General features: G+C 33.6%; 19 protein-coding genes, 1 long non-coding RNA gene and 1 pseudogene across 27 annotated transcripts in view; 12 read left to right on the top strand and 9 right to left on the bottom strand.

The window, feature by feature from the left end:
• LOC128165057 (uncharacterized) overlaps positions 1-7,663 on the top strand; it is a 109,632-nt gene extending 101,969 nt beyond the window's left edge. The window contains exons 60-64 of the mRNA XM_052829261.1: positions 1,325-1,412; positions 1,526-1,693; positions 4,571-4,690; positions 5,417-5,522; positions 6,172-7,663. Coding sequence (XP_052685221.1) covers positions 1,325-1,412; positions 1,526-1,693; positions 4,571-4,690; positions 5,417-5,522; positions 6,172-6,424 — 735 coding nt within the window. The 3' untranslated portion in view covers positions 6,425-7,663. The remainder of the gene's footprint in view (positions 1-1,324; positions 1,413-1,525; positions 1,694-4,570; positions 4,691-5,416; positions 5,523-6,171) is intronic.
• Positions 7,664-9,934: 2,271 nt separating this feature from the next.
• Positions 9,935-39,913, bottom strand: LOC128164935 (uncharacterized). Its single transcript, XM_052829047.1, has 45 exons — positions 39,750-39,913; positions 38,940-39,021; positions 37,483-37,559; positions 35,893-35,942; positions 33,760-33,814; positions 33,456-33,512; positions 33,187-33,252; positions 32,942-33,017; positions 32,721-32,824; positions 32,359-32,438; positions 31,976-32,042; positions 31,796-31,861; positions 30,623-30,741; positions 30,345-30,435; positions 29,707-29,790; positions 29,460-29,532; positions 28,977-29,026; positions 28,676-28,864; positions 28,511-28,558; positions 28,171-28,207; positions 27,753-28,041; positions 27,391-27,422; positions 27,174-27,283; positions 26,866-26,938; positions 26,696-26,763; positions 26,449-26,529; positions 26,327-26,367; positions 26,072-26,209; positions 25,609-25,696; positions 25,349-25,466; positions 24,956-25,071; positions 24,730-24,836; positions 19,277-19,407; positions 18,699-18,874; positions 17,866-18,190; positions 16,917-17,370; positions 16,579-16,744; positions 16,322-16,410; positions 15,880-15,981; positions 15,510-15,681; positions 15,010-15,117; positions 14,716-14,865; positions 12,400-12,689; positions 10,705-10,829; positions 9,935-10,352 (listed from the first exon to the last, which is right to left on the bottom strand). The coding sequence occupies exons 1-45, from the start codon at positions 39,846-39,848 to the stop codon at positions 10,186-10,188; spliced, it is 5,286 nt and encodes a 1,761-aa protein (XP_052685007.1). The 5' UTR covers positions 39,849-39,913; the 3' UTR covers positions 9,935-10,185.
• On the top strand, positions 20,766-24,385 carry LOC128164931 (pre-mRNA-splicing factor 38A-like). The gene is made up of 9 exons (XM_052829042.1): positions 20,766-21,086; positions 21,838-21,997; positions 22,342-22,463; positions 22,611-22,696; positions 23,048-23,146; positions 23,313-23,398; positions 23,480-23,544; positions 23,692-23,713; positions 23,869-24,385. Exons 1-9 carry the CDS (start codon positions 20,957-20,959, stop codon positions 24,092-24,094), a joined length of 996 nt encoding a protein of 331 aa, XP_052685002.1. The 5' UTR covers positions 20,766-20,956; the 3' UTR covers positions 24,095-24,385.
• Positions 39,914-43,794: 3,881 nt separating the features above from the next.
• LOC128164929 (tetratricopeptide repeat protein 39B-like) lies at positions 43,795-55,876 on the top strand. Its single transcript, XM_052829041.1, has 18 exons — positions 43,795-43,870; positions 44,841-44,872; positions 47,155-47,259; positions 47,758-47,833; positions 48,802-48,934; positions 49,159-49,291; positions 49,379-49,478; positions 49,624-49,689; positions 49,879-49,990; positions 50,177-50,244; positions 50,462-50,521; positions 50,618-50,709; positions 50,803-50,961; positions 51,454-51,571; positions 51,687-51,798; positions 52,070-52,187; positions 52,852-52,968; positions 53,110-55,876. The coding sequence occupies exons 1-18, from the start codon at positions 43,817-43,819 to the stop codon at positions 53,312-53,314; spliced, it is 1,860 nt and encodes a 619-aa protein (XP_052685001.1). The 5' UTR covers positions 43,795-43,816; the 3' UTR covers positions 53,315-55,876.
• Positions 55,877-78,589: 22,713 nt separating this feature from the next.
• On the top strand, positions 78,590-81,933 carry LOC128164930 (uncharacterized; annotated as a pseudogene).
• Positions 81,934-95,727: 13,794 nt separating this feature from the next.
• LOC128164933 (uncharacterized) lies at positions 95,728-97,188 on the top strand. The gene has a single exon (XM_052829046.1). The coding sequence runs from the start codon at positions 95,826-95,828 to the stop codon at positions 96,759-96,761; it is 936 nt and encodes a 311-aa protein (XP_052685006.1). The 5' UTR covers positions 95,728-95,825; the 3' UTR covers positions 96,762-97,188.
• Positions 97,189-110,779: 13,591 nt separating this feature from the next.
• Positions 110,780-115,365, bottom strand: LOC128165876 (adenosine 3'-phospho 5'-phosphosulfate transporter 2-like). 3 transcript variants are annotated; one of them, XM_052830788.1, is made up of 9 exons: positions 115,014-115,365; positions 113,952-114,073; positions 113,594-113,748; positions 113,041-113,148; positions 112,566-112,663; positions 112,371-112,463; positions 112,053-112,164; positions 111,859-111,928; positions 110,780-111,447 (listed from the first exon to the last, which is right to left on the bottom strand). In XM_052830788.1, the coding sequence occupies exons 1-9, from the start codon at positions 115,236-115,238 to the stop codon at positions 111,285-111,287; spliced, it is 1,146 nt and encodes a 381-aa protein (XP_052686748.1). In that variant the 5' UTR covers positions 115,239-115,365; the 3' UTR covers positions 110,780-111,284. The 3 variants fall into 3 exon arrangements, with proteins under 3 accessions (XP_052686748.1, XP_052686749.1, XP_052686750.1); XM_052830789.1 differs by having other exon boundaries at positions 113,979-114,073; XM_052830790.1 differs by having other exon boundaries at positions 115,108-115,247.
• Positions 115,366-115,466: 101 nt separating this feature from the next.
• LOC128165874 (THO complex subunit 1-like) lies at positions 115,467-124,916 on the top strand. Its single transcript, XM_052830785.1, has 19 exons — positions 115,467-115,609; positions 118,193-118,257; positions 118,380-118,440; positions 119,045-119,111; positions 119,373-119,491; positions 119,842-119,890; positions 119,999-120,094; positions 120,203-120,282; positions 120,369-120,427; positions 120,548-120,656; positions 120,851-120,982; positions 121,146-121,246; positions 121,388-121,505; positions 122,036-122,136; positions 122,674-122,805; positions 123,055-123,138; positions 123,382-123,665; positions 124,355-124,539; positions 124,652-124,916. The coding sequence occupies exons 1-19, from the start codon at positions 115,559-115,561 to the stop codon at positions 124,748-124,750; spliced, it is 1,992 nt and encodes a 663-aa protein (XP_052686745.1). The 5' UTR covers positions 115,467-115,558; the 3' UTR covers positions 124,751-124,916.
• Positions 124,917-125,006: 90 nt separating this feature from the next.
• LOC128165875 (E3 ubiquitin-protein ligase RNF14-like) lies at positions 125,007-134,928 on the top strand. The gene is made up of 11 exons (XM_052830787.1): positions 125,007-125,349; positions 126,574-126,684; positions 126,790-126,901; positions 127,197-127,431; positions 127,818-127,928; positions 128,100-128,282; positions 129,130-129,229; positions 129,952-130,098; positions 131,839-132,026; positions 132,607-132,817; positions 134,462-134,928. The coding sequence occupies exons 1-11, from the start codon at positions 125,260-125,262 to the stop codon at positions 134,687-134,689; spliced, it is 1,716 nt and encodes a 571-aa protein (XP_052686747.1). The 5' UTR covers positions 125,007-125,259; the 3' UTR covers positions 134,690-134,928.
• Positions 134,929-144,697: 9,769 nt separating this feature from the next.
• LOC128168114 (histone acetyltransferase KAT6B-like) lies at positions 144,698-148,750 on the top strand. The gene is made up of 8 exons (XM_052834220.1): positions 144,698-145,370; positions 146,686-146,842; positions 147,004-147,116; positions 147,246-147,327; positions 147,459-147,551; positions 147,660-147,729; positions 147,812-147,962; positions 148,089-148,750. Exons 1-8 carry the CDS (start codon positions 144,813-144,815, stop codon positions 148,224-148,226), a joined length of 1,362 nt encoding a protein of 453 aa, XP_052690180.1. The 5' UTR covers positions 144,698-144,812; the 3' UTR covers positions 148,227-148,750.
• Positions 148,751-150,617: 1,867 nt separating this feature from the next.
• On the bottom strand, positions 150,618-153,381 carry LOC128167439 (uncharacterized). Its single transcript, XR_008241237.1, has 4 exons — positions 153,256-153,381; positions 151,777-151,931; positions 151,278-151,343; positions 150,618-150,744 (listed from the first exon to the last, which is right to left on the bottom strand). It is a non-coding gene; the product is annotated as an uncharacterized LOC128167439 (long non-coding RNA).
• Positions 150,665-163,500, top strand: LOC128167437 (receptor-type tyrosine-protein phosphatase kappa-like). Of its 2 annotated transcripts, none has more exons than XM_052833160.1 (31): positions 150,665-150,882; positions 151,802-151,942; positions 152,639-152,842; positions 153,015-153,112; positions 153,202-153,370; positions 153,491-153,622; positions 153,772-153,912; positions 154,027-154,164; positions 154,366-154,503; positions 154,865-155,002; positions 155,107-155,244; positions 155,493-155,630; positions 155,841-155,969; positions 156,126-156,237; positions 156,368-156,435; positions 156,610-156,776; positions 157,116-157,203; positions 157,314-157,390; positions 157,841-157,877; positions 158,388-158,485; positions 158,614-158,739; positions 158,852-158,994; positions 159,093-159,228; positions 159,475-159,612; positions 160,351-160,450; positions 160,549-160,622; positions 160,972-161,106; positions 161,451-161,576; positions 162,390-162,541; positions 163,046-163,181; positions 163,275-163,500. In XM_052833160.1, exons 1-31 carry the CDS (start codon positions 150,810-150,812, stop codon positions 163,341-163,343), a joined length of 3,759 nt encoding a protein of 1,252 aa, XP_052689120.1. In that variant the 5' UTR covers positions 150,665-150,809; the 3' UTR covers positions 163,344-163,500. The 2 variants fall into 2 exon arrangements, with proteins under 2 accessions (XP_052689120.1, XP_052689119.1); XM_052833159.1 differs by having other exon boundaries at positions 156,607-156,776.
• A 150-nt stretch (positions 163,501-163,650) lies between these two features.
• Positions 163,651-167,403, bottom strand: LOC128167438 (prostaglandin E2 receptor EP4 subtype-like). Its single transcript, XM_052833162.1, has 3 exons — positions 167,161-167,403; positions 164,996-165,776; positions 163,651-164,238 (listed from the first exon to the last, which is right to left on the bottom strand). Exons 2-3 carry the CDS (start codon positions 165,719-165,721, stop codon positions 163,918-163,920), a joined length of 1,047 nt encoding a protein of 348 aa, XP_052689122.1. The 5' UTR covers positions 165,722-165,776; positions 167,161-167,403; the 3' UTR covers positions 163,651-163,917.
• A 5,207-nt stretch (positions 167,404-172,610) lies between these two features.
• On the bottom strand, positions 172,611-180,036 carry LOC128167367 (transmembrane protein 65-like). Of its 2 annotated transcripts, XM_052833051.1 has the most exons (7): positions 179,696-180,036; positions 179,532-179,567; positions 177,567-177,634; positions 177,392-177,446; positions 176,885-176,927; positions 176,336-176,441; positions 172,611-176,103 (listed from the first exon to the last, which is right to left on the bottom strand). In XM_052833051.1, exons 1-7 carry the CDS (start codon positions 179,946-179,948, stop codon positions 176,041-176,043), a joined length of 624 nt encoding a protein of 207 aa, XP_052689011.1. In that variant the 5' UTR covers positions 179,949-180,036; the 3' UTR covers positions 172,611-176,040. The 2 variants fall into 2 exon arrangements, with proteins under 2 accessions (XP_052689011.1, XP_052689012.1); XM_052833052.1 differs by lacking the exon at positions 179,532-179,567.
• Positions 180,037-184,265: 4,229 nt separating this feature from the next.
• Positions 184,266-196,013, top strand: LOC128165301 (palmitoyl-protein thioesterase 1-like). Its single transcript, XM_052829701.1, has 10 exons — positions 184,266-184,388; positions 186,376-186,485; positions 188,317-188,444; positions 189,704-189,774; positions 190,008-190,095; positions 190,656-190,670; positions 193,103-193,193; positions 193,355-193,453; positions 193,969-194,040; positions 195,227-196,013. Exons 1-10 carry the CDS (start codon positions 184,298-184,300, stop codon positions 195,353-195,355), a joined length of 894 nt encoding a protein of 297 aa, XP_052685661.1. The 5' UTR covers positions 184,266-184,297; the 3' UTR covers positions 195,356-196,013.
• A 46-nt stretch (positions 196,014-196,059) lies between these two features.
• On the bottom strand, positions 196,060-209,192 carry LOC128165300 (voltage-dependent calcium channel subunit alpha-2/delta-2-like). 2 transcript variants are annotated; one of them, XM_052829699.1, is made up of 22 exons: positions 208,905-209,192; positions 207,766-207,967; positions 207,430-207,579; positions 205,942-206,087; positions 205,458-205,610; positions 204,811-204,975; positions 204,576-204,704; positions 203,066-203,194; positions 202,723-202,844; positions 201,687-201,790; positions 201,090-201,337; positions 200,848-200,992; positions 200,380-200,511; positions 200,187-200,255; positions 199,742-200,079; positions 199,315-199,470; positions 198,538-198,746; positions 197,852-198,056; positions 197,184-197,394; positions 196,911-197,049; positions 196,637-196,799; positions 196,060-196,520 (listed from the first exon to the last, which is right to left on the bottom strand). In XM_052829699.1, exons 2-22 carry the CDS (start codon positions 207,907-207,909, stop codon positions 196,316-196,318), a joined length of 3,462 nt encoding a protein of 1,153 aa, XP_052685659.1. In that variant the 5' UTR covers positions 207,910-207,967; positions 208,905-209,192; the 3' UTR covers positions 196,060-196,315. The 2 variants fall into 2 exon arrangements, with proteins under 2 accessions (XP_052685659.1, XP_052685658.1); XM_052829698.1 differs by having other exon boundaries at positions 207,766-207,964; positions 208,905-209,191.
• Positions 209,193-209,413: 221 nt separating this feature from the next.
• Positions 209,414-221,768, top strand: LOC128165302 (serine/threonine-protein kinase RIO1-like). Its single transcript, XM_052829702.1, has 25 exons — positions 209,414-209,540; positions 209,788-209,992; positions 210,119-210,215; positions 210,326-210,404; positions 210,514-210,700; positions 210,923-211,065; positions 211,193-211,279; positions 211,557-211,694; positions 211,981-212,084; positions 212,362-212,534; positions 212,662-212,754; positions 213,079-213,132; positions 213,439-213,624; positions 216,212-216,237; positions 216,647-216,693; positions 217,578-217,659; positions 218,488-218,531; positions 218,762-218,889; positions 219,360-219,456; positions 219,582-219,636; positions 219,777-219,924; positions 220,149-220,213; positions 220,359-220,472; positions 220,773-220,881; positions 221,018-221,768. The coding sequence occupies exons 1-25, from the start codon at positions 209,485-209,487 to the stop codon at positions 221,090-221,092; spliced, it is 2,592 nt and encodes an 863-aa protein (XP_052685662.1). The 5' UTR covers positions 209,414-209,484; the 3' UTR covers positions 221,093-221,768.
• Positions 221,769-222,575: 807 nt separating this feature from the next.
• LOC128167004 (WD repeat-containing protein 90-like) lies at positions 222,576-238,637 on the bottom strand. The gene is made up of 45 exons (XM_052832490.1): positions 238,497-238,637; positions 237,791-237,882; positions 237,187-237,499; positions 236,811-236,981; positions 236,570-236,693; positions 236,299-236,369; positions 236,044-236,153; positions 235,650-235,799; positions 235,354-235,416; positions 235,172-235,240; positions 234,944-235,054; positions 234,640-234,785; positions 234,448-234,505; positions 234,235-234,353; positions 233,949-234,110; positions 233,539-233,654; positions 233,318-233,434; positions 233,156-233,226; positions 232,876-233,040; positions 232,370-232,509; positions 231,877-232,138; positions 231,488-231,658; positions 231,246-231,374; positions 230,795-230,925; positions 230,538-230,584; positions 230,254-230,442; positions 229,960-230,039; positions 229,593-229,814; positions 229,252-229,354; positions 228,836-228,910; positions 228,521-228,567; positions 228,120-228,276; positions 227,654-227,892; positions 227,247-227,391; positions 226,845-227,041; positions 226,637-226,726; positions 226,420-226,539; positions 226,113-226,314; positions 225,575-225,705; positions 225,226-225,399; positions 225,020-225,142; positions 224,804-224,888; positions 223,357-224,532; positions 222,973-223,113; positions 222,576-222,844 (listed from the first exon to the last, which is right to left on the bottom strand). Exons 1-43 carry the CDS (start codon positions 238,504-238,506, stop codon positions 224,378-224,380), a joined length of 5,652 nt encoding a protein of 1,883 aa, XP_052688450.1. The 5' UTR covers positions 238,507-238,637; the 3' UTR covers positions 222,576-222,844; positions 222,973-223,113; positions 223,357-224,377.
• Positions 238,638-246,710: 8,073 nt separating this feature from the next.
• On the top strand, positions 246,711-248,043 carry LOC128166450 (receptor-interacting serine/threonine-protein kinase 4-like). The gene has a single exon (XM_052831623.1). The coding sequence runs from the start codon at positions 246,836-246,838 to the stop codon at positions 247,958-247,960; it is 1,125 nt and encodes a 374-aa protein (XP_052687583.1). The 5' UTR covers positions 246,711-246,835; the 3' UTR covers positions 247,961-248,043.
• Positions 248,044-249,622: 1,579 nt separating this feature from the next.
• Positions 249,623-252,231, bottom strand: LOC128166217 (uncharacterized). The gene is made up of 6 exons (XM_052831228.1): positions 251,814-252,231; positions 251,478-251,548; positions 251,055-251,112; positions 250,482-250,858; positions 250,333-250,377; positions 249,623-250,056 (listed from the first exon to the last, which is right to left on the bottom strand). Exons 1-6 carry the CDS (start codon positions 252,141-252,143, stop codon positions 249,999-250,001), a joined length of 939 nt encoding a protein of 312 aa, XP_052687188.1. The 5' UTR covers positions 252,144-252,231; the 3' UTR covers positions 249,623-249,998.
• Positions 252,232-256,173: 3,942 nt separating this feature from the next.
• On the bottom strand, positions 256,174-278,953 carry LOC128165505 (PH and SEC7 domain-containing protein-like). Of its 3 annotated transcripts, XM_052830115.1 has the most exons (14): positions 278,818-278,953; positions 273,726-274,896; positions 268,939-269,132; positions 268,485-268,543; positions 268,184-268,317; positions 267,683-267,773; positions 267,493-267,574; positions 266,840-267,062; positions 266,269-266,413; positions 265,020-265,163; positions 264,673-264,845; positions 262,927-262,955; positions 259,797-259,837; positions 256,174-256,550 (listed from the first exon to the last, which is right to left on the bottom strand). In XM_052830115.1, exons 2-12 carry the CDS (start codon positions 274,844-274,846, stop codon positions 262,928-262,930), a joined length of 2,394 nt encoding a protein of 797 aa, XP_052686075.1. In that variant the 5' UTR covers positions 274,847-274,896; positions 278,818-278,953; the 3' UTR covers positions 256,174-256,550; positions 259,797-259,837; position 262,927. The 3 variants fall into 3 exon arrangements, with proteins under 3 accessions (XP_052686075.1, XP_052686073.1, XP_052686074.1); XM_052830113.1 differs by lacking the exon at positions 262,927-262,955; XM_052830114.1 differs by lacking the exon at positions 256,174-256,550 and having other exon boundaries at positions 256,557-259,837.
• Positions 278,954-288,358: the final 9,405 nt, after the last annotated feature.

The following is a 288,358-nucleotide window of genomic DNA, read 5'->3' as shown; positions in this document are numbered from 1 at the left end:
GGAGGTACCTCCATGAGTATCCAGATTTTTCGTGTGCAGAATTTCAGCAATTGGGGGTTTGGGGGTCCTCCCCAGGAAAAATTTTGAAATTCATATTACAGGAGGTGGCATCTGGGACCTCTAGACAGATTTTTACCTGTTTTATTTATAACTATTGACACTTTTTAAGGCTGCCCATTTTGCAAAAACAAAAATTTCATAAGCGACATATAGCACAGAGCCTATTTATCTTACTTCTTTGTTTTTGTACTTAAATTAAGTTTTTTTCATTTTGGTAGCAGTGTTTTAACTTTTTTGATTAAATGTTTTAATATTTTTGATTAAATGTCTAAGGTGTAAGGAAGAGAGTAGATAACAAATAATATCACAATTTTGATGAGTGTGCAAGTTCCAGTTTAATCCATTAAAAAAGTAGTAAGTACCAGTTATTCTTTGTTGGAAAAAAGTTTGAAACACACTTATAGAGTACATTGGGTTTGGAATGGTCAACATTCTCGTGTGGCAACCCAACATGTTGGGTTTGTGAAAAAAATCAGTACTTCGTCAACTTAACCTCAAATTAGTTAAGAATGGCAGAGAGTTTTCTTTGTGAATTATTAAATCTAGAGACAATAAATGATTTATGTTAAAGTATAAAAAAGATATGCCCTTAGTATTGCAAAGAAATACCACATAAAAGACGAATGAAATTAATTTCATCCAATTTTGGAAACAATTTAAGAAATCTCGCACCATTTTTAATTTTTAAACAATTGGTCCATCAATTCATTTATATTTTACTTGGTTCTCCATGCCTCATACAAAACCAGAAAAGAAAATTGCAAAGTAAAACATGAACCAGTCCGATCGCTTTTTTATAGACGGGATCGTAATCTGATAAGAAAAGTGTTAAATTACAGCGATTTTTTATTTTTACATTCACTATTTTAAATAAAGCAAACGTGATAACCGAAAACCTCGACTGCAGTACTGAATTTTCTCTACATGATCTTACTAATTTTTGAAAGTAAAGTTACTGAGGCCATTGTTAAAAAAAAGATGGCAAAATCACGGCTCGCTGGCACTTAATGAGAACCCTGTATATATGTGTATTATTCTTTAATATTTACAAAATTTATCATTTTATGTTTCTTCTAATGTATAGATGTACATGTAACACGTCTATACAATATATCTTTATAGGGGTCAGTTCATCTAAAATGTCCCTTTAATGTTATATATAAAACTGTATGTGTTTTGCACCCAAAGGTGTTTTCCCTCAGTATGAGTGTTTTTTTGAAAATGTTAATCTGTCAGATTTTGAATTTACTTTATATCATTTTAGGGATTAACACTGTCAGAATCTTCTTTTGTGGGGAAACATGTGACCTGTACAGTGGGATATATTTCAACCAACGACAACAAGTCATGTGGTAAAAATCTAAGGATCGATCAACTACAAAGCTACAAGCACTGGCATGCTTTGATGTGAAAATTGTGTAATCGTGTTCTTTATAAAATATTAATATAATGTTGTAATTTACAGAAATATGTCCAGCTGGATCATACCATCATAGCACAAGCAACCAATGCATGAATTGTTCACAGAACACCTATCAGGACCAGGCTGGGAAAACAAGCTGTAAAAGTTGTACAGGGAGTATAAAGAAGTACACCCAATCCACAGGCTCAAGTTCAGAAAACGACTGTGTGTGTGAGTGTTACAACCAAAATTTGGTTTTAATCACTTCTTTTTTCTTTATTTATAATAGTAATTGGGTTTTTTTTCTGAATTATAACCCAACATGTTTTGTGGTACATGTATAACTATGGGCGGCAGAAAGGGTAAAAAAGACTCTAATGCAAAACATGCTAAAATATTTGCGAAACATAACAGCTTTAAACAAGACCAGCAGTGTTCTTTGCAAAATCTAGACATCGATACAAAAGAAATGATCACAGATGCAAAACCAACAGTCATGCACCAAATAACGCTAGATGGCGTGAAAAGACGTATCAGGAGAAATCGTCACCTGGAGAAAATGAATGCATTTACCTTAACTTCAATTAAACCTTAATTAATAGGTTACTTTGATTATTTTTTGCTTTCAGTTTTTACAAATAAAGTTGGGACCAACTCCTTGATAATTCGGGTTTTTAATGTATACTTACAAAAAAATGTTTGCTGCAAGAAAAAGGGGGAGGGGCTGGCCCTCCTGATGCTATGAGCCTGCAATAATTGAGTTACACACAAACAAGTGTTGCCTGAGTAGTGGTACTTAGTACTCAGTGGTAGTGTTAATTGGTTGATAACGTAAGTAACACTACCCCTTGCATCCTTCAAAGGGTAGATAGGTAATTTGTAACTGATCTATTAATTTCAACAACTTGTGAAAGTTACGATAAACTGCTCTTTATTAAAACCACTCTATCGTAATGAAAACACAATATGCTTAAAAGTTTTTTAACGTGAAAAAATACACTTAATAACCACAGAACTAAGTTCTGTATTGTTTAAATTAAAGTAATGTAGCAGTCAATACGATGGAAATCATGTCAGACTATCCTTCCATGTTATAAATATAAATTTCCGGCTATTATAATTTTAGAACCAAAATGACCGGAACAAAAATTTCTGGAATTTTTATAAACTATCGATCTCTCGGAAGTTTAATCATGGTCCCCTGAAGTTGGAGTTATTGAGATTCACCTGTATATAAAACAAAAGACAGTACTCTTCCGATTTATCGGTATTAAAGTTAAAAAAATTGAGTCTATTATTTTAATATAGTAGTATAGATATATGTTAGGTGCGCTTGCCCATGAAAATGTTCCCCATAATTCAAGGGTACATATTCTCCGGTTTATAGGTATTCATTAGAGTACGATTTCTCCTGTTACCTCTTCGCAGGCCACCTAGAATTTATTCAGTGCGTGACTGTTCAGGTTTTGCATCGATGATCATTTGTTTTGCTTTGGTGTCTGTCTATTTACTATTTAGAATATAAAGAACATGTCCCATGTTAAAGTGGAAGGCAGTTTTTAAGCTGCAGTGAGTTCCTTAGCAGTACCAGTTTTGTTATCTAAGCAGATTTTAGCAGTTCCTTAGCCTTCCATACTTTTCTTAGCAGTTGGATTCCCCTATATGTCTCATAATGAATATAAGCAGTTCCAGGCAGTAATTTTAAGCCTTCCACTTATCTAGCAGTTTTAAGGCAGTTATTTTGGCCTAAAAATTTAAATGAGTTGATGTAAACTGGTAAAAACTGTTTGAAACTGCCAGAAACTGCTCATTTCCTAATATGGTTTTCATAAATGAATATACGTGAAGTATAATCAAGATGAAAACTGCTAGGAACTGCTGATATCATCTATAGGTTATATGAATAAGTTTTAACATTTTCAAGAATAAATTATTACATAAAGACATACATGTACAATATTGTACCATTTAAGCCAACTTGTATCTACACTGCATGTGGATACTGCATTTAGCTATAGCTTTTAGCATAGTAAATATAAATATATATTATTGTAAGACTTCAAATTACAATCATGACCTTATAAGCTTCTTCCCATTAAGTTGTTCTTGAAAAGTTGTTATTTTAAGATGTTTTCATGTTAGATACTCTCATGCAGACCTTTGATTGACCATTGTAGTCTAGCTCACCCTTCCCTAAGGGTCAATTCCCATGCATACACTAGCTATATCTGATCTTATATACCGGTAAATTAAGTGATCTAACCAGACCATTATTAAAAACTGTTCAATGAAAATTTATTTGAAATATTTTATTTACCTTAAGAGAAATATATGTAATGTCCTTAGAACATATTAAAATCCATAAATTTATTTGAGTTTGCCCATACACAACATTTTCTGTGGTGAATATCGCATGCACACTTAACTGCCCCTACTGGCACTGATACATTCAAAATTTTCAACCAAACTTCCTGTTATCTCTGATCTTGATTCTGAGTGGTCAGCTTTATCTGGCAGCGGCTAGTGACCCAGATTTGTAACTGGTTGGAAATGAATTCTAGAATGATGCAAGTCCCCTGTGAGGTGTGTATTAACCTATAACTGCTGATACTGAAAAAACTGGTAAGAAAACTGCTTAGAATAACTGCTTATACTTTTACCTAGACAGTTTTGACCTGCCACTAAAACCCTTACTGCTTGGAACTGCTTGAAAACTGCTAAAGAACTGTCTAACTACTGCTAAAATAGGCAGTTCATTTTGCCATGGGACTGGAATAAACTATACATCAGCTATTTGCAGAATCATTTGCAATATGGCATATGATATAGCAAGTGGTCATTGTGACAAACGTTTTACAACCATTCAGTGCAAGATGTTAATCCTAATCTGGCAAGTTCAACAAAGTTTTTCTGAACTCCAAGTTCATAAGATGACTTTTGCCCAGGCTAATACTGCCTCATAAGACTGCATGATCCCAGACATGATACATGTGCATGTCCAAGGCTGACTTTAACAGGCAGATAAACCAGTTAGAATGGAATTAAGTTGAATATAATTCTTTGTGTTTTCCTATTCTGTACAGTAATTTTTTATATTTTTTTTTTCAGCTGAATGCGAAACAAATCAAAACTACTGTAAAAATGGAGGAAGCTGTGGCTCAAACGAGGTGACAATTTGGTGCGCCTGTATGGAACGTTTCTCAGGACCAAAGTGTGAAGACCAAGCAGGTAATTTTAAGATGCATGCATGCATACATTTGTACATGCAGTTTGTATGGTGATTAAAAAACTGCCATTTTGAAGATGTACATACATATATTTCAACAGAAAAGATACAGAGTGAGATGACTATTAAAGATGTCAGATTAGTGCATAATTTTTTTTTTTTTTTGGGGGGGGGGGGGGGGGGCTCTTTCTTTGTAAAGTATTATGGACATAAGTTCCAGTAAGAAATAAAACAGATTTAGCAAAAACATGTATTTTCCACTTGTTTGTGTCACGTGGTAGGTATATTCTATGTCAGACATGGAACTTAAAAAATCACACACATTTGTGTAAATTGTTACACATCGTAACAAACCTGAAGTGTTTTCCAAAAAACTTAAAGGAAACCAACCTATTCAATCTGTAGCTTGTATGTGAAAAATATCCCAATTAAGTGTTAATGGTCCTATGAAAGGTACCATAAAAACTGTTGAAAAAATAGATCTGATGCACATGTATTGTGAATGGTTCTAATATACATGTAGTACACTGTACTAGATTTTTGTATAATGACTTTAAAATATTAACAGTTAGATCAAACAATATTACTAGAAGCTAGATATTCAAAGCAAAATACTCATTTTACATGAGGCGATTTTTGTGTAATTGATTAATTTATTATAAACCCTTTTGAGCAGAATTGAAATATGGTACTAACAATTTTACATATGCGTGTTAAATCATTTTCAGAATTGACATCAAACACTCCATACATCATTGGAGGGGCTGTGGGTGGATTTGCTCTATTGATGATCATCGCTCTCGTTGTCATTAGTATAGTCCGATTTCTCAAAGGGTAAGATAACCCACATATTGTAAGGACAGTTCTTTAATGGCCCTTTAAAAACCCCTAGTCAAACACTGGGCAACCAGCATTTGGGAGACAGAGTTAATTTTTTTCAAATCATCTCTATGCAGTCAGTCACCCTATGTAGTCAGTTGCCATGGATTTAATTTTATATTCAGTGGTACACTAGACCTCTACAGAACATTTTGATATAAAAAAGAAATGGGGCAGTTCTGTGTTAAGAGGGCTCATTGGTCATGGCCATTTTTAGAGACTGTATTGATCTCATTTAGAGGAAGAGCTCTTTATAAAAATATAGGAAAATACTGAAATTGAAAGATAAATGATGTGTATTTTAATTTTCTTAATGAAATAATAGTTTACAGCTAAACAAGTCATATCTTAAAATTTTAGATAAATCTAATGGGTAATTTGTTGACCACTGCATGAGCCTCCTTAAAGTTAAATGTATTCTGGCTGTTCAATTCATTTACCGGACGGTATTCTTTTCCAGTTGATGTAATTGTTTTCCTTTAGTACATTATATAGTTATCCTAAAATACAGTACTTGTACCTCTTTTGAGAGTCTTTAGTGTGATTATAGCCACTTCATCTGATTAATCACGGTATTTACAAGTAATTTTTGTGGAAATTGCAGATCAAGAGACTCTTCTGCTTCCAAATATTCACAGAAGGATGATCTAGATTACAATGGCTATAATTACAATGTGCCTTTACAAATGTACGACAACAACTCCAAGAGAGGAAGGATGCCCGACTCGTACGCCCGCATGAATCCAGCCTTCGGCTATGATGATCAGTATGGTGACACCTACCAGAGAGGCAACTATCCATACAGAGAGGACAACAATGCGTACCGATGGCAGGAGGCAGGAGACTATGATCTCTAATCAAGTATAACTATTATTGTAGGTGTTTACTTTATGGATCTAGGATTTTTGACATTTTAACAGGTTTTATTCTGTGCAAAATATCCGGAGAATTATTATATATTCTACATTTATACTTCATGTATAATTGATGTGTGCTCTTTGTAAAGTTTTTATATTAATCAAGTATATTTGCATAGTTATAAGTGTGATATATATTATTATCCTTTTATTGTTAATCACATTTACACAATGTTCAACAGATATGTTTTACAATGTCATCTTTAGATAGTGTAGGTTTATTTTCAAAGAAATTTAACAAGTTGATCTTTGACATATTGCCACAAAAATACATATAATGTAAAATTTCTTGCATTATTTAGTTTTCGGAGTGAAAGGTTGTACGTAATATGATGACTGTTTCTGAAGGAGTGTGATCAGACTTAAAAAACAATGCTCTGTGGTGCTTTTCATCTACACATATTTTTCTAAATCAAATATTTTTCAAATTCTTTTTTGACTTCGTCTTTCACTGCCTTTGATATTATAGTTCTTGCAAGTAAATGTAAGATGTACCTTAATATTTAAAACATCGTGGTATGTTCAAGTCAACAATTTATAATACAATGCTTTTAATAAATTACATGTATGACCAACATGATCTATTATTAAGAAGATTGAATTCAAATAGTATTTCATCTAACACAAGAAACCCTTTATGAAAGTACCAAAACACTCATTTTGAACAGTGACATTTTCTGTTACTCTTTAGCACACGCACAGATCTAGCTTTATTTCTCTAGTTTCTCAATATTATCAGTTTTCATCTGTGTGGTGAACGATCATCTGCAATCAACAAAATCAAAATGTATTAAATACAATCAAATTCATGAATAAATCAAAATTATTTAATATTTATTTTTTAGTAATGAAATTTATGTACACCAACTTCGTTTTTTAGAGTGCATGATTTAGAAATGTTATTTGTTAAAGCTTTTGTTTGTCCATGTCTTAATAGTTGTGATGCATCTTTTTTTCCTACATTATATGCGCTTTAATGTTCAGTGTGATGATGGTTGTATTTTGTGTTGTATTTTCACCTCACTGTGATTATCAAGACCATCACGCAACACTATTATATATTCAGATTTATAATATCATACTAGCCTACAATTTTTTATGCCATTTGATTTTTATTATTATACATGTACAACATTTCCTTATATACAATTTTATGCAAATTAAATTTGTAAAAAAGAGCATGGTGTTTTGTTGGTTTTTAGCTCACCTTAGCTGAAAGCTCGAAGTGAGTTTTTCTGATCACAGGGGTACATCTGCCGTCTGTCTGTCAGAAAATTTTTGGTTAGACTTGAAATACTGGGGAATCATCATTGTTCGTGGGGACCAATGTTCGTGGCTTTAGTGGGGAACCCTTGCCCACAAATTAAGGTCAAGATCTAGTAAATGATTCCAGAGTGTCTTTTATTTGCTAGAACCATTATGACGTCATAATTGATTTTGATGAATCTTTTCCCGTATTTTACAGCTTTAAAGCAATTATGTAGAAAATAAAACAATATTTTGACATTCTATATTTAATCACGTGAAAAGTTATCCCGGTACCTACCGGTATATTCAATTTGACATAATTTTAAAGAGGAGGTCAAGAGCTTGTTTCATGCCGTTTTTGGAGAGACTGTAGGCATTCTAGATATATTTCATAAGTCAAAAATGGACAAAACTCCGAGATTTGTTACTTTTATCATACATATTTCATAGAAAATGGTTGTTTAAAACATGATTTTTAATTGAGTTACCAAAAATTTAAGCCCCTGTACAACCTATGAAACAAAGATATTGTTATGAAGCATCATAGAAAGAATTTATATCTTGAATTTCATTAACCTGTAGGCACCTTTCATTTACTAAATCTTGACCTTAATGTCCCCACAAACTTATATACAATCAATTAGCCACATACTGCTGAGGGGATGAATATATGGTCTCCCACAAGGATTTCAAAGGAGTCTAATATGACATTGAACTTTGACCTAGAAAGATGGTTCAAGATCACTGCTCAGCCTTCACCCAAATGCACTCGCTGGGTGGAGCATTAAACAGAATTGATTTAAGGGAGAGAGTATATGGCTCAGATAAAGAATTGCACACAAGCTGTTATGATCCTTTAACATAGAATTTTTGTTCAGGATCACTGCACAATCTATACCTTAAGTCAGTCTGTCGATGAAGTATGAGCCAGATTAGACCAAGGAGAAAGAAAATATGCTCTAGACAAATGATGTCAGATGAATGTGGACAAATCGGCTGATAACAGGGCGCCTTAAAATGGAAATTTTTAATATATATTAAAGATACAGGTACAATACAAGTGAAAAGCTGTCAATGTGACAGCAAACCGGGTTTTCTTTTATGTGAACTTTATCCATAATCCATGTCAACCCATATCCAGTGAAATGGTGTACCCCTATATGCAATATTTTGCCAAAAAGTGACTAAGTTCAAAAGCTGGTATTTTTTTCATAAATTATCAGAAATCAAAATCCTAGCAATATGCACACCTCTGATATACCCTATGTACAATTGATCTGCAAAAGAACAACTTCCTATCTTGAAATCTGTAGGAGGAGTTATACATACAATGAGGGTACCCTATATGCAATATTTTGCCAAAAAGGACTAAGTTCAAATGCTAGTATTTTTTTCATAAATTATCAGAAATCAAAATCCTAGCAATATGCACACCTCTGATATATGTACAATTGATCTGCAAAACAATTACTTCCTATCTTGAAAACTGTAGGAGGAGTTATCCGTACAATGAGGGTACCCTATATGCAATAATTTGCAAAAAAATGACTAAGTTCAAAAGCTAGTATTTTTTTCATAAATTATCAGAAATCAAAATCCTAGCAATATGCACACCTCTGATATAGGTACAATTGATCTGCAAAAGAACAACTTCCTATCTTGAAATCTGTAGGAGTAGTTATCCGTACAATGAGGGTACCCTATATGCAATAATTTGCAAAAAAATGACTAAGTTCAAAAGCTAGTATTTTTTTCATAAATTATCAGAAATCAAAATCATAGCAATATGCACACCTCTGATATAGGTACAATTGATCTGCAAAACAACAACATCCTATCTTGAAAACTGTAGGAGGAGTTATCCGTACAATGAGGGTACCCTATATGCAATATTTTGCCAAAAAATGACAAAGTTCAAAAGCTGGTAATTTTTTCATAAATTATCAGAAATCAAAATCCTAGCAATATGCACACCTCTGATATATATACAATTGATCTGCAACACAACAACTTCCAATCTTGAAAACTGTAGGAAGAGTTATCCGTACAATGAGGGTACCCTTTTGGCAGCTGCCCACCCGCCCACCCGCCCGCCATTTTCACCATTTTAATAACCGGATTTTTCCTTCGGAAAACCCGGTTAATAAAATCAACTACAACCTAAACCATTCTCGCTCATGATCAAAAACAAAATACCGGTAATTGTTTAACAAAATCAATTGTTTATTCAATTATCATATTAAAATTACATAGAATGGTAGAACATCATCAGCTTAATAAATATTGAACAGATTAAAACTTTGTTATAAATTTAATGAGAATATATTATTCTAAATTCATATGAATACAGTGAGCATTTGAACACAATATGGAAGATGTACATGCATGAGCAAATTACACTAAATCCTTTTGCAGCACAGTTTTCAACTTGATTTAGCTACAGTCTATTTTGGTCAAACTCCACTTTTCTCCTTGAGAGCATACAGAACATCGTCCTGACTAACATTCAGCCTCACTCTCATTTGAAGGTCATTGCGGCCATGTTCCACAAGCAGCAATCGTACACTTCCCAATCCGGCACATACTCTGGCCATTTCTGTGGTAGATGGAGGTTTCAGTCCTATATAACAAAGAAATAATTGCACACATATTTATTTCTGTATGATTTTTTTTTTATGTGAATTAGCAAAAGCTGTCACATGCAAAAAGTCCACGTTGGGTCAAAAAAAAAAAAAAATTTATCAAGTATTATATGCAACAGTTCTTTGATAAATATGTTGAAAAAATAATTATAATCAAAGGGTTGGCCAATTAATTTTCCTGAGTGTTTTAGATGCATATTTTCTGAGCAGAGGGTTACGTTCAAATTCTGAAGAATACTTATATTTGATGATAGGATTTGACCTTTTATTATATGATTTTAATTGGACTGTATATTAAACCAGTGCTTTAATTACCAACAATACACTTACCATCAATCCTACACAATGCTGTATGTTGTATGTAAATTTTGGCAAACTCGGCTTCCTCCAACCCACATCTCTGGAACTCTGCCACCACAGCTCGCAAAAATATCTTCTCCTGGTCCGAGGCAGTCCTGCAAGTAATTCATGCAGCGTGTATATGCAACGGTAAGTAGACTGATGTTGAGTAGAAACTCTTTAGTAGTGAAAGACACAAAGTTAGGTAAACATTTACACAAAGTTCGAGAAGGAAAGAGATAGAATTTCAGTGTGCAAACAAGTAATACATGTATATTCAAATAGGCAGAACTTGTTTTGAACATTGCATATAAAATGAAATTATCAATAATTCCCCATAATCAGATAAGAAAGTTATAAATTTGCAGTCACATTTCTTATGCTTAATCAACTTTATTGTGTAATTTTTGTATATGTTAAGGTAGTCCTATACTCGGCACTAAATGGGCTCAATCATTAAAAGCTTAGCTTTAAATGATAAATATACATTCTAGCAATACATATACAAAAGAAAATATGTATGTTTACATGCTAGTTTGTTTGTTATCACCTCTCAGACGGGTGTACCCCCTTGCGAAAATTATTGACAATTATGAAATTTGGCAGACGTTCGTTTTTCCTAAAAATAATTACCAATTTTGGGAAAATTAGAACTGAACATACAAAATAGCTAGAGTATAAATATTTATTTAAGCCATATCTCATCAATGATTTTGCGCAAGTTATTGTAAGTAAGTACGCTTTATGGACCTGATGTATCAAAAGGGAATACAAAAAATGCAATGCTAGTATCGCGTTTGGTAATTTTTTACTATTTTATGGACTCAAACTTAAATTCATGGTGTTTATTCTATAGATTGACATCTTAGAAAAAAGATTTGGTAAAATAAATCATATGTTGACGGATTACTTTTCACGCTATAAGCTCTTAACCAAGTAGACCCTGACGAAAAAATCCGTAAAAATCCCATTTTGCTACAGTTTTCTGCCTAGATCTGTCAACAATGTTAGATATCATTGAAACATTAATTAATTGACAATTGATTAAATTCGAAATAGCTTCTGTCTCTAAATTTAAACCGGTTTTAGTAAAAGAAAAAGAAAAATTCGGGAGGGGGGGGGGGGGTCAAAACAAAGAAGATATAAGCATACCTGAGATCCTGGTTAATCAGAAACTTCGTTTTTCATTTTACTTTAACAGAATCGAGTTTCTCAACAGACATCATTTCTATCTCTCATAGAATACATATATTACCGTTCTAATTGCTTATTATTGCCATTGTTTACAACAGCGATGTAGAGCAAAATCAATACCGGGTATCTAAAACGCTTTGTAAAAGTCAAACCAATATTGTAAAATCCGTATTATGACGTAGTGCGATACTCGGACTACTTTAAATAGAAAAAAAAAATAAACATCCTCAACTTTCCTTTAAAAAATAGGGTGCAGTTAGCTTAACCTTTTATCAAACTTCATTTGAAAAATAACATCACATTAACTGTGATGATTCTTATCCAACAAGCAGTCTGAGAATAGTGATAATCAAAACAATACAACTCAATTCTTGATTGTAAACAGATACATGTAAATACAAGTAGTTATGTTTAAAACATTTAGACTGACAATATATTCAGAAATCTTAAAAATATGGGGAGGTGGTGGAAATCAAAAAAGAACATGTATACCTCATGGCTACAACTTTAGGGGATGAGAACATTTCTTGCAGCGCAGCATTAACATGTGACATTCCCACTAAGGAGAGCTTGGTTTTGGAAGGAAAGAGATTTTCAGCGATTTCGGTGGCCCGTCTGCAGATGTCCAGAGCCCGCCTAGCATCCCCCGACACGGCTGCGACTTTCCTAGCAGCTAACTGAATGGCATCCTCCTCAAACGCCTTCAGTCCTTTCATTCTGGAGATCACTATTTCTTGGAGCTGCTTGAAAGTGTAGGGCTGGAAGGTCATCCTTGTGAGACCCTGTATTTGTTAAATGATTCCTTCATTATTCAAATGATTAAAAATATTTTCTGTCTCTTAAAAGGTGTATTGTACCAGTATAGTTTTAATTTCTAATGACCTAAACAAGAGGACCATGGGCCACATCGCTCACCTGAGGAACAATAGGTATAATAAAATCAGCTAAATGGAGTCATAATTAATACAAACTATCTGGACAATGTACAATAATACATGTAGATCCTGTATAAATAAAATCCATTTTTCCCCTGGATATTCTTATGTTTATAATACAATAGTTTATATATGGGATATAAACCTACATCAAACTCTGGACCTTCTTGTAAAGCCAAAGAATTGTCCTGGGGCCAAAGTCTTAACAATTATAAAGAATCATCTGGCTGATTAGTTTCTGAGAAGATTTTTAAAGATTTACTATATATATTCCTATGTTTAATTTCAACCCCCCATTGTGGCCCCACCCTACCCTCGGGGGTCATGATTTTCACAACTTTGAATCTACACTACCTGAGGATGCTTCCACACAAGTTTCAGCTTTCCTGGCTGATTAGTTTCTGAGAAGAAGATTTTTGAAGATTTACTCTATATATTCATGTGTTAAACTTCGACCCCCCATTGTGGCCCCATCCTACCCCCAGGGGTCATGATATTAACAACTTTGTATCTACACTAGCTGAGGATACTTCCACACAAGTTTCAGCTTTCCTGGCTGATTAGTGTCCGAGAAGAAGATTTTTAAAGATTTACTATATATATTCCTATGTTAAACTTCAACCCCCCATTGTGGCCCCATCCTACCCCGGAGGGACATAATTTTCACAACTTTGTATCTACACTACCTGAAGATGCTTCCACACAAGTTCAGGTTTCCTGGCTGATTAGTTTCTGAGAAGAGGATTTTTAAAGATTTACTCTATATATTCCTATGTAAAAGTTTGACCCCCCCCCCCATTGTGGCCCCATCCTACCCCAGGGGGTCATGATTTTCACAACATTGTATCTACACTACCTGAGGATGCTTCTACACAAGTTTCAGCTTTCCTGATCTTATGGTTCATGAGAAGAAGATTTTTAAAGATTTACTCTGTATATTCCTATGTAAAAGTTCGACCCCCCATTGTGGCCCCACCCTACCCCCGGGGGCATGATTTTCACAACTTTGAATCTACACTACCTGAGGATGCTTCCACACAAGTTTCAGCTTTCCTGGCTGAATAGTTTATGAGAAGAAGATTTTTAAAGATTTACTCTATATATTCCTATGTAAAAGTTCGACCCCCCATTGTGGCTCCACCCTATCCCAGGGGGTCATGATTTTCACAAATTTGAATCTATACTACCTGAGGATGCTTTCACTTAAGTTTCAGCTTTCCTGGTCTTATGGTTCATGAGAAGAAGATTTTTGAAAATTTCTCGAAAATTTTCATAAATTCCTAATTATCTCCCTTTGCAAAAGGGCGTGATCCTTAATTTTCACAACTTTGAATCCCCTTAGGCTAAGGATGCTTTGTGCCAAGTTTGGTTAAAATTGGCCCAGTGGTTCTTGAGAAGATGTTGAAAATGTGAAAAGTTACAGACAGACAGACAGACGGACAACAGACAAAATGTGATCAGAATAGCTCACTTGAGCTTTCAGCTCAGTGAGCTAAAAACACTAGACAAAACGTTGATTTTTTTTACTTCAAAATTATTGTATGTCTATAACAAGCTTCCTAAAGAAGAGGCAATTGAAATCTATGTCCCTTTCAGTAAGATATGCTGATGTTAACATAGAATTAAAAGCCTGTTTCAAACCAACTTACTTTAAGACCATTTGATCAAACACTTGATCTACAGTTTGTTGGGAAGAAGTTCAATGACAAGTTTTTAATTAAATCTCAAATTTTAAAGCAGAATGAAAATCCAGAAGGAAAAACTGAACAGATAAATTTGAAACCTATTTGTAAAAGTTCATAACAATTTATGGAAATAACCAGACATTTTTTCTAATTTTATAAATGAAAAATCAAATTAAACAATGACATACTAATCTGCTGGAGACTCTCTTCATCATGATTCGCTCAGGTAGATCCATCGTGTTAGCCACGGCTAATACAACAAGTCGGGCGTGGCGATGTGATGGCCAATCAAAGATGTTGTACATCACGTCTTGTTTCCTTGTCCACAAAAGGTCCAACTGAAAAGAAATTTGGCCTTCTCCATTAGTCTTTAAATTTCAAATCCACGATATAACACATTCTTTTGTTTAGCCCTAAGTATCGGCCTATAAACATTGGCATCATTATCAATGAAAGAACTCATTCACAAGAGAATGCCTCACCTCATCAGCTAGCATTACAATGGTTTCTTTGCGAGGTCCTGGAGTGGTGAATTTTTTATTCAGAAGGTCAGCAGCATGGTCAGGCGTGGCCTTCTGATTGGATAGTTGCTAAACAAAAGAATTTGAAATTCAAAAATTCAAAAATATTATTCATAATGTAAAAATGAAAATTATTTATGTAATCTTTGAATACAGAAGCTGTATATCAATATTAGCTCTATCAAAACTGAAAAGTCCTTAATAACAGATGACTTTCCCATTTTTTACAAAATTCTGACACTATCCTTTGCAACATTCAATTGTAAATTAACCTTCAAAACTGATTTAACAGTTCTGTGTCGTTCTTCCATCCAGTATGCCATCATATGAGTAACACAAGAAACGTTAACATAAAATATTCAACTGATATAGTCTTAGAATGTTGATATAAACTAGGATTTACAAATTATTGATCCTTCAAAGGGATATAACTTCTGTTAAAGTGGTCTAAATTTTTGTACCTGCAACATTTGTACGTAGGCCTGACGGGGCTCTGTTAACTTCATTCCGTTGATCTCTATGTACTTGAAGCCTGGCAGCTCTTCCTGCTCAGTGGCCCGATGAAGAGCTCGCACAACCTCATGTACAGTGGCTGTTTTACCTGTACCAGGTACACCAGATATGTACATACACCTGTGAAAGAACCAATACAAGCACCATCAAGATACAAAAGCATAAGGGGACAAATATTCAAGACATTCCACTCTGGCTAACTTCATAACATTACTACAAGCTTTGAACATTTTACTCTTTATGAAATTTTGAAAAATTTCTACATTTGGTTACCAACATTTATAAATAATCTTATAGGTAAATATACAAAATACTGACCCTCCAGTGCCATCCAGGATTTTGCTCTCTACAAAGTTAAAAATGTCCTCAAATTCAGTCTCCCTGCAGGGCAGGCTGTCTGGAACAGCTGACACATGCAACCTACCAAAAGTAGCCACAGGAATTAGCGCTATAAAATCAACCACTTTTGTTAATGTTTACATACAGCAGTATCTGGTTTCAATACAGAAATGTTCATGTACCAGTAAAGTAAGAGATCTGTTCTATTATATGATTTCTTAGACATACTAATGAAAAATACATTTTAAGCATTTGTTTCCAATCTTTTATATACCTGGCTTGGTGGTTGTCATATAATCTTCATAGGATGAAGTTAATCATATTGCAGTTAAATTGATATCAAGAATAATTCTCCTTTAATTTTTAAATCAAAATGGTAATCCACTTGGATTATACATAAAAAGAATGTACATGAAAATACCTTGTCCTGGCCTCTTCTAGAACATTGGAAGGCGATGATAATGGCTCACATCTGTCCGGGATCTTAGGTGTGACACAAGTACTACTTTTCTAAGGACATCAAATAAACATTTTAAAATGTTTCATTTTAATACCATGAGAAATTCAACAATTCAATTCCTTTAAATTTTTTTTTTTTTTAGAAAAATAAAATTTTGCAATTTATTTTATTTTCAGAGTGAATAATCTGTTGTTCAGTATGAATTGCTAAGGATGTACCCTTGATTTTTTGGCCTTGGGTGTAGTTGTCCTTGAACTTTTCTTTTTGATTGGTTCACTGAAGTCTGACATATCGCTGTCAGCAGAGTCAGAGTCTGATGCAGGGTGAAAAACTTCATTCTTCCCAACAGGTGAAAAGTCCACGTTCTCATCATAAGATATGACCCTGAAAGAAAAACATCAGTATGTTTATTACCATTTTTAAAAAAAAGATACGATGCTATATTTTTTATGCAATTTTTTGCTTCTTTTACCTATGTTTATACATAAGATATATACTAGTATTTAACAAAGAGCTGAGTTAAGTGATTTCATCTTTTTATCCAAAGTTTATTTACTTGCTCCTTTTCCGCAGATTCCGAGAAGCAGGCGTATCAGGGAGAGCTGCATCAAACTGTCGAGTGAGTTTTTTGCGGGCCGGTCTTTCGCTGCTCTCAGGCGTTTTGTTTCTATGAGACTGATACTCATTTTCTGAGATTCTTTTAATCAAAACTTTCTGCACTTTTCTCTCTGCTTTAGTGGCAGACTTGGGGGCAGGTCTACTCTCCTGGGTGGAAAATGACACCCTTCTGTTCAATCTACGGGGCTCTGTGCGACTGAGCTCGGGTTTCTTCTGCGGTGTAAGAATGGACTTTAAAGGTGTGGATTTTTTGCTAATGACACTAGATACATCTGAAGAAGTGGTTGATATTAAAGAAACTGCATCAGAATCATCATCGTTCATCAACATGGAAGCTACATCTTGTGCCTCTATCCGTCGACCTAAAAACTGCCCTGTTGACTTGCGTCTGTCTATAAGAAAATTAATAACATACTAGTATTTACAATGGATAATACCTTAAACTTAAGGTTTTACATTCTGTGCTACAGTTCATTTATATATATATAGATTTTACATTTCGTAAGTGATTCTTGAGGGTATCTGTTGCTCCAAAAATTAGAGTTTACTCAAGTTTTGAAACATACACTTTTCAAGTTTGAAAAGAATATATGTCAAGAAAGTTGTATCCACTAAATTACATCTAAAAATCCTATAATGTGTTCCAAAAAAACCTAAGAAAACCACATCCTGCCATCCCCCCTTTTTACCAATTTCAAAGTTATCACAGTAACTGTCTATCTAATGAATTCTAAATGCATGTATACAGAAACTGTTGGCAGTGTCTGTACTTTGGTATAAGATTTAATTAAGCCATTAAGATATTAATTAGGAAGTACCGGTACAAGATAAAAGACTGGCAATCAAACACAGGTGAGTGAGGTCACAGGTTACTGTATTACTCTTACCAGGAAGTTTCTTCACCAGAGGAACCAGTGACGTTAGGACATCGGTTTCCACATTGTGATCATTTTCAATGGGTATAACATTCAATAAACTGTTTCTTTCCTGTAACTGTCGGGATGGCACTCCTCCAAACGACCTCCTAGTTCTAGACCCCAAGTTCTTGTTCTCCTTGAATTCCCTGTTATTTAATGGTTTTGTCTCCTTGGTTTGACTTTTTTCTTTAATATTTTCAAGGTCTTGGAATTTTGTTCCATCAAATGTCTTTTTAACCACAAATGTTTTCAGCTTTTCTTTGGATTGTTTTCCTTCAGAACCAAATTGGGTCACCTACATAAGAAATAAAACAGAATATATGTTAAAAATTATCCAAAAAAATTTTTATGTTGATAATAGATTTTCTGAATATGTGTCAAGATCAGTCATGTTTCAGCATTGATTTTGATGGTAATATTAAACAAGAGGCCCAATGGCCACACCACTCACCCCAGCTCAGGTGAGCTAAAAAGTCTCATATAAACTGTAACGCTTCGTCTAGACATGTCAGTTACATCAAAACAACAGGAAAATGGTAAACATTTTTTAATAGCTGAATCAGTTGAACTATATTTGCTTTTCATTAAAAATCCTTAAACTATTCTTTTATCTTTGATACACATGCATGCATTTACATGATGCAATTATCAATGGATTTTCAGGGGTTTTTCAGGGTTTTTTTTACTAAATTCTTCAAAAGAAATTTATTAACATTATCAAAAATTACTTTTAGAATACATTTAAGTACACAACACCATTGTCAAAGTTCAAACTGAGTAAGTTTATAAATAAATGTACGTACATTACATCTACACAACACAGTCTCAGGGTCTATCTCTCTTTGAACATTTCTGCCCACATTCAGGAATACTTCATTTGACTCTACTGGACCAAATTTCTTTGAGCATCTCTTCAGAACCGAGTCTGGAATTTCTTCCTGAGTCCAGAACCACTGAACCTCTGCTACATCTCGTATTCCTGGAATGTTCACACAGCATCAAAATAGGTCACAAAATTTACCTGTTAATATTCATGTCATTTGTTTTTATAATGAAAGAGAATACCTTCTACATGTTTTACTTATAATCCAAGTGTTGGGGACTCAATTTCACAACAGACAAAATTCAGTACTGTGAATTTGGGAATTTACATGCTCTAGTTATTTACCCTAGATATAAATGAAAAAAAAATATTCCAACAAAATTTTGTCCACATCATAATCAGGTGTACAACCTCTGTAACAGTTTTGTTCCTTAAAGAAAAATTTTCAAATTGCTGAAGTATAGTCTACAGTCTTGAGTTTGAATATGCTTTGTTAAAATAAAGGAGAACTGCCCTTTTCCAACTTCATAGTATGCTACTGATTTAAATTTAAATTACCATCTGAATACAGGTCCTCCAGTTTGGCGACGTAGGCCGACTCCATGGGATCCTCCTGAAAGTCATCATTACTGCTCGCGATCAACACAAAGTCTCCAACCTTATACTGTTTATGGTTCAGCTGAAATTGTCTGTAAAGCAGACAGAGAAAGAAATATACATGATATGTTTTGGGGAGGTATAGTTAAGTTTCTAGTTCACTAATCATTTTTCAGGATGACTGATGAGAAAAATCGGACTTCGCATGCTCCCTTCGACATTCTGAAAATTCTGTCATGAGATTTGTACCCACAAACTGTGTATATTGCAAATGGCTACCAATGTCAGGTTTTCTGGAGAACAGTTAAAATGTATTTTAAGAATGCCATGCATTTAAAAGATGAATGAAACTTTCTTCTGATTCTGATGACTTGCAACTTATAGTTGTTTTACACTTTTTTCTTGGCAAATTGTTCGGAGCATTGTTACTTTGATGGAAATTGTCAAGCGATGTCTGCTGTATAACTAACATGACGTCAAAATGTCTAGACTGAGCACACAATCTTTAACGTAAATGAATTAAATAGATAGGCAGATCCATTTGTGCATGTTTCTAATGAATCTCATAGTGATTAAATTGTGATTGATGTTACTCAATAACTTACTGCCTTTAACCTCCACACCACAAAAATTTCATTTATGCTACACTCGCCCAAACAGCTGCACCTTCAAACTTATTATTAATATAATTTTCAGCAATTGTTTGATAAAAAATCAAAATGAACATTGACAATTACTACAGATGAATTGTATAGGATTGTGTGTCAAAAAATTGATTCGAATAGTGTTATCAAAGACACTGGGAAATGTAAATGTAACTGTAACTATATCATAATCTGTAGAAAATTGGATCAAAATTAAAGATGAATATTGCAAACACATGAACACATTTTTTTTCCTTTGAAATCTATTCATTTTCTAATTGTGAACAGAGACATAAATAACATTATGTCTCTGTTGGGTATTGTTGTGAATAATATTTAAAAAAAAAACCTGTAATGTTTTTCATTTGGTCTTCTTCTATCCTTTACGGTACCATCGTCATGCCAGGAGAAGTTTTTGTTGTTTTTAACAGGAAAATAACGCCGTGAGGTCATCTTTTGTGTCTCCTCCACGCTCAGCTGTTGTTAAACTTCAGAAGCTATTTCCCGCTGTTTTTTTCTCGGAACTCCTCAGATAAATTTGGTGCATCCAATTTCAGAAATATGTACAGATGAACCGACATTTATTTAAATTTTATTTACATTAAAAGTGTTAATTAATATGATTAAAAAATTTATTATTTAAATTAAATTGTCTGTATTTTAAATATGATATCAATATTTAAATGTATTTGATATAAAAATATATAATATTGATTGACATATTAAGGTCTATTGCTAATTTGGGTAGCTATATTGAAAATTATCTCTGGACAAGTCGTTCGTGGAATTATTCGAAAGTACACCTGTCCTAATATTACTCAGCACTGTTATGTACTCAGGGGCTTTTAAAATATATTATAAAAAGATTTCCACGTTAAACACCAAGTTCACATTTTTTCTATATATATGTGTTCCGATTGAAAAAAAGAAACGGATCTTACTATAGTGAATCGATTAAACTCTTTTGGAACTCCTCGGACATTACTGAAAATTGAAAATGGCGAACCGGACAGTAAAAGACGCTCATTCCGTTAAAGGAACAAATCCACAGTATTTGGTGGAGAAGATCATAAGGACTCGAATATATGAATGCAGATATTGGAAGGAAGAATGTTTTGCATTGACTGGTAATCAATTTGAACACATGTGCTTTGAAACCGAAAACCTGTCCGAGATTATTCGGGATAATCAAAGATAATAAACTGATGAAAGCTATTAGCTAACATGTTTGTCTATTCAAATTTTATTCAGGATATATGTTAAATGTGTTGATGATTTGAGCCTAAAACATACTTCTATTCAATATTCCATTTCAAGTTTTCTTGATTTATATAAATACAATTATATGAGAGATACAGATTTAACAATTCTTAGCTACATCAACAAATTTTTTGTTTACATTTTGAATGTTGGTAAGAAAATTCCAGGTTTAAACCTTTAATAAATGTGTCAAACAGTTTATCGATAATACTAGGAACTGTTTATTTGTGTTCAAAACAAATGCACTGAAAAAAAATCAGCTTAAACAATAGCTTTTACTGGTATATTGACCCAATGTAAACAAAAACATGGCACAAGCCTTGTTTACATAACAAAGCTCTTTATCTTGCTTATAACTCTATGACTAACACTCAAATTTTGATTGATCGTTTGAAATGCATTACTAAAGCATTGTAAACAATGAAAATAGAAAAATAAGATTCAACCAATTTTGTGACCCGTCTGGTATCTTTTTTACAAATACAATTATATCATACCTTTCTTTGGTCAGTTTGATATTACTTGTAAAGTTAATTATTATTGCTCATTTCACACATTTACACATGATAGTAATAGACAACTTACCAATTTTTAAATTTTGACATTTTTCATTATCAGCTGAATTGATGGTTGACAAGGCAATGGAATTGAAATATATTGGTGGAGTTTATGGTGGAAATGTCAAACCATCACCTTTCCTATGTTTGGTCTTAAAAATGCTCCAGATTCAGCCAGAAAAAGACATCGTTGTGGAGTTTATCAGAAATGAAAATTTTAAGTAAGGGAGATGGCAATTGCAATAATTTAAGGAAATTATGAGCATGAATAACTTTGACATCAACAAATATGTAGCGATTGTAGTTACAGAATAAGGTAATCTAAACATGTATTACTTTTACGTATGACAGAAGCTACTGTTTTCGTGACATTGTAAAAAAAAAAATATTAATAATTGAAACTAATTAAAAAATATAATCTGCTTACTAATTGATCAGGCAAAATGAGCAAAATATAAACTGTGGCCATCATTTTCCTGAGTTCAGTATTCATTTAATGTCATTCCTAGATCACTCTTCCTAATAGAGGCTCTGTGTATTTTAAATTTTCTCTCTAAAACTGTAGATATGTCAGGGCTTTGGGAGCATTTTACATGAGACTGACAGGAACTACCTTGGATTGCTTCAAGTACCTGGAGCCACTGTACTATGATTACAGAAAGTTGAAGATACAAAACAGAGAAGGAGGTACACATGTATTTATGAAAAATATTCAACAAACCAATAGTTGCTCTCATACTTAGGTTGTAAAAAAATTCCACATACAAAATGATACATTGTAATATGTTGATAATGTTTTGAAGATTTTCACATAATTTGCATATAATCTTACAGAATTCCATTTACTCCACATGGATGAGTTTGTTGACAGCTTACTAAGAGATGAACGAGTGTGTGACATCATTCTCCCTCGAATTCAGGTAAGAATTTTGTACAACTTTTACAAAATCAAATCACATGAAAACCCATCACATTTTATTATCAATATGATTTACTTCAACTGAATTGTTAAAAGATTAAATTCAGACACGGTGTTTTCTTAGCTTTTTGGCTCCATAAAATTTTTGGATGAAATATGGACGCAATAGCTTTAGAAGCTTGTTTTGTGAGGTGTCTGTACATTTATTGTAAGAAATAAATTTAGAGAGAAATTCAAACATAAAGCTCCATAACAAGAACTTCCACATGAGAATGACTCGCTCTCCAGGGTTAATTAAGTTCCGTTAACATCATAGAGGATAATGAACTTTTCAAAAACTCCAATATTCTAGAAACGACATGTCCTAGAAGAGAACAATCAATTGGAAAGCAGAGTCAGTGCGTTAGATGAAGACTTGGAAGACATGGAATCAGATGAAGAGGAACCCATGGTAAACTAATAACTCTTTAATAAAAGCCCAAGTCATATCCTTTTAATAATGCTTTATCTTTATGGATAGGTGTTTGCAATTTTGAGATGTTTTTGTATTGAATGAGAGAGAGAAAGATAAGATAAAGAAACAATAATGAGGAATGTTCATTAATTGTATTATCTAGGAAAGAAGTCCCTCTCCTGTTGATAGACGGAAATCAGACAGGAGTTCTCCATCCAGACATCGCCGGTCCCCCTCCCCACGCAGCAGGTATGGCTGTACTCAATATCACAGAAATCAGACCGTAATAAAAGTTGTCTCCCTTTAACCAGCTTCGCTTATCATTTTCAGAGACAGAAGGAAACGGTCAAGGTCTCGAGACAGAGAGAAACGACATCGATCCAGATCTCCCACAGGTTGTATTTACCAAAGTTTACACAAACTGAATGCTTGTTTGTTTGTGGGGTTTTTTTTACAATCCAGTATTTAATATAAAATGTATGCAATGTATTCTGACTTTAGAATAGTATATTGTAACAATTATTTTTTTTTTCTAATTTCAGATAAAAGACACAGAGATGATGAGTATGTTGCTATACTAGATTTACAGAAAATATTGAAAACTTTTCTAGATGTTTGTTATTGTTAGCAATTATTACCATAAAAGAAATTAAGACTTTTCTTTAAAAATATACTCTGTCAGGTTACCTTAATAAATCTTAACTACATTTATTCTTCAGTCGAAAGAAAAGTAAAAAGCATCGTCATGAACACAAGAGTCGTGACAAGGACAGAGATCGGGAGAAGCGGAGTCATCGCAGTAGTCGGCACCACAAGGACGACAAAGACCGCAGCAGGGACAAGGACAGAGACAAGGGCGGATCAAGGTCGGACTCCAAGGGCGACCTCAGTGTAGCAGAGACCAACGAACTCCGTGCATCCCTCGGACTACCACCTTTAAAATAACCCTTGTCAGTAGTGCCACAGTTGTGAACTTATAATGCTGTTGTTTATGAAGAGTCCAAGGTTAATGTTCATTATGGAGAATTTGGACTTTGTTTTAAAAAAGGGAGACAAATTCAACTTTATCAGATAATATTTATTCAGGTATTGTCAATAACAAAAAACAATGAAATTTAAGCTTAGCTTGATTCATTTATAAAGTTTTAACAACCTGATACATTGAAAAGTCTGTACTTTGCCATACTTTGGGTGGAGTGCAATACATTGTAATAAATGTGCTTCATACGAAATGTATATTTTGTGTACAGTTATATTTTCTATGTGGTGGATGTCCATATACAAATACATCATAGCAAGACAAACATTGTTTACTACACAGAAACACTATCTTTTATGATGTCCAAAGAGATGCATTTCAAAGACATCTTCCTGGAAGATCTGAGGATGAAATGATCACGCTTGGCATTTAGTAAATGGAGCCCACATGGTTCTTACTTCTTCAGAGTCTTTCTTTAATCACAGAAATATTAAATTGGCAACACGCTTTGGCACTAAATGCCCTCAATGGGAATTGCAGTTGATGATGCAGTTGAACTGAGACCGCTTGGGGAGCCAAATACCAGTCACTTCTCTGTTACGATGCAGTGCTTGGGGGTTGATGTAACTTCTTTAATTCTTGCTTCAGGTTTTGTGCCGCTCTCTCAAGCCTTTTGTTATTGTGCTTTTTCACCCAACTGTCTACCTCCTGAAATACATGGGTTTTTTTTATAAAATTGTTATACCGGGTACATATTAATTTGCCATATTGTATTGCATTGCACTTAGGACACTAGAGAATTTAAACCAAATGTAAAAGATTATCACCTCAAGAATCCTTTGTTTCTTCCAGTAGAAATGACTTTTAATGACATCTGCAAATTCTGGTGGTGGGTTCTGAAGCTGGCTGATCATGGCATACTTCATATTGTTGTAGCACACATCTGGAGTGTAAAAGATTCCACAATTTTGGTACTTTGTACAAGAATCCCTCTATGCATTAATTCATGATGTGTTGCAACAGGTCAAATGAGCATCATTATTGAACTTGACAGTCTTTTTTATAACACACATTATGTATTTAGGACATTATGTATTCGGATACACAAAGAGGCTATTAAACAAGTATGTAAGTCATGCCACCTGGAAAATTCAAACTAAGAAATTTACCATACATAGTTAAACAAAATTATCCTTGTTACTAAGTTGTTTAAAACCGACCTTCGTTATAATCATCACTGTGTTTCTTCCCAGAGTCTGTGCCAATTTCCTGTTCAAATCCAGGCTCATTGAAATATGGATCTGGGACTAGGATCAACGACTGGATCGATACAAGCACCTGCAAATAACAAGTAGTACAAACCGAGTCAGTACACACTTATCAGTACATGTACTTATATTCTCAAAAGTTGGGGTTCTATGTACCTGGTATACCTTAATGATGGTCAATGAACAGTTACATGTATTGATTGTATGTTTACCTGTAGCAAAGTAGAAGTTTTGACATTCCACTGCTCCCCTCTCTGTCCCTCCCATGTACCTAGCAAGGAGAGGCAAACCTTGCCACACCTGTATATGAGCAGTAATATATATATAATATTTCATACCATGTACATGTTCATTTACATATAAATTCACATCACAGTGCATTAATTACAGGGTATTAATTTTTGTCAGTTGATGCCAAATTGCGAAAACTAAAGTTGCCAAAAATAAGATACATAAATATGGTACTTTATATACATGTGTAATGGAAATTTGAAATCAATCAAAAATGTTTTAAATAAATGGCACATATTTATCTTATTAATTGCAAGTACTGAACACTAGAAAGAGGAAAATAGATCCATCCAATGTACTTTTTTAAAGTGTTTGTAAAACCATTAAGTCAGAGACCAACTAAAGAGAAAGTGTAAATACTCCAACAAATAAAAGGACACATACGCATACAAGTTGGGATTAAATCGGACTTTGCCCCCTCCCGTGGTCTGAAGGTTGACGTGAGGTGGGGTTTGTGGGTACATCGGTGGGAAATAAATGTCAAATATAAAACAACCTCCGGAATATGGGGTTCCTTCAGGACTGAAAGAACAATTTCAAATACTGTCAGCTGAAAGAATCATGCATAAAGGATAGATTTAGAGAACAGTGGAAACTCCAAACAGAAAACTCTTGTTTCATATGTACAGGTTAACTTACCCAGTGATTAAAGCTTTCATTAGAGTTATTTTGTCATCATCCTGAAAGAGAAAAAAGTTGTGGTATAAAATCTTTATTGTCAGAATATAATCAAAATAAATTGAGGTCCAAAATTTACTCACAGTTCTGACAAATATGCTAGAGGACAATTCAAGGGGAAGAGAGGTTGAAAGAGAAGATAACTCTTGTGCAATCCTTAAAACCTGAGGAAATAAAGCAGATGTCAAAGTTTGAATTATCAAAATAGGCAAATCCTCAACCATTTGAAAACATATTAAGATCAAGGTCATTTTACTACATACATTTGTATCAATATGGATTAATTTTTTTTTGTTTTTTTAAAAACTATACATGTAAATCTTCTCTAACCTGCTTCTGTGTAACATTCTGTGAGTGTTTGAATTCTGATGCATAGTTGTGACAGTGTGTGCCATCCACTACAAACAGGAAATATACAGTAAGTAAAAACATATACATGTAAATGTATTTATATACACATTCACATAACAATGAACTGTAAGATAAATCAAATAACTTACAGGACAACGATGCAGCCATATATTGCAGGGGTTGTAATGCTTGCTTGTATTGAACATCACTTATTTGTGTCTGCTGGATATAAATACATGTATTAAGAATAAAGATTAAATGCAGTTTGCACTAATTCAAAAGCATACATTTTCTCTTAAAAATCATTAAGAATACCATAAATTTTACTTCCAAAGAGATTATTACAGATCAATTATTAAAATTTTGATGTACCGATAGTATTCAACCTAAAAACTTCAAAAAATGGAAACAGGACGGAAATAATCTTTTGATAATGTACCGTAAGTCCTCATCTTACTTGTTCCGTTTTGGGCTCCTCTGATTTGGGTGAGTTTTTGTCGCTCTCCAGTGAGGACTGACTAGACATGGAGGTGCTGTTAGACAATAAACCGTCCAGTTCCAGCATACCTGTCCCACAAAGAGTAAAACATGTAAATACATATACAGTTAACTGATACATTCCACAGATTATAAAGTGACAATTACAGTATTGTGACTGAATTTTTTACACATACCTTTCACAAGATTGAAAAGGACTGCAAATTCTCTGAAAATGAATGAATACAATCAAATAAGTTCTGAGCAGTTGAGAAAAATAAAATGAGATATAGGTAGATGTTAGTGCTTCATGTATAACACAAATAACAATACATGTATCTACTGTCAAACCTTGATGTCACAAACTTAATGAGTCTGAGGAGAAATTTTGAGATAAGTGTAGATTGGAGATGAAGAAGTTAACATAAATAAACAAACAGTGGCTGGCATTTACAAATCCCTTTGACATAGAATCTAAGATACCAATTTTCAAGATATGAAAGTTCCACTGTAGTCAATATTGTTCATGTACAGTGTGATTATTTTATCTGTTTGATACCTGGCTAACTTCTCTTCTGCCATTTCTGACTCTGAGGAGGATGGGGAACTGAGCGTGCTCGGTGAACTCCGACATCTAGAGAAACATTTAGGAAAGAGATTGAAAGAACTGGAGGTTTCACTCTCGGAGGGTTTTGGGGGCGTGGCTTTAGGTACACTCCCATTACCCGCCTTGTTTAGGTGCCTTAACATGATGGAGGCTCGTTGTTCTAGCTGTGATAACAGCTGATATATAGACGTCTCCTGGTTTGGTAGTGCACAGAGTAAGGGGAGAAACTGCCTCTGGCGAGCTAAAGAAGTAGAAACATTATACATGTACATGCATCAATGTGAATCTTATTCTGATTCATTAAATAAATTCAAGTTCAGCTGGATGACAATCAGAAATTTTATATAGAATTGTACTTATTATGACTTACCCAGTTCTTTTACAATATCAACAATAACTTTATATACCTAAAAAATAGAAAATAATAGTCACATCAGGTTAAAGATGTATGAAATTCAAATTTATTTATCTTATTTCACAAAATGGTTTGAGGAGGTTGAGTTGTCCACACTATTACCCACATTCACCCATTAGATTTGGCATTTGTTATTTCAGCTATAAATTATCATTAGACAGAGAAAATAAATCACAAGTTCTAGCTTTAAAATTCAATCAATATCAAACAATCTCTTTTTTTCAAGGAGGTCTAGAAATGGCATTGACCAATCAGCCCATTAATTTCCGTCAGTAACTGATCAATAAGTACTTACATCTGAATGTCTACAAATCTCCAAAAATGAATCTGCCATTAAATATTGCTGAATTAAAAAAAAGGTCATTCAATTAAAAAAAATCACTCATACACAGGCTAACTGTTTAATGAATGAGAATTCCAACAAAATCTCTATGAATGACAGTATGGTCCAGCAAATTACCTCAATAAATGGTATAAGAGCAGATCCTTCAAGAACGGTGTACATGTCATAGACAGGATCCACCCCCTGTCCTGTGTCTTGGATCTCAGGGTCGATCATGCTGTCGCGGGGTCGGGGCTTTAACTGTGGTGCATGCTGGGAGTACAACAACTTCAACTCCTCCAGAATTTGATGGAGAACACTCTCAATCTGAAGTTTGAAATATACATGTATGTTTTAATATATGCAAATCCTTTTCTTTTCAGAACAAAATATATTGGTTAACAGTAATATAAGTAGTACACACAACAAAGCATAGTACCTTGTTGTCCTTCTCTTTCTGGGCAGCAAGATAGGCATTGATGTCCCACTCTAAGGGATAAATGTCAAATATTATCTGTTAAATTACACTGAACTGTTCAGTCAAATATCAATATCTTTCTTATGCATTCCATATCAAATAGTTCCCAAATAATCTCCCTTTTGATACAAGTATATACACATCATGATGATACTACAAGACTTCCCAATAGTCTAGATTTTAAGGGATTTCTTAAAGTATTGGGCATACTTGAACTGGTCTGTTTCGTCTACCAGTATACAGTAAAACACGGTTATAGCGAACATGCTTATAATGAACTGATGCTTACAGCGAAGTGATTTTCATTCCCTGTGACTTTATCACATGTTGTAACCTCGACGGATATCATGAATTAATGTACACTTATAACATAGCATATTGAATCGTTTTGTGTCTACTCTGCCTAATTTGTCTGTTTTGACTTTTTTGTAGTGTCCTTTTTACCTGGTCTGTTATGATGTCCATATCCCGTCCCTCTAGCCCAATATTCTTTGTGAAAATCTGGTCTTTTATTTTTCTGTAAGAATCCATAAATCAAATGTGATAATAGAAAAAGAAACGCATTTGTTCTATGAATACAAATTCTGCTGATAAACATTTTTGTAAATATCACTCATACAGTTATTTGTAATGACTGCTCCTAAATCTATTTTAAACGGCAGTAAATTGCATCACTTGAAATATTTCTTACATTAGCTGGTAGAGATTTCATTTCAGCCATTTTGTCAACATCCATTTGGTATCTTAAATTAACACGCGGTACAACTTCGCTGACCTGAAATATAAACATTCGCAGCATTATCAAACTTTTATGCCCAATTAATACTTTCTAATAATATTATTAATGCTCAGCTATTTTATTTATATTTGCAATTGCAAACACTTTGCATTTTGTAATAACAGAGAGAGAGAAAGATAGAGAAGAAAGGGGGTTGCTGTCCTTTTGCCTCAAAACCAAAGCCCCCCTACATGAGCACCCCAAAATTTTTGTTGAGCGCCCCAATTACATTTCATGAGCCCCCCCCCCCCCCCCCCCCCCTTAATATCTTTCACAAGCCCGCCAAATATATTTCAAAAGCGCCCCCCAAAAAGAATTATCATTACATTAAATCTTGGATTATTTTCACGAACACTTCAAAATTCGTAAGCTCGTGCATGGGGCATAATGGTTTGGGGCGAAGTGACCAGCATCCAAGAAAGGAACTGTAGTTAAGTAGAAGATGGACCATAACTATGATTGCTATAACTGTGTTTGACTGTAAATAATCATGTAGGAGCCTAATGGATTTTTAATTTAATTTTCTTCATTGAGACTGTTATAGGCTATACCAGAGCCAGGGTGAGTAGGTGATGCTCCATTTCTAAGTAGGCTCCCCGAGGGTACTTCTGGACATCGTTTCTCTCACTCTCCACCTCTAACCTATCAAAACATTGTAACATACAATGAACAAATAGTCAGTTCTACTAAGAGTTATCCAATACACATACTCTCCTCAGGAACAGATCATTGCACATGTAGCAAAGAAAAAACTGTGTACTTTCCAATCAGGTCTTTAAATACTACTGGTATACTAGAGACTGATCTAATCAGTTATATATTGACCCACCTTGCCCACTGCTGTAGGAAAGCCTTGATCTCCTGTATGACACCCTGCATGTCTTTGGTGGGGGACCAGTAGGACAGCTTCAACATCTCCATGTTAGTCACTCTCTGCATCATGAAGCCCTGAAATAGACACTCAAAATAGTCAGTCTGTTACACTTAGTCCTAAAAAATAGTCAGTCTTTGTAGCAATGATGCTATAAATCAGCAAATCTCTTTAGTATAAAGTCTTTAAAACACCAGTCTCTGCTACAGGTTTATAAACCCAAATAAAGTCACTTTAAGGTCTAAGAACATAGTCAATCTAAGCAACAATAAGCTCTTAAATTTGCTACTTCTCTCACATAATGCAATTTTAAATAGTCATTGCAAGTCATGTGTCATATAACATTGAAAAAATAATAAGAGTCAACCCTTATTACATTCTATCAAAGTAAATTTAAGCCAAAAAAGAAATATGAGGTTTTGAAATACCCAGGTAAACTAATAAACATGAATTGGAACAGGACTTTCATTTCAATACCGATGTCCAGAAATCCTCTACTGTCTTGTACATGTATACTGATAATTAGATATCATTGAGATGGAACTTCAAGATAGGATAAGAGCATTTAAGAGGATTTCGCTTTGACATTGACCTATGACTTACAAGTTTCCAGTTGGCAGAGAACTTTAAGTCAAGGTTCAAGGTCACTACACACCCTTTACCCAAAAGTTCTGTTTACATAAAGTATGAGCCAGATAAGGCTAAGGGAAGAGTAAATATGCACCGGGAAAAAATTTGTGTGGTCTGATATGACCTTGACCTTTGACCTAGAAATGTCATTCAAAGTCACTGCACACCCTATGGCCAAAGGCACTCTGTGGGTGAAGTATGAGCCAAATTGGACCAAGGGGAAACAATTTATGGTATGATCCAGACAAGAATTGTTCAAATAATTCTGCTATAACCTTAACCCTAAAAACTTGATTAAAGATCACTGCACACCCTTTATCCAAAGGCACTCTACAGGTGAAGTATGAGCCAGATTAGGCCAAGGGGAGAAAAGATATGCACCAGACAAGTGATCTAGGATGGACTGCTGGAAGGACAGATGGAAGGATGGGTTCTAATTATCAGCTGAAGAGTACATAACATCCAGTGTTTGGTAAGTGGTTAAGTGAAATTGCACTTTACCTGAAGTCTGGGCCTCATTACTTTGACTAACGGTGGATAAAACGGGTAAAGATCAATCTGGAACATCTAAAATAAACCATACACTACATGTGAAAAATTCTATGAAGAGTCTCTGTATTTCAGATTTGTTCAATAGCATACATTCTGTGTCTACCCTGTGTTTTGTGATAGTATACTTGCCATTTCCAGCTCTATGTAGTTGTATCCAAAGTTTTTCTCAATAACACTCATATCCTGACATAATTCACTGTAAATAAAACAGTAGGGTTCTCATTACAATGATTTTAAATGATGACAATGAAACATAATTTCATCTATGTTAGGTTAGTGCCCTGGAACCTTAAATTTGCAAACAGTAGAAGATTATTTCATATCATTTACTCCATTCATGTGAGGGATTGAAAAGTTAACGCATTTAAAATCAATGGAACAAACTGCCATGGTTTTATAGTGTTTTCAGATTTGATCCAACTTGATCCTAAGATGATTAAAGTTATCCCAGTACTCTTTAAAAGTAAACTAAAGTCATTAGTGATAATATAGTATAATAGTAAAATACTTACCTTTGGGGGTCAAAGTCAAATATTTTGACTTGCCAGTGATAAATGTTGTCATCGATAGGCTCAGCTGTAAACCCAATTTGCTGAAAAAAAAAAAAATAATAAAATTTGGATTTTTATAATAAATAAATCTTTACAATAGCTCACAGCTTATTTTATTCATATAGTTAGTTTATATTAACTAAATTGATAATGGCGTAATAGAGGCATACATTGAGCTACATTGCATCAAGGTACCATTCAAGGCTTGCTCGTTTGATATCAAGAGACAAAGTTAACATGTAATTAATTATACTTCTACCGGGTAAACTAGAACAGTTAAAGAGAAGTGATACTCCTGAATGATTTATGAACACTTGACTGACCCTCTCATTCTCCATAATCCGGACAAGGTCATTTGTAAGTATCCCTGCCGCTCCAGAACTAGTAAAGACAGATTTGACAGTAGCCATGGCTGGTGTGGCTGCAACTAGAAAAGTCAGAAATCCGTTCATGATAAGATACTATAGTAAATACCTGATGAGTATATAGAATATAATTATGTGTATATACTAGTCTATTAACATTTGCTTTTGACAAATATTACCTGCTCCCATTGAGTTTGGGTCATTTGTGAGCCTCATGGACTCTCGCAATTCAGCTTCTTTTTGTGCCCATCGTTTCTGTAAATATTACATGCATATCACATATCATAATAAAGCAGGGTTAGGGTTAGGGTTAGTGTTAGCATAGCATACAAGTGATTGATACAGAAATATGTACATCTATCTTATTGGTAAGCTCAATTCTACTGAAAAGAAAATGAAAAGCAAGAAATGTTTTCAAGAGTACCTTTTTACGAGCGACTTTCAACTCCCATTCTGTTGTGAATGCATCGTCATCAGCCAAAATGATAGTCTACAAGAAAAGCAAATCATAAAAATTTGGATTTTTTTTTAACAAAGATTTTTCCTGTTACCAGTGAATTGGTGACCTGCTATCATCTTCATCTATCTTTATCAGTATTCCATATTGAGTAATACACAGGTATATCATGGATTTTTTTTCTTTTGAACATTCAGATAAAGTAGTTAAGACGATCAGATGTTTTATATATTTACCTCTTGTTCCTCCTCGTCATCAGAAATGGCTTCCATCTCCTCATCACTCAGCTCCTCCTATAAAGAAATAAGAATGGTGCTTAGTACTGTATACAGGGTTATTTTTACCCTTCTTCAGTTGAGAACTGTTTTTCCCAGACAAAGTTGTGTTTAAAGAGTGATGATTTGAGATAAAGGAATTTGCCCGGTCTTAAATTCACCCACTACATGATAAATTGAGGGCTTAAGAAGTATACAAAAGACAGTTTATTAATTTCATCATACATGTACAGCACACAAAATCAGTCAGAGGTTTGGTACTTACCTCAGACGTTGACGGACTTTTGGGGGCTTTTTGTTTAGTGTACAAATCAACAGCACTGAAACAGAAAAGTCAAATTTACCTACATACATACCAGTATATGATATTCAGTCCAGATTAAAAATTCACAGGTGACTTTTAAGAACTTGAAGTTTACCAGACTCAAAAAAGTTTTCAAGAATCCAGAAATTGGAAGGGATACAAAATCACAAAGTCTTTAAAAATAATTTATATACCATTTTTCGTTTAAACTTTTTAACTTAAAGCTCTTAACAATGTTATTTATGAGATTTGATGAATCTAGGCCACACAGTGTGCAAGGCATGATCCAAGCACATTTTGAAGCTATGTATGCACATGATCGTAACGGTATTAGAACATGGTTTCCTGTGCACAGTATCGATTATATATAAACAAGAGCACCACTATAAAAAGCATCCCTTTTCAACTTCCAAACAAATAAACGCTCTTTTTTTTTTTAAATTAACTCACCTTTCATCAAAATACTTTCCTTGAATAATGCACAGTTATCACAATGACTCAATCAATTAAATATTTTTTCTTAATTATGCTGGGTATCTCCAGATTTAATTCACCAAAAACTTTGGAAATTAAGAGTTTGAATATCTTAGTCCAATGGTTTGATCTCGTTCAATCTTGCTCACAAGCTTTTATTCACCCACTCACAAATACATGAACAATATCAACAAACTCTATATTATACACAGTTTTTAAAAGGTGGTATAAATCCCCTCTACAACAAGTTGCATAAGAGAATTACAATGCTTTATTTCATAACATAATACAGTAGTCACCTTAAGGTGGCTCACTACACCTTGAAATATTTTCTCAAATCAGCAAAAAATTACTTGATTATGATAGATATCATAATGGATAAGAAGTACAGCCTACTCTGGATATATTGAAATTCAGGGGACCATGCAATTTTTTTCAATATATCCGTATTTCAATATAAGTGAATTTGACTGACGTGAAGCCGACATTTTTGAAAGTTCAATCTCGATGTAAGCATAGAAAACCAAACCGAACAAATTATTTTGTAATCATTTATCTATTACAGTGAACAGATTACATGGAATATTAGTCTTTGAAAGTTTGATTAAAATTATATCCCTAAGTTTTGTAAGTTTCATTTTGTTACTATCTTAAACTTCATCATAATCTCCGATCGCATTCTTTTACGTTTACGATAGAGAAAAATCACCAGACTCAAACGCTTCAAATACTGCTGAACGCTGCTTGTGTATCATCTGAATTGTACTCACGATAATCTCAAAATCCTTAGCTATTACGAATTTAGGCTTTGTCCTTCTATCAATAGCCATAACTAGTTCGTATTTAGTGTCCGAAGATAAAGTTTTTCGTTTCCGTGGGGTTTTGATATTACGTCTAGCATCAATATATCCGTGTACGTAAAAACAAAAAAATTCAACAATGAATAAATTTTACATTTTAAAAGAAGTATAAAAATACACATGATTAGAACTTATCAATTCACACCTTTGTATATCAACCGGTCAGTCTGGCATAATTACTGTCACCAACCGTGACGACAGCCGCCAGGGAGTAGTTCAATATAACCGTTATAAAAACAACTAATTATCATCTATGGGGACCGATCAGTAGCTTCAATATAAGTGATAATTCAAAATAGCAGATTTCATTATATCCGTTGAATCAATGCAAAGAAAATGAGAGGCAAAAACCGGTGATTTATTTCAATTTCAAAATAAGCGGAATTTCAAAATAAGCGATTTCAATATAAGTGGAGTAAGCTGTATTTAAGTCAAATGTGGAAAAAATGTGCAATTTTGGATGAAATTACTTTTTTGAAAATTTAAACATGAACAAAAGCTCCAGGCGGATTCAAACTCATGATCTGCGGTTCAGAAGCTCAATACTTTAACCACTTAGCTATGACAATATACAAATGAAATGAAAGTTATAAACAATTTAACAAAACATTTAAATCGCAATCTTGTGACGTAGTGTCTTGAAAAGTATAAGTCTGGGTGTAGTGAAGTACCTTTAGTTAATAGATAAGTGGTTAACTTCAATATATGTATCATAGACTGAACGAACCACTGAATTATACTTATCAATACATATACTTACTTGTTGAGAACTTCTTCGAGTGAAAAGGGTTGTGTGGCTTCTTTTAGAATCTTAAAAAAAATAAAAATTGAAGAACATTAAAACTACCAAACATCACTATTTTAAGAGCATGTATTTACAATGTAGTGTCATGCAGTATACTCTGTCCCAAGTTTCTGCTTCCTCTACTTCTTGCTTAATTAGGGCTTTTCGACTTTCAGTCGAAAAGACCTATTGTTTTCGTTCTGTTTTATTATTATTATTCTTCTCGACAAAGTTTCGTCATGGATTTTTTGAAAACGGAATAAAAAAATAAAAATTTAATGTTAGCTTCTTTTAGCAATTGTTTAGTTCTCACGTATGTTCCTTTTTGGACTTCCTGTCTATATACTTCCGGTTTACACATGCAAAAAACAAAATATTAAAAGGACCTTTGTATCTATTTTATTTTTTGATTATTAACTAAGAAATTTTGGATTTAGATACTTCATTGTATGATATACAAAATCGTAAGCGACAACTTTTTTGTATCTCTTGCTGTTTTCGAGATATTAGACTTCAAACTATGAAAAAAGGGGGGATGAAAAAACTGAAAATTGAAATAAACACCAAATTTTTAAAATGAGGAATGGAAAATGTTAAAACTGTCATGATAATCATATATGTAAAGTTTCGTTTGAAACCATTGAGAACTTCCGGTTTTATAAGTTGATAAAAAATCGTCTTTGGGTGTTTTAATGTTAAACTGAATGCATGCGTGCCACTTTTTCTCAAACAGTTTTCAAGTAAATATTTCCATATTTAATATTTATATTGAGGGACCTAATTTGCAGACTTAAAAATATTTTGAGATAAAAATTTTGAAAGATAAGGGATCTAGAGGGGTCAAAGCTAAAAACAACCCTTTAGCTGTATCTTTTTTATTTTTCATCCGATTTTTAAAATCTTTTCGGTTTTAAGTTTTGAGTAAAGAGTACAATTTAAAAATTATGGTCCGTAGGGCCATTTTTGACTTCTTATAGGAGTATTAAGGGTGTGAATATTGCAACTTTTTAAAAGTTGAAAAAGTGATTTACAAAGAGTTATCTCGCTTTGCTCAATGAACGTAGAACATTTATACTCTAGGCATACCACGTTTCTATTTGAGAAAGGAATGCTTACTTTTTTATGATTTTTTGGAAATATTCTTTTAGAAATTAGAAATCTCTATAAGTCTTTTTAGAAAGTCTATATATTTACTTTTAAAGTGCTGAAGTTATCTTTTTTTGACATTGCATTATTTATAAGGTTATATTTCTAATAGGCAACTGATTATACCAAGGCGGTTAAGAATTTTTAAATAAAAAATAGATACGATTTTACCTGACATTTACAATCAAAAAAGGGAAAGGGGATGTCGAAAAGCCCTTACTTTTTGTTGAAGACAAAAAAAGTTCTAGTATATTTTTATAATCATAAATACTTTTGTGCCCAAACTACATTCATCCAATAGAAAAAGTCAAAGATGTTTTTGTTTGAAATGCCTCCTTTCCTGATTCGGGTTTCAATACACAACAAATAGAAAGAATCATCTAGAGACCAAGAGTAATTTTGACTTTCTCATAACTTTACCTCATTAAGGCTATTACTCCATGCACTTATCAAGGAATCAGCTTCAACATAAAAAGGTGTGGCCCCATCTGGGTAATCTAAATAACGAAGAAGAAAATAATGTATATTCTAAAATGCTCATAAAAAAGGCAGGGATATGTGAGAAGTCTTCAATGCAATAGTAATACTGTAAATCTACTACATTTGGCTGTGTATTCTATTTAGCGCTTTTGGAGGAATGTGGCTTCCGCTAAATCAAGTGCATTGCTAAATGCCATGCACATATGTATAAGAATAGTCACATTCAGTAACACGCTAATTCAAATTCATGCCAACTTGTTCAAAAACTAATTTCTGCCAAATATCGTACACGCCAAATATAATATGTTTACAGTATTTGATTGGATGTTTGTAAGATTCATTCAATGACAAGAGTTTGTACATGTAATTATTGGAGAACATATGATATTCAATTCAAACACCTAAGGTGGCAGGGGATAGTTTTTTTATTGAGGAAATGTTATAAGCAGATAGTGCTCATATATGTGAACCAATTTTTCAGTGGATTTTTAAATTTGCTAAAATTGGTTTGCATGCAGGGGACACATGGTGCCAACTCTTGAGAATTTTTAAACATTTCAGAATAAATTAAATACAATTTACACATAGCACTTTATAGAATAGCCAGGGACGGTCTCAAATTTTTCTGAAAAATTGCCCTTTTTTCACATTTTCACAGGTCCAGCACCACGCTCCTGTCCCGAGCAACTGCTATAAACTAACTTAGGATTTGTAGCTTAATGTCTACCCATGCAAATAATCACCAATTAATTGGGGGGGGGGGGGCAATCACCTTCTTTTCGAGTGACATTTCGTGTTCTGAACCCACCCCACTTTTCAAGCAAGAAACCGAAAGTAAAAATTTTGGCCACAGTTTCACATTTCCATTCCATATCTGATGAAAAGTGATACCAGTATTAAAGTGTCATATTTCAATGAAATGGACATGAGCTTCTTCTCTATTCATATAATGAATGCAATAAATATTCTAGCAATTTACAACCCTCAAATAACCAGCCAAACTTTAGGTTCTCCCTTTATTTAAGCTAAGCTAGGTCTTCTGTTCTTTAAGCCCATGTGATATTTCTTTAACTCTCAAGGGTAATTAAAGGAGGATTATTTTTTTCATACAACAATGCATGACATGAGCAACGGGATGGGAGAAATAAAGACAGACCAGACTGGGATTTGAACCTGGGAATCGTGAATTTCTAGTCAGGTGTTCTACCAACTGAGCTAACTGGTGCCGGTATTTGAACCAGTCTGACTGCCACACAATTAGCAGTTTCAGTTGATGCAAACTTGGAATACTAAGTCACAGTTAACTTGACAGAAAACTTATTGCAACCTTCTATAGATAAAACCAATTACTAACATAAATTATGTAAACAAACTAAACATGAATCTATTACACTCACTAATTGGTATATGGAGTTTGAATTCATGTTCACTTGCAAGCAGCAACACTAGCACAACATGACCATTTTCATCTGTATTGTTCTAGAAAAAAAGATAAAAATGCAATGGGAAATTAAACTATGTTAATGCAGTAATTGTATGCTATAACTCTTGGGTGTGTGTTTCTTCAACACTGTTACATTTTATAACTCAAAAGGATATACCGGGTAGTTAAATTTACATTACAAGTATCTGAAATCAGAGAGCATGACCTAAAACAACATTACATAATGTCACATGAGTTAATGATAAAATGTAATATGCATAATATCTCTGTACACATTTACCATCACATTAAAATACCTTGTTTTGAAAGATTGTCAATACCAGTAACAGATTTATTCTAACAATTTACTGAAAATAATTCATAAACCATTTCACTAACATTAAGGCAAACATAATTTTAATGGAAAAATTAGTTTGAACAAAATCATGCAATCTAAGATATAAAATAATGTATGAATAATTTATCTATAGTGTAGTCTTATTACATCACACATACATATAACCCTTGCACGGTATACGCTAGAGAGATAAACCAAAAAAAAGGGAATAAGATGTATAAATGTTTTTTTTAAATATTGTTTTAATCACTCTAAAAACATTTTGTTTGATCCAAACTGTAAATAATGTCATTAAAAAAGAATTCTTTATTTCGGATTATATTGTTGTAGTTTGACACCGTGTTTAAACAAAGCAAAAACAAAAAAGGATGGTGATGTATAGGAGTAGCTTTGTGGGGAAAGATGGGAAAACGTAGGTCTTATTACCTCTAACAAGTAAATCAAGTCTGAGTTGTCTTTCTCTTGCCATTTTTCAAAATCTCTATTCAAATGCTCAATGATATTACAGTTGGAATCAGATGTCATGTCCAGAAAATTGCAGTATTTTTGTTTTTGCTTACTAGCTTTTTTTTTAACCGGAAGTCGTAATATTTATTATGATGTTTAATTTACCTCAATCTTGCAAGATCAAAAGCAAGGGGCGTAACTCTCTCTCTCTCTCTCTCTCTCTCTCTCTCTCACACACACACACACACACACACACACACACACACATAGATTGTTCAATACGTAGTTCTTTTTCTTTATTCTAGTAAGTGCAATTTAGAAAATGTAATACTTTGGATCCTTTATATGTAATTTATAAATAACTTTTCATAATTAAGGATGACGTTTACTCAGAATGAAAAAAAAATCCACTGATGATAATCAAAAACCAACTATTGTGTGTTATAGACCTTTTATTGTAGTGTTATCTTTCATTTTCAAAAAAGTAGGTCAATGACCTACTTTTTGAGTTAATGGCCATTGTATATTTTTGGAAAATTAAAGGAAAATCACTTACAATTTTACACTATGATTGAGATTTTCTTAATTGTGAAAATAATACAAATTGCTCAACACTTTTGAATATGAAATACAATTTATGAATGGCAGTGACACTAAATACATACAAAGCATTAAGTTTTCCTTCACAATTTTTATAATTATTCAAGTCCGAATTTCCTCTATCACTTTTCAAATTCCTACCAATTTTTGATCCAATTTTACAAAAAATTGAATGATGATAATACAAAAACATTTATAGTATTAAACTCCTTATATTGATCTTATTCTGTTGGCATAAAATTTATATGAGGTCAAAGATCAAAATTTTGAGATATGGTGTCCTTTCTCGTTTTTAAGCATATTTCAATATTTTTTAAATTCATGCCATACGGTTATTATAATGAATAAATGAGGAAAAACTACCAGAAAATATGCAAAATTAAATAGACTAAAATATAAAATCTTAACTTTTAATATTAGAGTACTACCAAAAATGTTTTAGCAGAATACAGAATCTGCAAAATTTAGTCCGAATTTCCTCTGTTTGGCTAAAAGTCTATTTTTGTTTTGGCATAATTCCATAATATAGTAGAAATATCGAATGTTATGTCAATAATAATTCATATCACAGATATTTTTTGTGTTTAGAACAAATTTTACTCATGACATTGAACTTTATAACAATCCTATTTCGAGAACTCAAACCGGCCTGAGTAAACAACACCCTTAAGTAAGATTACAGTAGTCATGAAAGCATACCTAAGGGTGGTCTAAGTTATGGAACTTGTGCCCAATCCCAATTGTATTTATGTACAATAAAAATATGTTCAAATCATACCTTTAACTATTTTAAGAATTCCAGAGACATCCGTCAATATAACGTAGGTAAAGGTACATTATAATTAAAATACTTTCATCGGTTTGGAATTTACAAATTTTGAAGAAAAAAAATTAAACGTTAAACAGTAAAAATTTTGAAATTCATAACGGGTTTCAAACTCATTTCGCTACCATGTTAGGTAATAAATGGGAAAGAAAATCCTGCCGTTTTAACAAATTAATAATCTGTTATATAACAAATAACTAATCTGTTTTAACAAATTGATAATTTGTTGTAATTAACAAATTAATAATCTGTTATAACAAATTCATAATCTGTTATAACAAATTCATAATCTGTAATAACAAATTAATAAAAAAAAAATACTGCGGCGGCCCTAATACGCTTCCGTACCGACGACATCCAAAAATAAGCATTCAATGTTTATATTTTCATAATGATGTCTATTTGTGTGAAAATTTGGTGTATCGCCGCTTTAAAGTCATTATTTGCGCTCATAGTTAGGGAAATGAAACATACACGGAACAGCCAGATTAAAATGTTATTTACTTAGCTTCTGCGACAAAAAATATACTGCCAGAAACTTTCTGGAGAACATTTTTTTTTTTATTATGGAGTTGATATATATATTAATGATTGTTTTTAAAAAGTACAAATTAAATTGGTTATGTAAGACTGAAAGTTTCATTAATCTTACAATAATAAATATATTCAAAACACGTGAAGACGTTTCTATCTATGCTCACAGCGCATGATTTAGCACAGTGTTTTCATAGAAAATTGAACGTCGCAGATTTCCAATGCAAACATAACTTGAGGGGAAAAATACACTGAATGTAAGTATAGAAAATTGAACGTCGCCGATTTCCAATGCAAAGACAAAGGGAAAATACACTGAATGTAAATATAACATGAAACCTAAATATCGGCCATAATAAGTAGCCATTGGTGATTGTAAACCATTTACGTGTTCGAAAAGAATCAACAAATAGATTAACCACTGTCCAGTAACGCACAGGACTGGTATCTCAGAGAAATGAAGAAACCATCACTCGATTGGAATGAATTGAAATATGCATGGACAAATAATATCGCCGAACAGTATGCATGCTACCGAATACGTCCAATGACGGGGTCTTGTATTCACAAGACTACCTGGGGTTAGAAATCACTTGGTATATTATAATGTTTAACAAGTCAAAGTATACTGTTTACAATAGAGAACGCGAACGCAAGGAGAAACAGATTTTTGCAGTTGCAGTTAAGATATTGGTCATTCGTAAAGGAATATGCCCATTTTAAACATTTATTTTGTCGCAATTTTCAAATTTCCTTAAGTACAGTCATCCTTTCTACAAAATTTGACAAAAATTAACACCAGAAAACCTTTTAAAAATAAGTTTTGTTTTCAATGACATATAAAGGGAAGAAAAGTAGAAAGAAAAATGACATACTTTTGACTCCTTAGTGTAACTGAATCATTATGACTTCTTGTGTAATGTATATCGATCGCACATCCGTCCTACTCATCGATAAATTGTCGCTTTACGCTATCCTCTGAGTATGAGGATATAAATCTTCATCTACTTTTATATGTATTTATTTTTTTCTCAAATTACACCCTCCGTTTTCATCCTCATTTTTTTTTTTTTGTTCGTGTACCAGTTATCTAAATTGTAGTCATAAGTTATGTCCATAGTGATTAAAGTTTAATGATAAAAAAAACTTTAAAAGTTCTTAAGGTTGGACGACACGTTCTTCTGTTTTATATAACTTTTTCTAGGAATTTCTTATTGATTAACTACTACTTTGACAAGCTTTCTTGCCAAATATTTTGGTACCATACCAGGCATTTGCGCAATATACAAGAGCAATCAATTTCCGATATAATCTTATTGAAAATACATACAATTTGAATTGCTGATATAAACATTTTGGCAAAAACATACATTTTTTTTTTTAAATTCAATCATTTAAAACATAATAATAAATAATTATAATTTGATAAATTATCAGGCCGCTAAAAATTTGAAAATAATTATCATTTTTCGAGGAACGTTTTCAACTACGAGTGTGTCTCTGCAGGGACGTATATACGTCCCTGGTCTCTGATAGCAAAAATGCTAACTTTTTTTAAAGATATACAATATAGGGTATATATACTGAACATATTAAGGTATCACACCGGTAATCAATTGTAGCTCCATATATACTTCAGAATTATTTTTTTCCTTGACTGCATTTTTACATTTTCCTTTACTCAGTTTTAAAAATTTTTGTACCACTGAGTAGGATATTTCATGTATTTTGTTAGGTGATGATTTTTTTTCACAGGGACTACTTCTTTCAGGGCTCATGCAGCAGCTTCCTGGGGAGTGTGCAGTCTGTTTACATACAAATGGAAAACACGTGGTTTTGAGGGTAGACCTGTTTGGAGCTAGATATTTTGAGAAAATGCAGTATCGCTTGCCCTTTTTATGGTGTTAGCTGATGAGATAGGTAACAAATAACATTTCCTCCGAATATTTCGTCATGAAAAATACAAACTGATTTTTAAGAATTTTTCCCCCTCTATAGTGTTATATAGTGAAAACAATTACCGGTGTGATACCTTAAAAAGAAAACCATTTTGATCGGGCTCGGAAAGCGGAAAGTCATAGCTGCGATGGCTGCAAGGCAAACAACGATGGCAGACGAAGGGACAGACGTTGGAGACGAGGTACAGTGTACATTATTTGTGTGTAAAGAATGAGATGTATTTCATGAGTTTTCTTAGTTTTTCTTATGCAGTTGACTATTCACCACACCTTGCTTTTCGTAAAAACATTTGACGGTTGTTTCTCGATTGATATCGCAATGCAAATACTGAATAGTTTCAAATCAAGTGGACATCGCCATACAAAGTCAGTACAATACCCATGATATAACTCTTTAAACTCTACCAAGAATAGTTACACATGCGGTACAATAAAAATAATTGGAAAATTTCAATGGAAATAATGTATAATTTTTACCTGGTCACTATGACTTAGTATGTAACTGGGGGATTATTAAGGTTACATAATAAGTTTCCACATCAGGCACATGTTGAATTATAAATGTCCAAATGTTAAATATATAAACAATCTATTTTCAACAAGTTGTAACATAACAGGAGGGTAGTTAGGCCTAAAAGGTATTTAAGTATTCTTGGAAAAAAATTTAATCCCTTTCATTTAAAAGGCCAAATATTTGGAGTTTGAACCATATGTCAGAGTGCATACACCCGATCTCACTGACAGTGTGTCCCATTTTATCCTTGCATCAAATTATGCATTTTAATGTGTTAAATTCAAACTGAAAATATCATGAATTGCTTTGCAATATAAAATCGAGCCCAAAGAAAAAACAAAAACTAGGATGATTGACATGAATTGAAATAGGTGAAATTTCTCAGAACTGAAATCATATATGGTAGATATTGAATGCAGATCATAGTTCCTCTTTAGAAAGTGTCAATAGTTGATACTAATTACGATGGGTCATTGTAATCTTTCAATGTTACAATGACAAACTCTAAAACAAATGTCAATTAGACAGCATGAAATGTCAGTTCCAGCAGTCTGACACATTACTGCTCCCTACAGGTTAACTAAAATGATTGTCAGTGATCATAAAATAATGTTACATTGTTTTACATACATTTGCAGGAATTTGAAGATGCAGAGGAGACCTTGCCCATGTAGGTTGAATTTTTACAGTAATTTATGACTTGATATTAAAGTAAAGTAATTACTCATTTCTATGAATTTAAAGACATATCAACATTCCAGATCACTGTTTTCAAAGAGTTTTCTTATATTTTTGTGCCTTAAAACATTTATTGTTCAGAGTATTTGATACACCAATGACCAAGAGTGTTTTATAAATGGTACCCTTGTGGTCAAATTGTAAAATAAGTATTGCTTCTTATTTCAAACATGGCCAATTGTGGTATAGTGATGGGGTTCAATGATAATGAATGATTAAAAGAGTATGTCATTAGGCTATCTGGTGTGTCCATCAACATACTATAAACGTATTACATTTGGCCATGTATTCTATTCAGCGCTTTTGGCGGAATGCGGCTTCCGCTAAATCATGTACATCGCTAAATGCCATGCATACTTTTATAGGAATAGTCTCAATGAGGAAAACGCCAATTCAAATCAACGCCAACTTGTTCAAAAACTATTTTCTGCCAAATATCGTACACGCCAAATATAATACGTTTACAGTAATAGCTCAGTGGCTAGAAAATAGGCATGGTACAGTAGAGGCCATGGGTTTGAGACTTGACTTTTCACCATCATGCTATTAAATTTGATGTCAAAGGTATAAAATTCAACTGAAGTTCTAAAAATTGGAGGATGAATTGTTAACAAATAAGGGAAATTTTAATTGAAATTAGCACCATTTTGTTTTATAAATTTGCTATCCTGTTTATTTGTGGAAAGAAGCCCTTCATTTCTTCATCAGTGGTTCTGAAAATACATTATATAATGAAGATGTGTGTGTGGTTTATTTACAGTAGAAACCTTATTTTACGCGAGTACTTAATTCTGCGATTTCCCTGCTTTGTATCAAATTGCGAGAATATAAAATTGCGAACACAAAATTTTCATACTAATAGCGAGCGCAGCACGCTGGTGCGCGGCGCAAGCAAGCGAAACAAGCTCTAAGAACCAGTGTTCGCGGGAAAAAGAACGAGCTAAATTTACAGTTCTTCAAACAAAATTTTTTGTCTACGTCCCATATTGCTCTCTAATGTTTTCACCCGTGGTGCTATGCCAAAAATGGCCGACTTTTAACTCATAATTTACGGTGTCTTAAGGTTTGAAGACACGTTTTGAGTACCGCATATGCTTCGGCAAGACTCAAGAGATTTGTTACGTATGCTTCCATACCATCGTATATTGAGTCGAGATATGTAAACAAAGACGAACAAATCATGGATGACGTCACAATCCTCTTGCGCTATATTTCCCGCGATAAATTTAGAAGTGGATCAAACATCTGTAATGCGTGTACTAGCTATTTCAATATATAGACTGCGATACCTGCCTAATTGACATATGATTTTTTTAAATTTTTTTTTTATATAGAGATTATATAAATAAATACTAGCAAGAGCCATACTTTACTCCATTTTTAAGCTAATTGTGCATGCAGACGAACAAATCATGGATGACGTCACAGTGCTCTCGCGCTATATTTCCCACGATAAATTTAGAAGTGGATCAAACATCTGTAATGCGTGTACTAGCTATTTCAGTATAGACTGTGATACCTGCCTCATTGACATGATTTGTTTTTATTTTATTTTTTTTTATATAGAGATTATATAAATAAATACTAGCAAGAGTCATACTTTACTCCATTTTTAAGCTAATTGTGCATGCATGTACAGTAGGCAAGGAAGGTATATGAGTAGGGAGGAAACAAACAATAGGAATTTTGAACTAAATAAAAAGGAATAAAGAGAAAAAATAAACAGTTAAAAAATTTATGTAGATATTGCATATAGTCAAACCATTAAATTTAAAGGTGGGAAATTACACACCTACTAACAGGGACCGGTCTCTCTCTCTCTCTCTCTCTCTCTCTCTCTCTCTCTCTCTCTCTCTCTCTCTCTCTCTCTCTCTCTCTGGAGAGGGGTAGGGGGTTGCGCTGTGTGTATCATAACCATTAAAATTAGTACCTTTGGCATACTTATTGTAGAGCAATACTCTCTCAAAAATTCTTTGACGTTCGTTGATACTTAAATAACACTAGGTTGACAATGATGCAAGGTATGTGTAATTCTTGCTGCGCTCGCCAGAACGGTAGCACCGTAAAACATATTATCTTACAGTTTGTAACTCTCAGATTTTAATATTCGCGAGGGATGCTTCTCACAATTTTACGCAGATATTTATTCCTCATGTTTAATTAGGAATCTACAGTATGAACCAATATTCAGAGTTTAATGGCTTCCTTTCTTAGGCCTGACGACTGGACCCTTTCCTCCATGATTGATCAAACCAGGGTAGCTCTTCATCTGTTTCTCAACAACAGGTTCTCAGAGGCTAAACACAGAATGGAACCTTAGTAAGTTCATATTTAAGATACTCAAATTTTATATGTATTCTGCTATAACGCTTCCAAAAATAAATGACATGTTTTGTCCATTCATTTGTTTTAATGTTATCAAACTGGACACACTGAATGGCCTTGAGAAGTTGTTGCATGACTCCCAGTGATTTTCAGATGTATGCTAGGTTATCCATTCTACCTATGCATCTGTGTATATTAAGGCATACCTTAAAGATGTCAAATGTTTTTTTTACCATTTTAACAAGCATATCCATGCACATAACGATCACCCAAAAATACCAAGGTATTTTCACAAGGTTTTTGCTTTACCTTTTAAGATATGATGCTTATACCACGTCCTAAATACCAGATAGTATGATTATCTGAGCAATATCTGGGAAAATGAATGTAATTTTATGTTTTATATTACAAACATATTTTGTTTAGTTAATTATAGATTCCTTTTGATTGAAATGTTTGTGTGATGATTGATTTTTCACTCTTTGTTTTCAGCGCTGACAGAAGCATGTACCATGCCTTGGGATATAGCACCATTTTGTACATACAAGCTGTCATGACTTTTGACATGGTGGGTTTGCCTATATTGATATTCACCAGCTGTTTATACCTACATTTAGTTACAGAAATGAATTAAGTAGTACACATCTGATGTTAAACATTTTCTACATTTTTTGAACTTGAGACAGTGAAAATGACAAAATATTCATGTGATACTGACAAAATGTTTACTCAACTGTGCATTGAGAATCCAACAAAATATTAATTCACTCAACTGTATGATGAGAATCCCTGCATTATATGGTGAATTGTGTTATGGAGATAATGTTGCCGATCTTTTCAGCAGCTAAACTATTGCAGTATTCTTTAATCAATAATGTATCTTTAATTTTTAAAAATTACATTATACAAATTACTTTTTAGAGCCAAAAAATGGTGAATTTAATTTAAATAATATGTTTGTACTTTAAAGGAAATTTACCCAAGGGATAAAGTGTTAGATAAGAAAGTAATCTCCCATGATCCATATACTGATCACATAGCAATTCTGAAAAAGAAACATGTTCAGGTCTCAGAAGTATAATCTTTCCTTACAGCATTTCCTGAAATTAACAGCACAAGGAAACATCCTTGTTCTTGGTAACCTCTTCATCAACAACACTTTATATCCTGATGAATGCATTTAAAGTCTAACTGCTTATTCTTTAATCTCTTACCTTATGTAACACAACACAATTATTGTATAATTGTCTTTTGTCTGTTTCCCTTTTAATTGATATCTATACACCATGGTCAAGTATTTTGAAGGTCATGAAACCAATGTCAAGGTCAAAAGTGTCTGTGATTGATTAATAACTGATCAAGATGAGAGTCATTTAGCCTAGAGTGGCTACCGGTAGATAGATAGAGCTACTGCTTTAGTACTTTCATGTCAGCGTCTCTGAATGAGCAGCCTTGGAACTAGTGAATCAATATCCTCATAATTTGAAGTGAAAGCTTTGTAGAATCTTGCATCATGACTGTGATTGAATTTTCCAGCAAGACATAGAGCAGGCTATCCAAGCTCTGAAGAAAGCTATCAGTGTTTGTGATCGGTATAGACACAAGTTCTCCATGCTTGAAAGTTTCTCCAAGACCAGATCCAGGGCCATCTACAATGATCTCACCGAAGGTAACAAACTCTCAACATTGCTTGTTGATTTTAGAACTTTATATATTTCAGTAATCTGTTCTAAGGATTTTTTCTTAGATTACTTTACACACATGATATATGTAATCAATTTTGAAAAATATATACTCTGTCCCAGGGTTTTTTAATGGATCGCTTTCTGTGCAATACTCCACATACCAGTAAATCAAATTTGGAATACATGTACAGTTTTTTTTTCACTGTAGAGGAAATCCATGCAGAGCTGTGCTATGCTGAATGTCTTCTTCTGAGAGCATTACTGTCTTTTGTTCAAGATGAAAATTTATTGAGTTTTGTCAAGGGTGGACTAAAAATCAGGGAATGTTACAAAATTTACAAGTAAGAGAAACATTGAAAAGCAAAATTTGCAACCCTTCTAGCTTGTAAGATTTTGAAATGCATTCATACTCTGTTGTTATTTTTCAGAGAATGCAATAAAATGATGGAAAGATCAAAGTTTTCAGAGGAAGAACAAAAATCTCATTTTGAAACTGGTGTAAAGATGGGTGTTGGGACATTCAACCTTGTAAGTACAGGACAGTACTAGTTCATGAATTTACCTTTATAAAGGCCAGACATGTGCATGCCTTGATGCTTGAAGAGCATTTTCCGATTCATAAACTCTTGTATACTATATCTTAAAATAAATCTTGGGTCTTTTTTTTCACTAGATGATCTCATTGTTACCAAGTAAAATTCTAAAGCTCTTAGAATTTGTAGGATTTTCTGGAAACAAGGTAAGTTTACATTATTTTACCTGTTTATTTATTGAAACAAAGTGACTGTTTTTTAGTTTACTTCGAACATTGTTATGTGTATGCTATTGATCCTGAAGTTTAGAAAAATCTTCAGATATTATACATTTGTTATAGAATTTCTTATGCAGTACATAAAGGTACATGTATTCACATGCTTTATGTATACAGATGTATGGATTAAAGTGTCTATCAGAAGGCAGCTATGATCTCAATAGTCTACGAGGCCCTTTGTGTTCCATAATCATGATGGCATATCACACAGTTGTCTGCTATATTTTAGGTGAGATTTTTGTGTACTGTTATCTTTCTCCTAACAATAACATTTCTGAATTGCAGGACAATTTCCAGATTGCCTCCAATATTAAAGACTTATCTATTATATAGTTTTGCCCCTTTATTTTAATTTGTTTTGAAACATTCCACCTGGAATCTATCCTATCTACTTAAACTTAATTTTGATTCGTAGGACTAGCAGATGGTGACATTAATTATGCATCAGAGCTGTTAAAACCATGTCTGAAACAGTACCCAAAGGTAAAATTGGATTCTTAATTTTGTATCCTTTCAAGGTGCAGATGCAATTATAGTTATTATACCAGATTTTTTTAGTTACATGTACTTTTGAAGTTTTCATTTGTTTTACCTATTCCGAAATAAGGAAAAAATTGATATTTTTTTTTAAACTTTATTAATAAATGTAGAGAACAAATGGAGTACAGAATTTGTATCTGTCTGTTTACTGTTTGTATAGGGTGCCCTGTTTCTGTTTTTTGCTGGGAGGATTGAGGAGGTGCGAGGAAACATTGATGAGGTAAGCCTTCAAATTATAAGTATTACATGTTTGTAAAAAGTTTTATTTAAATCTGTGTTCAAGAATTTTAAATACCTGTTGGGTTTTTATATTTAGGCCATTGTAAAATTTGATGAGTCCATTGAAAGTCAACAAGAGTGGAGGCAGTTTCACCATTTAGGATATTGGGAGCTTATGTGGTGTCACTGGTGTGTTATCAATATAAGACTTCTTTGCTCTTAACTTATCAAAAAAATTATGAATTATATATAACAAATGTAATGGAGCTCTTTTGACATCAGTTTCAAAGGAGACTGGTTAATGGCCATGAAGTATGCAGAAAAACTGTGTAAAGAGAGTCGCTGGAGTAAGGCCACCTATACATACCAGAAAGCAGCATTCCTGATGATGTGTGAGGACCAGACGGAGGAGACCAGGGCTCACATACAACTTCTTTTCAAGTAAGTTGTGTTTCAGGTATTAATAAATGTACATAATAACATGGCAACATTATTGTTACATGTAGTGAAACATTACAGTGGTAAACAGGATTACTCCTAGAGCTCAAGGTTTACCATTAACCATTGCTAGATGACGGTGATAAACTGCTCCAGTTCATTTGGAATTGTTAGTATGTTCAAGTTATAAACTGAGTACTGTAAATGCAGATGATTAACATACATACACAATATATGTACTTAAATTTCATATAAATATTTTATGAATAATTCATTAGAAATATACTTTAGATGCAAAAAGATATTGATTCAATTTAAAAAACGGTATCAGTACAAGTTGCAGTTTTCGTTTTACATACCAACTCACTCCAACTTTCTGATGATTTCTTTCATCATTTTTGCTTTTGATGATAATATTGGCAGTGACCTTCTCTTGTTTTACACTTATCAACACAATTTTTAACTGAGTGTTAAAGTTACCTCATCTGTTTGTAGAGATGTGCCAAGATTAAAACAAAGAATTGCTGGTAAATCAATTCCTATTGAAAAATTTTCGGTCCACAAAGTCAAAAGAATTCTGGAACACAACACACATTTAGTGTTACCAGCACTGGTAAGAGCTCATTTATATATGATGTTGACAAGTGATCCTATAACTGTGAAATAAAAAGGATTAAAATCAAGTAGTGTAGTTACATGTACTTGAATGATGGTTGTGAATATTGTAGGAACTTGTGTATGTGTGGAATGGTTTTAGTATATTAGGAAAACGAGAAGAACTGGTAGACTCAGTACTAACCATAGTAGAAAATACATTAAACAAAATCTTGAAGGACTCAGGTATGTTCGCTTAAACTTCTACAGTTCAAATTTAATCAAGCTTATGATTCCTGTTTATGTAATTTGGCATGTACATATTAAATTTATATTCTAGCTACCATTATACATTTTTAGGTTGAAAGCTTTTATTGTTTGCTTTTCAATGTAAAAAAAAAAAGCCAAACAAACAAACAAAAACCCTTGGCATAAAAAAGTATATGTATTGTTTTTTTGATATGTACCAGGTAAAAGCATGTATTTTAGTGGCGTTTTATTTTTCATTTTTAAACAGAGGCAGATCCATTTTATCATGACAACTATTCCTTGGTCATTCTTCTAAAAGGAGCATGTTTAAAGTGTAAGGGTAAATTTCTACAGGCTGAGCAATGCTTCAAGGAGGTGCTAGAGAGGTATGGAGACGCACAATTGCAATACAGAAAAGAAAACTTAAGTTACATATTACAGATTCAAGAAAATGCCTAAGGAAATGGTTTTTAAAAGATAATATATTGTTTTGGAAAATGAATAAGAACACAATGATAAGTCCATACACATAATGGGAGAAGAGGAATTTATAGTATTCAAATCACCATCGGGGTATTTGTCAATGCTTTAGGCAAAAAAAATTAATTTATTTGGTCTGTTTCTTTGTCGTAAAAATACCCCAAAAACATAGCTTTAAATTTCCAAACTTTTTCAGATTATAATAGCTAGAGGTTGTGTTTTAAATAAAATCTTCAATTGCCAGTATGGGAATGTACGATAGTGAAGGGTCCAACATGCACGACTTCATTATAGCTTTGTTAAAAGGAAGAATATAAAGGTCATATTCTAAAAACATAATTACATTACACATAGAGAGGATAGTCGTATTGGCTTTTAAGAATGCTTTATAGGTGGCTTTTACATCTAGAATTGCTAGATTGCATTCCATGGGAATACATGTGCCATTTTCATTGTTTTCATTTTCGTATCTGATTTTAGCACAAGTTTATCACAAATCTTCTGTTTATAATAAGTAAAACTCTCAGTATTTACATGGATTTAAAAGTACTTGCCTGTGTTTCATTACAGGGAGAAGCTAGTCAAGCATGACACGTACCTGGCCCCCTACACTGCTGTGGAGCTAGCCCTGCTGAACCTGAAGCTCAATGACAAAAAGCAGGCGCTGTTTTATTTAGACAGGGCCAAGTAAGATTCAATGCTTTGTTTATGGGTCATTTTTTTTAGGTCATATGCTTTTACATCACCAAAATCTAGCCACCCAATCAGTCCTAGGTGTATCATTGACAACCATGAAATATAGTTTTGAAATACTTTATCTTTTTTTAGGAAAAATTACAAAGGATATTTATTGGAGTCCAGATTACACTTCAGAATTCATGCAGTGAGACTACAGTTGACAGGCTCTGATAATGATAGCCTGGGGTCACTGGATCAGGACCCAGAGTCGGACCCCCGACCTGAGGACGAGGATTCTAACTCCTCCACGGCTGTCAATGATGACACCAGTCCATCAATGTCAACAAAACTGTAACCAGGAGATGTAGCTTGTCAAGAGTGTGTTAGATAATGCCAGGAATTAATAAGTAGATGATAAAACCATTTCCTAAAAAGTCTTTTGTTTTAGTGTTCAATGAATTTTGTCATAATAAGAGTTTACTGTTGCATTTTTCATTTGTTTTTTTTTTTTAAATCATTCTCAAATTCCAGTTATATAAAATTTGACTGTGATACTGTTGTTCTGAGCTGTTGGTTTAGTTGTTACTTTTAATTTGCAGGTCTTATGAAGTTTCATTTATGATAAAGGTGTAAATGTCAAAACAAAACTCATAATGTGTCTTAGAAAACTTTTTGTGCCAGAAAATATATTTTATTTCTATGTGATGATCTGTTTTATTTTAGAAAGTAAATCTTGAAAATGTAAGGTTTATTCTGGGACCAGAGTAATGGTTGTGCATGTTTTCAACATGTTTGTAATACATGTATGTACATGTACTCTAAAATGTGCTTCTTTACAAAGGAGAGATGGTGTCAAATACCCAAATCAAAAAGTACAGAAATAGAGGTGCTGGAAATGTAACTTCATGTAACAGCCTGTCATTAAATGTACATGTATTAAGTTGACTGCACTCTAAAATTTCCATTGATGGTATTCTGATATTTTCTTCATTTTCCTGTTGACTGGCTGTGATTAATATTGCGTTATGTGTAGGACGTGGTGTCTCATCTACAAGATATATTTGATTTTAATATTTCAATTTTACCTGCGGTAGTTTATTATTTTTTATTTGTTAAGGCTATTTAATTGAAGATACCGTTTTTGATTACAGCTAAATTTAAAACAACACCCCACCTCCCCAACCCAAAGATAATAAAAAACCATATAATGATATTTTTAACATACAATGCACGTGTAGATATATTTTGCAAGCAGAAAACTTTGAGGTACAAATCATATTAAACCAGTTTTTTATTGAAAAAAGAAAAGAAAAAGGATAAACCAGTTATGAAATTAAAAAGAACTTTTAAATGTCAACTCATGTTTTTAAAACAATCTGTAAAATTGACACAAGACAATTGTGCTGCTTGCTTTTACTACCTCCTCTGTCATTTATTGTTTTTAATTGCTAATATTGTAGGTATAAGAGTTTACTCCATTCTGTGAATATTCTGAACATGTGTTTCTCTTCAAGTGTTCTTAATAGTGGTCAGTTTAACTTTTATGTGTTGCAGATACTGTCATCCTTTTGATATTTGCTCTTTGTTTAAGTTTACAAAATATTTTTGCTCATGAGAACTTTCTTCTGTAAATGTGATTTTTCTCCTGATTTTTCTCCTGCAGATTTTTATTTCAGTATTTCTTGTTAATTATGAATGATTCTTTTAGTGTGAATGATTAATAAGTATATTTGTAACTTAAGTTTTTATTGTGAGACAATATAGGGTTTTTTTAATATGATGGAGAAGAAATCAGGTTTAAAGCTTTATTTTACCATTCCTGTTTAAATTGATACAAGTAAAATTGTTACCAATACAGTATATATGATATGTTAAGTTTTCTAAATAGTTTCTTCAAAATAGCTTGTTGTTTTACTTCTTTTTTAAATTTTGTTGAATAATACTAATGCTTGTTTATTAACTTCAGATCCATTTGACATTTTTCTAATTTTCTGAAAAACATGTACATTCAGATTATATGATTTTTAAAGCCATTTTAAGAAGACCAGGCCTCAGGATCTGGAAGAAGTCTTGGACTTAAGTCACAATCTATACACTGTCTTAATGGCTTGTGATTGAAAACATTTGAAAAATGACAGGCTATTAAAATGTCTTTACAGAACATTGATAGTTACAAATTTTAAGTGTAATTTATGTTTACATCTCATAATTTTATGAATGATTGCAATTTGGACTTGTCTAAAAATGCTTCATGATACTGAGGCCAGTACATTGAATAGTTTATGTCGACATAAATTTTTAACATCTTTCAGTCTTTGGCTTAAAGTGAATAGTAACATCTGTTTGACTCCATGCTGCACCTTCTTGGTGTATGCTTCTCCATGCTGCACCTGCATAGTGTTTGTTTCTCCATGTTGCACAGTCGAACCTTCCTGATGTATGTTTCTCCATGATGCACCTTCATGACTTATGTTTCTCCATGCTGCACCTTCATAGTGTATGCTTCTCCATGCTGCACCTTCACGCTGTATGTTTATTCATGCTCTACATTCATTGTGTATTCTTCTCCATGCTATTCTTTCTTGATCTTTGATTCTCTATGTTGCACCTTCATGATGTAGGTTTTGTAACTTCAGCTGTTTCTGATGCATGAACTATAGAGTTACATCACCAAAAGTCAGCAGTCTTGTAGCTCTATCTATTAGTGAGAGTGGAATTATTAGTGATGTAATTATGTTTGTTTCCATTTTTTGTTGTTTATTTATTGACAATCCTATAACCTCAAGGAGATAATCAGAACTGCTGATTGCTATTTTTGTTTTATTGTAAGAACATGTAATTTACCTTGAAGCCGGTTTTCAGTTTTTTACTCAAATTACTCAATAGAATTATTGCATTAAAACAGAAATTTCGTTTAGTTTTTGTTGTATCTTTATTGTTTTGCCTAACTCATAAATTATATTTTGGTATAAATGATGGATGGAAATTTATACAAAGTTCTGCTGCCTGTAATGCTGACAGTGACCTGGATAGCTTATAAGAAGCAGTGAGAGGATATACGCTTCTGAGGACATACCGGTGATATGGTATTTTTAAAAATATAATTTATTCATGATGCCATAAGATATCTGGGTTTATATTCTCTTTTATTTGACTTGTTCACAGTATGACTTACTCAGTCATGTCAGTATATAGACTAAAGGTTCTGTCACACGATGCGATATTTCATCTGATTTTCTTATCTGATTTGCTTTTGACTCAATTTATGCCGTGTAACCACTTTAAAAGTCGAAAGCAAAGTCTGAAAGTTGATTGAAAATCGAATATTTTCAATTGACTTTCAGGTATGAATCGTGACAGACAATACAATAATCGTTTTGAATTGAGTGCATAGATTGAGAACCGATTGTTAAATTGTATTATTATTTATTAATTATAATGACCACCTGTCCTCAACAATCGACTTACCTGGACAAGTCTGAAAATCTTATGAAGTCTGGGGCTTTTCAAATATTGCAATTATAGAAAGAATTCATCTGAAATTTTGTAAACTCCTACTCCATTTAAATCAATCAACTCGAGATTTCATGATATATGGTGAACTTGGTCGATACCCACTTGAAATTCAAATTAAAACACGCATTATTTCTTATTGGTCAAGAATACTTACCGGAAAAGATACAAAAATTGCAAAGTTAATATATGATCTAGGAATTTGTATGAATCACGAAATTGGGGGGAAAATCCCTTGGTATGAAAACATCAAACATATTCTAAATAACTGCGGTTTATCTAATATGGATTAATCAAACTATACATAACTCACAATGGCTAAAGGCAAAAATAAAACTAACGTTGGTAGACCAATTCAAACAAAATTGGCAATCTATTCTACAATCATCCCCAAAAGCTCTTAATTACAGAATTTATAAGGAAGAGTTAAAATTTGAACATTATTTTGATACATTATCAAAAAAAGATGCAATTACTTTTTGTAGATTTCGAACATGTAATCACCATCTACCCATTGAAAGTGGACGTTGGGCAAATATACCCAGACATGAAAGATTCTGTGCTCATTCCAATAAGTGCGAAATAGGAGATGAATTTCACTACATACTTAGCTCTAACTCGTTGCAGCAAGAACGCAATCAATGCTTATCAAATATAAATACTAAAATAAAAAATGCTATAATTAGTTTTAAATTTATAATGGCAAGTACAAAACACTGTTCTTTGAGGAAATTATGTGCTTTTATTAGAAAAATAAATAAAAAATGCTCCCCAGGTTAGAACCCCCATACTTCACATTTGTATTAACAAGTCAGAGTAGTATATGGGTTTTTTTTTCTCTCTCTCTCGCTTACGCATGCATTTTTAATTAATAAGAAATACCACAATGACATATTGTATCATTATAATCTCTGTGTACCATTGTGCAATGGTGTTGAGATTGAAATATATAAATGAAAATGAATGATGAAAAATCGCATCATGTGACCGCGCCGATAGAATGCGGGCTAGGGCCCATCTGTTAAGTGGTAAGGTGTAGGTACATGTGTATAGTCTGTCCCAATTTATTGCTTCCATCACTTAATAAAAGTACACATACCTGTGAAAGAAGTACAGTTGAAATCGATGAATTGGAAAATATCCAAGATATCTTCATTGACAAATTATCCCTTTTCACTCATTAAAGTTTACAGAAACGAAAACAAATTTGTTACGAAGATTTATAATGGGAAATTTTTACATCTTTTCTCCATTAGGAAGTACTCGGGACACCTCGCGCAATTTTTCAACGTTATCATCCGGGCTTATTAATGGCTTATGCAATGCAAAATCTCTGTAGACTTTCTGTTTTGGGATGTGTATTGCAGGCACGTAGCATCGGGGGGTGGGGGGGGGGGGGGGGTGGGGGAAAGGGGTCTGCCCCCCCCCCCCCCACTTTTTCTCGCAGCAACAAATTTATATATAAAAAATTGAATTAACATGGAGTTGCCCCCTCCCCCCCCCCAAACTTTTTTGGGAGTATGTAAAAAAATTGATATGAAAATAAGGAAATGAGGAGTGAAATTGAAGTTATATACTACGCCCCCCCCCCCCCCCCCCCCCCCCCCCCACACACACACACACACGCATTAGGATTTTGAAGATTTTGGAGACACTTTAAATTTTTAATTTTTTTTTTCTTTTTTGCTTGTCTAGATTTCTGGATGAGTCTGGCCCCCCACTTTCAAAAACGATGCTACGTGCCTGTATTGAAACCTGAAGCGGTAGAGGGGGCGTTTCAAGACAGATAATCTGGACATTTTTCATATTAGTGGATGAACGTAGTTTGAGCATAAAGGTATTTTTTAATATTATCAAAATATCAAGCGAAAAGTGATTGAAGCAAAAACTCGGGACAGAGTATAGTAAATGTGTCTTTTCAAAACAACTGTAGATTGTCGGCTCTTTTGAAATGCTAGAGTATTTACCTGCTGAAAAAGTATACCACCCTTACCTTTATTTCGCCTACACCCGTGTTTGATTGGAAAATACCTGTTACTAAAAATAGATACAGTACCTGTAGGAATTAGGCACTGATCTTATAATGGTGTTTGTACAAGCACGAGGTATCGAGAGATAGATAGATTAAAAGTAGGGGGCAAGACTCATCCAAATAATCTTCTAATTTTCTAAAATAATGAAAATCCTAATGGGTGAAGGGGAGGGGGTTGTTATGACAGGCACGTAGCATCGGGAAGGGGGGGGGCTGCCCCCAACCCCCACTTCTTTGCACAGCAAAGATTTTTCTTAAATTTACACACAAAAAATTGAATTAAGAAGCAGTCCCCCCCCCCACTTTTCTGTGACCAGTAAAAAATTGAATTGAAAATAGGAAATAAACTGTGAATTTGAAGTTAAGACTATACCTACTCCCCCACCCCCCCCCCCCTTTCCCCCACGGATTAGGATTTTTTTGAATTTGGAAAGTAACCTTTTTCCCTTTTTTTTAAAAAAAATGTTTTTGCTCGTCAAGAATTTTTCTTTTTGGATGAATCTGCCCCCCTTCCCCCCCCCCCCCCCCACTTTCAAAATCGATGCTACGTGCCTGTATGGTGTAGCGTACCTATAATTTCATACATTTACACCGTTAATTTCCTTCATTTTACTTTAATTATTTTTTCATATGTAAATTTAAGAAAAATGTTTGCTGCGAGAAAAAGAAATTCAGAAAACTTGCATCGAAAAATGAATAAATAGAACTATGTGTACAAAGTCAGTTGATATTCTGGAACCGTAGGTAAGTTAAAATAGAGTATGGTGTTCTTGAAGATATTTGTTTATACTGAGTGTGCCCATACTCAGAATTAAACAAACGAATCCAACAGATAAGATACGTGTGATATAAACTCTCTATTCTTATCATGAATGAAGTGAAAAGGAAAAAAATATTCACCACTTGATGGAATAGAGCTGGCAACCGCAAATCCAAAATTACCTACGTGTTACCACTATGCGCACGCATATACATTTTAACACTTTCGTGTCTTTTCAAAGCAATATTAGAAAAGTCACTAAATGAAATATTTGTCTAATTTTCAGTATTTTCCCTACCACAGTTCAAATGTAGCTAATTATCGAAATCGCCAAATAAAAAACCCCCACCTAAAAACCCAACAAGACAATGGTCAATGTTGGTTAATCCAACAAGGAAGTCTATATTTCGTCTCATCAATTCATATTTAAATCCCTCACCTTTCTGATATTCCATAGTCAGGCCATCCTGCTGCCTTGCTGCCTGACACTCTGGATCCACTCTGTTTGACAACTTTAATATCAGCCATACTCATAAATCTTTAGTGGAAATAGTAAGTATATTTACATTTTTATTTTGAGTTTTAAACTGTAGCTAGTGGACAATAAAGAGCACCGTAAAAAAGCAGTATGCAGTACTTTGTAATACATTAAGCTTGAAATTATTTCATTTTTGAAAATTTGCAGTGTAAAATCAAATATTAAGCTTTCTCTCCGTGCTGTCAGTGCTTTACTTGGTTCAAACTTTCTCTTAAATGCGCTAACCAACCTCATAAAATGACGAACTAGTAGATATATGCGAATTTTTGCAATTTTACGTGTAAGCAAAGTATACACTGCTTTGATTTACAGGATTGAGGGTAATGTTTCAGAGAAAATCAGGGGCAAGAAAAGTGACACTATTTGTAATGAAATGGCTGAGGAGTTTTTTGGAATCGAATATATCTGTGTTAATCAGCCCAAAGTAGCGCAAGTTTTTGTGCGCTTGAAATTGCAACTTTTTACACGTAAAGAACCGTACTCGTAGCTCACGGATTTTGAACTTTTGGGTCACAGTTTTCATCTTAATATCAAAAGAATTGGTTTTTTCTCGATTTTTGAAAATAATACATGTTTATCGTTTTACGAATAATTTAATTCAATCTTCGATAAAACTGGCATCAATATGAAGAGGATATTAAATGTTACACTCAAAATTTTAAAATCTATAAAATGATACGGTAACTTTACGTGTTGACATATAATAAATATTTCCAGAAGTTAAATTACTTTTGAAATTATGAGATTGCCCAATTTGGGATAAACACCATTACACAGCTGATCGACGATCGTCTAAAATACATGTTTCATTGGAGGATATTTAATGTTTTGTTGTTGGATATGGAAGTTATTTCAATATCAGACTGGAATTTTTACAATTTCACGGGTGCGGAGGAGCAGGATTGAAAATATTTATAAAAATTCCTGTCTCATGAGTGAAATAACTTATAACGTATTGAAAAATAAAACCTTAAATGTTTTGTAGTTAGATACGGAATTAAGTTGGGGATACGGAAGTTATTTCACTTATGAGACAGGTGGGTTTTTTTTTTAATTTTCACTCCTGTTCCTCCGCAACCGTTAAACTGTCAAATAAATCCAGTCTGATGGTGAAATAATTTCCGTATCCAACAACAAAACATTGAATTTTCTATTTTATTTTCCTCTGTGTTTCTTTTCACCTGCTAGCTGTCTTTTGTTGAAGCCATTCAAAACAATAATGAAATTTACAAAGAATGTTAATTTGTTGTCACTGTTCAGAGGTAGAACCATTTTCACAAGACCTTGGACTTTCAATAGGATATAACTATCTATTTCTTGAATCAAAACAAGATGAAAATGACGCTTTTTCAAGTAAAATATACCCAGATTGCATAGTCTGAGCTCAAAAGCTAGACAAATATTATTGAGGCTGAATAGCCAGCAATGAAAGAGACAGGCCTACGTCACAATGCTGTTTGACACAACTACCTAAACGTCCAAGCTCTTGTGAAAATGGTTCTAAGATTCGTCTAAATTATGGGGTTGAGGACAATTATGTGCTGCCGAGTGTTTTTTGACATGCACGTGTCATCATCTATGTGTTGCCCTTATATCGTACTGTGACAGAAAACCATTTTCATATATATGTACAGGTACTTTCACAGTTTCACAACTTCCAAAGACTTGAAAATGGATACCAAGGAAGTTGATAAACAGGACAAGAAAATCACCAAGGTCAGGGAGTATAGACCACCATTTCCTGCCGATGTATCTGATATACTGGGTATTATACTACCAGACATGAGCTGGCTCAGTTATGGTGATGGAGAACTAGTCGAAACAGATCTACAGAGGAAGCAACTGCAACTACCGAAGAAAGAAACTCTACCGAAGATAAAAACATATGGTGGCCTGGGATTTCACACCGTCACGAAGGACGGAGATTTCGTCTTTACAAACAAAGACAACAAAATTATAATGAGGGTAACACCAGATAATAGGATCACTCTTTTTATTGATAAAAGAGACGTCAAACCACTCGTCTCACCACTCGTCTTAATCCCACCACCTAGACAGCATGATATTACCTCTTACCGTTCCTCGGCTACGCTCAGGGAGCAGCGGCGAAGAGGATCAGCTTCGCGTCGATTTTAAGTCTGTGAAAAATAATTTGGAGAGGAACACCACATTTTTATACATTACAAACCTTTTTGAACATGCAATGTAGTTTAGTCCACAAAATATCCATTTAATGATTCGTACCAACTGGGAACGCATTTTGTTGAATACGCGTTTGAATTTGCCTGCCATTTTGTCGGAAATCGCACTCGGAATGTCTCGGATTTTATCGTTAACATGGCGACCATTAACAGCGAATTTTCATTCCTTCTTTTTTTTTTTGGTTTTTTGCTTGTCAAGATTTTTTTGATGAGTCCCCCCCCCCCCCCACTTTCAAAAAACGATAAACGACGCTACGTGCTTGATACTCGATGGGGAATAGCCATTGGCTAATCGCTCTAGAAGAAAAATAATACTCTCCTCGAAGTGTTTGTTTGGATGATGAGAACAATCTTCATGTCATACAATGTGAGACCAACAATGTAGTGGTGTTCAAGTATCTACAGTAAAGCCTTCTCCATTTGAACCGTGTCAGAAACCAAGTTTATTATGAAGATATCGTGACACATAGGTTTTAGAAAGAAACGCAAATGAGATGGTGATTGATGAAGGAACACATTATATAAAGAGTGAATATTTCCATCAAATTATGTATTCGATCAATTTATGGTGTTTTTTTTATCGAAATTTTGTAAATATCATCTTAATCAATCTTAATAAAATTCAAACTTAATAACAATCAAACTTGGTCTTAGTTTTTTATTATATAGCTATACAGCCAGTTCAAATTTAATCATCAAACCTTAACGGAAAATGTCTAGAAGAACGAAGTTTGAAGTACTCGCTTTCCTCATGGCAGCACGATAGTCTTGTACCTTTTACGTCTATGAAGGGGTCGTAAAACAAAAACCGGTCATACATCGGTCACCTTAGGTAACTAAAGGATTATGGGGCTCCGTTTTTATTTTTTATTTTTGAGGTTTTTTCTGCACAATATCAGAAAACAATTTTTGTCATGAAAAACTATATTTTCTGATATCATAAAATTGAATTTTTGATATCACAAAAGGATTTTTTGGTATCAGAAATTCTAAATCTTGATTTAAAAAATAACAACTATTATCTGATATCAAAAAATCCTTTTTCTGCTATCAGAAATTCAATTTTGGATATCATTAAATGATATTTGATATCAAGTATTCTATTTTCTGATATCAGAAATTCAAATAAGATGGCGAAAATAATTCAAATATTAAATGAATACTCCTTTGACCCAAAAGTATTTTGTTATGAAAAACTATATTTTCTGATATCATAAAATTGAATTTTTGATATCAGAAAAGGATTTTTTGGTATCAGAAATTCGAAATCTTGATTTAAAAAATAACAACTATTACCTGATATCAAAAAATCCTTTTTCTGCTATCAGAAATTCAATTTTGGATATCATAAATGATATTTGATATCAAGTATTACATTTTCTGATATCAGAAATTCAAATAAGATTGGCGAAAATAATTCAAATATTAAATGAATACTCCTTTGACCCAAAAGTATTTTGTTATGAAAAACTATATTTTCTGATATCATAAAGTTAAATTTTTGATATCAGAAAAGGATTTTTTGGTATCAGAAATTCGAAATCTTGATTTAAAAAATAACAACTATTATCTGATATCAAAAAATCCTTTTTCTGCTATCAGAAATTCAATTTTGGATATCATTAAATGATTTTTGATGTCAAGAATTATATTTTGTGATATCAGAAATTCAAATAAGATGGCGAATGAATTTCAAATATTAAATAAATACTCCTTTGACCCAAAAGTAAATTGCTGAACATCAAAGCACGATTTTCATAAAAAAAAATTTTTTTGATTTTATTCAAGGTAAATATTTTGTCAGTGTTCTTCATCATTCTGGTCTTATAAATGACGATTTTTCGGAAATTTTTCAGACAACACGAATATTTTCCTTTTTTTTAGGGACGAGTTTTGGTAATAATTGGCATAAACATTGAAGAAACCCAACAAATATTTAAACAAATTAATTTAATATTTTGTTTATGACCGTACATAAACAAGTTGGTGGTCGAGTTATCCAGTGCAATCATAAACACAGAGGTTAAAACTGAAGCAACTACTACCTATGTGTCGGTAGACCAACAATTACATGTAATAATAAGAAGAAACCAAATTACACATGTTCAATTTGCTATCAATTGTACAGACTTTTGTGCAAGTTTCACTAGTTTTCGAGTTAAAATATGGAGATGTACAAATATATTTACCAAGCAATGGAAAACTGATCACGACTGTTTATTAAATGTTAAAGTTACGGCGGCGCAGCGATTAATCATCAAATTGGTGGGCATCTCGGAGGAAGACCTTTTCAGGCCAAGCAATTGCTTAAACAAATACTACACAGTGTAAAAGAGTCTAGGGCTTCGTTTTACCGGTTTTTTTTTTTAACTTACTGTTAAACTAGAATTAATACGAGGGGACTTAATATATACCACTTTTAACACAAAGTCTGATAACAATTGTTCAAAAATATGAACAGAATGACTGAAGAGTCATTTTCACAGAAAGTTGAATAAAAAAAATTTGCTCACTTCTTTTCACAAAAAATAAAAAAAATGGAGAGAATAAGCAAATGTCTTAAAATGAAAACAAAAGACAAGGAGACGCTTTAAACACTGCTGTTTGACAGAAACGTTCCATTGTAGTGTAGTGTCACAATTCAAAATCTGACGTTTGTTTTCCTCTTTTTTGTACAATCTCTTCTTCCTGCTTTTTCTTCATCTTCATGCTTTGACTTCAATGCATTTAGTATTTTCTTTCGATATCCTTATACCTCTCTTTAAATTGTTCTCTTATTTGTCTTCCTTGGTTTTTTTTGCAAAATTCAACAAGAGATCTCTCCCATTTAAAGGCAATTCCACTAGTCATTCACAATTTTTTTATGAAAGGCAAATAAAATCAATGCTTCATTTGTCAGCGTCGTTTCATTTGGTCGAGTTCAGATCAGGAAATTTTACATTCTAACTGCCTTCTCAGGAAGTTTGCTGGGGGAACAACAGAAGATTTTTCTGCAATCCTTTCTAAATTTTATTCATAAAAGACTCCTCCTGGTACCCGTCCTTTCATTGCAGCGTTTAGTATCTTGTAACATGATGTGAAAAAAATTGTTTGCTCCCTGTACAGCTAAAAGATCAGTTAGCAGTTATCGTTCCAAGAACTTTACGCTCGGCTCTGACATCAATAGACTTGCACGACTTGCACAATTATAAAGTTGTCTTTAGCACAAACTTAAGTTAGTTGCACTATGGACAATGCCAAAAAAGTCCAATACATGGTAAATATGACAAAATACAAATTCTGCCGTAAGGAAAATTACGTAAACATTATATCAATTACTAAATGTAGTACTTCTAAGAGAAACGAAGGAGATTCTGTTACTCAAATAACTGAATATGATTTTGGCCTGGTATAGGTGTGGATGAAGATCTTTTACACAAATTCTAGAAACAGTTGCTTGCACCAACTCATAGTTCTAATTATGGTATTTACAAAAACAATATTTTCCAGGTCTGCTTAACAAGGTACATGTAGATACAGAAATGTTAGAATTAACCGTTTTCATGATTGTTTTGTATAAACTGTTACTATTAAAAAAACAACAACAGAAAAACATAAAATATGGTTCAAAATTTTTATCTAACATCCATCTTGCCTTACTTGGACCCTGCACAAAGTTTACTGTCCTACCAACCATTTACACAAAGCAAAGGGTATCTGCAAAAACAAAAATTGAACTGAACTAGCAAAACGACAAAACTTTTCTTCACTCTCGACGCTTTAGATATTTTTTGTTAATTCCTTGTAAATCAGAATATTTGCTATTAAAGTAAATCATTTAAATGCTAATGAATTTTCTAATTTTAAAATTTACAAATTAATAAACATTGAAAATGAACTGTTAAAATATACATGTACATGTATTAATGTAACTGTAATATCATTTTATATGTTAAATAATAATTTTAAAATTACAGGAAGCATAGTTGGTGATTCTGTAAAACAGGAAGAAAGAAATGATAAATCAATTTAAAACCAACTGAGGGACAATGAACTATCAATAATGTTGGGTAGGGGATGAAAAGTGAAAACAAAAAAAGAAAAAGGAGAAACTCCTCGTTTCTTCTATTTATACTCAGATCCATGCTTCCAATATCCACGCACTACCTTGTTACTTCAAGTTTTTAGCTTTATAGTCATTCATATACTTGTAAGTATATATTACAATTGCCTCTGTAACATGCCCGTGTTCTTCAAGATCATGGTCATGAACAGTATAACAACACGAAATCCGGGGACAGTACTTCTTAATCTACAGTGTAAACACCCCTTCTTTAAATATGTGTTTCATTTTATTCCGACTAGAAATGGAGGATCGAATGAATGCTTTGGCTGTACGCCTAAAGTCGTTAAAAGTTGCATTAAATATTGCTTTGTTTTTACAACCTGTATTAACACAGTTTGTAGTTGTGCAACAGAAGCCTTCCTTTTATCAGATACTTTTGGAATTGACTGAAGCAACTGTTCCATTGTTGTGTAGTTCTGCCACAATCCATAATCTGTTGATTCTAACTCGTCACCGCTGTCAATGATGACACCAATCCATCAATGTCAACAAAACTGTAACCAGGAGATTTAGCTTGTCAAGAGTGTGTTAGATAATGCCAGGAATTAATGAGTAGAAGACAAAACTATTTCCTAAAGAGTTTTGTTTTTTAGTGTTCAATGAATTTGTCATAATAAGAGTTTACTGTTGCATTTATCATTTTTTTAATCATTCTCAAATTCCAGTTACTGGATACATAAACTTCTGACTGTGATACTGTTGTTCTGAGCTGTTGGTTAAGTTGTTACTTTTAATTGGCAGGTCTTATAAAGTTTCATTGATGACAAAGGTATTATCTAAATATCGAAACAAAATTCATAATAATGTCACTTAGAAAACTTTTTGTGCTTGAAAATATATTTCATTTCTATGTGATGATCTGTTTTATTTTTCGCATAGTAAATCTTGAAAATGTAAGTTTTAATCTGGGACCAGTGTAATGGTTGTGCATGTTTTCAACATGTTTGTAATACATATATGTACTTTTTACAATGGACAGATGGTGTCAAATACTCAAATTAAAAAAATACAGAAATGGAGGTGCTGGAAATGTAACTTCATGTAACAGCCTGTCATTAAATGTACATGTATTAAGTTGACTGTACTCTAAAATTTCCATTGATGGTATTCTGATATTTTCTTCATTTTCCTGTTAACTGGCTGTGATTAATATTGCGTTTTGTGTAGGATGTCGTGTCTCATGTACAAGCTATATTTGATTTTAATATTTCAAGTAGTGAGAATGGAATTATAAGTGATGTAATTATGTTTGTTTCCATGTTTTGTTGTTTATTTATTGACAATCCTATAACCTCAAGGAGATAATCAGAACTGCTGATTGCTATTTTTATTTTATTGTCAGAACATGTAATTTACCTTGAAGCCGGTTTTCATTTTTTTTTACTCAAAATACTTAATAGAATTATTGCATTCAAACAGAAATTTCGTTTAGTTTTTCTTGTATCTTTATTGTTTTGCCTAACTCATGAAAATTATATTTTGGTATAAATGATGGATGGACATTTATACAAAGTTCTGCTGCCTGTAATGCTGACACTGATCTAGATTGCTTATACGAAGCTGTGAGGGGGTAAACACTTCTGAGGACATCAGGTAATATGGTATTTTTAAAAATATACATATTTATGATGCTGATGTTTTGGCGAGTAGCCGTTCGGTGAATAGACCTGAATGACCGCCAACAATCGACTCCAATCGATTTACCTGGACAAGTCTGAAAATCTGATTAGATATCGCATCGTGTGACCGCGGCGATAGAATGCGGGTTAGGGCCCATCTGTAACGTGGTAAGGTGTAGTTACATGTATATAGTATATGTGTCTTTTGAAAACAACTGTAGATTGGCGGCTCTTTTGAAACCCTATAGTATTTACCTGTTGAAAAAGGGATTACCACCCTTCCTTTTATTTCCCCTACACACGTGTTTGATTGGAAAATACCATTTGCTAAAAAAAGATACAGTACCTATAGGAATAGGTACTGATTTTAAAATGATGTTTGTACAAGCAAGAGGCATCGTTATTAAATGTAGGGGGCAAGACTCTTCCAAATAATCTTGACAAAAAAATAACGGAATTTTTTTAATTTTCAGGATTTTTTTTAGGGGGATGAGTCTGCCCCCCACCCAACTTTCAAAAACGATGCTACGTGCCTGTATGGTGTAGCGTACCTATAATTTCATACACTTATACCGTTAATTTCCTTCATTTTACTTCATTTTACTTCAATTTTTTCCATGCTCCCCCAAAAGGTGGAGGGGGGACAATTTCAAGGTAATTATTTTTTCATATGTAAATTTAACAAAAATGTTTGCTGTGAGAAAAAGGAATTCAGAAAACTTGCATCGAAAAATGAATAAATAGAACTATGTGTACAAAGTCAGTCGATATTCTGGAACCGTGATCGCGATAATTTCCAGCAAAATGCAATACATGTAGGTAAGTTAAAATAGAGTATGTTGTTCTTGAAGATAAATGTTTATACTGAGTGTGCCCATACTCAGAATTAAACAAACGAATCCAACAGATTAGATACCTGTAATATAAACTCTCTATTCTTATCATAAATGAAGTGAAAAGGGAAAAAAAATTCACTACTTGGGTCACAGTTTTCATCTTAATATCAAAAGAATTGGTTTTTTCTCGATTTTTGAAAATTATATATGTTTATCGTTTTTACGAATAATTTAATTCAATCTTCGATAAAACTGGCATCAATATGAAGAGGATATTAAATGTTACACTCAAAATTTACAAAATTTTTAAATCTTTTAAATGATACGGTAACTTTACGTGTTGACAAATATTAAATATTTCCAGAAGTTAAATTACTTTTAAAATTATGAGATTGCCCAATTTGGGATAAACACCATTACAAAGCTGATCGACGATCGTTTTAAATACATGTTTCATTGGAGGATATTTAATGTTTTGTTGTTGGATATGGAAGTTATTTCAATATCAGACTGGAATTTTTACAATTTCACGGGTGCGGAGGAGCAGGATTGAAAATATTAAAAATTACTGTCTCATGAGTGAAATAACTTCCGTATCGGAAAATAAAACCTTAAATGTTTTGTAGTTAGATACGGAATTAAGTTGGGGATACGAAAATTATTTCACTTATGAGACAGGATTATTTTATATTTTCACTCCTGCTCCTCCGCACCCGTTAAACTGTCAAAAAAATCCAGTCCCTGATAGTGAAATAATTTCTGTATCCAACAACAAAACATTGAATTTTCTATTTTATTTTCCTCTGTGTTTCTTTTCACCTGTTAGCTGTCTTTTGTTGAAGCCATTCAAAACAATAATGAAATTTACAAAGAATGTTAATTTGTTGACACTGTTCAAAGGTAGAACCATTTTCACAACACCTTGAACTTTCGATAGGATATAACTATCTATTTCTTGAATCAAAACAAGATGAAAATGACGCTGTTTTCAAGTGAAATATACTTAGATTGCATAGTCTGAGCTCAAAAGCTAGACAAATATTATTGAGGCTGAATAGCCAGCAATGAAAGAGACAGGCCTACGTCACAATGCTGTTTGACACAACTACCTAAACGTCCAAGCTCTTGTGAAAATGGTTCTAAGATTCGTCTAAATTCTGGGGTGGAGGACAATTATGTGCTGCCGAGTGTTTTTGACATGCACGTGTCATCTTCTATGTGCTTGTTGCCCTTATATCTTACTGTGACAGAAAACCATTTTCATATATATGTACAGGTACTTTCACAGTTTCACAACTTCCAAAGACTTGAAAATGGATACCAAGGAAGTTGATAAACAAGAAAATAAAATCACCAAGGACAGGGAGTATAGAGCTCCATTTCCTGCCGATGTATCTGATATACTGGGGGTATTAGTAAATAGTAATATAATAATAAAAAATAATATACTGGGTGTATCAGACAGGAGCTGGCTCAGTTATGGTGATGGAAAACTAGTCGAAACAGATCTACAGGGGAAGCAACTACCGAAGAAAGAAACTCTACCGAAGATAAAAACATATGGTGGCCTGGGATTTCACACCGTCACGAAGGACGGAGATTTCATCTTTACAAGCAAAGACAACAAAATTATAATGAGGGTAACACCAGATAATAGGATCACTCTTTTTATTGATAAAAGAGACGTCAAACCACTCTTCTTAATCTCACCACCTAGACAGCATGATATTACCTCTTACCGTTCCTCGGCTACGCTCAGGGAGCAGCGGCGAAGAGGATCAGCTTCGCGTCGATTTTAAATCTGCTCAAAATAATTTGGAGAGGAACACCACATTTTTATACATTACAAACCTTTTTGAACATGCATATGTAGTTTAGTCCACAAAATATCCATTTAATGAATCGTACCAACTGGGAACGCATTTTGTTAAATACGCGTTTGAATTTGCCTGCCATTTTGTCGGAAATCGCACTCGGAATGTCTCGGATTTTATCGTTAACATGGCGACCATAAACAGCGAATTTTCATTCCTTTTTTTGTTGGTTTTTTGCTTGTCAAGATTTTTTGGATGAGTCTGCCCCTCCTCCACTTTCAAAAACGATAAACGACGCTACGTGCTTGATACTCGATGAGGAATAGCCATTGGCTAATCGCTCTAGAAGAAAAAGAATACTCTCCTTGAAGTGTGTGTTTGGATGATGAGAACAATCTTCATGTCATACAATGTGAGACCAACAATGTAGTGGTGTTCAAGTATCTACAGTAAAGCCTTCTCCATTTGAACCGTATCAGAAATCAATTTTATTATGAAGATATCGTGACACATAGGTTTTAGAAAGAAACGCAAATGAGATGGTGATTGATGAAGGAACACATTATATAAAGAGTGAATATTTTCATCAAATTATGTATTCGATCAATTTATGGTGTTTTTTTTTTATCGAAATTTTGTAAATATCATCTTAATCAATCTTAATAAAATTCAAACTTAATAACAATCAAACTTGGTCTTAGTTTGTTATTATATAGCTATACAGCCAGTTCAAATTTAATCATCAAATCTTAACGGAAAATGTCTAGAAGAACGAAGTTTGAAGTACTCGCTTTCCTCATGGCAGCACGATAGTCTTGTACCTTTTACGTCTATGAAGGGGTCGTAAAACAAAAAGCGGTCATACATCGGTCACCTCAGGTAACTAAAGGATTATGGGGCTCCGTTTTTATTTTTTATTTTTGAGATATTTTCTGCACAATATCAGAAAACAACTTTTTGTTATGAAAAACTATATTTTCTGATATCATAAAATTGAATTTTTGATATCAGATATCTTGATTTAAAAAATAACAACTATCATCTGATATCAAAAAATCCTTTTCCTGCTATCAGAAATTAAATTTTGGATATCATTAAATGATTTTTGATATCAAGAATTATGTTTTCTGATATAAGAAATTCAAATAAGATGGCAAATACATTTCAAATATTAAATGAATACTCCTTTGACCCAAAAGTAAATTGCTGAACATCAAAGCCCGATTTTCATAAAAAAAAATTATTGATTTTATTCAAGGTAAATATTTTGTCAGTGTTCTTCATCATTCTGGTCTTATAAATGACGATTTTTCGGAAATTTTTCAGACAACACGAATATTTTCCTTTTTTGAGTGACGAGTTTTGGTAATTATTGGCATAAACATTGAAGAAACCCTAACAAATATTTAAACCAATAAATTTAATATTTTGTTTATGACCGTACATCAACAAGTTGGTGGTCGGGTTACCCAGCGCAGTCATAAACTCAGAGGTTAAAAACTGAAGCAACTACTACATATGTGTCGGTAGACCAACTATTACATGTAATAATACGAAGAAATTAAATTATACATGTTCAATTTGCTATCAATTGTAACGGACTTTTGTGCAAGATTCACTAGTTTTCGAGTTAAAATATGGAGATGTACAAATATATTTACCAAGCAATGGAAATCTGACCACGACTGTTTTTAAGCAGCGATTAATTATCAAATTGGTGGGCATCTCGGAAGAAGACCTTTTCAGGCCAAGCAATTGCTTAAACAAATACTACACAATGTAAAAGAGTCTAGGGCTTCGTTTTACCGGTTTTTTAAAAACTTATTGTTAAACTAGAATTAATACGAGGGGACTTAATATATACCACTTTTAACACAAAGTCTCATAACAATTGTTCAAAAATATGAACAGAATGACTGAAGAGTAGTTTCACAGAAAGTTGAATAAAAAAAATTTGCTCACTTCTTTTCACAAAAAATAAAAAAATGGAGAGAATAAGCAAATGTCTTAAAATGAAAACAAAAGACAAGGAGACGCTTTAAACACTGCTGTTTGACAGAAACGTTCCATTGTAGTGTAGTGCCACAATTCAAAATCTGACGTTTGTTTTCCTCTTTTTTGTACAATCTCTTCTTCCTGCTTTTTCTTCATCTTCATGCTTTGACTTCAATGCCTTTAGTATTTTCTTTCGATTTCCTTATACCTCTCTTTAAATTGTTCTCTTATTTGTCTTCCTTGGTTTTTTTGCAAAATTCAACAAGAGATCTCTCCCATTTAAAGGCAATTCCACTAGTCATTCATAATTTTTTTTTGATGAAAGGCAAATAAAATCAATGCTTCATTTGTCAGCGTCGTTTCATTTGGTCGAGTTCAGATCAGGAAATTTTACATTCTTACTGCCTTCTCAGGAAGTTTGCTGGGGGAACTACAGAAGATTTATCTGCAACCCTTTCTAAATTTTATTCACAAAAGACTCCTCCTGGTACCTGCTCTTTCATTGCAGCGTTTAGTATCTTGTTACATGATGTGAAAAAAATTGTTTGCTCCCTGTACAGCTAAAAGATCAGTTAGCAGTTATCGTTCTAAGATCTTTACGCTCGGCTCTGACAACAATAGACTTGCACGACTTGCACAATTATAAAGTTGTCTTTTGCACAAACTTAAGTTAGTTGCACCATGTACAATGCCAAAAAAAAAGTCCAATAGATGGTAAATATGACAAAATACAAATTCTGCCGTGAGGAAAATTACGTAAACATTAAATTCATTTCTACATGTAGTACTTCTAAGAGAAACGAAGGAGATCTTGTTACTCAAATAACTGAATATGATTTTGGCCTGGTGTAGGTGTGGATGAAGATTTTTTTACACAAATTCTAGAAACAGTTGCTTGCACCAACTCGTAGTTCTAATTATGGTTTTTACAAAAACAATATTTTCCAGGTCTGCTTAATAAGGTAGATACAGAATTTTTAGAATTAACCGTTTTCATGATTGTTTTTTTTATAAACTGTTACTATTTTTTAAAAAAAACCCAGAAAAACATAAAATATCCTTCCAAAATTTTATCTCACATCCATCTTGCCTTACTTGGACCCTCTACAAGGTTTACTGTCCTACCAACCACTTACACAAAGCACAGGATATCTTCAAAAACAAAAATTGAACTGAACAAGCAAAACGACAAAACTTTTCTTCACTCTCGACGCTTTAGATATTTTTTGTTAATTCTTTGTAAATTAGAATACTAGTATTTGCTATTAAAGTGAATCAAGTAAATGTTAATGAATTTTCTATTTACATTGTAAGTATATATATTCAATTAATAAGAATTGAAAATGAACTGTTAAAATATACATGTACATGTATTAATGTTACTGTAATATCATTTTACATTGTATATGTTAAATAATGATTTTAAAATTACAGGAAGCAAAGTTGGTAATTCCGTTAAAAAAAGAAAGAAATGATAAACCAAATTTAAAAGCTAATGAGGGACAATGTACTATCTGTACTGTTGGATAGGGGATAAAAAGTAAAAAGAGAAAAGAAAAAGATGAAAGTCCTCGTTTCTTTCATTTATACTCAGATCCATGCTTCCAATATCCACGCACAACTTTGTGTCTTCAGGTTTCTAGCTTTATAGTCATTCATCTACTTGTAAGTATATATTACAATTGCCTCTGTAACATGCCCGTGTTCATCAAGATCATGGTCATAGACAGTATAACATCACAAAATCCAGGGACAGCACTTCTCACTCTACGTATAAACACCCCTTCTTTAAATATGTGCTTCATTTTATTCCGACTAGAAACGAATGCTTTGGCTGTATGCCCAAAGTCGCAACATCTCTAATTAGTTTCTGCACATTCGCAGTCAACTATTCAATTGATAGAGGTTTATTTTTAGAAGTTGCATTAAATATTGCTTTGTTTTTTGCAACCTGTATTAACACAGTTTGTAGTTGTGCAACAGAAGCCTTCCTTTTATCAGATACTTTTGGAATTGACTGAAGCAACTGTTCCATTGTAGTGTAGTTCTGCCACAATCCATAATCTGTTGATTCTAACTCGTCCAACGCTGTCAATGATGACACCAGTCCATCAATGTCAACAAAACTGTGACCAGGAGATGTAGCTTGTCAGGAGTGTGTTAGATAATGCCAGGAATTAATGAGTACTAGTAGATGATAAAATCATTTCCTAAAGAGTCTTGTGTTTTAGTGTTTAATGAATTTTGTCATAATAAGAGTTTACTGTTGCATTTATCATTTTTTGAATCATTCTCAAATTCAAGCTATATAAACTTTTGACTGTGATACTGTTGTTTTGAGCTGTTGGTTAAGTTGTTAAAACTCATAATAATGCATCTTAGAAAACTTTTTGTGCTTGAAAATATATTTTATTTCTATGTGATGAGCGGTTTTTTGTGTTTTTTTGCATAGTGAATCTTGAAAATGTAAGGTTTATTCTTGGACCAGTGTATTGGTTGTGCATGTTTTAACATGTTTGTAATATAAATATGTACTCTAAAATGTGCTTCTTGACAAAGGAGAGATGGTGTCAAATACCAAAATCAAAAAATACAGAAATAAAGGTGCTGGAAATGTAACTTCGTGCACATGTATTAAGTTGACTGCACACTAAGATTTCAAAGGACGGTATTCTGATATTGATATTTTTAACATACAATGTACGTGTAGTTCTATTTTGCAAGCAGAAAACTTTGGGTACAAATTATATTAAACCAGTTTTTGTATTGAAAAAAAGAAAGAAAAAGGATAAACCAATTGTCAACTCGTGTTTTCAAAACAATCTGTAAAATTGACGCAAGACAATTTTACTACCTCCTCTGTCATTTATCGTTTTAATTGTTGATATTGCTGGTATAACAGTTTACTGCATTCTGTGAATATTCTGAACATGTGTTTCTCTCCAAGTGTTCTTAACAGTGGACAGTTTAACTAAACTTTTATGTGTTGCAGATACTGTCATCCTTTTAATATTTGCTCTTTGTTTAAATTTACGAAATATTTTTTCTCATGAGAACTTTCTTCTGTAAATGTGATTTTTCTCCTTCAGATTTTTATTTGAGTATTTCTTGTTACATATGAATGATTCTTTCAGTGTGAATGATTAATAAGTATATTTGTAACTTAAGTTTTTATTGTGAGACAATATAGGTTTTTTTTGATATGATGGAGAATAAATCAGGTTTAAAGCTTTATTTTACCATTCCTGTTTGAATTGATACAAGTAAAATTGTTACCAATACAGTATATATGATATGTTAAGTTTTTAAAATAGTTTCTTCAAAATAGCTTGTTGTTTTACTTCTTTTTTAAATTTTGTTGAATAATACTAATGCTTGTTTATTAACTTCAGATCCATTTGACATTTTTCTTAGATTTCTGAAAAACATGTACATGCAAATTATATGATTTTTAAAGCCATTTTAAGAAGACCAGGCCTCAGGATCACGAAGAAGTCTTGGACTTAAGTCAAAATCTATACATGGTCTTAATGGCTTGTGATTGAAAACATTTGAAAATGACATGCTATTAAAATGTCTTTACAGAACATTGATAGTTACAAATTTTAAGTGTAATTTATGTTTACATCTCATAATTTTATGAATGATTGCAATTTGGACTTGATGTATGTTTCTCCATGATGCACCTTCATGACTTATGTTTCTCCATGCTGCACCTTCATAGTGTATGCTTCTTCATGCTGCACCTTCACGCTGTATGTTTATCCATGCTCCACATTCATTGTGTATTCTTCTCCATGCTATTCTTTCTTGATCTTTGATTCTCTATGTTGCACCTTTATGATGTAGGTTTTGTAACTTCAGCTGTTTCTGATGCATGAACTATAGAGTTACATCACCAAAAGTCAACAGTCTTGTAGCTCTATCTATTGGTGAGAGTGGAATTATTAGTGATGTAATTATGTTTGTTTCCATGTTTTGTTGTTTATTTATTGACAATCCTATAACCTCAAGGAGATAATCAGAACTGCTGATTGCTATTTTTGTTTTATTGTAAGAACATGTAATTTACCTTGAAGCCGGTTTTCAGTTTTTTTTTTACTCAAATTACTCAATAGAATTATTGCATTAAAACAGAAATTTTGTTTAGTTTTTGGTATGAATCGTGACAGACAATACAATAATCGTTTTGAATTGATTGCATGGATTGAGAACCGATTGTTAAATTGTATTGAATGACTACCTGTCCTCAACAATCGACTTAACTGGAAAAGTCTGAAATTCTGATGAAAAATCGCATCATGTGACCGCGCCGATAGAACGCGGGCTAGGGCCCATCTTTTAAGTGGTAAGGTGTAGGTACATGTGTATAGTCTGTCCCAATTTATTGCTTCCTTCACTTAAGAAAAATACACATACATGTGAAAGAATCACATGTTGAAATCGATGAATTGGAAAATATCCAAGATATCTTCATTGACAAATTATCCTTTTTCACTCATTAAAGATTACCGGAACGAAAACAAATTTCTTACGAAGATTTATAATGGGAAATGTTTACATCTTTTCTCCATTAGGAAGTACTCGGGACACCTCGCGTAATTTTTCAACGCTATCATCCGGGCTTATTAATGGCTGATGCAATGCAAAATCTCCGTAGACTGTCTATTTTGGTATGTGTATTGAAACCTGAAGCGGTATAGGGGGCGTTACAAGACAGATAATCTGGACATTTTTCATATTAGTGGATGAACGTAGTTTAACCATAAAGGTATTTTAATATTATCAAAATATCAAGCGAAAAGTGATGGAAGCAAAAACTCGGGACAGAGTATAGTAAAATGTGTCTTAATTTTCAAAACAACTGTAGATTGTCGGCTCTTTTGAAATACTAGAGTATTTACCCGCTGAAAAAAGGTAAACCACCCTAACTTTATTTCGCCTACACCCGTGTTTGATTGGAAAATACCTGTTACTAAAAATAGATACAGTACCTATAGGAATATAGGCACTGATTTTATAATGGTGTTTGTACAAGCACTAAGCATCGTTATTAAAAGTAGGGGGCAAGACTCATCCCAATAATCTTGACAAGAAAATAACGGAATTTTTCTAAAATAGTGAAAATCCTAATGGGGGGGGGGGTTGTTATGGCAGGCACGTAGCATGGGGGGGTCTTAAATTTACTTACATAAAATTGAATCAAGATGCAAATCCCCCCCCCCCACTTTTCTGTGAACAGTGAACAATTGAATTGAAAATAAGGAAATAAACTGTGAATTTGAAGTTAAGAGTATACCTACTCCCCCCCCCCTTCCCTCCACGGACGGATTAGGATTTTTTTGATCTTGGAAAGTAACCCTTTCCCCTTTTTTATTTTTTATTTTTTTTTATTTTTTTATTTTTTTTGCTTCTCAGGAATTCTTTTTGGAGATGAGTCTGCCCCCACCCCACTTTCAAAAACGATGCTACGTGCCTGTATGGTGTAGCGTACCTATAATTTCATACACTTACACCGTTAATTTCCTTCATTTTACTTCAATTTTTTCCATGCTCCCCAAGAAGGGGGAGGGGGGACAACTTCAAGGTAATTATTTTTCCCTATGTAGATTTTAGAAAAATGTTTGCTGCGAGAAAAAGGAATTCAGAAAACGTGCATCGAAAAATGAATTAATAGAGCTGTGTGTACAAAGTCAGTTGATATTCTGGAACCGTGATCGCAATAATTTCCAGCAAAATGCAATAAATGTAGGTAAGTTAAAATAGAGTATGGTGTTCTTGAAGATGTTTCTTTATACTGAGTGTGCCCATACTCAGAATTAAGCAAACGAATCCAACAGATTAGGTACGTGTAATATAAACACTCTATTATTATCATGAATGAAGTGAAAAGGAAAAAAAATATTCACTACTTGATGGAATCGAGCTAGCAACCGCAAATCAAAAATACCTACGTGTTACCATTATGCGCACGCATATACATTTTTAACACTTTCACGTCTTTTCAAAGCAATATTAGAAAAGCCACTACCTGAAATATTTGTCTAATTTTCAGTATTTTCCCTACAACTGTTCAACTTTAGCTAATTATCGAAATCGCCAAATAAAAACCCCCCACCTAAAAACCCAACATGACAATGGTCAATGTTGGTTAATCCAACAAGGAAGTCTATATTTCGTCTCATCAATTCATATTTAAATCCCTCACCTTTCTGATATTCCATAGTCAGACCATCCTGCTGCCTTGCTGCCTGACACTCTGGATCCACTCTCTTTGACATTTGAATATCACCCATACTCATACATCTTTTGTGGAAATAGTAAGTATATTTTCATTTTTATTTTGAGTTTTAAACGTTTTAAACTGTAGCTAGTGGACAATACAGAGCACTGTTATAAAGCAGTGCGCAGTACTGTGTATTACATTACGCTTGAAATTATTTAATTTTTGAAAATTTTCATTGTTAAATCAAATATTAAGCTTTCTCTCCATGCTGTCAGTGCTTTACTTGTTTAAAATGTTTAAAACAAATAATGAGGCAAGAAAAGTGACAATATTTGTAGCTAAATGGCCGAGGATTTTTTTGGAATCGAATATATCTATATTAATCAGCCCAAACTAGGGCATGTTTCTGCGCGCTGGAAATTGCAACTTTTGGTAACACGTAAAGAACTGTACTCGTAGCTCACAGGCGTTACATACCTGTCGCTTTTTTTGAGGTATTAATGCATTTTAAAATTTTTCATAAAAGTAAGAGTTGTAACAAACCAAAATGAAGAGAGAGAGAGAGAGAGAGAGAGATTTTCATTTAAACAATATTTTATTACGCAATACATCACATGCACGGGTGGGATAGCAGGCATTGCCTATATAGAGACAGATTTTGAACTCAAGAGTCACAGTTTTTATCTGTATATCGTTTTTACGAATAATTTAATTCAATCTTCGATAAAATTGGCATCAATATGAAGTGGATATTAAATGTTACACTCAAAATTTACAAAATTTTAAAATCTTTTAAAAGTATGATATGATACGATAACTTTACATGTTGACATATGATAAATATTTCCAGAAGTTAAATTACTTTTGAAATTATGAGATTGCCCAATTTGGGATAAACACGTCTATTACAAAGCTGATCGACGATCGTCTTAAGAGAATATTCAATGTTTTGTTGTTGGATATGGAAGTTATTTCACTATCAGGCTGGATTTTTGACAGTTTAACGGGTGCGGAGGAGCAGGATTGAAAATATAAAAAAAAACCTGTTTCATGAGTGAAATAACTTCCGTATCCAAAAAAAAAACTTTAAATGATTTGTGGTTGGATACGGAATTAAGTTGGGGATACGGAAGATATTTCACTTATGAGACAGGGTTTTCCGAAACATTCAATGATTTTTTTAAGGATACGGAAATTATTTTACTCATTAGGCAGGATTTTTTGATATTTTCACTCCTGCTCCTCCGCACCCGTTAAACTGTCCAAAAAAAAAAATCCAGTCCGTGATAGTGAAATACTTTCCGTATCCAGCAACAAAACATTGAATTTTCTATTTTATTTTCCTCTGTGTTTCTTTTCACCTGCTAGCTGCCTTTTGTTGAAGCCATTCAAAACAATAATGAAATTTACAAAGAATGTTAATTTGTTGACACTGTTCAAAGGTAGAACCATTTTCACAAGACCTTGGACTTTCGGTAGGATGTAACTACATGTATCTATTTCTTGCATTAAAACAAGATGAAAATGACGCTGTTTTCAAGTGAAATATACACATGTTGCATAGCCTTAGCTCAAAAGCTAGACAAATATTATTGATTTCAAAGAACAAGGCTGAATGACCAGCAATAAAAGAGATAGGCCTACGCCACAATGCTGTTTGACACAAATACGTCCAAGCGCTTGTGAAAATGGTTCTAAGATTCGTCTAAATTTTGGGGGTGGAGGACAATTATGTGCTGCCGAGTGTTTTTTGGCATGCACGCATCATCATCCATGTGCTTGTTGCCCTTATATCTTACTGTGACAGAAAACCATTTTCATATATATGTACAGGTACTTTCACAGTTTCACAACTTCCAAAGACTTGAAAATGGATACCAAGGAAGTTGATAAACAGGACAAGAAAATCACCAAGGTCAGGGAATATAAAGCACCATTTGCTGGCCATGTATCTCATATATCAGGCAGATATGGGTGAATCAGGCAGGCTCTGGCTCAGTTATGGAGATGGAAAACTAGTCGAAACAGATCTACAGGGGAAGCGACTACCGAAGAAAGTATCTCTACCGAAGATAAAAACTAGTGGTGGCCTGGGATTCCACACCGTCACAAAGAACGGGGATCTCGTATATACAAAGACTACAAAACTATTATGAAGGTAACACATGATAATAGAGTAACTTTATTCATTGATACCGGAGACTTCCAACCACTCTCCATACACTCATCACGAATCAACGGGGACATTCTGGTGGGGATGATGACGGATAAAAAAGCCATTGTTAGGAGGTACAACAAGACAGGAAAAGAAATACAGAGCTTAGGCAAAAAACAACAACTGTATAACTATCCACACTACATCACAGAAAAACATCAACGGTGATATCTGTACATCGGACTACAACAAACGAGCCGTAGTGGTCGTCGATAAAATCGGACGGTACAGATTCTCCTTCACAGGCCATGATCAGAAGTCAGTGTTTCGTCCCTTTGGTATCTGTACTGATATCCTCGGTCGTATCATTGTCTGTTCTACCAAAGTTGTCGACATCCTCGATGGGGACGGCCAATGGTTATGCGCACTAAAAGAAAAAGAAATCTCTCCTCGTAGTGCACTAAAAGAAAAAGAAAACTCTCCTCGTAGTGCACTAGAAGAAAAAGAAAACTCTCCTCATAGTGCTCTAGAAGAAAAAGAAAACTCTCCTTGTAGTGAACTAGAAGAAAAAGAAAACTCTCCTCGTAGTGCACTAGAAGAAAAAGAAAACTTTCCTTGTAGTGCACTAGAAGAAAACGAAAACTCTCCTTGTAGTGCACTAGAAGAAAAAGAAAACTCTCCTCATACTGCTCTAGAAGAAAAAGAAAACTCTCCTTGTAGTGCACTAGAAGAAAAAGAAAACTCTCCTCGTAGTGCTCTAGAAGAAAAAGAAAACTCTCCTTGTAGTGCACTAGAAGAAAAAGAAAACTCTCCTCGTAGTGCACGAGAAGAAAAAGTAAACTCTCCTTGTATTGCACTAGAAGAAAAAGAATTCTCTCCTCGTAGTGTGTGTGTGGATGATGAGAACAATCTACATGTGGGACAATGTGAGACCAAGAATGTAAAGGTGTACAAGTATCTACAGTAAAGTCTTCTCCATTTCAACCGTGTCAGAAACCAATTTTATTATGAAGATATCGTGACACACAGGTTTTTAGACAGAAATGCAAATGAGATGGTGTTTGATGAAATAACACATTATACAAAGAGTGAATATTTTCATCAAATTATGTATTTGATCAATTTATGGTATTTTTAATCGAAATTTTGTAACTATCATCTAAATCAATCTTAATAAAATTCAAACTTGATCTTAGTTTCTTAGTTCCTATACAGCAAGTTCAAATTAAATCATCAAACCTTAACGAAAAATGTCTGGAAAAACGAAGTTATAGCAGAATGAACTACAGTAATAAGAATTACAGTCTCCTTCAGTAAGAGTTCAACAAAAGTTTGAAGTATTCGCGTTCCTCATGGCAGCACGATAGTCTTGTACCTTCTATTTCTATGGTGGGGTCGTAAAACAAAAACCGGTCATACATCGGTCACCTTAGGTAACTAGTCAAAAGAGCATATTATATAACTTAAGGATTATAGGGCTCCGGACCTATTGCTATCCGTTTTCGTCCGTCGTCGTGCGTTAAGAATTTTAAATATTTAACTTCTTCTTAAAAACTACAAGACTGATTGTTACCATTTTTGGTGTGAGGCATCTCTATGGCAAGAGAAATCTAAGTTGTGAAATTCATGGCTCTAACTCCCCCATGGCACCACATGTGGGGCCAAATATGAAACAAAAGCCAAATTTTCAAAAATCTTCTTCTCTACTCCCACATATGTGAGGAAAAAACTGGTTGCATAGTTATTATGTCAATGAAGCCCTCTACCAAAATTCATGGCCCCTGGGTCAGGGGTTCAGGCTCTAGGGTGGGGCCAATATGGCCATATAGTAAAAATGTATTAAATCTTAGAAAATCTTCTTCTATACTGCCATATATATTTGTTAAAAACTAAATGCCTGGTTATGATGCCCGTGAGGCCCTCTACCAAAATTTTGACATTCATGAACCCTGGGCCAGGGGTTCAGGCTCTATGATGGGGCCAATATGGCCATATAGTAAAAATGTATTAAATCTTAGAAAATCTTCTTCTCTACTCCCATATATTTGTTAAAATCTAAATGCATGATTATGATGTCCATGAGGCCATCTACCAAAATTTTGAAATTCATGACCCCTGGGTCAGGGGTTAAGGCTCTAGGGTGAGGTCAATATGGCCATATAGTAAAAATGTATTAAATCGTAGAAAATCTTCTTCTCTACTGCCATATACATTTAGTAAAAACTAAATGCCTGGTTAGGATGTCCATGAGGCCCTCTACCAAAATTGTGAAATTCAGGCTCTAGGGTGGGGCCAATATGGCCATATAGTGAAAATGTATTAAATCTTAGAAAATCTTCTGTACTCCCATATATATTTGTTGAATAATAAATGCCTGGTTATAATATTCATGAAGCTACCAAAATTGTGAAATTCATGACCCCTTTGTTAGGGGTTCAGGCTTTTGGGTGGGGCCAATGTGGCTATATAGTAAAAATGTTTTAAATCTTTAAAAATCTTCTTCTCTACTCCCACACATATGGGCAAAAAACTTAATACATGGTTATGATGTCCACTAACCCCTCTACCTAAATTTTGAAATTCATGGCCCCTGGGTAAGGGGTTCAGGACATGAGGGGGCAATATGGCAATATAGTGTTAATGCATATAATGTTTAAACATTTTCTTCTCTATTCTCACACATCTGTACAAAAAACTGACTAATAATTATGTTTACCAGGAAGTCCTCTACTGAAATTTTAATTTTCATGTCCCCTGGAGTATGGGTTTTAACTCTAGGGCAGGCCCAAAATGGATGTATAGTTGTTAATGCATATGATGTTAAAAATTATTTACTCCCACACACCTGAAAGGAAAACTGAATTCATGATTTTGTAGACCAGATCTTTAAGTTTTTCGCCAAAATTATAGGTTTCACCGTTCATTTTGAAAGATTTTAGACAGGGAGGTGGTCGTCATTACAAATTTATAATTTTTCTACTCCAGAATGAAACCTAGTTAATTAAATGCATATATGAGACTCCTTGACAAGTTTGTGTATGGGTTATATGCTACTCAGGTGACCGTTAAGGCCAATTGGCCTCTTGTTTTAATTTTTGAGGTTTTTCTGCATGATATCAGATAACGATTTTTTACATAAAAACATAATATTTTCTGAAATCATAAAATTGAATTTGTGATAACTATATGACAATCTATGTTAAAACAATACAGTATTGCTCCTGTCTCAAATCCTCTATGTATATGCATTATGTATATAACATGTTTATGTTGCATATAAATATGATGCCTAAATGAACAGTGGGCAATGGCCTTAAAGTACCAAATAAACATCTTATCTTATCTTATCTTATCTAATTTGTGATATCAGAAAATGATTTGTTGGGTATCAGAAATTCGAAATCTTGATTTAAAAATAACAGCTATTTTCTGATATCAAAAAATCCTTTTTCATAAAATGATTTTTGATATCAAGAATTATATTTTCTGATATTAGAAATTCAGATAAGATGGCGAATAAATTTCACATATTAAATGAATTCTCCTTTGACCCAAAATTAAGTAAATTTCTGAACTCCAGCGCCCGATTTGCTTAAAAAAATAATTGATTTTATTCAAGTTAAGAATTTTATCAGTGTTCTTGATAATTCTGGTGTTATATACGACGATTTTTCGGAAATTTTTGAGACAACGCGAATATTTCCCTTTTTTAGTGAAGAATTTTGGTAATGATTGGCAGAAACATCGAAGAAACCCCAACAAATAATTAATTAAACAAAGTAATATCAAATAAATTTTATATTTTGTTTACAACCGTACATAAACAAGTTGGTGGTCGAGTTACCCAGCGCAGTCGTTAACTCAGAGGTTAAAACAGAAGCAACTAGTACTATGGGCATCGGAAAGGGCAAAAAATACATTTTTACTAAATCAACGATAAACTAAATTCAGCCATCTAAAATAATATTATCAATGACCATAAGTGCTTTAGTGCGTTTATTTGTGCGTCCGCTTGTTTCATGTTGATGTATGTTCGTTTTAAATTTATGTCTGTTGGTTTTACTTTTTTTGTTTGATTTGTATTTAGATATCTTTGGTTGATTTTATGTACATTTATTTTGCAAAGAAGACTGTTGGTTTTGCACTTATGGTCATTGATAATATTATTTTAGATTGTTGAATATAGTTTATCGTTGATTTTGTAAATTGTATTTTTGCCCTTTCCGCTGCCCATACTACTACCTAAGTGTCGGTAGACCAACAATTACGTGTACATTGTAAAAATACGAAGAAATCAAATTATACATGTTCAATTTGATATCTGTTGTGACGGACTTTTGTGCAAGTTTCACTAGTTTTCGAGTTGAAATATGGAGATGTACAAATATACTAACCAAGCACTAGAAATCTGACCACGACTGTTTATTAAATTTTAAAGTTACGGCGGCGCATCGATTAATCATCAAATTGGTGGAAATCTCGGAAGAAGACCTTTTCAGGCCAAGCAATTGCTTAAACAAATGCTACTTAATGTGAAAGGGTCTAGGGCTTCGTTTTACCGTTTTTAAAAACTTATTGTTAAACTAGAACTAATACGAGGGGACTTAATATATACCACTTTTAACACAAAGTCTCATAACAATTGTTCAAAAATATGAACAGAATGACTGAAGAGTCGCTTCACAGAAAGTTGAATAAAAAAAATTTGCTCACTTCTTTTCACAAAAAATAAAAAATGGAGAGAATAAGCAAATGTCTTAAAATGAAAACAAAAGACAAGGAGACGCTTTAAACACTGCTGTTTGACAGAAACGTTCCATTGTAGTGTAGTGCCACAATTCAAAATCTGACGTTTGTTTTCCTCTTTTTTGTACAATCTCTTCTTCCTGCTTTTTCTTCATCTTCATGCTTTGACTTCAATGCCTTTAGTATTTTCTTTCGATTTCCTTATACCTCTCTTTAAATTGTTCTCTTATTTGTCTTCCTTGGTTTTTTTGCAAAATTCAACAAGAGATCTCTCCCATTTAAAGGCAATTCCACTAGTCATTCATAATTTTTTTTATGAAAGGCAAATAAAATCAATGCTTCATTTGTCAGCGTCGTTTCATTTGGTCGAGTTCAGATCAGGAAATTTTACATTCTAACTGCCTTCTCAGGAAGTTTTCTGGGGGAACTACAGAAGATTTATCTGCAATCCTTTCTAAATTTTATTCACAAAAGACTCCTCCTGGTACCTGCTCTTTCATTGCAGCGTTTAGTATCTTGTAACATGATGTGAAAAAAATTGTTTGCTCCCTTTACAGCTTAAAGATCAGTTAGCAGTTATCAATCCAAGAACATTACGCTCGGCTCTGAAACAATAGACTTGCACGACTTGCACGACTTGCACGACTTGCACAATTATAAAGTTGCCTTTTGCAAAAATTTTAGTTAGTTGCACTATGGACAATGCCAAAAAAGTCCAATACATGGTAAATATGACAAAATACAAATTCTGCCGGAAGGAAAATTACGTTAACATTAAATCCATTACTACATGTAGTACTTCTAAGAGAAACGAAGGAGATCCTGTTACTCAAATAACTGAATATGAATTTGGCCTGGTATAGGGGTGGATGAACATCTTTTACACAAATTCTAGAAACAGTTGCTTGCACCAACTCATAGTTCTAATTATGGTATTTACAAAAACAGTATTTTCCAGGTCTGCTTAACAAGGTACATGTAGATACAGAAATGTTAGAATTAACCGTTTTCATGATTGTTTTGTATAAACTGTTACTATAAAAAAAACAACCCAGAAAACATAAAATATGGTTCAAAATTTTTATCTAACATCCATCTTGCCTTACTTGGACACTGCACAAAGTTTACTGTCCTACCAACCACTTACACAAAGCAAAGGGTATCTGCAAAAACAAAAATTGAACTGAACTAGCAAAACGACAAAACTTTTCTTCACTCTCGACGCTTTAGATATTTTTGTTAATTCCTTGTAAATCAGAATATTTGCTATTAAAGTAAATCATTTAAATGTTAATGAATTTTCTAATTTTAAAATTTACAAATTAATAAAAATTGAAAATGAACTGTTAAAAAATATACATGTACATGTTTTAATGTTACTGTAATATCATTTTATATGTTAAATAATAATTTTAAAATTACAGGAAGCATAGTTGGTGATTCTGTAAAACAGGAAGAAAGAAATGATAAATTAATTTAAAAGCAACTGAGGGACAATGTACTATCAATACTGTTGGGTAGGGGATGAAAAGTGAAAACAAAAAAAGAAAAAGATGAAACTCCTCGTTTCTTCTATCAATACTCAGATCCATGCTTCCGATATCCACGCACTACCTTGTTACTTCAAGTTTTTAGCTTTATAGTCATTCATCTACTTGTAAGTATATATTACAATTGCCTCTGTAACATGCCCGTGTTCATCAAGATCATGGTCATGAACAGTATAACAACACGAAATCCGGGGACAGTACTTCTTAATCTACAGTGTAAACACCCCTTCTTTAAATATGTGTTTCATTTTATTCCGACTAGAAATGGAGGATCGAATGAATGCTTTGGCTGTACACCTAAAGTCGTTAGAAGTTGCATTACATATTGCTTTGTTTTTTACAACCTGTATTAACACAGTTTGTAGTTGTGCAACAGGAGCCTTCCTTTTATCAATGGAGGATCGAATGAATGCTTTGGCTGTACGCCTAAAGTCGTTAGAAATTGCATTACATATTGCTTTGTTTTTTACAACCTGCATTAACACAGTTTGTAGTTGTGCAACAGGAGCCTTCCTTTTATCAGATACTTTTGAAATTGACTGAAGCAACTGTTCCATTGTAGTGTTGTTCTGTAACAATCCATAATCTGATGATTCTGACTCGTCCACCGCTGTCAATGATGACACCAGTCCATCAATGTCAACAAAACTGTAACCAGGAGATGTAGCTTGTCAAGAGTGTGTTAGATAATGCCAGGAATTGATGAGTAGATGATAAAACCATTTCCTAAAGAATATTGTGTTTTAGTGTTCAATGAATTTTGTCATAATAAGAGTTTACTGTTGCATTTATCATTTTTTTAAGCATTCTCTAATTCCAGTAACTAAAATTTTGACTGATACTGTTGTTCTGGGCTATTGGTTAAGTTCTTACTTTTAATATGCAGGTCTTATGAAGTTTCATTGATGACAAAGGTATTATCTAAATATCGAAACAAAATTCTTGATAATGTCACTTAGAAAACTTTTTTATTTTTCGCAAAGTGAATCTTGAAAATGTAAGGTTTAATCTGGGACCAGAGTAATGGTTGTGCATGTTTTCAACATGTTTGTAATACATGTATGTACTCATTACAAAGGAATAATGGTGTCAAATACTCAAATAAAAAAAATACAGAAATAGAGGTGCTGGAATGTCATTTCATGTAACAGACTCTCATAAAATGTACATGTATTAAGTTGACTGCACACTAAAATTTCCATTGATGGTATTCTGATATTTTCTTCATGTTCCTGTTGACAGGCTGTGATTAATATTGCTTAATGTGTAGGACGTCGTGTCTCATGTACAAGATATATTTGATTTTAATATTTCATATTTTACCTGCTGTATTTTATTATTTTTTATTTGTTAAGGCTATTTGATTGAAGATACTGTTTTTGATTACAGCTAAATTTAAAACAACACCCCACCTCCCCAACCCAAAGATAATAAAAAATCATATACCCGGTAATGATATTTTTAACATACAATGCACGTGTAGATCTATCTTGCAAGCAGAAAACTTTGAGGTACAAATTATATTAAACCAGTTTTTTATTGAAAAAAAGAAAGAAAAAGGATAAACCAGTTATGGAATTAAAAAGAACTTTTAAATGTCAACTCATGTTTTCCAAACAATCTGTAAAATTGACACAAGACAATTGTGCTGCTTGCTTTTACTACCCCCTCTGTCAATTATTGTTTTTAATTGCTAATATTGTAGGTATAACAGTTTACTCCATTCTGTGAATATTCTGAACATGTGTTTCACTTCAAGTGTTCTTAATAGTGGTCAGTTTAACTAAACTTTATGTGTTGCAGATACTGTCATCGTTTTATTATTTGCTTTTTGTTTAAGTTTACGAAATATTTTTGCTCATGAGAACTTTCTTCTGTAAATGGGATTTTTTTCCTTCAGATTTTTATTTGAGTATTTCTTGTTACATATGAATGATTCTTTCAGTGTGAATGATTAATAAGTATATTTGTAACTTAAGTTTTTATTGTGAGACAATATAGGTTTTTTTAATATGATGGAGAAGAAATCAGGTTTAAAGTTTTATTTTACCATTCCTGTTTAAATTGATACAAGTAAAATTGTTACCAATATAGTATATATGATATGTTAAGTTTTCTAAATAGTTCCTTCAAAATAGCTTGTTGTTTTACTTCTTTTTTAAATTTTGTTGAATAATACTAATACCTGTTTATTAACTTCAGATCCATTTGACATTTTTCTTAGATTTCTGAAAAACATGTACATGCAAATTATATGATTTTTAAAGCCATTTTAAGAAGACCAGGCCTCAGGATCACGAAGAAGTCTTGGACTTAAGTCAAAATCTATACACGGTCTTAATGGCTTGTGATTGAAAACATTTGAAAATGACATGCTATTAAAATGTCTTTACAGAACATTGATAGTTACAAATTTTAAGTGTAATTTATGTTTACATCTCATAATTTTATGAATGATTGCAATTTGGACTTGTCTAAAAATGCTTCATGATACTGAGGCCAGTACATTGAATAGTTTATGTCAACATAAATTTTTAACATCTTTCAGTCTTTGGCTTAAAGTGAATAGTAACATCTGTTTGACTCCATGCTGCACCTTCTTGGTGTATGCTTCTCCATGCTGCACCTGCATAGTGTTTGTTTCTCCATGCTGCAACTGCATAGTGTTTGTTTCTCCATGCTGCACAGTCGAACCTTCCTGATGTATGTTTCCCCATGATTCACCCTCATCACTTTGTTTCTCCATGCTGCACCTTCATAGTGTATGCTTCTCTATGCTGCACCTTCACGCTGTATGTTTATCCATGCTCCACATTCATTGTGTATTCTTCTCCATGCTATTCTTTCTTGATCTATGATTCTCTATGTTGCACCTTCATGATGTAGGTTTTATAACTTCAGCTGTTTCTGATGCATGAACTATAGAGTTACATCACCAAAAGTCAACAGTCTTGTTAAAGTAGCTCTAACCATTAGTAAGAGTGGAATTATTAGTGATGTAGTTATGTTTGTTTCCATTTTTTGTTGTTTATTTATTGACAATCCTATAACCTCAAGGAGATAATCAGAACTGCTGATTGCTTTTTTTGTTTTATTGTAAGAACATGTAATTTACCTTGAAGCCGGTTTTTAGTTTTTTTACTCAAATTACTCAATAGAATTATTGCATTAAAACAGAAATTTCGTTTAGTTTTTGTTGTATCTTTATTGTTTTGCCTAACTCATGAAAATTATATTTTGGTATAAATGATGGATGGAAATTTATACAAAGTTCTGCTGCCTGTAATGCTGACAGTGACCTGAATAGCTTATAAGAAGCAGTGAGGGGATATACGCTTCTGAGGACATACCGGTGATATGGTATTTTAAAAAATATACTGTATTCATGATGCCATAAGATATCTGGGTTTATATTATCTTTTGTTTGACTTGTTCACATTATGGCTTAGTCATGTCAGTATATAGACTAAAAGTTCTGTCAAACGATGCGATATTTCATCTGGTTTTCTTATCTGATTTGCTTTTGACTCAAATCATGCCGTGTAACCACTTAAGTCGAAAGCAAAGTCTGAAGGTTGGTTGAAAATCGAATATTTTCAATTGACTTTCACGTATGAATCGTGACAGACAATACAATAATCGTTTTGAATTGATGGCATGAATTGAGAACCAATTGTTAAATTGTATTAAATGACCACCTGTCCTCAACAATCGACTTAACTGGAAAAGTCTGAAATTCTGATGAAAAATCGCATCATGTGACCGCGCCGATAGAATGCGGGCTAGGGCCCATCTGTTAAGTGGTAAGGTGTAGGTACATGTGTATAGTCTGTCCCAATTTATTGCTTCCTTCACTTAAGAAAAATACACATACATGTGAAAGAATTACATGTTGAAATCGATGAATTGGAAAATATTCAAGATATCTTCATTGACAAATTATCCTTTTTCACTCATTAAAGATTACCGGAACGAAAACAAATTTCTTACGAAGATTTATAATGGGAAATGTTTACATCTTTTCTCCATTAGGAAGTACTCGGGACACCTCGCGCAATTTTTCAACGTTATCATCCGGGCTTATTAATGGCTGATGCAATGCAAAATCTCCGTAGACTGTCTATTTTGGTATGTGTATTGAAACCTGAAGCGGTATAGGGGACGTTACAAGACAGATAATCTGGACATTTTTCATATTAGTGGATGAACGTAGTTTAAGCATAAAGGTATTTTAATATTATCAAAATATCAAGCGAAAAGTGATGGAAGCAAAAACTCGGGACAAAGTATAGTAAAATGTGTCTTAATTTTCAAAACAACTGTAGATTGCCGGCTCTTTTGAAATACTAGAGTATTTACCTGCTGAAAAAAGGTAAACCACCCTAACTTTATTTCGCCTACACCCGTGTTTGATTGGAAAATACCTGTTACTAAAAATAGATACAGTACCTATAGGAATATAGGCACTGATTTTATAATGGTGTTTGTACAAGCACTAAGCATCGTTATTGAAAGTAAGGGGCAAGACTCATCCAAATAATCTTGACAAGAAAATAACGGAATTTTTCTAAAATAATGAAAATCCTAATGGGGGGGGGGGGTTGTTATGGCAGGCACGTAGCATTGGGGGAGGGGGTCTTAAATTTACTTACATAAAATTGAATTAAGATGCAATTCCCCCCCCCCCCCCACTTTTCTGTGAACAGTGAAAAATTGAATTGAAAATAAGGAAATAAACTGTGAATTTGAAGTTAAGAGTATACCTACTCCCCCCCCCCTTCCCCCCCACGGACGGATTAGGATATTTTGGATTTTGGAAAGTAACCCTTTCCCTTTTTTATTTTATTTTTTTTTTTTTTTTTTTTATATTTTTTTTTTTTATGCTTCTCAGGAATTCTTTTTGGAGATGAGTCTGCCCCCACCCCACTTTCAAAAACGATGCTACGTGCCTGTATGGTGTAGCGTACCTATAATTTCATACACTTACACCGTTAATTTCCTTCATTTTACTTCAATTTTTTCCATGCTCCCCAAGAAGGGGGAGGGGGACAACTTCAAGGTAATTATTGTTCCCTATGTAAATTTTAGAAAAATGTTTGCTGCGAGAAAAAGGAATTCAGAAAACGTGCATCGAAAAATGAATTAATAGAGCTGTGTGTACAAAGTCAGTTGATATTCTGGAACCGTGATCGCGATAATTTCCAGCAAAATGCAATAAATGTAGGTAAGTTAAAATAGAGTATGGTGTTCTTGAAGATGTTTCTTTATACTGCGTGTGCCCATACTCAGAATTAAGCAAACGAATCCAACAGATTAGATACGTGTAATATAAACACTCTATTATTATCATGAATGAAGTGAAGGGAAAAAAAATATTCACTACTTGATGGAATCGAGCTAGCAACCGCAAATCAAAAATACCTACGTGTTACCACTATGCGCACGCATATACATTTTAACACTTTCATGTCTTTTCAAAGCAATATTAGAAAAGTCACTACCAGAAATATTTGTCTAATTTTCAGTATTTTCCCTACCACGGTTCAACTTTAGCTAATTATCGAAATCGCCAAATAAAAAAAAAAACCACCTAAAAACCCAACATGACAAATATTTCAGACAATGGTCAATGTTGGTTAATCCAACAAGGAAGTCTATATTTCGTCTCATCAATTCACATATAAGTCCCTCACCTTTTTGATATTCCATAGTCAGACCATCCTGCTGCCTTGCTGCCTGACACTCTGGATCCACTCTCTTTGACAATTGAATATCACCCATACTCATACATCTTTTGTGGAAATAGTAAGTATATTTTCATTTTTATTTTGAGTTTTAAACGTTTTAAACTGTAGCTAGTGGACAATACAGAGCACTGTTATAAAGCAGTATGCAGTACTTTGTATTACATTAAGCTTGAAAATATTCAATTTTTGAAAATTTACGGTGTAAAATCAAATATTAAGCTTTCTCTCCGTGCTGTCAGTGCTTTACTTGGTTCAGACTTTCTCTTAAACGCGCTAACCGACCTCAGAAAATGACAAACTAGTAGGCTAAATGGCCGAGGGTTTTTTGGAATCGAATATAGTGTTAATCTTATCAGCCAAAACTAGCGCATGTTTATGCGCGCTGGAAATTGCAACTTTTTAACACGTAAAGAACTGTACTCGTAGCTCACAGCCGTTACAGACCGAGGTATTAATGCATTTTAAAATTTCTCATAAAAGTAAGAGTTGTAACAAACCAAAATGGAGAGAGGGAGAGAGAGAGATTGATTTTAATTTAAACAATATTTTATTATGCAATATATCACATAAAAGGATGGGATAGCAGGCTTTGCCTATATAGAGAGAGATTTTGAATTTATGGGTCACAGTTATTATCTTAATATCAAAAGAATTGGTTTTTCTCGATTTTTGAAAATTATACATGTTTTATCGTTTTTACGAATAATTTAAATTCAACCTTCGATAAAATTGGCATCATTATGAAGTGGATATTAAATGTTACACTCGAAATTTACAAGATTTAAAAAAAAATTTAAAAGTGTTTTATGATAGGGCAACTTTACTTGTTTACATATAATGTTTCCAGTAGTTAAATTACTTTTGAAATTATGAGATTGCCCAATTTGGGATAAATATCATTACAAAGCTAATCGACGATCGTTGTAGATACATGTTTCATTGGAGGATATTTAATGTTTTGTAGGTGGATACGGAAGTATTTCACTATCAGACTGAATTTTTTACAGTTTCACGGGTGCGGAGGAGCAAAAGTGAAATATTAAAAACACCTGCCTCATGAGTAAAATTACTTCCGATCCAAAAAATAATGTTTTGTTGTTGGATACGGAATTAAGTTGAGGATACGGAAGATATTTCATTTATGAGACAGTATTTTTTTAAACATTCAATGTTTTGTTGAGGATACGGAAGTTATTTCACTCATGAGACAAGATTTTTTTTATATTTTGACTCGCGTGCTCCTCCTCACCCGTGAAACTGTCAAAATATCCAGTCTGATATTGAAATAACTTCCGTATCCAGCAACAAAACATGGGTTTTTTTTGTTTATTTCATTTTCCCGGTTTTTCTTGCTTTCAGTTCTTTCGGGCGCCGTTTTAATATTTTTGTGATATTTTCTGATATCAGAAAATGATATTTTGATACCTAGAATTCGAATTTCTGATATCAGAAAAAGATTTTTTTTAATTTTTTAAATATCGGAAATCGAATTCGTTAAATCAGAAAATACGATCTATTTCCTGATATCAAAAAATCGTTTTCTGATATCAGAAATTCGATTTTTTGATATCAGAATGTTGTTTTTTTTTTATCAGAAATTCAAACTGATATTTGATATCAAGAATTTTATTTTTTGATAGAAATTGAAATAAAATGACAAATACATTTCACATATTTGTGAATACTCATTGGAACCAAAATTGAATTGCTGAACTGCAGAGTCTGATTTGCATTTAAATTTTTGTTGCTTTTTATTTGAAGATTTATTTTATGTAAGAATTTAAAAGTGTTCTTGATAATTTTGGTCTGCGCCGACTGTATGCCTGTATAATGTTTTTATATTATGCGAGGCCGTCATGGTTTTAGGATCGTCTCAATATTCACAGTTAAAGGGGCATGGTCACGATTTTTGTCAAAAATTATTTTTCCGATTTTGATGTTTACAATGCTTTAGTATGGCATTTTTAATAGGCAACTAGAATTTGAGTGTCATTCGTTGAGTTATAAGCATGTTACAAATATTACAATTCTTGCTATGTATACAAAGCTTTTGTTTACATTTTGAATGTAGAAATGTAAACATTCCTGTTTTAGACCTAAAATGAATGTGTTAAACGTTAGGAACTGTTTATCTATGTTTGAAATGAATTACAACATAGACAAAGCAGGTTGAAAACAATTTTTAACTGGTATAATGAACTTATGTAAACAAAAACAGGGCACGAGCCATGTTTACATAAAAAAGAGTTGTGAGCCATATATCTTGCTTATAACTGTATAACTGACTCTCAAATTTCATTTGATCATTAGAAATGAATTCCTAAAGCATTGTAAATAATAAAAACAGAAAAATAGAATTTGACCAAAATCGTGACCATGCCCCTTTAAGCGCAAAGAAAGCAGTGCAAATCATTGTACATGTGGACAAGAGTGCCAAAATGAAACGAGGCATGAAATTAGGCATACTTTATTACTCTTAACAGGCATCTACAGATTTGAAACACAATTCCTTTAGAATCATAAAAGTTTCCTGATATAAAAAAAATCGGTTTTTTTTTTATCAGAAAATACAAATGATTTCTTTGTATTTAAAAACTTATTTTCGGGTATATGGAATTTGATTTTTGGATATCATAAAATGATTTTTTTTATATCAAGAATTTGATTTCTTTTAATATCAAAATATCAATTTTAATTCTTGATATCAACAAATCTATCTTGTGATACGAATTTGCGATATCAATTTTTTTTTTCTGATATCAGATTAGAAATGTTTGAATTATTTTTTTTTATCAAGAAAACATTTTGATATCAATAATTCGAAATATTGTCATCAAATATCTATTTTTGATATCATAAAATTCCTCAAAAATTTCACAACTACGCCTTATAAGATTCGTCTACATTTTGAGGATGGAGGGCAATTATATGTGCTGTCGAGTTGTTCTGACACGCATCTATGTCATCATCAATGTGTTTGTAGCCATTCCTGTTGCTATTATTTCTTACTGTGACAGAATATCATTTTCATGTACATGTACTTTCACAGTTTCACAACTTCCAAAGACTTGAAAATGGTCACCAAGGTCATGGAGTATAGAGCACCATTGGCTGGCCATGTATCTCATATATCACTGGGTGAATCAGGCAGACTCTGGCTCAGTTATGGTGATGGGCAACTTGTCCAAACAGATCTACAGGGGAAGCGACTACCGAAGAAGGTATCTCTATCGAAGATAAAAACAAGTGGTGGCCTGGGATTTCACACCGTCACGAAGGACGGAGAACTCGTCTATACAAACAAAGACAACAAAACTATTATGAGGGTAACACCAGATAATAGGATTACTTTGTTCATTGATACAGGAGACTTCAAACCACTCGCCATACACTCGTCACGTATCAACGGGGATTTTCTGGTGGGGATGATGAAGGATAAAAAAGCCATTGTTAGGAGGTACAACAAGACAGGAAAAGTAATACAGAGGTTAGGCAAAAGACGACAACTGTTTAACTATCCACACTTCATCACAGAAAACATCAACGGTGATATCTGTACATCGGACTACAACAAACGGGCCGTAGTGGTCGTCAATAAATACGGACGGTACAGGTTCTCCTTCACAGGCCATGATCAGAAGTCAGTGTTTCGTCCCTCTGGTATCTGTACTGATATCCTCGGTCGTATCATTGTCTGTTCTACCAAAGTTGTCGACATCCTCGATGGGAACGGCCAATGGCTATGCGCATTAAAAGGGGAAAAATATTTTCCTCGTATTGCACCAGAAGAAAAAAACCCCTCCCAATGTAGTGTGTGTGTGGATGATGAGAACAATCAACCAGAAGAAAAAAAAGAATGTACATGTACTTACTCTCCTCGTAGTGTGTGTGTGGATGATGAGAACAATCTCCACGTGGGACTATGTGAGACCAACAATGTAGTGGTGTTCAAATATCTACAGTAAAGCCTTCTCCATTTCGACCGTGTCAGAAGTTTATAATGTACATATCGTGACACACAGGTTTTAGAAAGAAACGAAAATGAGATTGTGATTAATGAAATAACACATTATATCAAGAGTGAATATTTTCATCAAATTATGTATTTGATCAGTTTATGTTGTTTTTTAATCGAAATTTTGAAAAAAACCATCTTTATCAATCAATATAAAATTCAAACAATAAAATTCAAACTTGATCTTAGTCTCTTATTATATAGCTATACAGCAAGTTCAAAGAATGTGGGCGCTTAAGATGTAGATTCGGCAGGAATCTGGGCGCACAAGGAGAGTGAAAATTTCATCAATTAAGTTTGAATATTTTTCGAATTAAAACCGTTCTTTGGTTTCTGTTGGATGTGGAATGAATGGAAAAATATTTGAAATGCAAAGGGTTTTATTATAATATGGGTCTAAATATAGCAACACGATGCAATTCATGCAAAATCCTATTTATTTACAACTGTTTTTAAATGATTTTGTTGTCTCTGGGTCTTCTCTCCACAAATTTGAAACGTGTAAAGGTACATGTAACATATTTCAACATTAAAAATGTCGCTTTTTAAAAAAAGTTGGAGAGATGACTAATTATGTACTTTTTCAAATTATTTTTTGAAGGATAAAAAACAAAGTCCATTGATGGTTTGAACATATTTTATTGTATATATAATATACAAAGGGTTCGAACTCAAGTTCTTGCAACTTACTAGGTTCTCACCCAATTACAAGTAATTTGCAATTGTCATAAAACATGCTACAGGTATATACACATATATTGAAAAAAAAATGGTAAAGAACATAATAGTATACTTATGTAAATCTGCGAGAATTGATTATAAAGTTCTGCACAGCTGTGAAAATTCTAACATTAGTTTTATAATCTAGGTTGTCATTACCCCATAGTAAAGTATGCGAATCTATAATGCCTAAATTTTGTATTTGGAATAGTTCATTAAATAAGGTATTCCTTGCATTAGAAAATAGTTTGCAAACAAATAAAAAATGATATACATCTTCTTTCTTTCCACATATGCAATTTGGAGAATCAACAATATGTCTTCTGTGTAAATCATAATTTAGTAAACAATTGTGTCTTAATTTTGTATGAATGATGTTAGCTACTCTTTTGCCATGAAGAAAATATTTTGGAACTTTTGAATCACTGCCATTATTAGAGATGCTTCTTTGAAACTGGCGGATGGATGTTGATTTTTTAATATCGTAATTTAGAGAGTTCCATTTGCCTATAGCATCTGGAATAAATGATTTTTTTTATATGTATCATACTTAACTCTAGGAGGTATATAATTGTCTTCATAACGAGTATTGTAGCGAGAATTATCTTTCCTAAAAATGTTAGCAATATCACTAAGATATTGAGGCACAAGATTGTAATGAATTTTGTACATAATCGTCATTTTAGCTATTTCTCTCCTTTTAGATAGAGAGTCCCAACCCGTTTCGAAATACAATGATTCCCTTGAGGCCAAAATTGGAAGTCCCGTGACAATTCTTGCAGCGTGTAGTTGTACTTTCTCTAACTTTTCAATTTCTGCGGAAGAACAACCATCCCATACAACAGAAGCATATTCTAATATTGGCCTTACAAAAGTTATATATAATTTTGATAGTTTGTCTCTGCCTAAAGTAAATTTAAGTTTCTTAAGTAGTCCTAATTTTTTACAAGCGATGTTCACTATATCATTGATGTACACAGACCACTTCAAATCATCAGAGAGCGTTAGGCCTAGATGTTTATGACAAGAAACAATATCTAACTGACAATCTTGAAAAAACAGTTCTGGGGTTACATTACGTTTTGATTTGCTAAAAAATACAACTTTGGTTTTATTAGGATTAAATTTAAGTAACCAATCATTGGACCATTTTTCTAATATTCTAAGGTCATGATTTAACACATTTTCGACATTTCTTAAGTTTTTATCCGCATACTGGATTGAATTATCATCTGCGTATAATCTACAAAAGGACAACACATTTTGTGCAACATCATTGACATAAATTAAAAACAAAAGGGGCCCAAGTACAGATCCTTGTGGCACTCCAGCATTAATACTTAAGCTGGGTGATAATAAATCTTTATACATCACTTTTTGAGATCTGTTACACAAATAGCTGCTAAACCATTGAAAAAGATTGCCACAAATACCGTAAGTTTGTAATTTAAAAAGAAGCCCTTCATGCCAAACTCTGTCAAAGGCTTTTGATAGATCACAAAAAACAATGCAACATGATTTACCCTCATCAACATTTTTAACAATGCTATGATATGTCTCAATTAACTGGTACACTGTTGAATGACCGGGTAAAAAACCGGCTTGGTATTTATAAAATAAATTGTTACTATGGAAATAATTATAAACATGTTTGAAAACAATTCTCTCCATTATTTTACTTACACAGCTTAGTAAAGAAACAGGTCTATAATTACATGCGAGTGATGGGTCCTCTTTTTTAAAAAGAGGTAGAACATGGGCCATTTTCCAACTATTAGGAAATGATCGTTCTAAAAGAGACTTATTAAAAAGTAAACATAAAGGCTTGCATATTGTAAACATAGTTGATTTTAACATTTTGTGACTAATACTATCAGGTCCAAGAGCTTGGTTGACTGGCAAAACAGATATAATGTCAGTCACTTCAAACTCTTCAATAAAAATGTTGTCTAGGGTTTCATCACATTGTAAGTACAATTCTGGTAAAACCTTACCGGTAGTCAGAATATTCGAAATAGATGAAAAATATTTGTTAAGCACTTCTGTCTTATCAACATCAGAAAACGCTGTTTTAACATTATTTTTATCATCTGTGTATTGTAAAGGTGGAATTTCACTGGTTGTTTTTGTTTGGAAAACGTCTTTAAGAAGTTTCCAGTATAATTTGTTATTGCTTTTACTAGAGTCATCAATAAAAGTTTCAATGTTGTCGTAGTAGTTAGAAAATGCTTGCTTTTTCATGTTGTTTACTTGATTTCGAACTTTTTTATACTTTGACCAATCACATTTTTTGTTAGTTTTCATTGCAATGTTACGTAGACGATCTCTAATCCTAATTGTTTTACGTAGAGTAGAATCAAACCATGGCTTATCCTTAGGTCGAACAGTAATAGTTTTCTCTGGAATGCACTCACGTACGCATTTGAGGAAATGAATGGTAAAATTTTCAGCAGCGACAGAGACGTTACTGGCTTCAGATATAAGAGTTGACCAGTTACTATCCTTAATCAAAAGATTTAACCTATCAAAGTCAGCACTTTTATAATCCCAAATTTTACGTTTGTACGCCCGCTTTAAATTATACTTCAGAACAAGCGAGATATGTGTAGCTTTATGGTCGCTAATGGTAGAGTCAATTTCAATAGTCCCTGCTTCGCCTATTTGAGTATCTATTGTTGTGAGAATAGGGTCTATAAGTGTGCGTGTCGTGCTGGAAATTCGTGTAGGTTCGTGGGTGTTGTTAATTAAACTATGGTTGGACATAACATCGACAATTGGATGTGACTGTGGAATATTTAGAAAATCAACATTTTAATCTCCAACTATGACTATTTTGTCGGATATTTCCCCAACTTTATCTAAAGACCATAAAAAATTTGTCCAAAATCTATTGTCAGCGTGAGGAGGACGATATATGCAACAGAGGAAAAAGTTACAGGTATGGTTTACGATTTCTATCCACAAACATTCTATCCCTACAGGTTCGTATTCTGAGCGTCTATGTACTTGAATGATGTTTGAAACATATATCATGACCCCACCTCCGTAACAGTTTCTGTCTTTTTTATAAATAGTATCAAAACCGTCAAGTGAAAGACTATCGTTCGACACAGTGTCGTCGAGATGAGTTTCGGTAAAGCATAAAATGTCGAAATCATGAACCAAAGTATTAAGATGAGCAATTTTGTGTCTGATACTTCTAATATTTAGGTGAATTATGTCAAGGACATTGTCAGTCATTGGTCCAGGGTTGACCTCAAAGTTACAATTTTGTGCGCTCACTTTCTTTAATCATCAAACCTTAACGAAAAATGTCTGGAAAAACGAAGTTATGACAGAATGAACAACAGTGATAAAGATTACAGTCTCCTTCAGTAAGAGTTCAACAAAAGTTTGAAGTACTCGCTTTCCTCATGGCAGCACGATAGTCTTGTACCTTTTATTTCTATGGAGGGGTCGTAAAACAAAAACCGGTCATACATCGGTCACCTTAGGTAACTAGTCAAAAGAGCATATCATATAACTAAAGGATTATAGGGCTCCAGTAAACTCAGGTGACCTATTGCTAATATCAGTTTTCCGCCGTCGTCGTGCGTCAACAATTTTACATTTTTACCTTCTTTAACTACAAGGCTGATTGTTACCATTTTTGGTTTGAGGCATCTCTATGGTAAAAGAAATCTAAATTGTGAAATTCATGACTCTAACACTCCCAGGGCGCCACATGTGGGACCAAATATGCAAACAAAAATCGTCTTCTCTTCTCCCACATATGTGAGAAAAAAACTGGTTGCATTCTTATCATGTCCATGATGCCCTCTACCAAAATTGTAAAATTCATGGCCACTGGGTCAGGGGTTCAGGCTCTAGGGTGGGGCCAATATGTCCATATAGTAAAAATGTATTAAATCTTTAAAAAATCTCTACTCCCATTAATATTTGTTAAAAACTAAATGCCTTGTTATAATGTCCATGAAGCCCTCTACCAAAATTGTGAAATTCGTGACCCCTTTGTTAGGAGTTCAGGGTGGGGCCAATATGGCCATATAGTAAAAATGTATTAAATCTTACAAAATCTTCTTCTCTACTCCCACACATGTGGGCAAAAAGCTGAATACATGGTTATGATGTCCACTAATTTCTCTACCTAAATTGTGAAATTCATGGCCCCTGGGTCAGGGATTCAGGACATGACGGGGGCAATATGGCAATATAGTGTTAATGCATATAATGCTTAAAATTTTTCTTCTCTATTCTCACACATCTGTACAAGAAATTGACTTATAATTATGTTTACTAGGAAGTTCTCTACTGAAATTTTAATTTTTATGTCCCCTGGAGTATGGATTTTGACTCTAGGGCAGGGCCAAAATGGATTTATAGGTGTTAATGCATTTAATGTTAAAAAATTGTCTTCTTTACTCCCACATACCTGAAAGGAAAACTGAATTCATGATTTTGTAGACCAGATCTTTAAGTTTTTCGCCAAAATTATAGGTTTCACAGTTCTTTTTTAAAGATTTCAGGCAGGGGGGTGGTCGTCATAACATATTTATAATTTTTCTACTCCAGAATGAAACCTAATTAATTAAATGCATATATGAGACTCCTCGACAAGTTTGTGTATGGGTTATATGCTACGTAGCTGACCGTTAAGGCCAGTTGGCCTCTTGTTTTAATTTTTGAGGTATTTTCTGCACAATATCAGAAAAACGATTTTTTTCATATGAAAAATTATATTTTCTGATATCATAAAATTAAATTTGTGATATCAGAAAATGATTTTGTTGGTATCATAGTTCTTGATTTAAAAAATAACTATTTCTTGATATCAAAAAATCCTTTTTCCGATATCAGAAATTCAATTTTGGATATCATAAAATGATTTTTGATATCAAGAATTATTTTTTCTGATATCAGAAATTCAAAAAAGATGGCAAATAAATTTCACATATTAAATGAATACTCCTTTGACCCAAAAGCAAATTGCTGAACTTCAGAGCCTGATTTGCATAAAAAAATAATTGATTTTATTCAAGGTAAGAATTTTATACGACGATTTTTTGGAATTTTTTGAGACAACACGAATATTTCCCTTTTTTATTGACGAGTTTTGGTAATAATTGGCATAAACATCGAAGAAACCCCAACAAATAATAATTAAACAAAGTAATATTAAATAAATTTAATATTTTGTTTACGACCGTACATAAACAAGTTGGTGGTTGAGTTACCCAGCGCAGTCATTAACTCAGAGGTTAAAACTGAAGCAACTACTACCTAAGTGTCGGTAGACCAACAATTACATGTACATTGTAATAATACGAAGAAATCAAATTATACATGTTCAATTTGCTATCTGTTGTGACGGACTTTTGTGCAAGTTTCACTAGTTTTCGAGTTGAAATATGGAGATGTACAAATATACTTATCAAGCAATAGAAATCTGACCACGACTGTTTATTATAGCATTGAATCATGATTTTTTGAAGTATACACTCTCATAACTGCAGCGATGTGTGCATACAAATTGAGTAACGCGCGTTAGCGCGTTATGAAAATTTGTATGCACACACCGCTGCAGTTATGAGAGTGTATACTTCAAAAAATCATGATTTAATGCTTATATTTACATTTTTTTAACTTCTTGCCTTGTCTGCAAATGTGATCTATACCTTAAAATTCCTATCTTATCCTAAGGGTAAGTTAATATTAATTGAAGAGCCACAGTAACAGCCACAAGCGTGAACTTTGATTTTCGCTTGTGACGTTGCAGTTTACAGCGTTCAACGTTTGTGACGTCATAATAAAACTCGTCAATTTGACCTTTGACTACTTGTTGCATTTAGAGGCATTTAAGGAAGGAGTCTTTTCTGGTTTTCGACTTGTCAAAAGTAAATTTGATTAATTGTTCATTAAATCAAGATGAAAGGAAATTAAAATAGTATATTTTTCTTTCTTTTTTACTATCATACAACTTGGCATAGAAAAAGTAATCAATGTTTAGAATGGAACAAGGACTATATTTTTGGCGTAATATTGGCGTAGGAAAATATCACATGTTGCGCAATTCAGAATTGCTGCAGATTATATATATATAATGAGTCTGTTTTAGCATTTTAAAAACAATAACAATAATGTTGGATTTTTTTTTACTAATGTGAACTAATAATATGATACTTGGGTTTCAGATTATGTTTTTAAAATATGATTTGCCTATCAAATAACATTTTTATAAGCTTTTTAAAGCGCCCATTCTATACATTGATTTTTGTGAAAAAATCACTAAAATCAGTTTTTCTCTCTTATGAAACGATCAATATATTAGCTTTTCTGTCAATTTATATCTTTATATAAAGTCTTCATAATACATAAAAATTAGAAATATTTTATTATTGGAAGCATAAAAAAATAATCAAAAATTCTTCAAAATTTAAGAAAATTAGAGGAAATGCGGGCTAAGCAATATCAATTTTAGTATAAATATTAATTCCAATTTAGTAGTATAAGCTGATAGACACTCTCATGGTCTTTGATTTCATTGAAGATCTGAATCTTCAAATCTTAAACAAATGTCTACAGAACTATAAAGAGCTACACTTATTTTTATCACTCTTTACGTTGGGGAAAAAGGTAGTGACCTTGACCTGACCTTTATCCGGAAACAAAAAGGTCAAATTTAATTAAACTGATAGAATCATTAAGTAATATGATCCGTTTGACTGTGTCAAAATTTCATGCATCTCTTATTATAAGAAGTATGTTTGATAATGAAAAGACTCCTTCCTTAAACATCACGGATTTTAATGGAAAAACACAGTAGAATGTAAATATTAAATTTTGAAGTCAAAGCGGCGCAGTGATTAATCATCAAATTGGTGGGATTCTCGGAAGAAGACCTTTTCGGGCCAAGCAATTGCTTAAACAAATACTACACAATATAAAAGGGTCTAGGACTTCGTTTTATCGTTTTTTAAAACTTATTGTTAAACTAGAATTAATACGAAGGGACTTAATATATACCACTTTTAACACAAAAACTGATACAAATAGTTCAAAAATATGAACAGAATGACTGAAGAGACGTTTAACAAAAAGTTGACTTTTTAGTTATATAAAAATTAACTCACTTCTTTTCACAAAAAATCAAAGATGGAGAGATTATGTAAATGTTAACATCTTAAAATGAAAACAAAAGACAAGGAGACGTGTTAAACACTACTGTTTGATAGAAACGTTTCATTGTATTGTAGTTCTGCCACAATACAAAATCTGACGTTTGTTTTCCTCTTTTTTTTTACAGTCTCTTCTTCCTGCTTTTTCTTCATCTTCGTGCTTTGACTTCAGTGCCTTTAGTTTTTTCTTTTGATTTCTTTATACCTCTCTTTGAATTGTTCTCTTATTTGTCTTCCTTGGTTTTTTTGTTTGCAATATTCAAAAAGAGATTTCTTCCACTTAAAGGTAATTCCACTAGCCATTCAAAATTTTTATGAAAGGCAAATAAAAGCAATGCTTTATTTGTCAGCGTCGTTTCATTTGGTTGATTTCAGATCAGGAAATCTAACATTCCAACTGCCTTCTTGGGAAGTTTGCTGGGGGGAACAACAGAAGATTTTTCTGCAATCCTTTCTAAATTTTATTCATAAAAGACTCCTCCTGGTACCCGCTTCTTCATTGCAGCGTTTAGTATCTTGTAATATGATGTGAAAAAAATTGTTTGCTCCCTGTACAGCTAAGAGATCAGTTAGCAGTTATCGTTCCAAGAACTTTACGCTCGGCTCTGACAACAATAGACTTGCACAACTTGCTATACCTGGACCCTCTACAAAGTTTACTGGCCTACCAACCACTTTCACAAAGCACAGGATATCTGCAAATTCAAAAATTGAACTGATCTAGCAAAACGACCAAAACTTTTCTTCACTCTCGAAGCTTTAAATACTTTTTGTTAACTCTTTGTAAAATAGAATATATGCTATTAAAGTGAATCAAGTAAATGTTAATGAGTTTTCTAATTTTAAAATTTACAAATTAATAAAAATTGAAAATGAACTGTTACAATATACATGTACATGTAATAATATTACTGTAATATCATTTTATAAATTAAATAATGATTTTTAAATTATAGGAAGTATTGTTGGCAATTCCGTAAAAAAAAGAAGAAAGAAATGATAAACCAATTTAAAAGTAACCGAGGGACAATGTACTATATGTACTGTTGGATAGGGAATAAAAAGTAAAAAAAAAATAAAAAAGATGAAACTCCTCGTTTCATATAACTCGGGTTCATGCTTCCTATATCCACTTACTACTTTATTACTTCAAGTTTTTAGCTTTATAGTCATTCATCTACTTATAGGTATATATTACAATTGCCTCTGTAACATGCCCGTGCTCATCAAGACCATGGTCATAAACAGTATATTTTAAAACATCACGAAATCCGGGGACAGTACTTCTCACTCTACGTGTAAACACCCCTTCATTAACTATGTGTTTCATTTTATTCCGACTAGAAATGGAGGATCGAATAAATGCTTTGGCTGTACGCCTAAGGTCGCAAAATCTTTATTTAGTTTCTGCACATTCACAGTCAACTATTCAATTGATAGAGTTTTTTCTTTAGAAGTTGCATTAAATATTGCTTTGTTTTATTTTTACAACCTGTATTAACACAGTTTGTAGTTGTGCAACAAGAGCTTTCCTTTTATCAGATACTTTTGGAATTGACCGAAGCAACTGTTCCATTGTAGTGTAGTTCAATCTTATCTCCCTGCTTTTTCTTCAATTTCAATTTACTTAAGTGCGTACAGATTTTGTCTTTCGATTTGCTTATATCTCTAGCTCTTTAAACTTTGCTCTTACTTGTTTTCCTGGTTTTATTGAGTTGTCTGGGGTTTTTTCCTAGGGGGTTTTGGGTTTTTTTGTTTTGTTTTTTGTTTTGGGGGTTTCCTCCCAATATTCGAGAAGTTGTCTCTTACATTCGAAGGTAATCCATAAAGCAAGTCACAAGTTTTATGAAAGGCAAATAAAATCAATGCTTCATTTGTCAGCGTCGTTTTTTTTGGTCAATTTCTGAGCAGGAAATCCCATCTTCTAATGCCCTCTCAGGAAGAATAACTGGGGAATAACTGAAGATTTTTTTTGCAATCCTTTCTTAATTTATTTCATAGAAGGGCCTCCTTGTACCTGCTCTTTCATTGCAGCGTTTAGTGTCTTGTAATATGAGGTGAATAAATGTGCTATCTGCACAACCAAAACATCTATTTTTCATCATGTATGTATTTAAAAATATATATATATATAAATCTAATTCAAAGTGATCGTTTCCAAATTTCAAACTCCTCTTTACATAAACTGTCTTTGTATTGTAGTCTCAAGACGGGTTTGAGTTAAGAAAATTTACCCAATCTAACATCATTTGTGTTTCAAAAACACTGATCTCTTGACTGTATGAAATATTCAATCACTCAATAGTGAATTCCAATTCCTGGCCATAAACAGTAAATTAAAGTTAGGTACTTTGTTTCAAAAAATGACTAGGATCTTGCCTTGCTCTGAATAGAAAGTAAAAGACATGATGAAATTTTACAAAATCTAGAGATTGTGCAAAAATTTATTACTTTCTCGCCTGTAAAATTTCGGTTCTCCGAGTGTCGAGTGTCAAAGATTTTGTCATATTCTTTATTGTGGCTAATTTGTACATATTACATACAATGAACAGAAAATATGTGCGTAAAATAATTAATATTAAAATGCATATAAGAAAGCCACATATTACATGTATCATGCATTGTATGATATTATGGATTATGTAAATGAATTTGGAGTTATCAGAGCTAAGCAGCTGTACAAATTTTAAAACGGAAGGTTTTTTGGTACCTGTCATACAAGTATGATTTTTTGGTTGCAGTTAATATCTCTTCTTATAGTTGATTCTGTACATTTTATACGACGATTGCCTCGATATCCTCTAGAAATAAGGAGTTCACACCATATCAGTGAACGAAATGAACTAATTCTAGAGAGGGTAGCATTTACTAAACAACAGCATTGACACGGATGTTCATTGGCTTAAAAGAAGTACAAACATCCACCAGCAAGCTTGATTAGCTGAGAGGAAGTGTTGCAAATTAGACTTGTAGCATATGAGTTAAATAACTGTTGTGCTACCTGCACAGCCATAACATCTATTTTTCATCTTGTGTGTATTAAATATAACTCCAAACATTTAACTTTAATTCAGAGTGACCGTTTCACGAACTGACAGGGTGTGCCACTATATAAATAGTGCCTGTTTGGGAGGGTAACAGTTGAAATTGACACCCCGAGAAAACCATTGTCAACCGACGCGAAGCGGAGGTTGACAATGGTTTTTGAGGGGTGTCAATTTCAACTGTTATCCTCGAATGTCTTAATTTTTAAGAAAATTTTACTGCTTTTAAATAGGAATAACGTGAATTCTACAGCGAACCGTACGCGCATAATTTTCGCGCATGTAACATTTTAATGTTACCCGTTGCTAAGTGCGTTGCTAACGCTGAGGGTAATAGAAAATATTATTAACTGCGTCTTAACCAATCAGATTTCAGTATTTAACATGAAAGTATAACAAATATTCTTAACTAATTCTGTGGCAGATCGAAGAACTCGATTCATAAAGTGTTATAAAACAAAAAAGGTTTAGGAACAAGAAGGGTAATTAAAATCAAGAACAGATACCAGTAATGCGCCTATAAGACAAAGCGGAGGAAATGAACATTTTTGTAAGGAGTGAAACTGTTTGATTTTATTCGTTGTAGTGATTTAATATAATTTATCAGATGCACATTTGTATAATATGATACTTACACATTATACCCCTCTGAAAGGTTATGAAATCAGGCTGTCGACAACTTTGACCTAAAAAAACGCCATTTTTTTTTTGTAAAAGCCAGCATATATCTTCAGAATCAGCTTGCCCTAGTTCTGAATAAAACCTTCGTTTGATCGGACTATGATTGTTCGTTTCACGCTTTTTCCTATTAAAAAAAAACTTAATTAAAAGAAAGTTATCAAATCTAGCTGTGGGCCTATTTGATTTTGACATAATTAACGTCGTGATGGTCATAGCCAGCACATTTTTTCAGACTCAGCACGGCTTAATAATGTTGATAAACTTCGCTGGACACGAATTATTATTGTGGGTCTCGTGCTTTTTTCCCATTGGAGAAGCTTTAGAAAAAGCACACGCCTTCTTTATGATTCTATTTGCTGAACAGAATTATAATTATTTCGAGATTCAACATATGTCAACCTATTACTCTTTGGGTCTCCCAATCTTAGCGATAATGATAATAAATACATTTTTATATGGTTCAAAAATCTATCATCGACAGTAACCGATTTCAGGGTACCTAGTGTAACCTCGACACTTTTTTTCTTTACTTAATTTTATTCTCTAAATATGTGAAAGCATCTAGGGGATGTATTTCATACATGTATTTCCTTTGGTGTTTTACTTCAAATTGTTCTTAACATAATTGTATTGTTTTCCTTATAGTATAACATGAAGTTATACGTTCGATTAGCTCACTAGTTTTAAAATAAATGCACTTGTAATTCCAACTCTCAAACTCATGCATATGTCAAAATGATACATATATTGTCTTTATCTTCTCTTTTATATAAGCTTTCTGGTTCTTTATTTAATCATACACACATGTAATGCACCTCTCATATTTTTTCTTATCTAAGAGAGGCTATATTTTCAATAAAATGTTCTATTTTTGTCATTGAAATAATATTTCTCTTAAAAAAATTTATATGGAAAGGAGTAAATTTGTACACTTCGTTTCATTTGATTAAACTTCTTTATAAAGCTTTAATTTGGAATTCTTTAACACATTTTTTACCTCTTCTTAGCAACCGAAATTAATGAGTTGCCTTTTTTTAATATAATTAACGCCATTTTCTTGAAAGACAGCATGTTACTCCTGACTTACCACACCTTAATTATGATTAGAAACTTTGCTGGACCGAATAATAATTGTTTGTTTTACCCTTTATCTCGATTTTAGAAATTACAAAATTACCTAATTAATGCCATTTGTGGATGGCTAGCATATTTATTAGGAAACACTTTGGATATGATGAGAAACTATGCTAGACCAATTCTAAGTGTGTGTCGTTATTTTTCCCTATTTAATATACTTAAAGAGAGTAATTTGAAGTAAAAGAATTTTCATGAAGACAATTGCAAGCATATCATTTCAGACTCAGCATACTTTATGATTAAAAAATCTTGCTGGACTCAATAACGTTAAAACCTTTTTCTAGAGTTCTTTTAAGACATCAGGACCAGACTAGAGCAAACGTGCATTAAGCCCCTGTCACACTGTCACGATTTTGAGCTATGATAGTGTACGAATTCAATAATAGCACTTATTCGGGGTTCATCGTAGAGATATTCGTAGACTCTCTTCCTTTATTTTCCTTCATCTCAGCAAATCGCCAAACGCGGCGATTGTTTTGAGCATGTTCAAAACAATCGTGCCCACAGTACGACTTTTAAGTATTCGTAGACTTTCGTACGACACTCGCACTGCACTCGTGCACATAGTCGCAATAAATCTACATTCGTAGGAAACTCGCGAAACTTCGTAGTACATGTACTTACATGTACGATGCTACGAATATCCTTCGATATACCCCGAATATTCTACGAGTTCATGCGATTGTTTCTCGAGTCTACTATGGGCAGCGGAAAGGGCAAAAAATACAATATGTATTTTTGTTGGTAATCTTAACGCACGGATTTACTTCTACCTGTATTTGTTTTCATACATCTTTTATAATCCATATGAATATTATTCTGATTGCATTATTCATCTTATGCTTGAAATTTAAAACGATTTCCAGGTAAGTATTTTATGCAAGAATGCAATCATTAATTTGTTTAATAAAAAACACCAGATACATAATCGTAAAAACTCGTGTTTATTCGTGGTAATATCGTACTCATTCGTAAGAGTATCGTATAAAAATCGTCTTCCATCTTACCTGCTCATAGGAATATCTCAAAGCGCTCGTTACTTAATCGCCGAAATTCGTATATGAATCGCCACAACTCGTAGTGTTATCGCACAAACATCGTACATTGTCGAGCAGACATCGTAACCATCATTATTACAAAGAACACGTTGCTTAATTTCTATAGGCCTACACATACGCATAATTTAAACACGTGCAGTATATCCAATATGATTAAAGTAACAAAAATGTATTTATTTTGATGTAAAAGAACAATACAGTAAATAGCTATCATGAAAATACAATGATAATGTATTCTGTACATATCACCATTTACATCCTTTAAATATTAAATAAAAGGAAAGTAGGCCTACCTGATTAAGAAATTCATGTATAAGAATAATTATGAATAATCTATATAACTATATAAAAATCACTTAATTTCCATCATTTCTTCTTCAATAAATAAAATGCAATATTTACACCTAACAAACATACTTCACTCACAAGATTTCAAGGTTACTAAAGTATTGTAAAAAACTTTAAGAAGCAGTCATAAATACATGTAACTGTTACCTTGAACACATTATGGAAATTTTTTCTGAGATTATCATCAGAGAATCAGTATGGTTAGACTAGAGAATGAAATAAAATGTAATATCATTATTTCTTAGCCATTTTACAAATGTAAATGTACCGGTACATGTATTCAACTGTCACTGTTCCTTGCATTTTTAAGCTAGACCTCAGTAAGTGTATTTCTATAACTTGTTCTTTTGGACCTGAAACATGTCTGCATTCTTGTAAATGTATCTAGCATCACTTGATCCATTGAAGTCCTGTTTTTACTGTACACATTGAGATAAATTCCTATCACTACTAGCAGTCCAGACCACACATACCTAGAAAATGGAAATGTATACGTCTAGAAATTTACATTAAAAATACAAGAACTTGATATGAACAAGCAAGGGAAGATAACCCCATTAACTGTTACAACCCTCCCCTTTAAGAAATCTGGCCAAAGCCTTCCACAATATCTTAACTTTGATAGACAGCTTTATTCTTTCTCTTTTCATTTTAAAATTCTTTCTTATTCTTATTCTTTCGTTGAAATTCAAGAGCAGATTAAGATAATAATACTAATATACAAGACTAATATACAAAACTTTACATTGATTTTCATATCATAAGCATATGAATTTAAATTGTGATATATTTTAGCTTGTGCAATACATAAGGAAGTAAAATAACTTAAAATCATCTTTAGGAATTTCTACTTGAAGATTTGCAAGAAAAATGGCAACACTTACTGAATTGTAAATGGCTTGGAGAAGAAAAGGAAGGACAGAACAATGGTTACAGCTTTTCTACATGTTGTCACTGGAAAAATAAACCATGCAATTAAATTTAATCTCTCAAACACAGCCTTCCACTCTCAATCTCTAATAATGGAAGGGAAAGTATACCAATAATCAAAAGTATACCAGTTCCAAGTAAAACTTACCTGTTACAGCTATTAAGGCTCCAGAGGCTTTTACTAGTGAAAGTACAAATGCCACTCCAATATATCCAGATATGGAAAATAAAAGTCCATAACCATAAGTTTGTACTGGATGCTGTTAATAGAAATGCCTTCTGTTTGAGTATTTATCATGGTATGTTTAAGAAATTAAAAAAATGGGTTTCAAAAGATTAAAATGTAATTCATGTATATAAAATAATATCTTCATAACATAGAAAGAATCTGAAGAGCATTCTTAATACATATCCTGAGGTATGCATATACATGTTGGTATATAAAGTTTAATTGGTATCAACTTACTTGTCTGCAAAATTCAAATGCAGGGAAAAAATTTCCTGAGATAACTAACCCAACCAAAATGTAGAAAAATCCTATTCCATAAGAATAAAAGACCTACAATGTATATAAAAAGGATATGTTTGTATCAATGCACAGTGTTGAAAACTGGCCATATGATTATAATACATGAGGCTAATACACATTTTATTGACTTACAATTTCTGTGTTAGAGGCTTCATACTGCTTCATAGCTTTTTCCTGGACATTACCAATAGCACCATCAGCACATAGAGCCAAAGAAATTAAAATAACACCTGTAAAACAAAAATAACATTATCAACATTCAAATATCTATCTTGGTTAACAAGAAGTTATTATCTGCATAAAATAGCATGACACACCCCTCTAGGATTTTAAATCTTGCTATTATTTATCTGACAAGTGTGCATTACATGAAATCATAACAAAAGTTTGATGCTTATGATTTTATGATCTTGCAATTTCATAGTTAAGTTCATAAGTGAACATTTCTGATAAAGTGTATTCAAGTTGACTGAATTCAATTTTTTACAATGCTGTTTCTAATGCAGAGATCAGCGACAAGTAATTTATGCATTTGCAATTACATTTTTGTCAGTAATTTCCAAATAAGCACATATTAAACTGTGTTAATTTTTACATGTATAATTACCATAAGTATTAAAGTTGGGAGAAACGCTACTATCTGCTAGAGTAAATAAAATCAGCCCAATCACCATACTGAGCATGGCACTGACATCTAAACAGTTGTATCGCCTTCCTACAAAAGAAATAAGATCTTGATGTACATATATGGGCTAGCCCTAAATTGAACACTGAATATTTCAAATGATATGGAATTTATTCTCTATCAAAAACTCAATTTCAATGTTGTGAACTTTGAAAACATTTGTGTAGGGTTTTTTTCTGTATTGTGATAGATTTCAATATTTCACAGTGCATGTTCTAGTTCATTTAACGGTACAAATGACACATTTACACAGCCTACATGATAAAACTATAACTACATTTAGTGTACATACCAGTAAGAAATATAAAAATTTGCATTGTAAAATTATTTTGGCAGTAGGCACACTTGGGGAAAAGTTTACTTTAATATGCATAACATGTTCCTGCACTCAAATTTATACATTTTTTTAAAACTAGATATGCCCTCTTTAAAAAAATCTCTTAAGACTTATGTATGTATGCTTTGCACACCTCACCCTGAATAAGTATGCTGCCCACCATAACTGGTATTAGTTTACAGCATTTGAAGATAACCTGGGTGGGATAATTCAGATATCCAACGGACGTATTGGAAAGACCCATGGTTGCAACAGTGAGAAAAGCCAGGAGTGCATATGTTTTCAAAGGAATTCTGCAAAAATTTTAAAAAGGTTTGAAATTTTAAACATGTTTAACATTAATGGAAATGCCAAGGTAATGAAAAAGAAATCAACATTAATAGAAAGGAGTATTCATGAACTTTGATGATTAAGGCATTTAAGCAAAACACTATACAGATGTATTCAATTCTTTGTCATTTAAAATAATGTGTACATTTGATCATGTTATACATACTTTCTTTTGAAATTTTTCCTCACATACATTTCAAGAAGTCCAAATATCAAATAACAGAGGAACTGCACAAGTGTGAGATACCAACCAAATGGACGAAACTCCTTAAGCCTAAATATCAGCTCCTGGATAACAAAACCAAAGAAAATAAATATTGGTAATGTAAAACAAACATTTAGGCAACAAACATCTAAATAAATATCTAAAATGCTAAGCTTGGCTATGTATTTGGTTTGATGTCAAAGATAAGCAGAATCTAGCTTATATACACAACATATGTACATTAATATATGAAAATTTTCCAACATGTTCGGTTAATTGAAATATGAAATTGAATAATAGAATTGAAGATATACCGGTATGTTTAAAATGTCAAAATTAATGCCAATAAAATTTATTGTCTTGAATTTCAGGAACATACAAAATTTATTTAATTTTTGAAAATAGTTTGGGATTTTCAAGTCTTGCTTACTTCTTGAGCAGCATATTAAAAACTACATAAATTGCTAACTGTTGAAAACAGACATTATGTCCAATGGAAGTGTTATCAATGCTACTTTACTGTCAGTTATCTCTTATGATTGTATCACAATGTTTCTGAATTGATAATGTTATTTTTGCTTATATTGGTACATAAAATTATCCAACGTAAAAACAACAACATTGCGTTAATTTTTAAAATGACATCTAACTGTTCAAAAATACTTTCAATCATTTCTGAATAATAGCTGAAATATATACATTGTAGTTCTACTGTATTTGGGATAAACAAGAGGCAGGGCTTACTACATGTAGCAGTATAAAGAATAAAGGCTTACAGTTTTGGTCAAACTTGATTGCAAATTAAAAACAGCTAGGTAAAGCAAACACAGAGAGGACCTTGGAAAAATGCAGGGCAGACCCAAAGCAAACAAAAAATTCTAAAGAGTGAATCCAACCTGATGTAACGAGAACTCAAGATCTACATTTTGGGTCTGCACTACAGTTATGCTGTTTCGTGTCAGTGCTGTACCTCTTTAGTCTTAATTAATCAGTGTTAATATCAATATTATTCAGTTATATTACCTGTAAATATCCATATATTAGATACGCTACAAATATGGCTGACGAAAGAAGTAGAAATTGAGAAGTCCGTCCAAAATCAGATATGTCAACAAACCATAGTTTTACTACGGGCCTATCCAGATTTTTATTGGTCTTGTCCACTTTTTCATCCATTTTTATAACACATGCAGAATCGACTGCAATTTTCTGCCGCAAAGAGTCACTTGCAGACATATATCTCGTCATGCTCTACACTTTTATGGAATTGTCATAGTGCAGAAATCATGAAATGTCCGGTTATACAGTAAATCGGCTTATCAACCCATAGATTTTTGGTTGTTGACGTGTCGGTTTTCACCAATCGTTCCCTGAATATTCGATTTGTTAATTAAAGCAAGATGGAAATAAGTGTAGAAGAAAAATAGAATGAATGTCGCATCAATATGTATTGTCATTTGATTAAACAATAAATAATAATCAATAAGTGAATTTTAACCGTTCTGAAAGGATTTTTGTTTGTTAGAAATGAAAGTCAATCAAAGTAAGAGTTATTTATAAAAAGAAACATGGCTGCTTCCATGAAGTTTGTGTTCGGAAATGCCAGGGATGTATTTTGTGTTCGTATTCTTTCTTCTTTTATTGTTTTCTTCTTTTAATTAGTTGAAATCATGTATCAGACCCCATGAAATAGATTCTTGATGGTTTAATTTTTAGAAAACAGATCAGTCGTCGGTACGAAGTGATAAACAGGCCCAGCAAAATCTCCTGATTTAGGAAAAGGCTATGAAAAAGCTTTATAGTTTAATTTAGCTATTCAGAATAACTTGGTAAAACTCTTTGTATGCAGTTTTTCATAAAAATGTTAATTATTAGAATTATACAACAAAATCGCAAGTTCATTACCACTCATATTTATACCACGCACCATTAAAAGGCAACCCGAATTAAAATTTGTTTTAAAACTGCTGCTTTAAAACACTTTTAATCAAAAATTGTATTTCTATTGTTTGTGTAACTGTCCACCAACTTGTAAGCACTGAGGCATGGATAAGTATGATTTCATTATGTATTGTGCTGAATTATTACCAATCAATTGCAATTATACGTATCTTGTTTACCATAACTGATCTTCTTTATATTTCATTCAAGAAGTAACTGAAGCAGTGATTTTTCTACACTAAATTTGGGTCCGAATATCGGCCCTTTCCCCTAGCAAAAATTACTGAATTTTTCCCAAATTTATCAACATTTTTTCCCAATTCAATCGATAGGATTTTTTTTTTTGCGCATCGATAATGACGACCCGAATTTTTTTCGTACGACTTGGCAAGCCTCCATTTATTCTTCGTCGGTCAAGCGCTCTAATTTATGCCATAATATATATTAGACCTTTCAAGTGCTTTTTAAACAATGATGTAAACGTGATTTGTGAGGCATTGTGGCGTAATGTCGCATAAATCGAAGTATTACGTTAAGAAAATTAAGAAAAAGAGGGCTACTCTTGGGGAAAAAAAAAGAAAGCATCATATTTGTATTTGCTTCTGTTCATTTTATTTTAATTTGATTTTCATCTTGGCTACAATATTTATACTGATACTGTTTTTCCCAATTTGATCAAAATGTCGATGATTTTTCCCAAATCAATAGCCACAGGACCCTTTTAAAAAATGTAGAAAAATCACTGTGAAGTCATGGATCAATATACCAAAAACTTTTAGAACTTTAAGTGCAAAAAGAGACACAGTTTGATGAGTAAGAAAGTGAGCGCACAAGATTGTAAGTTTGCAGGAATCCTCGACACGAATCAATTGGGATTTAAATGTCTATAACCTCGAAAGGCTATGTACAGGTTTCAACAAAAATATATTATGTTGAGAGTCGAAGTACATGGCTATTCCGGTTATTAAAAAACTCACAAAGCTTTCAAAAAATGGCAATGAGAGGTAAACCGATAACTAGTTGGAAATGTTAATGAAAACATTATTTAATGAAGTTATATTGTGTTATCCTAAAAAACTAGTAATAAGAAAAGAATTTTTTTATAGTGTTCATACAGCAGATCTAGAAATCAATAAAAACAAATTAAAATATACCGTTATATTATAATTCAACATCATGTTATAATAACATACATTTAAAACAAAAAAGTTTAATTTTTTTTTAAAAGACCACCAGTTGGATTTGAACCCAAAACACTGAATGTATGTATTCACTAAATCCAGGACGAAACCACTGAGCCACGGAGACTTGTCAATATATGGTCTATAAAGTACTGTTTGAAACACCACTTTCATATCAATGGACTTTGTTTTTTATCCTTCAAAAAATAATTTGAAAAGTACATAATTAGTCATCTCTGGGTCATCTCTCCATCTCTTTTTAAAATGCGACATTTTTAATGTTGAAATATGTTACCTTTACAAGTTTCAAATTTGTGGAGAGAAGACCCAGAGACAACAAAATCATTTAAAAACAGTTGTAAATAAGTAGGATTTTGCATGAATTGCATCGTGTTGCTATATTTAGACCCATATTATAATAAAACCTTTTGCATTTCAAATATTTTTCCAATCATTCCACATCCAACAGAAACCAAATAACGGTTATAATTCGAAAAATATTCAAAATTAATTGATGAAATTTTCACTCTCCTTGTGCGCCCAGATTCCTGCCGAATCTACATCTTAAGCGCCCACATTCTTTTTACATGCATTGTTTACAGAACAGTTCAAAGTTGAAAACTATTACTGCACCAAAGTACAACTTTGTTTACATGCTGAAAAAATTCACATTCAATTTATGACAAAACAGCTAAATCAAGCTATTCCGTATAGCTTTATCAAGCTATAGAGCTTTTGCAAGCTGTGGAACTTTGTAGCTACGCAAATCAAGAGATTGTACTGGACCTGTTTTAACAAAAATAATTCTATTACTTCATTTTAGCTAGATGTATAATGTCCATAAATGCTCCATTACCAAAGTTTTAGTCCTCCGCTCACAATACATGTACTAGTACATGTATCTCATTAAAAAGTATTGTTGGTTGCAGAATAAGATGAATAAAGTTAAGATTAAAAAAAAATTTATTGGTAATTTGACTATCAGCAGAGGTGTACAAACTTTCTCTTACTATATATAAGGAATCTATATCCTTTAATTAGTTCTAAGATTATAAAATGATTATTGAATTTAAATTGTAGAGAAAACTTGATTCTTTGGAAAACAACCATGATTGGAAAGAAATATTCCAGTCAGTTTGTGGAAGGTGAGCACCCAGAAATTTTTTTTTTATTTAGGGCATTTCAAAGATTTCTCTTTCAGTTTCTTTGTCTCTTTAATTGCAATAGAAATTAAAATCTGTTTAATATTTTTATTTTTTTTGTTTAGTGAAGCTGAGAAAAAATTGGCTGTAGATCAGGCATTGCGAGACAGCATGAAGGATGTAGTTGTAAGTCAATGTCAGATACATGTATGGATTAAGGTCAGATGACACGTTCCTCGATCGTCTTTTTTTGTATCTCCTCGTAATAGAGAGTTCCAATAAAAATTGTTATTTTTGTAATGATTTTAAAATGATTAAAATTTACTTCTATATGCATATATGCATAGATGGCCAAGTGGTTAGAGCCGTGGCCGCTCTCTGCCAGGAGCGTAGGTTCTAGAGGTTGTGAGTTCAAAGCCCGGCCCAATACAGTGAATTTTGCTGTGCTGTATTATTTATTTATTTTTATATCAGCAATTCAAGTATATTTTCAAGAAGACTATATAGGAAATTGCATTCTCTGGTATTTTGCATAAATGCCTGGTAAGATATCCTAATTTTTTTTCAAGAAAGCTTGTCAGAGTAGTAGTTAACCATTAACAAATTCTTGGAAATTGCTATATAAAATTGAGGAACGTGTCGTCTGACCTTAAAATGTCTAGTTTGGAAAACGAAACATCTACTTCCCTTCAATTTACAATGTCAGAGCTGAATTATAATTACAACACAGGATAGTATGTATTGACAAAGAAAGTACTATATCACATTTCTATTTGGAAAATATTTACAGATGAGGGCGGATGATTGTGAAGAGTACAAAAAAGTCATCTTACATTCCATAGAAATGGCAAAGGAAGGTAATCAAGTTCATACATCAATATTTGGGAAGATTTAAAAAAAAACAAAAAAACAGCTTTCAAAAAAGTTCTTTGATTGGTTGATGTAAGTGTATTTTTGAAAGACTTTGTACCACAGTATATTTTACCTGAGTATAGCTTAACATATGATTAGCTGAACTAATGATCATTCTTGATTTGGAAAAAAAAAATAGGAATCAACTTGTGTCTCTATTTCACTCTTTGTATTCATTAAATCTCTTTTTATTTTTCTTTGCATAGATTTGTGTTCTGTAATCATGCCATTCGTCCTTCTGTCTGATATATTTGACTTGATCACATTGAGTCAGTGTGAAATTGTCTTCTACTTAGTGGAGGAGAAACTACCTGTGTGGAAAACAGTAAGTGGAGGCCACTCTCGATTATTATACCTTTACATCCTCAACTGTACTCGTATGAAATATAAAACTCATATGGTAAAGAGCATTTGCTCAAATAATTTCACATAACATGTCATATGCAACGCGGTTTAAAATTCACATAAAGTGAAAAAAACTTGATATTGCATGAAGCATGATTGCCAGTCTAGTTCTTTAAGGGTAAGTGACATTGGGATTTTTTAATTTATTGCACTTGTGTTTTTTTGTATTTAATATACATGTGGTTTTTACTCTACACATTATTGTTAATGGAAGATTATTATTTTTTTCCAAAATAGCATAACCCAAACTTAATATTTTTGTTTTTGCAGCCACTGTTTTATGATTCTGGGAAAAACTATCTTTTGAGGATGTGCAATGGTAAGTTTTTTTTTTTTAAAAGGAAAAAAAATCATGATATGGATATTTACTGGCTTCATCTAAAATGTTTTGCTTAGTTAATAATCAGTGTTTGTTTTTTATCTGTAGATCTGCTCAGAAGGTTGAGCAAGTCACAGAATACAGTTTTCTGTGGGAGAATTCAGCTGTTCTTGTCAAGATTGTTCCCGTTGTCAGAAAAATCAGGTAACAATTCCTCGTATTCAGGCATCCAGTTTGAAGTATGCTGTAAATGCAATGCAGTATATGTAATATAAACAAATTGCCTCATTTATATCATTTATTTTATTTTAGCTTTGAATCTCATGAGTCAGTTTAACCTCGAAAATGTCACAGTGTTTTCCACAAAGTCAGAGGAAGTCAAGCCCAAATCTGTATGTATCATAGCTTGTAAGAAAATTTAATTTGAAAATTCCTTTTTTGATGATTTATTATGTCATGAGGTTATTACTTTTTTCAGCATGATATTTCTGATGATGTCATGGAGGTTGAAGAAGGGGAAATGGAAGATCTCACAGGGTAAGGGCATTACATGTACTAACATTGGAAAAGAGTACAATGTGCCTTCTTGATTAGTTTAAATTATCTGAAATAATTGATGGTTCTATCATTTGACAATTTCTTTAAAATTGATTGCAGGTCAACACCAGTTGATTACAACTTGTACAGGAGGTTTTGGGCACTTCAGGATTACTTTAGAAAGCCTACACAGTGTTATGATAAAGTCCCTTGGAAAGCATTTCAGCAGGTCAAGTGTCTATATATTTATAATGTTGAATTTAAAACAGTATCAAAATGTTTTGTTTTTGATCACTTGAATTTACCTCTTGGTTTTCAATGTAATGAATTGCACAATTTACACACGGTATACACAGAAACTCAAAATGCTGCAAGTACCGGTAACTTGTTTACCTGTTTTCATGATAGATATTTCCTTTTTAGAATGCTGATGTAGTACTGAATGCCTTTGCCAGTGCAAAGCTGGATGACATGAAATCATCACGAAGGAAACTAGATTTACCTCGGCCAGCAGACACAAGAGCATTCTTTGCCAAATATTTAACCAGTGAAAAGGTGAACATTAGTATAGATACATGTACATATAGTTTAGCTGTTAAAATGTCTCAAATATACATGAGTAAGTTAACATCTCTCTATTATGGGGGAAGGAGTTTCATTATTTCATAATAATGTACATCAATAAGATAACATACATGTTTTGTTTTATTTTACTCAGTTGCTGGACCTGCAATTGAATGACAGTAATTTCAGAAGATATGTGCTGGTTCAGTTCCTCATCCTTTTCCAATATTTAAATTCACAAGTTAAATTCAAAAGGTAATAAGTTCCTGCATTACATGGTAAATACTTGGAAGGCCTATCAATTTTATAACATAATGAATTTAGAATGCTATGAGGATTATTATCATTGGTATCCCATTGTATATACCCTTTACTGAATTCATTTCTTTTCAAAAGTGCCAGTCAAAATCTTTCTGATGAACAGAATCAGTGGATCAAAACAATACAGGATAAAGTTTACCAGCTAATCAGAGAAACTCCTCCTGATGGAGAGCAGTTCTGTAAGATAGTGCAGGTATGTTCCACCATCAACTGTTCTGTAAGATAGTGCAGATATGTTCCACAATCAACTGTTCTGTAAGATAGTGCAGATATGTTCCACAATCAACTGTTCTGTAAGATAGTGCAGATATGTTCCACAATCAACATTTTTCTGTGTTTTTGTACCTGTATGCATTAATAAACAAAAATGTAGAGCATTTCTGTAAATTAATGAAATTACATGTTTATCATGTAGCTCAAACTATTATCTGTACATACAATACATGTATTATACATTTACATGTAATTTGTTTGTTTCATGTAAAAATGTTTTAAAAGATTCCTTAATTGATGTTGATTGTGCATAATTATGCATTTTAACCCAGAATCTGAAGCAACAAGCAAAATCAAAATTTTATGTGAATGTTTTCTGTCTATTGAATGTAGTACAAGTACCAGGTATATGTAGGTGACATATTGTTTTTGAAATACATGTACTGGTATATTACATATTCTCAATATGCATACATAAATGTATTGCTTCCATATGTTTTTGTAATATAGCATATCTTAGCAAGAGAAGAACACTGGAATAAGTGGAAAAATGATGGGTGCCCAGACTTTGCAAGAAAACCTGTTGCAGAAGACACAAAAATAAAGTCTAGGTAAGCAAAGTTTGTTGTTCGTGTGATGGTCAGACCGGTTCGAATACCGGCGCCTGGCTAGCTCAGTTGGTAGAGCACCTGACTAGAGATTCAGGGGGGGCCCGGGTTCGAATCCTAGTCTGGTCCGTAATTATTTCTTCCATCCCATTGCATTTGGTGCCGTGACCAACCCCTGGAACTGAGAGGTTAACTCCTGCTAAGGGAAGAGCCTGGGGTGATCTTCGGGGGCAAAGATCATTTAAGGGGGGGAATGTGACAGTTCGAATCCTGGTCTGGTCCGTCATTATTTCTCCCATCCCGTTACATTTGTATTAAAAATTGCTGTGAGAAAGATCTTGGCCTTGGCACTATTTCTGCATTTAATGAGCCAAAAGACATCCTCAAAGTCAAAGATTCCTGATCCACTCTGTTCGTCACAAAGCAGAATAGCTGATCAGAAACCCTCATCTTAGGAACAATATTCAAGCTATTGAGCATGTAGAGTTTTCCATGCTTATTATTAGAATCTTATCGACATAGTGTTCATTTCATTGACAGAGCAAAAAGACGATGGGTAGGAGATGATCTTCAAGCACATGGAGGGAAAATTATCAAAATGGGCAGTGCAGAGCTCACTAGATTATGGAACATCAATCCAGATAACATGGAAGCCTGCAAAGCAGAGAAGAGGTCAGAAATAATTACAAATATCAAAATAACATTTCATTCCAATGCATGATCACCTTCGAAATCTTTTTGGTTCAAGATAGAAAACTTTAAGTTTCACATATACATTTATTTCTTTCATCTTTCTTGTATCTGATTCAACTCAACTCCTTTAAAACTTGCCAGGAGGTATGGACACATAAAATGATAAATTTCAATAATTTATCATTGTTACAGGAAAACTTCTTGTTAATTGTTTTCGATGTTTTGTAGGGTATTTTTACCCTCATTAGAAGATTTCTTTGCTGAAGCCATGGAGCAAGCTGATCCTGAGGCTAAAGTTGAGGAACAGTACAAGTAAGGTTTTCATACTGTTGTCTGTTTTGTATTTTATCTGTGATATGTTGTAAATTGACATCTTCCCATTTATTTCATTTATTGTATCATACTATGTTAATAGTATTCCATATATTAATTTTCAATTTAAAAAAATCAGTGCAAACATTTTACATTGAATGCATTGACAGTTTGCTTATGATAAATACCAGTACCTGAGTTGCAACCTAATATTAATTGTTTTCTTCAATCTCATGTTTATAGAATGGTGAATAATCCTGTATTCCAATGGAAGTCGCTTCGACTTCTAGCGAGACAAAGCCCCCATTTCTTTGGTCAGCACCACACTCCTGCCATGCCTCTCCCTCAGTACTTGGAACTTATGCTAAACAAGATAGCACAAGAGTTGCCATCCACAGGCTCCAATGGAGATGTAGCACCAGAGGGAAACAATGAGGAAATGAAGACAGAGGTGGGAGATGATGAGGCTATTAAAGAGTCCCAGGAAGTAGAAGATGAAGAACTCAAGGCTCAGGCAGAGGAAGCAGGTATGAAAAACAGAAAAAATTAATGTGGAGTGGATAAAAGCTTTTTGGAAATTTTATTCATGAACTTAAATTGAGTACAAGAGAGAAAAGGAATGTTGATGTTAAGAAAGAAAGGTAAATGATCTTGATGTTGTAATAGAAGAGGAGGATGTCCACAACTAGACTCAAGCATGGGACCCTTCAGTTTGAAATAATAATGCTCTACCAACTGAGTTAAAAAGTTAACCCAATAGCTAGTGCAGTAGGAGCACGGCAGTACTAAGCCTATTACATCTACCGTAATACAAAGACATGAAGTATTTGAAAAATCAGTTGTTTAAGGTCTGGGACACCTCCATATTGTGACATACTTTTAATCGAAATAAACAATAAAATCATGCAAAGTTTTATGAACTTTTTCTTTCCCGATATTGTTATATACCTAATAGCGTAGCACAATGGGTTAGATCTGCAAGTCATGAGTTCAAATCCCGCTGGGTCTTTTAAAATTTTTACCTTTCCAAGACATTTAAAACATTTTTTTGGTCAAATATTGTTGAATATGGAAATTTTAAAACTGCAAAAGTATTTTAATAATAATGTTTTTTTTATCCAAATTGATATCGACAGGTGTCCCATACCACTTAAGTAATTTTTACGGTAGAATTCAAATAGTCACAGTTTTTCCAGGATTTGTGTTACATTTATAGGACGAGAAGAAATACCAGAGGACATTCTGTCAAAGGATCAAATAGAACTTGTTGCTGAAAAGCTTGGTGAGGACTGGAAAAGGCTTGGCACAGAGTTAAACTTCCCTGAAGATGACATGAGCTATTTTGAGACAGAAAACAATGAACAAGTAGCTTGTGCAAAAAAGATGTTGACTATTTGGCAGGTAAATATTCTAAAGATTTAGTAAAAAGCATTTACCTTCCATTTAGATAAAAAGCAAATTTCAAAGCTCATTTTTTAAAAATACCATACATGTATTTGCTTGAATTATACAGGAAAATGAGGGTGATAGAGCAACAGCTGGTACCTTAAAGATAGCACTGAAGGAAGTGGGGCTGACCGAAGTGATAGATGCTGTGTTTGGATCTACATGAAGCACTCTATTAAAAGGACTTTTTGAAAGAGCATTAAATTTTGTAAAAATGAACTGCTCTTATTATCTAGTTTCAATTCAATTGTAAAAATTAGATTTATTTTCATGTTGTTATCAGTGGATTTTTGTTCATCAGTCAATATGAATCCAATAACATGTGAAATTTAGTAATTTATTGTTCTTCTGTTAAAATTGCAGAGAGAGAGAGAGAGAGAGATGTAAACCAAGTCTTTGAGGTTAATAATCAACCACTTCTTGCAGGTGGTTATTGTTTTGCGGACCACTGACTATTTTTTCAATCAGTTGTCCACAAACAGAGAGAGAGAGAGAGAGACATATGTATGTGTCTATTGAACACGAAAATTTACCGGAAGTGAAAGTGGATTGCATGAATAAACTACGATCGACTTACCAAAACTTGAAAACCGGAAGTGAATAATTGCACAATCGTCAAGTAAACAAACATGAATAGAATATAAGGCCAGGGTGTCAAATAAGTTTATTAACACGATGGCCTCGGGAGGAGATGTTGGTCGTTATTCGCAAACCCATACCTGGGCGCCACACCACAGGAATAATTATTTCGAACAAAGCGATGAGGTACGATGCATGTACGACCATAGTAAACAAAATCGCACTTAAGTGCAGTGATAGTTTTCAACTTTGAACTGTTCTGTAAACAGTGCATGTAAAGATTACTCATCAATTTGTGTCTCTTTCAGAGACTTTGCACTTAAAGTTTTAAAAAGTTTTGGGGCAATTGGTTCATGACCTCACAGTTACTTCTTGAATGAAATATAAAGAAGATCAGTTATGTTAAACAAGATAATTGATTGATGATAATCCAGCACAATGTAAAGAAATCATACTTATCCATACCTCAGTGCACACAAAGTGGTGGACAGTTACCCAAACAATGGAAATATAATTTTTGCGTAAAGGTTTTCAAAAGCAGCAGTGTTGAAACTAATTTTAATTAGGGTTGATTTTTAAATGGTTCATGGTATAAATAAGAGTGGTAATTAACTTTCAATTTTTCATACATTTCTGATAATTAACATTTCTGTGAAAAAACTGCAAATAAATAGCTTTATCAAGCTATTCTGAATAGCTTTATTAAGCTATATAGCTTCTTCAAGCTATATATCTAAATCAAGAGATTGTGCTGGACCTGATACCGTAAATTCCTTATTTTACGCGAGTACTTAATTCCGCAATCCCGCTATTTTGTATCAAATCGCAAGAATATAAAATCGCAAACGGGGAACTTTTATCCTTATTTATTATAGTTAAAACTCAAGAAAATAATGGCAAGATTTTTAAATCCGCGAAGAGTGCTTCTCGCGATTTTACGCAGATATTATTTCATTGCATTTAATTACGAATTTACAGTAGTCTTTCAGAGACGCAAATATTTATTGGATCTCTGTTCAAAGTGATTTCGTCCCGAATCGTTAGATGAAGTGTTTGGTTTATGGAATCTAAATTTTATAAAGTTAAAGCATCATAATCTCGTTAGCATTTTGATTGACTGACGTCCCTTGACTAAAGACATGGGAGAAAGGCCTAATGACAAGCACAAGATTCGGCTCTCGGCATGCATTTGCTCTAACAAATAAACCATAATCTCGCCATGAATAAGTATTTACACTTCTAATGGCCGGTAAGTAATATGAAAATGCCTTTTTCGTATATAGAAGTTTGTTATTCATGTACAGTGGTAGTTAGCTATTTAGATTAACTTCTAATTGATCAGTCAAACACCATATGTACAATGCAATAATATTAGGATTGTAGTTTAGAGTTTTACTTTAATGTTAAAAGGTGTTAGCCCTGGAATCAATATATGGAGAAAATGAGATGGGATTAAATATTCTTAGTCGCCCTGAAACTGAAGCTGACAATGAACCAAAAAATGGACTATTCTCAGTTCAGGTAAGATTTGTATGTTGGGTCACATTTTTAAAATTGTTTGATAAAACTGTAAGGAACATTCTTAAAAATTCAGTTCTAACAATGTCAATTACCATGTTATTCTAGATGTCTGTGCCAATTGATACATCAGATGAGAGAGTTACAGTGGACGTATGTGTGCCATTAAATGAACTACAAAATAATGTTGACTTCTCTAAATTCAAAAGATCCGACTCAGGTAAATGCAAAGTTGGTTGCATATTGCAAATAAGTCACTTTCAAAAAAGAGAAGCGAGTAAATTTTACATTCTCGATTTCAAATACATGTATTAAATAGTGTTTCCTTTGAAGATTATAAGAATTTTGATAATTTGTATCTGCAAAATAAGAGATTTTTTTATCACATAAAACATGAAGCTTTTAGATGTGTTATGTATAAAGAAGATCCAGTTTAAATTAAGGCCTGAGGTCTTACAGAAATCAAAGCTACCAAGTATCTTAAATAAAAATCATCTTTTTTACTACAACTGTAGGAATGAGAATCATTGGTTCTGTAACTGTCAGACACTTGTATCCGATCAGCCTTACAATCGTGCTTCCTCATGAGTACCCCAGCAGTGCCCCTCCAAAGTTCACCATATCCTGCCCTTGGCTGACCTCTCTCCAGATGACCTCGCTATGTCAGGCCATGGACAGACTATGGGAGGAGTCCATGTATATGCCTGTTTTATTTACTTGGATCACATGGCTTCAGGAAAATGTCATGAAGTATGTTTAATCGTGATTTGGCAAAATATGATTATTGTTACATATTGGTAGCTAGAATATAATATGAAAATTGAGTTACGGTTTTCAACTAATGTGCAGAAATGAAAAACTATTTATATGATATGTACTGAAAAATATGAAAAATTCAAGAAAATCTTTTTTTTTTGAAAATCAAAAACAATGAACCATATTTCTGTCGAATAATGATACAAAGGTAATGATATGCCTATACAGTTTAGGATGTCGTAAGTTTTCCTCATTTCCTCTATGTTAATGCATTTTAATAAAAATTAGATGGATTAGATTGTTCTGAATCAGCAGATATAAGGATTATTTATTTTCATGCAAGATTTTTTTCTGTAATTATGACCCACAACCTTTTTTAGTCACCTTGGTTTGAGAAATAGAATATTTCTGCAAGATGATTTGGATGAAGGTGACAGTCGGGTTATATCTGAACAGATGCCAATTGAAGAGGCCTTCACAAGTATGATAAGGTAATTCAATCTTTATTCGATGCATATGCTATGGTTTTATTGATATTGGTAGGCATACATTTTTTGCGGACCGGATTTAATGAATATCACAGTTTCAAGGATGTGTATCGGTAAATTCATGGCAAATGAGGTTATTGATACATGTACTGGACTTCACTGATGGCTCTATAGGTATGACCAGCAGAGAGAGGAGGAGGAATTTGCGCAGAGTGAACAGGAGTGTGGGATCTGTTTCACACAGCAAGCTGGCTCCTTGTTTCTAAGGTTACGACCATGTAAACACCACTTTTGTCGCATATGTGTCAACGAATACTGCAGGACGCATATAAAGGAGGGAAATGTTCTAAACTTAATGTAAGCAATTTCTATCTAGATTTTATATTTCAGCTTGTTTGGGGATAAAGGGAAATGGCATATATTATGATGAATATGTTCTAGTATAATTTTACATATATTGCCTTTTAATTAGATTATAGAAACTAATGTTATGGTTAAAGTAGCCAAGCAATGACATATATGTATATTATAAAAACTGTTTTTAAGGAAACTTTTATTATCATGAAATATATCATGCATTCAAGATATATGTATAAGCATTAGACACACCTGCCAAACACACCATTAAGTCTAGAGTTAAAATGCATAACAAAACCAAAATTACTATTAGGGAATGCTGTAACTGTATAACATTTGAATTTGTATTCTGTTCATCATTTTTGTTGGAAAACAGCATATCACTAAAAGTCATTCATGTATGTATAAGAATAGGTACAGTCAGAATTATGCCAATTCAAATCCAATGCAGCTAACTTGATGAAAAATCAATTTCCACCAAATATTGTAACATTAAATATAACAAGTTTACAGTACATTCAAGTACTACATGTCCCTGCCAAAAACTACGCCACATCAATTCTTCAATGCCTACAGGGGTAGTCAAAAGTTGCAGGAAGGGAATCATGTGCACCCTTGTCACATATACTGTAAACTAAATCAAACATTGCTATTTAGCAAATTTATGCATTATTTCAGCAATGAGATTGATGTAGCAGAAGCTGTCTTTTGCAAGAACTGCTGACATGAATTAGAGACTGCTAATATATACACCATCCTTAAGGCATCCTATACCTGCCATATGAGTAATGTTTAAAAATTCAAAAATTATAAGAATGTGTGATAAGAATTAGAATGGCTTTTTCAGCTGCCCTGAAACAGACTGCAAATCAGAAATTCCTCCGCCCATGGTAACGGCAAACCTTACCCCTGAAGAGTATGAGAGATATGAGACACTTTCTCTCAGGGTTTGTAATTTATTGATTCATTGGATAATTTGCCAATTGACACATTGCCAAAAATGGTTTTTATTCTGAAACTAAAAATGTATGATTTAATAATCCATTATTAACAGGTCTGCATTTTTAAAAGTCATTATCTTGTTGATATACTGATGGTTCAACTGTAGATTTTATACATAAACTATTATATTTACATATGCAAATATGTTTCCTTATTTCAACCTATAGAATAGTAAAAACGTTCAATTCTGTGAACTTTCTCCTGATGTCACAATGATCAAAGCACATGCTTATCACTTGTTGGTTGGATTATTGTAAGCATAGAATCATGGTAATTTTGGCAATTCTAAACAGTTTGCCTTTTTCAAATGTAAATATGAGTAATAAATAGCAATGTTAAAAAGTTCACTGGGATATAAACTTGGTTGGTACTACGTGATGAAATCTTCTGAGAAGCCCTTCGCGCTTAACAGAATGTGAACTTCGCTTTTAACAGAATGTGAACTTGGTTGGTCACGTGATCAAATTCTGTGAACAGGATTTGATCACGTGACCAACCAAGTTCACATTCTGTTAAACTTTTTAACATTGCTGTTTATTTCTTAAATAAACATGTACCGTATATTACAATTTCTTGTTTTCAATTATTAATCAAATATAGCTGTAGCTTTTAACGTCAGTCATACACATGATAGATATAAATATCTAATTCATATGTTACTTTGCAGAAGGGACTGGACTGTATGGGTGACATTGTATGGTGCCCCCGCTGTCAGAATCCGGTCATTCAGGAGAAGGAGGAGGCTCTGAGACTAGGTCACTGTCTTGGCTGTGTGTACAGCTTCTGTACCGACTGTCAGGAACCTTGGCACCAGGTTAGTGTGAGAATGTATAAAAATAGATCTCTGCACTGTGAAAATACTTGCAAATCAACTTTTATTCTTTACTCTGATCAGCCTCAAAATAAAGATTTCAACAAAAAATATGACTAAAGGAAGTAACCAAATATTTTTTTGTCCTTAAAAATTGCAGTGTTACCAACAACAACAAAAAAGGACACAAAGAGCCACAGCCCATATTGTTTATTGCATTATTACACTTGTCAGAGACAAAAAGACCAATATTTATAGGGAAAGGGTGACAATCATTGTAAATTTCACTTTTTCTCCCCCTTTGGGACCTTAGCTCTAGGGTAAAAACATGTAATATAGAAAATAAAAAATCTTTAAAATATTCTTGAAAAATATTTTTTATCTAGCTTTCTCTTGTTTATCACATGATTCTGTCATGAGAATTTGATTTGAATACTAAATAACTAAATAAAGTACATATGTATATTCGACATTTGTTATCTGATTTTGAGCACACCGAGATGAAGTCGGGGGAAGCTTATGCTATACTGTCAACGTCCAGACATGGTTAAAGTTTTTGATGCAGGTCCTTTATCTAAGTTTACTTATTACTTGTCCAGTTGTCCTATCTTCACCAAACTTGCATGGATGATGCATCTGGACCCATTTATGGACTGAAATACTTGAATGCTGAATATGGGCCTTGAAAATATTTTACATGATATTTTATCATATGATATGACACAATATTGTAAGAAATTATATTGTTTCAAATGATACAATGTTATATTATATATCATTTATGATACACAATCATATTATACACTATCTCATGATGCAGTATCATAATTTATTACAAATATGATATTATGATACAATACAATAATATATAACACGATACAATATCATATCATAATATATGATACAATATTATAGATTGATACAATGTCATACCATATAATACAATATCATATTGTAAAATGATATATTACAGTATTATATTGTATCAAGATATATGACATGCTATTTGTATAATATCATAGGAAACAATATCATATTTTATAGTTGTGTATTGATATTCATCATTGTGTCATAAATATCTTATGAAATTGCACACGATTATCATATAAATTTGTATCATATAATATGTAGTATTGTGTCAAACCTCACTACAGTATCCAATATCTTCGATAAAGGTGGTCTTATAAAGGTGATGCCTGATAAAGGTGATGCCTGATAAAGGTGATGCCTTGTCTCGGTGAGCTTTGTTATCTGTGATTACCTACCGGTATATTTTCCAAAGGCTACTCTGACCATATATTTTTAATCCATGTCCTGTTAAATAATGCATTTGAGTCGATTTGACATCACTTAAAGTTATTGATGAAATGTGTTTTACAATAGCGGACTGTGCATTCCTAGCCAATGCATACATATTTTTCAAGCATTGTTGTACAATATCCATATCTTGAATACTGTTCAAATCTGCTCAACAAACTGCCCCTCTCAAATCTTCAAATTTATTGAATTTTTAAATTTTTAGTTCTAATATTAATTATTTTCTTACCTTGTTATTTCAAATTCCGTTTTCCTGAACAGCATAAATCAAGAGTAAGGTTATATACTGGTAACTCTTAAGGTCCTATAAAAGGACCTAACAAATAGCTCATTATTATTATTCCCTCTGTGAATTGAAAATGCTTTTTCTAATTGAAAGAAAAATAACTACAATATTATATGACATACTGACTCTTTTTTTTCCAGGGAAGATGTTACTCAGATATATTTCAGGAAGAAGAAGATGAGAAACTCAGACAAACAAAAAGTGAAGCAATGCAGAAAAAGAGAGAAAGACTAGCCAGATTAAAAGAAGAAAGGCTTTCCCGTGAAATAATTGAAAAAACTACACGTCCATGCCCTAATTGTAAAATGGATATATCCAAAATGTCTGGGTATGTATTGTTCGAAGTATGATATATTATAATCTTTAACTCAGTATATTGTATTAATTGACATTATCTATACCAGCTTGTGCTATACAAAGTTTAGATTGACATCAAAATAACATACAAGGCCTTGAAATTTATTTTAAATCAAAAGGTAATAAAACATATCTAAATTTGGTATAAACAAACAATCAGATTAGAGATTTTTGTAACATATCATAAACAAAACTCATTTATACACCTCTTGTTCTGGAAAAAAAAAGGATTTTGAGTAACAATATTTTTATCACCATGCATAAAGATTTGAATGAATACTAGCACACAATTAAATGTAAATTGGCATTTTGCAGTATACAAATAAAATTATACCGATGTTTTCTTTGGATTGATAAATGTTGTATGAAAACCAGTACCAGGTTATTATATTTGGTCATAGGGTCATATTGGAATTTATACTGCTAAAGGAGTACTGTAATGCAGTGCATGGAACTTCTTTTTTGTATTTCAGCAGAGTTTCCTAACAACTATAAAAGTGTATTGTCATATCATATAAATACATTTCATTAATAATATGTTTTATTTACAGGTGTAACAAAGTCAGTTGTGTGTATTGTAACCATTCGATGTGCTGGGGGTGTGGTTTAGATATCACCAAGGAATCATATGGACATTTCTCCAAATGTTCATTGAGTGTTATGCATGAGGAAATATTTGATGCCGGTAATATTTACAATGATGGAGGAGTTAACTATGTAATACGACCTTTTGCACGTGCACATCAAAAAGAAAAAAATCCGGTAATTTTGTTTTTGTTAGCTCTCCTGAGCTGAAGGCTCAAGTGTCATAATTTTTCTGATCAAAATTTTTTTGGTCTGTCTGTGGTTGGTAAGAAAAGGAAAATAGGTTGTGGTATGTTCAGATATCCAAAGAAATAAATATCCAAGAAAAAAAGATTTATGTTTGTTTAAATAAGGAACCCAAGGTTAAGAAAGTGCCCTAGCGGGCGTTTCAAAAATCTTCACTAAAATGAATGGAAAACAACTTTTTAAAAGAATATTTTTTCAGGAAAACATCAAGACTATCATTTGTTAAATCAATTTAGGAGCAAGATCTGCGATGTTCAATTTTTTGTTAACACACTAGAGCATGAGCACAAATATAAATGTCATCATGTGATTTAAATATTATTATCGTAAAATTAAATGAAACATTCAAACTTACATAATCAATTTGATATGTACCTATGAAAATAATTGTTGAATCATAATTACTCCTTAGTCAAAAAAAAAAAATAGATTTTTCTTATTAAAGTTTCTGGCATTATGATTTTATTAGTCGCAGAAACAAACTAAATAACATGTTAGTATGGCTGTTCCTTTTTTGCTTCATATCCCTGACTAAAAGCAATATTATTAGACACAATATTGTAACATATGATATTTTACAATATTGTGTTGAACCACACATTAACATGCATTTTTTTGCCGGGTATACTATTAAGGGCAACATGATAGACATAACATTGCATTGTTTTTTATTTGACCAGTACAGTAAGTTAGCAGCTGCAACTCCTATTTTTTCTGGCTTTCTCTTGATTGAAAAAAAAAAGAAATTCAATTCAGAGAGAGTTTTATTATTGCAGCTGAAAATTTTGGATGGTATTCATGCATTTTACAAAGTTATTGCAATTTTGGCCGCAATGAATATAATGGAATAAATAACGTAAGCAAGTTGAGATCAATTTAGGAAAAAAAAGGTTGTACAGGTGCATCCTTGGCTCAAACCCCTTTAACTCTTGTTACACGTAGTAGGTCTCCTTGAAGCTACTAAGCAAAGCAGTTCGTTGAATGGCTTAGCCTACTATTAACACTTCAAAACTGATCAAATTTGTCAATATAAAAGGCAGATTTATGGTACGTATATAAAATCCAGATAATTTAGAGTTATAGAACATTACTGGAGATCGGATATTGTAAATCAGCAATATACGTACTTTTAGATCAAAGTTTGACATTGTTGCTCAGGTTAGGGATGTGGTCCATGGGCCTCTTGTGAATTTTACTTGATCAACTTAATTTTTCAAGAGTTTCTGATATGTTATAGGTTCTAATCTTTGCAACATGACTTGGAACTTACTATCACACATTAATTAAATTACTAGTATATGTAAAATTTAATTCATTCTTCAATTCTACAAGACTGTGAAAAAAGATATTAAGGCCAATACTTAATGAAAATAATCAAACAATTTATAGCCAAAAAAATTTGTATCCATCTCATTTCCATATCTTTGTTATTAAATATATAGGCTTTAATTGAAACAGTGGTACACAAATTGATATGATGACGGTATGAAAAAAAAACCTACACGATCTTGTACATTTTAGGTATCGGTATTCTCCTTTATTTAAATCCTCTTCTCTATTTTTTTTTTCTGGCAGATTGTTGTAGAAATTGAAGTAGCCCTTGCAGCAAATCCAGATGAGAAGATAAATCTTATTCGTTGTCCTTTCTGCAAACAGAAAAATCTGAGAAAAAACCAGGACAACCATATCCGATGCTGGAATTGCACACGCAGTACTTGTTTTCAGTGCAAGAAGGCCATTTCTGAAAATCCGATTACTAAACATTTTTCGACTCCAAATCTCTGCAAACAACACTCCAGTTGACAGATTGATTTGATCTATAAAGCCAGTCCAGAATTTTTGTTCTCATTCCTTAGCATCCGAAGACCATGCCTGAAAAAAAAGTTGGCCACCGATAGGTCCAATACATTACAACACCCTTGTTAGAGCCTTTTAAATAAAGAAGAGCAAGATGTTTTGTTTTTCTTTAAGACACTTTATTAGCTATATAACAAAATAATTGACTTGACAAACATAAACTTATTAAAAAAATGTACATTGTTTATTGGTGTCATTGTCCCAGAAGTGAATTAAAATCTAGGGAGTTACAGGAGTTGCATTAACCCCTTCCCCCGTTTGAAATACATCCCCGAACCCCCCCCCCCCCCAAAAAAAAAGGGGGGGGGGATGGGGAGTGGAATAGGGGAAATATATTAAACGTATATATTAAATGTTATGAGTTTTACATTAAAAGCGATATAAGTTGTATCCTAGTAATAGCATGTCTGTCATCAATTATGAATATAAATCTTTGATCCACTTCAGCTAGATTGGAGCCGATTTAATATCTTATTTCATGAAGGTTGGGCGAAAAGCTGTTGGTAGGCGTAAAGGGGCATGGTCACGATTTTTGTCAATTTATACAAATTTAATTTTAATGAATCTATTATTTACAATGCTTTAGGAATGTATTTCTAATGATCAGGTGAAATTTGAGAGTCAGGCGTAGAGTTATGAGCCAGATATAAGGCTCACAATGTAAACAAGGTTCGTGCCCTGTTTTTGTTAACGTAGGATATATATACCGGTAAAAAATCTTTTTAAGCATATTTGTCCATCTTTTTATTTATTTTAAGCATATATAAACAGTTCCTAACATTTAACACATTTATTTTGGGTCTAAAACTGGAATTTTACTTCGACATACAAAATGTAAACAAAAGCATTGTGAATTGTAAGTTCTGTAACGTTAACTCGCTTGTTATGCAACGGATGTTACTCAAATTTTGGTTGCCTATTAAAAATAATGTCTTACTGAAGCATTGTAAGCATTAAAATCGGACAAATAATTTTTTACCAAAATCGTGACCACGCCCCTTTAATGTAGAAACAAATAAAAAAAATAATCTTATTGCAAAGCAACAAGCAGGTCTCTCGTTGCAGCTGTGAGTAAAAACAGTGACGTTATACAGGATTGAAATTATGACCATAATTACACATACGGTCCATCTCGGTCTCTGAAAAACGTAACTGCGTTTGTCAGAAAGTGCAACAGCGTGTTTGTAAATGTTGATTTGACAGCAAAAGCAAAGTATCGAAAAATAAAGTTCGTCATGGTGTTTTTCATTTGTAATAAACGAAAAAATAAAAGAACATTATTAAACTTCATTTTAAAAAGAATTCTGTCATCCGGAATAAGATTTGGTCAAGTATAGAATATTTTCCAGTTTGGAAAAGGATTTTACATAGAAATATTCAGTAACTTGACATCTGGTATGGAAATTTAGTTTAAGGTCAGTACACATTTTCTACCTACAATATACATATGTACTTTAAAAATAGGGTCTGACTAGAAGGGGTCATTGTTTATAATGACCTTCACCTTTCATCAAGATATCTCGTTCAAACTCGGTGCAAACCCCAAATCCAAACGCAAAATATTAATGATAATAAAGTTTGTCAATTTTAACCGAAGAAAATGCTGTCAAGGATTTTACACTTAAGTCTGCTTCCACCTGAACTACACATTCTTAAAGGAACATGGTCATTCTCAGATTTTACATTTCCTATTTTATAGTTAACGAAGTTTAGCCAAGATATTTCTAATGGTCAGTGTTACCGTCAGTTGTCAAGTTATAAGCGAGTTAAGGTGGTGTGGGACACTTCCATATTGTGGCATACTGGTTATCTAAATAAGCAATAAAATCAAGTGTAATTTTATAAACAGTTTCTTTCCCGAAGTAGAACAATATCAGCGTAGCGCAGTGTGTCAGAGGGTTCGCTTAGAATCAGTGAGTCACGAGTTCGAATTGCGCTGGGGTTTTTAAAAACTTTTCCAAAAAGAAGATGGGTGGATAAGACGTGTAAATGCCCATACGCGGTCGGACAGGCTACTGAAAAATTAAAGTATCAATGAATCTGATGGGGGTTTTTAAAATCATTTAAAACAATATATTGATTTTTAACCTAAAGGTATGTTCAATACTTGGAATATGTTGACTCAAACAGGCGTATACGTATTAAAACCTGCAAATATTGTCATTGTTTAGAAGTTCAAGGCATTTTCTTTTATAAAGTGGGTCTGGGCTCCATATTTTTCTCATATTCTTATTAAGGTCGATTGGAAAACAAACAAAAACGTGGAGAGATGACCCACTATACTCAAAAAATATCAATTTGTATCCCAACAATTGAACATTTTGAAAAAATATTACAAGTCCGGTAGTTCGTGGACTTAGTCACACATAATATTTAAAAAGCCCACTTTGTTGTGTCTGAAATGGCTCGGTGGTTAGAGTACCTGGAATAAGCTTACATTATATATCTAGGGTTTTATGTTACGGGTTCGATACCACCAAAATTTCCACAATATTTTTTTTCTTTTCTTATTTTTTGTTAAATATATTGAAAACTGGCTATAGTTAGAAATTTTGCTTTCGCAAAGTTGTATTATAATATATTTGATTAGATTTTATTGGGGAAAAATAAATTCAAAATTGTATTTCACTACTAAACCGAATGGGCATTTGCGCCATCTTATTCCCCCATCTTCTTTTTTTAACCGAATTTTCGGATAAAAATTGTAAAATTTGAAAATTCTAAACCGGTTTAAGTATTTTAATTACTGCAAATTCCTTATCTTACGCGAGTATTTAATTCCGCGATTCCGCTGTTTTGTATCAAATAGCGAGAATATGAAATCGTGATCACCACTTTTTTGTTATAATTTCCTATAGTCAAAAACTGTCTTAAAAATAAAAGCGAGATTTTAAAATCTGCGAGGGTTGCTTCTCGCGATTTTACGCGGAAATTATTTCCTCGCGTTTAATTAGGAATCTACGGTATAATATACTTTATCCACATGCATATCGACATATGTCCCATACCACCTTAAAGAGCTTACATTGGAAATATAAAAGCATTGTTAATATATATATTGGAAATGTAAAATTTGAGGAAAAATTGTAATCATGCCCTTTAATCCCTCTAACTCTGAAAGTGAAAGAGAGAGAGAGAGAGAGAGAGAGAGAGAGAGAGAGAGAGATTAATCATTTTAAAGTTAGTTTTGGTATAATCAACTTCGTCTACTGTTAACTTGATGGACGCTTGAAAATCTTGCCAAATTCACAAGAGATATACATATAAAATATTTAAATCCATATACATTTACAACGTAAGAAAATTAAGGTCAGTGACCACTGCAATGGTTTCCGGGCGCTAATCAAAAATCCCGTTCCCAAATCGCCCTGGCTAGAGATGACTTGCTTGAGGATTTAAAAGTAATATTTCTTTTAGCAATACTATGCATTTTGGTTTCTCTACGGAATTTATCGTCTTTTGGTAATAAAAGAGACCAACATACGAACAAACAAAGGGCTTGATCTGCTAGTTCCCCTACAGACTGGTGTTTCAGAGACGGCGTTTACCACACAGTAAACTAACATAAGTTGACTAACTGCAGAGTGCAAAATTTACTCCAAACTACAACTGTTCTATCAAAAGTCAGAAAGGAGGCTTAAGAGTTAAAAGGAATACTGAAACTCAGATATGATTGGATCTAGCTAAGCTTATGGTTACATGCCTTATAAGTCCAAATTGCATCACAGCAATGCTATATATAAGACAAGATACGGATGCTGCTCAAGCTGCTATCGTTAGGTTCCCCACTCAGGACTTCACATGATTCCATTTTTTCCTGCAATAACTTTGAGGATGAAGTTGGAAACGACGATCAGATTTCACGTTTAATTCCGGTAAAAGATATGAAATACTTATAAGAAGTAGTCATTTATTGAACGGAAAAGTGGTAACATCATTACGTTATGTCGTAAGATCATTATGTGCAATGGTTTATTCATTATATGCTATGAATAAATCATTATGATATGATAAACTCATTTCATACAGAACTAAACTCATGATGAACTATTGTTCAATCGTTATGTTATGTGGTACACTCTTCATATATGCAATTGCAAAATCCTTTTATGCATTGCAACTTCTGGACACTTAAGGTAATAAGTTCATTATATGCAGTTCTAACATCATGAGTGTTATGGCGTGTCAGGGACGTATATACTATTGTATTGTTTATTAGTCAACAGCTGTACAGCTCATAGACCCCTGTCAAAGCATTCATTAACGATATAACCGAAGCACAATGACTATCATAGAAGCAAAATTTACATTGAAGGAGATTGGGCATTGTTGAACCCGTATGAAGATCAAGCAATTAAAGCCTACAAGCATTGTATTTAAAAAGTCAAAGGAGAGAAGTTTAGAGTGAAAGTTCAGAGGAGAATATCCCATCATAATAAATCATTAAGGATGCAACATATTTTCCGTAAGCTAAACTTACAAAGTTTGAATAATGACCGACTAATCAAGTGCTTACAAACGTTCTTTGATGACTCACTGATGCACAAGCAATATTGGTGATACCAACAATCAGTAGGGGGACTGAATGAACATCATAGACGAAAGCGTTTTACCTGCAAAATAAAAGACATGGATATAACAACATGGTGTTCTTCTGCAAGTGGCCTTTACTTCTATACCACGTACCATTGGCATCCGCTGAATCAATTGAACAACAGATCAGTGGATACCAAAGCAGATGGTTCGCAGTTCCAAGAAGCTTCGGCAGCATTGGTTAATAAAACAGGGGAGAAAACTACCGTTGACGTCAATCGTCGAGAAATTCAAGATTGACAAGGTTAAGCAGAGTTTCTGATTATGCATAACAGCAATGATGCCAAGGTAAGAGGCAAATAAAGGTGAATACCGGGTATCAAGACAGACAGGAAGTGATCAGCCAAGAATACTGTTTAGGAGGCAGAATCGCACCCGAAGCATTGGTATATTGTAAAAAGTGAAGCATTAGGCAGGCAAGGATTAGAAGTAATGCAAGTATCATCGACAAGTTCGGGCAGAGAAATAGACTTGTGTGGAGAAAAGGCAATCGGTGCATAAAATTTGCAAGGAACAAATAAGAATGGCGAAGGCAGTCGGCATGAAGAAGCAGGGAAGCTGGCTGAACTGGGAAGAAGCTTGACAGAAGAAAAGAAGTTATTTTGGAATGACATCTGGACATCTGGATCACAGAGCCTGCAACATTGGGCATTAGGGACGACCAAACTACAAACTTTGTGGAAGACCAGCCAACTTAAGATACACTCTATATTAATGTTCAGTAGCTCTGACAGACGGAAGATACACACAGAGACATAACACGGTTTTATCCGTTCTGAGAGATGCACTGGGAAAGCAATGAAAGCAAGGAAGATACCTGACAAAAACTAAGGAGACTTGAAACTTGTTTACTTTGTAGGGGCTGGTGATCAAAATCTTGTTTGGGGAGTGGAAGTAGAATGACTGTGGAATACCACCAGCGACTGGCAAATGCAAGCAGATCTCCATGACCGGAAGCAGTTTCTGCAGGAATTAGCAGCTACGCATCAGAAACCTGATTTTATTATTTTGTTTTTCTCATGGAGGCTAGTTTTTCCTATAGCACTTAAAGTATCATGGGAAAACAGAATAGAAGAAGTCCACGAGTGGAAAATGGTCATGATATTGCTCCAAGATTTCATTGTTTGAAGACTGTCAGCAGCGGGACTGTAGAGTATGATGTCTCCTACTGGAGGTTAGATGCCGTGGTGGTATATTAATGCCTTGTATTTTCCTGGTAAAGCCATTTTGTCTATGTTCATCCAGGGCTCCAATTGATTGCTGGTATCACTAACGTTTTGCTCGTCTCCCAGTTAATCATCAAAGAACACTCACAAGCAACTGACCGGTTTATCTGAGACTTGTGGGATAATCTCTTCTTCCACTCTGAACATATCTCTTGTCACCTTTTCCCTTTTCAATAAAGTGCTCCATGAATTTAATGGCTTGATATTTATATGGACCCAATGTGTCTTTTATTTCCTTCAATGTCTATTTTGCCTCTATGATGGTCTTTTACAAAAACTCTTTGTGCTTATTGCCATTTCATCTATGAATGCTATGACTGAACGATTGTCTCACACCAACCTTCATCCATGGATCTCTGCTCATCATTTTTGTTGACTTCATCATCAAACTCATTGCTGTTGAAAACGTCATTACTGATATTGTAAAGTCTGTAACAATCCCAACCTCTAGGCGCTGCTACAATGTTGTGCATCCTGGTTGGTGAACCTTAACGATAGCATGTCAAAGTTTCTCTTGAGAATCATCCGTATTCTGTTTGTTTAAAGCATCGCTGTGATGTACGTTGATCTAGTTCATGAGACACTGAATCATAAGCTTTGGATAAATCCAACATTATGACTGCCAGTCCCCCCTTTCATCTCTTTAGCTTCATGTATTATTTCTGCTAGATCAATTGTATGCTCTACATCCCCAGACCCCTGGCACGCCTTTCTGCACATATATTTATGCATGTATATACTAGTACCCGTTTTACAGCATATAGGTCGTCATCCTCTTGGCCAAATAGCAAGGAAATTTTCTCTTCAAAGTTCAATGGAAATGGTACAAATCTGCTTAAATGTCTTCCAGTCGTCCTTTTTTACAACGAAGCATCCCTCAGATTGGTGCCAACTATTATGAAGCTGCTCCGTTCTCCACACAACTCTCAGATGTTTCCAGAAACGTTGTGTTAATATTGGACAGTTTTTGTAAATTTTGTAAGGAATTCCGTTTGGTCTGGGTAATGCTGCTGCTTTAAAAATCCATCCTGATGATATCCTTCACTTCTCGCAGCTTTGGTTCTGATTCGTCTAACAAGTAGGTTGTTTTGTCTAGTTGAATCAGTTTCTGGTACTCTCCTAAACATCCATCTCTACTTGGATCGTTGTGTATCTCCTTTAAATATTATGATACTTCCTCTCTTCCAGCTGTTAACGTGACTCTTTGCTGCTTAAGAGAAATGATATAATTTGGAATTGGTTGATAATTTGTGCTCTTGGTCGCTCCTTCCTTCTCTTCTTGACTCTTTCCGCCCTTCTCGTGATCTTTAGCTCTTTGATATTCATCTTTAATTCAGCCAAAGCGGGTTGATTTCCTCCTCTGATGTTTTAAACCTTCTTGCTAGGTGTCGCAGTTCTCGCCTGAAATGGACTTTATCGTTCACCTCTCTTCTTAATCACTCCTCCTCCTGATTGCAGTTTTTCCTCCTTACCAAACCTGTCCAGGCCTACCCTGTACATGCCTTCAATCATTTTGTCTAATCTTGTCAGCCTGTGATGAGTTAGGATATTGTCTACGTCATTATTCAACCTCTTTCATTCTACCTTATTGCTAGTAGCCTGCCACTTGACCTTAGCCTTCCTCTTTGATTTTGTTGGCTGCATCCTGGGGTCGCGTGTCTGCTCTTCTGATGTTTCCAATCCTCTTTGGCTGACACCCCCCTTGTTGAGTGGCACTTGGACTCTGTGGTGACTGTAGTTTGATTCCCACTACCTCCTTCTCCGTCTCACTTTGCTTCTTTGGGCGTTGTGTCAGTCGCTGAATTAATAAGAGCGTATGCCATCATTTCCATGTGTATTTTTAGGCCCTAATCATTCTTTAAGGTCTTTCTTGAACTACATATGTTTCCAATGTTTAAATTCTCAGTCCTTGATCGGTTTGTTGTTGCTTCTATTTGATCCTCTAAAACAGGTCGCTCATCCTGTCCCGCTCTCGCGCGACCTCGGGGGTTTCTTTCTATATGTCCGTCTACAGCGGATTCTAAAGTCTTCCGCGGATGCCATCATACTCGATTATTTTTTTTTTATTCTTTGTTGCTTTGACTAACTGATAACAAACTGCATCTCTAATCAATTTGTTAATTTTATATAATATCATTATGGAAGACTAGGTAGTTTTTATGCATCTTTTAAGCATGTGTCTGTACAAATGTACAGGCATTCAAACAAAAGAACTGGAAAAACAAAGAAGAAACAGGTTGAATACCCTATCTTAACTTCTTTTAGCTACATACCGAGAAATAGACAAACGGACATGCAGAACTGCAGGTTTTCATAATACAGATATAGCGCTAATGTATTATTAATGGTTTATAAGTATACATATATATATATATATACGATCCACATTTACAATATGAAATGTTATCATAAGTGGTCAATGATGTTCTTATTTTGCTTTATTATATCATCAGTGGATGCAATCTGCTTAAAGAAGCTGGATCGGCAACAAATAATCCATTAGATATATCTAAAAAGTTTAGATATGATATTTTAGCCAAAAATTCTGGATGCAGTCTGCTTAAAGAAGTTGAGTGGTCAACAACTTTTACAATGGGGGAATTTTTTTAAAAAAAATTGATATCTTATTTCCCACCCCACCGAATTTGAAGAATGGCCAATAGAAATATGTGTAGGTTTTCTTTTTCTTCATGATTTTTTGTTTTTGCTTATATTATTTAATATATCTAACGGATCATATCCAAACATAAGTATCGTACATGCGCGAATTGAGAAATATTTTCCAGGGGGGTTAATTGGATAATTTTGTTGAACAATCAATACAACGGTGCGTTCTAAGTTAATTAATTTAATAAATTTAATGGGTGTAAAAGAAGCTGAGTGATACATTCATATGCTATCTTTATATCAAAACTTATTCATAGTATTTTGTCGTCTTAAATATAATTAAAATAGAATAAACAGGACCAAAAGTTTTGGTATATTGTATAGTGTTTATGTATAATATATGCATGTGTATAACAAACTATTAATGAATTTGTCTGAAGCGGAAAATGTGTATACATTGGTTTATATAGAGGAACTGAGCGCGAAATCATTATCATTAATAAGTTTGAAACAAAAAAAAAATGAAATCTAGTATAAAGACGGGTTTTCTTGGAATCAGAATAAATTACGAGAGATTTAAATCGGTTTCAAACAACGTGGATCAGGTATACATTTTCGTGTCATTTAATAAAACCTGCTAAATAAAGTAAAATATGTCATTCAGAAAATGATATATCTTGAAACTGTGTCAGATGTTTTAATTTAAGTTTCGAAATTCTAAAATATAAATTATCGCCATCGGTGGTCACATTGATAATATTCTTTGTTTAACTTAAAGTTTGAAACATTTTTCTATAAAGTTAGGTACATAAACATACATAATATTTCCATTATGTAGTTTAAAAATTGATAATATATATTATGTTGTGCCATTATCTTTAACTTATTGATTAAGTGACATCGTGCGTATGAGCACGTACATAGCAATAAGGATTTTTCTATACAGTCTATGTCGACAAAGTTGATCAAATATGCTTTCTTAGTGTGTTAGAAGACGACAGACGCAATTCGAGCTTTCTTTTCGCTAAAATATTTTGTTTCTAATCACGATGGATTACAAATACACTTGTTTTGCGGTCAATTGTACACGAATAATGTTGGATCCGCACCTGAGAAATTTCGCAGATCGTGTGTTTTGCTTGTATTCAATAATATTGATGCCTAAATACGTGCGTTACACCAATAAGGCTAAAAAGAACATGTCCTGAGTGTAAATCTCTCTTCTTTTTCGTGATATGTGCTCAAAAATTGAAGTTGTCGCAGTTGTTCGCTTTCATAGCCCGGTGACGTTGTCATGTCGGTCGAGTGGGGTACGATGAGGGGAAATTAAAAAATAAGCAATAACTCTGAAACCAATAATGGAGCGTTTTGTTCTTTTTACTGCAGAATTCTAATAATAAGAAACAATATTTTATAATAATGTAATGATTATAATCAAATATGGTATGTTTATCAATAACGCAAATTGGTAGTCCCTCGATCGATACTCGAATCAATCCCATGATGCCTCTGTTGAATGAAATGAGACATGCGCAATCTACCAAAACATTGAAATATCATCGTTCCCCGGACCTTACCCCAGCCGCGCTGAAAAGCTTGTTTTATCCTCTGTCGCACTCTTGGGTGTGGAACTAAACAGCCCGATGGCTAGTCAAAAATGCAAAGAATGCATACTACAAATAATTGACCAGCTCCGACAGCGGAAAGCGCGTCCAGATATTGTGCGAATATGTCACATGGCAGCCCGTAAGCATGGGATGAAATGGCAAGAGACGGAGTCGCATTTGGAAAAATTAGTAGAATCGGGCACGGTTGTAAAAGTAGACTATAAAGGTAACGTAAGCTATAGAAACACTGCAAAGTGGAAGAAAACGCATTCCTGGAAAAAAGTAGTTCATTCTGATAAAACATGTAAAAACATTATTTCTGCGGTTCAAGAAATTGCGCAAAACTCCCTGGAAAGAGGCGCATCTGTGAAAGATGTAGAGAAGTGGCTTAGCACGAATACGCAAGGACCCCAGATAGAACGCACCCAACTCCGAGCGGCTCTGGATAAAGAGGTTGTGAATGGAAACCTTAAAAAGTTACCCCAGGGGACCTATATCAGTAGCGAAAGTAACCCGGAAAAGAAAATAACCGAAAAACCGACCACCTCTGTTTCAAGTCCGGGTAAACGAGGACGCCCTCCCTCAAAACGCAAGGTAAAGGATGACACATTGCCGATATAACGTTACCCACAATATGCAAAGTTGTTTACATAATTAATCCGAAAGTGGGAAAACGTGATTATATCATAGCTAGTGCGGCAAATCGAATTATCGTGAATACTTACAATGCTACGCAACTTTTTTTTTTCAACCCACCGTGACAAAATAAACGTGGTCTTTTACGTGATGGTAATTCATTGTTTAAACTTGTGACACAAGTTGTGTTACTTTGGATAATAACACTTATTTTAAAAGAATGTCGGGCTTTTGTTTATCATATTTAATACATGTACTATATAGTTGGTCCTTATTATCTTTACAATATTTCCTTAAGGCTTTTAATTTGTAAGTACGAATTGAACTTGTATAATTACTTTGCTGATATAGTGAAGAGTCTTATAAGTAATAAGTGATCTATATTGCAGGTATATGAACATAAACTTGGTTAAAAAAAACTTTTAAAATGAAATAGAGCGCGCATTACATGAACCTCATCAAATCATGCGTTTATTAAATGCATTTTAAAGATCTAATTTTTTAGTGCACTTTTTTGTTTGCGAAAATGAAAAAGAATTAAAGATAAACTTTTAAATATTATAATTTTAGCAACAAAAAAAAAAAAAGAGGAGCGCCACTGGCAAAGAATATGATTAGCAACAGAAGGGAACGTTACGTAATAACATATTGATATTTATCGTGCGTTTCATTGTATTCGGTAAATCTTGCTTATATAATATTATTCACGTCTAATAGAAACATTTTTTATTCACATATAAACACTGAAGATAAAAATAGTGGGGACTTTATGCACGGCCATGTTGCGAATTTAATGAATTGAATGAAAACTACGTTGTCTGGTGCCTGCTGCTGATTTTTTCTCCGCAATTTGTCGGAAGTCACGACACATTAAAGTTAAAAAATTTCCTTAGTATTAATTTTGAATAAATTCAATGCATTCCTGGATTTTTAAACATTTGAAATTGGTATTGTTCCGATTATTTTCGTTATTTTGTTGTATCGCTACAATGATATTATAGATGTAGATACTTTTATTTTCGATTCTAACAATTAGAACAGACTGGCCAGTGAAATAATTCCGTACTTTTAAAATTACCAGACTTTTCTCACATTTACATCAGTAGTCCAAAGCATCCGACGATTTCCTTGTTTTGTTTTTTTTTTTACCAATTTTGATACTGCTCTTTGTTAGGAATGTAAACTAGCAAAATTGTTAAAAGAAACATTGAAAATGTCAAATATTTCGGGCTAGTGCACCAGTTATTACTGAATCCAGTATTTTACATTTTAGAAGTTCAAGAAAACTCATGGACCCGACTTTGAAACACTGTCGTTCGGGAAGCGTTCAATGGACGACGCTTCCTGCGATTATTGTCTTCAGACAGAACCCATCGTTCGCAGAGGTTTCAAAGAGGGAATACTGGTGTGCCAGGACTGCAACGCGAAGGGTGAGTTTATCATTCGAACAAGAAATCAAAATTGTAACTTAATTTATAGCTTACCGGTATTTAAATATTATCGGTAAAATTTTGTGTTGTCTTCCCATTTCCCTTTTCCATATCTATTTTCTATATATATAAAAGCATTTTGTAAAAATTCTTAATGACAGCCCACCCCTCGTGTATGGGATACAATGCCATCTTAGCCAGACGCACCCTGGAGTCTCCATGGCAATGCATCGACTGCAAGACGTGCACCGTCTGTCAAGACTCCGGTGACCCTGTAAGTTGCCCACTGCATGTGAGAACGCATTGATTCATTTTGGTCGCTGATATCATTACTGAAGAGTGAAGAAGACAAAAAAAAAATCAGTTGATGACTTCAAGTGTTGGTATGATTGTTGATTTGTAGGACACGATGCTGTTTTGTGACGCCTGTGATAAGGGGTATCATATGACCTGCCATGAACCGGCCATAGAAGACAAACCGCAAGGTAAATTCAGAAGTAACCGGTTATGTAATGATTAGAACCGCCCCTTGTGTTACGGACAATTTGCAAAAATCCAGTTTTACCTTACCGAGATAAAAGTCATGACGAAGACTAAGCCGATGCCTTTATTGCAGGGAAATGGGAGTGTCAGACCTGTCAAGACACCGAACCCGTGGATGCCTCTATGGAGATTGATGACGTCAATGATACAGCAGACGAGAGCCGAGGTTTGCAAGCCAAGTGTTGCATAGGATCGTTTTTACTCGGCCGAATATTGAATGCATTTGAATTTTAACACCAAGCTTAAGTTCTAACAGAGTTTTATTTTGTTTCAGATGGAAACAACACCTCTTGCTTACCAACACCTTACGACTCGGCAGCTTCGTCAGAAGATGACAACAACAGGTGAGACAAATTGTGTCAGTGTACTAAGGGAAACGAGCAGTACCATTGTCATACCAACTGACTTAACTTGTCTTGATTGCAGAATTGAAGCTAAGAGAAAGTCCGAAGAAAGGTCCCCTCCAGAACAGAAGAAATCCAGTTGCCCGGATGCTTCTAAATGGGGAGTGGAGGACGTTGTGAAATATTTCTCCAGTCTTGGCTACAAGGACCAAGCAGACGCCCTCCAAGATCAGGTAGGTCCAACTTAAGACGTCGAAATCGTGTTGGATGATGATAAAGGACAGCACATTGCTTTGCAGTCTTCCATTATGCGACCATACCGGTATGTATTCATTAATATTGTGTGATTTTTGTTGTAGGAAATTGATGGACAATCCTTACTTTTGATGAAAAGAAGCGATGTTTTGACAGGACTGTCAATCAGACTTGGTCCCGCTCTGAAAATGTATCAGCATGTGATGAAATTACAACTAGGAGGGATGGACGCTGCAAACTGATTGAAGAAAATGATCTTGTGCCGCCATCTGGTGGAAATATTGGACTACATGTGTATACATTATTTTAATTTTAAAGATTTTCTTGTAAAGATGAATAATTGCAATTTAGTGAGGGAGTCAGGAAACGGTTTTATCAATCCACCATATTGTGTTAAAATAGTTACTTAATATTTTTTGTATATATAAATGACCTTTAATCATACTTTGACATTCATATGTAGCATCTCAGGACATGTATAATAAATAGTCACCATCTATTCATCAGTTTGGAAATCCCGTCGATTTTAAGCTTTAGCATACTTATTCTATGCAGCTGTGTAATTGTTAAAATTGTTGGATGAAATCCGCGATGTGTTAATTTAAATCAAGACTGCAATGCAAATGTATATCATAGCACGTGACGCAATGCAAATGATGATTTATCATGAATGGTATAAATTTTTTGCATCTTGTATAAGAGTATTCATGTTTTGTTCATGTACATAATCAATAAAATAGCTTTAACAGCTTGGATTCATACATAACTGTTTCTTCTTTCCTCTGTGAAAATGTGTGCAATGACTACTTCATTAAAATGTGTTCCGGGGGGGGGGTCTATTTTTTCATGTTGCACTTGATTGAAGGATGAGACTTCCATGTTAATTTAACCACTTGAATATGTCTTTGGAATTGACCATCCTGTAGGCTAACGTTATAAAAACAACGGAAAGAACCACATCACTTCGGATATAAAGGTAGGTCGAATTTACTATTGTTCTAAGATTAAATAAAACTCAAACCTGTTACAGGTATATTACAAATGTGCATGATTGAATTAATTACATTCTTTATTTGCACAAGACATACATCTTATGGCATAGGTTATTACATATACTTAATAGCAATATTGAAATAATGGTATGGTACATGTACATGTAAAGTACATTGACAGTGTATATAAAATAAAAAATTTACTAACAGGCGAAAAAAAAAATTAAAGTCGGTCCAATGTAATCCCTTTGCGGATGAATACATATTTACTCGCTCTTTGACAAGAGAAAGTGGTGCATATTCATTTAAAAATTTTGAATTGATAACCTCGTAAAACCCTAATGATGTCTGATTACTAATAGTTCAACATTGTTAATTAAGAATTTAATATTGAAGACCAGGAGGATGACGGAAGGATTTCAGTCTTGGGATACCACAACTGTTCACCATTGTTATTGACTTAGAATAAGATGTAAACAGTTATATAATTTGAAAAGTGAAACCAATCACCAACCTCAAAGCAAAAACACCGCTTTTTTTTTTTAAAATACCACCCTTCAATGCCTGTTTTGCATTAGATATGTATTTCTAGATTTTTCTCAACACTGTCCATAAATTGTTAATTGTTAAATTGCTAAATGATTTAACGCACCCAGAAATAAAGTACACTCGCCAAAAACTGCTTTTTAAAAACAATTTTATTTCATTAATCTTGATGGTATTTCGTTTCAATCCTGATTTCATTATTAAAAGACTGAAATAATCTCCTGATATTTGATTTTTTTATGACTTTTTCAGAGAAATGTTTTAGCTTTGAGATACTCTTTTTACGTGTAGCTTGAAAAATTGCTGTGTATTATATCTTTTAAAATATAAAATAAAATATGTTTAGTATTAAAACTGCAGTAGATACTTTAGTTTTATGAAAAATATTTGTATCCAAAACTAAAAAGATTTTAAATTTTTTAGGGAAAATGGATAATTTTCAGCTTGGAACCATTTCCGATTGAAACTAAACTGATCCTGACTGAAAATATGTTTGATTTATTATTATAAACAATTTTCACAAGACTATAATATTATAATGTTTTGTTTGGTTGTTGTAACATTAAAAAGGTGAATTTCGGTGGAAGCTGCAGTATTGTGTGAATGATTATGAAATGAATGCTTTATTGGAGAATTGGGGGGGGGGGGGGGTATTTCATTTCATTTTTATTTAAATCACAATTATTTGATTAGCTACATGTTTTTAAGAACTATTTTATCCTTGGATTTTAAATAAGCATTAAATAAAAGGGTTTTTTTTTTTATATTGGATGAAATGTCTATTTAACAGCAACCAAAACAATTTTTCAGTTATTTCTTTAAAATAATTGAAAATAACTCTTTTTATTTTAATCGATCAATATTAAATAGTGATATTTTTTTTTCACTTTTTTTCGGTGAATTTCTCCTATTGCCGTGCTACAACTATTTATGGATCTCGTACAAAAATGCTCAATACCCTCACCATATAGATTTTAAAAAACCAGTTACACGAAATAGAACCCCTTAAATCATGTTAAATTTTAAAAAAGTTCTGTCTGATGAAAACATTGTGTACAGTTGCCTTCTACATACAAACGTATAAAACACGGCATTGCGCAGGTATCTAAGGACATGGGCCCCGGGGGCACAGCGCTGGTGACGATTATGCCCCTGGTCGACAAACGACTCATCTTATTACGGCATGTAGATACACACACACACACTTCCTCAACCAAGGAACCTAGAGAATGAAAGAAAAGAAGGAATAAGTTAAAATTCATTTTTGTGAAAAAATTTGTGCTCAAAATGACTAATTATGTGATGGATATGACAGTTTGGGCTGTGTTTACTTCATGGATGCTTCAACATGCCGCTCAAGGTAAGGGGGTCAGGCTCCGTGAGATCTTCACTGGGATTGACATCGAGATGAGCAAGGAAGAAAACTATGTGATTTACCGAAAGGAGTAGGAGATTCTTCAATCTTGTATTTCCTATATTTTATATAACCCATCTTAATTAGGAAGTTTTAAGATTTAGTGTATGACACCAAAAATTTCTTTAAATGAAACTGATATCATTTTAAAAATAAACAAAATGAATATACACGTCTTTACCTGTTCAAAATAAATGAAAGAAACGCAAATAGTATCAACCTTTGTAATTTATAGTAACAAGGCTCGGGAGAAGTACATCCCGTTTTCTTTTTATTGTGTGTTGTTGGGTTTTTTTTACTGTTGTTGAGGTGTCCATCCTTCATCTTATGAAGTTACTGACCTCATTCAATACGTCACGCTCCGAGACTCAGGGGAATCAATCGTCTTGTCCGGTTCCTGACAACTACTGTCCATGAAAATAAAAACTTAACGATATAAACACCCTAAATTGATTCAAATGTCTTTTTAAAATTAATAATTACATGTTCAATTATAAATCGTGCAAAAGTTTTTATCTAAGTAAAGAAAAAACTTTCAAAATTAAAAAAAAAAAAAAAAAACACCGGCAAATCATGTGGAAAACAATTTTAATGACACCACAAATGGATAAGCCATAATCAATCCCCGATGGTTTTCAGGCTAATCAGAATTACAACGTATCAATCTTACCTCCATGTGTACACATAAGTTCAAGTACAGTAACTACTAGCATTTTGTCTGGGCGCAGATTCCAATATCAATGTTAAGATGAAAAAATATGTTTCAGCATCACAAACACAAAATACCTTTGTACACAATGCTTATGCAAAATATGAACCACTTGTGGTAATGTATTTTACCTGGTTCTCTACCTCTAACTTCCAGGGTCGTGCCCGATGGGATTTTTCGGCTACCTGTGTCAGTACGCCTGTCACTGTCAGTACGGAGCGGCCTGTCACTCCGTCACCGGGGAATGCTTCGAGGACTGCGAGTTCGGGTGGAGCGGGAAACCCACCTGTCAGATACGTAGGTCCTCTCATTATTTAAAAATCATATTGAAAATTTGTTAAAGATTTTTTTTATACTTAAGAGGACTGAATGCTGTGGTCATTTTTAGACGCTATTTATCTTCTTCAAAAGAAGAGCTCTGTATAGCTATGTAGAAAACATTTCAAATAAAAAGATTTTTGGAAGTTTTCTTTACTCAATAATGGTTTATAGCTAAACAAACCATTTTTGAAAATAAAAGGCTGATCTGGTGGTTAAAGTGTTGAACACCGAGCCTCCTTAATTAATTAAGAAAGGCGTTTCCTTTTTCAATATGTGCCATATAACAACATCAGCAGTGATTGGAATATTATTTTTCAATGATCTTAACAAAACACAAGCCACTAGAGACAAAAAGTAGTATAGACTTATTTCAGGAAAACATAAATGTTTCACTTGTTTATTATGTTCAATTTAACAAACAACAAAGGTTATGCGCACGACGCTATGAACTACAACTTCTCAGCTTGACCTGCATGTTCCATGATCACTGAAAAATGTTGTTTACTACAAGATTTTTGCAACTAAGTTTTTTAAAATCTTGCTTAATAAAATTACATTAACATCCTGTTTTTTAATTAAATGGTTCATTGAAATATCGTATTAGTAGTACGTATTAAGTGAAATGCTACAGCCCAAAATATGTTAACAAGTAGTGTATTGTTCATAAAACAGAAAACGTTGCATTAGACAAAGTAACCTTACAAGATGGTCATAACACATCCGTGCTAGCTGTGGACGGAGTACGCGAACAGAACGGATCCACAGGACGGTGTACGCGAGCCTACAGCACCTCCAACGTATTCAGGGTCAAGTGGTACGTGGACCTAGGGAGGGAGTACCACATCAAACAGATCAAGATCTACTTTAGAAACGACGGTTAGTAAGCCTAGTTGGTCAAGAAGATCAACTTTTTGCTATTTATTGTTTTCTCATCTCATCTAGTCAAAAACATATATAATTTTATTCTTTCATCAGAATTGTTCTTGTCAGTGATATGTTATCAGAAATGGAGTTTTTTGAATTAAAATGTACTTCTCTTTTATTGCAGAGCCATACAACGAGGGCAGACGGAAAGGAATTCGAGTTTATGTGTCAAACACTCCCATGTTTACCAACGGCGCTCTCTGTTATACCAGCCAAATACAAGTAATGAAAATAACGAAAATCTAAAGCTCTGGCATAAGCTTTTCACGTTTTTTATGTTTTTTAAAATTTGTTTGACATATATCTTATAGAGTAACAAATTCTTTACACCACCCGACATCCTGACACTGAATAACTGTACTCACAAAGCCCGTTACGTCACGATCTACAACCAGCGTCCTATGGTCAACCCGGCCGCCTGCCCTAAAACGGACTACTCGTGCTGGGCGAACCTGGAAATCTGTGAGGTTGAAGTCAACGGTGAGCATTACAATGGGAACAAAATGAAAGGAAAAAAAACAGAAAAAAACCCTGAAAAATCTTTACTGATTTAGAGTTATGGTTCTTAGCACCGTACATCTAAAACGACTTTCTTTGCAGCCTGCGCCTTTGGAACTTATGGCCCTAACTGTGAGAACCAGTGTAACTGTAAGGGTGAGACGTGTGACACAGAGACAGGGCTCTGTCTGTCAGGCTGTTCAGAGGGGCGCATGGGACCCAAGTGTGACCAAGGTTAAACATCATGTATCTTATTCCCTTCGATTCTGGTTTCAAAAAATTGCAGTCTTTTCTTGCAAAGTATAATTTCATTTTATTTACATAGACATGATATGCAAACAGTAAAGTTATGGTGAATTCATGTTTGGGTTGTTGTTTTACAGATTGCCCATCTGGTCTGTTTGGTGAAAATTGCGCCAATTTCTGTGGCTACTGTTTGAATGGCGAGGCCTGTGACCCTGTTTCTGGAAAATGCCCTGGGAGCAAATGTGAGGCCGGGTGGGAGGGGCCAATGTGTAAGCAAGGTAAATTGTCTTCAAAGCAGATGTTAGAATCTTACTCTTTACACTTCGTTGTCTGTCATTTTACGATACATCGTAATATTTCGATTATTTAGTGGTAATAATTTTATATTTCAGAATGTAAAAAATACAAATATGGAGCCGCGTGTCAGTATGACTGCGGGAATTGCCTCAATCTCAAGGACTGCGAAAAAACATCGGGAATATGCAAAGAGGGTTGTCACAGTAGCTGGTATGGACCGAACTGCAATTATTGTAAGTAAAAATAAGATTGCGGAAAAATCTATTTTTATAATTTTGGTTAAGATGCAGGTTTTACCAAAAGAATTTGAAAAAAGTTCGACAGTTTAGCTAAAGATAGATGTTCCTTCAAATTTTTTTTATATATTTTGCAAAAACAGTTCAAAACAACGCAATACAGTTAGGTTCTAATGTTTGTATTTTGTATCGTTGTAGCCTGTCCTATTGGGACATACGGCGGAGCGTGCGACAAAATCTGTGGTAATTGTGCAGACAGCGTCCCCTGTCACTCAACGACGGGGGCGTGTCCTGATGGGTGTCACCCGGGGTATATGTCGGACCGCTGCGACATGCGTACGTCAACAATAACATTAATTAAACACAAATATATTTATATTATTACAGTTACTGGCATACCTTTTCTGTTTTGCTTGGCGACCATTTTAATTACATGCATGTGCATTATATTTAAGTTACTTGTACTGTTGTACGTGTATGTAAGGTGCAACGTATTTCATATACTTTTCGTAGGCTGTAAGACTAATTTGATAATTCTGTTATGAACTCCGTATATAATGAAGTAAATTGTTCTAGAAAGAGACATGTTTCTTATGAGAGAGACGTGGTTCCTTAATGAATATGGTGATTTCCTTGCATGTGAAAAATGTATTTATATGCGTATATTTATTTGAAAATGTTCAATTTTCATGAAAAGAATGCCCTAGATTTACATACGGAAAAGGCTGCTTCCAACGCTGTGGAAACTGTGCGAATGGTGCCACATGTAATCACGTGACAGGCGCATGTCCCGAAGGATGCATGCCGGGATATACAGGAAATAAATGTGACAAAGGTAAGATGTTTAGTATTTTGATATGAGATTCATTTTTTTTCATTTTTATAAGTAGCTTGTCTCAAAATAGTATATGTTGTGCAAATTTTATATCCGTATTTTAGTTTGTGAGACTGGTTTCTATGGAGACAGTTGTCAACTACCGTGTAACAGTTGTCGAGATCTGAAATGTCATCACGTGACAGGACAGTGCATTGATAACTGTCAGCCTGGATGGAAAAATTTGCCTTTCTGTGACCAAAGTAAATATATTTCTAACTTTTCTACATTCGAGGCGAAGGTTTTGTAAAGCTTGGAAATTATTGAAAATAAAAGAATCTAACGGTATTCAATCAAAGTAAACAGAAGGGTTTTTTTTTTATTTATAATGTATAGATATCTCACTATGTGTGAGAACTTGACTGATCAGGCGAGCAGAGTGGTTCGCGAGCCAAGTGTTATTTGACTGTAATTGATAATCCATGATCTGATTAGTTTTATGCGTTTTCAGAATGTACTCCAGGGATGTTTGGCGACCAATGTATCAATATCTGTGGTCCCTGTAAAGACAATCAACCATGTGATCACGTGACCGGTGATTGTGCTGATGGCTGCCAACCAGGATGGAGGGGGGTGCAGTGCTCAGAGAGTAAATAATACGTCCAAATATCTGAAAACCAAAAACAAATTTTTTTAAGTACGAAAGAATAGGATCATCTGACAGACTTCTACGCTTAAGCAAGTCATCAAATTAAACATTGAATATCATAGTCAGCTATAAGTTAATACATTTGTCATGATTTTTGTAACATTGTTTACATTACAAAATGACTTTATTTTCACTAAATTGGATTTCCAGCCTGCCCCTTGAACACATACGGAGACCAGTGTTTGTCCAAGTGTGGACACTGTGTAGGGAATATCACGTGTAACCCGGAAGACGGGGTCTGTCCAGAGGGATGCCGGGACGGCTATATAGGCAACAAATGTAATCAAATAGAGAAATTCATTACGCCAGCTTCAAATGACGTATTTGATTTTTTTTTATCTAAAAATAAAATTCTCTTGATAAATTCCTGTCTATAGCTGTTTTAAAAGACTGACAGTAACGATTAGTTAAAGAATTTGAATTAAAATGTTTCAGGTGTTTCTACAAAATCGGAGCAGATGGCACCAATGACTGCCGTGATCGGAGGAACGGCAGGTGGCGCAGTGCTCGCTGTCTTACTTGTGATCTTGGCTGTTATATTAATCAAGTAGGTTTGAACAAACTTTTTTTAAGGGAGAGGGTTATTACATTCTACTGTATATGAAATATGTCATGTTTATGAATGATTTTTTTTATTGACACAATTGCAAAAAAAAAAAATATTTTTGAATTCGTAGAAAGAGGAAAGAAAAGAATCAAGGGAGCCCAGCTGTGGATCTGAACATGAACGCTCAATACGCTAACGGTTTGTCAGCTTCCAATTACAAACCCCATTCTGTAGCTTTCCTACGCCTTTATTTACTCTATTGCCATAATGAATAATTAATCACCCAGATTAACAAATATAGGCGACAAATGCCAGGTTAATGATAGCACGATTGATAAGAGTGTTTGATTGGAGGTGTTCTTTTTTTAGCAGTGATGTTCGGGAACCTGGATGAACTAGATAACCGGAGCTTCCGGATCAGCGCTAGTTCCGCCGTGTACTATAACCTGGACATTGAGAGGGGAATTCACATCAACCAGCTTAATGAGTACATTCACACTCTGGAAGCCAATCCGGAGAAATACCAGACACAGTTTGATGTTAGTAGCTTTGGTACACGCATTGTGTATCTAGGTCATATTAACGAAGCTAATTAAACGCTTCTATTTCATATTCTTAGAAGATAGGATTTTGCGTTGTTGCATTTTACCATGCAATTAGCCTAAGGAGTAACTGTATTTTTAGATTTTTTTTCTTCATTGGGGATCTTGTGATGGTGTCATGGCTTTAAGTAGTTTTTCTTTCTTTTTCTCATTTCGCTGAGATATTGGTTAATTAAACTGAGATTATCTTATTCCCTTTCAAACTGTGCAAATACATTAAGTGTGTCAGTATTGTACCAGTCCATCAAACCATCAAAAACTTACATGCTTTTTCAGGAACTAAAAGACTGTCCAAGATTTCTTCACGTAGAGGGTCAGAAAAAAGAAAATAAAACAAAGAATCGGTTCTTGACCACCTTCCCGTGTAAGTCTTAACTCGCAATTCAAAAAAGAATCGACCATTCAAATCCATGGCATTTACGCTGACAAAATTTTTATTTGTATGTTTAAATTTTTTTTTGAATTTTCTTGCAGATGACCATTCTAGGGTCGTTCTTACGTTTATGAAGGACAGGAGTGGGTCGGACTACATCAATGCTAACTACATAGATGTATGTATTCAAACCTGAAAGTCAATCTCTAATTGACTCATTAGCTAGCACGGCTCTTAATTAGTAACTTCAGTAACACATGGCACAAAACATTTGTCTAAAAAAAATACAGTGAATACCAGCGAGCGGGAAACTGTCTCTGACATTTAGAAGCCTGCAGATGTTCATATATACAGAAAGTAACGCATATCTTTATGCAATGCCACCAAAAGATCTTTATTAAAGATCTATGGTTTGAGTGGCTGCAAAATGGGGGAGTTTTTAATGTGCAAAACCCTATCGTTTTAATTTTATTATTATCACTGGGGATTTTTTGGGGGGGGGGGGGGCAAAAATGTTTACTAAAAGTTTTAAGTAGAGTTTGTTCATAGATATATGATTTTATGATTTAGATCAGACTGATTTTATCGATGAGAACCTAATGAAGTTTGACATTTGGTTTTATTGTAGAGTATGGAAGAACGAAAGAAATATATTGCAACCCAAGGTAATAACCGATTAACCGACCAAACTTTATCTTTAACAAGTTTATGATGGCCACAGGCACTCGATGCATGCCCCCTCTACTTTTTAAATCTTCTATAAAAAAAGTCAGACATATTTTTAACTTATATCTTAATTTACATACATGTGTGTATTGTTTTGTAGAAACTGTAACCTAATTTAGTACATGTATGTTAGCTACTTTTTTAGTTAAATTCTGAATATCGGCCAATGATTACTTTATTAAAAAATACAATATTATGTCTACTGAAACAAAAACAAGAAAAAATTGTGAGTTGGGCCCCCGTTTTTTTTTAAATTTCCAATAAGATATTGAAAAGGTGGTTAACGTTATCCATGCTCCAAGTGCCTGTGATGTCGGTATGCATACTGAAATAGAGTCTCATTTGAATTCAAGTACTTACAGTAATTGAGAATTTGAGTAGAATATCCAAGTTATGATACGTAAACAAAGTATAATAATATTATTATAAGTCTGTTCAATGTTTAATAGGACCAAAAATTAACACAATCATTGACTTCTGGAGAATGGTATGGCAAGAAAGCGTGCATCAGATCATCATGCTAACCAATATCATAGAAGACGGAAAGGTAAGTCAAGGTTGTCTCTATGGCAACAGTTCAGAATTAACTTATAAATATAACCATTCTAGATATGCATTTTATCTTTAGTTAGAGATTTTGATGAAATGAGATTTTTATTTTTATTTTTTTCAAAGGTTAAGTGCGAGCACTATTGGCCAGAGAGCGACGAACCTTTGATCCTAGGAGATCTGGATATCCGTCTGCAATCAGACAAACATTTTGCAAGCTACAGTATTCGTCAAATGACTCTATCATATGAGGTACCAAATGCTGTACTCAATAAGTTGAATGAAATACAAAGACATTTTAAGCATTTGATAAATCCTGAAATATATATTAGGACCGATTGCAATTATTTGTTGATAATTTTAGGGAGAAACCAGGCGGATTCATCAGTTTCATTTTACGGGATGGCCGGATCACGGAATTCCAGAAACTCTGGAGTTGGTACACTTCCTGAAACGGGTCCAGTCCAGTGAGTTCTATGACCAGAGTCCCATGCTAGTTCACTGCAGGTTGGTTACATTCCCTGTGCACCTTTCTTTCTATGCACTGTCTTTTCGTAGGTTGTTTTGATGTCCATGTTTTTATTGTTTCCCATGTCTTGCCATAGTGCGGGAGTTGGACGAACGGGTACATTCATAGCGCTGGATTCTCTCTACCAACATGGACTCAAAATACAGTTTGTTGAAATCCTTGGATACATCAAACGAATGCGCGAATGTCGGATGTCTATGATACAGAATGTGGTTTGTATTCAGATTTGGACACAACAATACTAGTACATGTACATGTATTTATAATTAATACAAACAGTAATTACGAAAATATGAACGGAGAATGAAATAATAGACAACATGCACAAAAGTTTGAAATAGAGGGATGATATTTTTGCTGTAATCATTAATTTATTGCAAGTCTCCGCGCATCTTTTGACGATTCCTTGATAAAATGTCATGTTAGTGCTAAGTATGTCTCACCCTGCTGTGTTTTAGGACCAATATCGTCTGCTTCACTTTGCCCTACTAGAAGCATTCACATATCGCGAGACGTCTGTGCCACAGGCGGAGTTCATGGACTACTACAAGAAAATATGTCGTCAGAAGCCTCGCCTTCTCTACGAGGAATTCCAGGTAACTAAGTCTGCTCCTCCTAACATCCAAAACGGAAGTAGGTTCTTTAATGTGTTACAGGGACAAAAAATGATCAGACAGACGACGACGTCCTTAGCAGCAAATAAATGAACGAACAGGGTTAATAAGACATCGCACACAGCACTAAAAAAATAATTGTCTTTCATAGTCATTAAAATTCTACCCTTAACTATGTTAACCAGGTCAAAAAGAACCTTGCCATCCATTGAGGAGGAAATAGCGGTTTTCGTTTACCATGTACTTTGCTCTGAAAGTGCTGTGGTTTTGTTTTTTAAAGCGAACTGGGATTTTCATTTGATAATCCCATACTTTAGTATCGTTAACATTTTAATGAGTGTTCTGACAAAATATATTTCTTTCAGTCTAAGTGTGAATGAAGCATCAAGATAAATGATATTAACGTTTCGTTTGAAATATGTACTCTTCCCTTCCTCAAAGTTCTATATAGTGATTGATTTCATTCTTAAGAAGAAGAAAAAAAAACTCGATAATTTGCTGAGGAGAAAAGTAGGGTGAAGTTTTTTTAAAATTATTTTTATACCATTAACATTTTTTATTCTCTTTATACCACCCATACATAGCTTTTCAATTTCTAAACGATAAATTGGGGCTAGCTGTCGCTAATGAGTCCTGCTTACAAAAGATGGGCTTTTTATTTATCGACAACTTATACTTATTATTTGGCATTAAAACAGTACAATTATCCTATTTCTGCAGATTCTAAATGACAGCAGACCCAAGTACGTATCCATGGACTGGACAGCTGCTATAACGGACGAGAATCAACTCAAAAATCAGTCGTCTGCTGTCCTTGCCGGTAAGTTCCGGACATTCCCGCCATGATTTACGGCTGCGAACTATAGAGCGCTAATGGAGCTTATAATGCCATCATTTTATATTTGTTTTTAATTTCAGTGGATCAATTTAGACCGTACTTGAATACGTACGTGCCCGGAACAAACGATTACATCAATGCAGTGATCATTCCAGTGAGTCCAAACGCTTCTCTTGCCTCGACCTTTTAACCCGATAATAATCAATGAAAACGAATTAATATTTGTGTCCCTACAAGTATTCAAAATCAGATTTATGTGATAATTACGACCATAAAGGTTTGAAGGTTACAGTCAAATAGTCGAGCTCAGGGAGATGCTTTTAATGCCAAGAATTCAAATGAGTACTCTTCTGAGTTTTGGAATGTCATTATCCATCCAGTTTCGAGTGTTATTTGTATATGTAAGAGGAAGCAAGTACGATCAAACACAATACATACAAGATGCAATAATCGCATGTGATACTTGTACACATAAATAACCAAAGAGCTTGACTTCATTTCAGTCGCTGAAGCCTGACATGGATTACGTCATCACACAGAGCCCTCTACCGACCACAATTGTTGACCTCTGGCGTCTTGTTTATGACCATGACATTGACGTCATTGTGTCACTCAACTCACCTGTTGACGAGAAAGAGGTAGAGTACAGTCAAGAGATAGACAAACCAATCGTGTCCCTTCCTATTGCAATTAAAAAGTATATAAGAACCCCAACCCTCTCCCCTCCATTCCCATATAATTAGAATTTACCAATTCATATCTTAATTTTTAAATTAATGGGTTTTATTTGTATTTAAGACCAAAGGTGGTAATGGAAGTCGTGATATGTAACCTTGAATTCAACATACTGCCACTTTACAGAATAACATGTTGTAATTCGAAATAAACATTGCCTGTTAGGGTACTTAATCAGGTTACGTCCCGAAAACATAAAATATTACAAACATTTCAAGAATTGTTTCAAAAAGTTTTCAAATCCTAGAAATCGGTGACTTGGTGGCCGAGTGACGGCGACACGGCGTGCTACGGCCCTCTCTACGTCAGGACGGCGTCCACAGAGCAACAGAACCAGGGCTGTTTGTCCAGGTTTATACAGATATTTAAAAAGGTAAGCTCATCTCAAAATCTCAATTCCTCTCTCTCCTCTCTCTCTCTCTCTCTCTCTCTCTCTCTCTCTCTCTCTGTTGTTTCCATCGCCCCATTATTATTATGATGGATACAAAAGAACTCCCAAAGCACCCGTATCATATATTGATGAGTGAATGATGTCACAAGATTTTACAATGACCTATTGGTTAATCTGTTTAATCATTAATAAAATGGTATAAGGATATCTCTATATCATTCAATAGCTTGTGTATACGTAGTAATAACTATGGTTGCAAATCAAGCTTCACACTGACAAAAGTACCCCCCCCCCCCCCCACTTATTTTTATGATCAGAATTATCTGAAAAAAACATAAACTTTGTTATTCCTAAAACACTTTTATCATTCAGAGAGGAAGAAATTTTAAATATTCTGATTATCAGAATAAAAAATTTTTTATCTCGAAAACTGAATCCTTTTCAAAGGAGAAGAGATATTTCTATCTAGGGATGTTGCATAAAATATGTATTCATCTCGGTGAGCAGACGTTGTGGTTGGAGAGAAATTGATACATGTAAGTGGAGGTTAGGGCAGGATCAAAAAGTCAACGTCTTACAAAAACTGAATTCAAATAGTTTTCTTCAAGACCCTTCTGAAAACTGAATATTTTAGTTGAATTATCAGATATCAGAATAGCCTGTATTTCTTTTATTTAATGGTATTTTTTTTAAAATTGCCAATAATATAAAGACCTGTGTGAATTGTGCACGATTTTATGTAACTCTCTCTCTCTCTCTCTCTCTCTCTTAAAAAATTGTTTTATTACACTTCAGGGGTCGGGTGAAACACGAGGACTGACATCTTTCCACTTAAGCGGTTGGCCGGAGGAGCGGGAAACTCCAAAAACTTTCCAGACGACACTGTCAGTCGTCCGGGAAGTTCAGCAGACGATAACGTCCACCAGTCGTATCCTGGTCATGTGCAAGTAAGTGTCGTCTGCCGACTCATTCCTCCCGGTTTTACGAATTTGTTTTTTTTAACCTTAGTTTTCACCAAAATATGTAACTGTAGCTTTGTAAATCGAAAAATCATCCATAATTAATGACAGATGGGATGACAAACAATTTGAGACCGAAATGTTGCAAACATCAAAGCAAGCATTACTAGTATTCAATAACAAATTGAAAAATTGGGGAAAAATACGACACTTTTATTTTGGTATTGACTTAGCATGGAGTACTATCTGTGATGATACTATGATAAACTTCTATATAAAAGTACGATATCAGTGTTTTGGGATCCGAGTATTCGATGAGGTAAATACACTGACGTCAAAATTAAGGAATAATATGCTTACCGGGAGCAAACACAACCAACATGATATATAACTATTTTCAATAAAAGACAATTTGGTCACAATATTGAATTAAATGGAGCATCTCAATTGATTTCCTACTGTCAATTTAATTTCGTAAATATTAATTTTTAGGAATGGTGCCAAGTGTAGCGGTTTGTATTGCGCGCTCAGTCTTATCCTAGATCGGATCAAATTGGAGGATCAAGTTGACGTATTCCATACTGTCCGAAAACTTCAAATCCGCCGTCCACAATTTATACAAAGCATAGTAAGTAAATAACCCCCTACCCAAACTACATGAATTTATTCTTTTAAGGAAACTCATTAAAGCACGTAACATTTGCATTTTTAATAATTTCAGGAACAATATAGCTGGTTATATGATGCCGTGGCGGAACATTTAAATACAGCGGTATACGGAAACCTGTGATTAATGGGTCCAACCTGCTGTCAGTATCTTCAATTATCTACACTTTTCGATCGGCCACTGAGAACTGTAGATTTTTTGTTGCATCTCAGCTGCTGAATCTATTACCTGCAGTGTCGACCAAGTTACATAATCGAACTTCAATGCCCGTCATGATTACCTGATAGCGAAATGACAATCTGTTGCTCAGCAAATAAATTTCGTCCGTGACTTTTTCCACAAAAAAAAAAACATTGACAAAGTACATCTAGGTGCGCCTCAATGATTGAAAGGTTGTGGTATTCCTACCTACAAATTGTCAACGCCAATAGTATTTATATGATGATTTATCTTATTTACTTTATTTAACATTTTCTTGTATTTTTTTTATTAATAAAATTATTTTTACATCTCCCATTTTAGAGCATTGTCCATCTTGAACACAGTAAGTGGTTAAATCACATTCACAAACATCCAAATCTCAGCTACTGTCGCCTGAGTTTGTTTGTAGCGAACGATTTATCAATCGCGTCTGGTCTGGCCGAAAATTCTTTACAACGGCGAAAAACAGGAAAGTATTTGGTCAGAATCAATCCATCTAAGAAAGGGTTTCTCCTGTGGATTTACTGAGGAATGGTTCACCAGCTCCGTTGTTGCAAGATTGTTGGCTCAACTCACCCTGCCTCACCCGCGATATCGCCTCAATATCTCCTACACCCGGCACTTTGGAGCTTATTTGTTTTCTTTGTAAGCACAGGTGAACTTTTATGAACTGAATTATTCTGGTCAATAGAGTTTTACGAAACAAAATATACACCCAAGGGTCCATGATTTGATTGAATGAAGCCATTCGAATGAATATCAAATCTCGAATAACGTCTTTCTCTTTGAGGCCTGTCTGTATAAGAAAGACTCGAATCTGAAAAGAAAATAAACAACAAAATTAAAAACAACGCTTTAAGAAGTTATTTCATACGTTTCTTTCTTTAACTTATGTAATTTTCGTGGGTTTTTATTTTTGCGTCCTACTTGTCTTCAGTATCTGTTTGAATTGAGGGACCGACAATAATCGAACTTTCATAGTACATATCTTGAATTTATCTCACCTCGGAAATTGCCGTAAGAGGGCTGTCTGGATGGTCATGGCTATTTTAAGAGCACATTTTGTACATACTAGTATCAATCTCATTTAGACGTAGGGCTTTGATAAAATTCTAATTTTAAACCTAAAATTTGGATATTTTCTTTACTTATTTTAGTTTATAGCTTCAAAAATTTGTGTAATGCGTTAACGTATAATTGTAATTTGTCGAGCATCCAACCTCCTTAGTATAATATATAAAATACAAAATTATAATTGCTTATAGATTCGTTGTTTCTTTTTCTGCGTCGGAAAATAATGGAAGAAAAACTACTTAAATCATTACAAATAAATGTGTAATTTAAGTGAGAGGTGGAATGAGGAAGTTTAAAATTCATTTCTATGGATTCACGCAAATGACATACTCCCGTATATATTGATAAAAGACATTGTGTTACATTACATTTTTTTTAAATTTGAAGTAAAGGTCATTTAGGGAGGGGATGGGGTAATGGACCTGAGCATGCAAAGATGTTTATCCGATACTCTCTATAGACTTGAAAAGCTTGAACAATGGGATACATAAATTTCTCACCATGAGTGGCGCCCAGCACACACTGACTATGGTCAAAATTCCGATTAAAAACACCACCATCTGAATCTCGCAGGCCTTACGGTGAAGAGACAAGACAGTTCGGAGGACCACAAAGTTGAGAATGATAATCACAGTGAGCGCACTAAGTCCTAACACACTGTACATATAGGCGAATAATTTCACCCGGAAGGTGGCCCCGTAATAATCGAAAAAACACCAGGTCCCCGGGAAATGGTGGACGTTGTCCCCTACCCCGATGAGAGGGAGACAGGCCATCACTAGGGCTGCGGTTAACAATATTGGAAACACGTATTTCACCCGGGACGGGTTCACATGGGCGCTGTAAAAATAAGGTTTATTTAGAGCAAGATACCGGTCCATGGCCATTGCGGCCAGAATGAATATGGTTGCCAGCCCTGCAAATATCATCATAAAAGAAGCATAGTTGCATAGCGGCCGTCCGCCCTGCCACTTTAGTCCATTGGCATACACTAACAGAATGATGGGCGAGGTAGCGCACGTCCCCAATAGATCGGTGATGGCCAGAGCTCCAACTAGGCGGTAAAACACGGATTGTTTCTGCTGTTTGCGGGAACTGTACAGCACCACCAGGGCCAGACTGTTCCCCAGGACCCCCGCCGCGAACATGACGGAAGGGACGGCCATGGAGACTATCCTACTGACGGACACATTGCTCCGTGGCTCCAGGAATTCCGTCTGGTTCATCTTGAGGTGATGTTTTTATTTGACACGGCTAATCGGTTGATATCTTTGCCACCATCTACAAAAACAGCACAGGAAATGTTATACTTGTGTAGCTCTATATATAGCTCCTATCAAGGTTTTTCATAAGTCAAAGGATATCCTGATTTTAGCAGTCGGCTATTGGGTCTTTCCTGTGTCCGAACTTTCATTGTTTGTTGTTTTTTCGCGTCCTGGTTTTATAACCGATATGCTTTCGAGGACATATCCACCCCTTCTAACACCTGGGCTATTGTGTTTCCTGCTTTAAAGATTTAGTAGTTCTTTTTTTTATTCTCTTAATCAGGTCCCGAGAGAATTATGAGATTAATAAACAACAAAATATTCTACGCATAATTGTTGCAGTGTTAACTATAATATCTGGCAATGTAAATTAACCACTTTTGAGGCTCTACACTTAGTTTACATAACATCTATGTAATTTTTGAGACGTTATAAGGCAAAGAAAGCTGTCAGACACTACCGGCTTATCTTTTGTTGTTTACTTGAAAAACAAATAGGCATGCTGTTTGAACCTGCTCGAATACTGCTTTCATGTAAAATGATCTGCTATATTTCCTTGTTTAAATTGTTTCAATCGTATGAAGAATACAACTAATTACTGTTTCTCTCTTGTGTTTTCTATTCTCTATTCATCTTAGTTAGAATACGAGTTGAAAAAGAAATTTGAGGTAACCTAGGACGATTCGTTTTCCCCAAATTATGTTAGAATCAATCGAAAGTTAGAAGTTTTGGTCGATGAAATTAATGGCACTTAGCAAGAAAATCATTGATATCCATTTAAAAAAATGAAATCCATCTACTTTGTCTGTCCGCTTGACCTATTTGGATAAATAGGTTTTCTTGATAACAGTCTAACAACATTTTAGCATGGTCATATTTGGTTTTTAATTATTTTGAACAGTATACCCCTAGAAGAGGAGGAAGATGGGGGAACATAGCAGTAGTTCATTAATTTCGTATGCGTAATACAAACTTTGCTTGCTCTAACGCGATTTTTTTTTATTTGGGGGTTTTGCACTAGGTTCCTTTGGACAGGATTTAATCTGCTTTTACTGAAGTTCGACCACCTAAGTTTTCAAAAAACCTTTACGGGTTTTTTTGTGTTAGAAAGAGGGGGAATTTGCTTTATATTTTGGTTATATTGGTCTATTCTGTTAATTTGATTTACCTTCAAACTAATTGATGTGAAAAATACACTCTCTTAAAAAAATCTTTGAATGCCTCGTCGGTCATTTTTACTACGTATACAGAAATCGAAAAATGATGGAAGTTTGAATCAAGTCAACCCTTTTATATGTATTATCAATTATCAATCTAGAAGCTATTGTGAGGAGAGAGAGAGAGAGAGAGAGAGAGAGAGAGAGAGAGAGAGAGAGAGAGAGAGAGAGAGAGAGAGTTACCTTGAAGGATTGAATTGAGCTAGTTCCTTCCCTGTCATTATTCTTGACTGCCACTGTACAACGATGTCGTACGTATAGATTTATTTTATCAGGAGTCCAGGCGATCGACCTCACTACACCCCGTGGTCCCCGTTGTACAGAGAGCGGATTTAGAGCTGTAACAATATTGTATCTACAGCCACTGAACCATAACCTCACAGCGTCTCCCCGGACTGACTTCCACGTGAGGCAAATCACACAGCGCGGATTCGTTGTTTACAAATCATGCAAAATCTCACCGGTACACACATATTTAATCGACTTAAAGAGCTTTGATTTGTGACTTGTCGTTTATTTTCGCTTTAATTAATTACATGGATATGATTAATTTCCATACCCACGCAAAATGAGGTTTTCCTTGATGTATTACTTTAGTATTTATAATCATCATACCGTGTAACAGAGGGGAGTACAGGTAGTCTATTACTGTAGCACTGTATCCCAGCAAAGTGATAAAACAATTGAAATTCTTGCTTGTTGTACTACTTTAAATGTATTTTTTTGTAACATAAATCGAATTCTTACTTAGTTTTTGTTATATATGTACTCATGGCATTTGAGTGATATTGGCTATTTGTTTACTTTTGACATCATTGTTTTGATAAGATTAACTCTGCCATTGCTAACTCAAATTAATTAGATCACTTATAGCTTACCCGGTATTTCGCATGAGCTAAAAATATTGTACATTGGTTAAATTGGGTTTAAGATCACACGTGCTCGGGAAACGGTTGAGATACTTTCGTTAATGTCAGTTACGATAGATGTAAATACACATGCACACCCCGAATGTACGCAAAAAAAAAAAACGACCAAAAAAAAAAAACAACCAAAAAAACCAATTAGCATATTTGAAAGAAAATCCTTGATTTAAGAAGTAGAAACAAACTCAATTCGGGTGAAATCTCTTTTCATGGCATAGTTCTATGTTCTTTAAATGTCTGATGCAAAACTTAGAGAAAACTTAAAAGTTAGCAAGAAGATAGTGAAGCACATGTTTCACTGTAAGAGGAAATCATTTCATATTACTTGTAAAATACTAAATGCGCTATATCTGTACGAGCATGCATAATAAATTAATTGGAGGTTTGTGCGCACGTTTGGCGTTTGAAAGCGTTATATGACGCAAAAATAACGCGAGTATACTTGCAAACGTCTACCAAAAATTGTTAAAATTAAAGAGAGTAGGGTTAGGTTTCTAATACTAAGATTGGGTATTACTTGTCATCCAGCTATACATGAAATGTCTTCATTATTAAGAAACTCCCATTCTGTTGTGGGGCCCTTAGCATATGACGAGCAATGAGGCAAATATTACAAAAATTTTGAAATTCATGGGTCAGCACGTGGTGCGAGGACTAGATTGGGGTGTAATTCAAGTTAATTGGTCATATTGTTATGAATTGCTTAAATTCGTATGTATGCACAAAACCGAGTTTAGACTAATGAAAGGCAATTTTCTTTATATTTAACAGATAAAGGGGAAGGGGGGGGGGGGGTCATCCCTACAGTAGTGACATGAATGTGATTTGATATATTAAAAAAAAAAGCCCAAACCATATACATGTATTGTGAACGATTCTTGCCGTTCATGGCAGGACACATTGTTAAGTCGGGAAAACACATATTAGGTCATCCCCTCCCCTCGCATTCTAAAATCAGTCAAATTATATTTTAATAAAAACAGTCGCTGCTATCTCAAAAGAGCCTTCTTAAATAAACTGTATGTACACATACATACATACATACATACATACATACATACATACATACATACATACATACATATAGTTTTTATCTGTTTGGGTGAACATGTACATCAAGATAGTGTATGAGTTTTACGTGGTCATTCCTCGTCCCTTCAGTTTACGTAATCAATATACATCTTCATAACTCGATCATTTTCAAAATTGATTTTTGAAGTTGTAAATTTTAATTAATTCAGTTTATAATTCATAATCAATCTCATAACCTTGAAATCTTTTAATTTTTCGCCTTTTAAATCTATTTTTTTTAACATTCAAGAATTATTCATGAAAAATTATATTTAAACAATTCGAAATCCGAATCTATGAGGGATCATGATGCGTGATGAATTATGTACACATTTACGTAGCTATCAATTGATACTTTTCCAAGAACATAAAATACATTAATCCATTGATTTATTCCAGCATTTGTCAACATTTCATTAGCGTGTTTGTTACCTGATTCGGGTCTTTATCATTAGTATGGTTGAATTTGATCTTTTTGCTCAGGGTGATAAGGAAACTGAGCTCCTTGCAGACGAAACTCCACAAATGCCGGGGAAAGAGCGAATGTAAACGTTCGGGGAAAAACTGATGAAAAATATTCTCCGATGAAAATCATTAAACAAATAAAAAAAGAATGAAAGATTTTGGAGAACATTGATAAATGCCGTCAGGACATTTGATTGTTTTCCTGTATAAATGTATATAAATGCTTTCATGTCTAAAGAACCTTCTATTATAAAACACCTACAAATATATACAGAACACGAAATTCATGGACACAATTCTCATTTGATTTTTTTAATAATTTGAGAATTTGAGACATGCCGTGTATTCTATAAGGGTCTATAGACTAATTGTATTTCTGTTCTACGATATTATTTTTTCTGCTCCAAAAAATTAAAATATACAAGATAATTTTCTATTAAAATCACTTTCCTGGCGTCTACCTGAGACCATCTCTGATGTAATAATAAAAAAAACTGTACCTTGAGGATCGGCAATATAGACACGTTAGTAGCTCACCCCTTTTGCAGTTGAAGCAATTGGTACATTTTGCAATATAAGACTATTAATATGGTTTCGGGGGAAAAAAAACAACGCACGAAACGCACAAGGATCAGTTTGATGTTACCAACTGTAGGTTATATTTACTAAAGAAAAATCATTTGTACCTATATCAGTGGAATTCACTAAATGTAGAAGCCAGAACAGTCACCTCAATCATTTATTTTGCAAACATATGCCTAATGTAACGAAACCCCCTATTTATTTCTCTTTTGGTAAACGGTGTACCAACACAATTCATACAAAGCTGAGACACAACTGTGTATGAAATTATGATCTTTGTAAACGCAATATTATAAATAATCCGTTGTGTTTATGTGGTAAAACAGAAGATGTGTAAAAACTACTCTATAGCGAGAAACAACATGTTTGATAAATTATTTATGTTAAATTTAGTCAATATTGATACTAATTTACTTTTATATATTGTAACGACAACCTACCTTTACATATTAACAAAAACATTTTTGCTACGTGCAAAAGTTTACTGCAGTACAGATGATTCTTTGAGATTTAAACTTGTTTTTGAGTATATCAATATTAAACAGTTGTTGAGTGGGGTCGAGGGCAACAGTTAGTCTGTCGGACCGGCTCGCAAACTGATGCCCGCGGCCGACAGATTAACTGTTGCCCTCGACCCCACTCAACAACTGTTTTGTTACACCCCCTTCTAATCAATAACTCGTTTTCGCGGAAAGTGACGTTACCGGTCAACAGTCTTTTTTAACAATCGAATTTAACAGTTCCAATCCAACAGTCAAAATGCTGGACTTTTTGTGTATGGAGTTATATAGTAACTGTTTTACAGGGGTATAACAAATTCGGCCTTGAGCAACAGTTTGCGAGCCGGTCCGACAGACTAACTGTTGCTCTCGACCCCAGTCAACAACTATATTGTTAATAAAAAAAAATCTTTTGTTCTAATTTATATGCATGGCAATTATTTTTATAATGAGAAGAACTTCTTAGTTGTTAGAACTTGTTTTTGATCCTCTTGAGTAATCAATTAATGAAATATGTACAAAACAAAACAACAAGTTAGGGAGAGTAGTTTTATGAGAAAAAAGCAATAGATAACCTTGAGGACAAACAGAAAGACAACCTTAAGTTATAAGCGAGTTACAAAGATCACAATCCTTCGCTAATGTAAACAAAGCTTTTGTTTACATTTTGAACGTTGAAGTAAAAATACCAGTTGAATGTGTTAATCGTTAGGAACTGGTTAGTTATGCTTAAAATGAATAAGAGGATTGATAAATCAGATTGAAAAAGATTTTTTACTGGTATATTGAACCTATGTAAACAAAAACGGGACACGAGCCTTGTTTACATGACGAAGAATTGTGAGCCCTGTATCTTACTTAAAACTCATCGACTGGCACCCAAATTTGATTGATTATTGGAAATACATCCTAGAGCATTGTATATAATAAAAACAGAGAAATAAAATTTGACCGAAATCGTGACTATGCCCCTTTAAAGGGAATATGGGGAGGGTAGCAGCTTGACGTTTCTGGTAGATTTGGTGGGTTTGTAATGGATCAAGACTGAACTCTTCAAGTTCAAGATATATATTCTGTAATATAATTTTTGCATTAGTGTAAACATGTTAAAGGTCCTTTTAACTCTGACACAACAAACCCAAAATACTTTTTAAAAAAAAGATCGTCGTTTCAGGTGCGAGCAATTTGCTTCATTTGCCTCCACTGCGCTAAGACCGTGAAATTCTAACTAAAAATGTTTAAATGTACCGAAAAAAAATAATGCAAATTCCTACCCATATTAAGATACATGTACATAATGGAAATACGTTTATTTATTTTTATCATTTAACTCTACAACTTGTTAAATCACAGGAAATTTTAATCCGCATAACTACATGTATCTACTCTTTGTTTGGTTTTTATTTTTGATAAATTTATTGTAATAACATTAACATGAATTGCGCAGTATAAGCTAAATTAAGCCCGAAATCATGAAATATTACAATTTCCTAGAAATTACATTCCAAATTGTGCTTATAAATCGGTTAAGAGAAGGATATAAATCAAAATGAATATCCGCCTGATTAAAAACCATGTCACTTTCCTGTTTAAATAGAAGGATTTATGTCAATAGAATTTAACGTCCTGCTATTACGTTACGGCGTGCTGTGACACCATTAAGACGTGTAGCATCTCTAATCTCGAGGGTGGTTAAAATGAAACAGTTTCTGTATAAATGCTGTATTGACATGCAATATTATTTACAAAATTTAAACATCTCTTTCGTTATATTTCACAGATTGGGCACGCAATGTGATCCCGATGCTCATGGAAAAAGTTTGACAATTTCCTATCTTCAGATATTTGAATTTTGAACCCAATTTAGTTTTTCATGATGCGGTCGGTGCATGTATCGAAAAGGCAATTTTTCCCCATCTGTCTGACAGCGGCATTAGGTCATCTATATAGACGTCAAAGATGACGAAATCATTTTTTCTTTGAGATGCTTTCTTTTAACAATCCATCTGGAAAACTCTCATCAAACTTGGGTAAAAATTAAGTAGCCAGGACATGACCTGGATAAAGAAAAGATAGCAAGATGTGCACAGATGTTTTGGTAGATTTAATAAGGATAATTCAAAATAAATATCTATATATATTGATTATATGCAAAACAATAGCATCTTAAAGATACAAGTATCTTCACTTAATGTTTTTCCTAGTGATCATCTTCTCAGCATACATACATATACGCAAAATAATATACAATCTCATAATTGCATATCTGGTTGAAAACCAACACATTGATCTCTTCTGAAGTCTATCAAATCCAATAGTCAAAGGTCTCTTTAATGAAATGACTATTAAGTCTTAAATGGTTGCAATTCAATGGAATCAAATGACCACAACACAAATACAACAATAAAGAACACAATAAGTACATACATCATTCCTATTACTTTTCAATAAAAAAAATACCAACAGTATACTTTAAATCTTGCAATATTACTAATAGAAGATAATTATTTCCTTTTTAGGTATAAAGTAACAGGTGCAGTATTGTTTGAAATTTTTGACTGACTCCTAGTCTATTCTCAGTTCACGATCTTGGAGACTAATATTTATTCCCAAAGTTTTGTACCATTTCCCAGAGGCTGGTACACACATGATTCTGTGACTAACTGCATAGAGAAGTTGAAATTAAAATTCAACTCCCATAGAAGAACTTAATAATTTCCTCTTGAAAAAAGAGGGGACAAATATTGGGAAAAAATTAACTATTGAAACTTTGTAACCTTTTCCTTACTGGTACTAGATCAATTTCAACAAGTATATGAAATTTAAAAAAAAAAATATCAAAAAGTGGCTTCTTTGGGTAGATGAGTCTAATGATTAATGTATTTAAAGAATTCAATTCAAAATACTACTTTGAAAATGTGTCAGCATTTGATTTATGTATCTATATTTTTTTGATATCTTAAAATAAACATTAAGTAAGTGTAGTACATATACTGGTATTGACACAAACAGCAATTTGCAGAAATTCAGGAGTGTCTTATTTTGATCACAACACATTTTGTTCTACAGATATACACACAAAAACACACAAATAAACAGCTGATACTAGATAAAATACATGTACTAGGAAATTTATGATCAAAATGCAGCATTTACAAAGTACAATGCATTATGAAAACTAAAGCCTGTTACGATCAGAAGAACTTTATGTAAATTTAAATGTGTAGGTGTTGATTAATGTTCTAATTGAAAAACTGTGGTGTCACCATTATACGTGAACATCAATTTCATGAAAATACAAGGATACATTCATTTGTGGCCAATGATTTTATCAATATAATATGTTATTAGATATTGCATATCAATAAACATTTAATTTCGTGGATCAACTCAGCTACGACAACCATGAAAACTGGTATTCAATGAATACCGATAAAAAGACAGTATGCATTAAACATTTTGCCAAGGTTCATTTGCTTTGAGTGACATAATTATGAATCAGAGGGATAGATATCTCTGACATGTGTTTAAAGAAAAGATTAATTTTACACTTCCAAGAATCATAATAATTTTCTTACTGTTAATTAAATATGTGTAAAGGTTACAGGGAGTGATTGTATATTTCCTGTTTGCGGGTTAATAAATGATAGTACCATACATTGATCATTTGTTTTAAAATGAGACAAAATGGTGTGTCTGAAACTTATGAAAAAGATTAAAAGAAGAAATGTTCAAGATGTACATATAAATATGGCACCAAAGGATATGTACTAAATGTATAAATAGCATATCTTCAAGTACAGATTCAAAACCCTGTATGTAATACTATAAAGCTCATTGGTAAATTTTGCTCGGTCAGATTGCATAAATTGAATTGTAAACATCCACATAACATAAATAAAACTTAGTTTAGTTATATTTTGCATTTGCCATGTCATTAAAAAATTTAAGCAGATTATGAAACCAATACAGTTCCAATAATTTCCTACAAATCATATTGCGATCTTACAGTACCCATACAATTTACTGTAACCTAGAGGTAGACACAATGGTAGGTTCACAGAGGTACACAATTGAATCAACTATAAGATTTTGTAGAAACAAGAACATAGTTATAAAATATACATTGTACATACATAACAAATAGGTAAATTACATTTCATCTAATTCTAGTTACCTTAATTTTAACATACTGTATATCTCATTTCTCTAGGGAAGTCAGGAGTTGTTCCCCTTGATACACACACATTCCTCAATAAAACTCTTACCCAGTACCATTAAAACAAATATCTATATATACCGGTAATACCGTATATAGTGTACATGTAATTATCACATAAAGACTAAGGCACACCAAAAACAAAAAAGAAAAAAAAAAGAAATGAAAGACAAGGGAAAATTAACAAGATACAAGGCAAATATCAACAATGACATAACTATATATGAATACAAACTCAATGCATACAACAAGTACACACTCAGCAACTCTTATATAATATCTCTTGACTTAAACGGTAGCACATCTATATTTACAAAACAATTGTATTATGTAACTTTGTCTTACTCAGAACTAATTGCAATTACCCATACACCAAAGGTTACTGTAAATTCCTTAATTAACAGGAGTACTTAATTCATCAATTCCCCCATTTTGTATTCATTTGCATGAATATAAAATTGCAGGCACCAATTTTTTGTTTGAATTTCATATAGTGCAAAACTGTCTGAAAAATAACAGCAAGATTTTAAATTCTTTGACATTTGTTTCTCGTGATTTTACACAGATATTAATTCCTTACACTTAATAAGGAATCAACTGTACTTAACGAACGATACAATGTAATAATATATCAAAGCTCAAATAAAAGACATTTTGGAAATTAAGTTGAAAAGATACATACATGAATATAAATATCAGTACTTATACTGATCCCTTTGATGCAACCCATTAACACAGCTGATTTCAAATAAATATGATGAACAAAATGTAAACAAGACATCCATATACTAAATCCAAACATACAGCAAAATCAAGTTCAATATTTGGTACAATAAATCATCATTTTTTACTAAAAGCATGCTTGATTTCAAAATACTGGTACCGGAGACTTTGAACACAAAAAAAATCCATAGTAAATGCAGAATTTAATACCAGTACATCATTTGCTATAATTTAAGACACTTTATCAAACTGTCAATCCTGGTCTTACCATAAATATCATGTCCTTTGCTTTTAAGTGGCAAGCATGGTCATGTTTATCATTTGCACAATACCAGTGCTTGGTGCCACTTAATCTGATACACATACTACAAGACTCCACTGAATCACAAGTACCATAAAGTTTTCTGTGTACCAGTACATGCCTATATCTCAGCTCCAGGTTTTATAATTAACTCTGCATGCATGTATATTCACTTCCATGCTTTTTTCTTGCTATCAAGATCTGATATGTGTCTTTCTTCTTTGATCAAACCTACAGATCTTTTAACAAACTTCAAGCAAGTCCATGGCTGGATCCTTATGAGAACAACAGTGGGGCCATGCCTATTATACATCCAATGGTTATACCAATTACTCGTCCCTGCAAGATTAAAGCATGTAAAAATGATTACTATGGGTAGATCCATCATTATCATAATGTTTTCTACATTTAACTCTATAATTGGATTCAAAAAGTTTTAGATCAAAAGTTTTGAACAATTCATACAAAATTGATGAAGCGGTTTTATATTAAACTTGTGGAAATGGAAGAGTTGTAATAAATAATATATTTTGCAAGTTTTTTGAACAATGGTACATGTAGGAGTACTCACAGATGCCATCACAATTTTTGTCTTCCTCATTTCCAGCTGTGTACTGGTTAGATGAGGCATGTGGATCCCAAATCTTCTGCACAAACTTTCCACCCGAACAGCAAGCCTACCAATTCATAACATTTCCCACAAAATAAGACATACAAATTAAAGCTATCTATGTGAATACAGTTAAACTTCGATGTATCAAACACTGATATCTTAAATACAATGGATATGTCGAAGTGATTTGTAAGTCCCAACAACTTATTTTTTAAGTATTTTACCCTCAATATCTCGAATACTTGGATATCTCGAACTATTTAAACAGTCCCATCTAGTTCGAGATAACGAAGTTTGACTGTATTATATATTCATGTACATAAATAATATTATATTGACGATGATATTAAAAATTGTCTATATGTAAAATGATGATAGGTCTTGCAATGCAATATCTTAGTAAAGAACAAATTTCTTGATTGCAACACACCATTGGCATTGGGTAGAGTGTATTATTTGTTGTTATTTGAAGAAGACAAAAAACATAAGCACATAAAATAAACATACCACATTCCACAAACATCCGAGACTAAATTACCAAGAGCAGCAGCTAAAATACACAAAAAAGACATAACTCACACAAGTCAAAGAATACATTATTCACTTACAGCATTTAATCCTAAGCACAAAAATAATTAGGAGTAAATAAGGATATGTAAATGGATTTTAAATTTAAATTTCATTGCATAAATTGGCAAAAGTCATACAAAATTCTTACAGGGATAAATATCCAAACCATCTTACATCTTTAAACCTTTCCAAACACCTTACTTAATATTTTTGCATCATCATCCTGCTAAGTTCATAAACAGAGAAAGGAAGCTACATGTATTGTATATATTTTAACGATTTTTTTTTCTATCTGCTAGTGAACAGACACTTGTGAATTTAATAAGAACATCAAAATATCAAAGAAAAGATAAGGACTGAAGAACCCGTGACAAAATGTAGTTTTTTTCACATATTGAAATTTTTATATGCAAAATAAAAAGTACATTTTCTTAGGATAACTACCTGCCATTGTAGATATATGAAGTATCTGTCCAAATTCATACTCAATCAGGTCACCCTGGTAGGAAAAAAAGTGATTTTGGTGACATAATAAAAAAGTAAATTATAAATAATCATTAAATTTCTACATGTTATTTATCTGAAATCTGATGAAAGGGAGGTAAATTGCTTAACTTACAGCTAAAATCATTATACAGTTGTCAAAAAATCCAAATCCTATGAAGGGCCAGAACCCACATTGAAATGCTGAAAAAGATTTAAATAAAAATTATAGCAATATTTGCCAAAAACACTGATTTCAAAATAATTCTATTTTGTTTATATTAATTGTTCATCCATTTTATTGTAACAGAAAAGACACATAAAATCATGAAGATTTTAGACACTTAATCATTAAACTAGCAAGCAAAAATGGCATTACTGGTATATTGTAAAAACTTAATGGTAGATTGGTGTATATATATATAGACTAATTTTGTTAAAAACTAAGAAAAAGTTGTAGGTTTATTTTTTTTGATCAGATTAAATTTTTTTTTGAATTGAGGGTATCATTTTTTTTTCATCCAGAGACCATTTATTCCATTACCCTCCCCCTGGGTTAGAAGGGTTCAGATTTACCATATAGAACCAGCTAGGCCTCTATCGGTACTAATTGTTGTCCTTCCTGTTATTTTTTTCCTCTGTATATAAATCCTTTCTAAATTGACAAGATAGGTCTCCCAGGAAAAGTACTAGTCTTTTCAGTTAAGTAATATTTATTACTGAATTTTGTTCTATATTTGTCAGTAGCCTTGAAAAGCACTTAAAGCATTCCTTAGGTAATAAGGCAAATATGTAAATTTTCCAAAATTCAAAGTTAAACAAAATTCAGAATTTGAGAACATAAAATATTTTTCTCCTGTTACACGATTCATTCTTTCCAGTTACATTCTTTCACAGAATTTCATAGAGGTGTGTCTGGGATACAATGAGTCCCAAGGGGTATCAAGAGTTTTAAATTTGTGTTATAAGGGCATCCTTGGGGTTCCTTGGGGTAAAAGGACATGCTGGTAATACCGGTACTATATTTCTGTATGAAATTCTGTGAAATTGAGCCAAAACATATAACAAATTAAATATAAGGTATATTGCAGCAAAGTGTACACTTGTGTATTTGCTAGTATGTATATGTACTAGTAAATAACAATTTGAAGTAATACATGACCATTAATATATGTAATTCAAATTCTTAAAAAATGTCAGATCAATATTCTGACAAAATGTATCAACATTCTGTATGTATGCAGGTTGCAGTCAAAATTTGTGCATTTAGCTCACTTTTTAAGCCCTCAAAATGGTCAATTTTTTCATCTTTTAATGCCCTGTTTTTCCAAAATGATATTTCATCTTTTAATTCAGCCAATAAATAACACTTTTGCTCATTGTCATACCTAGGTTTTAAAACAGTCATGATCCAAGCCAGGGCTCTATGTATATTGTCTTTGATGAATACACTATACATGCAGTCTAAACAATGATATAAAGGTTAATATGTCTTTATGACCTGGATTTTTTAAAATAATTTTATAGATACAAAAAAAATGAATTTAACAATCCCCAGATAAATTGCACAGAAATTAACTACTGAAATAAAAAAAACTCTTGGATGATGCTTTGGAACAAGTCTCATTGACAATCAAAAATTTAAAAATTAGCACCTTACCAAATAGCACTTTATATATTTCTTGATACCCCATGAACTATATATTTATGCATCCAAAATTGACAAAATGAAAAGTAAGTTAATGTCTCTCATACTCGTGAAAGCTTCTTTTTATCACTTGAAAATATTACAAGATAGAGAAGCAGTGGGCGTTTTCCCATTTGTCTGGTGAATACTCAGTCTATGCAGCAACATTACGTAGACATAGGAGTCTGAGACAGATAAGAATTTTCCTCAGCTACAGAAAACTAGGGCTTATCTTATGTAAGAGAACTGAGCTGAATATTTCAGCAAAATAGATACAAATGATCAGCACATCTCACATTACATTCTAAAATCTTCGTTAATTTCACTGCCCCTTACTTCCCATTCAGGTGGAGTGACATTTTACCATGATATTTCATTGATCAATTAATGACATATGGTCAGTCTAAAAATTACCTGTCACAAGCTGGGCAGTTGAAGGAGGAGTGGCATCTAAAAATAAAAAAGTCTTTCAATGTATGTTAAAAGCATGATCATTCCAACAATCTTTTTTTTTGGTCATGCTATTCCAAACACGTGTCTTTGTTTACATCAGAAACCACGCCCCTTCGCTTACTGACCTTGGGTATTCTCCTTCTCTTCCATCGTTTTCTTGAGTTCATCGTACAAAAGTTGACGTTCAGATGGTAAAAGAGTATAAGCAAAGTCCTTGGCGGTTGCCTCGTCACTGATCTTTCCAAGTACAGGTTTGTGGCTCATGTACACGTGGGATTGTTTATTAGTTATCCAGGTTCGAGCCGATCTCATTATAAAATAATTATTCATCCTAGGCTTACACACAAAACACAGCTTTCCTAAGAGTTTCATCGACATTTTTCGGTAAAAAGTGTCTGATATCACAAAAGATCACTCCAGATGATTTCTACAAAAAACATCAAAAAAGTGTCACTCTGTTGATGTAATGTAGATAGATTGTACTGGAGATGTGTCGGGTAAAACATAGATAGGTCGAACAATAATTTAATCTCGTTTATTTTAAGCAAACTTTACTTAACATTGACCATCTCAAGAGCCACTCTTAAACAATGGACAATAGGATGAAAATAATTTCAGATAATTTTGTTTTGACCTTGACCTATAACTTAGAAATTTTCTAGCTGGCAAAGAACTTCTATAATTTAGATCTAGGCTAATCTATTACTCCTTACATGCAGGCATGTCTGTTCAATCTAAGCAAAATTGGGCAAATTAGAAATAACCTATGGTCTAAAACTGATTATAAAGAGATCCACTATGACCTTCACATTGACTTGGTTCAAGATCATTGCACACCATTAACCAAAAAGCCCTGTTTACGTAAAGCATTGGCCAAATATAGGGCTAAATGGAAAGTATATATATACGCTGACGGCTCTTAAAAAGAATTTTTGTATGATCCGATATCCTTGACATATATAATATATCATGCTTTAAAATATAGGATTTTTACGTGGTCCAATATGGCATTCAAGGTCACTGCACACCCTTTGACCATAGACACTTACGTGGGTTATGTATTCTACAATGTCGCCAACTTTATATCCCGCATGAATCACCAAAGAAAGCATTTTCATGTTTAAGTGACCACCCAAACATTAAATACATTTTATGATATAACAATACTGTATGGTTGTTAGATAGCATAGGCGTCGGAACCGGGGGGGGGGGGGGGGGGGGCTAGGGGGATGGGCTATGCCCCCCCCCCCCATTTTTTTGGCAAAGTTATACCTAACCATTAGACACATAGCATGATAGAGGGTTCAGCCCCCCCACTTTTTCTCGCAGGAAAGATTATTGTTCCTAAATTTACCATGAAAGATTGAGAACTTAGATACAGAAGCATAATTTACCCCCCCCCCCCCCCCCCCCCACGGATTAGGAATTTCATGATTTTGGAAAAAAGAAAATTTGGGTAAATAATTTTTTTTTGGAAGTATAGGTGTATACTCCCCCCCCCCCCCCCCCCCCCCCCCCGCTGATTAGGATTTCCATGATTTTGGGATTTACTTTTTTCTCAATATTTCTGAGGATTAGTCTAGCCCCCCCCCCCCACTTTCAATTTGCTTCCGACGCCTATGGATAGTAAGCAGACAAAAAGTAAAAAGTTCACGAAGAGCCCCTGTGGTTTATTCAGTGTTGCTAGAAAATGCATAATACATATGCTGAAGACTAACTTTGATAATCAGGCACGTAGCATTGTTTTTGAAAGCAATTCTTCTTCTTCTTCTTCCAATAAAGTGCAGGACTCGTTGGAGTATCATCGCACTTCGGCTTGTGCTCGGTGTGACAACAAGTGCATGTATATACAGTGCAGGTGAGATTAAAACCGGATAAAAGTTGGTGGTGCTCTAACGTAGACTGCATGCCAGGACCTCCTGTCGGAATTCATCCAGGGAGGTACTGTCCACTGCTCTCTGTGGCAAGTTGTTCCAGATCCTGATACTATCTGGGAAGAAGGAATACTTATATTTAATAAGGTCCTAGCATAGGGAATCAGGAATCTGTTTGTGTGGCCTCTGGCTGAAGTCATCATTGGGTGTAACTCAGTTGTTGGAATAGCTACTTGTCCATGCACTATCCTGTACATCATTATAGCTTTGTTCCTGGCTCGACGTTCTTCCAAGGATGTCCACTGGAGAATTTCAAGCATTGATGTTACACTGCTAGTTTGTGAGTAGTTGTTCATCACAAATCGAGCCGATCGTCGTTGTACTGCCTCCAGTTTCTGGATGTTAAGGGCTGTGTGTGGGTCCCACACAGTACATGCATACTCCACTACGCGGGCATGTTAAGGCTTCCCAATGCGATATGTAGAAAGTCACTTGTCTGTACTTCATACGATATGACGTCATAATTAACTTTGACGTCACGATCTGCATTCCTGTCGATAGTTCTCAGGGAATGTATCTTAACGTTAAAAGTGAATTATATCAAACCAGTATAATACCGCATGTTTCCTTTATATAGATGCTGCAGTTAATTCTAGACGTACAGAATTCATTCATATTAAAAACCAGTATCGAATAATCGGCAGTTTTAAAGCTTCGTTTTAAGAAAAAGACTATTTATAAACTAGTGGTTTGGAGACTCTCCCTGCTACGTGTAAACAACTGAATGAAGAAATTTTAATGCATGTAAAACCAGCTTGGCGCAGGTGAAAGATCAACACAATTTTAGAATATTTTACGTAAAATTGGTAGAGAATATAAGTACCAATGTGAATCGTGCTGCGGAAACCTACGGATTTACCCCAATTTTTTGTAAATCGCTTTTGATTAGTAAAAATAAGCATTATTTTGATGATTTTGTGGAATGTTTCAACAATATCTTCTATAAACGAAATATCTATTTCTTTCCCAAGCAAGAACTTCAAAGTTTATGACTTAACAAATGATTTTTCTTAAAAATATGCATGATTTAATGTCATTAATCACCTGCGCCGATGCGTTTTAACTAGATCATTTGCAATATTAGGATTCGCCTGTCACGTGATTACGAAGTACATATGACGTCACAAAAATGCATCAAATATAATGTTTAACATCGATGTCAATAAATGTAACATAGTTTTAAAGAAATACTCCCGGTAAAATTATTTTTGCCATGATTCAAATAATATCGTTTTCCAGCCGTATTTTAGCATCGGGACGCCTTAACAATGCTGCGTAAGGGTCTTACCAGTGTTGTATAGCATGCTGCCTTGGTGTTACGTGGGCAGTGCTGCAAGTTGCGTTGAATGAAAGCTCTGGTGGAATTTGCTTTCTTCGTGATGTTATCAATGTGTTCGTTCCATCTGAGGTTCTTGTGGATGGTAACCCCGAGGTATTTGGCAGAGTCCACGACTTCTAACCTGTGTCCACGGATGTTGTAAGAGTTGGTCACAGGTTTTCGTTTGTTGGTGACTCTCAGCAGTTGGCATTTGCTGGGGTGGAACTCCATCTGCCAGTCTGTTTCCCACTGTAGTAAACTATTGAGATCTTCTTGTAGTTTAATAGTGTCTTTGTTGGTACAGATATTACGATAGAGTACGCAATCATCAGCGAAAAGTCTAACATTGGATTGATGGACATATTCTGGGAGGTCATTTATGAAGAGGAGGAACATCAGCGGGCCAAGAACGCTCCCTTGAGGGACTCCTGACTGGACGGGGGCATTGTTGGAGCTCTTCCCATCAACTATTACTCGCTGGTTCCTTCCACTGAGGAAGTCCCTAATCCATTGGAGTGTGGACCCTCTTACTCCGTAATACGTTGCCTTGTATAGTAATCGCTCGTGGGGGACCTTATCGAATGCTTTGGAGAAGTCCAAAAGGATAAGGTCAGTCTGTTTCCCGAGATCCATACTCTTGGCTAGGTCCTGGACTGTCAGGATCAATTGGGACTCGCATGATCTGTTCTTTCGAAATCCATGCTGGGCATCAGTGAGAAGTCCATGTTTTTCCAGATGTTTGGAGATGCTACTGCATATTATGTGTTCTAGGATCTTGCATATGACTACTGTGAGAGAAACAGGTCTGTAGTTGGCAGCTTTACACTTTTCTCCTTTTTTAAAGATTGGAACTACATTTGCCTCTTTCCAGTCTGATGGTAATTTTCCTTGTGTGAAGGGGAGGGGGGGGGGGGTCGCAGACTCACCCAAAACATCTTGACAGTCAAAAATGAAAAAGCCTTCCCCAAAATCAAAATCCTAATCGGTGGTTTGGGGGGGGGGGGGGCATAGTATACCTTTTACTTCAGTTGAACCCTTGATTTCATTACTTTTATTACAATTTCTTACATACTCATAAAAAGTGTGTGTGGGGGGGGGGGGGGGGGGGCTTCTCCGTTATCATTCAATTTCTTATAAGTAAATTTCAGAAAAAATCTTTGCTGCGAGAAAAAAGTGGGCAATGATTGTCAATGTGTATCGCCGATTTTCGATGCTATGTTTGAACTGTAAAATAATCAAGATTGTTAACTATTACAAAATAAGTTGTTAAACATGCAAAATATTATCAATTTTTTAAAACAAAATCTTGAATTTTTGCCAATGAATTGATATCCAGTTTCTTTTTGTTTTCTTTTTTAAATAAATATCCTTGTAGACAATAGAGGGTGATACAGCGAACGCTATTTAAAAATTCCCGCCTTAATTAGAACACAAACCACGTGACTTCCCTTCAATAAAATCATGTGACTTTCAAAATGGTGGACATGAGAAGTGTGTTGTTTTTCTCGTGTTTTCTAACTACTGCATTTGCAGCAACGACACCTGTCGTCCTTTGGCATGGAATGGGTATGATTATATTTATTGCATTCTCATTCTCCACGTGCTAGATTCAAAATGAATGTTAAGCGTGACGACAACTGAATGTTGATAACAGTTAAATTACTCAATCAACAGATCAATACAGGGACGTATTTGTTAACTGTTATATGTTACTGATCAATATAGATGATTGGTATATAGTGTTAAGAAATGTTTGCTATTTTGATACTTTAATTACAGCCTTTGGTGGACCTTAAATATTTACACAAAAAATAACCAGACAAAAAAAACCCCTCAGCTTTATATAAGCTTTATATAAGGCCGCTTTATGAGCTTGGACTTTGGGCAGTCCGTGTCAAACTCGGATTTGAAGAAGGCGAGGTTTACTCATGCTAACCATACAGTCAATGTCTAATAGATATAAATACATGAAATGCAACAACACTCGTAAGATTTATCCAGGGCTGTATATTTTAGTGGAAACGGAATAAATTTAACTCAGTAGAGGAGTCAAATAGAGACAAAGAGATAGAGACATAATCATATCCAGTTATTGAATAAATATTGTATATAAATGAATCTACCTAAATAACATTCAATTAAACTCTCAAGACCAGTTAGTTTTAATTTTAGCTGCATGCAGGTCTGTAGCTCCCGGTCTGAAAAAATGTGGATGGAGGACCTGGGAGCTACAGTGCCTCACATAGTAAAAAACTGCAATTTAGAGCACACAAAAAATTGCACTAGTTTTGAACCGATTAACCTAATTTCTTAACACATTCAATACAAACATTTGATAAAAAAAAATTCCTTGAACATTTTACTACAGCTATCATCATGTGCACTTAACTTGCTTTGATATTCTTTTAAACACCATCACCAGCCCCGTAAAGGGAAGTGATGAAGTTTTTTACATGTAAATATGGTGACTCTCAATCTTGACTTGAATTTAACATACTTCAATTTCAGAGATCATAGTGTGTTTAAGAGAAAGTTTTAGGCAGGTATAGTAACGATATTAGTACATGTAGTAAATTGAATGAAGAATTTAATGCCATTAATGGTACTAATTTTTACACAGAATGTGTTTAGAAATAAGGCCAGTCAGTCCAAAAGTAGCACATTTTTAGTCTACTAAAATTTTACACCCCCCAACTTAAAAATAAATCAGAGGTTAGAGTAAGAGCAATTCAACCATGTTAAAATTGTCTGATCTTCATGAAAAGTATGACCTTTACTTTAATTTCCTCCATTGTGGGATTATTATACCTTTGTTTCAAAAACTATTCCATCTTACATATGTTTTTTCAACAAATGTCCTACAATGAATCTTAGTATTATTAAATAAAAAATATCCCATTATCCTCATTTTGGAGTTTTATAATTAGCTCAGACTAAAGGTATAATGTATAAATATTTTTTCATGCAAGGCATTCATATTTTATGGACACATTTCTATTTCTTTCCTTTATTTGGTCAAAATCACCTTCAGAATTCTTATTTTGCTTTATTATGGTGGTATGGGACACCTCCATATTGTGACACACTTCCTCTTGAAATAAACAATAAAATCAAGTATAATTTTATAAATACATGTATTTTCTTTCTCAAAATTGTCACCTAACAGCGTAGCTAGGGCATTGGGTTACACAACAAATCTGTAAGTCATGAGTTCAATTCCTGCGGGGGCTTTTATGATTTTTATCTTTCCAAAAAAATTTAAAATAATATTTATGGTCAAATATTGTAAAATTTGAAAATTCTAAACCTGGTGAAAGTCATTTGGTTATAATTTACATTTATCCCACATTGATATTGACAGATGTCCCACCTTGATTAATTGTTCAAGTTTTACCCTTATAATCTTAAAATGAGTTGAATTTTGCTTCAGCAGCTTTCCATATAGGTGACCATAAAGGCCTAATAGTGTCATGTTGTTCATGCCATGATGGTAAATTTGGGCAATTTGGTAATTATTGGAAATAATTCATAAAAATGTATTATGATTTTCTAGGTGACAGTTGCTGTAACCCTCTCAGTATGGGTTCCATAAAGGGACTCATTGAAAAACAAGTCAAAGGTGTTTATGTGAAGTCCTTGGAGATTGGCAGTAACATTGTAGAGGTGAGGTTATTTAAGTAAATCACGAAATTGTGAAGGGAAATCTTAAATTTTACCATGAAAGAATGATGTGATATAGGGCCCCCGGTAAATTGGCAAACAAAATTATAATAAATTTCAGATTTTGTTTGACCTTGAATGTACTGTTAAAATCATTGATATGTGTACCCTAAGAGTATTTTTTCAGTACCCAAGACAAAGTAATCATGTTGGAGATACTGTAGGTTCTTTATTTTATGCGAGTCTTTAATTCCTCGATTCAGATGTTTTGCATCAAATCTTGAGAATATAAAATTGCAAAGGTTGGATTATTATCATAGTTTCGTTTAGTTTACATTATAGGGATGTTGATGAGTACGCAAGTACTTGACTATCACTTTGTCAAAACGATCATTGACTAAAATTTTCTCAGTCGATTACCCTTAAAAAAGTATTTTGAAAAACATTTTTTTTTTTTTTAATGCACCAATACAGTTGCATTTTGATATCTCGAACACTGATATCTTGAATACAATGGATATGTCAAAGTAATTTGTAAGTCCCAACCACTTAATTTTTTAGTATTTTACACTCAATATCTTGAATACCGGTATTTGGAAATCTCGAAGTTTTTAAACAGTCCCATCTAGTTTGAGATAACTAAGTCTGACTGTATATATAAGTGTCATAAGAAAAAGGAAAAGCAAAGACATTTGCTGACAGATACATGTATTAAGATGAAATATCCACATGATTTTAATTTAAATAAAATACATTAAGCACAAATAATTATTATATGAATGTTTTTAAGTTGAATATACTCTGTATGTAACAGTAGTCTTTAATATAATTATTTGAAAAGGACACCCAGCTTAAATCAACAAGTACTCTCGACTATTGCTCGACTAAAGCCGACTTATTGATTAATCTGTTTGAGTAAAACTGACATCCCTAGTTTACATCTGTCCAAAAATTAAAGTAAGATTTTAAAGTCTGCGAGATGGGTTTCTCGCTATTTTACAAGGATATACATTTTTCGCGTTTGTTCAGGAATATACTGTAGCCATCGTTTTTGTAAGAAGGGTACATTGTTTATGTTCATTTCCCATAGACTTATAGCTCTGCCCCACATCTAAACACCTTTTAAAATACACAGGCGCAATTAGGTACATTTATTCCTTCAACTGGTCAGCGTATTGCGCCAAAATCTATATGTGAAAAATGTACCTCACTACACTCAAGTGTAGAAGTCCAATTCGCCTTCTCCATCTTCAACTGATTTTGTTCACCTGATATGAACTTGCTTATCCTTTCATAATCTATTACATACATTTTGGAAATTTTTTTACCTAATATATATGCCATTAACATTCATTTATGTCAATGTTGTGTTTGTAAGTTGTATTTTTAATAGATTTAGTTTATCATAAACTGGTGAGATTTTAGTGATTTACAAAGGCAAGTGATATTATAAACAAGTTTTGTCAATCTGCATAATTTAAACATAAAGTTAAAATTATCGTGTATTTTACCACTATTACACTAGATCCACCAATTCCAATTACTTTGAAAGGACAAGGTCACAAACAAGAGCAAAATTTGTTATTAGGGGTCTATAAAACCATTGATAATGTGCGAATCATTGCAATAAAAAATGATCCAAGCTATTAATTATCAGGGTATGTCTTAATTTTTATTCACTCTTGATTTAAAACAATCAAAATCATATGGTAGACTTTTCTAAGAATTTTTGTAGAATAAGGGCCGCTGACAGATGTTAAGGGTTATCAATCTTTGGAAAATTGACAAATACATGGACATATATATATTGTTATTCTTTTATTTTGATTCTTAGGACACAGAAAATGGATTCCTGATGAATGTTAACAAACAAATTGATAATGTTTGTGACCAGCTTGCTAAGGATTCCAAACTACAGTCAGGGTACAATGCCATTGGCTTTTCGCAGGGTGGACAGTTTCTGTGAGTACCTGGTAATTTATTCAGGTTATATTTCATCATTTCACGATCAGGAATTGGCAGAATCTCTCATATCCTCAACAACTGACCATCTTGTCTAAATCTAAATCTTGTACGTGTACCAGATAAATGAATTATAACTGAAAAGATACTGACCGATTTTCACAGAAAATGTAAATATCTCCCACAGCCAATGGAATCCGCTCAGTATCATGAAGTAAGTACATGAATTGACATATGTAGTAAGCTTAACCCTGCAGTAGTATTGATACTGCTGAATAATCATGAACTCTGGTCTCTGGCTGAATTATGTTTCACCTAGACTTTCATTAACTGCTGTAATGTTAGTCATCATTCGGCAAAGATTACAAAAAGCACATATATGATTTTTCTAATGTCTTGTACCTTCAGACAAATATCACCCAGGGATATGGCATTAACTTTAGGAGCCCATGTAATTATGGTAGATACAATCTTTTTTTGTGTTGAAACCAGAGATTACAGTGGTAACCAAAATGATCAGAAAATCAATAGCAGTTCCATTTCTGATGTTCTTGGTGTATAGACTCTGGGGGAAGAGCAATTTTCATTAATCAAAGTTCTGTTTTTAGTTTGGAACAATTCTTCTTAAATTGTCCACTTTCTAGCAGTTCTAAAACTATTATTTTTACATTAATTGTAAATCATTTTAAAATTTATTGTTGTAATGGAACTCCTCCTATGTCATATGCATAATGGAACATCTAATATTAAATACCGGTAAATGCATCTAAAGTCTGTCCAAAGATATTTATGCAGCAAATTTGGATGATTTTTAATAAAAATATTCATACCTGTGAAAGAAGTGCAATTAAAATGGTTGAAAGGGATTATTTCCAAGATAGTTTCATCGACACATTATCATCTTTCACTCGGAAAAATTCACAGGAATGAAAACAGATTCCTTACAGAGATTTATAATGGGGAATATTTACATCTTTTCTCTATTCGGAATACACTCGGAATACATCGCGCAATTTTCCAACGTTATCATCCGGGTTTGCTGTAATACAAAATCCCCATAGACATCACATTTTTTAGCATTGTATTAAAACCTAATAATCTAACAGTGGCGTTTCGACTGAGAAATCTTGGAAATTTTTCATACTTTTGAATGAACATCGTTTAAACCCTGAGTTATTTATAAGTATCAAGCAATTAAGCCAAATGTGAATTCAGGATATCTTGGGACAGAGTATAAGCAGTATTTTTGCTCATTCCAGGAGAGCGATTGCCCAGAAGTGTCCAAATCCTCCCATGCTGAACCTCATTTCTGTGGGAGGCCAGCATCAGGGTAATAAAGAAAAGAAGCAAACATGTTTACCATTCAATCAATTATGTTTACTCAGAAATAAGGAAAAAGTTGCAAATTTACATGTTATATTTAGCCAAATATTAATTATGTGTGCCATTGACTATATATAGAAGTATATCTTTAAATTACCAGGAACAAATGTGATATATGTTATCATCAGGAAACAAGTTTCCATTGTTTTAATGATAGGGAGCAATTTTTTTTTACTGTAGGAGTGTATGGATTTCCCCGTTGTCCTGGAGATAATAGCACCTTGTGTGACATAGTCAGGAAGCTACTTAATCTAGGAGCTTACAATAGGTCAGTAAGACTGCATGCTCAGTCAATATTACCTCAATCTCTGAATAGAGTTTTTCACCATAACTGCAGTACTGCTCTCTTGCAGAGCAAATTGATATGCTTTGCTGAATTTTTAGAAGGTACATGTAGATAGGCCAAAATAAAATTATTGTTTGTTTGGAATTGCCTCCTGCCTCATTGAAATACCCCCTCTGATAAAATTTTATTAGCAAAAGATAAAAAAAAAAAAATATCTGAAGATTTTCATTTTTTACCAATTTTTAATTGGTTATATTTCGAGTTTGAAAGCTGAAAAAAAAAACTTCCAGGCAGCAATTCCAAACAAACATTTGTAAATAAAACAAGTGACGTTATTTCATTTCACCAAACTATGTTATTTTGCCCTGCAAAATAGCAGTACTGCAGTTAGCGTGAAGGAGTCTATATAATCCCACAAGCCTTGATATGTTTATTTACGACCATTGATGGTTTTCATTGATTTAATAATTAAAGTTCATCAATAAATAGATATCTGCATCCTTAATATTATCATTACCTTGTGCTTACATTTGTTTTTTCAGCTTTGTTCAAAACAAGTAAGTAAAGCCTATCATTTAACCATTATAAGGTAATATTTGGGATATGTGTATTCGTGAGAACAGGCAGTTTTGCTGGATTATTCAGAATAATCCTTAATCAGAATAACTACTAATGAAATTGTACTGTCCAATTCTTGTGCTATTTGCCAGCATGGACATCTTAGTCTACCTGGTACTTATTAAAATTGGTTCTTTGATTGCTCCTTAAGTTGAAGTGTAGGATATCATGTATTACTGGTAGAATGAGGTCATACTGTATCTGAATAAATATGTGAATTATACAAATTATAGAGGTTTTTAGCTCACCTGAGCTGAAAGCTCATGTGAGCTATTCTGATCACATATTGTCTGTCGTCCGTCTGTCCGTCCGTCCGTCTGTCCGTAAACTTTTCACATTTGCAACATCTTCTCAAGAACTACTAGGCCAATTTCAACCAAACTTGGCACAAATCATCCTTAGGCAAAGGGGATTCAAAGATGTGAAAATTAAGGTTCACACCCGTTTTCAAGGGGAGATAATTAGAAATTAATGAAAAATTTTGAGAAATTTTCAAAAATCTTCTCAAGAACCAGAAAGCCAGGAAAGCTGAAACTTGTGTGGAAGCATCCTCAGGTAGTGTAGATTCAAAGTTGTGAAATTCATGACCCCCGGGGGTAGGGTGGGGCCACAATGGGGGGTTGAAGTTTTACATAGGAATATATAGAGTAAATCTTTAAAAATCTTCTTCTCAGAAACTAAACAGCCAGAAAAGCTGAAACTTGTGTGGAGGCATCCTCAGGTAGTGTAGATTCAAAGTTGTGAAAATCATGATCCCCGGGAGTAGGGTGGGGCCACAATGGGGGGTCGAAATTTTACATAGGAATATATAGAGTAAATCTTTAAAAATCTTCTCAGAAACTAATCAGCCAGGAAAGCTGAAACTTGTGTGGAAGCATCCTCAGGTAGTGTAGATTCAAAGTTGTGAAAATCATGATCCCTGGGGGTAGGGTGGGGCCACAATGGGGGGTCGAAGTTTTACGTAGGAATATATTGAGTAAATCTTTAAAAATCTTCTTCTCAGAAACTAATCAGCCAGGAAAGCTGAAACTTGTGTGGAAGTATCCTCAGGTAGTGTAGATTCAAAGTTGTGAAAATCATGATCCCTGGGGGTAGGGTGAGGCCACAGGGGGGGGGGGTGTTAAAGTTTTACATAGGAATATATAAAGTAAATCTTTAAAAATCTTCTTCTCAGAAACTAATCAGCAAGATGATTCTTTATAATTGTTAAAACTTTGGCTCCAGGACAATTCTTCGGCCTCACAAGAAGGTTCAGAGTTTGATGTAGCTAAATATCCCATGTATAAACAATTGTAAAGGATCTTTTTGAGAACTGCAATACTCAACATGTGATATGACTATAAAATTGAAGCAGGCAGCTATTTTTTCATTAGAATCTTTTTGTATTACTGTATTGAGTTATTGCCCTTGATTTATTGATTCTTGATTATTTTAATTGATGCATCCACTGTTAACCAATTATTGTGATGATTATTTTTATACAATAATAAATATTCAATGTATATTAGTTGTTCTGCATAAGAAGTTTTGGGTTAGGCCGGATTAGTTTGTTTATTTTTGATTTCCAATTTTTAGATACTATGAATTAATATAGGCCAGCACATATATAGGGACAGTGTCTATTGCATTAGGATAAGAGACTGTTTGGGGTTAAATTTGAACAGGTATGGATAGATTGAGTGTGTGAACATCCCTGCTCTATCTAATCTACGTGTTTTCTAACCTTCGATACAAAGAGTGCGGTCATTCCTGCCTTGTATCGCATTAATACAAGTGTGCAGTTATACCTGCTTGTATAGGTGGTGGTTGTAGTGGAGCACTAATGTATGGTCATCCCTGCTGGTGTTCAGGCCTCTCTAGCGCAAGTGTGCGGCACTCCATGCTTGCGTTAGGTTGAGCTGTTGGCGCAAGTGTGCGGTCATCCCTGCCTGCGTAATGTTGAGTCCCTATATATGTGCAGGAGCGGTGATTAAAGTCTGCTCTTGTAAATATTGGCAGCAATCAGGGCTATCCGAGTTCCAAGGGGGAAAAATGGATTTTATTAATACAGGATCTACATGTATTATTGTACATTGTCCAGATTGTTTGTATTATGACTCCATTAAGCTGACTTTATCATACCTATTGTTCCCCAGGTGAGCGATGTGGCCCATGGGCCTCTTGTTTTTTTTGTTTTCCCATTACATGTTTATAAATAAAGTTTATTAGAAGGAGAGGAGAAGGAATTATGATATTAATGATATTATGTTGTTTGTTAATATGGTTATTTAATGGGGGATAACTTCTAAAGAAATGAACATTCAGTAGGCAAACATGATTGTTTTATTGAAAGACTTGGACAGTTTATAATGTTTCGTTCAATTCACTGCAGTCTTGTTCAAGCTGAATACTGGCATGACCCCCTCCAGGAAGATGTGTACAAGTCCAAGAGTGTCTTCCTTGCCGACCTGAACCAGGAAAATGTAAGTCCGCTGTTCCCATATATAAGTAGCTCCAGCTTTAGGCTAAGATAAATCAAAGTCTATGAGAATGAACATCTACATGTACTGTTCCCATGTGTACAAATAGATACGTACTATGTAGATTTAATGCAAAGAAATTTTGTTTTTTGTATATTACACAGAAAAGAAATGCTACCCAGAAAAACAATCTCCTGAAACTGAAAAACTTTGTCTTGGTTAAATTCCTGCAAGACTCAATGGTGGACCCTAGGGACAGTGAGGTGAGTGGGGTTTTGTGGTGTAGCCCAACAGCTAGCACTTACAGTTTTTACTCACACGCACCTGACTTTATATACATTTTTCTCAAAATGAAAAAAAAATATACCCTCTAAAATATACACAAATTACATCGCCTCCATCTTGGATTTATTTAAAACTGTCACATCAGCTGGAAGTTTTGCTTAAAACTTATCGGTAAAATTATTTATTGATAATTTTTATCTCACAATTGTTTCTTCAACATCTGAGCTTGCAACTGATTCAACCAAAATGACGCATTACACCTGTCATTAATAAAAACCACCCTCGATTTACATCTACTGCCTAAGATATGCAATACATGGCTAAAGGGATTATTGTAAGAAAAATATATAACGTCAGGTTCCTGTGTCTTTTTAGACCAGTTTAACATTGTTGTTTTGAAAAAAAAAATAAGTAAAGGAAATCATAACTTTTGTTCATTTGTAATGATACATGTATTTCAGTTACAGTATACTCAATAATTTTTTTATTTCAGTGGTTTGGATTTTACAAACCTGGACAGTCTAAAGATTTATTCACTCTGTTTGAATCACCACTCTACCAAGAGGTAATGATAGATCAATAAAAAAGTTATAAAAAGAGGCCCATGGGCCTTATCAGTCACCTGAGTTTCTGCAGTGTGGCTTTTGAAATGTATATTCATGTGCATTATAATTACAGTGCTTACGAAATCATTTTTGATATTCATGGATTGTCTAATCCAATAAACTCTCTAAATTCCAAAAAAAAATATTTAAAATTGAAGCATAACATACACTGACATAATTGAATAAATCTTTAATAAGTACAAAAAAAATGATTGTCGAAATTACACCACCCCACCCTATATAATCATTAGAGCCCTGCTCTAACACCAGAACCCCTGACGCAGGAGCCACAAAATTCATAATTTTGAAGAGGCACTCTTTCTCATCATAACTACCAGTATGTACTTAATTCATCGGAGCAGAGGAAAAGATTTTCAAAGACTTACCACATTCATTTAGACCCCCGCCTTAAGACAAGAACCCCTGAGCCAGGGGCCATGAAATTCACAATTTTGGAAGAGTTATATTTCATCATCATAACTATGTATTTAAAGTTCATCTGCTTAATATTTATGAGCAAAGGAGAAAATTTTCAAAGAATTGATGTATTTTCAGTATATCACATTAAAGCCCTGCCCTAACACCAGAACACCTGAACACCTGAAATTGACAATTTTGAAAAAGGCATTTTTCCTAAACAAAACAATGTACTTAGTTCATGGGCTTAATACCCAGGAGCAGAGGAATATATTTTTCAAAAATAAAGAATTTCATTAAATAAGCATCAGAACCCCTGACCCTGGTGCCATGAATTTCACTATTTTAGTAGAGAGTTCAATGCCTATTACCATCATGCTAGCAATTTTGATGTCCAGGAGTAAAGAAGAAAATTATTTAAAGAATGCATTAATTTTGATGGTTTTAGCCCCACTCCTCAGGCTCCAGGGAGGCAGGGGTCATGAATTTCACAATTATTACTCCCCTTCATGGTTCAGTGGTTCCAGAGAAGAAGCTAAAAATGTTCAAAAGTTTACAACCGTCAAATAATGACAGACAAAACAGATAATAATAGGTCATCTGAGTGACTCAGGTGACCTTTACCATGCAAAGAGAGTACATATGTACAAGTTAAACAGTCAGACTTTTTTATCTCCACCAAATAAATACCAGTAGATTTATTTTTATACCTATTTCTCTTACACACAGGACTGGCTTGGACTAAAAACGATGAACAGTACTGGACGTCTTCACTTCCTGGCGTCTCCTGGTGACCATCTACAATTCACTGAGCAGTGGTTCATTGACAACATCGTCTCCAAGTATTTGAAGGGTTAGAGCTGGTGACAACTCTAAAACACCACCAGGATATTAACTGGGAAAACATATCACCCAGATAGTCTTTTCATTTACATGCAATTACTCTTTAATGATGCATAAATTTTTATTTTGAACTTTATTATTTATTAAACAAAATTTACTTTTTACGGTAAAACAATTGTGTTCTTGTGGTTATAAATTGTTAAACTTCAATTTGTATGTAAATGAGGTATGCTGTGATAAAATCATTGTAATGTGTACACGTTTCTCATTTGGATATTTTTTTTATTTAATCATCATTAATGGTATGTGATTTTGTTTCATATTGCAATACACCAATACAGTGCACCCCATGCTATAACATGTATGGTGGATATGCAGTAACAATTATAATTCATTCTGTATAGAATATGCTAATACATGTAGCTGTTTCAGAATTATTTTGACTAGAAGTATCACTTGAACTTACCCAGTAGTGAAATGATGTTCTGCAAAACATAGTCCTCAAACTGTCTTTAAAATGCACTGATAGTTAGTGGGTTAAAAATGACAGTAAGACTTCTCACAATTTGATTTTTTGATAGTTTGATTTTTATTATTGTGTGTCTGATGTAAAATTCACATGTCTGTTGATTTTGTCCCATGTGCATTTCAAATAAACTATTTTTGTACACAATGTTTGTGCTATCAGAAAACCAGAAGTATTAAAGGAACTGAATGTGTCATGTCATATTCTTTTTATTCTGGGTTTAAACTCATGTTTATATTCTACAATTGGTAATCTATCACAAAAATGTTAATAATGTACATAACTATCCATGCCTACAATAATACTGAAGGAGTTCTAATAAAAGCAAACAAACGTAAACGTGTAATTCGTTAAATCACACCTATAAACATAGTACAAATACCCTTGTCGATGTAAAATTCGATGTACAAGTTTTTTTTGCCAAAATGCGTTACATATTTACAAAATGTTCAGAGATAAATCAAATATGTACAGAACAGTGTCAGTAGTATTAGGACAGGAGTTGAGGTAAGCGGTGTGGCTGTTGTATAGATACACATAAGATCTTTGTCAGACAGCTTGGGACACTTTCCTTCCTCTGCTAGAGTTCTACTGGACTTTGAAGCCTGATTGCATGTGCCGTTGATGATACGATATGCTCCTGAGTTCACAATGCTGAGAACAATAAAGCATAATTACTTTCTCAGAATTCTTTCACAGTAATTAACACATTATTGAGAGCTAAAGATCTGTTGTTTCAGAACAAATTCTAAATGACTAGCAATACATACCTTCGAGTAATTTGACAGTTGAAGTTATAGAACAGAGAAGCTGGGTATGAGTTCCAGTTCTCTATGATGAGCAAATAAAGGTTGGTCTTTGGCAGTGATGTGACATAGTAAAACCCAGACATGCACGGACCAGATACATTCCCTGTAATCATTCCACTTGGTCCTGAAATACAAACAAATTAAATCAGTCCTCTTGTTAAATTTTTAGTTCATCCGCCTTAAACATAGGATATTTATAAAAAACAGTTACTGTAAATTCTATATTCAGCCTTACCTAATGCCTTGTCATTTGTTTTGAACTGAATTACATCCTGAATGCAGCCATATTCACTGTTAAACTGTGGAATAGGACCTTTGTTTCTAATATAGTCATCCTGTTCCCCGGGATTTTTGGGAATTCCATCAAGAGATAACTGTGTAAGAGTGTTTGAAAGATAAACTGTCAAACAGTATCAATAGTACTGCTGCAAAAACTTTGCTATGAGATGTTGAGTATGTTTCATTTTAATGCATTTAAAAAACACTTGTGATCATACTATCGTGATACCTTTGGTTCCTCGGGTGTTATGCGACAAGATCCCTGGAAATCAATGCTCTCTACTCTAACAAAGAAATCATGCTTGTAGATGAGGTCTTTCATAACCTCACCTTCTTTGGTTCCAAGTTGAACTTGTTCATATTTACTTTCATCTAATGCACTAGCTATTAAAAAGTCGGGGTCCATTACCAGAAATGCCTTGCTGTCAAACAAGTAACATCTGTCGGGAAAGAAATAGATAAATATGTTTTTACTGAACAATGATAGGTACATGTATTTTTTCAAATTACAGTGTACTGGTTAAAAGCATTTTTAAAAATTTTGTTTTCCCTTGCATGTAAAGCAAGGCTCTCAAATTTTGCCTTTATTTAGTATATGTATAAGGTTTCAATTTATAGAATAAAATTATATAGATTTTTTGTACTGAATATACGTACTCATGTTGTATTTCAACAAAAAACAGTCGAATGTATGCTACCTCTCAAAGATCAATGGAAGCAAATTTGCCCATAGACCTCTATCAATGACCTTGACCAATTTTGTCCTTGACCTTTTTTTTAATCCTTTTATCTGACCATATCTTGTGTAGCTCAAAAGATATGACCAATGGTTCAATTGCAAACAAACAATTTAAAAGTTAAGTTCATTCTCATGGAACATAAAAAGAAAGTGCCAACCTTGTTTGACACTTGTCCTCTCCATTTGGACATGTGTAGTGCTGGTTACAGGATTTTAAGCCATTACTGGCCTGCATGGCTTCCATTGTTCTATTCTGAAAATCATCATATAGGATGTCTAGTCCTGTTACTCCCTCTACACGCTCTGTCGCACAGCGACGCTGATCAGAATTTGGACCTGGTGCCTCACTTACATAACAAACACCTGCATGTACATAACGAACTGTGATTCAGTGATTGATTAAACCAAAATGCAAAGATACTACAAAATTATATCACTTTATATTTTAGAAGCAAATTTTGAATACATTTGTCTTTTGCAATTTTAATAAAAAGAAAAGAAACACATCTTTGGCCGAAAAAAATAATTAAAGATTTGTTTCCCTAGGCACCCCTGCATCAGGTCAAATGCTGTCACACTGATTCATTTAACTGTCGTATCGAGAGGGGAAAACTAATTTTTTTTTATTTTAGTTAACTTTTGAATACTGAGTTATTCCCACTTGCAGATCTTGTAATAAAATTAAATTTGAAATAAATGTCTATGACATTCATGTTTATTGAATTTATTGGCCTGATTCATTTAGGGGCCTTTGTCAGCATATTGCCTAAAATTCATATCCCCATATCATATCTCATTCTTTTCTATATCATTTATGAAACTGACACAATGAAATGTTACTTACGACTGATACAGTCAGTATCTACTTCACAAACACAGCCCCCTGGTAAAGGTTGTGTGATATTAAAACAATCTTCATCTGTTCGAGGTGTCATTCCCTCAAACACAGCCTGGGAGATAGTGACAATCTTGCCTACTCCAGCAGCATCCATGTAAGGTGTAGAGATGGAGGTTCTCCATGGGGTACTACTTGTTCTTCTATACCATGGCCGCCTGAAATATGCATGTATATATGAAGTCTATAAATCCTACCCCTGTAAGCTTCAGGTTCATCATAAGTTAACACTGGTTAAGGATTGGATTTCTTTCTATTTATAACGGGTATTACCCACAGTGCCTAAAGGAAGAGAACTTGAGTTCAGCTTATAGGACATACATCTAATATGCCTATCTAATTTGGTGAAAAGGGTGTGAAAAGATTTCTCTTCCAATCAACAAGTGAACCAAATTTCTAAGTATAATAATCTTGATAAATGTATTTGCTGTATCTTGACCAGTACGTTTAATCGACCTTGAAAATAAATGTGTGTAGGATTCTCTTCCTCCCCATAATCAAACTACCCCGGTAGGTATTTTACTCTGTGAGGCATTTACACCTTTGCACCCTTATGTAAGACTGTAAGTGCATCTTCTAGCTTTTCTTCTGTCAAAAATCAACTATGGTACTAAATATAATCAAGATGGTAAGAGAACAGTACCCAATAGTCCATTTGTTTGCTTGTCAAAAAGATTGAATAAATATTATTCTATAAAGAATTTGTCATATTAAACACAAGTTTACTTTGTTGGATCATATCCTCTCTTTGATCTGTGACCAGGATAAGTTCTGAACACTCCACTCCTCAGTCCAATGTTTGTCCATTTTACTTGTGACAACGACTCAAATTCTCGAGATTTCCAGATCTCCTCTATAGGTTGTGTAATAAGAACATCAGCCCTTAAAAAAAATATATCACATTGCTTGGCATTTTAGGATCAAAATTTTTACCTCCACTTCAATTTGTAAAAACTTACTAAATTTGTAGAACAACCTTATTCTTAGAAAAACTTCAAAGATGATCCAGATGCATTCAATATTCTGGGCTATTCATTTGATATGTGATCTGTTTTGCAATGTTGCTGATTTAAGCTTGTTCATGATGAATATTCATGTACATGTATACCGGTAATCATTTTCTTATTTCAAAGTAAATATTCAAAAATTTTACCTTATTCCTTTGTCATAAACTTGGTCACCTACGCATCCATCATCTGTCTCATATGAATTCATATAGCGATGTGCATTTATGGTCTTCTTGGCCAGGTTGTCATCATACAAGTACTGAATAGGGTCACAATGTGACTTGGGGGCCAAGAAGATGGTGGAGTGCTTGTAACTGATGGTCAGGCCTGGGTATCTCTGGGTCTCGTTTTCAAGAATCTCCAGCTCCTCCCAAGCATGGGGAAACTCTTCCTTGACCACAGGGTTCAAGTATTCCTTCAATAGGTTGTAGTAACTTGTAGTGTAACTTGATCTGTCCACAGGTTCCTGAGAGCGCCGAAATTCCTGCAAAAATAAATTGATTTTTTTTCTATTCAACCAAGACAAAAGATGGTTCAAATAAAACAACTCTTTTTAATTCAGTTTCCCACAAATTCAATTATATTATTTACCTTATCTGTATCAGTTAGTATGTAGGCAAATGAATATTCTGAATCGTCTATTGCTGCATAGAAGAAAGTCTGGAAAAAAGAAACCCCTGCTTTGTAAGATACACATCTATATTTTTCCTTTGAATTTATTTGATTATCCAGCATACACTATAAGTACAGTACTCAGTATATATATATGTAATACTTTGCCTACTTTAGTGGATTTATCCTTTTGTTCTATCACTTTCATGTCTGTATTGCCCTCTCTCATGTCTTTCAGTATCAAAGGGAACTCCTCATCTGTTTCAAGTTGTGTTATTGGAATAAATATGGGATCCTCTAAGAGCTGAAAGATTTTTCACAATTATACATTTATGTTAAAACTTTGCCAACTGCATGTAAATGAACATATACAAAACCGAATTAATACTGCCAATTTAAAATCAATATACTTCTGTGGAATGGTTTGATAGCCTGGAATGCGTTTTACAAAATAACTTACGACCAAATTAATGATTGCTTATTAATCACAAATTAATCATTCTTTTTTTATTCTGAAAGCTGTAAATAAATGTTTTTATAAAAGTACTGTTCTTTGAAAATTATTCTGTGAGACTGAAAATATTTAGGAATTTGTCGTAAGTTCTTTTGTAAAATGCAGCCCTGGTGTTTCAGTCCTCACGTTTGTGCTGGGTTTTAATTTTGGATGATAAATTGTCTCTCCTTCCTTATTGATAAGAAATGAATACACATTTCCCCACTGATGTTTTGTAAGAAAATTTTCTATCTGATCCAAAGTAGCATCAACACCAACTACTCCAATTGTGCTGTATAAAAAAATGAAAAAAACCCAGCTGTATTGAAGAAACTAACAGAATACCAATTACTCAATCCATTCAACCTGTTTTACAGTAAAATACCTACGTGCCATTGCTAATGACTGGTATGGTATAAGTTACCATGATACCTAGTCCCCAGGCATCAAGGTAAGGAGATGTCCACATGGCCTTGGTGTTGAGGGCACTGGATGACAAAAAATCAAAATAATTCCTCATCTGGAAGATGAGATTCTGTCCATTGTTTAGCTTTACAAGACTTCCTCTATGACTACATGCCAATCTTCCTGGAAACTCCTCAGCATCCTCTTTTATCAAGTAACTGAATATCCTGGTCTGAAAATCATTTCCAATAGTAACCTGTATACTCTACATACTGTAGAAGCAGAAATATTCGTTGAGGATTTAATTTTCTTATTTTCGTTGACAGTATTAATCAACAAAGTTATTTCCATGACAAATATTTAATCCAAGTACCGGTACATTCATTCATAAATTAAGAGTTGATATGTGATGCATTTTAGAGATTACAATATGACAAAATAAAATCCTAACAAAACTTTAGCTGGTTTAGAAAAAACGAAATTTAACCCAATGAATAAAAGTGTTTCTACAGTATAATAAAACCATAAATCCTACTAAGGTTGTGTGTATATTAGACTAACTCTTTTTAATGAAAGCTTACCTGGGGCAAGCTGTACTTGCTCTTTCCATCAGCCACACTCCATACCTTGGTCCAGTTGTACTTACAGATAGGTCCAGGAACATACCCACTTCTTGTATAGTAGCCTGTAATGCAAGTACACATATTTTAAAATGGCAAAATATTTATATTGGTTAATAGACATCATTGAGATGGTGACCATCTCAAACTGCCCCGCTCAAATAATGGACAATAAGATCAAAAGCATTTCAGAGAATTTTGCTTTGACCTTGACCTATAACTTAAAATTTTTTTCAAATGGCATTGAACTTTCAATTTAATTGTCCCTTACATACAAGCATTTTCGGTTCACTCTAAGCAAGATTGAGCAAATGGGAAATAACCTATGGTCTAAAACTGAATTAAGATATCTGCTATAACCTTCATATTGACTTGGTTTAAAGTCAATAAACACCCTTTACTATAAAGGTCAATTTATGTGAAGTATGAGCCAAGGCTAAGTGGAGAAAAGATATGCTCTGAAAAAAAAAAGATATTTTATGGTTCAATATGACCTTGACAATTGACCCACACACATCATTTAAGGTCACAGCACACTCTTTCACTAAAGCCATCCTGTGGGTGAAGTATTGGACCAAGGGGATAAAAGATATGCTCTGTACAAGGATTTTTTATATTATTCTGCCATGACCTTCACATTTGACATTGAAACTTGGTTTACTGTCACTGCACACCCTTTAACCTTAAAAGCTCTGTTTATGTGTTGTATGAACCAAATAGGGCTAAATGTAGAGTAGAGAGTGCCTTTGGGTAGAGTGTGAGCAGTGACCTTGAATGACTTTGGAAAAAAGGATTTATGCATGGTCCAATGACCTTGACCTATAAACATCATTCAAGGTCACTGCTCACACTCTACCCAAAGACACTCTGTGAGGTATGAGCCAGATTAGGCTGAGGGGAGAGAAGGTTTGTTCCTGACAAGACAATCACTATAGGGCCCTAAAATTTGTTTCATTAATCTTCATCAAATAAGGTGAGATTGTATGTATTTACTTACCTGGACCACACCTGATATTCTCCCCATCTGTATCTTGTCCATCAGTAACAAAAACAATGACAGACTGACAACCAGTACGTGGATTACTTTTCAACAAGTCATAAGCTATTTCAAGACCCTTTCTACAAAGTAAAATAAGGTGGAGTCATTTAAATTCATGGAGGCCAATTTTTAAGGATAGTCTTTTACATGAAGGTTAATTAAAATGTAATTTTGTGGACATCCTTTATTTATTAAGGTTCAAAATGACCCATTGGATGGTGTATAGATTATACATATATCTGTACTTATATCACTTACTGGGATAGTAATGACTACATGTACATACACAAAGCAAACTTACTCTAGTTCACTTGTGCCCCCTGCTTTTAGTTTTTGGATCTTCTCTTTGAGGTCTTTTCTGTGAGCTATAGTTGCTGGTACCATGGTATCCTGTTGACAACTAAGTGCAGTTGTTCCATAGTAATGAAGTCTGGAAAATGACAAATCGACTAAACCATCTCAAAGTGCCCCGCTCAGATAATGGACAATAGGAAGAAAAGCATTTTGGAGAATTTTCTTTCAGCTTGACCTATAACTTAAAACTTTCCAGTTGGCATAGAACTTTTAATTCAATCTAATTACCCCTCACCTACAGACATAATTTGTTCAATCTGAGCAAAATTAAGGAAATGGAAAATGATTTATAGTCTAAAACTGGAGAATTAAGAGATCTGCTATGACCTTTCTTTGACTTTCAAACTTGGTTCAGAGTCACTACACACCTTTTACCCAAATGTTTTGTTTATGTGAAAGTATGGGCCTGATTGGGCTAAGTGGATAGTTAAATGCTCTGAAAAAAAGATTTTTTGCATGGTCCAATATGACCTTGACCCTTGACCTACAAACATCACTCAATATCACTGTACACCCTTTCACTAAAGGCACCCTGTGGGTGCTATAACCTTAACCTTAGACCTAGAAAATGCCTTAAGTTCCCTTCATATCCTTTAACTAAAGGCACTCTGTGGGTAAAATATGAGTCAGACTGAACCAAGGGGAGAGAAGGTATGCTCCAAACAAGGATTTTTCATATAATTCTGCTATGACCTTAACCTTAGACCTAGATAAATGGTTCAATTTCACTTCACACTCTTTATTTAAAGGCACTCTATGGGTGAAGTTTGAGCCAGATTAGGCCAGGGGAAGAGAAGATGTGCTCCGGACAAGAGATCTTGGATGGACAGATAGATGAAAGAACAAAAATGGATGGACAGACTGATCACTAGAGGTTGCCCGCAGAGTGGGGTCCAAATTAATAAGTTGTAATAGAAGAGGAGGAATGACCACAAGTAGGCACAAACTCTGGACCCTTTAGTTTAAATTACTATTCCTACTATGAAATAGATAGTCATAATAAGTAATATTTACGCATATAAGAAGTAGGAGTAGCGCATCAGAGCCGCTTCTCAGTTGTGTAAATTTTACTTAATATGATCTAATTTACTTAGAACATAACCCACATTTTTATTGGCTGACCAAAAGTTCTGGGCCAATTAAATATCATCTCTCTTTTGCTTCAGCTCTCTGAGCTGTCAATTGAAATGTGACGTCGCTGTGAACTGTGAAAAATTTTTAACAATTAAAAACATCACATAATGGAATATTTAGCGACTGCTAATTGAATGAAAAAGTGGATTATGTTCTAAATATACACACTATCACAAAATCATTGTTCAAACTGATCCAAAACATATTTAACATTGCATAACTTCTTATTTAAAATTGCAATGCAGCAAAGGTTCATATATTTCCTTTGTTACAGGATACAGAGGTTTTTTGTATAGATGAATTATTTATCAAGGATTTCTTACTTTCCGACTTGATCCCAATGGCTTGCTCTGGCACACACTACATTGACATAATCCTGTTTTGTCAGTGTGTTAATGACTGTCTTGGCAACCCCTTTAGCAATACTAAATTTTTCACCTTTCATTGATAAACTAAAAAAAATGAAAAATTATAAATATTAATCAAACATCATTATCAACCATTAATTTTTTCATCAATACCACTTTTAATACCATGCATGTGAAAAGTGAACATTACCTGCAGTCTAACACAATAACAACATCCTTTGGTCCACTTGTGGCAGCAATGTACCAGGGGCGGACTCTAGGATCATAATCATTGTAAAACCCTGCAAAGTTGGTTGACCACTCACGTCCTGGATAAATGCGCACGATACCTGCTGTAGACCCAAAGTATTGCCACCTGCAAAATAATTGCACTGATGGACTCAATTTGTGAAAACTGAGATAAAGATAACTATTTGCTCTTACACACAAACAAGTTCATATCTAATGCCTAATTTCAATTGGCCTGTGATGGATCCCTTTTGGCATATTTGCAGGGGCAAAGGCAGGCAAGTTTTGCTGATTACTGGGCTCTGCGGTTTTTATTTTCTTTTCATGAAATTGTTTTACAATGTAAAGAAATAAAAATCCCTCGCCTTTAGAAACATCATATTTTTGTTACAAAAAATTCCCACATGGTTAATGATATGAGGATGTGAGCTGACCATGTGCCACAAAAACAAAGATACTCTGAAATTACATTATTTCTCCTCAGCCTGCATCTGTCAGGTTTTGCCTGAAACTGTCCCAAAGGACAGTCCAAATGAGAGGAGGTATGATGCTCTTATGGAATACATGTGCAGTATTCTAGATGATTTATCGGTAAAAATGATAAGTTACCTGAGAAATTCATCATTTCCTGCATTTTCTTTGAATGTGTCCTCTAGCTTAGCAGTAAAATTGACTGTGTCCACAGTCATCTCCTCTTCTCTTGGAACTTCATCAGCTATCTTGATAGTAGAGAACTCCTGACTCACATTCTGTTTGTAATAGCTGTACAGAGATATTAAGATATGACTTGGACATCACTAAATCTCATTATTGGTCAAATATTAGCAAAACTTTAAATAGCTTATATACTAAATGTATTACAGTAACTCCTAACACTGCATCAAGAATATCTGACTGACATTTTCTCCAATACAGTAAAAGTCTTATTTAACACCAATATTCTAGAAATAATATCAAGCTTAAGTATTGTATTTATATACCATAATGTGCCATACACACATGCATAGATAATGATTTAAACAAACTACATGTAATATTTAAAATGTACCAGTACAATGAAGTTAAAAATTAATGTACAAACAAAGTCACTTACGGAGCAAACTTTAGGCTTCCAGCCAGTTGTTCAGGAATATCCGAGTCTCTGTACTGTTTTGCCTTGAGGTCTGTTAACTTTCCTGTCTTAAATTTTTTGTGTTTTATGAAGTCCTCATAAATCTCTTTTACTTTCTGTGCAAGAATCTTAAAATTAAAGAAGACTTCATTAAAGAATTTATTTTCTAATAAACTAATGTAGTACAAAAGCCTAAGGAAATCAAACTGAAAGAGTTGGAAAAAAAACCCCAAAATTATAATACATGTACTAGGGAGATAAAAAAGACTTTTTATGTATTATGAGATTTATAGTTATAATCATTGGATAAAAAGTAATTACACTTTTGCAAAGATGTTTTATTTTATAATTATGAATTCACAAGTCATACCCTTATGGCTTGAAAAAAATGACTTCACACCATCATAATTTCTGATTACAATTATGAACTAGACAACACATTGAGATGGTGACCATCTCAAAAGGCCCGCTCAAATAATGGACAATAGGATGAAAAGCATTTCAGAGAATTTGGCTTTGACCTTGACCTATAACTTAATTTTCCAAATGGCATAGAACTTTTAATTTAATCTCACTGTCCCTTACATACAGGCATTTTCTGTTAAATCTAAGCAAGTTTAAGCAAACGCGAAGATCTACTATGACCTTCACATTGACTTGAATCAAAGTCACTGCACACCATTAACCCAAAAGCTCTGTTCATGTAAAGTATGAGCCTAATAGGGCTAAGTGGAAAGTATTTATGCTTTAAAAAAAGGATGTATGATCTGATATGACCTTGACACTCAACCTACAAACATCATTCAAAGTTACTGCATACCCTTGATCAAAGTTACCCTGTGGGTGAATATGAGCCAGATTGGACCAAGGTGAGAGAAGATATGCTCCCAAAAAGGATTTTTAATATACTTCTGCTACGGCCTTCACATTTGACCTTGGAACTTGGTTCAATAACACTGCACACCCTTTACCTTAAAAGCTCTGTGTACGTGAAATATGAGCCAGGTTTGACCAAAAGGAGAGTAAATATATGCTCGAAAAAAAAAATGATTTTTGCATGGTTCGATATTACCTTGACTCTTGATCTACTACCCTGTAACTTCATTAAAGATCACTGCACATCCCTTGACCATAGACACTCTGTAAGTGAAGTATGAGCCAGATTTGATCAATGGGAGAGAGGGCATACTATACTCCAAATAAGGATTTTTTAAATAAGTCTGCTATGACCATAACCTTAGACCTAGAAACATGGTTAAAGGTCACTGCACATCCTTTACCCAAAGGCACTCTGTGGGTGATGTATGAGCCACATTGGGCCAAGGGGAATGAGGATATGATGGGAGAGATCTCGGACAGATTGACTGATGTAAGGACAGATGGATGGATGGACGGAGAGAAGGAGAGACTGAGGACTATAGGAGGCCCACAGATGAGGGCCCTTATGATGATCATGATAAATAAACCAACCTCTGCTGCCTTTTTTTTCTTGCTGAAGTAGTCACCTAATTCTTGTTTTACTTGCTCTACAATATCTCTGCCATCCTTCCTCTCAAAGGTGTAATTTGCGCTGTCAAGATATGCCTGTGAAAAATCCTTCTTTATGCCATCACTGGCTAACTGGAATAATTTATTAGAACTTTAATGTTGGGTATCACAGAAAAGTACTGTTGTTTTAAGACAACTTATCAAGCAATTAGTCACATATATATTGTAGTCAAACAGCCCTATAGTTTCTATTACTTGATAATAAATTATTAATGGTATACAACTGCTGTAATGAAATGTAAATAAAATGCTTCGTACCTGTAGAATATAATTCTGTATCAATACAGCCCAGTTCAAAACATCACCTTCCAACGAACCATGTGCACCATCCTCATATTCTGTCCATGAATATTCTGCTCTTGTGTGTACTAGGGCTATCAACAGAATCTGTAGCAACCTCATGTCCTCAGTGCTGTGCCCAGTCTTGTTGTACTGTTCCTAAGGTATCATGTCAACCCTGCTTCTCACAAACAAAAAGTCACCCAATTAGGATGGCTCATCCCATTAACATATGATTTGATGAATTTTTTTTGGCATTTATTCAGAGAAACAAGACAAAGTGTTTTAAGTGAGGACAATTAAGGTATCTTAGAACCTAAAATTTGGCACAAATCAATGCATTGAATAATTATATAATAACTACATGTTAAAGAGTGTTAGGTTTTCTTTGTATTATTTTAGGATAAAAATGTATTAACGAAAATGAAAATTGGTTGATTGATAAGTTAGAACCAGTAAAAACTTAAATATATGGGACCTGCTGACAGCTCCCTGGAAGCTTACATCAAGGGTATAACATTTAAAGCTCCCCTTTGTTAGGTACTGATACATACATCTGGCAGAGAAGAATAATTACTAGTAAAGATAACAACATTTATCACCATGCATAATTCTCATTGAAAATCAATTTTTAGCTGCATTCTTGAACCTGACAAATTAGAGGGGTGTTTAAAGGAGAAACTTTTCATACTTATTCATTTGAATCTTTAGGTTTTATTAAAAATACTGAATAATTAATCAAATGTGATTAATAAAATCTTTGAACAGAATATAGTTTGAAGTCTATAGTGATCTATAACTCTACTGTAGCTATACTATAGCTTCCACAAATGTGATGCTCCGTATGAAGGCTAAACCAAACTATAATTCTGCCTGTCATAAATCATAACACTCAACAAAGATAAAAGGAATAATATTTTTCTCAAAATATGGAATTCTGAATTCATTATAACGTTCAATCGTTGTTGTAATCTAATTATAATTTGTAAGGAAAGAAAAGGGACATCTTCAGCTGTTTAGGACATGATGATGAACAGAAGCTGTATCTCTAGGATACAATGCAGTACAGAATAGATCCGTAGTATAAATCTATCACATCAAATAAAACTTTTTTTTACCGTGTATACGATATCCCTATGGTGTTGTAGGGTCCGTCCATTGACGGGCGCGCTTCACATCGAATAACTAATGGGAAACTTGAAATCTGCCAATATTTGCCAATAGAATCCACAGCAGCACTGTATGCTATCGATCCCCCTCCCGGTGGAGTATTGATTCGTTCCATGAATATAAAGAACGAAGTGCTACAATGCAAGTTTGGGTTTTGTAAATGTAATAAAAATTAAATTGTTTAAAATAAATAAATAACACCGTTATTCACACAATCAACGATTTGTTCCATTGAGCTTGTATATACATGGTCTGTGATAGCAGACGACTTGAAAGTGATTACCGATGTCGCACTAAAATACTAATTACATCCTGATCCACCGAAAGCAGAAATAAGAATTTCTGTAATAAGCCTACTGTTGTCTACGACGGCGTTTAAGTAACATTTCAAATTGGCAGAATAAATTAATTAATTCGTTTGTACAGTACGAATTAAAAAAAACAACTTGTTAATGAATCTAATCGGGCTCGAGATACAAACAATTAACGGTAACTTGGAAGGAAAAGCACGAGGATTTTAGACAGAAAATGTCAGGCAGTTATGGAGTGGTGGAAGGACAGTTTGATGATGTTGATGACGAAGTGTATGATATATATTTATGTCAAATGTATATTTTGATTTTCAGAGTAATCCTGAATAGTTTTATACAAAAGTCATATTTATGTCAGTGGTATTTTCATATGTTGTGCAATATGTGCAATATTCTCGTTTGATGTAAGCTATGCCTGTCCACTTTTCAAAAGAGAATGTATGTGTATATACATATATTAAACAAATGTGTTATTGTACACTACAATCTTTTATTTGCTATAATTTATTTATGTTCATAGATGTTATACTACAAAAAATGAGTTTCACACGTTTGGTGTAACAAAGCAACTGGGTTTTGAAACCAATGAATACAAAGATAACATAGCGGATGATGATGTTGATGACGATGAAGATTATGAAGATGACGATGATTTTTATGACTGGGATGGATGTTCGGGAAATTTTACCAAAAAGTATAATGCTGTTAATTCCCATACATCACAGGTTTGTACTCACAAACAAATGTCAAGATTCTGTAAAGGCACAACTTCAGATATCCTCACCAAATTTAACCTTGCAGATATTGCACATTTAATGTGTTGAATTAGTATGTATAAACATGTATTGCAGCCCAATGCTAACCCACCGAAACGGCAACATCAGAAAATGACAGCATATCAACCTGCAGAAAAAACTTTAAGTAAATTTGTGGAGAAGATTAATGTAGGTGAGCATTGTTTTTTAAATATATGTGGAATTTAAATGTTATGTCCAGTAGGTTTTTTTCTGCATAGTTATCAACAATATACCTGTTACAAAGATTTCGGTGAATTTTAGAGAAGTATGAGGGCCCAGTTTTACCAAATGCAGCAGCATCAGCGTTAGTTCATGCTGGAAGAAAAATGGACACTGACAGGTATATGTACATTTTATCTGTTACTCATGATGATATTGTCATATCTTATTTCATTCATATGTCATTTTCTGGGGATAAGCAACTTACTAAAAATTTGATTTTTTATTAGAACAAAATCCAAGGATAAGAAGGACCGGGCTACAGCGGAGCAGGTGATGGACCCTCGGACAAGGATGATTCTCTTCAAGTTCCTGCAGCGAGGACTGATTGCTGAAATCAATGGCTGTATCAGTACAGGCAAAGAGGCTAATGTGTACCATGCTACCACACAAAATCAAGGCGATAGAGCAATCAAGGTACAGGGCACTGCACGTATGTCAAGTGTAATGTGTATTTCTTTTTAACATATTTAAGGCTACTTGTATTTGATTTGATTTTGTTTTAGATGCATAATATGGAGACTATGACCTTAAAGATCAGAAACAGCAGTTTAGTGCTGTACACTTTAATATTTAAGTATGTTACAGCCATAAGAGTTGAAATTTTTTTGCTTAAGATCTGTTTTATTTTTTCTTTAGGTATACAAGACTTCCATTCTTGTCTTTAAAGACAGGGACAAATATGTCACAGGAGAGTTTAGATTTCGTCATGGATACTGTAAACACAATCCAAGGAAAATGGTGAGAACATGGGCCGAAAAAGAGATGCGTAACTTAAGCAGGTAAGTTTTTGTCTTTGAGATTGGGTCATATTACCGTTTGATTTTAATGAATTGTTTTGTTCTTTAAACATTTTTCTTCTCTTCTATCAGCAGTGTTAAAGAAATTTCTGCTTCTTTTCTTTTTCAGAATGTACCAGGCAGGATTACCTTGTCCAGAACCAATATTTCTTAAAAGTCATGTTCTAGTTATGAGATTTATTGGCACTGATGGATGGTAAGTGTGAAGATTTTCATGTGGGTTACTAATACATATACTTTCTTGGATATAGATTTTCTTATGATCAACTTCTAAACAAGGGAGGTTAAAATGAAAATGACTATGTATTGTCCAACTCCCTGTATATGGAGATATTTCTCTGTACCAAATCCACTTTGATTCTACATTTAATTAACTCTTGTGTCTTTTGCTTTAAAATCAATGGATTCTTATTGGTATTGAAAAACATCAAATGTTACAGAAGGTGTTTCTTAAAGATGAAGATTTGTTGTAGGCCTGCACCCCTGTTGAAGGACTGTGATATATCAGAAACAAAGGCACGAGAACTTTATCTGGAGTGTATACACATCATACGTACCTTGTACCACACCTGTCGACTAATCCATGCTGATCTCAGTGAATTCAACATGCTGTAAGTTAGTAAATGGATAATGGCTTGCTATACAAATGCTTTGATAGAACAATGTCTAATATGAATGCATGAACCAGTATAATGAGAAAACCAATATCAACCAATAGGAGGCTTTTCTTTCTAACTAAACATACGAAATATAATTTCAACTACCTTTTCATAATATTTAAAAAAGAGGGATTAATTCATCTATTTTGAATGTGTTTACAATGTGTGTGTTAAATGTTTTGAGAGCTATCGCTGGTACATACTCTGTTTGCAGTTTATTAGTTGTTCCTATTTTTAGATACCATGATGGAGGAGTATATGTAATTGATGTCTCACAGTCAGTGGAGCATGACCATCCCTGTGCTTTGGAATTTCTGAGAAAGGATTGCACAAACGTAACAGGTCAGTTGAAGGATTTTTTTGTTAAAATCAACTTTAATAAGCAAACACTTTAATTACGGTTTGTAAAAACTAATTTGTGCAGTTGAGGCTTTATTAATTTTGTTTATTATGCATTTACGTTATGTTTTCATGTAGTAGCTCATAATAACAAGTATTTACTTCTGACTGGTACTTGCAAAAGTTGCCAATATACTGTGCATGTAAAAAATTGGTTTACTATATCCTGTACAAAGACTCAAACTTTTGAATGAGTATTGATACAATGATGCTCTTCCAGAGTTCTTTAAAAAGAAAAATGTGAGCACACTGACAGTGAAAGAGCTGTTTGACTTTGTGACGGATGCCACAATCACAGAGGACAACATTGACCTCTATCTGGAGAAGGTCATGACCTTGGCCTCTGAGCGAAGTACTGATGACATCACAGAGCAACAGAAAGTTGACGAGGAGGTAAAAACAATCCAAAGTCCAATGACTGTCAGCTAAACATCAACATGTTTTATTTAATTATGATCAAAGAATTCTCTCTTCTTGAATTTTAACAAAGTTTTGATGTGTTTAATACGTTTTATTGCAGGTGTTTAAGCATTCTTTTATTCCAAGAAATTTGGATGAAGTGATTGACTTTGAGCGGGATGTTATTATGGCTAAGGAAGGGCAGACAGAAGGGGTTTGTGAAGTTTTGTGCATACAGAGAAACTGTAATAATAAAATAAGAACCAAACTTAGTGTATCAGTGGATTGAATATCTTGCAAATTTTTTTAAGATTATTATTATACAGAATTAACTTATAATCTGTGCCCATGTTTGATCAGGCAAAGGTTTTTTACATGTATAAAGTTCAGTTTTTACCTATGATTTATGATTTCAACTACCAGTATGTATTACAGATAGGAAAAACATTTATATTTTCATATTCTTAATAAGAGTTACCTATTTTTTCATCCAGGAAGTACATTTAATTAAGAGTTGTTACTTTTTTGTGCATTTCAGATGCTGTATCACACTCTAACAGGTTTGCAAGAGAACCTGGAAGGAGTTAGAACTGTGAGTTATCTCCCCTTATGTGTGTTTAGTATTTTTACTGATATCCTTAACCAGTCTGATTAAAACTATCCCCTTCTCCTACAGTGTTCAGCCTGACAACTGTAGGAGAAGGGGGATGGTTTTAATCAGACTGCTCTCTCTCTCTCTCTCTCTCTCTCTCTCTCTCTCTCTCTCTCTCTCTCTCTCTGTGTGAAGTGTTCTTAAAGAATTGTGTTGCAATGTAAAATTAATTTTTCTTGATACCCATCAACAATAGAATCTATAAATGTTAAGTTTGATACATATAACTCAGTGAATATTTTACAGCAACCAGCATTATTAGCTGAGAATGAAGAGAATAAGTCAAAGAGTGATGAAAGTGAGAGTGAAGAAGAAGAGAGTGGATCTGACAGTGACAATGAAGAGGAAGAAGAGGAGGAGGATGGAGAGGGAGATAACTCTAAAAAGAAGTCCATCACCCGACCAAAAAATGAAACTGCAGAAGACAGAAGAGTAAGTTTACAAACACTTGTAAATCTAGTACATTATTTGATATATCAGTTGTTCATTTGCATACAAGTATTACGTTCATGTATGAGCATGGGATGTTTTGGTGTTGCAGGAAAGAAAAAAAGAGGTGAAAGAGGAAAAGCGGGAAAAGAGGAAAAACAAAATCCCAAAACATGTCAAAAAGCGAAAGGAAAAAATTGGCAAACAGGGCAAGAAAACGTGATGTCTATTATGACATGAAAATGAATCTCCATGCAATCTGCATACTCTTTGTCACAGGAGTTAGGCAGAGGCCAAGGTATCGGTAGGTGGATTGCCAGAGCCCAAGATGGATGGACCGCCACGATAAAGAGTCACCACCAAGAAAGCTCTCAGTGCTGTCAAGTTGCTCAGTTTCTTTGACATGGATGCTGGAGTAAGGAGAATTTCTGTTCCATCTGGACTATGAAAGATTTATATTATTAAATATCAACATACATTTCAACACACGTTTGTGAGTTTATATCTTATGGAAAACAATCTGTATGTTCATGCAAAATATGTTGATTGAAATTTATTGAAGTCTAAAATTTTTAGACCAAAATATATGGTTCAGGTTAAGCCCACACATAGTATTGAAACATTATCAAAATAGATTATAAATAATTGTAATTGCTATATTTTGTTTGTGTTGTACAAACTTATTGCTAGCGCTCTCGAGCGCTAGCAACTACGTTAGTCTTTTGCACTGGAATACGCATGCTCGACTCCATAGTGGGGGGTTCTGGGAATACTTTACTACTGTAGATAAACTGTACGATTTGAATTTCGTTTTATCATATTCACATGAAGTTTTGTGTTTTATTGTAAAAGTCAAAAAGTAACAGTAGCTAAAGGTCTTATACGTTATATTCAATATTATAATAGATAGCTTACTTTATCTTAAATTCCTTCAAGCTCGGAAAACAACTTCGGATATGTTTTCCGAGCTTGCCGGAAAGGCCCGAGAAGATACGATTGCTACAAAAACAGTACCAATGGTTCTTGAAAATTTTCACCTCGAAATTGAAATTACAGTAGCTACAGAATGATTAAGGGACAGTCAATAAGCTATGCCATTGCCGATGTGACGTCCACTCTAGATTCACAATTCTAAATTGAGACCCCACTCTAGCACAATTACAGTAGGCTACACCACTGTACGTGCCTTCCTATTGTTAATTAATCGATTCAGAAATTTAAACCAATGTTTTAGAAATCTGCTTCTGTGTTTTACGATGGCTACAGCGCTAGCTCATCAATCTTTTTAAAAGATAAGCTTGGAAATGAATAATATTATGCCTCTTGTTAATGAATGCGTCATTGCATTAAAAAAATTATTGTATCACTAACATTTTATACATGTAAGTATGGTTTGCTCTATGTGGTATTGAAATGTTCTTTTTTTAGTCTAATAAATTTTTGAAAATAAAACTTTTGTTTACCCTGGTTACTTATTTGAATTACACCAATCTATTTGATTGTCGTTAGATAATTGTAATATTGATACAACTCGAATAATTAGAAGAAAGAGCTAATATTTTCATTTCAAGCGTCCAAATAACATTGATCGTGTATACCAAAGTTTACTGTCAAAAGATTTGCACATGTTTTAGGTGCAACTAACGATGATCTCGTGGATATGGACACAGATTAAAAAGCATAGAAGAAAATTAGTCTATGGCGGAGTTCTCATTGGTGGTAAAACATCATTATTTTAAAACTTGCGCCACTTGATGTAGTGTAACACGATTTTTCATGAGCATATATCTGAGTTGCCAATGACGGATGAGACAACTCTGTTAATACTTGATATTGATATAATGATTCATGAATTCTATTTGATATGGTGATACTATTTCATAATGAAAAGTTTTCTACATTTGCGACCAGACCCTTGATCGTAATGAAAATGGTTTTGTTGAATACTACGTATAGCCCACGCCCCCTATTCCCACGCCTTTTTGGTTTAATTTTTACACAACCTCACTGATTACTGTCAGAAAGTTTTCAATTATATCAATAGATGGGTATGCTCACAATTTAATTAAACTCGGGATTGTAATATGGTCCTTTTTTTACAAGAAAAAAAATGAAACAATTTTTCTTTGCATGTGTTACACAAAACTGTTTATTTATAGTTTCAACAGAACATTGAAAATATACATTGTCATACTAATTTACAAATTATTGTTTCCATCACATTTGCACATTTGAACAATTTTTAATAAAAATACACACACCTGTATAAGAAATGAAATTGAAATAGATGAAAAGGAAAATTTCGCAGATATCTTCATCAACATTCTATCATTTTTCACTTGAAAAATTCATAAGAACTAACACAGATTTCTGATGGAGATTTACCGTATAATGTGAAATGTTAACATCTTTTCTCCATTTGGAAGTCACTCGGAGTACGTGCACAATTTCTCAACATTATCATCCTGGTACTTTTCATGTCATTTGCAATGCAAGATACCCATAAACTTTTTATTTTTGGTTGTGTATTGAAACCTGAAGGGATAGAGGGGGGGTTTCAAAACAGATACTCTTGACTTTTTCACCCTAGTGTATGGATGTAGTTTTGGCACAAAGGTATTTATGATTATCAAAATATCAAGCAAAAAGTTGGGACAGAGTATAACTAGTTTATGCAAAATTTAATGCTGCAAAAAAAACCTAATGGTGCTCTCTGTGTCTGAAAACCAATCTGTATGAATATATTTCTCCTTTTGAAGGTGTTTATATGGCATATAGATATGCACATAAAAGAATAAAGGAAATACAAGAGAAGGAAGCCAGTGACTGTTTGACCCATGCTCGGTAACTTATGGATTTTGCTATTAACATAAGCTTTCATGTCTGAAATTAATATTGACGCAGTGATTTTTTTGCCACAGAAATCTTGATTATGTGAATTTAGAGAATATTACCTTATTATTGATGTATGTTTATAATTCATTTGGAAATGTTCTGAATAATCTTTTCATGCTTCTGGTTGTAGGAGGCAGCATCATTTTGACAGCAACCAGAGAACATGCAATATGACAGGTAGGTTTTACTGTGCGGTACTTAAATTTGATAATTGTGATATTAAAACTTGATATTCTGAGTGTGTGAAGTAGTTTTAATGTCCCTTGTTGCAATATCAAGGGATCTAGTTATTGAACCAATATGCCATATGCAGTCTGACTAGGATTTTTGGGAGTTAATTTAATCAACTCTCCTATGCAGTTACTCAGGCAAACCAAAAGTGAAACAGTGTTTGGACCTAAGCACAAATCAACACCGCTGACAACATTTAGTTCTAATCAATAAATTCGAAGTAATGAGTTCTTAAGCATTGTTTTTCACATCTTCGCAAGCAAATATATGTTTTTCAAGGAAACTAATTTATAGATACCTTGTAAATAGTCAGATTTTATATGGTACAAACAATTTAGATATTTTTTTAAGTCGTACATTTTATGTATTCCTACACCAGAGTTCAATATAGTCTCGTTCAACCAGACGCTCGGCTGTCTCGGTAAATCTCTGACAGGCAGAGAGTCTCTCTTGCTTGTCGTAGATAACGGATACAGCTGAGAGTCTGGTTGAACGAGATTAGAGTTTAATTTTGCTTGGATCCATACAATTTCTCATAACTATTTTGATTACTGATACGTAGTTTGATGGAATAATTCTTTGAATATTACACAACATGAATGATATTGGTTTTTCACTAAATTCCTGTAGGAGAATTCATATTATAAAAAATGTGCGTAATTCAAATACTTATAGGAATTTATTTGCCATACATGCAAAATAACATATCGTTGATTTTAGAATAAATAATAATCGATAAAATCAACTCCCGTCAGTACTTCAGTACTTTGATTTAAACTGAGATTTCCATTCTTGATGCATGCACAATTAAAGTCCATAATGAATTTCAGTGCTTTCAATGGTGCCTAATTTACGAGAAATCCTGCAGCAACTGTTTGACACAGAATCAATAACAGACACTCTGAAATCCAAGTAAGTACATTATATATTCTCTGTTTACAATTACAGTCTGCATTCCCTGTAGATAAAGCAATGAAGCAAAATTTAACCTTTGTTTCAATTCATCTGTAGACAGGACAACAATGGTGTAAAGAAGTACTCTTCTAATGCCCAGCAGAGAAATTCTTTCTGTGCATCTGCCATCTGTATTTTTGTTCTTTCCTCTTAACAGATTTTGGGAATAGTGTGTTGCCCCTCTGTGTTTTATTTAATTCTTGTAGGCTTAATCATAAGATAATCAGTTTTCCAGGATTATAAATATTGAGTTGGCTTTTTTTGTTCGTGGCATTTTAATTAAACTGGCTTCTTTCAGAAGAGTTATGGCCCTTGGATCATTACTTTTTTTCCCCAGACTTTTATATAAAATCAATTGATTGCTTTGTGTATATTTACTTAATTTCAGCAGATATATAGCTAAAATCAAACTATAGTACATCACTCTTGGTTATGTGAATGTGACTTAAATCAAGAATGATATACAGTGTCCTAAAACAGCTTTTGGCAATTGAATAAACTAATATTTTTACTCTTTTTTTGTGTTGCCAACTTTCATAGTATCAATTATAGTATATAGTATTCATAGTAATGCTGGTTCAATTTCAAAATTTTCAAACTCTGTAGATAGGTTTTGGTACTTGTACTGTATAAGACTACTGGTACATGTACATGTGTTTAGTTGACAGATCTTATTCTAAGATGAGAACATTTTAAATGAATGCAGCATCTTAATTTTTATTGATATACTTATCTAATGTAATTCACTAACTGCAGATTTTATAAATATTTTCAATCATTTTTCAGTCCAAGCAACAAGCTAGAGCTATGGGAAGAATTGAAAATTTTGAGTAAGTTGTAAGAAAAGGTATTCAAGAAATACATTTGCTACTTTGGTAGTTAGTGTTAAATATTTGCCAGTAATAAATACATCTTTAAATTTTCTTTTAATAATACCACATAATTATAATACCACATAAAGAATTTAAGATCTCTCAAAATTTTTGCTGTTTAAGGCTACATGTATATGCATGTATTTTCTTTTATAATAAGTGAATTTGAAATTATTTTTTCAACTTAGGCGTGACAAGGATGGTTTGTGTGGTGTATGCCTGTAGTATAATGTCCCTCCTGGTCAGAATCCAGTTAAATGTGATTGGTGGATACATCTACCTACAGAATAACAATACCTCTACTCATAACAGCGAGGTAAGTGCATTAGTACCCATATACATGTACATGTGCAATTAGATTTGGCAATCATCTTTCATTGGTGTTAGTTTTCATAGCTCTATGTACACTCTACCTGTATAAACAATTCAACAATAGAAAATAGTAACATGTATGTGGAACTTGATATATGGAAATCATAGTTACAAGGAAATTTTAGTGTGCATTTTCCCTAATCTTTCATATTTTGACAGTTTTCTTACATTGATATGCATGTAAGGAAATGTGGTGAAAAGGGGCTTAAATTTTATGTTCCCATGACTTCTCTGGAGAATAGAGTACCTGGTCCCTTTAACATATTGGTACATGTACCCGGTACATGTGCTCTTATTGCTACATAAATGTGCATGTAACTGCAGTATTGATTGTCTCTCATAAATGTAAAGGTCTATTACCCGGCACTTATTTTTATGTTGATATACTCTACATGTATATCATCACTGTTTTAGAAACCAGAAGGTGCACCAGGTCAAACACCAGTACGTGTCATACCAAAGCCAGCCCAGGAGAAGTACCTGTCCGAGATCAAGCACTTCATGGATAAAGGTAACCATTGGATATCAAGATGAAACTTAAAAATTAAAGTGGATTCTTGATATATTTATAAAAAATGTTTTAAAATGTTTTAAAAGTAAGTTTCTGTTGTTGAATGTCATAATATTCCATTTTAGGCATCTGTCAGCTTGGTGAACTCATTAAATCAGCTGTGAAGAAAGAAATTTCAAGGTAATTGTATATTTAATTTGGTATATGTAACCAAATGAAGTATTGAAGACATTACATGTTTTATAACTACTGCTATTCAATCTGTAATCTACATGTACAATTATGCATAGTTCATGAAGAAATTCTTGCATGTCTTTAAGCATTTCTCTGAAAGAGCGGCTAACATTTCACAATGTTGAGTCCTGTTTACAACACATCAGAGAGAGGCTGGAAACAAGTCCTGAGATCTCCAATTTGTCTTCTCCAACCCTACAGTTGTGTCCTTACATGTTTCCACCAGAAAACTCTGTAAGTGCTGTGAGTATCACAATTCTCTCTCTCTCTCTCTCTGAAGTCAACTCTTGAGATTACTAGAAATTTTTTAGAGAGTGAAAAATTTGTTGTTTTTTGATTTGAATTTTTCAGTATATGATTGATGCTGATATATGTACATACTAGTAAAGTGTATATGTAATGATACATGTGCGTTAAAAGATCGAGTTTTCTAAGTACCTTTCTCTCTGAACATTTAGGTCACTCAAGGTACAGATGAAATTCATGAAGGCCTCATGCAAGAAACTAGAGATATTTTAGAAAGGTATATTAATTTTATATAACTAGTAGTTTATGTGTAGAAAAAAGGATTTCGGTAAACAATTTTCAGTTTCGGGTACATTATATCATCAGATGATGGAATTCCTGAATCATTGTTTTCATATTTGTTGGTTGTTTATTTACAACAGTGCTGACTTTCATATCGTACTGAAAACAAGTCTTGACAGAGGATTCCAGAAACTGCTAGACTTACTTGCTGAGAGTTACAAAACAAATCTACAGTCTGGTGACCCAAATAGCAGGTACAGTGTAATTATTTCTATTAATAATGAGGGAAGTATAACTGTCACATTTGGTTTCTCTGTAAAGAAGGCTGTATGGTGAAAGAAGAAGTAAAAGTCTGTTATTATGAACAATATTTAAATAAGAATACATGTAACTCTTAAAAGAAGGAATTGTGGAATTTCTCTTTATTGGTATTAGATATTTGTGGAACACCTAGCCTCCTGAAATGTATTTTATTTTGTATTTTGAAGTTTTAGTAACTAGTACTTAGGATATATGTATGCAGTATATCTATAGAAAATTTTCATGACTTTCAGTCACAATACAGAATATTTGCTGGGAGGAATTCCAATGGCAAAGTTGATTCCAATTTTCAATGGCAGCCTGTACAAGCTTTGCAGTGATGCTCCAAATCCACTCCTTCAGGTAAGATTAATCATGATCAGTTTGTCTTCAATGCAGACTTTGATTCCAATACCTAAGCATTTAGAATTTAATGCAGTCAGTTCAGTTACTTGTATTTTCTTTCAGACATTTAAAAACCAACTTCTTTGTTTTACAGGAACTCTTGCTTTTGGAATCGGCCAAGACTTTAGCTGCCAATGTTTATGAGGCATTTAGTCAACCTACTTCATGAGTAGATATTGCAAAAAATGTTCATGAATTTTTTTTATGGGGACTTTAATCTTTTACTGCTAATGTTTATAATTGATCTTACTTGCAATTTTATTTCAAATGAGGGCATTTGTATTAGAACTTGTCATGGAAATCAATGATGATGTTTATTTTAATCACTCTTATGAGTACAATATATACCCCGGTAAAAGGAATGCTCCATAATTTTTATTCAAAATCTTTTATAATAGGTGGGATTGCAAATTTTCAAAACGCTTTGAAATGTAAATTATGTTGAATGTAAATTATGTTGTTTAAAATTGTGCATATTGAAGAAAGTGGTTCTGTTGTCTTGACCAGTAATTTGTTACTTTATATTGTAAATCCCATTGCATTCTAGATGCAGGATGAAAGATATTGTAAATCCCATCGCATTCTAGATGCAGGATGAAAGATATTGTAAATCCCATCGCATTCTAGATGCAGGATGAAAGAGAACATACTAGTGAATATGTTAATCAGTAAGCCTGGTGAACTAATGTTGAAAGAGATCATCTTTATTAATGATTTATCATAAGAGTATCTGCTTTTTTATAAGTTTCTGTTGTTCTTACTTGATTTGTATTGTCATTTGAAGAACTGATGCAGTTTTGATGATAATGATTTGTAATAAATATGTTTCTATGTTAAAACAAAAATTATTTTGCTTTCATTTCTTAATAGTAATCAATTTGATGAAAGATAATTTTTAAAAAAATATTTAAATACAATCATGGTCCAGTTTGTTTAATCATATCTTTGATGGAAGTGCAAGAGGAAAATGAGTTTGCTAGCAAGTGAACGAGCAGTTCTCAACAAACACATTGTCGGATGCTCATATCCATTACATTTGTATTGGAAACATATACTGTTACAGTGGGCCAACTTGCTGAATATCTTTTTTTATTTTTCATAACTACCATTAATTTATGCTTTATTCCAATTTGCTCCTCACACTTTTCTGAAGGATATCTCACCAAACACTTTTAATTAATACTTTTTGGCATGTACAGTCAAACTTCGTTATCTTGAACTAGATGGGACTGTTCAAAAACTTCAAGATATCCAAAGCACTTAAGATATCAAAGGTCAAATACTTTTTTAAAAAAGTGGTTAGGACTTACAAATCTTTTCAACATATCCTTTGTATTCAAGATATTAGTGCTCAAGATATGGAAGTTAAACTGTATTTACATGTATAACATGGTCTTTGTGTAAATACCTCCCAAATTCTGAATAGTTTTGCTCTCCCATTTATGGATTTGGAATAATAAACAAAAGGAATGGCCATCAGTTTCAGAATTGCCAATCAATTGATCGCCACTCATTCCATCCGACATTTACCAGTTTCTCATATCAAAGTATTTGGGCATATTTGTGTTTTCTCTGACACACAAACACTTTAATAAATTCACCAGTCATGACAACTCATTGACTGGTATCAATTTGGAAGTATAATGTCTATATTTTGTAGTTAAATGATCCTTTAATTTAGATACACAATCATACATGTACTACAGACATTTTTAAAAGGATCAAATTGACACTTGTATAAAGAATTTTATTCTATGATTTAAAATCTATGAAATCTTAACCATTTTTCCATGAATATTTCAGTAGCAGCCACAGAATTCAGATTTGTACACCGTATCAAAGGAACAGGTCTTGTAATAAACAATGCCATTAACAATGTAGGCAAATTGATTTACATTTGAAGTGGCATACAGCTTACATCCTGAAAATGAAAAGAAAATAGCATCATTTCTAGAATGCTGCAAATTAAAAAATTATTTGATTTGCAAAATGATTTGGTAGGTAGGAAAATTAATATTTAGAATGTTCAAAATTGAGATGAAGATTTACCAGAAATGAAATCGGAACATGAACAGGTTTGATCATTGTATGCGGATCCCTGGGCACAGTTCATATCAATCCACTGCCCATTGGAATGTCGCGACTCGTAAAAACTAAGACCAGTTATCCCCCTTAAGTATGTACAAGGATCTGTGAATTAAAAATTCAGGTCAAGACAATTTTTATATATTGGATACATGTACTATCAAATAACAAAGAGTTGAAGAATCAGTTATTAATTTGTTCCTTAAAGCAGCAGAAAAATGAAAAAAAAATTATAAGAAAACTATAATACATGTATACTTTAACATAATTGGATGAATTTATTCTAAGTCAGTATTTATACATTCAGTGTAATTTCCTAAATATAAATTTAACAACATAAAAACTTACTTTCAGCTGTCTGGCCTAACGCTGCTGATACCCCAAGTAGCCATGTAAATGCAACAGCATACATTGTAAAAATGGGCTTATTGTAAACAAAAATTACACAGCTCTCAAAATGAACTTTACTCTTACTCCTGATGCTAGAGTGAAATAAAACAAAATTTCCAAATTTAGATTTTATATTGAAACTTTATCTGATGGCAAATGGCTAAAAATTGGACAATAAAATTTGGGATTGGTAATGGTCTGAAATGATGCCTGAAGGCAACCATCCATGGCTATTTGTACTGTAATCAGATACACATGTCTGTTGATCAATAAAATGTCAATGATTTAAACTTTTGATGACCAGCAGATTGCCACACATCTAATAAAAGTTATAAACCATATTATTTACAGATGAAATGTGAAATACCGGTAATTAATTTCTGTTGTGACTGTACATCATCATTGGAGCATTATATATACCAGGTCCTCGATATTCAACTGGTATATGAATTTTACATTTAATAAACAAAATTTTAGGTAAATATTTTACAAGATTTTGAAGAAATCAGTTTTGAATAGACTGTTTAAAATCTTATTTTAAAGGTCTGAATTTTTGAAATGTATATCTAAATATTTCTGATAGAATAAACAAAAAACATGGAAGGGTTGCTGTTAAGTGACAAACTGATATAAATCAAAGGGAGGCTCATATATATGTTATAATAATGTTTTATTCATGGTACTCTATGCATAGTACATGTATAACTACTGATAAGCAACAACATATACTTGTTTAAAAATAAATAAGTGTACATTAACGTACTGTCTGAAAAACATATCACAAACATTAATTTCATTCCTCTACATATTGAGTTAATCTGGCATGGCTTTAATTCCAGCAATATCAATTGTCACATAAAATTAATGAGTTTCTGTCAATGAAATGTCTTTGACGCATTGTGAACAATAGGTTACTGGTACATGCATTCTAGTCCATTTCTACAATCTACAGGTATTGTTTACAGTTTATGAGCATGCCCTACACAGTGACCTCCCAAACAAATATTTCGGAATGAGACACTGAAAACAAGAGTTTGGAATCCTGGGAAAATCGGAGAACATCAATCGTATCACAGTGACCAATGAAATCCTGGAAGCTGCCTTCATAGTAATCTACCAACTTAACCAAGCGTTCTGAAACCAAACACATAAATTGTCAATCACATTTAATATTTTTACATTTATAACGATGTTTGCAATTCACCATTATTCAAAAACATATACTGGTATTTGTGCAAGAAAACACACATGTACCAGCAAAGTTTCACTATTTTTTCAGATCCAGAAGCTATTTAAAGTATCTGATATTCATGACACAGGCATTATTGGTACTGAACCAATAAATACCAGTAAATGTAATTAAAAGTAAAATAATGCTATGCTATTACATAGTTTTACCACTTACCATTGACTCCGACTGCTATCAATGGGGTTCCTTCTGATACATCCAGGCAGTTAGACCAGTGAGTCAGAGGAGCTGTTCTTATAACCTGTAATATATAAAGTATTGCTAAACACTGGCTTGGTATACTTGAAACAGGTTCATATGCATTTACATTAACATACATGTACAAGTATAGCATTCAAACTATAATAAGTCACTTCACCAGAAACTATGTACCTTTCTTTGTGACAAACTGTAAAACTGGATACATTTCTGCATTCCATAACCAACATACACTAATACATCATCTTCTTCTGTTGAGAATTTGGCCAAAGATGGAGGCAGCTTCTCACAAGATTTCTACATGATGCAAAATTGGAGCATAAAATACATGTTTTGAAAATGCGATCACATGTTGAATCTATTTTATCATTTTTTTTTACCTTGTCTTTATTTGACACCACTGAACCATCAGGCAGGAAAGCAGGGGCAGGGAAGGTTAACCAATCAACAAGCTCGCAGAAATCTTTCGTCCAATCAGCTGACCAAACACTGACACGCCTATCAGCACTGGTAGCCAACCACAGATAGGGTGCGGATACTGGAGAATCTATTTCCTACAAACATAATGCATTGTAATACTTTATTTGGCCAATCCTTGTAAAATTCTCAATGTTTTTGTACAAGATAAACGTACATGTATTTACAGATCATACAACATAGAGTATCAGGATTTTTGTCTACAAAATACAGGTACCTGGTTTACAAGAATGAATGTACTTTTGGACTGACCTGCCTAGTGGTGACATCTATATTAGTAATGGGGGCCCCCTTGTGGTCACTGATGACTCGTACTGTCATTCCTGTGGTAGGGCTACTAACAGCAATTAGCCCATCACTTCCCCCAGATATTATCATTCTTCCTGTAAATGAAGAATATCTTGAATGAAAATACAGTTATCAACATCAAGATATCAAAACCATCTTTTTCAATCCAGTTCAAATTAGATCCTTTGATCTGCTCACATATGATCACCATACATGAGCATAGGTGCCAGTACTAAAATAACTTACTGAGAATAATCTTTAAATAAAAAGAAATATTGTTATTGTCAAACACATGTGTGCATGAGATCCTCTTCGTACAAGAGCAGATAAAGGAACAATAATAATTTTTAATTAGATTGCAGCTGATGGCTTTCTATTTAAATGTACACATGCATATATAATGCTTTAGCACATCTATCTTTTGTTTATATTCTATCCTCTGAGCAAATTATAGAGATATATTTCCTCTCAATGTGTCTACAATTGATATTGGTTGACTAACCATCTGAGGAAAAACTTATGGCAGTGACTGATACTGCGTGAGGATGCATCTTGAGAACCATTTCCTCCTTGTTGATATCAAACATCCTGACAGTCCCATCCCCATACCCTGCCACAACAAATGGCAAGTTCACCATGCTCTTCTCCTTCATATCATCAGCAGCCGGAAGCTCACCGGGAGCAAAAGCCAGACAAGTGCATTTCTGTATAACAAAACACATATTCAGCAAACAACAGAATAAAGATGGGAGAGTGGTGTTTTAGGGCATCAAGTTTATCTTGTCTTTAAACAAAGAGTTTAAGTCTACCTGATCTAAGACCTGGAATTGCAAGGCCTGTTCTCTGCTGGCAACAGTCCATAGTCTAAGTGTTCCATCATCAGAACAGGTGGCCATGTGTTCACTGCCAAAGCTAGACAGGCTGTTTATCTGAATGTAAAAAAAATTTGCAAGTATTACAGTTGAAATGCCACATGTGTCTGATAATTGAGCTGGAAAATCAAACCATAAAGCATTTATAACATACCTTTTGTACATGACTAGAAATTAGACGAATACTCTCTCGCTCTGGCCAGTTAATGTACCATAAAGTTCCAGAGCTTGTTCCAACAATCCCCTGAAAAGTAAAATTACATGTATAAAATACAAAACTACATGTAATTTTTAATAAAACAAGGACAAAACCTCTTTATTTCAACAGTTCCTATACGATGGTCTTCTGTTGAGTTACTAACCATATCCAAAGCCTCATCAAAAGCTGCTGCAACTACAGAACCTTCTAGGTTCATCTCATCCTCCATTGTAAGACCACCACAAGGCATGCTGGGACTGTCTCCGGACCTCATATCTCTGACCCCAGTCAGTGACCACATCCGCAGGTTCTTACCCACACTACCTGTCAACAGGCGGCCATTTCTACAGATAACAGTATCTGCAAGAAGGAAAGACATATAAAATGAAAATCACTAAAATATTACAAATATTTAAAATACAGTCATGTAATTTGCTGGAGATTATCGATACACAACAAAGAATCTTGAGACTTCTTTATTTGCAGTAAAGTTTTATTTTTTTACAATATCTGTATGAATCAAAGTCCCATGGAAGAAACAATTTTACATATTAAGGCCACATACCAATCTCTGAGTTGTCTGCCTCCCAGTGCATGAAGCATGTGTTGTGCCTCGTGTCCCAGGCAGAAACTTTCCCATTGTTTGTGGCAATGTATAGAGTACTGTCTCCTGAGAAGTCCAAGGAGGTAAACTCCACAACATCAGAGCTCTAAAAGCAATGTGAACAAAAATAAATAATGGAACAACTGTTTCTGCCTAACAGCCAAATACATTTTTGAAAGAGGCAAACTTGAGTAATCCACCGTATCCTTGACTACAGGTTGCACACCTTTTACTCCTAGATAATGTCAATCATGCCGACTCACTTTGTGTGTATATACGAGGAATTGCATATAAACGTATTATGTTGACATATCAAATAAGGTAACACAAATAATTTGTTTTAAAGGAATCAAATGAGATTCACTTACTCCATGTTTTTGTAACAGTTCCTCTGGTACTTCAGCCTCATGAACATTCAGACAAGCATTATTTTTAGTTTCATCTAACAGCCAGAAGAGCACAGATCCATCCTGCCCTACAGACACAAATTCATTGACAGAAAACGGATCCCATTTCAAGTCATGAATGGCAGAGGTTGCCTTGGATGTGGTCAGGATTTCATAATTCCGTGTGCTCCATACAACAATGGTGCAATCCTGGTAGTCACCTAGAACAAAAATCGGGATGAATTTGACATGAAAAGATTAGTCATCCCAAACATTTCCTTATTCTGCAATCAATTTACAAAACATTGTAAATTTAAATACCCTTCTCTAAATTTCTTCTTTTCTCTGCTTGTCTTTTTGTCTCATTGTATAACACTTTTCTCTTGCATTTTGGAGCTACATATACATGTATGTATTAAAAAATAAAGGAGAATTTAAGAGAACTTACCAACAGAGATCAGGAATCGATCATCCCTGGAGAAATCAAGGCATACAATGTTATGTTCATGGTGACTGAGGACCTTCTTACACACTTGTTGTTGTAAGTCCCAGATACAGATCTGACTCGGGGAGATTCCAAACGACCCACTGGCTGAGGCCAAAGCCTGAAAAGTTAAAAAAAAATTAAGGTGAATCATTTTATTGTACTGGTAAATTCTGCCACAAATTAAAACATCTGATAAATAATAATAAAGTTCATGTCATCCTCCGTTCGTCAAGCATGGAGGTCAACAGTCTTTCAGCCTCCAACACATTCACAGTGCACACGGTATTTATTGTACATGTACAATGTTTGTTTGTAAGTACATATAACATTATATATGTATAGCAAGTATTTTTTTTACGTACCTGACTATCATTCTGAATTGCTATTGTTGATATTTCTTCTGTGTGACCTGTACAATTAAAATTTAGATAATTGCGATTAATTTATTTGCTGAACAGTGATATTTTGATAAAGGTTTAATAGCAGATCATACCATAAATCATGCTTAAATTAATGTATTTGACAGGATATATTGTAAAACATGTAGTTGTAAATCTAAATGGATTTTCGTTTAGAATACATGAACATCTACATCTAAAAACGGAACAACCTTCTGTGTAAATGTATTTATTTAGCGTTTTATAATGAGTTTGAAGTGGAGAAGTCATATTCCTTACCCATTAAGAAATTTTGTTTTCCTGAGCCAAGGTCCTCCATAATAATCACAGCACCACAAGTGTAGATAAAGAGAGCTGGAATATCAAATTTATTACTGTAGAATGTTTAGAATTTGTAGTGGCTCAACTCTCATGAATTACATGTACATTGGTACCTGTCACCCACAACTAAGTATCCCCAAAAATCAAGAAACATAAATGTACTGGCTCCATTTTAATTTACTGGGTACACAAATAAATCCACAAAATAACATCCCGCACAAACCTTTGAAAAATTGACAACCCTTGAAAATTGGTCCTCACAAATTTACACAATTGCAAAAAACTGAATTAACAATGGCTAATTAGATTGAATTTTTTCACAAATATTGGTCTGAGTGACTTAATTTTAAAACTTTGGGGCTATTTTTCTGTACCTGAGTCTGGATGCCAGACCATGTTCCCTCGGCCATTGCCATTATAACCAATGACAGACTTCAACTTCACTCCAGCCTGATTAGGTGGGGCTGTATATCGCCTCTAAAACACAGCAAAAAGAAATACATGAAGTGACACTGTAAGATTCATATCGTCCATTTAAATGTAAACATATATTGGATTAAAAAGCTACATATACAATGCAGATATGAAACTCTTCACTTATAAACCAGTGAAGAGTACCATAGCAATGTTAAAAAGCTTTTCTACATGTAATGAATGAAAACCAATTGTAAATATGGTTTTATACCAGGTAATACAAGAAATACATCATGCTTACTTGAGCCAGTCCATATTCCTTCTCTCTGGCAATGAAGTGTTTAGCACACAATGGTTTAACTGGTTCCCCTGTTGGAGATGCTGTGCTGGGTCTCTTCCCAAAAGCTTTTTTAGTTCTGCTTTTAACTGGAGTGTTTTGTCGACTATTTTCAGCTGATCTTAACTTTTGGTAAGAATCTGATAAGTTCTGTGGCAAGTTTTTAGGTAATACATGTACTTCAACCTAAAATGAATATGAAAATACATGTATAGAAACGACATCTGTAAACTGCTACTGCTCAACATCAATACATATATATTTGAAAAGAATTCCATCACTACATGTAATGACTGCAATTATGAATCAATGGCATGAATGCCAAACTTACAGAATCACATTCACTGGTTTGATCTGTCATAATGTTTCTCTCAGCTGTCCTATCCACAAGCACAGAACTGCTTATGGTATCTAAACAGAAAAGAAATCAGTGCTTGTATAAGTTGGTTATATAGAAATTTTCAGCAGAATATGGTGGAGTTTTTTTTATATCTGTATGTAAATTCATGAGCCAAAGGAAATTGTCATTCAGCATCATTAAAAATTTTAAGTCCCTGACACTGTTACTGGTAAAGAATTGAAAATCTGGAATGCTACATATTGTAAATAGATGTAAAACACCAACCTTCATAGACCTTGTGTATTGAACTCAAGTCTGCAACGCGACCCGGGGATGACCTCCTGGAATCAATGGAGCGACCCGGTGATCCAGCATTCATTGGGCGCATGGGTCTAGGTGGTGTTCGACGAGGCATCTCCAGGTACGCATCAGCCAGACTCCGGCTTAGATCTTGCAGGCTGTCTCCAACTCTCTCTGTTGTTAAAAGGTATTAAAAAGGTGAATATTGATTCTGCAGGAACATGAACATGAAATCATCAAGTCTAAGTCTAAGGAGGGGTTCATTTTACCTGGTTTGGGGTAGGCTGGAAAACTTGTCTCCCTTACTTGTCTTCCTCTGAAAAAGACAAAGAAATTAAAGCTGTATTTTCTGTGTGAGAGAGAAAATCAGTGGTAAATAATATAAGAATCATTATTGCAATACACATAGTCATTACTGTTAACATTTTATATAAGTTTAAGTGTCTTTGTTGATATTAAGAATAAATTTTTCACTGTCTTAAAAAGTAAAATGCATTAAACAATAAGAAAATGATCTGTTGCTTACTCATTGGGAGGTGAAGGAGGCCTAAATGCCATGAAATCCCACAGATAAATAGCTTCCCCTACACTTAAGACATTCTTCCCATCAGGAGTCCAGATCACCTTACTAACATTTTCAGAATGTCCAATAAAAACCTGCATATAGACAAAAAAAGTCCTTACTTAGTTGTTAAAGTACATACAGTGAATCACGCTTTTAACGAAGTGCTGGGGATAGGGGACTTTGCTTCGTTATAAGAGTAATTTGTTATATTAGTCAAGTATACAACATGTAATAAAGTCACAGGGAATGAAAATTACTTTGCTATAGGCATCAATTCATTACAAGCGTATACATACAAGAGAATTTTGACATTTTGTTCACAAAGGTTAAGTACATGTATTTTAAACATTAACACTTTTCCATGTGACTCTTTTTATTCCTTTGAAATATTCAGACTGGGATATAATTTCACCTGAAAGTTGATGTCCAATTTCATGTTGTAGTCCCAGACTTTGATCACTTTGTCCCCACAAGTGACCAGGTGGCGCCCTGACTCTGAGACTGCCAGACAACTACAGCCACTGCGATGAATGTTTCCAATCTACACACAAATAACACAAGCTCATTGTTCATGTACAGGAAGTACACAACACAAAAAAACAATGAGAAATTTGAGGCAAAATACTTTGTACATTTGGTCACTAAATTAAGTACCTCTGAGAGAAGTCTTCCAGATTTGGCATCAAACTTCAGGAGTTTGTTGTTGGTGGTTGTCACCAGGAGGTGACCCAGACTTTGAGGTGCAAAGTAGACTCGCTCAGCTGAGTCCAAGTTACCAGACTTGGAATCACAGGCACTGCTACTGGAAATATCTATTCGCAGAACCTAACACAAACAGAAATGCTTATTTAGTACAAGAAATTTTTAAAATTTGATACTAGGTAAAAGTTTATAAATCATTAAAGTTTGATTCTGGTAGAGAGAAATATCCAGCATTACTGGTACATTAAAACTGCTTACTAAAGTTCATGTTTTGGAGAGTTTTGGGTACCCTACTTAAAGATTTTCTGTATGTTTGATTTGAACAGAAGAATCCAACTAACCTCACTTAAAGATTTGGCATCCACCACACAGACTGTAAACTCAGAGGGTCCAATGAAAGCCACCCTCCTGCCATCAGGACTAACAGCAATGGCCTCTGGTCCCAGTCGGTCTGTCCTGACCACAGTGTTAGCCAGAAGTCTCAGTAAGGTGTAGCGGTCTGACTCAGCATCATACAGTGACAGGGAGCCCAGGGAGCACGCACTGTACAGGTAGTCCCCCACCGGGGAGAACGCCAAGCCAATTATCTTACCGCGGTGCTGTCTGTAACACAAACATCATCAAGTTTTAAAAAGATAGGAGAATAGTGAACAGTTTTGCTCAAGACTGTACAATTTTACAAAGCGTAGGTATGTGTACTTCAAACCAGTGGTTTTCCTTTTTGTTTTCATTAACTTCAAAAGTGACACCATTAAAATGGTGGTAACTGTACATTTTGATGTACATTTGTTGGAAAGAGTAATTTTTACAAATTAACGATAGAATTTGGCATACTTGTGTTCAGCCAGCATGCTGGTTGTCTGGACATTGAATACACGTACAACTCCACTCTCAAACCCACAGGCAAATATCTGTCTTGACGGGTGGTAAGATATAGCACAGGGGCATTCATCGGGTGCACTGAAATCATACAGCTGAAAAAGAAAGCAAGAAATGACTCAGAGTTTCTTGAGTACTATGATCCTGACTCATGAATTTGGTATACATATTGGTCCAAATCACAATACAGTATTGTAGGATACCGTGATAATAAGGGTCAATAATAAAGAATATGATAAAAATTTTAGAATGAATTCAATGGCTATTCACCTTATTGGAGCATAAACAGGGTGTAGGAAATTTATAAACTGAAAGGGTTTTAAGAAAAGAAGTTACTAGTATGTGGACAAACCATATTATTCCGCATAAAATACCTTTTCCCAGTAGCTCAAACTGTGTTACTGCGGTATATTTTAGATATAAATGTAAAATTAAAAATTTAGCTGTAGATGTGTCTTAACCTGTTGCAGAGTTTCTGAGTCCCAAACTCTAATGGTGAAATCACTGGACACTGTCGCCATGTGTTTCCTGTAGGGGTCCACTGCTACACCAGAAATTCTCCCTGTGTGGGATCTCATAACAGTGGTGTATCCACGGGTAGAGATGTCAAGTATTCCAAGATTACCCTGTCAGAGGCATCAGAAGGGGGTGAGAAAGACATCAAAAAGTGACAATGTACACCATGAAGGTATTTACTCAATATCTATCAATGATTAATTTCCAGAATAAAAACCAACTCACTGTTGATGTTCCTGCCAGTATTTTCATTCCATCTGCAGAGAAGTCTACTGCTGTAACAGGCCCCTCATGTTCTGAAAATTAGGTCAGGTCATAAGATGTTTATATACTATTGGTTTCGTACAAATCACATCCAAATTACATTTGGTGGGAAACATTGCTTACCAGCTTCAAGATACACATGCTCAAAATCCAGTGGCCACAGTCTCAAATACCCATCATCTGACCCCATGACACAGAAGGTCTCATTCACACTCATGCAGTTTATTGCAAGGCCTGTGCCTGGTACAAAAAAAATAAATTAATTTACAGTTACATGGTACATTTATCTGCAGATGTTACACAACCTTCATGTTAATATAAATATTGGACACACTGGATCTGACCTTTCTGTTTGTCTTTCCCTGCCTTATTTTCATTGGGTAGAAGTCTGCGGACATGTTTTATTGTGACTTTCTGAAGGTCTATTTCAAACACATGCCCTGTCTTACTACATGCATAACTGGAAGACAAGATCAGAGAATACAATATGCAGGGTTTGAGCTTTATTCAATGACTTTTACTTTATGTGTACATGTATATACAGAGAAAGAATTAAATACATAATGCGATTTATGCTGCAAATATTTTTTTAATCAAGGAAACATTTTATATTGTAGCCTTCTTAATGTTCAAAGTTGGATACTTTCAGTCTCAAAGAGGTAGTTAGTAGTTACCCATTTTCAAGATTTTCAAGGAACTTTATTCATTACTGAAATAGAGACAGAGAGATAACATATAAATGCAAGTTACTCACACAATCCTTTCTGCTGGATCTTTGTCTGCATGATATCCAGCTTCAAAACAGACGTCTGTAAACTCCATCAGATGATACTCTCCTAAATTGACAGGAGCTGACCTCAACTGACCTTCTTTGACCCTCCACAACCTCACATTGTCACGCCCACAGGACACCATTCTTTCATACATCAACAGAAGTTAATCAACCGTATTTTAGCATAATTAATAACAAGGCTTTAACGAATGCAAGTTCATCTAATCTCAAAGTTTAAAATGCATAGGAAGAATTTAGTTTTGTTTACCTTGTATCATCAAATGATGCTATCTTTATCCTTGAAATGTCAACATCAGAGTGTGCTTTTGCCATGACACTGACTTCTCTGTTCTTCATTACTTTTGAAGTGTTCCATATCACAACCATCTACAGTGAATAAATTATAAATTTATTAGTAAGTAAAATATTAACAAGAAACAAAAACTTAACATCTTCAAACAAAGAGAATCTGTTGCCTTACATTTTTCCCATGGCTGTCCTTTCCCACTCCACACAGAGTACTTCCTCTATGAGAAAAACTGAAAGAAAATGGCCAAGAAGAGTCAAAGACACAAAATTAATATTTCTCCAATGATAATGTGTACCACGAGACTCTTTTACTTTAGCACTCAAATCATTCTACAAATACCTCTTTCGCAGAGGTTTCATTTACCTGAGGGAATGCAGAGAATGAGCATGTGTCTTTGTCATGGCCATACATTCCCCGGTGTCAAACTTCCAGACTCTGACCACACTGAGGGGGCCAGTCTGTCCAGACGCAAGGAGAGTCCCAGCACCATTCAAACCAACACAGGACACCTACCAATGTAAGTCAAGTTAAATATCTACAGCAATATTCCTTTGACCGGTATAAAATTCCTTTGAATGAGGTGGATTAAATACAGGTTTTAAGCTTGTTTGTGCAAATAATTTTCATCTTATTTTTCTAGATAAGTATACCAGTAATTAGGTCATACTTTATCTGTGTGGCCTATGAAGAATCGTTGATGCCCATTATTCACTTTCATTGCTATCACCACAGCATGGCATGGGTACACTACAGTAGAGCCGTCTGGGGACCAAAGGGCCTGGAATGGAAATTCAAATAATGTTTTTTTATATAACCTTTGTTTATCTTTATTTTAAGAAGTTAAAGAACCAAACATTGGAAACAAACCAAGATTAATAGTACTTTTAAGACTTACATCTCTAAAAGAACATCCACCAAATCCTACAATTCTTTTCAGTCTGAGAATTGGGTCTGGTTCTAGGCTCTGAATGTTTAATATTAAGCAAAACATTATACTGTGATTTTCTTTTACCACAATTCTTTCCAAAGAATAGAAGATTTTCCTCAAAACGACAATAATGAAAGTGATGTACATACCTTACATTCAGGATTCTTGGGTTGCAAGTATGAGCCAGTGGGCATCTTTGCTACTTGCCTCAGCTGTTTTGAATCAGAAAAAAGTTACGTTTCATATTATCCTTTTCATATCATACATGGAAGTAAATTCCCCCTCCATAAAGCAATTCTGATGAAATTAGGTCAATGTTAAATCATAAACTCAAGTTTGGAAACATATAAAAAATTCTTCAGGCAGAAGATTATGAGTGTACAGTAACTTCACTCTTTTTAAACAAGTCAACTGATGATTGATTGACATGACCATCTTGCCCTACCTCCCCAGTCTTGGGATTCTCCTGGTGAATGACCACCTCTTCCTCGGGGTGAGCAAACACATGGACTTCCCCCGCAGAGTCCTTTACAATGCTCATATCATCCACTCCCACAAAGGGCAGCTCTGTCGTCACTTTATGCCGCTTCACCTTCTGCAAATTATTACCCTTACATAAAAACTAGACGCAGAACATAAAATACAACAATGGTATACAAAGTTGAAGTACCTAGTAGTCATACAAGAAAATATACAACTGTACAATGTAAATGTATTTTACAGTCAGTAACAACTGATGGCTATAATGCACTTTACTTGAAAATATCGCAAAGATTTTCACCACTTTTCAAAATGATCCATAATACAACATGCTAAAGTACAACACTCTGGCCACAGACCTGCTTTGGGTGTGTGATTTTGTCTATCATAGACACTCGGTCAGTAACACACTGGCTGATGTTAACAGTTCGAGGAGCCACTCTTTTAGGGTCTGCACCATTGGGTACATCTACAAAATTCAATTTCCCTGGTCATTTTCTGATACACTATTACTTTTATACATTAAGTCAGAAACTCTCAAAATCAAAGCCCCCTCCCCCCAATCCACTCATGCAAAAATTATGTAATATTATAAATATAGTTAAATCATTAACCTTGTCTGATTTCTGGGTCATCTGGAAACTGTATTGAGTCAAAGGGTTTCTTTGTGCTGTCATTTGGAAACCTGAAAAATATTTTATTAAAAATACTTATTAGTACTTTGGCCATCATTACCTGCATTATTTCCTTCTTACTCAATTACTATATATGTCTAACAAATGCTTATTGTTTTATCTCTTTTCATAAGTCGATTGCTGAAAACTCATTATTCCTTATTGTTTGAGCTAGCTCCTTTAATATGCTGAGAATGAATCTGATATGTACCTGATAAAGTCATACAAATCATTCCAGTTCTCTCCCCTTTGAGCTGGGAATGACATTTCTCTAGGCATAGGATTCAATCCTTTACCTAGTAAACCAGCCTTCTTTGCTTTCTCTAATGTTAGTCCTACAAATCCAAAGTAATTAGAATATAGCCCTAAATTTTTCATTTATAAAACCGTAAAAGTATACACATTACCACTCTCAAGACACTTGATTATCACTAAATTTTATAAAGATTTACCTGGCTCATATAAATTATCACTGGTAAATATATTTTTGACCATCATGTTGGCACAAAGTCGGACACTTTTCAAGTAGGAAAACCTTCTGTTCAAATATAATGACAAGACATGGTTGAAGTCCATGCACAAAACTGTCCATCTTGTAGCCAAGGGAGCAACACCGCCATGATCTGAAGTTTTATGTTCACAAGTTTAATCAAGAGGACATATCATAGAATTAAAAGACCGTTAAAACAGAATGACAAATACTTGTATGTTTTGTATATAAAAAAAAAAAAAAAAAAAAAAAAAAAAAAAAAAAGAAGCACTTGCAATTGATATCTTGACAGAAAAGTTCTACAGATATTGACAGGGTAAATGTAACATAGTAATTACCTTTACTTCCAACAGCTGCTAGTGAATGAACAGAACCTTTTGGTGTATTGCAAAGAAAAGGAAACTGCAGCCAAGTGGATGTGGATTTGAATTCTTTAAATAAGTTTGAGAATGATATTCTCACAACTAGGTTGTCTTGTGTAGCAACATCAATGTGCACCACAAAGTACTTTGTAGGAATGGGTTTGAAAAGAATGTATATGTATTTCCCTGTTAGACCCAGGGACTGGGATTGCAACTTTGGCAATTGTATGTAATTTCCAGCAGGGATGGAGCCAGTTATTTTGTGGACAGTGCATTTGATGGCTTTGTCCTGAAATACATATATAAGAAATTCTTGAATGAGAATAAGCTAAAAACTGCACGTCTAAAATAAAAGAGTTAAACATGAGCAATATTTACAAACTTTTAGAGAATTGAATGATAACAAATATGCTGGGGTTGGAATTATAATATTTCGTTGGGTTTGTTTTGTCATATTGATTGAAATATTACTCAGAGTATCTTTAAAAAAGTTCATAGTACATGTACATGTATTAACTAATTTAATTTGTTAGTAATATTCAATATATGATAGATGTAACAATTCATAAATGTATCGTACCATAATAGCATTGACTTCTCCCTCTTTTGTAGCTTTTTTCCATGATGCTACGTCTAGATGCTTAAACACGTTAACATATGGATGCTGCCAAACTATATTTTTAAAAAGTATTAGAAATAAATTTAGTTTCAAACTTTTTTTCTGCAAAGTAAATATTCAATAGGCTGAATAAAGATCACAATAATCTTTTGATTAAGCTATATTGCTCTAAATAGCAAATAACCTTGCATAAAATGATAATAAACATAATTTCACATAATATGCCAGTGAAAAAATATCGCTAAATAATTAATTAATTAAAATTATGAAGTATACTGTAAAACAATTTTTGGGTGCCTAAGTATACAAGTTTTGAGCTTGCATGTATAGATATATATAAACCATATAGTCGGACATATACTAATGATACACAATACACCATGCAATGATGCATGCATTTATAGCCCCCCCCCCCCCCCCCCCCCCCCGGTCCTGCCTTTGTCGTGTTAACAAAAAACATGTAAAAGCAAAAGAAAAATTGACATACAATAACTCAATAAATATGTTTTATTTATGTTTGCCCATTTTAAAACTTGTAATGGAATTCATTCGTTATATCTTGAAAGAATTAACATGCAAAGCTTAAAGCCGAGACAAGTTTTATCACGCTTTAAGTTCTACAGATTTTGCTTCGATAAATGTGTAACATTCAAAATAACAAACTTACGCTGTGACATCTCTAATGTAAATGATAATTAGGTACTAAAATAATTTTCATTCATCAAAATCGATGGTATAATTTGTAAAAGAGCTCCATTTGTTAATCAAAAGTTGAAATTCGTTTCCTTTACCGCCATGTTGTAAACAAACTGCGCGCGCAGACCTAGTTTCAAACAATTTGATCAAGAGTATTTCGTATAAAAACCCTGTATCATTCTTATTTCGTGACCACATAGACATATAACGTTATATGTCTATGGTGACCATTATGGCATATATGATAACAGTTTTTAGGTTTCAGATAATGATGGTATAATTTGGAAATCTCAAATGTCTCACAAATTTGTTAAAACAGGCATGCAGTGTCGTTTTAAATAACCCGGACATTTTTAAAAGAGACACTGTATTTAAACAAAAAAAAAAAAAGAAAGACAGAAAGACAGAAAGATAAAAAAAACCCGGACCCTTTAATTTTCTTGACATATACGAGGACAGCATGCATGCAAAGAAAGAAAAGAATGAAAATAATAACTATACATTAAAAGCAATTGGAGTGATTTCGCATGCTAACTTAAAAGTTGGGGATCACGGTAAGGGCCGGGTACGTAGGTCCTTCAATATTTTAATTGCAGGGGGAAAAAAACCCTACTGTTTCCAAAAAGGGGCCCCGGTTCCCCCTGATGCTGCGTGCTTGAAAGATGTCATACCATAGAGATATATTTTAGGAAAACTTATGGAATGCCATAGCTGCCTTAAGGTCAATTTCATATTATATGAATTGGTATATTTTTTATATGCAATATTAATATCATTATATGCAGTGCTAACATCATTATATGCAGTGCTAACATCATTATATACTGTTATTTCACCATTATATTCAGGGGTAAAATCTTTATATGAAGTGGTAACATTATTACGTTATGTCGTAAGATCATTATGTGCAGTAGTTTATTCATTATGTGCTATGAATAAATCTTTATATGATATGATAAACTCATTTCATACAGAGCTAAACTCATAATGAACTATTGTTCAATCGTTATGTTATATGGTACACTCTTCATGTGCAGTTGCAAAATCCTTTTATGCAGTGCAGCTTCTTGACATTAGGTGATAAGTTCATTATATGCAGTACTAACATCATGTTATGGTGTATTAAAACCATTATGTATGGTGGTAAAACCTTTATGTATTGTGGTGAAAGCTTTACATGCAATTGTAAATCCTTTATATGATGTGACAATTTTATAATATGCCGTTGTTGAGTCATTATATTTTGAGGTCAGTTCTTTACATGATATGATCATTTCATTATATGGAGTGGTAACTTCTTTATATGCAGTCGTAACTCTATATGATGAGGTTGTAAACTGGTTCTCGCTGAAAAGTTTTAATGCATCTTTTTCAAAATAAAACTGGACCTCCTCCCCCGTGCGGCGTTCATTGTGACGATGCACATTTCCTGGTCAACTTGTTGTTTGTTTTGAAGAGAGAGAGAGAGAGAGAGAGAGAGAGAGAGAGAGAGAGAGAGAGAGAGAGAGAGAGAGAGAGAGAGAGAGAGAGAGAGAGAGAGAGAGAGATTTTCTCTGTTCTTGATACATCGATGTGTGATAAATCGAATGAATTTTTAGTAGAGTACGCGTTTAATTTTTAAAGTAAAATAAATGTCAAATAATGATTGTACTTTGTAGAAATTTAATACCCCCTCTGCTTCTAGATCCGCGCATACAGTTAGGAAGATCACTTTATGTATCTTGATATTAACATAGAACATTTGATTTCTACTTGCTATCGTGTTTTAAATATGTATGTAATTCTTTGGAGCTTTTTGAATTAATAAATCTAATTCTGTCTCTCCAAAAACGTTTAAATTGAGGAGTTACTTTGCTCTTGATTGTTATTAGTCCCCTACCGGTTTCACCGGAGGGGACTATAGCTTTCCTCTGCGTCCGTCAGTCCGTCTGTCCGTCCGTCCGTCCGTCCGTCTGTCTGTCCGTCCGTCAGTCCGTCTGTCTGTCCCACTTCAGTTTTCCACACTTTTTTTCTTTATGCATTTGAAGAATAATATGAAACTTGCTGAACAGCTTCAAAATGTCAAACTACAGATCAAGTTTACACTTTTGTTGCGTCTGATTGACATATTTTCGAGAAAATTAATTTTTTATATTCCAATTTTTTAATGTTCGGGTTCGTTATCGGGTTCGGTGTGTAACTGAATAAACGAGGTCAGTATGTAGTCAGTAATAATATCGTGCGTTACTTGTACCATTCCTTTTCCTGTACCATTTCTAACAAACAAATAAATTCTATAAAATAGTGTCAAGCATTGTGTTGTAAATTTAATCGGCAGGGTTTTTTTGTTGCCTGACGTCATGACGTCAGGCATATCTAAGGTTTAAAAGTTGCAATCTCCGAAACAGTGCAGACAATGGGACAAGCAGTATCATGATATTTCACAAAAAAGATTAACCGATCGATGCATGTTTAAGATGTCAGCATTTACATTCACAATTTATGAAAATGTTATATGGCATGTAATAACAACAGCGAGCAAGAGTTTTCAAGTAAAAGGGACGGTCACCATGCAGAGCACGTGTGTAATCCTGCTTTAAAAATAGATCAGCATTCCACCATGTTTGAACGGTGAAAGGGGAGGGGGTCACCGCAACAGGTTGTAACATATTGTCTATTACAGTACAATGTAAGAAATAATTGGTGTTGGATTATCATTATTACAAGAGAGTCATCAGTTTGGATTAAAACAAATAAATATTTATACAGCTGGAATGTTTACTGGAGGAACTAAATCGCCAAAGCGGGGTGTGACCCCATTTTCGTTTAGTTGGGCGATTTCATTTATCTTGAAAAGAGAACATAACTCGCATGTCTTACTAAATGTTCATTACCACATTTAAAAATTACTAATCAAGGTGTTTCTTAATTCGATACATTTCTTCCAAAACATCCGATCCAAAGTATAATGTACATATATGTAGCTGTTACGAAACAAATATCAAAAATTCATCTAACCCTCCCCCCATGGATCTCTGCCAATGGATGAGTTCATTCGTTGCGTGAACGGTAAAGCAGGATTTCGCGCCAAAATATCTCATTCATAGTTTTTGTGCGTCGATTAGTTGACGAGTCTGTTGGGATCATGCAAATACCCCAGAGCCCACCATGTGTTTACATCACAGGCACGTAGCATCGGGGGTTGGGGTGAGGGAGGCTGCTTCCTCTCCCCTCTTTTTTGAAAGCTTGCACTTTCTTTACTTTATAGAATAAATGGAAATATCATGGATTTATCCCCCCCCCCTCCACTTTTGTAGGAGCAAGCAATAATGAAAAGTTCTGCAAATATGGAATTCTAAGGAATTCTAATTGAATTGAAGTTACAGTTAGGGGTTTTTTTTTATGAATTTGAGAATTCACCCTTTTTAATTGCTTGTCAAGATGATTTTAATGAAGCTGCCCACACACATTCAAAAACAATACGTGTTTGTATACCCTCTCATATTTCATAAGGTTGGAAGTTTAAAAAAATGCCTTTCAGTTGATTTTGCAATTAATATAACAAATACAATTTGAAAAAACGACTATCTACTCTCCAGCTCTCAAAGTTACATGTACTTAAATGATAAGTGTGCATTCCTAAAAAATTGAATTAATAAAATAAATGAATTTCAAGTGATATATATATATATATATATGTACATGTTCTAGATCGAAGAAAAGACTAACATTTCGTCTTAAATTTGCATGTTCCATTTATAGATTTATGATCAGCAGCAAAAATTAAAATTAATTTCTGATAAGATAGCCTAATTGATACATGTATGCTTCCATTGAATAATTTTGTTTAGTCAGGCAAGCTTTTTGGAAAGCTATTACTTGTATTATTATTACAATCGGGTTCGTTGTCGGGTTGGGCTGTTTAACTGTTTGGTTTGATTCGGGGTACAGAAGACGGTAAGAAATGATATTGTGCATAACAGTGCATTGTTTTCACAAATTTTTACCAGCGAATACAGAATAGACTTGGCGAAATTACAGGAGATGAAATAAAGAGTATTATTTTACCTATTTCCTATTTAATTTCTATATCAACTATATAGTTTTAATTTCCTCTGTTCTTTTATCTCTGATTAAAGCATGACATCTCGTTTACAATAGCTCTGAAATAGTTGTGTGCTTGGAAGCTTTCATAGAATAATACAAACCGGTAGGGGACGTGTATTGCTTATGCAATACTCTCAGAATGTTTGTTTAAAATAATTTTAATAGCATCCATATAAACCGTGGTGCTTGGAACAAACTTATCCGTATTTTGCTGATTCATACATTATTACACGGCTTGCTTTAAAACGATGTCGAACAATATGTATATATATTTACATTATTCAGTGTTTTTGTCTGTGATAACGCTACAAACGATAACGAAGAAGGATTCCTTATTTACAGCGGGGGTCATTTTTTACGATGGTCATTTTTCTTCACGTATATATTTTGAAAACGACATATTTGACAAAAAAAAATACATTAACTTATCGTTACTTCCTCGTTACTTCCTCGTTCAGCAGCAAATGTTTTAGCTGCAGATCTGTAGCTCTCTGGTTGAAAAAATTCGGATAACAATACAGATCTGTAGCTCTCTGGTTGAAAAAATTCGGATAGACAATTTTGTCTATCCGAATTTTTTCAACCAGAGAGCTACAGAACTGCAGCTACAAATGTTTATAATGTGAACAAAGTCGGTAACGTTGAAAAAATCATCACACATGTAAAATATTACAATGACGTTTTGAAACTTATTTAACCCGACATCATTTATTTTCAAAACCATCGGAATAGGGGTATTACCTTTTCAAAAATTAATTTTAAAAATACCAAGCAGTTAGTCGCGGTGATTATTCGATAATCGGACATCCTGCGTAACCACTCGGCTATACTAGACACGATGAAGTTTGCTAATATTTAAAACACCGTTTTTTAACTTCGGGTTTTTTTTTTCGAAGTTTAATCTTTAAAAATATGCCTCTTTGAAACGAAAATCGGAAATGCCATGAAATCAGTCACATTTTTCAGTGAAACCATTTTACAATGTGTTTAATGCATGGGGTCTTGAACGGGGGTGGGGGGGGGGGGGTCGCGGGGAGGACCCCGCCCCAGAAAAATTAAAATTTCCATGAAATTACCAAAAATTTGCCTCGGACCCACCTCCCCCACCCCTTCGGCAAACCTCGGTATTCATCGCACCCCCCCCCCCCCCCGAAAATTTTGCATTGATCCGCGTATAAAATGGTCCTATAAAAATGATATGAAGATATCTGCAACAGCTTTATGGAAAATAGCACAGGAACTGCAACACCTTCTTTGTAGGATTGAAAATACAAAAATACATGCCCGGTGAGCTTAAATTTTATACAGTGGATGAAACAACCATAAAAAGAGGTTAAGACCAACCAATTTCTTTATTATTTCTTAAAAATCAAATTAATTTTATGAAAAATGAAAAATAATTTTTCTCTATGTCTATGAATAAAAATTTGTCTATTCCTTTTGTGTTGGAGGCATTAATCAGCGAGGACTAGCATCTACCTGGTACATTGAAACAAAGGTCTTTCGGCTTTGATTTTAAAACGCTTGCTTCATTTTTTGTAATTTCTTTTACTTTTAAATTAAAAGCATACAGTACTCCACTAATAATACATTCGATTTTTCACACAAAATGGGTTCAATGATTGATATTATGATATCGATGTTGAAGGACAGATAAACTCTCTCTCTCTCTCTCTCTCTCTCTCTCTCTCTCTCTCTCTCTCTCTCTCTCTCTCTCTCTCTCTCTCTCTCTCTCTCTTCAAAACAAACGACAAGTTGACCAGGAAATGTGCATCGTCACAACGAACGCGGCATCATTTTAAAAATAAAACTGGACCTCTTCCCCATTAAAACTTTTCAGCGAGAACCAGTTTACAACCTCATCATAAAGAGTTACGCCTGCATATAAAGAAGTTACCACTCCATATAATGAAATGACCACATCATGTAAAGAACTGACCTCATAATATAATGACTCAACAACGGCATATTATAAAATTGTCACATCATATAAAGGATTTACAATTGCATGTAAAGCTTTCACCACAATACATAAAGGTTTTACCACCATACATAATGGTTTTAATACACCATAACATGATGTTAGTACTGCATATAATGAACTTATCACCTAATGTCAAGAAGTTGCACTGCATAAAAAGATTTTGCAACTGCACATGAAGAGTGTACCATATAACATAACGATTGAACAATAGTACATTATGAGTTTAGCTCTGTATGAAATGAGTTTATCATATCATATAAAGATTTATTTATCGCATATAATGAATACACTACTGCACATAATGATCTTACGACATAACGTAATGATGTTACCACTTCATATAAAGATTTTACCCCTGAATATAATGGTGAAATAACAGTATATAATGATGTTAGCACTGCATATAATGATGTTAGTACTGCATATAATGATGTTATCACTGCATGTAATGATGTTACCACTGCATATAATGATATAACTATTGCATATAAATAAAATACCAGTTCATATAATATGAAATTGACCTTAAGGCAGCTATGGCGTTCCATAAAAACTGATCGAGCACCAACATATACTAATTGTAATAGCTTAGCTTACACCCCTCACCCCATTTTTATTTTGTCTGATATACACCAAAAATATCGGGACCCAAATTTAAAGAGAAAATTGGCTAATATACGCAATTTAAACCTAAATTATCAATTCAAAAAGGGTTAAAAAATCATCATTCAAGTTCATTTTTTTAAATCTGTTCGTACAGATTATGTCTCTTAATTAAGGGGAAAATAATTTTATAATTCAATATACAAACGACCGGGGGGGGGGGGGGTCCTGGATCTCCATAATCATCTAATGTCTGTGGTATTACGTCTTGTAGAAATATAGAATTATTAATGTTCATGGACAGTAGATCCAAATATTATTGAATTGCTAACACTAACATTTACTCAAGTAACATATGAAAATTTGTAATTGACTAAACCGACTTAAACGACGAAAGCTCCAATGCATCTTCCCAAGTCAAGTTCAAGTTCAAGTTACATATTGTAAGGGTTCCTGATCCGCTTTGCTGTTTATGTAGAGCGGATCAGGAACCCTTGACTTGGGAAGATGGCCCCAATGATGCTCAGTAAATCATGGTTTGTTTCCGAGAGTGGCCATGTTAAATCACAAACATGGTATATAATCTTTCTTGATAAATAAATCTTTGATATTGAATCCATTTATATAAATACCTAATAGATCTACTTATTGTATATTTTTAGTAAAGTTAATAAAGTTTTTTGTAAGATTTTTTCCACACGATTCAGTTGTTCTTTCATATTCACAATGAAACAGTTTTAAATTACATTGATCCAAGGATAAATTTCCCTCAAAGGTAATTTATCTGTTTAAGTCATATATCATCGTCTCAAGCTACGGTTCTGAGTCCGCATAACTCTCTTCTACCCACGGCCAGATGGGGAAGGATTGTACATGTACATTGCGACACAGGGGCTTGGTATTCTCTTTTGAGAAGTGGACAGGCAGAGCTAGCCTATATCCACTTGTAGGCTATTCCTGTCCACTTCTCAAAAGAGAATAAGGGGCTTGGTTGTCGGATACTGCATGCAGTTCTTTAATTACTATTTGGTCCCGAACAAAAAATGAGAAAATTTGGATACTTTTTTAACATGATTGAAATTTTTCATCATTTTTTGTAGTGTAGATTCCTGACGAGGATCGAAAAAGAAATCGGGAAATCTATTAAACATTATATTTTTGCATGACCATTGCAAAATTAAAAAAAAATGTTTGTAGATATGTTATGTCCCAAACATTAGGGGAAAATTACTTAAAAACGGAAGGGGCGATCTAGATCTCCATATACTGAATCAATATTGAATTAATACTAATATTGCCTCATATATAATCATTTTTAATCCGCAGGAATACAATTATATGTTTTGTTGATTTAATGTACGTTAGAAATGAAAATTATTTATGTCTTTATTTCCATTAGGAAATAAAGACACAAATAACATAATAATGTTATTTTTGTCTCTATTGGAAATTATCTATGTCGTTCACAGTCGAGGTTCTCAGTATCCGGAAATATTATCGGTCCAGGTTTTTATATTGTACACGCCAAACGTCATTTTGTCATTTTGGTAGTGGACCATGACGAAGTTCCAATGTTATATGATTTATGAAATGCTCAAGACAATGATTTAGATTGTTTTGCCGAAATTTTTGAGGACATGTATGAGGCAAACGAAAAACAGGAACAAATCATCGAAGCGATTGAAAACAAGGACTTGTTGACTTTGGAAAACTTAATCTGTCATGCCAAGGTGTCTCCAAATTTCTACATCAATGGGACAACTCCAATTTGTACAGCTGCAACACAAGGAAATGAAGCGGCCTTAGCTATACTTCTCCGAGGTAACTGCATTCTAAACACCCCAAATGTAAGGGATGACGTTTGGCAAAGACTGCCAATACATATAGCAGCATCAAAAGGACATCTTGCCTTTTTAAAGCTTCTCCTTGACAATTTCGAGGATGTGAATGTAAAAGACAGTGATGGGCGAACTGCTTTGCACTGGGCAGCTATATTTGGAAACAAGGATGTGGCTGAACTTCTCTTGAAGTCTGGAGCCAATGTAAATGGTGCACAGCGGGATGGATTCACCCCTCTCTATGCTGCTACATGTTTCGGACATATTGATGTGTGCTGTACACTGTTACAATATGGGGGAGATGCCATGGTGTGTGATGATGATGGGTGGAATATACTCCACACAGCAGCCAACTATGGACACTTACCCATTTTGAAACTTATATCACCCAAGGGACCATGTTTATCCTGTAGAACGGTTGATGGGGAGAATGCTTTGCATATTGCAGCAAGTAGCGGCCACCTGCATATTGTCAAGTACCTGGTAGAGTGTGGTATTGGACTAGATGCGCAAACAAACAGAGGTCTCACTGCCCTCCACCTAAGTGTACAATTCAATAAATCATCCGTGTTTAAGTTTCTATTACAAGCAGGGGCAAATATGTACATTCTCAACAACGACATGCAAAGCATATGCTATCTAGTAGCACTTAAGATGGACTCAAACTTCATTAAAATACTGGCGGACGCAGGCTACAACTTTAGTACAGAAAGATGGATCCTGGGTAATGATTTTCCAGCGACTAACAATATGAATGAGGACATGAAGAATTACATGAGGATGAATGCAGAAATTCCACGGACTTTGCTCAAAATGTGTCAGTTGAGAACTGCTCGTTTACTCGGCTGGAATTATGAGGCTCTAGCAGACTCATTACCTCTTCCAAATTATTTGAAAAATTTGATCAAGCAAACTGGACCGTAGTTATTTTTTTATTTGATGTTTTATTTATGCACTGGTTGTTATTGTTTTGTTGTAAGAAATGAATGAAAAATAATAAAAATCACACATAATTTTTTTTTTACTTACAAAGATCATGGAAAAGGTAATTTGATGAAATCGGTCTCATTTTTTAACAGCAAAAAATTTTTAAGTAAAATTAGAGAGGTCGTAGAAAAGGCTTAAGTTACAGGTGTATGTCCTAAATCAAATGATGGATTATGAGTTACTTAAGCAAGTTTGCCCATCTCTTCACAGCACAACAAAAGATTCAGAGCAATACATTAGAGGCACAGTGAGCTAAATTTTTGTAGGCTACAACTTCAAGAAACTTTAGTTAAGAATGGTCAGAGTAGACTGCAGTCTGAAGACAGCTAATCCCTGGCATTAATCTTTTTGTGCCAAAAAAATAAAAGAATTGGATATCGTTGAGTCCCCGCTTAAATAATGCCAGACACTAAGATGAATAGCAATATGGGAAATATTGCAGTTAAAAGTTACCTGTTATGGATCTAGTAATTTAGTTACAGCCAATATTCAGGTCCAAATTTTGACCCTTTCCGTTGCAAATATCACAGAATCCCCCCCCCCCCCCATTTTAACCTATAGTTTATCCCTCTAAATTTTTTGTTGAACCCCCTCCTCAAACAAAACAGAAAAATGTTTATGATTTGAAAGAATAGAAAGGAAGAACACTGAAAATTCAATTTTAATTATATGTAATACAATATTTAAAGTATGGAATTACAACAAATTAATTGAGTTTTAGTTTATCTTTATATACAGTGATACTAGTTTTACCATACTGACCAAACCTTGGATTATTTTTATCAATTCAAATTTAAGACACAGGCCCCTTTTAAAATGGAGAAAAATCACTGTTAAACTATAATACAAGTGCATTGCACACCTAATACCCACAGGCATTGTTTTGGTTTCAGCAAGATATTGCTATTTGAAAAATAATTTATGAACTTCATTAACTGGGTGTAAAGAAATCTACTATGACCTTCACATTTGACCTTGTCACCCTTTACCAAAAGCTGTGTTTATGTGAAGCATGAACCAAAAGGGAATCAGAGGGGAGTATACATACTCTGGACAAAGATATTTTGCATTATCATTTATGACTGACCCTTGACCAAGAAATTTTTTTTCAAGGTCACTGCACACTCTTTGACCAAAGGCACTCTGCAAGTGAAGTGCGAGTCAGAATGGACCAAGGGAAGAAAATATTGATCCAACCAAGAATTTTTTAACAATTCTGCTGTGACCTTAACCTTCAATCTAGAAACTTGGTTCAAGGCCGCTACACATCCTTTAATCTAAGGAGGCAATATGTAGGTGAAGTATGTGCCAGATTGGACTGAGGATTGAAAAGATAATTGCTCTGAACAAGTGATCTTGGACGGATGGATCGACAGACTGATCACTATATAGGTCACCTGCAGAGTGTGTCCCTAAAGTAATAATATGGTTTAAAGGAGAAGTCATATTTTAATATGAAGCCAATCCTGACAAACCTACATATTCAAGTACTAGAATGGAACACAGTGAGACCTGCATTGCCAAAAAAAAATCTAGACAAAGAATTCAGGCTTTAAGTCAATTTGCCCTGAGACATGAAGGTAAAAATATTTCAAATACTGAAGGTATAAATTTTATTGATAAGACAATCCTATTATGTACATTGTATAAAATTACATAAAAAATACAAGTTTATAGCAAACATCTTATTAAAAGTTATGGTTCTAACTTGATTGGAATGTGAATAGTATAGAATGATAAAAATGTCCATTCATTCTTCTAAAACTTCAGATCCAAGTATATGTAGTTTTGGTCCAATCCAGATACATATACATGTATAATGTATATAGTCACTAAAATGTCATATATATAACATCTTGACAGTATTGGTATGTTAGAGGTGAATTTGACTTGATCCAGACTATGAAGAAGTACAATGTGTTTTATAATGGCACAGAATACAAAATGATGAAGTGTCCTAAAATATTAGGAAAGTTTAGAATGAAGACTCGTCTCCTTCGTGCATATCCTCCAATCTTGTTTTAGGCATATTCCTACAAAATCAGTCAACATTACAATATACTACGATTATAGGCACACATGCTTGTTAATCTGAATAAACTAAACACTTTTCCAAAATATTATTTCAATAACATTACACATCAGTACTTGTAGCAGATATTTGATAATAAAATAACAATGATGAATAAAACTGTCAAAAAATTAAAAAAAATACCCAGAAGTACCATTTTGAGGTGAGGTGACCTTGGCATTAGTCACCCTGTAACTTCAATTGCTAGGGGTATAATATAATTGTATTTCATACTAACCTATCATCTGGAGGTCTTCTTCTGTTCCTGTCTATGTCAGCATACCTATAATAATAGTGCATTCATAATATTATTAAAATAGTCCAAGCAGATGCATTGAAATCAAATACCTTTGGACTTTATAATATGAAATAAGAACTTGAACTTGCCTATCATCAGGTGGAGGACCTCTACTTCTATCCCCAGGTGGTGGACCATCTCTGTACCTGTCATCAGGGGGAGGTCCTCTTCTCTCTCTTGGGGGGCCTTCTCTGTATCTATCATCTGGAGGAGGCCTCCTGGCACCAGGATCTCTGACTCCATATGGAGGTGGTCTGCCATCTTCTCCAGGTGGCCCATATCTTCTTCTGTCATCTGGAGGACCCCTTGGTCGACCAGAGGGTCCTCTACGATCTGGATAAGGTCTCCTGCCATCTGGAGGAGGTCCTCGTCTTCCATCGTATGGTGGAGGTTCTCCATACCCTCTGCCTTCCATTCCTGGAGGGGGACCTCTGCGTGGCCTGCCCCCTTGGTTGTAGGATACAGGCTACCAAAACAAAGTTTCAAACTTCAGATTTTGTCCATCAAAATGGAAGTGGTAAAGATAAGGGTTCTTAATATTTAAATTAAAGAAACAAGTGCCTGTGCACCCATTGCAATTTTATGAATACCACATTTGTTCAGATAAAACAATTTTTTCTCAGGCCTCATCACAATTAGTCTTATTTCAAAGTAAAATATACCTGGTAGGGTTTTGCTTTTGTAGGTTTCTTCGGAGCTGTTCCAGACTTGAGTTGTTCTCTGTAAAGACGTCACAAAGATGAATATAAAACAATAAAAAGAAAACATATCTTTAATATTTAAATAAAATAATACCTTATATTCTAATTAATTCAATTAAAAACAATATCAGTTCAAACTATTTTCTGAACTAAATTCATGCAAAATATTATGTTTGGCATTCATAAATCATTTTAAACTTACAGGTAATCACTAGGGTACTTAAATCAGAAATTTTGAACTGATATTTACAACTATTTTATATGGACCAATTTAAGTGAATTGACCAATTAAATTCTTTTTGAATCATTTTTGCCAAAACATTATGATAACTTTTTGACTCAATATATTGTCCAGAAATAATTATGTATGTACTCTCTTCTTACTTTGTAGTTTGCTCAAAAGTAAGTCTGCTTTTGTGAACCACTGCAACACCATAGTCTCCAATGGGACGGAACTGAAATAGTAATCATAATTTGTTATAAGGGAAATTAGAATGGTTATTAGTTATTTTCTTTTTATTATATGTATTATAAAAATACTATAGTATATCTTTATACAATATACTGTATATTTCATGATAGTATCAAAGTATCGTCTAAAGCACACCCATAGGCCCTTAAAATAATTGTTTCATACAATATGCTCTATAAAGGCAATATTATTTATTGCAAATTCTACTATCATGTATCGTATACACATGTACATTTAGCAGTTCTTACCACAAGATCGCGTCTATATGCATTGGCTCGTCTCTTAGCTTGAACGACGAGGGCTGCTGCAAATCCGACCAGCATGAAGGCAAGGATTATGAAAAAAGGTCCCAGAAACTGGTCATCCCAGGAGATGAGGTATACATGACGGGTTCTTAGTGTTATCAACAATATTCCAACGATTGCGGAAATCAGTCCACCTAAGAAACTGGCCACTGCTATCTGTGCGTAAAACCGACCTGGTCCGAGGAAGATGCCATTTAATTCGCCCCTGATCTGAGTCTGGACGAAGTCATGATAGGCAATGACCGTATCCTTATCTATTTCTTTTTCCTTCATGACGAACTATTCCTGTTTATAACATCTTCGAAATTATTTCAACTTCACTTCCGTTAAAAACGCTACAGCTTGAGTCACACCTGGAGCATGCGCAGATACTGTTTACCTGAAGAACAGGTTATGGTAACCCATAGGGGCTAAAATTTACAACATTAATTAGATCGATCCGATCAAATTATCACTTGTTTTTAGCAAGTGAATTTGTTAGTGCTACAATATTGGGTAGTAATATGTGAAGATATTCTGCTTTCCTGAACACATGTAATTTCTAACCTGTACACAAAACAAATATATCCGCATCAGCGGGTTATGAATGTATTTCTTCTGCAATTAAAGCTACATATTACCAAAATATCAAACCTTACAGATTTAAACAATACTATTTATTCTTATGAAATGATGCAATTTAAGGTCTGTAAAATTTTAAGAGACATATGCCATGGAACTGCATGGTTCCTCAACTTTTTGCAGGGGGGGGGGGGGGGGGGTATAAAATTTGATATTAAAATTTGATTTTCAGATGAAATAACATAATTAGAAATTTGAATCACCCCTTACAAAACATGTACAGACACTGGCACACACTTTCAGTGATCGATCAAACAATAGACCTACCGTACAGCGACAGCACGGGCTGCAGGACTTCATATTTCTCTTTTATGCAAAATACTGATAGGAAACAACACGATGAATTAACATATTTTTGCCTAGTTTATGTGATGAGAGAGAGAGAGAGAGAGAGAGAGAGAGAGAGAGAGAGAGAGAGAGAGAGAGAGAGAGAGAGAGAGAGAGAGAGAGCGTTGAAGGTAACGATCATTCAGAAAAAAATGACGCGGGTTATGCGTTTTTTATACAGTACTCGCCGTCGATTCCTTCATTTCTGCATAAATCGAAAAAGAAAAAGCACATTAAACTGAATATCGGTAAAAACCTTTACAGTCCCTGAAAGAAAGGAATTAAAAAAAAACCAACGAATACTAAATACTGGTATCTGCTTTTCAAACTTGGTAAAGGTGTGTGTGTGTTTAGGAGGGGGGGGGGTGTTAGATATTTATTTTGCATATTGGTTTGTATCGTCCCTGCATACATACACTTTGAACTATGGAATGATGTATCACTTGTTCCCTTCTCAAATATCAAAATAATCCCTATCAAAACAGTTCATTGGCGTGGGGGTCGGGTGGGACCACAGGGGCTCGTCACGAAGTTTTTTTCAACCTTTTATATATACCACCTCTATACTATAAAATACACCCTTGTGTATTTTATAGTATAGAGGTGGTATATATAAAAGGTTGAAAAAACCTCGTGACGAGCCCCTGTGGTGGGACTTGATCGGAAAAGTATTTTCATATTTTCATGTGAAAATACCCACCCCCAGCAATGCTATAGGTGCCTTACTGCGCTAGTTTATTATGTTTATATGGAAAATACGATGCTTTAAAGTAGAATGCTGCACTAAAATTTATTCTATGGATCATTTAAGGATTATTTTAGAAATATGATTTGATGTCCAAAAATGTACTGAAAAATACGAAAGCTTTCGATTTTGAAACAGATACAACATGATTAAGGAAAAAGTTTTCAAGTAAAAAAAAAGGACCATCTAAAGAATATCAAGGATTTAAATAACCTGTGGGAATAAGCCGAGGCATATGCCCACAAGTGGTCACAACCCTATCACTTGTATGTTTCAAATGACAACCACGCGTTTAGAATAATATACGTGCTACGTGTATACATATCTCCAGAGAATTTAATTTTATTATGTGCGCGTAAATAGAATAATTCCAATCTTTCGTCTTAAAGTTTATAATTTGTACCCCCTCAACAAAGTAAAATGTTTATTTTTTTTTCTTTCTTTTATTGATTTTATATAAAACAATTTACAAGATTGTGGTCAAAGATAGCTTATACATAGATATGAATTTCAATTGAAATCATTATTCATTTTCTGGTATATAGGTACATGAAAACATTATTATGCACACAGTGATAAATACTAGTATGATAAAACATACATACTAATACATAATGTATCGTACGAAGACATAATCATACATGCAAATGTTTATTTTAAAAAATAAATATACCAAAGATTATTGTAACTTATTTAGCAGTTAACTAAAAAAAACTATAGAAGGATTAAGTGCGTGTTATTAATTCATTATAACGCAATTTTTACTTTCTTTACGTCAAATGAGTTTTTCGAATACAAACAAAGACATGAAAAAACTTTACAACACGATTCATTGGAATCGAACACCTGCTTCGACATACTTATGTTCTAAGAACTCCTCACTAACCCCTACACCACGGAATCACATGTTTTAATCCATTTAAATAACAAACTCAATGTAGTATTGGGCAAGCATAATTCGGTCTTTGCCATTTGATGATCATCTTGAAAACTGACGAAGGAAAACTTTCTTTTTACCATGCATAGAGTGGGTCTTGGTACCATTTTTTTGAAAATTGAAAAAGATAGACATTTACATGTTTTATCATGCAGTAAACGTTCTTAAAAAAATGGTATGATGACCCACTCTATAAAAAACTATAGTCTGAACATCTGATTTCATTAGCATTTTGTTGCTCAATTAGCATTATTTTGATGTCTTAATATCAATTAGATTTAAAGTCAAGTTTTGAAGGTTTTGGCAATACTGAATGCAAATGATTACCTATGCTTATTAAATGTATAACAAAAGTAGTATTTGTAAGAAAAAAAATTGCTGGTTTTTCAAATGAACTTAAGTGGGTTTATGCCTCGGCTTATTCCCCCGCGTTCTTTGTGAGTAATTTGTGAGAATGCAGTTTCCTTAAACCAATACACTGGTGATGGAAAAGGACAATAACGAGTTGCTCGAAAGTATAAAGAAAAGTATAGTAAGCTCAGGTAAGAGCATGTCATCTCTAATTATTACTTTTTTGTCTGCACCGATGACATGCATTCTGTAATAAATTTATGAAATTAAGGTCCTCCGATCCTCAGCCTTAAAGTATTTTTTTTATCACAAAAATGTTATTAATCCTTCAAACTTTATAAATGAAATAAAAGAAAATAAATATTTTGATGGTATCCACGCAATTTACGGAGTTATTGCAATTTTGGCCACGATGAATATAATGGAATAAATGACGTGTACAAGTTGAAATCAAATTAGAAAAAAAGTTGTACCGTTGCATCGGGGAGTCGAACCCCTCCACCTCTAGGTAGTAGAACTCCCTGGTGCCACTAAGCCAAGCAGTTCGTTGAATGTCTTTACGTACTATTAACACTTTAAGACTTATTACTGTTGTCCATATAAAAGGCAGATTTATGGTACAAATAAAAAAAAATTCCGGATAATTTAGAGTTATTGAACATTGCTGAGGATCGGAGACCGTTAACAAGAGGCTTACAAGTCACATTGCTCACCTGACTTTGATATAAGTAGCGAAGCAATTAAAAAATCAGGCTCTAGCTTGGTTTCATATTCATTGCCCATTTTCTACATTGCTACGTTTTCTTCAGAAGAACATTTTGCTTGATATTTCTCAATTGTTGACCCTTTCTGGATTGCAGTGGTTATGGTATAAATGAAATTTGAAACTTCAGACTAGCTTGTTTCCCTATAAATTTCACAAATCTTTCTAAGAATTTGTACATTCTCTAGTAAATTAGGACTATCTTCTTGCTATTACTCAGCACATAATTTTTTTTTGGATATCTCTCTTTAAAATGTAAGACCCCCCCCCCCCTTTGAGACCCCCCAACTTGTTCATCGTTTGATGAATTACAACATAAATAGCCTCCAAACTCATCAAATGATTATTTTTCTATCTATGGTAAGTTTCTAAATGTAAAATTTTGGGGGCACCTATATATTGCCCCTCAAGGTTAATGGAATAAATATACATCTACCCGGTATCTAATACTATCATAATATAATATTTAAACTACCATAAACTGTCAATCTTGAAACCATAAAACTGCATTCATTGCTCTTTTGACCAATTAAAAGTAATATAAACCTACATTAAAAACAATAACATTGAAAATTTTATTTCCAACTAAATTTATTTTAACATTTCTGTGTGCACTACATGTAATGATTACAATATGCAATCCAAATCAAGCAATAAAAATTATAAACAATAAAATACATGATAGTTGCCACATGCTGGTTTAATATTATATTTGATTATTTACATTAAAACAGGAATTTAAAATAACAAATATTTTCTTAATAATATACAAATAATATATAAAACATGCAAAACGACTTTATAAAATGCAATCAAATGAAGTTCCACTTGATAATTAGAGCTATGATATATGACACGTGCAATATGCTGTGAATTTCCTGAGTGACTAGATGGAAGACTCGCACAAAACTTGACGGCGTGGCCTGCGTCCTCTCACTGGAAAATAAAGACAATGCTTTATCAAATACTATCGATAAATATTTGTCGTTAAAAAGGAACCATGTGCATACATACATGCATAAAAGCACTGTGTTCCTTAGGCAACAACACCAATAAATACATGTACACATTTTTATAAAATTACGTAAAAAAAAATGTTAGTTCGATAATAAAATATAGAATAAAATTTCTGCTAGCTTATAATGCTGCTGCATGTATATTCATACAGTCAGGTGATATGTTATGTAATCAGTTGAAAAGTTGTTTATAAAAGTAAAGAGATAGCTATTATATAATGTACAATAAATTTTCTAAAATTCAATTCATATAATACATTTTTCATTACGTTGCATTGTCCCTAAATTAACTTCACTCGTTAACCCTAGCTAGGTATTGTATTTTGTGCAGGATAGAAATCAAACCATATATTTAGCAATCATCCTCATCTCCCAACTTAAATGAAGTCAAACATTCTACATGTAAATGAAACTCAAATAAAACCACAAGTTTCCAAAAATGTATGCTTCTCTAAATTAACAATTAACATGCATCCCAATACAGATATTGTATGGAAATGATATTCATATTTTGTGTTTTGATATGCAGTATGTTCTTTAACACTCCACTAAAGTGAGGTACTACATGTAAAAATATACTTAAATTCTGAAATGTATGTGTATATTTGAAATCTATGAAAACTGTATTCAATCATTCAACATGCTGGGATAAGCAAAGACTACAAAAAGATCACCTCAACACTTGTCAGTAGTTACTTTACACAGGAATATGGCTCCAAAATTATTTGGTACATCACCCATGCTGAAAATATGGCTTAACTCCTGTGACCGATTCCTCCTGGCCATCTGTATCCATAGAATCAACACCCACACCAGAGTGGTTAAAGGTATATGTAGATGAACAACCAATAAACTAACTTTTTCTGGTATTTTGGGTATTGGTACGTATTATCCATAAAAAAATTGACAGGCTAAGTCAATGAAGCAATGTAAGGTTTATGATTGACAAAAATAACTCAAGTTTGTTATTCAAATACTTAACATTTATAATATTCCATAATGGGATATATATTTCTTTATATTAATACAAAAAGAAGAAAGTTTTTAAGATTTTTCTCTATATATTCCTAGGTAAAAATTCATCCCCTCACCCATTGTGGCCCCATCCTACCACTTGGGATCATGATTTGAACAAACTTGAATCTACCACCTGAGGATGCTTCCACACAAGTGACAGCATTTCTGGCTGATAAGTTTTGTAAAAGAAGATTTTTCTCTACATATTTCTACCGTTATGTAAAAATCCGATCCTGCCCCAACCACACTGTGGCTCCACCCTACCCCAAGGAATCATGATTTGAACTAACTTATATCTAAACTACCTGAGAATGCTTCCATACAAGTTTCTGCATTTTGGGCAAAAAAGATTTTGGAGAATTTTTTTAAAATACCAACAGATATTTGACCGTATCAAAGACAATGGAATACACATGATGGTTTAATAGTTAATTCTCTGTACTTGGCAACTGTAGAATGTACAGTGACTGTTTATTTACATGTCTGCCAATGCTTAACCACAAGATAGTCCTCTCTGATATTTGGTAAAGCTAAACTTTAAAGTTATTAAATGAATTTATTCTGAACAACTTTTGCAATTAATCTACAGGTTCCTTAGTAGGATCATGTCATTAAAATAGGTAATATTTGTTGCTTTGCCAATTATCTATACATTATAAATTTAAGTTAAGGGTATTTCACACGAGATCTTAACAAAAGGCCCATAGGATACATTACTCACCTGAGTAACAGCTGTTTTAAATTGAACTTTTGTCTTCCTCTCTGTTTTCACTTTTAAATACATGAACTCTGAGCCACACCCTGGCTCATGAAATTAAATAAATTTGGTTTTTACTCATATATGCATTTCTGAATGGTTTAATAGAAGAAGTTGAAATGTTAAAAGTTAACAAATGCATGGATGCAATGTGATCATAAAATCTCAGCTGGGACTAACTCAATTAGAACAACAGTTCTTATGTCAAAGTAAGTGACATAAGTGACATAATGTGCATCAATACTTAAAACCAATATAAGTTTCAATTTGAAGCTCTTCATTGGTACTGCATTGTGTGGCAGCTGCATTAGTAGATTTATTGAAAGATTGAGGCACTATGACAGTCTATTAAAATCCATGGAAAATCATTGAAAAATAACAACAACTTTTGTGTTTGGACATCAATGATAATCACTTAGAGATTGTTTTGAATCTTAAAAACTTCATATTTCAAATTAAAATTTGAATTTTGAACTTCTGGATTAAATTAATAATATATTCTGAATATTTTGTTTAAAATTCCATGGTGAACAGACTGATGAAGAAGCCTGAAAAAGTATGAAGTAGTTTTGTTTTTTTGTTCTTGTGGGGATGTACATGTAGGGAGAGTAATTTTCATTTTTCTCCCAACTGTAGTTTCATTCATATTAAAATAATAACTGATTACAAAAAGTCTAAAGGACAAATGTTAATCACTCCAATGCAAACATTTCAATTGACACTTGCGAAATTCACAGAATTATAATTTTCCAATCAGAGAAGATAGGAAGCATTATATTCTTTATCAGTGTTGCTCTGATTACAAAATATATACTTTGCATGATTTTAAAAATCTTTATTAAATTGATAAAACTGGCGATTAATAAAATAAAACATTGACAATACAAGAAATAAAACAAAAAATTGCTAAAATAAAATGCTAAACTAAATACATATCAGATACAGAAAATTAATACGGTTAAATGAATATGCACTAACATTAACTCAGCAATAAATATATTCTAGCACCAGATATGATGTTTGACTATGCAAGCAGCATCAAATCCCATGTTTTTGGAAAAACACAACACAAGCTAGGTGCAGGGCCTGCTGAACCACTACGAGCCGGTTACAGGGCCTCCCTCACAATGTATATATATATATATATAATATATATATATATAATTTTTGTACCAAAGAGTAATTTGGTAAATAAGAGTCAGATTGTCTGTTATAGAATGTGTGCATATTAAATTGTGCACAGGATCACAGATAAATTCTTGTGAATTCAATTTCTACATAGAGTGCTATGAATTAATTTGAGTTGACTTGTAGATGACTTGAAGTTGTAAGTCTGAGAGACAAGTGTGGGCTAGAGGTGGGTCACAGCAGACTCCGTGTTTATATACTCGCCATTTACGAGGCCACTATTGGAATTTTCTTCAGTATTTGTCCTGTTGAGAGATAATGAAATCTTCATTACAAAATGCACAGATTATCTTAACACGCATATGCAAATTCTCTACTTTCACAATCCTTTACGCTTTTTTACGAAGTTAAGTTTTCTTGATCAATAGTTTTTTAAGATTATCTTTTTGAAGATAAAATACAGCATGCATATATTTAAAATGATAAATTTTGCCATTTCACAAACATGTATTAAGCCAAGATCATAATATACTATATAATCGTACACTAAAACAGAAGTAGACACTAAAATACATCAATCTGCAAATGCATGCTGCTCCCACAATAATTAGCAAAACAACAAAATCAACAGTGTAATTCATACAGACAACCAAACTCTAATTATACATGTAGTAAAATATTAAATTGTTTAAAACTTGCATGAATGTATGCATGAATTTAAATGCAATTTTTAACTAAAAATCTACTTTTATCAGCATATATTCTTGAATATTTTGAATTTCCTATTAAAATAAAAAATTAAAAGAAGATATTGTGGCAATATAGTACTGTCCTGCTCAGAGATATGATAAAAATGCAAAATGAAACTAATTTACACAAGTATTTTTGAACAAATAATACTTTTTGAAATCAAATACAATGTACCAACAGGCAATATAATTTCCAACATATCTATAGTAAATATCTACTCAGCATGAATACCATATCAAATGTTTTTGAGTTGCTACTTCATCTGCACATATGTACAACAGTTGTAACTTAAGATGGACACTATACATTGAATGATCAATTTACTAAGTACATGTATAAGTCTACATAAAAAAATACTGTAGATATATCTGTTATCTCAAAGAATCCTTATACATGTATTATAGTAGTTTGATGTCATACTGAATTTCAAAATTTCATCAATCCCTTTAATTAATTCATCTCTACAACTAACAACAAACCAAATAGTGTGATATTTCCATGGAAATGCATCTACTGAAATAGAGCCTATATTACACAGGATAATCTACTTAGATCTACACTCATTCATAGCTAGGTTGAGTAAATGTCCTACCCTGAAAGAGAGAGAGTGAATGTAAAACATGCATACCCAATCACATTCCAAACCGTTAACATGCAACAAACACATTCATATTACCTGTTAGTTGTAATATTGTTAAGTCAATAAAAGTCAAAGAAAGTTCAACATTAGAAGGAAAGACATGTTAACTCTGATCTTTTATTTGTACCCAAGCCTCTGAGATGACTGAATCATGAATTTTACTCTTCATCTTCAGCCTTTTTTGTCCCATGATGCATTCTGATGATTCAAATGCCATTGGATAATATTCATCCAGCATGTGAACTGGAGTCCAGGTTATCATGGATAATTTTAATGCAACACAATCCCAAAACTATGCATTTCAGTGCAGATCACTCAAATGATGTAGCATTCACTGTAATCCATAGTTGTTACGTCCAAGAGTAGATGAATGATGCTTATAAACAGTCACGGAGGAAATATCCCCTTATTTTTTGCATCATGTTAAAATTCAAATAGAAAACATGCAAAAGAACTAGGTAGTTTTTGAAGTTTATTCACACATTGCATCAGATATAACTTCTCTATATATCGATCATTAAAACAAGGTCAGTTTTTTTATTAAAAAAAAATAATTACACAGTGATATGTAAATGTGCATCACCATGACAACAGGATAAGTAAATAATCAAAGAAACTGTGAACTAATAAATTACATGTTACAACAAGAAATTAAAAACCAAACAAACAATTCAAAATATCCCACTAACACAACGTACATGTACGTACAGTACAAATATTGACTTATGATCTTTAATCCCTTTAATCATATGTTATAATAATAAAATAAATGGATTTCAATGATATGGAAATAAAGTTTGAATAAACAATGTTCCTAATAGATAATTGAAACCGTAATTCTTGTAAGAAAATCATCATATCGGTAGCCGATTTCTAATCTTAGGAAAAGGTAAGAGTAAAATTTGCAATCATGACAGTATTTTTAACATTGACTCAAATGTAGAGTTCAGCTGCCCCCAGTTATCCACATGTTTTTAAACAGGTACATGTAACATACTTATTTGAAGTTCAACATCACCTTAAAAAACATAAATAAAAGGCCATTTTATCATACTTGTTAATTAAAATGCCTCATTTTATGAATGAAGTTCATTACACTGATTCACTCTATACATGTACCAGCACCTGACCTAAATTTCAAATTCTTTATACATTGGCGAAAAAAGAAGCAATCTGCCTTTCTTTCTCCCACAAGTAGCATAGTAAGCCAAAAACCATTAAAATATATATGCCCATCAAAAATACAATCATTGAGAGAAATATGGAAGCTCTATACTTTATTTCAAATCAGTATTAAACTTGTATATTGATCTACTCAACTACTTACTGTTTCATAATAATTGTTCAAGCTTAAAAAATCTAAAGAAAAAACTAAATAACTGCAACCTAATTAAAACTTTTTACCAGCATTATAATGTTCAATTCCAGTGACAAGGTACATATACAATATCAGTTATGTTTTATAATGTTTAATTGATTCACTATAACAATGCACATGTGAATCAAAGATTATTCGAGGGCACCAAATATCCAATGAAAAGCTTTGCCACAAACGTACATAATAATGTAAAGTATATAAATACTGTATCCTTGCAAACTCCTAAAGTCAGTGGTAGCGGTACTGCATGCAGTAGCATAAGCATAAAGCTTTCAACTCTATCAGTATAAGGTTACACACTTCATAACATAACAAACTGAGGTACTTCTGATAATGCCACAACTCATGTCGAAAATTCTAGCTTTACCAAAATTCAGAATTGGGTACAGATGTTTCAAAATGCCAATAAAACTCAAGGAACATTAGTAGCAAGAGGGTAAAGGGACTATTTGTTCCCAAACAAAAATGTACATTTGGGGGGGGGGGGGGGGGGGGATGAGATCATGCTTTTACTTTTTGATTATGAATAGGGAAGGATAATAAAACTGAACATAGTACCAATACAAACAACTGCCAAAAATACATTTGTCCATGTCATTCATTCATGAAAAAGCTCAAATACATACACTAAACAAGAGTACCGAAATCTTCGACCCTGTTAAAAGCAAAAGGAGGTATAAAGTCATTATACTTATTATCTATTAAAAGATGGCATAATAAAAATGATAATACATTGACATTACTGGTACTCATATAATTCAATATACAGCAAACAATGCCATTTAATGGCAGATTTCACAAGCTTGCAAACATAAATTTAAGGCAGTTTGCAATTTTTCTTTCTTTTCTGAAAATATTAGCAACATTCCAGATTTCATTTGGTGTATGCTACATACATGTATAAGGCAGCCATGAATAGAACCAAGCAGATCTCATGAACACTGGACCAGAACATCACATTTTTACTGATTGTCGAAGATATCAAACTTCTTTTTTTTTAAAGACAAATATACTCATATAATAAAAGTTAAGTGAAAGCAAATTATTTATACAGTCATGGATTTCATCATTAGATATGAAGGGATTTCAAAATAGCTTTTTAGTACATTATAAAATGAATTTCCTACTGATATTCTTGACAGACAAAACCTCTGTGAGAATGGAATCTATATATAAAACATACAAAATATGACATTTCCACAGTACATAGAAAACAAATACACAACAAAGAGTAAGAATAAATACCAAAGTGATCATCAAAATGTCTCTGCTTAATAATTATGATACCAATGTCCAGTCATGATTAACAGTTGAGAATATACGTAAACCTGCAGTTTAATACCGGTACAAATTTACATTTAATTTGGAAAGACAACTATGTGATAACTTGTGAATGAAAGATAACATATCTTATAGTGTTAATGATACATGATCTGCCAAAAATGGGATTTAATTTTGAATCAGTGAGGACTGAAGATGAAAAGATGACCATGTTAACTACTGAAAAGATTTCAGAAGTCCTTTCTTCTAATAAAAGACATAGAAACACTTGAAAGAAAACACCAATTTTTAACAACTAGGCCAGTGCAATGCATGTACCTTCAAAATGAAGCATTTTTCAAGTGTATGTGCACTGAAAATCAGGGAGCAGTTCTAATTTCTATCATTTATATGTACTTTGACTTAATAAATGAGATATTCCTTTGAAGAGAATGCTATTTTCATACTATATTAAATAATATAATAATGTATGACATTGTTCTGTTCTCAGACAACTCAGGAAAATGATGTCAAGGTATTCCAGAACACTACAATCACCACAAGACAGAAATGAGGCTCATCAGCTGTTAAATTAAAGTAAACCATAGATAATATTGCTTATAATCTACAGGGAATATTTCAGATGACAATAACCAACAACTTCAATTACCAGAAACCACCTAAACCAATGTCAGTACATAAACTCTAATGAAATACACAAGAGTCCCAATGTCTTTACTTGACTGTTAGTGATCAAATGTTGAGTACCCGAACCCCTGTACCAATTAAATGACATGCATACTGACACTTCAGATCACCCTGCTTTACATGCACAATGATTTTCTTTATACATAATTAGCACTAAAAATTCTAGATCCTTGGTGTACAAATACAACTCATCTGAAATTTTGATTCTCTCACTCAAGTGCAACCAGCCTATATAAGACGTCAACACAAATTACACGTCATAACGTGTACTAAAACCACTGCATGTAGAAATACTGCATCAATAAATACATAAATATATATATTGCACTCTCATCCCTCAGGGTTGCTAAATGACGTCATATTCCACCTGCTCTGTGTTATAAATAGCTGCTCGATAACTGTACCTCTCAGACAAGCTCCGCTGGACTCCGCCCCTATGTGAAGGCGAGGCTCGCCTATCTAGGTCACCTGACTCGTCTACTTCACCAATAACGGTCTCCACGAGCGAAGGTTCCAGTTCAGGAAAGGCAGCCATGTGAGCTTTTAACAGGTAAATGTATGTGTTGTATCGCTTCAACTGTAATGAAAAGGAGGACCACTTCCTTAGAACTTGGTCTAATAAACTTGAAATCCATCAAATGAATCCCTTTCAAATAGATCATAGTTTCTAAAACAACTGTCTAGTTTTTTTAGAGTAGTAAAGTAATAAACTCTTTGCAAAAATATTTCATAAAAGGGTAGTGAATCTTGCCTCATGTTCTAGGTAGCTTTCTTTTTCTATGTAGTCTTGGATGATTCTGGCTTTGGAGCCCTTCTCTGGAGGAAACTGTCTATGCTCATGCAAATCTTTCTCAATCTCATGAGCTTTGTTACTATGGCTCTCCAACTGCTCTCTCTGAAGTAAAAATAAATACAACCTCATGAAGAAATTTCATCAAGCATGCATTATTATGTGTATTTTATCGACTTCATTTATTTATGCATATGTCTATTTATATAATAGTGTTGTGTTGTGCATGTACTATGCCTAAATAGTAGTCAGGGTTTGATACATGGTGCACGAGCCGGAGGCGAGTGCACTATGTATCAAACCCTGACTACTATTTAGGCATAGTACATGCACAACACAACACTATTGTTATTATTATGCCGACTGTTAAATATACTGACGTGCTTTGCTATAGCCTAAGTAGCTCTGACGTTCGAGTGTTGACAATCCCTTAAAATAATCACCGGAAAAGCAAGCGTTTGTTATTGTTTTTCAAATTACGTGTAATCAATTGATTTGATTGTTTATTTAATCAACAAGTTGTTGTACAATAAAAAGTCAACAAAGGTTTATGTTCTTTTCAAGAAATAGAGAGACGTTTTGCCTAACCAAGAAAACTCGAAATGTTTAGCAGACGAAATCTCAGTGAATTTTTTGTCTTGAACATTCTTTATCAAGCGTCATTTAAAAAAGCGTTTTTGTGATTCTCATGTTGAATTTCTTTGAAAAATGTTCAATCAATTTGTTCAAAAGTTTATAAGAAACTTTAACTTTAAAATTACCGTCAATAATGAAGTTTGTTTTTGGAAAAATTAATAATTTTAATTGCTTGATTCAGTCGTATATATCTACGTTTTATATACTTAAATACTAGTGTACATAATAACGGCTAATTTAGGGTAGCGGTAACGCGTTGGGCTTCATGCTTAAATCAATGATTTTAGCGTCGTGAGTTCGAATCCCGCTGTCGGCGCATGAAAGATTTTCGTTGAAAATATTCGCCGTGCTCTATTTCGGCATAGTATGCTTACGTTATATAAATCCTTTGATACTATGCGAAAATAGATGAGTATTGAATATTTAGTGACAAACTGACAGAAGGCATAATAATACATTGTACACTATAATTATGTGAAAAATTTTATGCCACATCTATGTACCGGGTAAATGTTCAGCGGGAAAAAAATTCATCAAGTAAGCCTATTTATTTATTCTAAATGTTCAGTTTTACCAAGTTGAGTTTAGAGTAGGTAGCAGGCAACAGCTGGCGCTGGAACTTTTTCTGTGATCCCACAGCATTTGGCAAGGCAGGTGCTGACAGACTGGCAGCCACATAATTGATGGTGTCAATCCAGGACTGAAGCTCTTTGCTGTCACTACAAATTCAATCTTTTGTTTAAACAATTCTCATTTTCACTGCGAATGCAACACATATACATACAAGTAATCTTAAACGTTAATATTCCTAAAATCAATAACTTCCAAAATTTTGATCTCTTTCCTGTACTTTGTCACCCCTTTAAGAAATATAGACAGCTTATACTAGATTGGGATCTGTAAGAGTTTTTTTCTGTGCATATATTGGAATCTTCGTTATCAATAGAAAATACAAGTTATGAAGCCCTGAGCAATGCACACTTCATAGTTCATACAGTTTATATAACCGTTGGATTTGTTTGAATTGATGTGAGATACTCAAATACAAATAATCAGAAGTAACAATTGAATTAAAACTTACTGTAACTTACTTTCTCACTTAAAACAAACATTGAGGATGAACAGAGGAGCACTAAGACTTTTACCTGGTCTGTACAAGATATTCCGCCCAATCGGCTGTCTCTAGTCTGAACACATGCTGTTTTTTGGTGTAGTCGGTGGCTTTGGAGGCCAGACAGTGGTGTATTCTGATGGCGTTCTGTGTGCCGTCCACCAGCTGACTTTTGCTGTGCTGGTCCTTGTACAGGTAGAGCACCATGTCTCTCAGCGACGAGTAAAACACCTTCCATCCTCTCTTGCCAAGTGGAGCTGAAACAACCAATCTCAAGCTATAGACTTCAAACTCTGTTAACTATTGTTACAAATACTGTTCACATGAGCTGGGTCATTTTTGCCTCACTTGACTTTAATTTGTTTGTTGAGAATGAAAACTCAATATGTCCTTTTTTTATTCACAGTGTCATGGCGATTTTTAATCGGAGTGAATTATTTACAATGAAGATTACATTCAATTATGAATGCTTTGCTCTATTTCAGTCTTGTTTCCCATATCAAACAAATTCTAGATCAAGTGTATACACATAAATGAATTTATGATTCGTGTGTATAATTTGCAAACAATAATTCCTGGAACCTCATGAAATATTCACAAATTCATTTCTGTGCATTTCATTTCCTTATGATGCATTATTGATTAACTTATGAGAGAATATTTTTTTTCATCAATAAGACACCTTACTTTTTCTACTATCAGGTTCTTTACAGCATTTCCTCATTATATACCCATTCTTGTATTCTGTTGTTTGACTAGGATCAGGAATCTACAAAGTATACAATACTCTTGATATAAATTTCAAACATCAAATACCCAAAACATGAAACTTGCAGATGTTTAATTAAAGCAACAGACACTGTCTTTGTGTTCTTACATCAAGGTATGGATTATGCAGAGAAACGGCAGGCTGACTAGGGGGAGGTAATGTTTCCTCTACTTGTGAGGTATCATCTTCATCATCATCCCTGTGTGAAAGAATTAAAAAACACGATAAAAACACAATTTCATGTAGCTGCGGATCTGTAAAGTTTGGATTGATAGATCCTAGAGCAGTGCCTCCCATACAAAATACTTTCCATTTACGGCGCACAAAAAAAATGTGCTAGTTTTGGGCTGATTTACCGTATTACAATACATATAACTTCTGTTTCTTAAAATACAAGTACTGTACATTAAAATATTTACTGCATTAATTTAGCATATGAGTGCTCTAAATATCAGGCACAAGTGCTTTAACAACCAATGAAACATTTTTTCTCAAAAACTGAAGGAGTACATGTACCAGTAAATAAATATGTCACATGGAAATTGTCAAGCATTACTACTCTTTCCCCTGACATTTTTATCACTTCCTATTAATACAAGGCATACTTACACAGCCCATTCAATTTGGTCTGTTTTAATGGCATGGTATATACACTTCAAAACCTCCTTATAGAAGTTTTCTCCGTCATTCAATTCTGCTAAGTTCTCAATAAATTCTGAACAGGTCATTCTCTTTCTAATGCCCTGAAAGCAGAGATTTATCTCAGGTTATCACCGACTTGGGTTGTAAATGAAAAAAAATATATGGTATGCTCAATAAGAGGTGTTTAGTTTTTGTTTTTATTCAATTGAAGTAATATTATTAAATCTTAATAGATTTGTATGACCTTCTTTAAGGTAAAATGCAATACCTGTCCATGAAGATCAGTGTTTAACAGCATAATGGCACATGTTAGGGTATGACAAGCATCTGTGAGGTGAAGAAAGATAATAGTATTTTAACATTTCAAGGAATATTTCAATCATCAAAACAAAAAATTTGTTATTTCTAAAAAATCTGACAAATTTCAAGGTGTGCTTTAATTGTACAACATATTTAAATAAGACATCAATTTATAAGTCCCAAAGCATACCTGAGGAGTGTAAAATGTTTGTTGGTTTACCAAGAAGAGTCATCAATCACATTGATACTTAAATAAATATACTGCTTAATAAAACTTAATTGTACAGAATGTACCGAAATGGGCATTCACAACAACAATTTAATTAATATGCAACCTAACCAATATTACTTTAGTCAATTCCCTGACATAAATGATTACAAAATGATAAGTCTTGGAGAAAGAAGACCAAGACTCCACTTACCAACAGAGTTAAAAGATCTAGGATTGCACTCCATGTATCTTCGGGAAAAATGATCAAGGACACGCTCTCTCTCCTGAGTTTCACCAATGAGAGAAAATTGACTGAGAAATTTCCGTAATGCCATGTCTAGAGTATCATCTTCAAAGTCAAAATACTTCAAGTATTCTTCAGCCACCAGCGAACTGAAATCATTCCTGTTATAATAGAAATAATTTTAAAATGTTAATCGGGATAAATTAAAAAATTCAAAACACATTACAAATGGAAAATTACAAATCAAGATTGGTCTGTTTAACACAATTGCCTCCAAATGTTGCCAGTTGCAAACAATAATCCTTGGACTTATCAGTACTCTTGCATTCAAATTGCCAGGGTAACAATAAAGCTCCATATTTTTTGCAACAATGCATATGATATCAAAGATAAAGTAATCTATATTCTAAAACAACAATTTTGTAGTTAAACATACACAAAGAAATGTTGTTTCTACTGTTCCTGAATCCTCTTGTATGGTCTGTGAAATCTTGCTTGAAATGTGTGCTTTGTTTGAAAATTACCATAAGCGTTAACAAATTTGAATAAATGTGAAATGATCTTAAAAAAAAACTTGTTTGAGTTTGAAATTATTAATGAGAGAAATTTATATGTTCTTATGTGACAAACATATACTTAACAAGTATTTTGTCCTTAGTTATAAACCACATTTATTCATTGAAGTAAGAGGAAATGGCGGAATATTCATGTGCTTGAGATGATGTCAATTAGCACCCTTGTTAAAGTTTTCAAAGACAGACTGACAGACAGATAAAAATATGCCTCTGATCTTCAATCTTAGGAGCATAAAGATAAGAGCATTCTACACATATGAGGCATATTATATTTATGATATTTTGTGTACAACTACTCCTTTTCAAAGTTCAATGCCCTTGTGGGCTTAACACTATGATACTGACACATCACATGGTAAAAGTAGAAAAATAAACCCACAAAATTCCAAATATGTCTATGTGGCATTCAAAGCACAAAATTTCCTTTGAAAATGTTCAACATTTTAAGTCCTTTAATAACATATTTTTACCTATTCAGAATTAAAAAAAAAATCCTCAAATCAACAGTATGGAAAACTCTCTATAGATGCTTTTATGATAAGTATTGAAAATTCAACAATTATACCCTTTTTCATACCACTTCCATATCAACTAGACAATTTAAAGTTATTTGCTTAAGTGTTTTTGACCATAAATTTAATGCACATAAAAGCAGTAAACCAAATGAAAAAAATATATTCCATTAATAAAAAGCTTAAACATTTGTATTTTTTCTCTCACATTTTTGAATTTTTAATTTGTACTGTATATGAATCTCTGATTCTATATTTGTAAATATTTATATATATAATACTAGTATATATGTACCTCATGTACCGTCACGTTGACGGTTTGAATGGAATAAATTAAATTGAATACTGGTATTGTACTTAGTTATCGGCTAAGACCAATTATCGGCTAAACTGAGACTTTGGGTTTATAGCAGGCGACTATCCAAGATTTTTTTTAATTCAGTCGTCTGTTTTGAATAAAGTTCAGTATGTTTGCTTGAAAACTTTCGTGAATATGTTTTAAACATGAGCTTAAACGATCATTGTTTACCGCTGATTTACATCTTTGCACTTTCAGCAGTGGGGGATGTGACATAATAAGTTAACAAGTGAAAAGCTGTCAATGTGACAGCAAACCGGGTTTTCTTTTATGTAAACTGTATCCATAATCCATGTCAACCCGTATCCAGTGAAATGGAGTACCCTATATGCAATATTTTGCCAAAAAATGACTAAGTTCAAAAGCTGGTATTGTTTCGATAAATTATTGAAAATCAAAATCCTAGCAATATGCACACCTCTGATATATGTACAATTGATCTGCAAAAGAACAACTTCCTATCTTGAGAACTGTAGGAGGAGTTATCTGTACAATGAGGGTACCCTATATGCAATATTTTGCCAAAAAATGACTAAGTTCAAAAACTGGTATTGTTTCGATAAATTATTGGAAATCAAAATCCTAGCAATATGCACACCTCTGATATATGTACAATTGATCTGCAAAAGAACAACTTCCTATCTTGAGAACTGTAGGAGGAGTTATCCGTACAATGAGGGTACCCTATATGCAATATTTTGCCAAAAAATGACTAAGTTCAAAAGCTGGTATTGTTTCAATAAATTATTGGAAATCAAAATCCTAGCAATATGCACACCTCTGATATATGTACAATTGATCTGCAAAAGAACAACTTCCTATTTTGAAAACTGTAGGAGGAGTTATCCGTACAATGAGGGTACCCTTTTGGCAGCCGCCCGCCTGCCATTTTCACCATTTTAATAACCGGATTTTTCCGTTGGAAAACCCGGTTAAAAATAGAATATTACCTCTTTGTGATAGGTTCTTATATACCTTCTTTGATTTGACATATTACATCAAAACATATAACATGCATAAACAAAGGCAGTTTACTAAATTCCGAGAGATTCATAGCGCAGTTGAACGCCTGATTGCACAAATATGTATTGAATAGTCTACGATTTTGTGTATTACCGTATGATAACAAACAAATAATTTTAAGAGGTTTGTTTATGTATCAAAACCCCTACGGCCTTTAGTCTGAACCCACAAGGTGCATAATTCAAATTACATTTTGCAAAGTATAAAATCAACATGTACAGGAATTTTACTATGTTATTATCACGAAGCCGATAATTAGTACAGTAAATCGTGAAAACTCGGCAAATTCGGAGCATGCTAAAAATCACAAAACAAGATGTTTTTGGGTTCTAAATAATGATATAATCTAACAGATGGATAAATAAGGAGTTCACCATTTTAAGTATGTCAAGTGTTAACCAAAAATATCAAAAAATAAGGAAATACGAAAAGAAAACGTTAAAATTTAGCCGATAACTGGTACAGTGCCAGTTGGGGTTTGACTGAAATATATCATATTGAAAAATAACTGCTAACTGTCATTTCTACGAACTACATAATGTACACATCTTTATACTTTTGTAAATATGACTTGTTTTCATCATGATATTTCCATTTCCAAGTTAATTCTTCCAGCCCATTTTATACTTCATGGTACACTTTCCTGCCATGGTCCCATGTGTAGAGAAACACCCTGACTCACAGTTGAAAACAAAATAAATTGGCGTGCCCCCATAGAACAAATGAGACAATTAAGTGGGCCCAGACTTACCAATTTATTTAAAAATAATGAATTCTAGTCATAAAACTGAATTTTAGTTATATTAAATGAAATCCATTTTTTGAATAATGATGAAAAACAGTCATAATTGTTTGGAGCTTATTTTAAGATATAGAGTTTTTGGTAATAACTAGATCGTTCTCGTTGCGAGCAACGAGTAGGTTTTCCATCCGATTTGTGAGTAGATTAGATTAAATTCACCAATTCAAAGATAAAATCTTAAATCTAAGGAAAAAATGAGTGAAAATTTTTTGCGGCACTCAGGGCTTGAACCCGGGTCGCCTGTGTCATGTCCTCGACCCTATCGACTGAGCTACTCAGATTCTCGCTTCAGGACTATGATGCTTAATTTCTCGAGAATGCCTTGATCGATTTTAAAACAAATTACATATTCTGAATCAGTATAAAGGTCACTGTCACTTGTTATAAATATGAAAAAGAAAAATTAAAAAATAAAAAGTCAAAAAATTCATTTTTAAAAATTTCTTTCCGGTGACAACCGTAAGTGACAGCGGATATTCTCTTGACCGAGGTGCACCAGAAAAAGGTAGATTTATCATCTTTAAAAATTTCAGCCCAATATCTTGACTTGTTAGAAACTTGACAGACAAAATTAACTTTTTAAAATCGTACACGGACATTTCAATTTATAATTAAAAACACTAAGTATACATGCAGGTGTTTACAAAATGGGTGGACATTAGAGCCTAATGCTTTTTACATGATAACAGATTTGTAAATGATTTTTCAATAAGAATGTTTAAAACTGCTGTAGTGTATCCCAAATTTATATCATGTTACTTCAACTTTGGGATAAAACCAAAATAACAAACAAAAATTCATCATCTTTATATACTGTATTTATAATCCATTCAAGTCAGTGACTGCAGAAATCCACTTGATCAGATTGTGAAAATTGTATTTATTTTAAAACTTAATCACTTTAGATCATTCCTCAATGTAAGGTTCATTTATTGTGTGCTTTACATTCCCAGTTCCTGAACAAGCAAAACAGACCTACAACAATGTTTAAATATTCATTGTCATGATCACACGGTTCTCAACAGGAACCTATACTCACTAACAAAATGTTCCTCATACATTTATTGTCACAACTTTATAGTCAGCTGTTCAAACATCTAGCTACCTTTTAAGAAGCCAACCAAAAACTAAAAAGCCATAAGAAGTTCTTCATTCAGATTCATATGGTGTGATAAAAAAAAGCAAAGCACTCTGAGTTGAGAAATTTGTATCCTGATAATGCATTATCTCAGACAAGTGTACCTGGTACCTTTATTATCAAAATCTAGACAATATATCCTTGATGTACAAATATGTCATTTTCCCTTCATTTTACCACTCATCATACTAATGTTACTTCCTATTTCCTTAAACAAATTGATGACTTTAATATCATAAATATTGAATTGACTTAAACATTTTTAAGTAAAGCACTTTGGTAATGTTTCAATAACTGCACCTATTACTATATAAATCAAATAAAGCTAAATAATATAAATACTCACTTCTTTGAAAGATGTCTGGCAATGTCAGACTTCTTGAACCCATCCATATGAAACAACCGCTTGGCCAGCCTGTGTGCGGATGGTTGATCCACACTCTTTGTTGGTGGCTGATAATCCAGCAGATTGGGATCCATGGAGGGATCTAGAGAGTCTCGCTCAGATCTATGAGAAATGTCCCCATCGGACCGAACACTGTCGTCCCCTTGTTTGGCACATGTTTCATTTTCACTGTTAGTATCACAGGTATTAGCACCATTCACATTGCCATCTAGACTGATGAAGCCAGGGATGAATTCTCGATCATGACTTCTGTCTGACTTGCCGTGTTCTGGTGAGCTTTCCACACTCCTGCTTACATTTGCTTGAAAAGAGTTCTTTCCTTGCTGAGGGATCTGGTCCAGAGATTGTGCCACATCTTCCTCAATGTCTATATTAACAGTGGAGAATTCACTTGTATTAGTTCGTAATTCCTGGCTTTTACTTCCTCTCACTGCTTGGTGACCTGATGAGGCGATTTTATCGGCACTTTTACTTGTCACCATTTTCCCTGATTCAGTGGAGTCCTTCATGGAGTCATCAACAGTTAAGTCCCCATTAGAGTTATCAGGGGACACAACTCCTGAACTGCTGTCAGTCACACTAGCTGATTCGCTGCCAATATTCTGTCTTATCACTGTCTGCTCTGAAACATCTGACTTGAGATCAGAGGACAATGCAGAACTTTGTGAGGAGCTCATTGGGCTACCGATGTCCTCCGCTGCATCTGTTGCCAATGTCTTCTCCTGAGTGTCGTGATCCTCAAACCCAGACTCGGCCGACAAGTGATTACATTTCATTGTAAGACTAGACTGACTATCGAAAGATTCATCTGTACTATCTGACGCATTTCTACTAGAGGGGTTGCGGGTTTTTTGAGAAGTTCTGATGATCATTTCCCCGGTCATCAAAAATGTCTCAAAACCTTTGGACTCAGCGTGATTCTGAGGTCCTCTTTTCTGTCCGTTTTCCTGTCCACTGCCATCAGTATTCTCTGGTCTTTCTGTGGTTCCATTGATTTGGTGACTATTGGATTGCATGAGTACAGGGATTCGGGAGGGGCTGGCTGTGACTCGTTCCCCCATTGTGTGAAGTGTGACCTTGCATTAGTGTTACTATAATGCTTAATTTCTACCTACAGATACAAAAAAAAAATCATAGAATCAGTACCATTGGAGTTTAGCTTTGAAGTGTAATAATCAGACGATGTAACCAATTTGCTATTTCATTTTTTCAAATTTATTCAAGAGTCTAATAAGTGGCATCTGAAAGGAATATTCAGACTGAATATTCCTGGCAGCTACAATCATCCTATGTTTAATGTGTTAGAAACAAAGATCTTAAAAAAATCAAACCAGAGGGAAGCAATGCATATCAAAAGGAAGTTTAAATTCTTAATCATATTCTAGCAATAACAGTGACTCAATCATAAGATATGTATCTAATCATGTTAATCAAGGATTCATGGATGTACACAAAAACTGAACACAATTTTTACATTTGTACACCTTGTATACATGGGATGCACTGGTACAGGTACATGTATATAAACATTTGACTCATTGTGTATTGTTTACATAGTACTATACACATATCTGATCTGCTCAGATTCTTGTGCTTTACAGAAGATAACGGATAGATAAAGCATTCTTTTTAATACCTGCCCACACCTTGAAACAAATATCAAAAGTAAAACAAATCTGTGCCTAACTCTAATTATCTTATGTCAAAAGTACTCAAATATTTCAAATACTGATACCAGAATAAAAATATTTAACACACATGCCATATATTTTGTACCTGTTTATCTAGCGTTTACATGGTTTACAACCATTTGTGAGCTTTATTTATCACTAAGGGAAATTGAAAGGAGCGGCTCTATTGGCACAGTGTTACTGTGTAACATGAGATGCTTTGATCTACCTACATAGATTGTTAGTGAGATCAGCCTCTTTGAACCACTCACATAGACCCATACATTGAAGTTACCCAATTACAATACCTTTTTCACATCAATCCAATGGGGTTAAGTTTAGATTTTTTAGAATTATCTCCAAAAACTCCTACTAAAATAAATTGCTATTCTTTTTAAATAAACTAGTTCCTATCAAAATACAAATAATACCCATTGTTAATGCATTGGGTTTATTATTAAACACAAGTTCTTTTTCAATTCAGTATCATACCCTGAGATATCAACCAGGTAATGGGAAAATAATCATAAATAACGTACCTTACATCTTTAGCATCAAATATTACTGTATAATATACAAAATTAAACATTGAATTTCAAATAAACTATTACACTATAATTTTAGAAGGTGATAAAAGAATGTCAACATGACACAAACAAACCAAAACCCTTGTATAGAAAAAGTTTCCCTGATGTAGTTTTATTTCTAACACAAAACTTTGAGAATCAAAGTACTGAAGTACTGACGGGAGTTGATTTTATCGATTATCATTTATTTTAAAACCAACTTATCTTGCCTGGCAATTAGTTTCTAGTCTGTATTTAAATTACGCACTTTTTTATAATATGAATTTTAATTAGACTTTTCAGACAAGAATTTAGAGAAACCCCATATGAATCATGTTGTGTAATACTAGTATTTAAAGATAGATTTCAAACTATGTATTAGTAATTGAAACAGTTCTAAAAATTGTATGGATCCAAGCACTATTGATATTGAACTCCAGTCTCGTTCAGCCAGATGCTCAGCAGTCTCCATTAATCTCCGACAAGCAAGAGAGCCTCTCTGTTTGTCGGAGATTTACGGAGACAGCCGAGCATCTGGCTGAACGAGAATATATTAAACTCTGGCGTAGGAATACATGAGACTACATAAATATCTAAATTGTTCGTACTATATAAAATCTTACTATTTTCAAAGTATTCATAGAAAAGTTTCCTTGAAAAACAATGCTTCAGCATACATTACATCGAATTTTTCTATTATATTCAAGAACTAAGACTTGTCAGCGGTGATGATTTGTGCTTAGGTCCAAACACTGTTTCACTTTCGGTTTGCCAGAGTGACTGCATAGGAGAGTTGATTAAAATCAACTCCCAATTATGCTATTCCAATTTTTCCCTTGACTTCAAAAAAATCTCTCTCGGTGATTATTACAGGGTCACTGTTAATAATAAAAGGGTTTTTTTCAGTTGAATTGATTCAGAACATACTCCGATATGGCGACATTTTCTTTTTTCAATTTGATAACTTGTCACAATGTCAGCCAAAAATATCAGTTTATTAAGATATTATGATATATTTTTTCAATCATCTCCACAAGAGACTATTAAACATAATTATTAATAGACTAGTAAATGCTAAGGCTAAAATAAAGCATAGAAAAATTCAAATATGTAATTTGCAAGATACAATTGAGTCTGAGAGGGAAAGTTCATAATAAACCTTAATGTCTAATGAATAGATTAGCACTTGATCAGTCTACATGTTTTCACTGATAATGCAGACATAATGGAGTTTGTTTGACAGATTCTGCAAGATACCTTGAAATCAGATAATTATTTCAAGTTAAATTTCTCTAAACTAAAAATACTTCTGCTAAACTGTAATTAAGTCTGTATTACAGCTTTCAAAATCACTTAAAGTATCTGAAATGCAACAAACATTACAAGGACTTATAATCTATCCAAAGCATACAGCTAAGCAGACTTAAATTTTTGTGTTCAAAAATGTCAATAGCTGGTACACCGACTACCTTCCTTATGTAATCCAATGTACCGGTAATTCTAATGAGTATTTCAAATGAAAGTTGACTAAGTTAACCATATCAAAATACACATATCACTATCATATTAAGACAGTCTTTAGTAGGTTAAAATAAATCAAATGTGACAAAGTGTAGCCTAGTAACGATAAGATTATTTTTTCTAAATCACATGAGAAATATAATTTTTCAGTGTAGGCAAATTAGCTTAATACGTGTTAACAATTTGCTTGTTAGAAAACAATTATAATCAATGTGTTTCTAAAGTGGATGGTTAGGTCAAATTTCTGTAAAGTATACATGCCAAAAACAAGTCTGCATGAAAAAATATCAGAGTTTTGAGGCCAATAAGAGCCAAAAATTGTCTAATATTTTTTCATACAGAACTGAAGAGTTTTAGGCCTTTATCATTTTTAAAACACTGTTATTGAATTTCATTGATGATTTACCTGAAACAGTCCTATTTGAAGGAAATCAGTACCGAAACCACTGGCAACAGTCTGATATTAAGAAGCTCACTATTATATCTAGAAAGAATAATCTACCATGACCAGGTTACGCTCAGGTCACAGTAAGAATTCGTCCCATATACTTGCAATGTAGCAGCTGCAAAGGGGATCTGCTTCACGTCGATTTGAAGTCTATTTAAAATAATCTGCTGGGGAAAAACACATTTTTATACATAACAAACCTTTTTGAACATGCATACGTAGTGAAGTCCGCAAAATATCCCTTTAATGGGTCATACCAAGGCATATTGTTAATATACACCTTTGAATTTGCCTGCCTTTTTGTTGGAAATCGCAGTCGGAATGTCCCAGATTTTATCATTAACATGGGAACCGTAAACAGCGAATTTCAAATGTGATGTTAAATCTACGAAACGAGTATATGGGACGAATTCTATTGTTAAACCGGGTCCGTAGGACATCTGTCATTTTAACGATAGAACATTCTATCTAACTAATATCGGACTGTCACAGGTAAAATTTTAGACTGCTAGAAAAAAAATAATGACAACACAGCATTTATTTAATTAATGTTGAATTGACTGCATCATTGAGATAATTCGGGATGCATTAATTGGCGTTTTTATCCAAAATATCATTTTTAAAATAAGAAGAGATTAATATTCTACATAGAAACAGCTCTACACGCCATCTGGTACATCATTTTTGATAGAAATAAAAAAAACCTCTGGGTTGGAAATTTTCCCCGACCATTTGTTTGTTTCCTATGACAAGCCTACGTGAAGAAAAAATATGTTTACATAATAAAGTGTCCTGAAGATCTGTAATAGTTTATCACAAAAGCTTACCTTTCTTAATTATTGTTGTTGCATTAGGATGAAGAGATTTAGGCATTATAAAAAGCACTGCAGACCTAAAAGTCTCCGAAATAATTCAAGTAATCCTCTCCATCCATCAACAGGAAACGGGCTTCGAAGTCTCACTTCCGGTTTCGTATTTAGAATAAAATCAAAGTACCAGAAGTATTGGCAGGTTTGAAAGATTTTGCGCACTATAGAACAAGCCCTGCACTTGTTTCAAAAAATGCAATTGTAATTAAGCTTAGGCTAATTAATTACATTTTCAAAGTATTTAGAAGTAAATTCCAATCAAGTCTGCCTTCAATTCCAGGAAATTAAAGATATATTTCATAAAATTCCAAATCGTAATGTATTTTGAATTATATTTCAATTACTTTTTTTTACTTTCTTTTCTGAATAGAAGTTAGAAAAAGTGTCTTATAATGACGCATAGTTTGCATACCTGTATGCTGTATACCTATAAATGTCTAATTTTGTTAAGGTGTAAACCCCTCTCATACCCCAAAAAGAAAGATAGAATAAAAGATTACCTTCCGAAAATTCCTATGGTTCTTTTTAATAAAACTAATTAAATTTCCCAATGACCCATATCCCCTGAGACTTGATTATCCAAGAAAATCGTCTTAAAAGTTTGAAATACCAATATTAGACTTTGAATTTTCAAGATTAAAGTTGAATAAATTAAACAAATAAACATTTACTATTATCAAATTCTTTGGAATTAAACATGGAAATATTTATGTATCAGAATATAAAAGAATATGATTTTCATCTTCAATACACTGCTCTTGACAAAATATACAAAGACATATTTGTCTATTACGGAATTGTCCAGTTTCAATGCGAATCGGTTCCACATCTGAATTTGGCAAAAGTTGACCTTCCATGTTTTGATAATTTAGATATGTACAACGTATACGGTTCAAGCTTTTCATTAGTTTTGCAGGTAATTTATGTTCTTACTTTGGATATGCTGGTAATTCTTCCCTCCTTTGTTCTTTCGTAAAGTTTCCTCTCAGTTTCTTTAATATACTAGTATACTGATATTTGATTAAGTGTGTTCCATGATGCTAATGTATTTTTCTTTGAGAGAATCAGCTGTCTTCGGAACTCGCAAACATTGAAACACAGCGCACTAGCTTCAACAATATGAGGCGCCTATTTCTAAGGTATTTTCTGATATCAAAAAATAAATATTTGATATCAATAATTCGAATTTTTGATATAAAAAATCTATTTTGTGATATCAGAAAATCATTTTTGATATCACGAATTCGAAATCTTGATATAAAGAAAATGATATCAGATGATATCACAAAATAGAGTTTTTGATATCAAGAATTAAAGTTGTTTTTTGGGTTGTTTTTTTTTTTTATCAAAAAATCGAATTCTTGATATCAGGAAATCATTTTTTGATATAAATATTCATTTGTATTTTCTGATATAAAAAAATCGAGTTTTTGATATCAGAAAATAAGACCTACATAAAATTACTATCAACTTAATAATGGTCCCTGTGACGCAACTTTTGTAATTTGTAAGAAATTGTGTTTCAGACCTGTAGATGCCTGTTAAGAATAATAAAGAACGCCACATTTTAAACCTGATTTCATTCTGGCAAGTTTGTCCACATATACAATGATTAGCACTGCTTTCTTTGCGACTCGCTGTGAATAATGAATGGAATTCCTTAAAATGATGGCGTCGCATAATATAAAGGAATTATACCAGCGTACTGTTAGCACTTTCAATACATTAGACCAGAATCATCAAGAACATTGAATATTTTTTTACATTTAATAAATATTCAAATATTAAACATCAAATATTAAAATGCAATTCGGACTCTGTAGTTCATCAAATTAATTTTGGGTCAAGGGAGTTTTCATTAAATATGTGAAATTTATTCGCGATTTTATTTGAATTTCTGATGTCAGAAAATATAATTCTTGATATTTAAAAATCAGTTTGAATTTCTGATATCATGCAGAAAATGATTTTTTAATATAAAAAAAATGGATCGTATTTTCTGATATCAAGAATTCGAATTTCTGATATCAAAAATCATTTTCTGATATCAGAAATTCGAATTCTTGATATCAAAAAAATCTTTTTCTGATATCAGAAAATACCTCAAAAATATTTTTAAAAAACGGAGCCCCATACAACAGTAGTGTGCTGGAATTGTTAGTCAGAAGTAGAGCCTATATATTTATAATCAGAAATTAATTATAAAAAAGTCTTCTTTTTTTTTTTGCTTCTTTCTTTCTTTTTTTTTTTATTTCCTCCCAAATGGAGATTATTATAACATATTCATTGTTTTTGTACACCTACTAAAAGAAACCATGACAATTTTACATTATAAACACACACGAATCAATTTCTGTATGAGTTGTTTTACACATTGATCATGTGACCTACAAAGGAAACTATTTTCTAATTTGAGGAGGTATAGAATAGGGTACTTTTTATCTTTTTATAGAATCTTACTATCTGCAACCTTAGGACTAGGCTAATGCGCATGCCCATAAACTGGTTCATTCGCATATCTCTTCTACTTTCAACATGGCGCCAGCTATGAAGGTGCAAAGATTTGTAGTGATGATTTTCTTGATGGTTAGTTATTTATCTCAATTGTTTATAGATTTAATTGAACAAAAACATTAAAACAAGCTTTACACTATCTTTTAATGATGATAAATTGTACGTATATCAGTTAAACAATGTAGTTTCAATGAAATAAGTTTTACGAAGCGACCGTGGGTCTCGAGAAACATATAAATGGTATAGGCCTAGTCATATATGTGAATCAGTGCAGGCAAACTTTAGAACATAGATATATGTATGCAAACATATACAATTACTTATGTATTACGTCATATATACGTATTTAAATGCAGAGAGTATATGCATCCAAGAAATCAATTAAGGTAATTAAACACTAAAAGTATATTATGTACAGTTCATGTACATATAGTTTAATTGTACTACAGGCCTCTAAATTTCTATCAATAAGCTGCTTAATGTAGGAGAAGAGAAGTATTTATACCTTATCTGTATTTGTATTTATATATAGATAGGGTATATATGATTATCTTTCTCTGCTTATTTATAGAAATTAAGAGGCCTGTGATTGTACAGAGTATTTGTCTCTAGGAAGTTAATTACAATCAAAAGTGGCTTTCACTTCATAGTTTTATTATTCATTTATCATAATCATTTCACATTACTGGGAATCTCCTATCAATATGTCATTGTATAACATGGTATACATCAAACAGTTAATATATCTCTGAAGGGTTGCTGTCTCAATTTCACAGTTGTACGGTCTTGTAACCTGCCAAATAAAATGGGACCAGAGTGTGTTTGTGCCTCGTCACTTATTGTTGTCTTTAAATATTTAAAAAATACTGTTTAATAGGTAGTATTCCAGATAGTTACAGTGGACGGAATGATGGAAGGCAGTGGAGGCTTCTTTTTGCCTGTATGTATTAGAATTATTCAATACTAAATCTGTATATTCTTATTCCTTGTCATAACAAGTATAAAGTGTTCAAGTGGCCTCATATCTGCCAGTTTTATACTTAAATCTAGTCAGTAGTGTTCTAATACAAAATTAAAAGCTTTGTTTTTTGACAATAAACTGTCTGGTTAAAATAATATTATCACAATAACATAATTAATTAACCTGATAGGATGACAGTTTACTGTCAAACATACCAGTAATTATAAGTTATAAATAATAATTTTAAACGTTTACATTAATAGTATTAACTTGACTTGTATCTTATCAAGTTTTTATCCAAGAGAATTTATTTACATTGGTTTTATTTCCTAAGGCTTAAAGAATGTGCGTCTCTCTTATTTTGTATCTATAACTCTACTACTTGGACTACTTTTATTACAGAATACTGGAATGGGGTCATTGCAGGAAATTCTACCAGAGGTTTGTTACATGCACCCCTATCCCATCAGCTAAAATTTAAAGTCATATAAACCATAATCTGTGTAAATCTTTCTCCTGATTGAGTTTTAAATGTGTATTGTCTTGATTTCTATGCTGCATGTTAATATTGTATTGATATATTTATATTTAGATTTTCTCTCCTTTACTAGTTCTTTCAAAACACTAGTTTACAAACAGATAAGATTTTTTAAAAAATTATTTTAAAAAATACAAATGAGTCATTGTGTAGCATAAACTACATGTATCCAGTATTCTTAATATTCTTCCATATTTACTTAATAGACAGATAGGCCTGCTGAAGATTTCCCTATGAATAGATCAACACAGGTGAGTATTACAGTTTTGCATGTTCATGATTTTATATCAGGATTATTGAAACAATGAAACTTGATGGAATAATTTGCTATTTTGCAAAAATGGCGTAGACATTAATGCAAAAATAACTTATTTCATTAAACAATTGTGATATCATCCTGATATATTTCAAAAACCATAGTCCAAATAAATCGTACATTGATATATATATATGTACAGTGTACTTGTGACAAGGTTCTGTGGGCTTTCTGATCACTTTTTGTTCAGCGTTTGTTGCTCTTTTAGATTAAAAAATTACCTGAGTCCCTCAGGTTATGTATTGCTACCAATGTTTTAATGCTCCTACAAACAAATTTTAGTGGAGTATATTGGAATCAACCTGTCTGTCTGTCTGTAGTCAAATTTTGTCATATAAAACTTGAAAACTTCTCCATAGAATCATAGACTTTAACCTCCCCTGAGCTGTAAGCTCAACTGAGCTATTCTGATCACTTTATTTCTAGTATATGTCCATCTGTCTGTCCTAACTCCTGACTTTGTTAACTTAAAACACATTGGCCTATTGTTTTATCCCAAATTACAATTTTTTTGTTGCTAATTTGACTTATAATACTTCTTATACATCATGATATAGTGATTTTCTGCTGTTTTAAGGAAGCTCATTGTCAACAAATTAATATTGATATAAGTTGCAGAACTTGCTTATCAATCATTGTAAAGTAAATAAAGTTTAGTTCTAAAAAAAACCAAAAACAAAGAATTTTTTTCATCATAAAAATTATATTTTTCTTCAACCTTTATATTGAAATGATATAAAATGAAATTTTTAGATGGTATCTATGCATTTTACAAAGTTATTGCAAATTTGCCTATTTATGATATGGATATAATGGATTAAAGAAACAAGTTGAGTTTTAAAAATAGTAATAATGGCTAGAACTCTATACCAACAGGTTTATAAGTGGGAGTGCTCTGTGGATCTACTTCGCCATGCATGTAGTTGTGTGACTGATGGTTATATTAGCAGTAGAATACTAATTAAAATTGTCTGTATAAAAGTCAGATTTATGGTACAAATTAATTTAGAGTTATCGAACATTGCTGAGGATTGAAAATTGTTAAGTATCAATTAAAGAAAAAATCCATAAATTTTGACTATTTCATTAAGGTATTTTCCTATAGTTAGCTAACTTAGATGAAGTTGGGAGGAACTTATGCTATGCCCCTGGTGTCGGTGTCCGGACCTGATTAAACTTGTTGTTGTAGGTCTTGTATCTAAGTTATTACTTATCATATATCCACCAAGCTTGCATGGATGATGCATCTGGACCTACTTATGGACTTGGATGCTAAATCTGGGCCATGAATTTCAGATGCTGGAGGAGGTTAAGGTTTTTGAAGCAGGTTAAAGCATTTGGAGCAGGTGCCCTCTGATGATTATATCTTAGTTAATACTGGTCGTAACTTCACCAAACTTGCATGGATGGTGCATCTTATGACACTGATGTGCCTGACAGGCTTGAATGCTGAATCTGAGCCATAGGTTTCATATGATGGAGGAGGTTATGGTATTTAGAGCTGGTTAATCTTTTTGAAGCAGGTGCCCTCTGATGATTGTATCACTCGTCCTAACTTCACCAAACTTGCATGGATGGTGTGTCTGATGATGCACCTGACAGGTTTGGATGCAGAATAAGAGCCATAGGTTTCGGATGCTGGATGAGGTTTAGTTTTTTTGAACAGGTCACATGTTTTTTAGATAATACCTTGCATAAGTGATTGAACTAGAATATAAATGAATCACAAAGGCAGCTTCAGATGCAGAGCCTGATCTCCATTCTCAAGAATGCTAAAAAAAATCTCCTTCCTCACCCAAACCTGCTTGATAGATGTGTTTGTTCTTAAATGATATAACATGCATCTTCGCTAGCCAAGGGTTTTCGGTCCGCTTTGCTCCCCATAAACCCTTGGCGGATTTCATTATGAAAACTCGGTGACAAGCTCCGCTTTATGATTGGCTGCAGCTGCGAGTAGCTGATCCAATCACAGTGCATGTAAATATAAACTTTAAAAGAAAACACATGTGGGATCTTTGGTAAAACATTCGGTGCTTTTAAAACAATTTGAGACACAAGTTCTCGAGTGCAGTGCTTCTCCAACGATGGTCTTACCAGATCGCTTTAAAACCTATCTATTTTACTGGGATTGAACATGTAGTTCTACAAACTTGTCAAGGCTCGCGTGATCAGCATGGGAAGTAAACATGGCGAATTTAGAAGTTGCCTATCCCGTTAGTATATATACGTTCCTGCTTATTTTTATTGCTTTTAACGATTCAATTATCTTCGTTTTATTTAATTTCGTTGGTCCGCAATATTAACGACAGCGATACCTGGTTTTATGACATGAAAGCTTTCATATGAATCGGCGACTTTCTCACTCCCGGTCCGTACAAAACACAATGAATAAAACATTCTGTGCTTTCCCTTGGTTATTACTTAATTCGTATTTAACATGTTTAATAGCATCGCTAATTATGTTCCGACATTCGGTAGTCAACATGTTTTTAAGTTGTATTAATACCGCAGTGTATATATAACCCATTGTTAAATGAAATATGCAAGGGGCGCAACTCAAGTTGCTCGCTAGATAGCGCCACCACGTCACCGAGTTTTCGTAATGAAATCCGCCAAGGGTTTACGGGGAGCAAAGTGGACCGAAAATCCTTGGCTAGCGAAGATGTATAACATGATACCTATGATATAGTATTTTATGATATGATACACATATATTTTTATGATACAATATTATATCGTATATTATATTGTAAAAGGTTATACAATATGATATTGTATCAATTTTTTGTTTAATATGATATTATATTGTATCATGATATTGTGATGTATAGTATTGTAAATTATGTTACAATATTGTTTTATAAGATATTGTATTGCATATTTTTTATCACATGATATTGTTTCATATGATATTGCAATTTGGAGCAGAACAAAATGGCAGCGCCGAAATTTGCTCAAATCTCTGCAGAGAAAGGGAGTTTCCGACTCCGCCTCTGGCTCGTGCACTATGTATCAAACCCTGACTACTACAGACCCTGAAACGTGCTACTACACCAGTTGCACGGTTCGGTTCGTTACGCTTTATGAACGGTACGGTTCGCTTTGTGAACGGTACGGTTCGTTTTGTGAACGGTACGGTTCGCTTTGTGAACGGTACGGTACGCTTTGTGAACGGAACGGTTCGCTTCTTGCACGGTACGCTTTGCGAAAAATAGCTGCACGCTTTGTGAACGGTTTGCGCGCTTTATTAATGAGGTAGGCGTGGCCTGAACGCTTTAATTTTTCTCCATATAATTTTGTTTAGTTTTTGCCCGATCTACTTCAGCAAGGTGGTAATTATGACAAGAATTTTTCTTTTTTTATATGATATATTACAAAAGAATTTCAATTGATCTATTTAAAATCAGAACGTCCATCCGTTCCCCCGTTTTTGATACGTTGCGTGAACCGTGTACTCAGTGACAACTGGGAAGCGGGGGTAATTTTAATTTTAATCAGTCTGTTATTATTAGTATTTAATTTAGATTAATGTAATCATTCAGATAGATTAAAAGAACTGTTTGACTTTAATCCGATATATTTTTGTTAATTCAGCGATCTGTCGATAATTTTACAAAGCATCTTGAGTTTTTATTTCTATACATGTACTTGAGTTGAAGTCATTAAATACTTCTAATCCATTTAAAGTTGCTATAACAAATTGCCCCGACTTTATTCCGATATTTTTTTTAGTTTAGTTTCCTTTATCGTTGTCTTGATTCTCGGCTAGTTTTTATTATTCATAATTCGTATGATCATTCTTTATTGCGTACTACTGTAGTACTATTGCCGATCGCCGATTGCCTTAGTGAATAGACGATGTAAAATTAATGGATAGATAAGAAATCTTGAAATCAACTGTTATATAGTTTTTTGACACGAGGTTTTATTCATTTAAATATTAATTCTATGATTTTCTGCACTTGTTTGTATGTACATAGATCATACCTACATCTAACCCGTCATCGCCTCTCTTATCTGAACTAAGATCGCGTGTATAGTCAAAATATGACTATTAGTTTTTGTTTTTCCGTTAAACTATACAGTCATGTTCATGTAACATATTTCATACGATATGTACACAACTGGATATACACAACAAGTCAATAACTTTTATTTATACAATGGCGATATTTATCATTCTGTTGAACAAGTGTCCGCTCTTCACTGTATGCATGCGATTTAGCTGAGGTTTTACAAATGCTGACTAACCTGTTTATATTTTATTTACCTTTTTACACACATACTTGTTGTAAACAGGACACGAAAAAATACCCGGTAATCAACAAATGAATGTTAAAAGTTATATATATATAAGAATTTATCTAGTAACAAAAATAATACGACAGCGAGGAAAAACTACTCTGATCGCCAGTACATGAATTATAATCATGAAATCGGAAAGAAATTATTGTTAAATGATTTAAAATAGGAACACTCTTTTCAATAGGGATATAAGAAAACATAAAATAAAAACGTTTCATTCGATAATTTTCTTCTAGCCATATAGGAGGAGCCAAGTAGCACGCGGCGCGTGGCGTGATCTGTACTGGTATACTTAAACTGATTGACAGGCGAAGCACGTGGAGTCCTGAGATAAAATCCCGCTCAAATGACCAACTATAGAAACCTAAAGCGAAATTTTAAATAATAAAGTTCAGTGATAAAATTTTAATTTAAGTATTATAATCAACACACAAGTTCTCTCTCTCTCTCTCTCTCTCTCTCTCTCTCTCTCTCTCTCTCTCTCTCTCTCTCTGAGTCTGTATGTGATTGTGTGTAAACCATTTGGAATTATTAGATTTTTATTTGTATGAATTGAATTCATTTATTTTAGACTCATGGTTTTCACAACGATTTCAACACAATGACTAAAAGTTTGTACAGCGACGATGTACATATACATTTATTTTGTAGATTGATCTCGACGGTTAAAATTTCGACGCTATTTCACATCACACATATAAGATTGAAAATAAATTTTAAAAGAGCTGTGTTTGTGCTTACGTGTACTTGTTATCTCATTCAACTATTTATGATTTAATTAATCGGTTTTTTTAGTACATTAATGTACCCGGTAAATTATATTTTTATCGCAATCGCAAGTTAATATGTGAAATTCCCGCATGTA

Source organism: Crassostrea angulata, chromosome 10, assembly GCF_025612915.1.
Source record: "Crassostrea angulata isolate pt1a10 chromosome 10, ASM2561291v2, whole genome shotgun sequence".
NCBI classification, from domain to species: Eukaryota; Metazoa; Mollusca; class Bivalvia; order Ostreida; family Ostreidae; genus Magallana; species Magallana angulata.
Note: the sequence above shows the minus strand (reverse complement) of the source record. Positions and strands in the feature narration are given on the sequence as shown.

Bases quoted from the DNA above. Each gene is read 5' to 3' on its own strand.
- LOC128164931 (XM_052829042.1), top strand. From the start codon at position 20,957: ATGGCGAACCGGACAGTAAAAGACGCTCATTCCGTTAAAGGAACAAAT. The intron at 21,998-22,341 runs GTAAGGGAGATG...CTAAAACTGTAG, and splicing joins ATCAGAAATGAAAATTTTAA to ATATGTCAGGGCTTTGGGAG. The intron at 23,714-23,868 runs GTATGTTGCTAT...TTTATTCTTCAG, and splicing joins AAAAGACACAGAGATGATGA to TCGAAAGAAAAGTAAAAAGC.
- LOC128164935 (XM_052829047.1), bottom strand. From the start codon at position 39,848: ATGACATCTGATTCCAACTGTAATATCATTGAGCATTTGAATAGAGAT. The intron at 26,368-26,448 runs GTGAGTAAATTT...TTTCTCTTTCAG, and splicing joins CTAGCATATTTGTCAGAACT to GATGATGACAAAATAACTCT. The intron at 18,875-19,276 runs GTAATTTAAATT...TGAACATTCCAG, and splicing joins GGAGGACCTGTATTCAGATG to GAATACGAGATGTAGCAGAG.
- LOC128164929 (XM_052829041.1), top strand. From the start codon at position 43,817: ATGGCTGCAAGGCAAACAACGATGGCAGACGAAGGGACAGACGTTGGA. The intron at 49,479-49,623 runs GTAAGTACAGGA...TTTTTTCACTAG, and splicing joins GTGTTGGGACATTCAACCTT to ATGATCTCATTGTTACCAAG. The intron at 49,690-49,878 runs GTAAGTTTACAT...TTATGTATACAG, and splicing joins TAGGATTTTCTGGAAACAAG to ATGTATGGATTAAAGTGTCT.
- LOC128164933 (XM_052829046.1), top strand. From the start codon at position 95,826: ATGTACATGTACTTTCACAGTTTCACAACTTCCAAAGACTTGAAAATG.
- LOC128165876 (XM_052830788.1), bottom strand. From the start codon at position 115,238: ATGACGAGATATATGTCTGCAAGTGACTCTTTGCGGCAGAAAATTGCA. The intron at 114,074-115,013 runs GTAATATAACTG...TTTGTTATCCAG, and splicing joins TAATATATGGATATTTACAG to GAGCTGATATTTAGGCTTAA. The intron at 112,664-113,040 runs GTAATTATACAT...TTTGTTTTACAG, and splicing joins TCCCAACTTTAATACTTATG to GTGTTATTTTAATTTCTTTG.
- LOC128165874 (XM_052830785.1), top strand. From the start codon at position 115,559: ATGGCTGCTTCCATGAAGTTTGTGTTCGGAAATGCCAGGGATGTATTT. The intron at 119,891-119,998 runs GTAAGTTTTTTT...TTTTATCTGTAG, and splicing joins TCTTTTGAGGATGTGCAATG to ATCTGCTCAGAAGGTTGAGC. The intron at 122,806-123,054 runs GTCAGAAATAAT...GATGTTTTGTAG, and splicing joins GCCTGCAAAGCAGAGAAGAG to GGTATTTTTACCCTCATTAG.
- LOC128165875 (XM_052830787.1), top strand. From the start codon at position 125,260: ATGGCCTCGGGAGGAGATGTTGGTCGTTATTCGCAAACCCATACCTGG. The intron at 125,350-126,573 runs GTACGATGCATG...TAATGTTAAAAG, and splicing joins ATTTCGAACAAAGCGATGAG to GTGTTAGCCCTGGAATCAAT. The intron at 129,230-129,951 runs GTTTGTAATTTA...GTTACTTTGCAG, and splicing joins ATGAGACACTTTCTCTCAGG to AAGGGACTGGACTGTATGGG.
- LOC128168114 (XM_052834220.1), top strand. From the start codon at position 144,813: ATGGCTAGTCAAAAATGCAAAGAATGCATACTACAAATAATTGACCAG. The intron at 147,328-147,458 runs GTAAATTCAGAA...CCTTTATTGCAG, and splicing joins CATAGAAGACAAACCGCAAG to GGAAATGGGAGTGTCAGACC. The intron at 147,963-148,088 runs GTAGGTCCAACT...TTTTTGTTGTAG, and splicing joins CAGACGCCCTCCAAGATCAG to GAAATTGATGGACAATCCTT.
- LOC128167437 (XM_052833159.1), top strand. From the start codon at position 150,810: ATGACTAATTATGTGATGGATATGACAGTTTGGGCTGTGTTTACTTCA. The intron at 157,204-157,313 runs GTAAGTCTTAAC...ATTTTCTTGCAG, and splicing joins GTTCTTGACCACCTTCCCGT to ATGACCATTCTAGGGTCGTT. The intron at 162,542-163,045 runs GTAAGTGTCGTC...ATTAATTTTTAG, and splicing joins CGTATCCTGGTCATGTGCAA to GAATGGTGCCAAGTGTAGCG.
- LOC128167438 (XM_052833162.1), bottom strand. From the start codon at position 165,721: ATGAACCAGACGGAATTCCTGGAGCCACGGAGCAATGTGTCCGTCAGT. The intron at 164,239-164,995 runs GTGAGAAATTTA...TTTTCTTTTCAG, and splicing joins TGTGCTGGGCGCCACTCATG to ATTCGAGTCTTTCTTATACA.
- LOC128167367 (XM_052833051.1), bottom strand. From the start codon at position 179,948: ATGTCGATGAAACTCTTAGGAAAGCTGTGTTTTGTGTGTAAGCCTAGG. The intron at 176,928-177,391 runs GTAGTTATCCTA...TGTGTATTTTAG, and splicing joins TCATATATCTACAATGGCAG to CTGCTGCTCTTGGTAATTTA. The intron at 176,104-176,335 runs GTGAGTACTCCT...TTAATCTTGCAG, and splicing joins CAAAAATTGTGATGGCATCT to GGACGAGTAATTGGTATAAC.
- LOC128165301 (XM_052829701.1), top strand. From the start codon at position 184,298: ATGGTGGACATGAGAAGTGTGTTGTTTTTCTCGTGTTTTCTAACTACT. The intron at 193,454-193,968 runs GTGAGTGGGGTT...TTTTTATTTCAG, and splicing joins TGGACCCTAGGGACAGTGAG to TGGTTTGGATTTTACAAACC. The intron at 194,041-195,226 runs GTAATGATAGAT...TCTTACACACAG, and splicing joins AATCACCACTCTACCAAGAG to GACTGGCTTGGACTAAAAAC.
- LOC128165300 (XM_052829699.1), bottom strand. From the start codon at position 207,909: ATGAGGTTGCTACAGATTCTGTTGATAGCCCTAGTACACACAAGAGCA. The intron at 207,580-207,765 runs GTACGAAGCATT...AAATTATTCCAG, and splicing joins TACAGAATTATATTCTACAG to TTAGCCAGTGATGGCATAAA. The intron at 197,395-197,851 runs GTTGGCACTTTC...CTTTCCCGACAG, and splicing joins GAGGACAAGTGTCAAACAAG to ATGTTACTTGTTTGACAGCA.
- LOC128165302 (XM_052829702.1), top strand. From the start codon at position 209,485: ATGTCAGGCAGTTATGGAGTGGTGGAAGGACAGTTTGATGATGTTGAT. The intron at 219,457-219,581 runs GTAACCATTGGA...ATTCCATTTTAG, and splicing joins CAAGCACTTCATGGATAAAG to GCATCTGTCAGCTTGGTGAA. The intron at 220,473-220,772 runs GTACAGTGTAAT...CATGACTTTCAG, and splicing joins TCTGGTGACCCAAATAGCAG to TCACAATACAGAATATTTGC.
- LOC128167004 (XM_052832490.1), bottom strand. The intron at 234,354-234,447 runs GTAAGGCAACAG...TATTCACTGTAG, and splicing joins AGGACAGCCATGGGAAAAAT to ATGGTTGTGATATGGAACAC. The intron at 234,111-234,234 runs GTAAACAAAACT...GATGTATGAAAG, and splicing joins GCATCATTTGATGATACAAG to AATGGTGTCCTGTGGGCGTG.
- LOC128166450 (XM_052831623.1), top strand. From the start codon at position 246,836: ATGTATGAGGCAAACGAAAAACAGGAACAAATCATCGAAGCGATTGAA.
- LOC128166217 (XM_052831228.1), bottom strand. From the start codon at position 252,143: ATGAAGGAAAAAGAAATAGATAAGGATACGGTCATTGCCTATCATGAC. The intron at 251,113-251,477 runs GTAAGAAGAGAG...ACGTCTTTACAG, and splicing joins ACTTTTGAGCAAACTACAAA to AGAACAACTCAAGTCTGGAA. The intron at 250,057-250,332 runs GTTAGTATGAAA...CTGATTTTGTAG, and splicing joins AGAAGACCTCCAGATGATAG to GAATATGCCTAAAACAAGAT.
- LOC128165505 (XM_052830113.1), bottom strand. From the start codon at position 274,846: ATGGGGGAACGAGTCACAGCCAGCCCCTCCCGAATCCCTGTACTCATG. The intron at 267,575-267,682 runs GTAAGAACACAA...TATACTTTGTAG, and splicing joins TGCATAATCCATACCTTGAT to ATTCCTGATCCTAGTCAAAC. The intron at 259,838-264,672 runs GTACAGTTATCG...ATCTCTCAACAG, and splicing joins CAGCGGAGCTTGTCTGAGAG to GACAAATACTGAAGAAAATT.